The sequence below is a fragment of the Labeo rohita genome, chromosome 15, assembly GCF_022985175.1.
Source record: "Labeo rohita strain BAU-BD-2019 chromosome 15, IGBB_LRoh.1.0, whole genome shotgun sequence".
Taxonomy (NCBI): domain Eukaryota; kingdom Metazoa; phylum Chordata; class Actinopteri; order Cypriniformes; family Cyprinidae; genus Labeo; species Labeo rohita.
This window is the reverse complement of record NC_066883.1, coordinates 25,634,386-25,859,471: the sequence shown is the minus strand read 5'-3', so window position 1 is coordinate 25,859,471 and position 225,086 is coordinate 25,634,386. Positions and strand designations below refer to the sequence as shown.

The window sequence follows — 225,086 nt, the reverse complement described above, 5'->3', positions numbered from 1 at the left end:
AAATAAAATGGTTAACGACACATCACAAGAGCCTATTCTTATCAGTAACAAATGCTGGGATTAATTTAGGCCTTTTTACACTGAAACGACTGATGCTGAAACATTGGATTGTGTCGCATCTCTTGTTCTTTATCTGTGAACCCCAAGTTCGTAATAAATGTACATATTTCCTTGAGTGTCGTATGCATATATAAACCAGAGGTTTGGGCGGAAGTCAAATTAAATTAAATGTTTGAGTATTTGTTGAATGTTTACCATCATTTACACAGTTTACTGATGAGGTGGCCATGCAACAAAACGCCACCATTTTGAGGTTCTCTCTCTCAGACTTGGGGAGTGGCATTGTAACTGTCTGTAGCAACCGCTAGGTGGATGTAGTGAGTTCCTTAAATATGCCTCCATGAGTCTGAAGGGGGAAAAAAGCTACGTTGAGATCACGGCTTAAAGGGGCAGTGCACCCAAAAATTTAAACTGTCATTTATTCACCTTCATGTTTTTCGACTCACAGTTAGCTGACTTGTTTTTAGTAGTTTCGTTTTCAAAATAAAATAATAAAAGAAGAAAGATTATTTGAAGAACCTAAACGAGTGGCCCATATATGGGCCATTCTACAGAATTGGGACAAAGTCAGAGTTGGCAAGGTCTTGAAAAAAAAAAAAAAATGTATACAAATTGTATAATATTCAAGGTACACATTTCTAGTAATCGTGCAGTTCATTCTCATATTGTATTTTCAGAAAGTTTTGGAATATTTGTCCTCTCCCCAAATTCGTCACTACCAAAACACATAATGTATAATTTAATAAGAAGGGTTATATATTGACCTATTAAGATTTTGCCTACATCTACATTGTAAATATATATATTTTTTGGTATTTTATTACAATTTTTTCAGAGGCAAATCAATAACAATTACATTTTTAACAATATTTCAAGTGTAATTAATGACATTTGTTGTATTTCGAATAGTTTGGACTTTTTGCAAAAAGTTGATCATACTGATTTCAAAGTTAAGGATTCATTAGTTTGAACATACATTGAACCAAAAACTATCATAACATTTTACTTGATAATTCACTGTACTGACAAAACGTCCCATGTTTCAGTAGTCACTGCACATTTTTGGTAGCGACCACATCACATTACAGCATTTTAACTAAAACATACTAAAATAGTAAAAATTTACATAACTGTACTAAAATTTTGTTTATTTCCCCCAAATATGAGGATTATGTGTTGTCACTACCAAAACAATGATGACGTTTCGGTCGTAACTGTTTCGGTAGTGACAATTTTAGATACTTTTGAACCTAGCTCAAAGATGCTAATCAACACATGGTTAGCTAGCACAGTCTGAACAGTTGTACACATAAAAACTAAATGTTACAGAATAACTCCCAAAAAAGTGTGCTTTATTGCAGAGAAAAGGTTTTCGGTAGTGACGTTCCTTAAAGTTCACTTCCAGAACAAAAATTTACAGACAATGTACTCGACCCATTGTCATCCAAGATGTTAATGTCTTTCTTTCTTCAGTCGTAAAGAAATTATGTTTTTTGAGGAAAATATTCCAGGTATTATCTCCATATAGGGATTATATATATATTATTTTGTTTTGTTTTGTTTTTTTAGAAAATGGCATATCGTTTTTCTAGATAGGACCCTTATTCCTCGGCTGGGATCGTTTAGAACCCTTTGAAGTACACATCTAAGATTTTAATTCTTAAATGCTTTTTAAATGTGTTTTTTGGTTATGGGACAGCAGTTTGCACCATTTCTGTAAAATGGCACATATAACAGAAAAAAAACAAAACATTTTGTCCATCATGAAAACACACCCTTGAATTTTTAAACTGGATTTATTTTTTAAAAAGCTACTCAAAGTAGACAATAAAAATTACATTTACCAATACAACTTTAAAGGAGAATTCCACTTCTAGAACAAAAATTTACAGATAATGTACTCACCCCCTTGTCATCTAAGAAGTTCATGTCTTTCTTTCTTCAGTCGTAAAGAAATTATGATTTTTGGAGGAAAACATTTCAGGATTTTTCTCCGTATAGTGGACTGCTATGGCGCCCCGAGTTTCCAAAATGCAGTTTAAATGAAACCTCAAATGCGGTTGTAAATCATTCATTCAAATATACAATTTAAATATTTTTTAATCTCAAACGCTCGTCCTGTCTTGCTCTGCCTGAACTCTGTGTATTCTGTATTCGGTATGTCGAAAAACTTCAATCGTATGTTCTCCCTCAACTTCAAAAATTATTTCAAAATCATCCTACATCGCTGCAGAAGTTCCGACCCAGTCTTTGCAAAGTGAACATGCAAAGAGATCAAACACCCTTAACAAACAAGGTAAAACAGCGATATAGGGCGATTTTGAAGTTGAGGGAGAACATGGGATGGGATTTGACATACCCTAACTGTCATGAACTGAAAGAACACTAGATAAGACCCTTCTTCCTCAGCTGGGATCGTTTGAAGCCACATTTAAACTGCATTTTGGAAGTTCAAACTAAGAAAAATGCTGAAATGTTTTCCTCTAAAAACAATTTTTTTACGACTGAAGAAAGAAAGACATGAACATCTTGGATGACAAGGGGGTGAGTACATTATCTGTAAATCTTTGTTCTGAAAGTGGACTTCTCCTTTAAGACACTGTTTTGTCTGAATAGTGAGTTGTTATCACCAAAGTGTTCTGCAGGCTTAAAAAACGAAGGTAGCAGTCTAAAAGATGTGTTGTTATGTACAATACATGCTTAAATTACAATTACAACACAGGCTAGAAACAATATATTAATCTTCATTCAATTTTTCCTTAACATATTGAAGAGCTATGTTGTTGGAACATCATAATATTGATAACAATAATCCAAGTTCCGTAAATAGTCATTTAAAACATGAACATCTTAATAATTTGTATCAACATGTGTTCACATTTTCCTACAGAAGAGTGTAAACATGTTTAACAACAGAAAATCTCATGTTTTTATCTTGATATTAGCTTTGTGGCCCTCTGATTGGCCTCATTGATGCGGGATTCATTGACCATGGCCTGTAAACAAACAATAAAGAATGGTTAATATAACAAGGTTCAGCTGCTTTTTGTAGAATAGACGTTTCTGAACCTCCTCCAAACACTGACCTTGCTCTGTATGCGTTCAATCTGGACGTTCTGAGTGTCGATTTCATTGCCCATGTCAAGTGCCATGCTTCTGAGGTTGCCAAGGATACTGCCGACCTGTGCCAAGTTTTCCTCCATTTCATCCTCTCTTGCATCGTTTGTCACTCTATCAAAGAAAAATGATTGCTTACAGTGTTCAAAAGTTTGGGGGTGGTAAGATTTGAAAAGTCTCTTTTGCTCACCAAAGCTGCATTTATCTGAGCAAAAATACAGTAAAAAGTAATACAATGAAATATTACAATTCAAAACAACTGTTTTTCCTATTTTAATATATTTTAAAATACAATTTATTCCTGTGATGGCAAAGCTGATTGTTTCACAGCCATTAGCAGACTTTAGTGTCACATGAGCTTTCAGAAATCATTCTTCGAATTCAAAACAGTTGTGCTGCTTCATGTTTTTTAAAGAAACTGTGATATATTCTGTGATGAATGTAAAGTTCAAAAGAACAGTATTTATTTAATATTATTTTATACCATTATAAATGTATTTGCTGCCACATATGATCAATTAATGCATACTTGCTTAAAAAAAGTCAACTGTAAAAAAACAAAAAAAAAACAAAAAAACACAATTTGTTGAGTCAACTTAAAATAATTTGTTACCCTATTGCATTAAAATGTTAAGTTCAGTCAACTCAAATAAGTTTAGTCAACTTGAAATGTTAAGTCAAACTAAGTCACAACTTAGATATTTGAGTTGACTAAACTAAACATTTGGTTTACTAAACTTACAAGCTGGGCTTGTTACCAAGCTACCTTCAAATTTTAAATTGAATCAACTCAAATATATAAGTTGTCACTTAGTATAACTTAACATTTCAAGTTGACTAAACTTTTATGAATTGACTTCACTTAAAATTTTAAAGACAGCCAGGTAACAAATTATTTTAAGTTGACTCAAATTGTTTTTTTACAGTGTATTCAAGCTTTATTTATTTAATTTAAATCTGAGTCTGAAACAGTTGGGCCAATTTATGAAGGAGAACCCAAAAGTTTCGGCACCTTCTAATATATCCACCGCTCATTGTCATCTTCTCTCTTTCATCCACAACTCGAGAAGAGGGCTGGCTAGACACCACTCCATCTTGATTATTACCCCAAACCTTCTTATACGCCCCACTTGCTTCAAAGTCCTTTAGTCTGAAAGAAACCGTATGAGAATGACAGTTGACAAGATTAGTCATAGCAGTTGTTAAAGGGGTCATCGGATGCCCATTTTCCACAAGTTGACATGATTCTTTAGGGTCTTAATGAAAAGTCTCTAATATACTTTGATTAAAAATTCTCAACGGTTTTGTAAAACAACACCCTTTTTACCTTGTCAAAATGAGCTCAGCAAAAATCATCTCATTCTAAGGGATTGTTCCTTTAAATGCAAATGAGCTCTGCTCACCCCGCCCCTCTCTTCTCTCTGTGGAATGACGATCTTGTTTACTTTAGCCGCTAAACTTCCTAACTACCATGTTATAAGGCAAAGGCGATCTCAAAGATTCACAAAAAAACGCTTATACACACTTCTGCTGTAAGTGAAGCTGGATGAATGATTTGCGCGAACATAGACGGATATATGTAGATCAGGAGGCGCATTCCATTCACAAACAAATGTAATCCACTGCATCTTCAGCAGCTCAGATGTCGGGAGTAAATGACGACCACTATATTCATTATTATATCCAGCAACACAACACCTCAATCGCTCAATCGGAGATATTCTTGTCTAACTTACATCCCTGCTTCGGCATCGAAACAAGGAAAGTTACTGGACTGTGACAGCTGGTCTGAGGTAAGAGCTCATGTCAATCAACTATCGTGGGAGCGGCCTCTGTTGGTATGACGCCACACCGACAGGCATCTGAGAACGGCTCGATTTGAAAAAGGGAATATTATTTTTACAGATTAATTAAAAACCACTGCATGGATTTCTATCATTATAGGGTAGATTTGTACATACACTGCCAACACACATTAATGTTCAAGTAACATGAAAAAGTGAACTTAGCATCTGATGACCCCTTTAAAGGATTAGTTTGCTCCTGAATGAAAATTTCACAATAATTTATTCACCCCCATATCATCCAAGATGAAAAGAAAAGTTTTTTGAGGAAAACATTCCAGGAGTTTTCTCCATATAATGAACTTCAATTAGGATCAGGGGGTTGAAGGTCCAAATTGCAGTTTTAATGCAGCTTCAAAGGGCTCTACATTAAGGGTCTTGTCTAGTGAAACAACTGATCATTTTCTAAAAAAAAAAAAATATATATACTTTTTAAACCACAAATTCTCATCTCGCACTAGCTCTATGATGCACATCTATGACTTCACGCATTACGTAATTATGTTGAAATGGTTACGCGTGGTCAGTTCTTCATCTGTGTACTCTGGTTCAAAAAGGTAGCGTAGGGTGAAAAACTCCATTTCATTTTCTCCTTTATCTTCAAAGTCATTCAACATAGTAATTTCGTAAACACTGGGTCAGTACTTCCGCCTACGTCATGTGTTACCTTTCTAACATGATCACGTAATGCGTGATTTTTTTTGTTTTAGAAAATGACATTGTTTCACTAAATCAGACCCTTATTCCACGGCTGGGATCATGTAGAGCCCTTTGAAGCTGCACTGAAACCAATTTGGACCTTCAACCTGTTGATCCCCATTGAAGTCCTATTATGGAGAAAAATCCTGGAACGTTTCCCTCAAAAACCTTAATTTCTTTTCCACTGAAGAAAGAAAGGCATGAACATCTTGGATGACATAGGGGTGAGTAAATGATCAGAAAATTTTAATTTTGGAGTGAACTAATCCTTTAACAACTAAAACTTAGAGAAACTGAAATTTAGGTTGTACCTGCCTAAATTGTTTGAGGATTTAACACTGACTCTGCAGACACAGGTAGTTGGTGTTGCATCTGTTTTGAATGAACCACACAAAAATCACAGTACATATTTGGTTGGAGTTTGTCTGATTATAGTTATGGGGTTTAAATCATGAGTTTCATGAGTTCAATGGTAAAGACCAGTGAGGGTACATATTTTTGACATTAAAAATGTAAAACCTTTTATATTCTCAAGGCAATATATATTTATACACTAGTCTTCTACCAGTCTGTTTTGGAATAATTTTTTTTTTTTTTACAATGTTTTTGAAAGAAGTCTCACCAAGATTACCTTTATTGACCTTTAATTAATAAAAAAATACAGTAATATTGTGAACTGTTTTCTATTTTGATATATTTCGAAATGTAATTTATTCCTGTGATGGCAAAGCTATATTTTCAGCAGCCATTACTCCAGTCTTCATTGTCACATGATCCTTCAGAAATCATTCTAATATGTTGAATCTTAATTATTCCAAACTATTAGTGTAAATATATGAACAATATAAAAAAAGATTTCACATCCAACCAGTTTCCTGTGATTTCCTGAGTTCACACAAGCAATCACTGGCACAAAATGACCAAGGCATGCAAGGTTTTCATGCAAGCACACTAGAAGCCAAGCCCCTCCAAACATCACATACTTATCACAGGAGCACAGACCGCAGCATTTGCCCAGATCTGTAAGGTTTTTCTCAGCTTCCCTCATGTCCTGGTTGATCTGGTCCAGCCCTTCCTCAACCCGCTCAAGCTGCTCTGGATGACGGAAGGTGGGATCACAGAGTATGGAGGTTTCAGGGGTTAAAGTATGGAGATGAGATGAAAAAAACAACAGTTTTCTCAGCAATAAGCACCACACGCCCATAAGCGACTAAACATCAACAATAGCTCTAGCTCCAAATGACAAGCAAAATGGACAAGTGACATGTGACTACTTGTGTGAGCACAAGTTGAGCACAAGTTTCAAAAGTTTAGATGGGGTACTGCATGAACCTCTGCTCACAAAACAGCCAAAAAAAGCCTAACATGTAGCAACATTAAAGCAGGACAGGTTATCCAATGGGACAGAGGCATGGGCAGAGAGGTGACATCATTGACCGCCAAGCAGCCATGGCTCAGGTGTCAGGGAGAAGACCTACTTTGTACATGGCCAGATGCACAGTCCGCAACACCTGGCCATGTCAGTGAGATTTTTCTCTGCCTCCTTCATGTCCTTGTTGATCTGATCCAAGCCTTCTTCTATGCGGTCCAGTTGTTCTGCCCATGCGAAAGAAACAGTGGAGGGCACGGGAGGCAGGAGGAAGGGGAATTGAAAGGGGAAATATGCAAGCATGCACACAAAAACACATAGAGGGTACATATTTCCATATGTACAGAATCATATATGGCTGTATTTATATATGTCGTATTGAAAGGAGGAGTAAGTAACAAAAGATGAAGAACACACGGTCTATGCTCCCGCATCTTGTGCATATCATTAGCATGAAGATAATAGCTACCTGTCATACAGATGCAACAGGATAAATGAGCAACTAATGATGCATTTGCAATTAGTTGATTGTTCAGCTGCTGTACATTTTATCTCTATTTATCAACGGAGTGTTTGAAGATAATTCATTACCTCCCTGCTCGTCCAGCATAACAAGTGTCCTGATCCCTGCATCTTTACTCTGTTGAAGAATTGGAAATCATTTAGTATAAGTACACACTGAGGTAGGCAATTCATGCATTTTCTTTCAGTTGAATACGTGAAAAAAAATAATTTGTGATGGTGCTTTTGTTGTATGATTTTCAGTTTGTGCCCAGAGGCAAATTTAAGTGAAAGGCTGCTCAACAATAAAGAATTTTCACATGATCACATGAATGTCGTAACACTTTACAATAGGCTTCATTAGTTAACATGAACTAAGAATGAACAATACGTCTACAGCATTTATTAATCTTAGTTAATGTTAATTAACGTTGACACTAATGTGTTTGTTCACTAACATGAACAAACAATGAACTGTATTTTTTTATTAACTAACATTAACAAATAGTGTGAGAAATGTATTGTTCATTCATGTTAGTTAATACATTAACTAATGTTAACAAATGACACCTTATTGTAAAGTGTTACTGATATATTTTACTTTGTTTTATGAGAATATATATTTTTTTTTTTGTTTGAACAGTGGGGTACAAAACTTTGAGACCACTATATTTTCACTATGTTTTAATTTTAAATTTAAATTTAATTAATAAAATAATTTATGTTTTGGTTTTAGTTATTTTAGTACATCAAGTAAAACAAGAAATGTTGCCTTTGGAACTAGCTAAAATAAAATAAGTTTCTGTTTATTTATATATATATATATACACGTCAGATGGATTTAGAGGCTTTTGCATCTGAACTCTTCATATATATATGATGAATAAATGATGATAAATGATATATGATGAATAAAATGTTAAAAAGAACAGCATTTATTTCAAATAGAAATCATTTCTTACAATATACACTACTGTTCAAAAGTTTTTTTTTTGTTTGTTTTTAAAGAAATTAATACTTTTATTCAGCAAGGATGTATTAAATCGATAATAAGTGATAGCAAAGACATATATTGTAAGAAAGATTTATATTTGGAATAATTACCATTCTTTTATCATTACCATTACCACAACTTTTTTTTTCCATCAAAGAATCCTGAAAAAGGTATCACAGGTTCCAAAGAAAAATATTAAGCTTTGCATCACAGAAATAAATTATATTTTAAAGTATATTAAAATAGAAACTATTATTTTATAATGTAATAACATTTTAAAATATAGTTGAAAAGTTTTCCCCCCTGTATTTCTGATCAAATAAATCTGCATTAAGCATAAGAGACTTTTAAAAAACATCTTACTGATCCTAAACTTTTGAACGACAGTGTATATATATATATATATATATATGCTTACGGTTTAAGATAATAACCCTGTTTTTTAATAATATTTTTTAATGAATGGTTTAAATGAGATTCCAGGTTTTCATTGTGGTCTCAGACTCAATCTGTCCCATGTTGACAGTGCAGTTTCTGTTCAACAACTGTTCAACAACACAGGATGTTAACTGCAATTATTAGACATATTATACATGCTGTTATGAATAATGATCACTCACCTCCTCCAACAGAAGCTTCATGTTTCGGGTGATCTCAAGGGACTGTTGGAAGTAAAAAATCAAAACACAATGGTGACTAAAACATGAGAAAAACATTGAAAACTTTTAATATCACTGTAATATTTCTAGGCCGTTTGTTTGGTATACTGTATCGGATTTTTTTAATTAGCAGAAAACAACATTATAGCCCCACAGGGGGCTATAATTACAAAACATTGCTTCATGGGCAAATATTTCTTTATTTAGTGAGTAGTTGTGTAATAAGCGATCTGCGTCAGTGTCCAGATCACCCTGTCAGGATTTATTTTGCATTAAAGACCAGCAGACTGTACATTATCCATTACATAACACCCAGTGGAAAATCTGGTGATGAATAATGGCTTCATTTACGATTTACCTGACTTCGTCACAGTGGGAATCATAATAATACTGCAGGTGCATATATAATGCGTTTAGCGTCATCATCCTGGTTGCTATGTACCATGGGAATAAGTGAGAACGGAAAATGTTTGATGTCATTACTGTAGGCCTGTTGATGAGCAGTCTCATCAAAACAGGACAGAAAAACACGCCATCAGCCAAAAGCCCACACAAATCAATGCAAATCAATGCTGAACTTTGCTACTTCTGTGATTGCAGCATTACCTCATCCGTCACCTGATTGGCCCTCCTCTGCATCTCCTCCACTTCAGATCTCATGGTGGAGTCGGCAGCCATCCTAGCTGAGAACTACAGCAGGGGGGAGGACAGGTCGAGGGACACGGTTATTCTTAGAGCAAAGGCTTTATAAGCTCAGCATGCCTCAGATTGACAGCAATAATTGGTCTGGTACAACGGAGAAGAAACGGCACAGCTGACGTGTTGCATAAAATCAGACCCCCTCGTGCAAGACCAAAACCATCATTTATTAATTGCTAGGTGCATCTCAGAATCAGCATGCATTAGGCTGGAAAATTATACATTTCGACAAACCTTAACCAGTCCTTAAACTTACAGTGTTTAGAACGTGTGTTTAAGTTGTCACAATGTCTTGCACACCTTTATTTCGTGACTAAAGAAAACCAGCAGTACGCATTTGAAACAAAGTAATTAGGCTGCATTAGTTCTTTAACATCCTTTTAGGCATCTGCTTTATATATATTTATGTGCAATGTCAAATAATTAAAAATATTAACGATGTATAATGGAAATGTATGAACATATTTTGAATAGTTTGCCCAAAAGTGAAGATTTGCTTAAAATCTGAACAGATTTGTAGAAACTTAGCATTCCATCACTTGCTCACCAGTGGATCTCCTGCAGTGAATGGGTGCCGTCAGAATGAGAGTCCAAACAGCTGATAAAAACCTCACAATAATCCCTATCTCCAGTCCGTCAATAATGCCTTGTGAAGTAAAAAGCTGTGTGTTTGTAAGAAACAAATCCATTTAGACCTTTTAAACTTCAAAGCCTTGCTTGCAACTAAATTACCAGTCCTCTAGCCACCTAAAATGGTCCACAACAGTTCTAAATATTGTAAAAATTCTTATATGTTGGTAGATTTTTATGTGAGAGGAAAATACAGGATGAACTTCTCACTGAAAGTAGTATTATTATGGATTATGGACTGGCATTTTGGCCAGAAGTGATGGTTTAAAGTTAAATTTAACTTTAATGATGAATCTGTTTCTTACAAACATGCAGATTTTTACTTCACAAAATGTTAATTGATGGACTGGAGTCATGTGGATTACTTGTGAGTTATTGTGATGTTTTTATCAGCTGTTTGTACTCTCATTCTGATGGCACCCATTCACTGTTATCTCCAAATCTGTTTGGATTGGATTTGGATGGCCTGAGGGCAAGCACATTTTCAGCAAATTTACATTTGTGGGTGAACACCTTTAAAACTTCAAATGCTCCTCACTAACACAATATTTTTTTCTTTAATTCCATATTGATTTTAAAAAAATTAATGATGTTTATGTTTTTTAAGGTCATCATATTCTACTCTGAACAACTGAGACACACCACAATACCTGATACATATCTTTTTTCAAAGGATAGTTTTAATTAGTACATCATAAATGTATAATAGCCTTTTGATTTTAAGGGGAACGTTTATATCAGCAGGACATTAAAACACCCCAAATGCCACTCCACACAAACCTTTTCTTATTTTAATTAGATTTAATTATATTAAATCCACCTATTGTCTGGTTCACTATAGCAACAAGCAGATGTACAGCTTGTAAGAAACCTTTCATCATATGTGAACCAATAAATCATGTCATGACATATGGATAACGTCTATAATAGCATGAAAAGGTGGGCTCTTACTATTACCAGATCACTAATTAAAGTTCATACTGCTTGTGGTTCAGAGGGAGGGGTTACGTCAATATCACCATTAAACACAAATAGAAATGTTCTTAATATAAGGTTATGATTATTTTAGAATGTAAATTATTATGAAATGCAATAATGCACATTCTGAATCACGTCAACTTTAAAATATTGTGGTAAGAAACAAATGGCATCAAACCCAGAAAGCTATTTTAGGATAAAACACTGAAATGGTTAATGCATAAATTGTTTATGAAGATTGTTTGATTAGATGCATTAGCCTAAATTGAGTGGAACCTATTGCACCAATTTATGGACTTTTTTTCATTATTGATCACAGTTAGTCTACAAACCATTTACTGTTATTTCGATTTGCATTATACCAAGAAGGTAGAACCAATCTTGACTGATCAACATTTAATACCTAAAAAATCAAATGAAAATATCAAATAAGTGTATAATTTATTGGACAGGTTTGCCAGTGGGTTTTAAACCACAGCTGGACATAGACTTAATGAGGGGATTTCATTTGTTCACTGATGAAAGACTGCTGTCCAAACACAACAGACAGTAGACTAAATCAAAGCAGATTTTTTTCTTTCTTTCAAAACTTGCTTGTAAGTCTAGCAATAAGACCAGGCTTTTAAAGCAACATTTGATCTTACCAGCTTTAATAACACTAAATAATAATAATAATAATAATAATAATAATCTGACAAAAAAAACATTTGATTTGCACCTTTTTATACTGTGATGTGATTTACATCATGTATTTATATAATACAGCTAATTTTAAATTGTGTTTGTATATTATATATGTTGGTTTTGCAAAAACTCTCAGATGATTGTTATTATTTGCCTTCACATCTATATTACATGAATAAAACTCTTAAAACGTTTCTGCAACCTTACTAATCATATCAGATATAACAATAGGAGTAATGAAAAACATAACTTGAAAACAAATAGCATCCCAACAAATAGCAACCGTAAAGCTCAGCAATAACAGACGCCATATTCTTTAATACACTTTTCAGTACGTTACTTTACAAAAATGACCCAAAGTTTATTTTTCAACGAGATTTTCACAAAAATGATGAACAACTTACCGTATGACAGCAGGAACACGCTTGAGCGTTATTTTTCCAGAGGATGGCGCAAAGACAAAGCTGGTTTTTTTCACCTACTCGCGCTCAACACCTGTGTTTGCTCATCGATCTGATTTCAGCATCATCTACCCGGCGAGAACAGGCAGTTGACTTCATCGCAGGTAACTCGGAGGCCACGCCCCCTTGTGAAGCCGATTGGCTGTTGTTGCCATCATTATCGTGCGCTGGGGATTTTAATTGGCTGTTATGACTGTCAGTCATTTTCTACTTCAGCCCCAGATGCGGCTAACTTGCGTTGCTCGGAGCAACCGGTGTTTGCACACGTAATGAATGGAGACCTGCTTTTGTTTGTCGCAAACAAATAACGTTTATTTGAGCATCAACATAATAACTCTGCACAACTGACAGTTGACTCATATTCTCAGTAATTAAAAAATATGGCTGTGGAATCTTCTTAAAAGCTATTATCTATTCTAAAACTATTCTATTCCGATGGCTTTTCATCTTTTGGTTGAACATTCTTTGCAAATGATAAAACCATAGTCATGGAATAAAAAGGGCACGAATGTAATAAAATATAATATGGCATAAACTGAACCTCTAAAGATGCAAACACTCTGTCTAAGCTGCCACCTAGTGTGAAGGCACAGTATGATCATGCTGTCATAGCTAAAACAATGAACCAAATAATTATGTCAGTTATTAAAAACAAAGAAATTTGACAATGACAGGCCACACTGAGAAACTGACAAAAGAATACAATCAAGATGGCGAAGTATATTTTTCTTCGTTCAGGAGTACATAGTCAGCTGCAACCACTGTGAACAAAAAAAAACAAAAGAGCGTTATATAGGAGCTAATTTAGGAGATGATGTTTCTTCGTGGTTTTTAATTATAGTTGACACACAGTACCTCTTGAATGTCTACTTTAATGGTGCCATTGTTGTCTTTATCAAGCGTCTTGAAGGCACCTAATAAAAAAAAAAAAAGCATTAGTGAGGCAATTTATACTCAGACTAAAAATCTAATGAGCCTGTTAATAAAAGAATCTGTCAACGTACGACACATAGCATCCAGGCGCACAAGACATCCGATGTAATTGTCAAAGTCCATGTTGCCCTTTTCATCACTATATCGCCGGGTGATCAACTGGAAAAGCTGGTCATTGAGTGGGAACCCTAAAGGAGGGGGGGAGAAATTACAAATTTGACCCAGAAACTACACAACCGGTCAAAAGATTTTTAATGTTTATGTTTTTTAAAGAAGTCTATTCTGCTCACCAAGCCTGCATTTATTTGATCCAAAATATAGCAAAAGCTGTAATACTGTGAAATATATTTACTGTATAAAATAACTGCTTTATATTTGAATACATTTTAAAATGTAATTTATTTCTGTGAACAAAGCTAAATTTTCTGCATCTTTACTCCAGTCTTTAGTTTCACATGATTCTTCAGAAATCATTCTAATATGCCGATTTGCCATTCAAGAAACATTTATTATTATTCATATATAATCAAAGAAACCTGAAAAAAAAAATCTACATAATAATAAGAAGAAGAAGAAATAAACAAATAGTTTTTTTAGCAGCAGCAAATCAGAATATTAGAATGATTTCTGAAGCATCATGTGACTGGAGTAATGATGCTAAAAATACAGCTTTGAAACCACAGGAATAAATTACATTTTAAAAAAACAGAAAACAGTTATTTTAAAAGGTAAAAATTTTTAAAATTGTACTGTTTTAGCTGTACGTAAGATCAAATAAATGCAGGCTTGGTGAGCAGAAGAAACTTTTTTTTTTTTTAAACATTAAAAATCTTACAGTTCAAAAACTTTTGACTGGTAGTGTATATTCTATTCCAATCTGAATTGCTGACTGTGAATAATGACTGGTAGATGTGCTAGTATTTTTCCACAATACTGAAAAAAAACACACAGCGTGCCTTTTAAAATAGCAATGCAATCTGCAGCCATTTCAGTGCTAACAACATTACTCACCTGCTGCTTTGAAAGCTCCAGGTAGCTCATCGGACCCAATCATACCAGAGTGATCAGCATCAAAACTCTTGTAAACACCCTGGATTAAATAAAAACAGGTTGCAAACTCATTATTAAAGCAATTTTTTTTTTAAATCTTGATAGTTAGTTGAGACAAAGTAGTCCAACCAATCATAAATTTTGCATAAAATAAAAGTAATATAAAATATATAAAAATTACCTGCCACCTCTTGATGTTATTCCAAAGATACTTGAATTCCTCAAACCCCAGTTTTCCAGTACTGTCACTCTGAGAGCAGACAGTTAAGGCAAAACCAACATACAGTATTCACAGAATGTAATATTCAGCCAGCCTTTTTCTGTTAAGGATAGCTCACCCCAAAATAAAAAAAATTCTGTCATTAATTACTCACCCTCATGTCGTTCCAAACCTGTAAGACCTTCTTTAATCTCCGGAACACAAATTAAGACATTTTTAATGAAATCCGAGAGCTTTCTGACCCTGCATAGACAGCAACGCAACTAACATATTCAAGTCCCAGAAAGGTAATAAGAACATGGTTAAAATAGTCCATCAGTGGTTTAACCTTAATTTTATTAAGCGATGAGAATACCTGCGTCAACAGTACCACACACATGCGTCGTGGGAACTTTGATGAATGCATGGTGAAAACTGACACAGAAAAGAAGAAATTGGTAATAAAGTTATTTTTGTTTTCATTTGCTCACAAAATATTCTTGTAGTTCTCGTGGTAGTTGCACTGCTGTCTATGCAGGGTCAGAAAGCCCTCAGATTTCATCAAAGATATCTTAATTTGTGTTCCAAAGATCAACAAAGGTCTTACGGGTTTGGAATGACATGAGGGTGAGGAATTAATAATGGAATTTTCGTTTTTGGGTGAACTCTAACATGATTGCATTGTAGGATACGTCCATTACTGCCACCATGCTTCTGCAGGACTCAATAGTGAAACCATCTGTCTTCAGATCGCCATCTAGAGGTAAAAACCAGGGATCATCTTATTAGAATCTTTTCACGAAATAATGTTTCGTGTCATATATTCATGTTAAAGAAACTCACGTTTGGAAATAATCTTGTTAAGGATGCCCATCAGTTCATTAGGGCTCACCTCCATGTCCTATGATGAGAGGGAACGAATGAAGAAGTCAGAACAGCTGGACTTTCAGGTTTCTAATTTTTAAAGCAATAATTTACAAAGACTAGCAATGTCTAAAACACAGAGACAGACATACATACATATACATATATACACATATATATATATATATATATATAATATTATTTTATTTTATTTTATTTTATATATATTACATTATATCAGTACTTCTAAAACCAGGGTGCAAGGGGATGGGAGGACTTTTTTTTAATTTATTCATTTACCAGATGCTTACAAATTAGGAATACAGGCAATTTAGATAGGTAAAATAAAGTTTTATTTTACCTATCAGGAACAGTGAATGTTTTTAATAATTGTAATTAATTTAATAAATGAATTAAAACATACTTAAAATGCTGAAACACACATATAACCAGTAAAAGTTTTTGAACAGTAAGATTATGAATGTTTTTTTAAAGAAGTTTCTTCTGCTCACCAAGCCTGCATTTATTTGATCCAAAGTACAGCAAAAACAGTACAATTTTCAAATATTTCACTTATTTAAAAAAAAAAAAAAAAAAAAGAAAAATCCAAAGACCAGCATTTATCTGAAATGAAAAGCTTTTGTAACATTACACACAATACCATATAAAAGCTTGGAGCCAGTATAATTTTTTAAAATAGAAATCAATGCTTTTATTTAGCAAAGATGCTTTAAATAAGCGGTACCCAACCCTGTTCCTGGAGATCGACTTTCCTGCAGAGTTTAGTTCCAACCCTAATCAAACACACCTGTCTGTAATTATCAAGTGCTCCTTGAGATCCTAATTAGCTGGCTCGAGTGTGTTTGGTTAGGGTTGGACCTGAACTCTGCAGGAAAATCAGCATATTAGAATGATGCTAAAAATTCAGCTTTGAAATCACAGGGGAAAAAATACATTTTAAAACATATTCAAAAAGAAAACAGTTATTTTAAATAGTAAAAATATTTCACAATTTTACTGTACTTTGAATCAAATAAATGCAGGCTTGGTGAGCAGAAGAGACTTAGAAGAGCAGAAAAACTTAAAAAAAAAAAAAAAAAATCTTACTGTTCAAAAACTTTTGACTGGTACTGTAAAACTGTGCAAAGCACTGCGTGATAGGAAAAATCACTTACATGATCTCTCTAACACTAATCATGTTTTGACAGCATTTTTCCACTAGTGTAAAGAGGAAAGAGTGCTCTCTTTAACTTCTAAGAGCACTCCTGCATCTAATGAATCCAATACTCCAGTAAAGCATGCTTCCACACCCCTCTATGACTCAACACAAACCAAACCCATCGGGCCAGTCTACTTCACAATGGCAGGAATGTGAAAAAGAGGAAGATCCAGTCATACTTCTTGCCCCTGGACTAGTTTTGTATGGTATAACCACACCCATGTTGTCAGTTTGAAGACCAGTAACTATGAATAACACCCACAAACCTGTATCACAGCAATAAACTTTTCTAAAAACACAAGGAAAGCCTTGCTGGGTGGAGCAAAGTGATGGAATGTAGGCAATGCCTGTGGAGGTTATGGAAGTTTCTGGGTTGAAACCAAAACATGTGTCGAAGTGTCTGAGTTGTAAACATGTAATCAGACTCAAATACCCTAACGGACCTTTGTACGCAGGTATAGGGATCATTAAAGAAGTATGGGAGAGTACATCAATACCCAAAGTAATTTAATCTCCCAAAAACAAGAGAATGATGAGCATGCAAACTTTCTAAAAGTAGATTAGGCTCCTAAACAAACTCCTAAACGAAAGTTTAAATGCATATGATAAAATGGAAATTAAAAGCAACAGATAAAAGGCCTGCGGCCACGGCAGGTCTACTCACATCCCCTGCAAGTTGTTGAAACACCCTGCGAAACTGCCTCTCTTCATCTGTTTCATTCTGGTTTACATATGCAAGTGGTCTTCTGGGAGGAGGCTGGAAGAGCAGACAAGTATGAGAGATGCATTAAACTTTTTCAAGATACAAAATCAATCGATGAACCACTATATTTGACTTCCTGGATTCACCAAAGTGCTTAATGACAGTACAACCTCAGCCATTCAATACAATATAGAAATAAATATAGGAATATACAAACTTACAGGGTCAGATGGAACAAACTGATCGATGTTGCTGTAATGCATGGAAAATAAGATATCATAAATTAATTATTAAAAATGTATTTGTTTTTCTTTGGACAAGCAGTAGTGAGAGTACAGGCTTACCTGACAACATCTACGAGCCCTTTCAGAAATTTGCCGACTTGAAACATCTTGAGCACTCTGAACAAAATAATCAGACATATGATTAAGCAATATTTTTGATGTTTGTAACTAAATACACTGCACTAGATACAATAGCAGTGACGGTCAGCTCACTACAAAACTCCTTATGATTACTTAGACAACAATTTATGCTATTTACCTCTGGTTGCCATGGTATTTTTTTATTGACTGACTTATGTGCTGAATAAACAAAGCATTTCCTGCATTATAACTGCGAACACTCTGTGAGTTTATATGAACACATGACTTATAACACATGATGTTTATACTGCTATCTTGGTTTAACTACTGTAAAATCACATTTAAAGTTAAAGCAGGCCGTTGTGGTTTCTGACGCACATCAGAAACGAGTGCTGTTTTCTATTTAAACTACGATTAAATGACAACTTACCGGAACACAGACGCTGAATAGGTCCAGCGGAATAGTACAGAGGAAAAAAAGAGCCGCTGCTCAGACAAACAGATAAAAGTAGAAGCAGTTTACCAAAGGCGATCTGTTCTTTATGGATAGAGCAATTCTCCACACCCAGTCCACTGATTTGTCAAACTCTGGGTCCTAAAACCAGCCAGAAAGTTTCACGGACAGCACTGCGGAAGATTTGCGTCATGACGTTAATTTGTAGGCTGACTAACCCGTAGGCTAATTTGGCATGGCTATTTTATAAAGGTGTGTATGAAGCGTCCCCTAGTGACAAAATGTTGTATTACATCATTGATGTTCTTTAGTATTTGTAACGTGACAAATAATTTAAATGAAAAAAGGTTAACATTACTTAACTACTTTAGTTAATATATACTAAAAATAAACAATACTTCTACAGCACTTATTAATTTTAGTTAATATTAATGTATTATTAAAACCAAAAACAGTTTGTTAACACTGCACTGTGAACTAACAGGAACTAACAATGAACAACTGTATTAAATTAATAAATACAAATGACACCTTATTGTAAAGTGTTACCAAAAACATATATTTAAAAATAAAATGCAATGTTTTGCCTAAATAACTTTCTGGTGGTTCTTAGAATTGCACTTTTAGATTAATGAATTAAATACATTTTAACTAACATTATTTTAAGTCATAATTTTTTATTGTCACTGAATAACAACACCAAAATTAAGCGATACAATTACCAAAAAGGCTGATGGGATTTTAATATGCTATTATTATATAAAATACAAATAAATAAGTAAATAAATAAATATAATAAAATAAAACTGATCATGAATAAATTATCAAATTCTCAAAAAGAAAAAAGAAGAAAAAAAAGCATGAAATCTAAAATACATTTATTTATCTATTTATTTATAGATGCCATAAAATATGGTATGAAATTAGAGAAGCTGGCGGTAATTTTCAAACATTCACGTTTACAAAGAATAAAACAATACAAATACCAAAAAGGCTAATGGTGGTTTAATATGTTATTCTTATATAAAATGTGACCTTGGACCACAAAACCAGTCTTATGTTGCATGGGTATATTTGCAGCAATACTCAAAAATATATTGGATGGGTCAAATTTATCGATTTTTCTTTTATGCCAAAAATCATTAGGATATTAAGTATAGATCATGTTCCAAAAAGATATTTTGTACATTTCCCACCGTAAATATATCAAAATGTAATTTTCGATTAGTAATAAACATTGCTAAGAACTTCATTTGGACAACTTTAAAGGCGATTTTCTTTTTTTTTGGACGATCAGATTCCAGATTTTCAAATAGGTGGGTCTCGGCCAAATATTGTCCTTTCCTAGCAAACTTTCAGGTGATGTATACATCTCAATTTTGCGATTTTTACACTTATGACTGGTTTTGTGGTCCAGGGTCACAAATAATAATAAATAAGTAAATAAATAAATATAATTAAAATATAAATAATTATAAACAGTGATAAATTATCAAATTTGACAATAAAATTTGAAAAAAGCACAAAATCTAAAATGCATTTATTTATTTATTTTAAAAAGCCATAAAATATGGTATGAAATTAGAGAACTTACTTTTAAGCTGACTGTAGTTTTCAAACATTCACGTTTGCAAAAAAAAAAAAAAAAAAATCTATAAGAACAATTAAAAAAACAAAAACAAATACAAATACCGGAAAAGCTAGTGGTAGTTTAATATGTTGCTCTTATGTAAAACAATAATAAATAAATAAATAAATAAATATTATAAAAATAAAAAAGTAGTTATAGAGTGAGAAATGATCAAATTTGACAAAAATACAAGGAAAAAACATGAAATCAAATTTGATACTTTTTTTTAAAAGCACGAAATCTAAAATACATTTATTTATTTAAAAATGCCCTAAAATATGCTATGAAATTAGAGAACTTAAGCTGATTGTAATCTTCATAAAAAGGCTAATGGTGGTTTAATATGTTATCCTTAAAAGTATAATTAATAAATAAATATAATAAAAATAACAATAATTATAAACCGTGATAAATGATCAAATTTGACAAAAAAGAAAAAAGAAAATTAGGGAAAAAAATTTAAAATGTCATTAAATATGGTATGAAATTAGAGAACTTTTAGACTATAATCTTTAAACATTCATGTTTACAATGACTAAATACATCCACAGATTTTATTCAGTAAATCATTATTTACTATACACACACACACACACACACACACACACACACAATGTATTACATACATATTATGAGGCAATGCATTTATTTTGCCATTGTACTTATTCAGTGTAAAACACAAAAAATGTAACAATTAATACATTTAATATTTAAGACCCCTCTCACTTTATTGTAAAATTAGCTTTTTGGCTTCAACAAATATTTTAGAGTGCTTTTATTTAATTAATTTACTTATATTTTTGACCAAATTCCACATACATAAATCCAAGTTTACTAATAAAAAACGTTATGTGTTTACTGACGTAAGTAAGGACGTACATAGAGACTTTTACAAAGTATTTTCATACCTGACTGTACCACTATTCTGTTTTTTATGTTATTACCTTAATATTACTTCTGTGGTTGTTGTTCTCTTTTTTCCTTGTTCTTTTTCTGTTTTATATTTGTATACATAACTGTATAATGTTTAATGTTTTGTGTTCCCGCCCACCGAGTGACGACATACAGGATGTAGATTTGCACAGGGAAGTGTAGCTCGCAGAAGTTGTAACGTCAACTCCTTTCTTAACAATGGCGGCTGTCACGAGCGAGTTATTCATGTCGGCGAGACTCAGAGGAATACTGTTTGTTGTCATTCTCAATTTTGTATTTATACCACCGCTGACTGCCATATCAGAGCCAGGAAAATGGGTCCTGGATGTTGTTAATGTAAGTACATCGCCACCTGCAGTACCCAGGCTACGTAAAACCTTGACGCTTGTGTTGTATCTTGTAGTCCCATGACAGTCCATTGTCTTTACACACACAACACCAGTTGACAGCTACTATAAATGAATGTATAGACTTGGAAAATGTGTAGAAAGTATATTGGGGATCGATGTTATCCGCCTACAGTGAAAACATGTAATAAGGGATGAGGCTAAGCTATAAGGCAATAGCTTCACAGGATTTCTTAGTATGGTCCTGCCCTAATATAGCTGATTGCATACTAATCTTTTTTTATAGTTACAGTGAACGTTAGTGAGATCGACAAATTGTGAATCCACATTTTTGTGTATTTTAGGTTGGTGCTGAGAAGCCAAAGTACTACTATTTCCCGAAGACGATGTTTAATAATACTGTCATTGAAATAAAATGTGAGTATGCTTTTTACTTACTCTGATTTCTTACCATTTTTTTATTTAATTTTTTCTGACAATGACGGGTGTTTTTTTTTTTTTTTTGTTAGCACCGAAAAGAATTGTAATCTAACAAATCTAACAATGCAAATGCCAAAAGGCCAGTGGGTTAAATAAAAAAACAATGGTACAATGCCAGTCAAAAGTTTTTGGACAGTAATGTTTTTTAAAGAAAGTTATTTATTCCTGTGATTTCAAAGCAGATTTTTGAGCACCATTACTCCAGGCACATGATCCTTCAGAAATCATTCTGATATTCTGACTTGCTGCTCAAAATACATTTATTATTATTATTTTTTTTTTATTATTATGTTGAAAACAGATGAGTAGAATTTTTTTCAGGTTTCTTTAATAAATAGAAAGTTCAGGAGAATAGCATTTATCTGAAATAAAAAAAACAACTTTGGTAATATTATAAATGTCTTTATCATCACTTTTGATCAATTTAAAGCATCCTTGCTAAATAAAAGTATTAATTTCTATAATTTAATTAAAACTACTGACCCCAAGCTTTTGAGTAGTACAGTGTGTAATATTACAAAAGCTTTTATTTCAGATAAATGCTTATCTTTGGATCTTTCTATTCATCAGAGAATGCTGAAAAAATGCACTCAACTGTTTTAAATATTGATAATGATGATAATAAAAATGTTTCTTGAACAGCAAATCAGCATATTACAATGATTTCTGAAGGAACATGTGACAGTTACTGGAGTAATGATTCTGAAAATTTAGCTTTGATCACAAGAATAAATTACAAAATTTAAAATATATTCAAATAGAAAGGAGTTATTTTAAATAGTAAATATTGTTCACAATATTACTGCTTTTGCTGTATTTTGGATCATAGTTAAGTGAATAAATGCAGACTTGCACAGGCTTGCATTAGACCAGTTATTCTAGCCTGAATAAATGCAGGCTTGGGAAATCCTTACAAATCTTACTGTTCAGAAACTTTTGATAGGTCGTGTAAATAAATGAAAATAAAATATAGATTTTATATTCATATATGCTCTTTAATTGATTTTTTTTTCCCCAAAAATAATTTAATCCAGTGCTTCAGTGAATTCCATGCTTTGGCTGCGCTTGTTATTATTTGTATTCTTATGCTGTATATATTTCAGGGCTCAGTGAAGAGTGTGCTGTTTCTGTAAACTTTACTATAGCGTGGTATTTGCGGAGTTCTCCTTGCTACAATGAAGTCTTTGGACTTGATGTGAGTGTATTTTTTAACCCAAAAGTGCTAATTTGTAATTTACAGCAGTTAAATATGCATTATTCTTTTTTTATTCAAAAAAGCCTGCTTTAGCAGAAGCCTATTTTGACAAATCTGTAAAGCCGGAAGGAGGCTTTGGATCGTACTTAACTCACAAGTATGAGCCTATAAAGTGCGAATCAAGTATTCCTGGAAATAAGGTATATTTCATGCATAATTTGTTGAATGAATGTACAGTATGTTACTGTGTTGATGAACATAAAGAACTTTGCATTTAGTTTTAGTTTTTATGTTTTAGCTTAGTCAGGTCAGACAAATTAGGTCTGACATGAATGCCAAAAGATTTGTCATTAAGACTTTTTTTCCTTGTTTTCTTGATTGGACTCCCCAGCTTGCAATAGACTTTGAGCATCCTAAACTGCTGACGACATTGCCTCCGGTGAGTTGAACTGATGCTTTTAAACCAGCGTTTTTCCCAAGGTCAAAAATGGTGGTAGCTTGTGTAAAAGTTAGTTGTGGACATAATTGAATCTAATGATTACCACATGAAATGTTATGTGAAATATTGATTTGGTGTGATTATATGAGAAGATAGAGACTGTGGAGTGATATATCAAACTAGGACAGCTAGCTATGAAGGAAGTCAGTTGCCTAAGTCATTAGTTCTTTTGAGTGCGTGCCCAGGTTTTCCTTTTATAAACATTGCTGTTAAGCTAATAAACTATTTAGGGGTGTATCTGCACATGGTTTGACATCACATGTCGGTACGATTTCAGTACAGCAGGGGGAAAAACAAAATAGCTTTTTTATTAAACAGTGGTTTACTGAACAAATTGCTCTTTCTTTAAATACATTCAATTAGAATTTTACAATTATTTTCTTAGGGATAAAAGTCTTCCACATCACAGCTTATGCTGCGATCTACAGTGACATTAGGCTACTTATAGGTTATAATTAACAACAGAGCCCAAACTTAAATTTAATTTACTATTTATTTTTAAATATAATAATTAGCACTTAAAACATTGTATGCAAACATGTAAATTGCACATAATGCAGTTTTTAATAAACTAAATTAAATAAATAAATTAGTTATAACATTTCTGTTTGTTGTTGAAATATATTAGATTTATTTAAACATGCATTAAATAAAGAATACTTCATCAAGAACAGGTAAAGTAAAATTTAAAGAGAATAAAGTCTAATATTTGACAAAATGCTCTTCTCTAGACTTATTTTATTTTCTAACAAACTGTTGATGTTCATTAATGTTTATTTCACGTTAAAAGTAGTAGTAAAGTGGTGAGAGATGATCACGCTCATTCTGGCGTTTAAACTGAGGCGTTTATATAACAATCTGTCTCGCGACATCAGAGAGCAGCAAAACAGCATATATTGTTTGAATTTCCTGACAAAATGGACATAATTTGAACGATAAGATTTTGTTTCTCGTGTAGTGCTGTATTTGTTCAGTACACATACGTACCGAAGTGAAAGACCAGTACAGAAAATTGGAAAACCCCTATAAACTATTAATCCTGCTAGATTTTGTCCAGTTTGGAATTCCGCCTAACTTCTAAAAATTGGATTCTGCAAAATTGGAAATTACAATGACAGAATCTTTTTTTTTTTTTTTTTTTTTTTAAATTGCCAGTCCAATATTTTACTTAGGCTGTAGAAACACCTTGGGAATGTTGTTGGCTCTCTTTTGTGTTTCAGCCAACCGGAGATTCACAAGGCAGACGAAGGAGGGACACGGGGAAACCAGAAGGGCAGACAAAAGATGTTGGTTTATAATCCCTTTACAATATTTTTCAAGAATTCACTCAAAATGAAAAATCTGTCTTCATTTATTTACCCTCTAAACCTGTGTGACGCTTTTTTCTTGTTGAACACGAAAGGAAATACTCTCTGCCATACAAATGTCAGGCTTCAGAAGGACCAAAAGAAATAGAAAGACACAAAAGTGTGCGTGTGCAGAACAGACAGTGTTATTTTTAACACTTTGCAATCATAGTCACCATTTACTTTCATTGAAAGAATAAAAAGCAATTTGTATGTTAAAGAGAACAACAGGAGAGTGAGTAAATAATGACAGACTTTTATGGGTGAATTACTCCTTTTAATGCTGATATGATTATTAGGTGATGTTGCATTTTGTTGTCAATGAAGCCAAAATGTAGTATGACTTTATTTTTACTTTAAAACATTTCACGTGTTTGCATGATCAGGATGCGGCAGCAAGTTCATCGAGTGCTCCCAAAAGCAAAGAATCTTTATCAGTGATTAACTCGGTAAGTATTAAAGCACAGAATCATGACAGATATTTTTTTTTTTACATGTATGCTCTTTTTTTTTTTTTACTTGCATGTCTTCTTGTTACAGCAAAAACAGGCTAAAACGAACAATGCAGTGGCACGAACCTGGGACGACAGTCCTTATATGTTCATCATCCGTGTTGAGGCAAATCCAGCTACCAAAGAAACAAAATCAAGCATAAAACGTAAGATTCTAATTAGACTTGCCTTAACGGTAATAATGAGGTTTATGTAGTGGTGAACTATTGTGTTATGTGAACAAGAACAGCCTTTTTTGGCCTTTTTAATTAATAATTTAAAAAATATATACTATACAGTGGAGATCAGGATGCACGGCACTTATCAATACATCTCAGCATCTGAATGGCCATTGATGATTGTAAGTACACACTGTCTTTGTGTTCTTTTTTTTTTTTTGTAAAATTGTCTAACTGCAGTAGTTATTTAAGGCCTTATTTTGTATGTTATTTTAACATGTGACAACTCAGGATTTTGTGCAGCATGTTGGGTTCTTTCATTTACAAAGCTTTCACTCATGTTTTTGTTTCAATTATCTGTTTCATCTGTGTCCATTGTCTTCAGTTCTACATGGTGATGTGCATCATCTATGTGATTATGGGCGTGCTGTGGTTGGCTCTGTCTGCGTGTTACTGGAGAGACCTGCTTCGGATTCAGTTTTGGATTGGAGGAGTGATCTTTCTGGGCATGTTTGAGAAGGCAGTCTACTATGCTGAATTCCAGAGTATCCGTTACGATGGCCAGTCAGGTAACACAAGTTAACTTAAAAATTGTGCTGTTAAACCGGTTATATATAAATATTTGTTCATTTGACAAACAATTTTTTACTGAAACTACACTGTGCCTCAGGCTGAAATGTAATATTTTTATGTGTATTACACCATAATGCATTGGCATTTAAACATGAGATCAGTTACTGCACTCAAAATAGGTTGGATTTTATATGTAAAGACTGAAAACTGAAAACTCTTTAAAGGTGCCGTATGTAATTTTTTGACTGCACTGAAGCATGAAAACACCACAGTACATTTGCAGATATTTAGGAAACATATTACATGTTTGGAAAAACAATGCTTCAACCAGTTATTCTACTTTGAAAATGTGCATTCAAGTCGGAATGTTTGTTTTTGTTTTGGACTGTGTGATTCCACCCGCTGACAGGTTACCCAGTAATAATTGGACACCCCGGGTTGCCAGTTTGCGGAAAACATAATACAGCCATGAAAGCAAGCAAATAAACTGGGTCAGAAATTGCACATTCTACCTGATCTAAAAAAAAAACCTTGGCATCCAACTAAAAAGCTCTATGACCGTAGTCATATTAAAACATGGTAAACTCATCAGCTTACTGTGTAAAGCTCATTGCCTTCCATTGTCAATTGCACTTGTTTGTGTTGCATGTCCTCAATCTGGCAACCAGAGTGTCGACTCTGAGGACGAGAGGGCAGGAGAAACGTTATTTTGAATGTGGACACTAGCTGTCAGTATTACTTACTGCACATTTAATATTTAGTTTTTAATTAGGGGTTCAAGCACGTAGCAATGAAACCCTATTGTTAGAACGGCCAAGGATCAGCAATCTCCGCGTAAAACTGATCAGGCAAACCAAACTGTAAGTCATAGAGACTTGAAACTTGGAGGGATGGTAGTACTCACACCGTCTACAACAGGGGTGTCAGACTCCGGTCCTGGAGGGCCGCAGCCCTGCAGAGTTTAGATGCAAACCTAATTAAACACATCTGATCCATCTAATCAAGTCCTTCAGGCTTAATTGAAAACTGCATAGTATGTGTGTTGGAGCAAGGTTGGAACAAAACTCTGCAGGGCTGTGGCCCTCCAGGAACAGAGTTTGACACCCCTGGTCTACAACGTCACCAAGGCTCGCCCCAATCGGTCTGACAGGGGCGCTACAGTGATCAAAAGTACAAAATCGCTCATAACTCCTAAACTGTTTGCTGTTGGAATCCTTGGGTCATGCCAGACAAAACGCATGTCTCGGATTGGTCCGTCACTCTTTATTATTCCGTTATTGGGTATTTTGCTTTTTTTTTTTTTTTTTTTTTTTTTTTTTAAAAACTACTTTTTTTTTTTTTAGGAACTTGTTGTAGGTTTTTCGCCCAATCGGAACCAAACCAGTGAAGGAAGATTCTCCGGAGAGTGAATATCAATGATTATCAAAAAAAGTTGAACTTTCACTCTCCTTCGCAAAACGTTCGAAAGCAACAGGACTACTTTTACTAAAATGGCTGTAATTTTTTAACGTAAAGAAATATCTACATCAAACTGACAGCGTGTATTTAAGAGCTGAATCTGAGGTCATCTGAAAACAGCCGCAAAGCTTGGCCACTTGGTGTTGGTATAAGATGGAAACCCTTACCCCCATCCCCCAAATGCTTTTTTAAATCATTGATTTAGGTGGTTGCAATATTGCTAAATAATGTAATGTCTTTTTTCATATGGTTAAATGCCTTAAAGCACTTGAACCCCGGTAATCAGTTCTTGCAGCTGTATTATTTTTATAATTATTTCTAATAATCTAGTACATGTAAAAATAAAACTGCTTTATAGTTAACACACAGACAAACTGTTTTGATGTGCAGTTTAGTATTGTGGTCTATTATATTGATAGTAACTGAGGCTTATGTTGGATGTGACTGATAAATGTGCTGTAAAGCTCATAGTGAATGTAGTCATTACAGTGCATGTTTGTGTGTGCAGTTCAAGGTGCCGTGGTGTTTGCAGAGGTACTTTCAGCTGTAAAAAGAACCCTGGCTCGAGTCCTGGTCATTATTGCTAGTCTTGGATATGGCATAGTCAAGTAAGTTGTTTCAAAGCAGTAATGTCGAGTAATATGTCAGTTGAACCAGTTGAACAAAATAGATTAAAATCTGATCTGAATAATAGTTTCAATAAAGCAAGGATACATTAAATTGATAAAAAATGAGAGTAAACGTTTTGCTGCTACATTGTTACAAATCCTTAATAATAATAAAAAATGTCAGCATATTAGAATGATTTCTGATAGATCATTTGAAACTGAAGACTGAAGTAATGATGCTGAAAATTCAGCTTTGCTGTCACAAGAAATAATTAAATGTTAAAATATGCTAAAATAGAAAACAGTTCTTTTAAATTAGAATACAATTCCACGTTGCTGTTTTTATTGTGTTTTTGATCAAATAAATGCAGGCTTTGAGAACAGTTGACTATAAGATTAGTCACAATTAATCGATTCAAAATGAAAGTTTGTTTACATACTACACACATAAATACACACATATATGTATACAGTGGGTACAGAAAGTATTCAGACCCCGTTAAATTTTTCACTCTGTTATATTGCAGCCATTTGCTAAAATCATTTAAGTTCATTTTTTTTTCCTCATTAACGTACACACAGCACCCCATATTGACAGAAAAACACAGAATTGTTGACATTTTTGCAGATTTATTAAAAAAGAAAAACTGAAATATCACATGGTCCTAAGTATTCAGACCCTTTGCTCAGTATTTAGTAGAAGCACCCTTTTGATCTAATACAGACTCTAATAGAGTCTTTTTGGGAAAGATGCAAGTTTTTCACACCTGGATTTGGGGATCCTCTGCCATTCCTCCTTGCAGATCCTCTCCAGTTCTGTCAGGTTGGATGGTAAACGTTGGTGGACAGCCATTTTAGGTCTCTCCCGAGATGCTCAATTGGGTTTAAGTCAGGGCTCTGGCTGGGCCATTCAAGAACAGTCACGGAGTTGTTGTGAAGCCACTCCTTCGTTATTTTAGCTGTGTGCTTAGGGTCATTGTCTTGTTGGAAGGTAAACCTTCGGCCCAGTCTGAGGTCCTGAGCACTCTGGAGAAAGTTTTCGTCCAGAATATCCCTGTACTTGGCCGTATTCATCTTTCCCTCGATTGCAACCAGTCGTCCTGTCCCTGCAGCTGAAAAACATCCCCACAGCATGATGCTGCCACCACCATGCTTCACTGTTGGGACTGTATTGGACAGGTGATGAGCAGTGCCTGGTTTTCTCCACACATACCGCTTAGAATTAAGGCCAAAAAGTTCTATCTTGGTCTCATCAGACCAGAGAATCTTATTTCTCACCATCTTGGAGTCCTTTAGGTGTATTTTAGCAAACTCCATGCAGGCTTTCATGTGTCTTGCACTGAGGAGAGGCTTCCGTCGGGCCACTCTGCCATAAAGCCCCGACTGGTGGAGGGCTGCAGTGATGGTTGACTTTCTACAACTTTCTCCCATCTCCCGACTGCATCTCTGGAGCTCAGCCACAGTGATCTTTGGGTTCTTCTTTACCTCTCTCACCAAGGCTCTTCTCCCCCGATAGCTCAGTTTGGCCGGACGGCCAGCTCTAGGAAGCGTTCTGGTCGTCCCAAACGTCTTCCATTTAAGGATTATGGAGGCCGCTGTGCTCTTAGGAACCTTAAGTGCAGCAGAAATTTTTTTGTAACCTTGGCCAGATCTGTGCCTTGCCACAATTCTGTCTCTGAGCTCTTCAGGTAGTTCCTTTGACCTCATGATTCTCATTTGCTCTGACATGCACTGTAAGGTCTTATATAGACAGGTGTGTGGCTTTCCTAATCTAGTCCAATCAGTATAATCAAACACAGCTGGACTCAAATGAAGGTGTAGAACCATCTCAAGGATGATCAGAAGAAATGGACGGCACCTGAGTTAAATATATGAGTGTCACAGCAAAGGGTCTGAATACTTAGGACCATGTGATATTTCAGTTTTTCTTTTTTAATAAATCTGCAAAAATGTCAACAATTCTGTGTTTTTCTGTCAATATGGGGTGCATTAATGAGGGAAAAAAATGAACTTAAATGATTTTAGCAAATGGCTGCAATATAACAAAGAGTGAAAAATTTAAGGGGGTCTGAATACTTTCCGTACCCACTGTATATTGTAAAAAAAAAAAAAAAAAAAAAAAAAAATATGTATTTGTATGTAAACATGAATATAATGTAATACATAGAAATCTAAATATTGTACATATAAATCTATATTTTTCCTTAATATACATGTATGTGTATTTATATATACATAATAAATATACACAGTACACACATGTAGTATATAAACAAAATGTTATTTTGAATCGATTAATCACGACTAATCATTTTGCAGCTCTATATAAGAATAATCTTCAGCATAGTTCTGTACATTTCTCATTCAATAACTCCACCTTTTTGCTGCAGACCAAGACTGGGAGCATTGCTGCACAGGGTGGTGGGGGTAGGACTGCTGTACCTTATCTTCTCCATCATAGAAGGTGTACTGAGAGTGAACACGGTAAGAAAAGTCTCACAGCTGAAACTAAACACACTTTCACTACATCCATCTTTGTGACGAACCTCCTAATTTGACGTAACAATGGTGCTGCACCGAATGTCATGTGAAGCTTAATGTTTCTCTCTCGCAGGAGCACGGTGGTTCAAGCAGGCTGCTTTGTGACATTGTTATGGCCCTCATTGATTCTTGTATTGTGTGGTGGATATCCTTTCACAAGTCAGTCATCTGTTAAGACTATGAGTTCATTTTGTGCTGTAGTTCAAGTGACTTCTGCATGGGAAGTAGATTGAACTGGGTGGATCCAACTTCTAAATGTTTTTTACAAGTGCATATGGTTCACTTTGTGCAGTTCATTACAGGAAGCCATGTTATGGAAATTTTAGTCTATCTTTGCTCTTCTCAGTTTCTTTGGCTTATGTAATGGCGGTGGTGTGCAGCTGGGAGAATGCTTTGTGAAATATCTTTTTTCAGTCTCGCCTCAAAGCTAGTAGCATGATCCACCTTTGTTTGGCTGAATGGTGGTTATGTTTTTGCAATGTGTGAGCAACTAGGGCTGGGTGATGTATTAAATATAAAGATGTATTTGTGATGATTCTGATTGCAGTATGAAATTAAGCACCATAGTGGGTGTTTTAACACTATTATTTGCTCGTGAAAAACTTATCTGTACAATAGTTGGTAAGATCTGTTATTTTCTGTTAATCAGTTTAAAGGAATAGTTCACCCAAAAATCTAAATTCTGTCAAAAATTACTCATCCTCATGTTGTTCCAAACCTACGACCTTTGTTCATCTTCAGAACACACATTCAAATATTTTTGATGAAATCCAAGAGCTTTCTGACCATGCATAGACAGCAATGCAACTGACACGTTTAAGAAACGTAGTAAGAATAATGTTAAAATAGTCCATGTGACATCAGTGGTTCAACCATAATGTTATGAAGCTACAAGAATATTTTTGTGTGCAAAGAAAACAAAAATAACCAGATAATTCAGCAATTTCTACTTTTCCGTTGTCAGTCATCCCCCACGCGAGTACCCGCGAGTACCATTTTTGGGTGAACTAACCCTGTAACTGTGCATCGATTCTGAATGAACGATTCACTTAAAAATAGGAACATTTTATTGTTTTAGGTTTAAATAACAATGTTTGCATACACTACTGTTCAAACATTTGGGATGAATTAAAATGATCAAAAGTGAAAGATTTCCACATTGAAACAAAAAATCTGTTATTCTGAATCCTGAAAAAGAAAAAAGATGATTTCTACCAAAATAAGTCAAGAAACAGTTTTAAGCTACATCAGAACAAATGCATAAATATTGAGGTTCAGAACATCATAAACAGACATTCGCCCAGCCCTATGCCGGACCCTCTGATGGTGGTGGTGTGTGTGATGGTGCTACTCTTCTCTCTCTTTCTCTGGCTCTCTCTGTCTTTCCCTCTCTCTCTTTCCCCCTATATTGTTCTGCCAGGCTGAAGATGACCTGGTGTTGCTGGCTGCCATCCCCTTGGCTGTTCTCGACTCTACCCTCTGCTGGTGGATATCCTACGTTTCTCCATTGCTGTTTGTGTGTGTCCCTCTTTCTCTCTTAATGGGTTGTGTAACAGTGGCCCTGCGTATGTGGGATGCCGATCGCCCCTCTTTTTGTTCTCCTTCCCTTTGCAATTTCCTTGATTTTCTGTAAAGCTTGAGAAACCTGTGCACGTTTACAGTGAAGACTCTACAGGTCGCTCTTTTTTTATTGCAAAGTAAGCTGTGTCATTAGATTGTGTATGAACAGGAAGTCACTGAGCCCTAGTGATCAGATATAGTCCTTGACACTCAGTCACATCTTCATTAGCCTGGCCCAGACGATGAAGCTACTTCGGCTGAGGAGAAATGTGGTCAAGTTGTCCCTTTACAGACACTTTACCAACACACTCATATTCGCTGTAATTGGTAAGTACATTCTACACTCTGCTACATTATTGTGCAGTGTGTCTTTGACAGTATTACTGTACTGCATTGAAACTGCCAGTGATTAATGTCTGTGTAATATTCGCATGCTGAATTATGATTGGTCTATGTCAAACATCTGGGTTACATGATTTATTAATGGAAAGTGAGCCGTAATTGGGGGCATTCAATCTCCCTCTCTCTTTCTTGCTATATTTAGGTTTACAACTTTTCAAACTATCATTCTACTAAAAACTTGCAAGCGCTGATATTTCCTTCATATTTCCTTCATCGTTTAAATGTTGGGGTCAGTAAGACAGAAGATTTCCATGTCTATTTTCCATACTTTTCTTTTGAACTTCCGATTCATCAAAGAATCCTGTGAAAAATATTAAAAAGATATTAAGCAACATAATTGTTTTCAATATGGATAATACAGTTGAGGTCAAAAGTTTACATATATCTTGCAGAATCTGCAGAATTTTAATTATTTTACCAAAATAAGAGGGCTCATACAAAATGCATGTTATTTTTTTATTTAGTACTGACCTGAATAAGATAAATAATTAAGACATTTTGAATTTTAAGATCAGGGTAAATTTAACTTTTTTTGTCTTCTGGGAAACATCTGTAGCCTCTAAAGGGCAGTACGAAATGGAAAACAATATTATATTCAGGCAAAATAAGAAAAATGTACGCATCTTCATTCTGTGCAAAAGTTTTCACCCCCCGACTCTTAATGCATTGTTTTTCTTTCTGGATCATTTTTTTTTTTTTTTTTTTTTTTTTTTTTTTTAAATCTTTCTTACCCTAGACTTTTGAATGGAATTGTATGCAGTCTTTAGCTTGCATTTTTGCCACATTCTATCATACAATTCTGCTTCTTTTTCAGCTTCTGTTGTATTTATTGTGTGGACAACGAAGACCTTCAAGTTATCCAAGTGCCAATCTGTAAGCCTTCTCTTTTTATAACTAAGAGAAATGTCTTATGTCTTTCTAGTTCAACTCATGTACTATTAATGACACCTACTTTCTGCCTTCGACTACTCATGTAGGACTGGAGAGAGCTGTGGATAGATGATGCCTTCTGGCGCTTCCTGTTCTCTAGTATCCTGCTCGTCATCATGTTTTTATGGAGGCCGTCAGCAAACAACCAGAGGTAAAGTGCTTCACCTCTACCCATGTGTCAACCCTGTTAGTAAACTCCGCTAGGAGTGGAAACAAGATCGTCAATCTTTGTCCTTCTGAACCTTCAGGTATGCCTTCAGTCCACTGGTGGATGAAGTTAGTGAGGAAGAAGAGGAGCAGCTAATGAATGAAGCCTTCGGTAAGAGTCTTAATTAAAAAATTAGCAGGTGTGAGACAGAAGTAGTGGCCTGTATTTAAAGACAATGGAGAAATAATTCTGCACATGGGATCTTCGCAAGCTGCTTTTGATTCTCCACTAAAAATGAAAATTCTGGTATTTATTACTCACCCTTCATTCATCTTCAGGACACGAATTAAGATATTTTTGTTGAACTCCAAGAGCTTTCTGACCCTGCAGAGACAGCAATGCAAGTGAAACATTCCCAAGCCCAGAAAGGTAGTAAGGACAGTGTTAAAATAGTCCATGTTACATCAGTTTCTTTGCGCACAAAAATAATTCTCGTAGCTTCAGAAAATTACGGTTGAACCACTGATTTAAATGATTTCCTGACTACCTTTCTGGGCCTTGAATGTGGTAGTTGCATTGCTGTCTATGCAGGGTTCAGGATTTCATCAGAAATATTTTAATTTGTGTTGCGAAGATGAACATAGGTCTTACAGGTTTGGAACAACATTAGGGTGAGTAATTTATGACAGAATTTTCATTTTTGGGTGAACTATCCCTTTAAATAAACATAGATAGAGAAATGTTTACAAAAGATCTATACCATGCTTTCAGAAAATAGATGGGGTTGTTTTTCATTTCCTATTGAGTTTAAAAGCACAGTTTACATTTCATCAGCACACTTGAATGCTGCCCATCAAGTCTGCAGATCAGTCTTTGTTTGCTGTGCTTTCATTTGACTGCGTTTAGCCGGTTCTAACCAGTTATACTTGAATTCACAGAGGGTGTGAAAATGAGAGGCATGAAACCAGAAACCAATGGAAGCGCAAAACCCAGCAAAGTGGTAATTCATAACAATACCTGGCCTGAAATAATGAATTGTTTCATGAAAATAAGCATGCTGTGTGCCTTGTGAAGGATTAGGCATGCTGTTCACATAAAAAACAATTGCTTATTGTTGTGTATTCTCAAATGTGCTGCATATTTTTGGTCGTGTCACCTCATTGGCGTTCACCTCATGGTACATTTGTTTTGTGCTCCATCCAGGATGAAGATCTCAAATGGGTTGAGGAGAACATTCCCTCATCAATGGCTGATGTGTAAGTCTAGAGATCATATTAAAAGTCTCATGTGAATAAAAATAATGGTTAGAATGATATAGATACTAGCGCTGTTCAGCATGCCGCTGATTATTTGCACACACAAACACGTCATCGCTTTCCCTGTAAGGCGACTAGCAATCTCTGCCGTGTCATTGATGTGTCCTTCTCTTTGTTTTGCAGCGCGCTGCCGCCTCTGCTAGACTCAGACGAGGTAAGTGTCTCATATTCTGACTAGCCAGCAGTGGGCGCCATTTGAGTTCCTAAAGTGGAGCAAAGCTCTCAGCCCGTCACGTCACAGTGTTTACCCTCGCTCCCTCACCGTCGGTTGTTTTCTTTCTGCTTGGAACAAAAGGAGCGCTGAGGCTTTGGAGGTTTTGTCTGACTAATGAGAGCTCACTTAAGCTAACATTGGATGTGTTCGTATATCGAACAGCAGCCAATGTGGACAAATCTCTTAAAAGAGGAGATCAGAGATTATTACAATAAATGCAGGCTTTTAATAAGCATTTATGTAACCTTGTTATTTATTGTTTTTTTGTTAAATTACTCACTTTTCTCATTGTTTGTTTTTTTTTTCCCGTTAGGAGATCATGACTACAAAGTTTGAGATGTCCAAAATGGAGTAGATCTATGAAGAGGATGTGTGTAATGTATATAATACATGTACGACAATGCACAAACTGCTTTATCCCAAAATATGAGCTTTTCATAAAGCACCGTCTGTAAATACCTGGGATGATGAGGGTGATGCACTAAAGGATTTTTGTTTTATTTTTAATTGCCTGTTTGTATTTATATTTTCTCAGATAATATGGTGTAAGTTTCTTAAAACATAACTGTAAATTGCCTTTGACTGTTGTTTACATATCTACAGTATGAAATATGATTAAAACACATTAGTTTGTGCATTGTGCTCTTTCACTAAGAGGCTTTTGCACAACAATCCTCTTATTAATTATATAAAGATGGGAAAACATGTAAGATAAAAGCTCTCTCTTCTGCTTTTCTTTAATTCGTCAGTATGCTTTCACAAATTAACAGTACCTCTCTGACCTGGTGGTATTTTCAGTAAAAGTGGCCATTAAGTGTCATCTTGTTGGCCTGTGCACCATTAAGCAGATTGCCTTTCAATGGATTTATCTGACGTGAGTTTTTAATGCTCCGTGTCATACTTAATAGACACTCGCCTGCCTTTGGGTACAGTTAGATGACGAGGGAAAATGAGGTTGAAAGTCTCTGTCAACACTGTCTAAAATGAAAGGCAGAGGTTGTTTTTTTTTTCCCTGGTATATATAGCAGCATATGCAAATGCCTGTTGCAAATAAAAGTATTTTTATACTAGAAATGGTAAAAAAGTTGTTTTGACTATAAGTCTGCTCAGGTCATGCTGTCAATAGCCATTGATTTTTTTTTTTCTCAAAGCCACATTCAGAGTGTCAGTTTCACCCACTTGCCAATACGGTCTCAGTATCTCTGTCCTGTTTTGTCCCTGTTAGTCAGCTCATTATCTGTTAATACTTCCACACGGTTCTTCATTAACCCTGACCCCGCGGTGAGCTATAGGGAATGCGGCACCGAAACCTGTTGCTAGGCATTCGTTAATCTGCATTTAACATGATAATAGTGTGATTTGAGAGTTTTAGTGTAAATAGTTGACAGTGTGGTCAAGGATGGCGCAGTCATACCTGAACTCAATACAAATATTGTGAGGATGAGGTAGGATATTAAACTGCGGTTATTGCATTATTTGCCAAATAGTGTTTTATGTAATTCCTGTTCCCATTTCCAAATGCAAATTATGCACTATTATAAAGCAGTATTTTTGGAGGGGAACTAAGCAAATTCTCTTTTGATTTGCATTGAGTCATTTACAACTGCATCAAATGGCAAACCCAGTTATTAGTCAGCATTTTCTAAAAAATCTGTCACTCTGATGGCGAAATCTGAAAGAAAACCCAGAGAATTACTTAATGTTTAATGGTGGTTTATTCATGTACACAAGATAACAGTCTAAAAACAAAAACACAGAGATTAGAGCACATTCCGTATTGAATTCACAATTCGGGGGGCAGTCTGGCGGGCTGTTATTTCAAATGTGTCTGTATCACATATATCTATTCAAAGGAAAGCTACAAACAGAATGGCAATTAATATAAAACTAACAGTCTTTATGATCACGGTACTTTGTGACCACTGAGATTAACATTTCAAAGGAATGTCATTTATGACAATATAAAATCTCACTAGTAGACAGGCAAAACATTTACAATGATGGAATGGTAGCAAGAACTGCACTGATTGATGAGTCTGAATTATTGCTTTTCAAGATTTTTTTCTTAAACTATGTGGATTGCATCTCTCACCATGGTGAATCGTGGCGTAAACATGTGATTACTCCATATTTTGGGGGGAGGGGGGGCAAAGCTCCTCGCTGAACGAATCCCATGCAGATCTAATCCTCTTTGTGTGGCGTCACACGTTTCCCGCCTTTTTTTCTGGTAAATGATAACAGAAGAGATTTCAGAATATATTTAAAATGTTCAGTAATTATACACACATTTTTGTCACAGATTAGCTTCACCAAATATATATTGTAAACTTTATAATACAGAACGCCAAATACTACACAGTATAGTGAAAAACCTCTACCTCAAAAACACTCGATTATTAGTGGTTCCACATTAACACTGAGGCATGCTTTCATTATATAAATTATTATATATAGAGAATACTATTTTTGAAAGTACACAAATTACAACTTCACAACTCAATTAAAGCACCTGAAACTTCCTTTGACCCTAAATTCACGTTTTAAAGGGGTGACTGAGTATAGCAATATCTTTTAGACACGTGTCCACAACACAGATGAAGGTGCTCAGGATCACCAAGGATCAATACAGAGATCCCTGATTTAAAGTAACTTCTCTGTGACAGTAACTGACATCAATATCTGTGTAACTGCTATTGTTTTCAGGCTGAAAGCTACTGTCCAGAACGTCCTTCTCCTTGGCTAACTGTTCAGCGGCTGAGGATACAACTGCACGAACGATGGAAGCTGCAACCTCATAGAACATCCTCTTCAAGGCCTCCTCTTGTTCATCTGCATTGGTCTTCGCTGACCCAGAACGAGACCCTTCACATTGAGGGGCCCCATCCCCCCCGGTCTCTACCTCAACACTAGCACCTACTCCTACTTTAGACTCATTTCCATTTTGCTGTAGATCTCTCGAGTCAATGGGAGCGTCACACTCACCGCTTTGGGCAACTGCATTGACAGTATCGCACTTCCCGTCTTGATTGAGAATCTTCCCGTCCTTCGGACAAGTTTTGCCACTAGTGTCTATGGTCTCCTGGTTGGTCTCCTCGTCCTTCACATCATTCTGGGTTGTTGCTTCATGATTGTGTGCGGCGATGTCCTCCGATGTAGCATCCGAGCATCCATTCTCACCGTTGGCTTTTGGCTCTGCCTGGTCTCCACCCTCTGGTGCTGGATCAGCTACATGAGACTTGTCTGATGGCTGACCAGATGGTGCACTAGTGTGGGAGCTGTCCTCTCCATCAGAACTCTTGTGTTCGCCTGCCACCTGAGCTTCATTATTGCTCTCACTCTGAGCCTCAGTCTGCTCCTCTGATCCAGTCTGTGGGACATCAGCTGCATCATCGAGGCCGTCCACCTCTTTAGCCTCTCCATCTCCATCTTTCTGGGCTGCTGTACCCTCCCCCATGTCCACACTGGTGCTCTTCCCCTTTCGCAGTATGAAGTTCTTTAGCGACACAGCACGGTTGAAGTGTGTCCTTTTTGCCTTGGCCGTCTTGCTTGAGTCTTTACCCGCCTGTGGTTCATCAGTCTGCTCTTGCTCACCTGCCACTTCCTCCTCTACGCCACCAGCGTCAGCTGCCCTCTTGGACTTGGGAATAACTCGTTTTTTGAAAGAGGTCCAGATCTCGTTTGCATGATGGTCCACAGATTTTGCATGCTGCGTAGAAGCAGTGGCTCCTTTCTCCTCCTCACCCTCAGTCTTTTCCTGGGTTTCTACGTCACTGGCTACCTTTACGTCTTCCGTCCCCTGCTCGGTCTCTGGGGCGTTTTCATCTTTTACATCTGAAGAGTCTTTGTCCTTTGGTTTGTGGATGCCAACAACTGACGAATCTCTCTTCAGACCTTGGAATGTCCAGGATCTCTTTAGCTTCCACCGTTTTTGCCCAGAGTGCTCTGACTTTGTAGTGGAATCCAGCGTCCCACTGTCTCCTGCTCCATCTGCACTGGTTCCTTCTGCCCCCTCAGCATCCTTGGACTCATCTGTGCTTTTCTTGTGACTTTTCTGAGCCATGAGTTTCTTAAAAGAGTGCCAGCGTTTCATGTTTTTCGTCGTTTGGGGGTTAGACTTGTCTGGCTCGTCTGCAGTCTGAGGCTCCTCGGCTTGGTCTGCCACATTTGTGCTGGCATCAGCGTCTTCCAGCCTGTCTAGTGATTTTGACCGTTTTTGGAGAGCACCTGTGCCATCCTTTTTGTCTGTGCTTTTGTGTGAGAAAATTTTAGCAACAGGGTTGCGGATGAAGTCTCTAACACTGGACTTCTCTCCTTGCTTTGGCTTGGCACCCGATGGTTTTTGCTCTTGGGAAGCCTCCTCATTTTCTGGTGCCTTTTCAATAGTCTGCCCATCAGCTGCTGCAGCTTCACCAGCTTCTGCTGGCTGACTAGATTCCTGCTCTTTAGGGCCTGCAGCATCCCCTTGATCATTCTGGCTGGAGACCTTATCCTGCTCCTCACCAGTAGTATCCTCTGCTCCCGTCTGCTGCTCCTTCTTCTTCTTCCCTCCCATTACTTTCCCAAGCCCGCTTTTATTTAAAAAAGAGTCCCATATTTTCTCAGAGGCTGGTTTAGATTTGCTATCAGCTGGTTGCTCTGTGCTTGGCGGTGCCTCGGTAATAGGCTGTGTTTCTTCTGTTGAAGCTGGGGCTTCTTCTGTCGAAGCTGGGGCAGGATTTGTGGTTTCTACCTCGGCCTTGTTCTCGACAATCTCTGCTTGGACAGGCTCTGCATTAGCCTCAGTTGCCGCCATTTCAAAAATAAACTCCAACTATCAGGTCTTCCTTGTTGAAAAATATTTATTTCCTTGAGTTCTTCTATGGAACTGAGTTCATTGATGATTAGCCAACAGCTCTGTGAGTGATCCTATCCAACTTATTTCCATAAGAAATGGGCAATTCTGCATCATATTCCGTATGGAGTTGATGGACCTCAAAGCTAGAAGGAGAAAAGACAAAAAATCAGTTTTAAATTAGATGCATGTATTTCAGTCAGCAACTTGTGAAACCTGTGTATCTTGGCTGTACTGCTGTGTTCTACATGGGGTAAAAATAAAGTATGTACTAGACGACCTCATGCTGTCTTTAAGTGCCTCCAATCACCTTGGAGTCACTGGTGTGCACATGATTCATTTAGGCCATTTGAGGTTTCTCATTTAGATATTGAGCCGAATACACCACATCGTCTGTTGACATTTAGCTTATTGCGTAAATGCACACGTATATGTTGTCAGGCAAGGATGTGAAAATGGCAAACGCTAAAAAAACCCACATACCGATACCCATATGACAATGAAAGATCTTATTATAAACCTCTAAACTCTTAGGTCAACTCGTATCGCTTAACACTGGGGTTGTTTTTGTTTCTAAACAGAGGATTCTTTTGTGATTTAAAAAAATGATCTTTCGTCAAGCTTTTTTGATGCTTGAAGCAATTGAATGCTTCCTCGGAATGACCCACTTGCGAATTTCACATTATTTTACGTTGTATTTGGTCTGAGACGCTAGAGGTGAAACCACATGTGACATAGTTACATAATTGATTTATTCAAGGAACCTTATGACTGAATGCACCGTAAAATGAGTACAGTAGCATAAAAAACAGAAGCAATATTCTTTGCCTTGTGAAAAGCCTGATGGAAAGAACATGGCTTAATTGGATTTCGCCGTGACTGAGTCTGTTTACTGATGGGGCACAAGACCCTGCTTGCCCATCCGACTGACACTGGGACAATTGAGGCTTGACGGTTTTGTCCCCTCTTTTCATGGACAAAACCCTTGCCCTTTGTTATGCAAACGCAGTAGAAGAGACTTGGAGAAGCTCCCTCCATAAAGCCCTAAGTGTAGGCTCAAACCTTGCTTTGCAGAAGTAGAACATAATTCTAATGAGAAACGAGGGAAAAGCCAATGCAAATGCTGAAGACAGCAGGTGCCAGTGCTCTTCAAAACCTCATTTGCATTGCTAATGCGTCCCTAACCATCTCCTCCATTTTGTAAAAATGTGTTGATATCAACATCACCCAAGTTATTTTAATTGACGGCGCTGCACGAGTAGCGCGTTATTCGCCAAGAAAGCGTCGAAAAGACTCAAGGAGACATCCTACTTCTGTTGTGTCTGGAAAACAACCCTGAACAATGCTCATCCATGTCACTTGATTCGGATCACCAATTTATAGGACCTCACAGTAGTTTGTGAATAATCAAAACATATTTAGGTTCACGAAGCTTTCAGTAAGCGGTAGCACGTCTGTCACCGTGTAAATGTGTGATGTGGGAATTATGAAATCATCATGCAGCGGGAAAACAACAACAACCCGCGCCACACACACAAGCGCGCTCGCATTCCGTGTCTATTGTGGTAAAGCCATGCTTGTTTCATTCTCGAAATCTCCTTAGGATCCAATTCAGCGACCCAAGTGCTTTTAAAAAGGTATTTCACTGGTACACAGCCTAGACCACAGACTGGGCGCAATTGGGAGCAAATTCACACTTGAGTGCGTCTGATAATAATATGCGAGAGGACAGTCTGGCACGTTTGGCGAAGTTGATCGCATGAATGAATGAACTCGTAACAGTTGCTTGAGCAAACACGCAATAGTGAAGCAGATGTCCTTGTTCATAAACATAAACACAAAGCAAGGCGAGCTGGAAACGGATTCATTGAACCAAATGCTCAATTTCACTATGCCTGCAAATTCAAATCCAGGGCGCAGTCGTTGCGCGCCTATTGTCATTTCCAAATAAATCTCTGCACTTCCTTGTAATATCCATTGTGAATGCATTGCATATAGGCGAAGCGTTCAAAACAGCACGTATGCATTTTAACAGCTAATCAGATCTAGGATACGAAATGAAGTTCTGCATGGCAGAAACACTACAACAAACACATTCTAACTAAGAAAAGAGTCTGCAAACCTTGTTCCTCGTGCGTAAATCCGTCCCGTGTGCTGGTGGAAAGGTAATAATCTGCTGCAGACTGGAAAAGACACTGAAACTAAATCCCCGCTCGCATCCTCATGCCTTGACTGAAGAGAGATCAGTGTGTCTGAGTGAGTGAGAGAGACTGTGTGTGTGTGTGGAGAATTGCGCGCTCGGGGACGTTGAGGGTCGAGCGCTGGTATTAACAGACGCGCAGCTGCGGCTCCATCTATCTCACCCTGTTGCCCTTAGCAACCAGGGAGACCACCCCCACCCTGCCACCACCAACACACATGCACACACCCGCCCCCAACACTAAGAGGGTTACTGTACGGGGCTAAAATGGTAACTTTAATTTCAGCCACTTCCCCTGATTTGCGGGGAAATGTGGGGATGTTGCATCATGACCCTTCAGATTGGCTGCGGCAGGTCCGCAAATTGTTTGTCTCACTACCTCAATGACGCAGGGCAACAGATCGAGTGGTCGGGGACGCTTCATGGGAGTGTTGTAATGTTTAATTTCACCGTCTGTAACTCACAGTGTTTGCTATGTGTCTTCAACTTTGATGTGGTTAGTCTGCTATAAAGTAAGTATACAAAGAATAGGTAGACTGTGTAAATTAATGTCAAGTACAAAGACTGTACAAGGGTAGTATGTAAAACCAATAAAAACGTAAATTTAAAATTTAGCTTAAATAAAAAAAAGTTGCTGTGGAAAACACCAAGAGACATTCAACACGGAAGTATGGGTGAGACTTCCGGTTCATTATCCGCTATAGGGAATTAACCAAAAGAATAACAAGGTGCAGTAAATGGTAAAACTGTTTGCACCACAAACCATTAAAATTTAATGGGAAGACACACCAATTAGCAATATCAAGCAGCAAAATTAGATGTTTTGTACAGCTAAAAATAGCTGGACGTGGATGAGACTGGAAGCCAGACCCATAAAATTTACAAATGTGCCCACTCTTACGGGAAGAAAAAGGTGGGTATAGAGAGATTTTTTTATTTGGATTATTTTTCAGCAGGCTATATAGATAGAAAATACACAACGGAAGGATGTAAAACCAATTTTTAAAAACATGGACATTTTAAATTTTGTGTTTGAAGCTATGGTAAAAAATTTTTTTTTTTTATTAAATGACGGGATGTACAGAGTAAGAGAGATTTGCTTTTATTTGTGTGTATATATATATATGTGTGTGTATATGAAGTCAAAAGTTTTCATACGTCTTGCAGAATCTGCAAAATGTTAATTATTTGACCAAAATAAGAGGAATCATGCAAAATGCATGTTATTTTTAAGATATTTCACATAAAAGGTGTTTACATATAGTACACAAGAGAAGAGTTGAATTTATAAAAATGACCCCGTTCAAAAGTTTAGGAAGGAAGGAAACACAATGCATTAAGAGCCGGGGGTGAAAACTTTTTGAATTTGAAGATCAGGGTAAATTTAACTTATATTGCCTTCTGGGAAAAAATGTAAGTATCTTCTGTAGCTTCTGAAGGGCAGTACTACATGAAAAAAAAAAAAAAGATATTTAGGCAAAATAAAAATACACATTTTCATTCTGTTCAAAAGTTTACACCCCTGACTCTTAATGCATCATTTTTCCTTCTGGAACATCAGTGAACATTTGAACCTTCTGTAATAGTTGCATGTGAGTTCCTTAGTTGTCCTCGATGCGAAAAGATGGATCTCAAAATCATGCAGTCATTGCTGGAAAGGGTTCAAATACACAAAAATGCTGAAAAACCACATAATTTGTGGGACCTGAATGATTTTTGTGAAAAACAAACAGGACAAACATGGGATTATTGAACATCTATCACTAAAATTAAAATAAAAAAATAAAAAACACAGCTGTGGATCAGTCAAGTGACAACACAGTATTAAGAATCAAGTGTATGTAAACTTTTGAACCAGGTCATTTTTATAAATGCAACTATTATTTTTTCTTGTGGACTATATGGAAATGTCTTTAATGTGAAATATCTTATTCAGGTCAGTACTAAATAAAAAATAACATGCATTTTTTATGATCCCTCTTATTTTGGTAAAATAATTAACATTTTGCAAATACTACATGGTGTATGTAAACTTTTGACTTTGACTGGATAGATAGATTCAGTAATATGATCTCAAATCAATTTGTAAACCAGAGTCTACTGTTTTTACTCTCACCTGATGAGGCTGGTATGATAGTGATGTCAGCACACTGTAGCTAATTTCTGATTGGTTAAAGTGATGGTGTTACATCTCACCCTGTTACACACTCCCTTACAAAATGAAAAGACGTCTGCACAGGCTCCGCAAATAGAAGTGAGAACAACTGACCTCATTATCTGAAGCTAACTGTTGGGGAATCAGAACAAAGGCCCGTGTGCATGTTGGGTTGATGCATCTGGACAGTGAGAAAAATTATTACAAGTATCTACATCACAGAAATTGTTCTTGAGACCCTAGAGCAGCAGGGATGAAATGGAATATTTAGGGGTGTGCCAAGGCCAAAATAGTGTTTTATTGTGTGCCTGTTTAAAATATTGGACAAAATTTGCCCCAAGGCCAGAATAATATGTGCGTTCCGCTGGAAATGCATCGCTGTGATGAATATTTCATACGATTGAGCATCTGCAAGAGAATTCTGCGCTCCTTCATTGAGCTTTAATTTCCTCATGGAGGATGCCACATCTGTCTGGAGGCATCATCGAGTCAGACATTCGGTCTCGGTCTGGTTCATGGCGCAACTGAGCAACGCTGAAGGATTATCAAGCTGCCAAGGAATCATAGTAAAATCATCCTCATTCAAGCGAAGGGGAGGAGCGTGAGGGATTGGTCAGTTTGAAGGAATGATCTATAAATAGCAGGATAACAGGGGATTATTTTTACAGGACATGAAGTAACTCAGTTATGATTGTGAATGTGGCTGTGTGTGCACGTGTGTCATGAGCAGAGGTTTTGTCTGACCTTCCACTGCACTTCAGAGATGACAGATCACTTGGCAGGTATAGGCTACTGCCTCTTCATAATACACGGTCAAATAATATGTAAAAACAATATAATAGAAATATATCCGCATTCAGTAACTGAACAATATGTTGCACTAATTGCACTATTTTATTTGTATTATATATATATTTTTCTATTCCTTTTTATCAATTTGAAGTCATTTTAATTTCAATTGAAATGATAAATAAATAAATGAAATATTTTTAGACAATTCAGTGTCTTTCCACTGTAAAATGTGATTAAAGTAAATAAATCAATAATTTTTTTAAATGCCTATTTCTTTATAAAACAATCAATAAATGATTTAAAATTATTTAAATAATATTAAGGCAATGCAGTGTCTTGCCACTGTGACTGAAGAGTAAAAATATATGAATAAATAATAAATGAATTAATGAAATTAAGACATTCCAGTGTCTTACCAATGTGTATGAAATTAAAATTAATTAAAATAAATACATTTTCATTGTATTTTTACTGTGTTTGAAAAGTGAATGAATGAATAATCAATCAAAAAATCAATTAATAAATGATTGATTGATTGAAATAATATTAAGGCAATCAAATGTCTTGCCACTGTGTCTAAAAAAATGATAAATAAATAAATAAATAAATAAACAAAAATTATTATTTAGATAATCCAGTGATTTACTACTGTGTACGAAATGTGATTAGAATAAATAAATAAATAAATAAATAAATACAAATGCCTTTTTACTGTGCTTGAAAAGTGAATGAATGAATAATGAATAAATCAATTATTAAATGATCGATTGTTTTAAATATTTAAGCAATGCATTGTCTCACCACTGTATATGAACGAATGTGAATGAACGAATGATAAATGATTGATTGATTGACAGATTGATTGATTTAAATATTAAGGCAATGCAATGTCTTGCCAGTGTCTAAAAAATGATAAATAAATGAATTAATAAATGAAATAAAATTATTATTAAGACATTACAGTGTCTTACCATTTTGTATGAAATGTGAAATGTCTTTTTACTGTTTAAAAAGTGAATGAATGAAAAATAATCAATCAATAAATCAATTAATAAATGATTGATTGATTCAAATATTAAGGCAATGGAATATCTTGCCCGTATCTGATAAGTGCTAAAAATAAATAAAATTATTAATAAGACAATCCAGTGTCTTACCGCTGTGTATGAAAAAAAAAATATTGCGTATACTATGTATTAAAGAAAAAAATGAATTACTTAATTTTCAAAATGCCTTTTTACTGTGTTTGAAAAGTGAATGAATGAATAATGAATCAGTAAATCAATTAATAAATGACAGACTGATTGATCTATTAATTGAAATATTAAGGCAATGAAATGTCTTGCCACTGTCTGAAAAGTGATAAATAAATAAATAAAATGATTATTAAGATCCAGTGTCTTACCATTGTGTATGAATTGTGATTAAAATAAATAAATACATCTTCTAAATGCCTTTTTACTGTGTTTGAAAAGTGAATGAATGAATAATGAATCAATAGATCAACAAATGATTGATTCAGATACTAAGGCAATGCAATCTCTTGCCACTGTGTCTGAAAAAAATAGATAAATAAAATAAATAAATACAATTATTATTAAGGCAGTGTATTAAGACTGTGTATGAAATGTGATTAAAATAAATACATTTTCGAAATGTCTTTTTACTGTGTTTGAAAGTGAAGGAATGAATAAGTCAATCAGTCAATCAATAAATCAATCAATAAATGACAGACAGATACAGACAGAGATAAAATTATTGATAATTATAAGGCAATGCCTTGCCAAAGTGTGTGAAAATAAATGAATTCTTTGTGATAAAAAAAAAAAAGTTATTTAAAAAAAAAATAATAATAATTTTTAAAAAATTGAATTAATTTGAGATTTTTTTCTAACCCCTGGCTCAATGTCATGAGCAACACAGCAATGTGAGAAGCGGGATGTGAAGGTCAACTGTTGGTTGCAATCAGACATAACAGATTCGAAGCATAAATAATAGGAATTCCTCAAAAAAAAAAGTTTTTCTCAGTTATGGCATCTATAATGCATAGCCTAGGTCAAGCACAAGCTTCCTCCTCCAAAATCTGCCACCAAGCCTGTAAATGCACATCTGATGTCACCTAGGCTCTAGCATGGGGATGTGAAGATGTTGCGCCGCTGTTGCGAAATGCCCATGCAGGCTTGGGATGGAGCGGAAGGGAGCAAGTGTGTGTATTTCTGCCACGCTAATGCCTTGCGACAGCCCGCGCTTGTGTGAGCAGAGGGGTGAAGCTGGGGGTGGGGTGCTTCTGGTCTGACACATTCAACCGAAGGCCGCGTCAGGCTCATGGCTCCGACTGTCAACTCCATTTCCCGCTCTCTCATCCGCCACAACCGAGGTCTTATTTTAAGAAGCCGGTGTCGCGGCGGGTTGACCAGCACGTGCTTCCCCACGCAGCTGTAAACACGGGGATCAGAAGTGAGCCGATCAACTTCTGTTAGCCCCCCAACGCCGGGTCCCTGGCGTTAAGAAGTAAAAGTAGTTTAATCAGTCCGGCATTTGCACACTAAACAGGTAAGATGTGGAAACCAAATCAGTATTAAATGATAAGTTTAGCCTTTCGCTCTACCACTGGCAGTCGTGGTTAAATATTTCACGTCGGAGAAGGCGGGCAGGAGACTTATCCAGGCTTACTGTCATTGTCAAGAGAAGCGCCTGCAGAGGGGGAATTAAAGGCTGCACAAAATCTTACTTCAGCAGCAGACTGGAGAAAGTCAAGACGTACGTATTCGAATCTAGATTTGAAGGATCCATTAGCATTTAAACCGCATATTTGGGCTGAAGCGAAGTCTCCTCCTTTTTTAGGAGGCTATTTAGGTAATGGCACCTTCCATGGGACATTAATCTGTGTAATTAGGTTTCAGCTGCGCCGTGTGAAATAGATTGCTCTGGCATACTTCACTCCTCTGCAACCTGTACCTAGGAGAACTTTTGGTGGAATGAACATTTTTTGGCTGTCCACCCCCCTATTTATTTCTTTGCCAGCCCAAAACATCCATCAGCTCCTGTAAGGGGAGATTACATCAGGCCAGAGCTGATCCAAAACGAGACATGGCCATGCTAGGTCTGCTGCTGTCTGGGTGATGACACAGCAATATCACAGCTTGCACTGAAAGACTGAGAGATGTTGAAAACTGAGAAGTCGGCGTTAAATGAAAATTCACCCTCTCTGTTTTCTAAATGCATGTTTTAGGTCTTATTGTTAATTTTGCTTTCACTTTACTTAAATTTTTAGGAATTTATTATTATTATTATTATTATGATTATTATTATTATTATTAATAACTTTTTTTTTTTTTTTGCTATTTTTTGTTTATTTATTTTATTTATTTATTTGTTTTGTTTTAGTTAATTTAGTACTTTAAGTAAACAAAAATGAGAAATGTGGCCATGGTATGGAAGCGCATTTCTGCCACTGAACAAAAAATTTAAAAAGGTAACTGAAACTTAATCTCGCAATTTTTTTTTCTTTTGCAGTTGCGAATTTACATCTCAGAAATCTTAATTTCTCAGAATTATGAGATCTAAACTTGCAATTCTGAGAACTTTTTTTCTCTTCAGAACTGGACTTTATAACTCGCAATTGCGAGTTTATATCTAACAATTCTAAAAATTGCAAGATATGAACTTATGATATGAAGATATGAACATTTTTTTTACATATGCAAGTTTGTATCTCACAATTCAGACATTTTTTTCACAAATGCAAGTTTGTGTCTCGCAATTCTCACCCTTTTTTTCCTCGCAATTGTAAGTTTATATCTCGCAATTCTTACTATTTCTTTCAGCAATTTCGAGAAATAGAAATGCCAAATATAATCTTGCAATTCGAACGTTTTTTGTATGTTAAAAACAAAACCGATTGTTTTGGATCTCATTGACTTTCAATGTACGGACATAAAACAGTTGAAACATCTTTGTGTTCCACAGAGGATGGTCAAGTACAAGTTTGGATCAACTTGAGGGTGAGTAAATGATGACACAATTTTCATTTTTTGGGTGAACTATCCCATTAAATGGTGATTATTTGAGGGTAACAAGCAATTTTTGTATCTGACAGCCATTCATTTATGGGACATTTGTCGATTAAGCAAGTTGAAATCTTTCATCCCACTGCCCCAGTGAACAGCTTAGACAAGCTGCACCGTGGTGACCTTTTATAGTATAATGCTGATTAGTTAATGTGTCCCTTGCGGCCAAAATGCAACGTTAACTTCACGCATGGACAACCTTTGAGGTGCAGCTGTTCTAGATATCCGAACGAGCGCTGTTCTGAAGTGTTGGCTTCAGAGGGATTTCCATGTAATCTCTTTATTAGCGCACAGCCTGTCATTCTCAATCACTGGTGTTGTTGTGACCGAGCCCTACTGTGAGGGAGGGGGGTTATGGGAGCCAAGGTCCCAGCCAATGGTGCCCTATCCTGTCGATTAGCTCCATGCTATCTCATTAAGTTACTTGAGTACCTTTGCCCACTTGTGTTGGCAGGACACAGAAATGGTATCTGAAAACAACAGCTAATCATTGTAGAATGCTTCTTTTAGTATTGATCCAAGAGGCTTTGCTGCAGCCGCTGTCCATCATGGAGAGCATGTAACGTGTGCAGACACAGTTTTGTGCCCAAGTGATGTCCGAATGTTGAGTATAACCAATGAGTCAATCAACAAATGAGCCACAGATTATTATAGCATTATTAAACTGGGCATATTAAGGAAACAAAACAAAATTCAATATATTAAGAACAGTAAGAAGTAAGTGTAGATATGTGACCCTGGACCACAAAACCAGTCATAAGTAGCACGGGTATACAGGTGCATCTAAATAAATTAGAATCTTGTGGAAAAGTTCATTTATTTCAGTAATTCAACTCAAATTGTGAAACTTGTGTATTAAATAAATTCAGTGCACACAGACTGAAGTAGTTTAAGTCTTTGGTTCTTTTAATTGTGATGATTTTTGGCTCACATTCTTGTATGAGTTTTGCTTGACAAGTCTCTCAAGGCTGCGGTTCTCTCGGTTGGTTGTGCATCTTTTTCTTCCACACTTTTTCTTCCACTCAACTTTCAGTTAACATGCTTGGATACAGCACTCTGTGAACAGCCAGCTTCTTTGGCAATGAATGTTTGTGGCTTTTCCACGACTAATTCTAATTTATTGAGATGCACCTGGATGTATATGTATATGTATATATATCACACCAAAAAAATTAAATTCTGTCATCATTTACCCACCCTCATGTCGTTTCAAACCTTTCTTTTGTGGAACATGAAAGTATTTTGAAGACTGTTGGTAACAAAGCTGTTTTGGTTACTTGACTTTCATCATATGAACAAAAAATACTCTGATGTTTCTCAAATTATCTTCTTTTGTTCCATAGTTTATGTTAGGCCGTTGCAGCCTGAATATTTATATGGAATAAATTCTGTTAAATCAAATAAAATATTTATTTCTAAAGCTACAATTTATAATGGCTACTTGATAATTTCTCATTTAACACAAAAAAAGTGTAGTTTGTGAGTATTTTCACAGTCAAATTTATTTTGCGATTAATTCGATTAATCGACACATCATATAATGAATTAGATTAAAACATTTTAATGGACTGACAGCTCTACACTGTAAAAAACAATTTGTTGAGTCAACTTAAAATAATTTGTAACCTGGCTACCTTAAAATTCAGCCAGTCAACTAAAAAAAAAAAAAAACTTGAAATGTTAAATTATACTAAGTGACAACTTAGATATTTGAGTTGAATCAACTTAAAATTTTAAGGCAGCTGGGTTACTTACCCATCTGTTCAGTTTAGCAAACACAAATATCCAAGTTGTTACTTAGTACAACTTAACATGTCAAGTTGACTAAACTTATTTTAGTTGACTAAACTTAAAATTTTAAGGCAGCAGGGTAAAAAATTATTTTAATCTGATTCAACAAATTGTTTTTTTATTTTTAGTAAATAATTATGTGGTGTTGTGTTTACGGTATTATTAATGTGTCACAAACATTATGAAAAGCACTGGAATGCAATTTGCTGGGCATTCGTTCATATTTCAGCTGAACGGTGCACAAACAAAATATTCTTTCTGTTCTCAAGATTGGCAATTCCATTGACATAAGCGAGGCCTGTTGTGGTCAGTGGCATCATATTAATTCTAAGTAACCATCGCAAAACTGAGTTAGTGATGCTGCCTAATCAGAGTCAGGTTGGCCCAACTCACATTTTTTGCATTTTCTGATACACACTTGCCCTGTCAACGTGTAACGCCACATTTAAAAGACAGCAAGCGCAAGAGTGAGTTAGAAGCCAAAATTAAATTGCATTTACACTCATTAAAAAATAAAGTGTCACATTTGGTTGGAGATCGTGCAAGTTATGCAGCCCAAATAACTTCATATGCATGTTTTATTAAAAGGCAGTCTCCTCTCCTTTTGTAGAAACTGTTACCTCATGATCTTTTTCAACTCAATCCAAACGTTTTTTATATCAGCAATTACTGATATTGTAACAGCAGCACTGACCTTCAATACCTTGGCAGAGTTTAGAAAAGCCTATTTCCTCTAACGGTTTTATTGCCACAGAAATCCTCCCTGTTTGTTCACGTCCTCCTCAGGTGGATACCAGAATTTATTTGCTTTCGGTTTATGGGCCCTAGGCTTGCAGAGTATATGGTTCAATTCGAGGCGGTGTTTTTGCCAAGTAAATAAACTCATCATCAAACAAAAGACAGGCTTGCTTACCCATCCAGACAACACTTCATTTTCTGCAGCGTTGACTGTAGTTCAACTCCCAAGAGCTCTGAATAGATCGAGATGAGGTTGAAAGGCCATCTGCAGACGTTTCCAGCGAAGATCATTTGTGTGCTAATTGAATTTGAAACATTCTTTCATAATCTTTTTGAGTGTTCGTCTCTGGCAGCAGCACAAAAACCTCTTTCAGCATGTCCAGCAAGCCAGATACACAGAGAAAGACACTGACTGCTTCCCCCCCCAATGAGAATCACACGGCGTAGCGCTCTACACGCATTCCAATGTCACCATCCACAGCCAGCCACTTGTTTTCACTCATCTCTTTTATTTTACAAGTCATAAAAAGTGGATAACAGTGCAAAACCGATGCTTGATGAGCACAACGACTTGCTTTAAAGCTTTCGTGTGTGACTTCATTGGATTGATGCAATCTATCTAGTGATTACAGTATACAATACAGTTCTTCATAAAATATTGCATATTCTGACAGTATGAAATGTTCAGTTATATTCTCTCTCTGTACAAAATTGTTTAACTATATTTTTTTTAACAAACAAACAAGCAAAAAGAATCTTAAAGGGACAGTACACCCCAAAATGAAAATTCTATCATTAATTACACACCCTCATGTCACTCCAAAACCTGTAAGGCCTTCGTTTACCTCCGTAACACATATTAAGATATTTTTGATGAGCTTTTTGACCCTGCATAGACAGCAACACAACTGATACGTTCAAGGCCCAGAAAGGCAGTAAGAACATTGTGTCCAAGACTGACATGGAAGAGAAGAAGTTGAGTAAAAGTATTCTTGTAACTTCGTAAAATTAAGGTTGAACCACTGTCACATGGACTTTTTTAAAAAAGGCCTCACTATCTTTCTGGGCCTTGAATGTGGTAGTTGCATTGCTGTCTATGCAGGGTCAAAAAGCTTTCGGATTTCATCAAAAATCTCTCAATTTGTGTTCTGAAGATGAACGGGTTTGGAACGACATGAGAGTGAGTAATTAATGACAGAATTTTCATTTTTGAGTGAATAATCCCTTTAAAACAAGCACTCACATACACATCTTCCATTCATAAACACCTGCTTTTTACTTTTTTTCTCTTTAAATTTGCCTCTAACAAATCTATAAATAATCAGTTGGCCAAAAATGCATAATCTGTCAAAAATTCAAGTAAACATGTTTGACAAGGAAGTTTTAAATAAAGATGCTTCCAGAGCTGTCAAATAATTTCAGTTGTATACGATTCACTCTGACATTGTGAGAAAATTTGTGTCAGAGCAGAATTAAGTGCACTTGTTATATTAGTTTACACTCATTGGCTTTGATGGCCTCGTCCAACCATATTTGAATCTTGTGGACGGCACATGAGGACACCCAACACAACATAGGCTGTGTGCCAAACGGATATAGCAAAACTCCGTTTTCAGGTGACACATGCTTTCATAGAAATGTTGAAAGAAACTTCCATGAGAAACCCTGAAAACTATCCCTTTTTTGCTGGTACTGTTCTCTCAGGTGGGAGGGGGTCCTTTGTAATGTAGGGCCAAGTGAAATGAACGGGTCATGGTATTGGTCCGATGGCATGAGGTGGTATCATGGAGCGAGATGAGGGGCCAGATCACCACAGCAAGCAGGAGGCCTAAAAAAAGGACCAGGAGTGGTGCAAAGGCCTTTCGCACATTAAAAAACCTTAGGGGCCTCAAAAGCCAGGTGCCAATGTGGTATAAGCTGCCAGCGGAAGACTTCGGTCCACACAGGTCACTGAAAACAGAAATACATAATGATAAAAGCCCATTTTTCTCTGCTATGGTAATAGTTGGCAAAAAACAGTGGTCCCGCAGAGTTTAGCCCCAGTCTAGCCCAAAGCACTTTCCTGGAAGTTTCTAGTAATCCAAAAAGGCCTTGATTAGCTGCTTCAGGTGTGTTTAATTAGGACTGGAGCTAAACTCTGTAGGGTAGTGGCAGGATTGGACATCCCTAGCATAAATCAAATGTAATTTGCACAATTTGAGTCTGGTATGCATGCCTGCTTGAAAACATTTCTACAAGCCAAGGCTGACCTTAAAGAAACTCTACTGAGAACTGTGTTTGAAAATAAGATTTAATACATTCAAAACTAATATCCATGTCCTTGCTTCATGTTTAAGTCCATTTAAATTGATTTCTCTGACAAAATTGGCCTCACTGGTCAGGGAAGCATATGACTTCACTTTGTCAAATGATTCTCATTGCATTTCTGCAGTCCAATAGACCTTAAACGTGCCTTTTATGGACACTTGCCAAATCACTGGCTCAGTGGTAAGAATCTTACATATTGTACAAAACAATACTGAACCCATTTGAAATTCATTTGTATGGAGGAAAAAAAAAAAAAAGTGTTTACAAATATCTGTTCTGCTAAAGAAATAAAAGTCAGGTTTGGACAGACATGAAAATGAGAAATTTTTGTACATTTTTATTTTTGAGTAAATTATCCCTTTGAAATATTTTAAAAAAAACCTTTCTGAATATACGGTTAAGGTCAAAAGTTTACACACACCTTGCAGAATCTACCAAATGTTAATTATTTTACCAAAATAAGAGGAATCACACAAAATGCATGTTATTTTATATTTAGTACTAAGATGTTTACATATAGTCTACAAGAGACAATAATAGTTTATAATTTATAAAAATGACCCATTTCAAAAGTTTACATATGCTTGATTCTTAATGCTGTTTTGTTACCTGAATGATCCACAGCTGTTTAGTGATAGTTGCTCATGAGTCCCTTGTTTGTCTTGAACATATAAACTGCCTGCTGTTCTTCAGAAAAATCCTTCAGGTCCCACAAATTCTTTGGTTTTTCAGCATTTTTGTGTATTTTAACCCTTTCCAATTATGACTGCATGATTGTGAGATCCATCTTTTGACACTGAGGACAACTGAAGGACTCATATGCAACTGTTGCAGAAGGTTCAAATGCTCACTGATGCTCCAAAAGAAAATACAATGCATTAAGAGCCAGGGGTGAAAACTTTTGAACAGAATGAAGGTGTGTACATTTTTCTTATTATGCCTAAATAGAATTTAGATTTCTTTGCCATTTAGTACTGCCTTCAGAAGCTAAAAAGGATACTTACATGTTTCCCAGAAGACGAAATAAGATAAATATACCCTGATATTCAAAGTTTTTACTTGGTTTTTACCCCCTGGCTCCTAATGCATCAGTGAGTGTTTGCATACGAGTCCCTCAGTTGTACAAAAAAAAAAAAAGGTGAAAACCAATGAATTTGTGGAACCTGAAAGATTTTTCTGAAGAACAGCAGACATTTAAACTGTTTAGGACAAACAAGGAACTCATGAACAACGATCACTAAACAAAAAAAAAAAAAAAAACAGCTGTGGATCATTCAGGCAACAACACAGTATTAAGAATCAAGCGTATGTAAACTTTTAAACGGTTATTTTTTATAAATTATTATTTTCTCTTGTGGACAATATGTAAAAATCTTTTATGTGAAATATCTTATTCATGTCAGTACGAAATAAAAAATAACATGCATTTTATATGATCCCTCTTATTCTGGTAAAATAATTAACATTTTGCAGATTCTGCGAGGTGAATGTAAACTTTTGACATCAACTGTATTTGAAAAAGAAATATTTTGTAACATTACGAACGTCTTTACAGTCACTTCCCATCAATTTAATATGTCCTTGTTGAATAAAGTTATTAATTATTTAAAAAAATTGAATGCTAATGAATTTCTAATGACTATTTTTCCAGCTGTTCACAGAAAAAAAAAAATGACTCAAGGTGCAATTTGGCAAAAGGAAATACACAATGCCTACCATAATAAATCAACCAGCCTATTAATCAAAGTCTGCATAAACACTTTCTCACCGACTCGACTCTGCACGGGTGTTGTCCTCCAAAGAGTCGGGGAAACAAAGTCTCTCCTGCTGCCTCTAGTGACAGAACGGGACAAGACGATAATAGCTTGAGATTAACAAAGCCCTGCAGGGACTCTATTGTTTACCAGTTCTTTGGCACCGGTGCACATTACAAGTGCAATTATGTGCAGGGTGTGTCAAGAGGTGTAAAGCACATCATAAAAATCATGTGAGGCGCTACATTTGCTACACATTAACAGGCCTGGCTTTAATTCCCAAACCTCAGGTGATCAGAAAAGCAGTTATAGTGTTTGTAACACACATTCAGGGGTGTACGTGTCTGTGCGACTGAGATATACCTGTGGGTCTTCGTGACGTTGGTAAGAGTGATGCTGGAGGTCACATGACAGGGGCGGGCAGGGGGTGGAGCACATGTGCGGAGCTCGCTGTGGGTGGGGGCGTCTCTGGGGGAGCACGTCCTCTTGATACTCATCTCCCTCCTCCTCCTTCTCCTTTCCGGATGGCAGAGATGAAAAACTGGAGCGCGGCTATAAAGATTCACAGAAGCAACAAACACTTTCGATTGCCAAAGAGTGGACAGCAGAGCTCTCACTACATGTGACAGCTTCGCTATGCTACAAAAGGCGCTTGTAAATCGAAAGAGACGGGCTCCATTAACTAATAAGGTTCGAGGCGGCTCTGTCTTTTTGTGTTCTCATTCTTTGAGCCCTTTAATGGGACCAACAGATTTGCTGCCTCGTCCACCTTTCCGTGTGACACATTACACAGGCGCTCTTGGCCCTTTCGCAGCGGCAGTTCCTCACTATGTTTGTGCCCACAATTACGGCAGCCATTATAGAGCCTGTTAGAGCGGCGGGTCTTTTTCCCCATCCCTGTAAAGCTGCCAATTAGCCATGAGCACTGAGAAATTACAAGAGGCTCTTTGAAATGGAAATGGTCTCGGCGAGGTTTTTCCAAGGCTTCGGCAGGCAAATCGGCCTCTGCATCAGTGCAGAGGATTCTCTTTCCCAGAAACCAACATCACATCCCCTCCCATCTCAGAAAGAAGCATTGAGCTTTTTAAGTCAAGATGGTACAGATTCATTTGAGATGGATTAATTAGCACGGCTGAATAATATGTGCTTTATATTCCTCAGAAACATTCCCTGAAATAAGCTTTTTACCCACAAAAATATTGATAAATATGATGGATTTATGAATATGAGGCTTAATGAACCCGTAAACAGGACTTTAGCATGTCAGTGTGACATCTATTAATGGTGGAAAAGCAGCATGATGACTATAACAGAGTGGAGATTGTTATAAAACACATAGACTGCGACTGCAGTGTCTAGTCTTAATGAGATTTGGCAAAAATTTTTCCATGCGCAATTGCACCAAGTATCCATTCTGCATTTATGACTGCAGTACTAAATATGTACACTGATGAAGCAGAAATCAAATCCAGAACAAAATGAGCACGTTATGAAAACCGTAGATACAGTGAGGTGTACAAGAACATACACTACAGTGAGGTCCCAAAAACCCACTAGTGCATTTTTGTGATCTAATACCATTACTATTACCATACTATTATTTCTCCCTGTTTAAAATGATAAGCATAAGCTTATTTCCAGTTTACAAAAAGTTGTACAGTTGAGGTCAAAAGTTTACATACACCTAGCAAAATCTGCAAAATGTTAATTATTTACCAAAATAAGAAGGTCATACAAAATGCATGTTAATTTTTATTTAGTACTGACCTGAATAAGGCATTTCAAAGACAACTACATACAGTCCACAAGAGAAAATAATAGTTGAATTTATAAAAATGACCCATTTCAAAAGTTTACATATGCTTGATTCTTACTGTGTTGTTACCTGAATGATCCACAGCCGTTTTTGTTTGTCCTGAACAGTTAAACTGCCCGCTGTTCTTCAGAAAAATCCTTCAGGTCCCACAAATTATTTGGTTTTTCAGCAATTTTGTGTATTTGAACCCTTTCCACCAATGACTGTATGACTTTAAGATCCATCTTTTCACAGTGAGGACAACTGAGGGACTCATATGCAACTATTGCGGGAGGTTACTGATGCTACAGAGGGAAACACGATGCATTAAGAGCTGGGGGTGAAAACTTTTGGAATTTGAAGATCAAGGTAAATTTTACTTATTTTGTCTTCTGGGAAACATGCAACCATCTTCTGTAGCTTCTGAAGGGCAGTGCTAAAAGGGAAAAATTATTATATTTAGGCAAAATAAGAGAGAAAAAAAAATTTCTGTTTATTCTGTTCAAAAGTTTTCACCCCCCCGGCTCTTAACGCATCGTTTTTCCGTCTGGAGCATCAGTGAACATTTGAACCTTCTGTTATAGTTGCATATTACAGAGTCCCTCAGTTGTCCTCAGTGTGAAAAGACTGATCTCAAATCATACAGTCATTGTTGGAAAGGGTTCAAATACACAAAAATGCTGAAAATCCAAAGAATTTGTGGGACCTAAAGGATTTCTCTGAAGAAAAAAAAAAAGTCAGTTTAACTGTTCAGGACAAACAAAAACAAAAACAAAAAAAACAGCTGTGGATCATTCAGGTAACAACACAGTAAGAATCAAATGTATGTAAACATTTGAACGGGGTCATTTTTAGAAATTCAACTATTATTTTCTCTTGTGGACTATATGTAAATCTTTCATGTGAAATATCTTATTCAGGTCAGTACTAAATAAAAAATAACATGCATTTTGCATGATCCCTTTTATTTTGGTAAAATAATTAACATTTTGCAGATTCTGCAACGTGTATGTAAACTTTTGAGTTCAACTGTAAATCAAATGGATAGTTCCCACAAAAATGAATGTTCCTGTGTCAGCAGCACTACATGCATGTGTTGTGGTACTTTCATGAACGCAGTTATAAAGTTTTTATTTTCTTTGTGCACAAAAAGTATTCTTGTAGCTTCATAACATTACAGTTGAACCACTGATGTCACATGGACTATTTTATCAATGTCCTTACCACCTTTCTGGGCCTTGAACGTGTCAATTTCATTGCCGTCTATGCAGGGTCAGAAAGCTCTTGGATTTCATCAAAAATATCTTAATTCGTGTTCTGAAGTTGAACGAAGGTCTTACGGGTTTGCAACGACACGAGGGAGAGTAATTAATGACAGAATGATCATTTTTGGGTGAACTATCCCTTTAAAGCAGTGCTTTAGCAGGCTCAGACATGGAATATTAATCTATTAAACATCGATAGTAAAACTAAAGTCACATGAAATGTATAAATTCATTTTCCATCTAGACGTTTAGTGAGACTGTTCCATTGATGAAAAGTTCAATGATTTAATATAATTAATGGCTATATAAATGCCGTCTAAATCTAGTTGGAAGTCTAATGATTTTATGAGCTGTAATTCATTATAAACACATGGGCAGCAGCAGCAGCTGGCCATTTATTGCTGCTGAGTAAGTGACACTGATGTACCTCTGGTATTAACACAGTTACTTTGCATCCAAAAATTCAATAATATTGACATCAAGCTAATGTCAAAAGCAATCTACAAGAGCCATTAAACTGTTTTTGACAGACAGCGTAATGAACAGCATTACTCACGGAAGAGCTTAAAAGTTTATATACACTACCATTCAAAAGATTTTATGTTTTTAGTGTCTTATGCTCACCAATGCCGCATTTATTTGATCAGAAATACAGTATATTTTCTATTTCAATATATTTTAAAAGGGACTTTACAGTCACTTTTGATTAATTTAATACATTGATCAAATTGGAAATATTACTGAATAAAAATGTGAAGTGCTTTCAAACAAACAAAATAAACTTACTGACCTCACTCTTTTAAAAGGTAGTGTATAATATAGGACCTTAGTGAGGCCTCCCTAATCATAGGGCCCAGGTCAACATTCCTGGGTTGTAGGAATAAACATCTAAACTGTGTTATTACACTAAACAAAATATACCTGTAGGTCAGGCTCCGTCTGGACGGCTTTAGAACAAAGTTGATGCGTCTGGCCCAGCCAAGCACTGATGCGCTCTGGGTCAAAGGTCACAGGCTCAGGAGACCTAGTTTCAGGTGTGGAAGTCTTAAATGGCCCAGCGTACTGAGGCTTGCCAGCTCTGATGTCTGTATCCACAACAAACACAAGCAAAACATCAGGACAAGGCTGACTGTGGATTACACAAGATATATCTCATAAAATGTCTTAAATTCTTGCATATAAGCATCAGATGTAATATTTGTAAACTAGCTGCTGCTTTGAATGTAGCGAGGCTGAAAAGTTTTGAGATGGTTGCACATCATAAACCTCATAATGAAGGTTTTGGTGGCTCTTGGCTATTTTTCAAGGATATTAGAAAACAAGCCAAATTGAGAGCAGCTCTTCCATGATTATCAAGTGATTAAGCTGTGAGAGGGACGCTGCCTTCGGTGGATGGCACCAGTCACACTGACCAATCGGGAGGCACGGCTTTACCTGGCACTGGCGTCTGGGGTGGGGCCGCACACTCTAAGCTCTTCTTAATGCCCTGAAAAACACAGCAGATACGTTCAGCATTCACCTACACTACAGAAATATGCACACTCATGTTATTCATAGTCATAGGCATCAAGGCTTCTATACATTGAGATGTACTTTAATGTAGGGTTTTTAATCTTTAAGATGCCACAGACCCTCAAATATGATCATCGTTGTATGAGGGACCCCCATTCTAAAATTTAAAAGGCAGCTATTCATTTAAATTAATTTAAAATATAATATTTTATTTTACTTAATTTCTATTGCATTACATTGTTACTCACTATAGTACTGTTCTACTGTTCTGTTCTATTTCTTTAATTAAATGTATTTAAATGTCATTTTTTTTGTTTGTTTTTTTTTACAATTTTACTTTTTCCACTGGATTTGTATAGATATCTAAAGACTCTTTAACTCTTTATACACAAATATATATTTTATAATGTTATAATAACATGTATAATATTAATTTTATGAGAAACTACAATAAGCAAATTATTATTTTAAAATATTTCACATTTTCTTTATATAATGTTACATTAGTTAATTTTTTTCTTATACTATATTTTATTCTTTTTCTTAAAATATTCTTCTACTCACTATAATACTGTTGTTTTAATGTTAGTAATGTTTGATTTTATTTCCATTTATATAATATTTTATTTCCATTTATTTTATTTTTTTCCATTTTATTTTACATCCATTTTATTCATTTCCATTTATTTTATTTTATTTATTATTTTATTATTTTGTTATTTTATATCCATTTTATTTTTTTCCATTTATTTTATTTTATGTCCATTATGTTATTTTATATCCCTTTAATTCATTTCCATTTATTTTATTTCCATTCATTTTATTTTATTGCCATTTTATTATATTTATTTCCATTTTATTTTATTTTATTTTATTTTATTTTATTTCAATTTTATTGTATTTCAATTTTGTTATTTTACCATTTTATTTAATTGCATGTTATTTTCTATCCAATTTATTTTATTTTTTATTTTTTATGTTATTCAATTTCTTTTAAAATCTATTTTATTTAATTTTTTATGTTATGATGATTTTTTTTTTTATATATAATTTAATTTACATTTCACCCCATAAACCCCACATGCAGACCGATGAGGTTCCTGGACCCAAGTTTAAAAACGCTGCTTTTATGCTCTTTAATAATAGAGTGGTTCATTTGTGTTAAAGTTAAATTTGAAGCCAGCTGTGTTCAGTACAGAAAAAAAAAAAACAAAAAAAAAAAAACACACCAACTAACAAACCTGTAACAGTCTATTTGCATGTTACATACCCTGCATGCTACAACATGTGCAGGCACACATGTGCTTACGTCTACGCATGCAATCAAACACAGAGACCACATTGTGATTTTTTTCAGTTGGAGTCCCAAAAAAAAGGACTCATTTGCATTTCAATGGATGGAAAATGTATGCAAATACGCTATACTATACATTAGAACAAGGCTGTGGTTTCTTGGTCCATAATGTAAATAAGAACAGGATGAAGTTTGAGCTGTCAGATGGACTTACTGGCTGCTTGACGCTGACAGCAGCATTGTCTGGCTGCGAGTCCACAGGACTCATGTAGACTCTCCTCCTCCGCGAATATTTGGCTGGTTCATCTGTGCAAGGCACACCTAAAATGATGATTGAAAATGTTAATGCTGCTGGCTATGTTAAAATGTTAAAACTGCTAGAAACGTATAGCAATCACAAAAAAATAAAGGACTATGAAAGCCCTAAAACTCCTCAGTCCTCATTTGGGGTTGTGAATATTACATAACTGCCTGATTGTAATTCACACGTGAAGCATAAATGCCTCTGCAGCACCTGCGGTGGTTCACACCACATGCACACGAAAGCATAAACAAAGCGTTAATATGCACAGTGAATGCAAAATGCTCCAGTTTCACTTTATTTTAATATTTACTTGAAATGTGTGGAAAGTGAATTCAGGACAGAAATATATTAATCAAATGAGAAACTGGGCCTACCTGCAGCTGCACTGAAGGAGGATGAGTCTGTGTCATCATGGGACATTGAACCACCAATGTCCACCGAAGGGTCCCACTCCAGAACCAGGTGATCTTGACAGGCCTGAGACTGAGGCGCCATGCTGCGGTCTATAAAACAATCATCCTCCAGCATACTCTCAGATGGACAGCCAGAGTCAGGAGTACACAGAGCCCAATCCTCTTCAAAAACCTGCCACAGGACATGAAACACATTTAAGCATCAAAACTTGTATTTTTCAGAATTACAATTCAGTTTAAAGACACTACCTTAGAAGAAAGAGGTTAAGGATTTTAATGTTTTTTTAAAAGAAGTCTCTCATGCTCAGATTGCTCATGAAGGTTTGATCAAAAATACAGTAATATTGCAATATTGTAAACAGTTGTCAAATCAATCAATTAATCGCATCGAGTACACCAACTTTTATTTTGGATGTGATTAATCATGATTAATCAATTTGATAACATTAACTGTAAAATATTATTATCATTTACAATTACAATTATTACAACTTAAACTACTTTTTATTTGAATATATTTTAAAATGTTATTTCTTTCTTTCTGTGATGCAAAGCTGAATTTTCAGCATCATTACTCCAGTCTTCAGCGCCACATGATCCTTCATGATCCTTCTAATATGCTGATTTGCTGCTCAAGAAACATTTCCTTTTCTTCTTATTATTAACGTTGAAATCAGCTATGCTGCTTAATATTTTTGTCGAAACTTTTTTCAGGATTCTTTGATTAATAAAATTCAAAAGAACAGCATTTATTTGAAATAAATAAAAATATAAATATAAATATTGCATATATTTGTTTTTGAAAAGTAAGATCTTAATGTTTTTTGAAGAAGTCTCTTCTGCTCACCAAGCCTGCATTTAAAGTACAGCAAAAACAGTAAAATTGTGCAATATTTTTCTATTTAAAATAACTGTTTTCTATTTAAATGTCATTTAAATGTAATTTATTCCTGTGGTTTTAAAGCTGAATTTTTAGCATCATTACTCCAGTCACATGATCTTTCAGAAATCATTCTAATATTCAGAATTGCTGCTCAAAAAACATTTTTTTTTATATTATTTTTTAAACATTATTATAATAATGTTGAAAACAGCAGAGTAGAAATTTTCAGGTTTCTTTGATGAATAGAAAGTTCAGAAAAAAAGCATTTATCTGAAATAGAAATCTTTTGTAACATTATAAACATTATAGCATCCTTGCTAAATAAAAATATTAATTTCTAGAATTTAAGAATTAAAAAATGTAAATAAAAAAATAGAATTTATTTAGAATTAAAAAAAAAAAAAAAAAAAAAAAAAAAGTACTCAACTGTTTTAAATATTTGGTAATAATAATAATAAGAAGAAGAAGAAGAAGAAGAAGAAGAAAATGTTTCTTGAACAGTAAATCAGCATTAGAATGATTTCTGAAGGATCGTGTGATTCTGAAGTCTGGAGTAATGATGCTGAAAATTCAGTTTTGATCACATGAATAAATTACATTTTAAAATATATTCAAACAGAAAGCAGTTATTTTAAACATTTCACAATTTTACAGTTTTTGCTGTATTTTGAGAGCCTTGAACACATTAAAAATCTTACTGTTCAAAAAATTTTTGACTGGTAGTGAGTACACACACACACACACACACACACACACACACACACACACACACACACACACACACACACACACACACACACACACACACACACACACACACACACACACACACACACACACACACATATATATATATATATATATATTAAATCATCTTACATGTATAATGCAATTCTACACAATTCAATTTCCTTATCTTTAAGTGTGACAAAACCATTCTGGTAATTCTGAGAACAAACTGATCTGGGGTGTGGAAAAAAATAGCTACACATTATAGACATTGTATGCTTCTTCTAAGCTATGGAAAATATGCTGTGGTAATTCATTATGAAACGCTGATGTGGGACTCTATAAACGTCCTATGTCCGACAACAGCACAGAGAACATAAGCATGCGACATTTTTAGCATGTCTTTACGTGATCCGGTTGGACCTAAAGAGACAAAGGCCCACACATGAAACTTGTTCAAATGGACAGTACATGTATTGTACAGTGGCTGCTTGGCTACAACACAACTATTCAGGCTATTCAGGGGGTGCATTCGTGACTTTTCTGCCAGAACGTATGAAGTCGGATGCTTGAGTAGCTTTCCCTTGGGATAATTTTTTGAAAAATGCAACAGCCCTTCTCCGAGCAAGTGAACCTGAGATGACACAAATTAAAATATGAGGGACTCTTTGAGGTTTCATAGTCAGTTGTGCATATGGTGTGATAATATTGATCTATGGAGGAGAGACCATAAACACTGGCTATAAGCAACGGTGCTACTGTAGAAATATAATCAGTCAGCTGCTTGGTTAGCCAATATTCTGGCTTGAAATGATTATACGCACCTTGACTTTATTCCAATATAATTGTGCAATTGAATTAGATGTGAGTTCAGAAGAGACTATGAGAAGTGTTTGAGGATTTAATTTTAAATTCTTCCCACCAGGAATGAACTAATATATCCATGCGTTTGCACATATACCAGTCTCATGCTGAGCAGGCGCGTATGCAGACGGCCCAGGCCCTGAAAGACGTGGGTACAGTGGAGCAGGAGTTCCTGTAGCTGGTTTTCGATGGCCTGGGCATCAGCCGGCTCGCTTCTTTGGATCAGCTCTTCTCCATGCTGGAGCAAATCGTTCAGTCGACTCGCACTCTCTCCAACTGCTTCCTGAAAGCCCTGAGAGACAAATATACACAAAAACAATTAGTCACATACAACATCTTTCATATAACTTCTACAGGTTAGGGCCATTCAATTTCATTTCTGCGTGGGCACAACAATTTAAACGTCAGTGTTTATGTATAAAAGCTTATAGAAATCTTATAACAGCAATGAAATGTTTCAGTAATGAGGATTATGTTAAAAAAAAAAAAAAAAAGTAAATAAATACACAACAATATTCATATATTATTATAAACCATTATAAAAATATTAATTTTTAATTAATTGTATATTTTATTATGTGTTACAAGTTAGAAAAAAATAATTTAAATATTAATATATTTAACAAATAATAATAATTTTTAAAAATAAAATACATTAAAAATAACATTGTATTATAAGCTGTTGCAGTAAAATTAAATTACTTTTTAATGCATTTAATTTAAAAAAAAAAGAAGAAAATTTCAGAACTACATATATAATATTTTAATTAATAATTCACTACAACAACTTGATACAATATTTGAATTAATATTTCACAACCTGAGGCAATATTAAAAATAAAATATACATTTAATTAATTGTAGATTTTAATGGCTAGCTTTAATGTATAATTTGTGTTAACTTTAAGTTAAAAAAAAAAAAAATTCAAGTAAAACATTAAATTATATAGAATTACAAATATACACTTAATTTAATATAACTTGATAAAATATTTTTTAATTATTAAAAAAAGAAAAAGTAACATTTATTTGTCTTAATTTAATAATTAGTTCAAGTCAAGTAAAATATTCAAATCATATATATAAATTAAAAACATACATAGGCCTATTTAATATTTTAGTAATTAATATTTCACTACAACTTGATACTTGATTTTTTTTTTTTTTAATTTAAAGTATTAATTAAATTCACTTAATTCTTGATTTTAATTGTCAATTTAATGTACTATTATTTGTGTTAATTTATTCAAGTAAAAAATGTAAATGATACATATAAATGTACATATTTACATTGTATATTTTACATATGTACATATTTCTTTAATATTTCACTACAACTTGATACAGTATTTTTTTTAATTACTAAAAAGTTAAATTAATTAATTTCACTTAATTTTTGATCTCTTAATTTTTGTGTGTACATTTGTTCAAGTACCATAAATGGCAAAATGTCTGGACACATACAAATAATGCCACCATGCAAACAAACTTTAATAGTCCTAAAAGTAGGCTTTATTTTCTTCATGGAAAATATATTAATACTGATTTTGGGTGAAATGTGACTTGGACATTTGTTAGACTGGCCCAACTTGGCCTTTCTGGGATTTGTACCTGCAACTTAGGGGTTAAAGCACTGCACTTGTAACCCATAAACCACACTTCACGGACAAATCCGTCGATCAATGTTCCCTGAACGTACCTGAAGCTGGTGCATCTTCGAGCAGGTGTCTTTGCCTGAGAAGTGCTCCACTTCAGTCAGCCTGAGGTCCATATCAGCGAGCCACACTGCCATCTCTTCCCTCTGCCTCTCAAAATCCTCCCGCTGGCAGACGAAATGCTGTTGCGCACACACACAGACAGACAGAGCATGATTCTGTCTGACCGTCTACACCCTGATGCTGTTTTTAGCATAGGCGCAGACTGACAGGGAGACACATCAAAATTACAACAAGGACGTCAATGTGGCAGACAGGGAGCGGAAATGGCATAAACAAAACACAGACACAGAAGCCCACGGTAAGGGGGGCATATGCAGTGCAGTTGAGCACAGACCAACAGTGCGCAGGGGTCACTGCGGCTTGCAAGGACAGAATTATGTAAGATGAACGCAGGCAGAGCAGAAGGCTGCATGGATAAAGCGTTAATGGGATTAAAACGAAGGCAGGAAAGGGGCAAGAGAGAAAGTAGCAACAAAAACATCTTTCGAATACATGCTTTTCTGGTTTTCAGCTTTTAAAAAATAATGTTTTGAGGATCTAAAGCATTTCTGTTGATATATCTACTTTTTTTCCTTTAGCGCAGGCGTGGCCATTTGTAAATTGTATGGGTCTGGCTTCCGGTCACATCCGCATCCAACTATTTTTAGCTGTACAGCTCGCTTAACTGCTTGATATTGCAAATTGGTGTGTCTTACCACATTATTTTAATGTATTTTCTTAATTATGAACACACTGGTTGCTTGTGCTAACAGTTTTACAGTTTGCTGGACGTTGTTATTCTTCTCCTTGCAGCTAATGAACCAGAAGTCTGGCCCATAAGCTTACTTCCACATTGAAGAATAAGGTGGATATATGCATCCAAGACCAAAATAAAAAAATGCATGTGTAAATAAGTTTAGACCGCTTATTTGCACACCACCATGGCTGACACGTTAATGCACATGACACATGGTTAATCACCATTTTAGATCGACTAGCTGTAATACTGTATAAGATTTCCATTCGAACCGAAAAAAAACCACAAAACCGAGATTTCATTCACTGACGCGCTTCACTCACAGTGTTAAAACCGGCAGTGCATTTACTTATTTGTATAAATAAAGTAAAAAAAAAAAAAAAGAAATCTATTTTATATAAATATATACAAAATATATGCAAAAAGTAAAATGAAATACAATTATATAAAGATAAAATAAATAAATAAATAAATAACAATAATAATAATAATAATAATAAAATGAATGAAAGAGATTCACTTTTGCTTTTATTTCCACTGTGGTCCTTTTTGACCAGGAAAGCACAGTTGTGAAAAAAAAAAATAAATAATAATATTATATATATATATATATATATATATATATATATATATATATATATATATATATATATATAATTTATTTATATTTTTATATAATAAATATATATATAAATATAAATAAATTATATATATATTTTTTTTTTTTTTTTTCACAACTGTGCTTTCCTCCACAGAGATTTAACCCCTCAGCAAAAGAGATTTAACCCCTCAGCGAAAAAAAAAAAAAATTATATTTAGGCAAAATAAGAAAAATGTACACATCTTCTTTTTGTTCAAAAAGATGGATCTCAAAATCATACAGTCATTATTCAAACAGAGTAAAAATACACAAATATGCTGGAAAACCAAAGAATTTGTGGGACCTAGAGGATTTTTCTGAAGAACAGCGGGCATTTTTATTAATGAAACTATTATTTTCTCCTGTGCAATATATGTAAATGTCTTTTATGTGAAATATCTTTTTCAGATTAGTACTAAATAAATATCTTTTTGTATGATCCCTCTTATTTTGGTCAAATAATTAACATTTTGGTGTATCAAACATTTCCACTAAATGAATCCATCCATCCTTTTTAAATCATGTCAGTGATTTGTGTGTGTGTGTGTTCACATAGCAAGTGCCAAAACATTTACCATGTATTTCAATTAATTAAAAAAAAAAGATTGAACAGCACCAGAAGGTTAAAAGATGACACCTTTGAGCAGTTTGAGGGTCTTTATATACCTTCAACCTGCGGCACACAGTCTCCAGTGTGTTGCTGAGCTGATCCCAGCGCTGTCCAGAGTCCTTTGTCATTTCTACAAGCCTCGCGCCCATTGCACCTCTGAACAGGCCGACCAGAGTTCGACTCCTCTGGGTCAGTCCGTCCAGCTGGATTAAACGTATCCTGGCCTCGGCACGCAGGTTCTGGAAGAAGATAAACAAACACTGAGATCAAGTGATTAACTTAGAGGTAACCTCCTTCTAAACTCTAAAAGTAACCACCGGAAGGTAAAAAATACATCTCACCGGTTCTCTGATTAGCTAAAGTGGGTTATTTTAAGAAATTAGTGTGAGGGGTTAAGACGGAGGGAGGCGCAATGGTGCTTAGGAGGAGAGCCAAGGAGTTTGACGACCATTTGGTGTCATTTATCTTCACTGGCACGGGTCCCGGGCTTCTAGACAGTCTGAGTAAATGTGCTGTCTGCGCGTTTGTAAGTGTGTCTATGTGTCGTTGATTACACTTTCATTGTAGAAAGCATCAAAACGCTGGCTGGCCTCCACTCAGGAACAGACACCTGTAATGACTAATTGGAGATGGACTTCTTGTCATCTTATATAACACAACTGCTAGAGTTTGGAGGTGATTTTTCTTTTACAACTCAGTTTTAGAGTATCATACTTAAATTTAAACTAGAATATAGTCAGACTTGTAGCTTTAGCTGTACTGTGTTTCTAGGCCTAAGCATAGGTAGTGTAATTTTTTTTGTAAAAGCATTAAATTGCTGATAATTTAAGCTTTTTTTTAAAATGATTTTTAATTTCTACAATTCTAAAAATTTTGGTCAACAACCCTGGACCACAAAACCAGTCGTAAGTAGCACAGGTATATTTGTAGCAATAGCCAACAGTACAGCGTTTGGGTCAAAATTACCATTTTTTCTTTTATGCCAAAAATCATTGAATTATTAAGTAAAGATCATGTTCCATGAAGATATTTTGTAAATTTCCTACCATAAATGTATCAAAACATAAGATTCCAGAAATTCAATTAGTTGTATCTCAGCAAAATATTGTCCTTTCCTAATAAACCATACATCAATGGAAAGCTTATTTATTCAGCTTATTTATAAGTATGATGCAAATTTTATTTCACATTTCTTGTGTTCGCATCCAGAAAAGTAAAAAAATTAAAAAATAAAAAATAATGCCTTTTTTTGTACATTTTTTGTGTCCAGAAAAGTACAGAAAAACAATAATAATAATAATAATAATAAAAAAGCACACTTATCTTATTTTTTGAATACAGAAAATAAATAATAATAAAAATAATGGTGCTGCTGAATGATTAATCGCAAATAAACCAAAATAATTACAATAATATGTGTGTGTACTGTGCATATTTTATATTTATATTTATATATTTATTTTGTTTTTTCCACATTTTTAAACATTTTTTATAGAAGTGTTTTATGAAATATTTGATAATGTTTGATTTAAATTTATGATTTAATAATTCATAATTTGTAAAAAAAATAAATGTACAAAAAAAAAATATATATATATATATATATAAAACTCATTGAAATGCATCAAATATTTTCCTGTAAAAATACAAAGAGTAAAGATTATATTTTAAAAAAAAAAAACTCAAATATTTTTTCTTCTTTTCTTTATCATGGACACTATTTGTCATCAACCCTTAAATTAAAGGATTCATTCACTATTTGAATTAAAATTAAAATTCACTCCTGAATGAAAATGTGAAACCTTTTTTAAAAAAAAAAAAAAAAAAAAAAAAAAGTATATACTTTTTAACCACAAATGCTCGTCTTACACTTGCTGGACTTCACGCCTTACATAATCACGTTGGAAAGGTCACACATGGTTAGTTCTTCATCTGTGTGAGGTAGAGTAAGAGAGACGAAAACTCCATCTCATTTGCTCCTTCAAAATCGACCAACATCGTTGTTTTACATTTTTTTTGTAAAGAGTGTTTGACTTTCCTTGCAAGTTTGCTTTGTAAACACTGGGTCGGTGCTTCCATCTACATTATGAGTGACCTTTCCAACATGATTACATAATGTGTGAAGACAGAGCTAGTGCAAGATGAGCATTTGTGGCTAAAAAATATCTGAATATTAATTTTTTTTAGAAAATGACTGATTGTTTTTCTAGATAAGACCCTTATTCCTCGGCTGGGATCGTGTAGAGCCCTTTGAAGCTGCAATTTGGACCTTCAACCCGTTGATCCCCAGTGAAGTCCACTATATGGACAAAAATCCTGAAATATATTTTTCCCAAAAGCCTTAATGTCTTTTTGACTGAAGAAAGAAAGGCATGAATATCTTTGGGGTGAGTAAATTATCAGGAATTTTTATTCTGGAGTGACCTAATCCTTCAAGCATCTGAAGTTAGACCAAACGTCTCATTACCTCATACTTTTGTAGCTCCTCTTTTGCTGTAACATACAGCACATGGCTGGAGTTCGGGGACGCTGCTATTTTCTCAGCTGATCGAAGCCAGTCATCCAAAGAGGAGAGCTCTTTCTTGAATTCATACCACAGCATCCACCTCCTCTCCAGCCTGATGGACCAGTGAGAAACAATTAGGTAAAACAGCCCGTAAAGATCAGTTATACAGACAGGACGCCAATTCACACGGACGGCTACTCACTTGACGCAGCTCTCGAGGGAGAATGAAGCATCTTGGCTCGAGTCTCCAATGGATGAACAGTCATTAGAGAACTCATTCAAATCATCATGTAGTGGAGAGCTTCTCGTGGAAAAGCAGGTCTCAGAGGACTGCAGGTAGAGACCACTTTGGGGGTTCATATCGACACATGTTTGCTTCTCTTCTCTGTCTTCATCACTTCCTCTAGGGCCTGCTCTGGTGTTTCCATGGTGACTGGCTTTGAGTGACGTCTCTTCTAACATCCTGGCATCACCAAGTGCCACCTGTTTACAAGAACACATAGGGAGGCCAGTTCATTAGGCTCAAACACAACATGATGCACAGACATATTGTGACCCTGTTGTCAAAACGGAGCTCTTTCAGTAATGCAGCCTGCCTCATTAGGATGTGAATGCATTGTAGGATATTTTCATTTCTGTGCATTAAAAAGAGTGCAAATTTTATACATTGGTAGTTGACATCATATTTTTTTATATAAGTATTATGGAAAGAAAGGAAAATAATGCATACATTTCAAAAACATTCATAAATAAAACAAATAAAATAATCAAAACTCTAATCTAATAAAATACAAAAACAAAATACAATAAATAAACAATCAAATAAGAAATAATAAATGAATACATTTCACAAATACATTCATAAATTAAATAAATGCATTAAATGCAACAAAATCATAAAAAAATCAAATACCTATAATAAAAACTAAAATAGTAAAAAAGTATAAATAAAATAAAATAAATTAAAAAGCATGCATACATAAAAAAAATTCATAAAAAAATAAATAAAATAATAAAAAGCATAATAAATGAATACATTTAATAAATCAGATAAATACTTTAAATACAACAAAATCATACAAAAAAATTAAACATAATAAAAATAAAATAAATTAATATAAAAGTATTATAAATTATATAAATGAAAGCAAAATCATGCATACATTTCAGAAACATTCATAAATAAAACAAAATCAAAAATCTAATAAAATAATCACATTAAATTAAAAATTTAAAAATAAAATAACTGGAAATCATGCATAAATTAAAAAAAAAATTCATAAAATCAAATATAATAAATAATCATATTAAAGTAAATAATGAATAATTTGTCAAATACATTCAGAAATAAATGCATTAAATAAAAAAAAATACTTAAAAATAAAATACTTAAAAATCATAAGATAAAATCAACTACTTATAATAAATAAATAAAATAATATAAATGATATAAACGAAAGCAAAATTATGCATAAATTAAAAAAAAAAAAAAATCATAAAACCTAATACAATAAATAAACAAATAATAAAAGTCATAAATACATGCATTAAATATAACAAAATCATAAAAAATAAATACTTACAATAAAATAAAATCAATTAATATAAATAATTATAAATTACATAAATATATATAAATATATAAAATACTATATAATTATTAAAAAAATTAATACAAAATCATGCATAAATTTCAAAAACATTCAAAAATAAATAAATAAAATAAAATAAAATAAAATAAAATAAAATAAAATAAAATAAAACAAAATAAAATAAAATAAAATAAATGGATCAAATAATCACAAATAATCAACTAAATGAAAATGATGAACAAACAAAACCATAGATAAAAACTTTTTTGAATCATCAGCGTCAGAAGCTCAGGCCTGTACAATTCATATTCGACCAATGCAAATGAAGTCATATGCTATTTTCAACAATTGCAACATTTTCTCCTCAAAATCTCTTATCACAAAGAATTTCACGATTCATTCACAGTGCATAGAAATCCACGACCGCAGTATCTGGTTAGAAAAGCTGTGGCTTCTCTGCATGACAAACGCATTAAAACTTTCAGACACCTCAGACATGGAGAAAAGGCTCCGGTGCTCTGGGGTATAACTTCAGCCATCAAAAACCATAAATCAGTTTTATGCCCATTACCCAAAGGAGTTACGACGCTGCCACCCCAGCCCTGGCAGAAAAAAGCCAAATAGATTTTCCTCACTCTAATACCTGCATAATGTGCCTGACAGAGCAAGGTCAGCTGTGCCAGGCCACGGCTGCTGTCAATCAAGACTGATGGGCCCAAAAACAGCCTAAGGCTGACCTCACTGCTGACCTTACCACTAACAAACACTTCAAGAAGAGCTTAAAACCCCACGCGAGTCTCGTATTTATGAATGGACCTGCCTTGCAAAAAATCACTTTGGGAGAATGGTTCTTTCCAAACTTTAAGCCCAACCAGATTATAACTCAAAGGTAGACGGGCATAATTCACCCGCAACCTTGCCGTCCGCCTCCACAGGTACACGCTGACTTCAGGCGCAGCTCAAATGACTGTCATTTCTCAGGGTCCGCTGTGAGTTTGCCCCAGTGGAGGGCATTAAGGCAGTGGACTGAGTCTCAAGGCAGTCAGGTTGAAAATCGAAGTCACCGTTATTGCTTTTCTCAACCTGCAGAGAATGTTGCTCTCGCCTGAGGAGTAATGGAGTGCAAACACGACTGCAATCCATACTCCGTTCCTAACCTTTTCAAAAGTGAACAAACTTATAGTCGGCTGCAGGCCATTTCCCATCTCATTGGTGAGCCTGTGTCTTGAGGAACAGGTGTGGATGTGTGACACCCAACAGGCGTGCACTGACACAATGACTGAAAATGGGACGTTAAGAATCTGATTTCACCCCGATTTTCAGCCTGTAGGCCTACAGTACATCCCAGCCCCGATTAGGTTACATATCATCATTTCCAGCACAAAAACCAAACCATGGAGACGGACATACAAGCCCAGCACGTGGTATACGGGTACAAGTTGTTCTCACAGGTGTAAACATAACATAAATGTGACTATTTTGGTAACCAAAGTCATAGAAAAGAATCATGGGAAATTAATACAGAAAGCAGAATCGGAAAGGAGCATCAGATAGTCAAGGATGTAAATGACGAGGATTAAGCAACTGTAAAATTATAAGATATCGCAAATAAATTAATTAATAAACTAAAAGATATTAATAAATTAATAAAATCAAAAACCAATGAATAAATGTCAATAAATTAATAAATAATAATAAAAAAATTATTACAATCATAACACAAAAAAACTCAAACAAATGCCAAATAGTCAGTCAAATAAAATCATAAAATTATCAAATAATTGCATAAATTACAATAAACACAAAATAAACTCAATATCATAAATAAATAAATAAATAAATATAAATGAATAAATAAATAAAAAGTTCTCACATCTGTAAAAGTACCAAAATGTCAATATATGTTTCATAAATACATTAATAAATAATATCCAAGTCAAATAAAATCTAAAATCCTAAACTAAATTAAATACATAAATAAAATACAAAATAATCATAAATAAAAATCAATAAAAAAAGATTAAAAAAATAACTAAAATAAGTCATAAATTAAAACGTTTTGTAAATTCATTCATAAATATTGAAATAAATAAAACCCAAGTCAAAAAATAAAATAAAAATAAATATAATAAATACATAAATAAACTACAATATAACCATAAATAAAAAACAAAAACAAAAAACTCTATGCAATAAATAAATAAATAAATAAATAAATAAATAAATAAATAAATAAAGTAAGTTCTCACAGGTGTAAAAAAACATAAATGTCAACAAATGTTTCATAAATACATTAATAATATCCCAGTCAAATAAAATCTAAAATAATCAAATAAAAATCTAAAATAATCAAATAAATACATGAATTAAACACACAATAATCAAAAAATAAAAAAATATATACTCTATAAATAAATAAATAGTAAGTATGTTCTCCCAGGTGTAAAAGTAACATAAATATGCCAATAAATGTTCATAAATACATTAATAAATTAGATCCAAGTCAAATAAAATCCTAAACTAATATAATCAAATAAATGCATATAAAAATAAATACATACATAAATACTAATACAAATTAAATTAAAGTCAAACAAAATCTAAAAACTACAAAATAAACACATAAAATACCTAAATATACCTTCAAATAACTAAAACCAAACCTAAAAATGTGTTTTGTAAATTCATAAATATAAGTCAAAGTCAAAATGATTAAAATAAATGACAATAATAAACACCTAAACTACAATATAACCAAAAATACTAATACTAATAAATAAATAAATTCTCACAGGTGTAAAAGTAACAAATGCGCCCGTTTTGCTAGTCTGGTCGCAGATAGCTTGTCCATGGTAATTTTATATGTGTAATCCTGCAAGAAAGCCATGGACAAGGATCATAGTAAATGAATATAGACAGCAGGATCAGAAAGCAGCATGAGACACACAAGGATGTAAATGACAGGCCGGATTACAGATGCTTAGTCATCCTATTCAGCCAGTGTCAGTGGTTTGGCTCGAAACAGACGAGGCAGGTGCATCTGGGGACCTTTCCATAACACAGCCCGCATTTGAATGAGCTGGACTTGAATAAACACGCAAACTGCAGTCTGCGAGTGTGACGGGGGACAAAAAAAAAAAGAAAGCCCTTCCATTTAGGCGAAAGGTGACGCGGGATGAGTCTGCATGTGGAAGCAAATGAAAAGTAATGATGCATTCAACACATCAATGAAGCTCGAATCACTCTCGGGCTTCTTATTCAGCTTTTATAGGCCATTTTTCCAGATCACATGACACCTCGGTACAGGCAACAGAACACCCTCACAGAAAATGAACGTTGCTCTGGGGAGAACATTATTTTCCTTTCTTAATGGTGAATAAAGCGGCGCTTGTCTCCTTGGCGCTGAATAAAGCTCACGGCAAACGGAGGTAATGTTACCCTTTCGGTGGCCAATGACAATTACTTCGCTGTGTTTATGATAAGCCGGGGAAAGGTCATAACACTCTAAAAGCTCAGACTGCTGCTGTTTTCATCCCAAGCAGTAAACAGCCAAGCTTTCGCCAAGCTCTGAGCTCGTACCGAATCTCATCCCACACGCTGCCAAGCCAAAAGTATAACCGACAATTTCTGCCCACATTCTATTGATTAATTTCAGGTGGAGGACAAAAATGAGTTTAACAGCGTGTCTAATGACTCTAATCAATCACATCACTTCACTGAAAAGCTCTATAGTAAATACTAATTAGACTCGTGGACCAACATTTGGGACGTAAGCTAACTTTCCTACAATAACAAACAACGAACAAAGACCACAAGTAAGGGTACAAAGGGTTAAGATGTTCAGTGTAATTTATAGCAGTAGTTATGAACTGGTGGGTACCTAACCGTATAGTGCAAAATTCTTTTCCATGTAAAAAATAAATTATCCATGTTAATCCATGTTTTGCACAAATTCAGTCACTTGGCAATATTAAAAATACTACTAATTTGGCCAGTATTTGAAAAAAAAAAAAAAAAATTAAACTATTATTAATAAAAAAATAATATTACCAACAACACAAATAAATAAATTGAAAATAATAATACCAATAGTACTACTACTACTACTACTACTACTACTACTAATAATAATAATAATATTATTAATAATAATAATAATATTATTATAATAATAATAATAATACAATATACACAAAGTTAACAACAACAACAATACATTATTATTATTATTATTAAAAACACATAAACAGCATAAAATAATAATAGAACTAAAAATACTTTTACTTTAATAATAATAATAATAATATTATAATAATAATAATAATAATAATAAAAAAAAAGAAGACACATGAAATAATAAAAGTATTGATAAAATTAAACTTATGTCTACTTTATTATTATTATCATTATTATTATGAAAACACATCTACATAAAACAATAATAATAAAATTAAACATTATATATCTATTTTAATGTAAAATAACATTAATAATGAAATTATTATTAATATTAATATTATTTAAATGAATATCTACATGAAATAATGAAAGTATTAATAAAATGAAACATACTTCTACTTTATTATTATTATCATCATTATTATGAATAAAACACGTCTACATAAAACAATAATAAAATTAAAACTCATACATCTACTTTAATATAAAATAATATTAATAATGAAATGATTATTATTTATTTTATTTGAATGAATATCTACATTAAATAACAATAAAAGTATTCATAAAATGAAACATACTCTTACCTTATCATCATCATCATCATCATCATCATCAATAATAATCATAATAATAATAAAATTTAATATGCGTCTACTTAAACTAATAATATTAATATAATTTCAATGAAAACATCTACATAAAATAACATTTTTAATAAATGAAACATACTTCTACATTAATAATTATAAAATAATTGCATAACACTATTAATATAAATATGAAAAATGAAACATTTACTTAACAACAACAACACGAACAAGTAAAACATGCATAAATATTATAAATTCTAAGTAAAAATATTTATATTAAATATTAATGTGAAGGTTTTAAATGAATTATTATTATTATTATTATTATTATTATTGTGTCTAAGTGTTTTTATTATGTAATTTTTTAAATAAAAATCTCAAATTTATTAGAAAAATATAAATATAAAAAAATATTATATATATATACCTAACATAAAAAAAACAATGCACCAATGCTATTTTATTATTATTATTACAAAAACAACACTGCATATAAGTGTAAATAATAAAAGTTATAAAATAACAAATAATAAAGTATATTGTATACATTATAAATGTGTATGAGAAAAATTATAATATAATACAATGACACAATAAAATAAAAATCACATGTAATATTAAAACTTTAATGATTAAAACTAAAAACTAAATTAAAACTAAAACTTTAATAATAATAAAATAAATGCATAAAACATCTATAAAATATCACTAACTATTAATATGAAAATTAATAAATGAAAAATGTGCATTACAACTACTTTAAATTTATTAATAATTATACTAATAATAAAATTAACATACAAAACTATACAAAAATATTGCAATATACGCATGCAAATGCATATTTGATTTATGTTTTTCTACCTCATGGTAGAAAAAAAAAATCCTTCTTTTTTTAATTTGATGTTTTAAAGACTAATGTACAATAAACAACTAAAGAATCGTGTTGGATCCCCACTTCATGTCCAAAATAAATCCTTGGTCCTCAATCAAAACAAGTGAAGAACCAGTGGTTTATATGACGAACCCCACACAAACCTGCACAACCTTAACACCATTTGCTCAGTGTGAGTCACAAAACTACGACAGACTAAAATAGTTCTGCTCGATTGAGCCAACCTGTTGGGCAAATGTATTTTTAATCGAAAACGTGTGCACACACTCCCAGTGAGGTGACAGCGTTCCACCCACTCCCGTCTGTGCTGTCCCATGGAGGCGGCCTGAGGGACATCTGTGTTTCCGGTGATGGGTGCTCGTGAAGACGGAGGAGATAAGGACCCTGGTGCTCCACACCCCCTGATCCCGAACCCTCGGCTCTCCCTCCCCGTCCTCCCAGAGACTGCACTCATTGTCTCTTTGGTACCACGGGCCCAAATCGCAAACAAACAAGCCTTTCTCAGCACCCGGATAGGGAGAAGAGGCCAGTGCCAGGACACCTGATCTGATCCACTACACACACACAAAGCAAGAGATGAACCGGGCCCCCCTCCTCTCCTCGGGCCCCTCGGAGACCAAGCTGTGCAAAGGGGCAAAAGAGCGGCGGTCCTGTGAATTACAGTTCATTACTTCTAATTTGCCATTAAACAGAAAATGTGTCTCAATTTAAGTCCGACCATGGCCTTAATACTCCTAATGGGAGCTGAATGCTCTCTGAGAAATTGTCAGTATGTGATTCAAGTAGCTAGATCAGCCTTCAAATCCAATCCAGGCTTCTTCTAATCCCATTTACAGCACTCGCAATCTGGTGAGAGTCCCCAAAGCGCATTCTCTTGGAATTGCCTTCATTTCCCATGCTTAAGACAACACCGTTCCAAAAACAACAGACGACACAGAACTAGGGGTGGGTGATATGATCAAAATCTTCTATCACGATACCAGTCATTTTATTTAGCAGTAATGATATACATCACAATATAGTTATTTTTGCTTTAAAGGGGTCATCGATGCCCATTTTCCACAAGTTGATATGATTCTTTAGGGTCTTAATGAAAAGTCTATAATATACTTTGGTTAAAAATTCTCAATGGTTGTGTAAAACAACACCCTTTTAACCTTGTCAAAATCAGCTCTGCAAAAGTCATCCTATTCTGAGAGATTGTTCCTTTAAATGCAAATGAGCTCTGCTCGCCCCGCCCCTCTCCTCTCTCTGCTGCTCTGAGAGATTGTTTACTTAGCCGCATTTAGTGGCGAAACTTGCTAACTAGCACGCTATTAGGAAAGGTGATTATAGCGATTCATTAAAAAAAACTTATACTCGAGCTGTAGGTGAAGCTCGATCATGAATGATTCGCGCATTTATGCCAACAGGCATCTGAGAACGGCTCGATTTGAAAAAGGGGATATTATTTTTACAGATTAATTAAAACCACTGCATGGATTTTTATCATTATAGGTTAGATGTGTACATACACTGCCAACACACATTAATGTTCAAACAACATGTAAAACTGAAGTTTGCATCCGATGATCCCTTTGAATGAGGCCTTTATGATATCAAAACTTTTTATACCAAATAAATTTCTTAATTGTTGTCACCAGTGTCAATATCTCTGAAGTTCTGAACTGAATCAAATGATTCATGAACCCACACCAAAGTCCCAATCTTAATGAAATGATTCGCTCTTAAGTCCAAATCTGAATAATGATTCACAAACCATCGTTTCAGATCAGGATTCAGAGCATGGATTGTGAATCATTTGACTTAGATCAGAACTTCAAATTGCATTCCACAAATCATGTGAGTTGAATCATTTAATTCGTGAAATGATTCATAAAACCGTTCTGATCTAAATCAAGTGATTCGTGATCCACAAAGTTTCGATCTAAACCGAATGATTCGCGATACATGATTTGAAGTCATGACCTCAATGATTCACAAACCCACTCCAAAGTCCTGACCTGAATCAAATGATTTGTCATCCATGCTCTGAAGTCCCGATTTGGAAGAAAGATTCACAAACCATCATTTCAGATCAGGACTCGAAGCGCGTATTGTGAATCATTTGATTTAGATCATTCAATTTGTGAGATGATTCACAAACCAGTTCCAATCTAAATCAAGTGATTCATGATACACAATTTGAAGTCCCGACCCAAGTCAAATGATTCGTGAACCCGCTCGAAAAACTCACAATCTGAATCAAATGATTCGCAATCCACGGTCTGAAGTCCCGATCTGGAAAAATGATTCACGAACCGTCATTTCAGATCAGGACTCGGAGCGCAGATTGTGAATCATTTGCCTTAGATCATTCAATTCAATGTTACGATCAAAATCAAATGATTTAATACACAATTTGAAGTCCTGACCCAAGTCAAATGTTTCACAAACCACGCTCCAAAGTCCCGATATGAATCAAATGATTTGCAATCCATGCTCTGAAGTCCCGATCTGAATGATGATTCGTGCTTAGATCGAAACTTTGCGTATTGTGAATCATTTGATTTAGATCGGGACTTCAGATTGCATATTCAAAAACCCGTTCTGACCTAAATCAAATGAATCACGATCCATAAAGTTTCAGTCTAAATCGAATGATTTGCAATTTGAAGTCATGACCTAAGCCAAATTCACAAACCCACTTCGAAGTCCCAATCTGAATCAAATGATTTGTGATCCACGCTCTGAAGTCCCGATCTGAAAAAATGATTCACGAACCATCACTTCAGATCAGGACTCGGAGCGTGGATCATGAATCACTTGACTTAGACCAGAACTTTGCGTATCGTGACTCGTCTGATTTAGATCAGGACTTCAAATTGTACATTACGAATCATTTGAGTTGAATAATTTTATTCGTCAAATGATTCACAAACCCGTTCTGATCTAAATCAAGTGATCTGTGATACACGGTTTCGATCTAAATCAAATGATCCAAGATATACAATGGTACCAACCCAAGTCAAATGATTTGCAAACCCACACCGAAGTCCCAATCTGAATCAAATGATTCGCGATCCACGCTCTGAAGTCCCGATCTGAATGATGATTCATGCTTAGATCAAAACTTTGCGTATTGTGAATCATTTGATTTAGATCGGGACTTCAAATTACATATCACAAAACATTTGAGTTGAATCATTCAACTCATGAAATGATTCACAAACCCGTTCTGATCTAAATCAAATGAATCACGATCCATGAAGCTTCGGTCTAAATCTAATGATTGCAATTTGAAGTCATGACCTAAGTCAAATGATTCACAAACCCACTCCGATGTCCCAATCTGAATCAAATGATTTGCATTATTACAATGCATTACAAGCGGCATCTAAATTTGAAAATGAATGGCTTTTTTGATTTGATCTGGCTTTTGAAAGCACAGTAAATCGCTTGAAATGAATGACCAAAGTCATGAGTTTGAATCAGTCAGAGAGGATCCAGCATAAATGGTTTGCATTTGGTTCATCTGTTCCTCTTTTTGAGTCTTCAGCCATGTTTACACGTCGCTGTCAGTACTACTGCTTGCTTAGCTTGCTAGTTTTGTGACATTAACTGAAATAAGCGAAAAGGGTGTTTTTGAATTGCGTGAATTTTGTGTGAAAAGATATGTACGTACTGGAAAATTAAACACTTATTTCATAGATACATTGTCTACAGGAATATCGCTTACCCCTACAAAGATCATCTGCTGTTTTGAGATTATATCAAAGGTATAATGAGGACGTCATCTATTAATTGCAGCATATAGCCAAGGGCAAGGCACTCCAAAAAGCGCTCTTGTTAAAAAGATGAATTCTGCTGCTCCACATGAAGGCGTCGTAGCTGGAGATGGAAATGATTGTTCTCTCAGCTGTGATTCCCCAGCTCGCAGACGCCTGACAGGTGTTGTGCTCAGGGAGAATAACGCAGACTCATTCACCTGATGACTGAGGATTCATTCAAGGACAGACAGCAGGTTTTTACACAGCTGAATGTCTGTTTGACACATCACTGTTGTAGCCTGAAGCAAGGTCATTCTCTCAGGAGAAAGATAAAGACAGAATGTAACTCTCGAATCAATTCAAAGGGAACAGAAAATTTAAAAATAAAGAATAACAATTAACAATGAACTTAAAATAGTTACTAAAAGACAAACACACACAATAACATAACATTTATAACGGTAACATATTGTAATAAATAATATATTGTAATATTTATTAATAATTCATGTATATTTAATTAGAAATTAATTAATTTAAATTTTTTTATTTTATTATGTCACTGTATTTACATACATATATACACACATACATACACACACACACATATAATTATTATCTATCATATACACAGTTATATGCATACCAAATACATTTCTATACACTATTATTATTACACTATTATGCATATGTGTTATGTGATTGTTGTTGTTGTTCTTCATAGTAATAATAATAATAATAATAATAATAATAATTAAAAAAAACAGGTTCATTGTGTTTTATTTTAATTAATCATTTTTATTTCTATATTCTCATATTTTTCAATTTTTGATAAGAAAATAATTCACATAAACAATTAAAAATAAATTACACAACAACAGCAACAAATTAAAAAAATAACATTATTCTAACATTGATATGACGAAAAAATATTTTATTTATTGATAATTTAATTTAATAATTTTAATAATTAATATAATAATAACAATAATAATAATAATAATTTACATAAACAATATTTAAAAATTACACACAACAACAAAAATATTAACATTTATATTATTAATATAATATTAATATTAACATAATATTTTTATTAATAACAATAATAATAATAATAATAATAATAATAATAACAACAACAACATTAAAAAAAACAATGTACCTAATTCAACAGTTACTTACAAAAAATAATAATAATAATAATAATAATAATAATAATAATAATAATAATAACAGCAACAACAACAATACTAATACATTTAAAAATATTAATATTAATATTTAATAAATTGTATTTATTGACAAGGGAGTTAATATTAATTTCAACAATAAATACTAATAATATAATACATTATGATATGAACATTATTATTATGTTTTAATAATTATACATTAATTCATATTATATATTAACATGAATATTTAATAAATATTTTTATTCATTGATAAATAGTAATAATAATAATAATAATAATATTACAAATTATAGTTAATATTATTATTGTTAGCAATCTTAATAATAGTAATTTTCATTTTAATTATTCATACTTTTTGATAACTAATTATTAATTATATTATATTATTATATTTATATTAAATTATTATTATTATTATTATTATTATTATTATTATATGTATATTATATTATTATATTTATTAATTATATACATTAATAAACATTATTATTACTGTTATTATTATTAAAATAACAGTATTGTATTGTAATAATTGATCATAAACAAAACATTTTTATATTAATAATTTATGCATTGTTGATTATAAATTAATATTTGTACTGGATTTTATATATAAACTTTAAAATATACATGACTTACTATTTTATTTTTTTCTCTTATTATTATCCCTGACTTTATTTAACAGCTAACATGAAAATATTCATGTATAAAACCAAAAACTAAAGCTAAAAACCACATCACCGATCACATTCATCCCTCTCCTGCTTTCGTCATCTGTGAAAGCCAGAATACAAAACTATCATTCATCCTTTACAAGTGTTGGTGAAATCTGATTCCTGGTTTTCAAACAAAGCTCTGCTCAGGGGGTATCTGCAGTTTCAGCAACCAAACGGCCAGTAGCAACAGTGACGAGAAAGCGCTCTTTTTTTAAATAAAGCATAACAATGAAACCCAGGAGCAGCATTAGACTGAATGGCCAATTACAACCGATGCATGACGCCATTCATCATTAAACTCAGCATGGTGTCATTCTGCCAAAGAAGTGTGTTTTGTTGAACGCATCTATACCCTGGCTTGAACCATAATGGGCCTGGGAGGGGATATTTAGAAAGAAAAGACAAAGCAGGAAGCCCTCTTTTGCCCTTTAAAACCAACATACATTTCTTTCAACGAACACTCTTTAAATAAAATCAATTCTGGGGTCTGTTTAAAACAGGAAGCCACAGAACAGCACCCAAAGAACAGGCAAGTACAAGCAGGAGAACTTATTCTCTGTGCTCGCAGCACGTTCTCCTGACACTGCTTCAACCCTAGTTTGTTGGGACTCAGTGGGTGTAGGTCTACGTTTGAAAAATGAACTAAAGTAATCGTAAACATCAAATTAGAGGGTACATTGACTGCAAATCAGTTAATGGTTTTTAAAGGGCTCACTGGAAGGCTCCTGGAAGATTGAGATAAGAGCAAGATGTCTAGAAAAGTACAACACTGATTCAGTTCAAGTCATGCAGTCTTAAAATTCACTCGGATGGATGAAACGGAAGAAAAAGCTATTATGCGATTGTTAGTTTCACAATCAGCTGTCTAAACATGAACTATTGAACATTTCTCATGTCATTCAGGTCATGATGTCATGAGATTTGCCAGTGTGGTTCTTCCAACCTTTAAGTACACTGTAAATTGCATTTGTTATGCTTATGATGGCACCACAAAAATAAATGAATAAACAAAAAAAATAAATAAAGGAGGATACAACTTTAGGAGGTTACAATACACAGACACATAATAATAATAATAATAATAATAATGCATTATGAATTTAAAAATATTTTATTTTATATTTTATTTATTTAATATTTTATTATTATTTTTTAAACATTATTTATATACTATTTATATAGTTTATATACTACTACTACTTCTACTATTTATATACTACATTATTATTATTATTATTATTATAAATAATGTTCAAAATTTATATTGATAATGTGTGATTAAATAAATAAAATATCTCAATTTTATTAGTAAATTCATATAAAAACACTAGACGTTTTAAAAAATAATAACAATAATAATAATAGTTATTTGTATTACTATTATTATAAATGTTAATATTAATATATAATTGATAATGTGTAATCAAATAAAAATAAATACAAATGAAATATCTTTATTAGTATATTCATATAAAAACACTGAAAAATATTTCTAAATATAATAATAATAATAATAATAATAATAATATTATTATTATAAATAATGCTAATATTTTAATTTATAATTGATAATGTGTAATTAAATAAAAATAAATACAAAATTAAATATCTTTATTAGTATATTCATAGAAAAACACTAAAATATATTTTTAAATATACAATAACAATCATATTTTTTAAATCACATTATTTAATATAAATATTACAATTTATTGATAACTTATAATTAATGTTTGTTTTGTAAATAATGTATAATTAATGTTTAATTATATACACCATATCTATCCATCTATAGACACACAGACACAGAACACACAAACATTACTCTATCATTAATAAAATATTAATATTTTATTTTTATATAATTAATAATAAATAATATTAATATTTTTATATTCATAATTAATGTTTGTTTAAATAAATAAAATAAATCAAAATAAATAAAATAAAACATCCAGAATTTTATTAGTAAATTCAGATTAAAAATAAATAAATAAAAACAAAATATGTAATAGTTATTATATAGTTAACTATTATACATTTTAGCTCTCATCCTAAAAACCTTTTAATCTAAAAGCTTATGAATAAATATGTGAAATGTATAAACAGTTTTGCAAACAAATATTCACAGTCTGCATTTCTTTACAATACATTTTAAAGGAAGTGTTGGTCATGAGTTGGATAACAGTTTAAGAAAAATCCATACATGATGAAAGTAGTACTTAAGTTGTTTAAGAAAATGAATAATGCCATAATTTAAACAAACTCTGGCTGCTAAAATATATGCTAAAATACTAGTGCTGACTTGTTTAATATTGTTGCTCAACTCTTTTCCATTTGCCATATTTGATCATTTTAATAACTAGCTAATCACTGCTATTCTAAAATGTGTCTTTTGCCAAATTGCATATTTTAAAGCATGAAGCAGGTTGTAGAGCCTCTATATGGTCGAAAATACCATTAAAGCCCATAATTAATTAGACAAACAACAAAAGATCTTTGACCCAGAATACAGGCCCAGTTTGAACTACAAGATGCATCAGATGTCATTGTGGGAATAATCAATGGGCACAAAGTATCACATTCAGCAGTGGTCTGTAACCTGATGGCATGGTATTGTCAACCAGGTGAGTCATGCATACCATTCCACAGAAACAGAAACACATTTAAATACTTTGAAAACAATGGCTTGTAGACGCAAAACACTTAACACACCCTTCGCACGCAGTCACGTGGGCAACTACAACCTAATAGATGCCCTAAATTTTTATCTCTCATTTTAATACGTGATAAATATGACTTTATTTATACGCATGGGTTTATAATTACAAACTACGCTGACGAAACACACGTGCTAAATACACAAACGCGGCGTAGAAATACGTAAACAATGTTTGCTCGCGGTTATAAAAATACTCCGGCTTCAAAAAATGCTGTAGATATTAAAATGTTATGCACTTCCTCCTAAAACTTACGTGCAAAAGCAGTCTTACCTCCAACTTCCAGTTGTCTCCTTCAGGAAATCCCTCGGGGTTTCAGGAATCATGCAGGTGCAAAAGTTTTCGTCCTCGGGGTGAAAATACTTCTGCCCAAGTTTGAAATGCCAGGTATGCTTTACTAACACACATCAAACAAGAAACCACGTTATGTTGTGCGATAAAGAGAAACTCTGTTTCCGTTCACTTAACATAGCCATCCGTCTTTTTGAGTTGTAAGCAAATTGAAATGTCACCTGACACAGGTGGAAAAGCCACGCCCCCGCTCCGCCCACTCACCTTTGCAGCTCTAATGCGTGACTTCAGGCACGGATATTTATTTACGGAAATAAAATATATTGTTATCTTTGTAAGAAGATAAAATGGGACAATGGGAAAGAGAAAATACACCACACATCAAGACAACGCAAAAAGAAGTGCATCTTTGTAAAGTTTGCAAATATTTAAAGATACGTGTGTATTTATTTCTGCTGTGCTGTTATTTTGGAAATAAATGCATGTAATTCAGGAGCATTTAGAGACCTTTCAGAGCAGAATAGAGGCCTGTAAACAGATTTTTATGGGCCATAAAATTATAAAAAACAGTTGGTAGCCTTTATGGGCCATTCTACAGAATTGGTTCAAAGTCAGAGTTAGAAATGTCTTGGAAAAAAATAAAATGAATATGTATTAATTTAGTATGTCTTCAAATTTGATAATATACACATTTCTAGTAATTGTGCAGTTAATTCTCATATTATATTTTTTAGAAAATTTTGGAATATTTGTCCTCTACCAAAAATTTGTCACTATACCAAAACACAGTAATATATAATTTAATAAGAAGGGTTATATTGTCATATTACAATTTTGCTTACATTTACATTGTAAATATATATTTTTCTATTTTATTAAAAGTTTTCAGAGGTAAATCAATAATAAGTACAATTTTAATATTTCAAGTGTAATATATGAGTTTTGTTGTATTGTGAATCCAATTTTTCTTTGTAAAAGGCAAAAAAAGTTGATCATACTAGTTTCAAACTTAAGGATTCATTAGTTTGAGTATATTTTGAACCTAACACTATCATAACATCTTAGCTGATAATTCACTATGCATTATATTTGACAAAACATCCCATGTTTCGGTAGTAACTGCACATTTTGGGTAGTGACAGTAATGTTTTGGTAGTGACCAAATCACATTACAGAATTTTTACTTGCACGCTAAAACACTACTAAAACATAATAAAATACAAAAATTTTGTTTATTTCACTCAGATAAAGAATTATGTGTTCCCTTTTGTCACTACCAAAACAATGATGACAGGTTTTGGTCGTGACTGTTACGGTAGTGACAATTTTATGGAATAACACCCAAAAAAACAAAGAAACGCCACCAAATGTTTCTGTCGTGACTGTTTCGATAGTGACAATTTTACATACTTTTAAACCTCAAAGATGCTAATCAGCACATGGTTGGCTAGCACAGTTCTGAACAGTTGCACACATAAAAACAAAATGTTATTTAATAACTCACAAAAAAAGTGTGAGTTCGGTAGTAACATTATTTAAAGTTACACACAGATTTTTCAGACTTTTGAACACATTTACCTCAAAATGATGGGGCCTATCTACTCACCATGTAGCTATGAGAGAGAGGGATACATGAATGCTTCCTGATCATTAATATAGTTAAAATCAGTCTCAGTCCCAGTGGACTAAAACATACATTGTTTTGCTAGTGACATGAAAAATGCAAAAAAAAAAAAAAAAAAAAAAAAAAGGCATACATATTTTTTTAACTTCACTTTTTTCTTATTTCTAATCAATATCTATTCAGTACTTATTTCTAATCAGTATTTTTGTATTCTGAACCTTTTTATAAATCTTATAGGGCTGCTGGGACAATATTGGGCTGTAAACAGAATTTTTATTATTTACAAGTGCAAAAGCTTGCATGCGTGATGATATGCAATCTAATATGCATATTCAAATACAGCCATATTCATATAACGAACTTTATAACCGGGAAACATCATAAAACTAATTAAAATTCAACCAGAGGTATGATTAAAAAAAAATCCCCAGTAGGTCAGCATTTACAAGAGCCATCAAAATACTTTGTGCAGCGTGTTTCTTTCAAAATCAGCTGTTTAGGCTAGGAAACTGCAGCATGAATGTATGTTATACTAGAGGGATGGATTAGCTCACTGTATATTAATAGGCAGATGTCCCATAGGAGTTGATTACAGGGAAACAAAGAAAAAGGTCCCATAAGGGGCCAGTTCAGTCTGACAACTGCTAGATATGAACTTGGCAGGACACCATTTAGCCCCCTTGAAGAGCATGTGTGAGCAGACGGTACTAATACACCAGGGTACACCGACCCGCCGGCCAACCTTCACTCATGTACCCCGTGTTCACTCATGCAGTCACCATTTGTCTCTTTCCTCACCCAGTAAGGAGGTACGGCTCCCGCATATGTTCATAACTCTGAGTGGGGAGGGGTCCGGTGATTCATCGCTCACGTCAGAATGAATCGGTCACTCTGCTAATTATGAATAAAACACAGTGTAATTATGCAGTGGAGTGCATTTACTTCTGCAGCTAAGAAAAAACCCTGAATTTGCATGAGAAGAAAACAATAGAGATGTGTCCATTGAGATTGAGAGGTGAAAAGGTCACAAGCTTCATTATAAACCAAGAGCAATGATTTAAAGGGACAGTTCACCCCAAAATGAAAAAGCTGTCATCATTTACTCACCATTAAGTCGTTTTAAAGCTACAGATAAAAACAATATATTAATGTTATTACATATTAATGTCACCTCTGGCTGTTCAAACGGTTGCTGCTTTTCTGTAGACAGCATCAGCCTTACAAACATAAAGTATGACACAATTCTGTCAGTTCGCATAAATTAACTCCATTCTTCCAATGAATCATTCAACGTTATTCTAATTATGTAATGCCGTCATCCAGATGCAAGTCTTCTAATAGAACGTCTCCCTCTTCTGGTCGTTCCGTGAACTGTTTAACACATTCATCGTCGTCCTTTGATCTCGGCCTTTGTCAATATCCTCCTTTCATTGCAGTACTGTAAACCTCAAAGCGTGTCAAATGAGTGTGCTAATATAAGACGTCTTATTTGGAGGGGTTTCAAAGGACTCCAGAAGCTTTGTTCGCATTTGTTAGCTCATGAGCCAAAGCAGACGAAATTAGGTCACCACTGTGTTTCAAGCAGCAAAGAAACGAGCAAAGAAAATGAGCCTTAACATCCTCACTCAAATGCCCCCACCGTCACAAAAAAGAGGCTGTGTTGTCTGAATCTTGTCTTGGTTGTTAAATATTTTAGCTTAGCGCTCTCTCTCTCTCGGTTCCCTGTGTCACCTTGTGTGGCCTCCACAGTCTGCTGAGCATGTTCGGTCAGAACCGGGTTGCGGAGATGATTAATCGACTCAAAATAAACAGTAATAACACAGTCCTCTGGAGATAGATTATTATCGTAAGTGACTCTAGAGCAAACTGAATATTTGATTTTCTGGCAGACTTGCAGACATTCTTTTTTTTTGTAGAGTGACGTGAGCAGAAAAATCTGGTTCAGGAAAATATTACAAAAATTAGGTGAATGATCTTTTAAATAGGTATTATAAAGATGTATTCTTTAGATCGGGTGTTTACATAAAGTAAACTGTCATCACTGACTGACAAATAACCTTGTGAGAGTCTAAAATATTAATATATCAAATATTGTATCCCTGGTGAAAAAAACAGCATATGCTGGTAGCTATGTTTTGATGCTGGTTTAAGATGGTCCTTTGCTGGTCTATGCTTGTCCTTAGCTGGTTTATGCTGGTTCTTTGCCGGTTTATGCTGGTCCTTGACCAGCAACATGACCAGCATGAACCAGCAAAGGACCAGCTTAAACCAGCATCAAAACATACCTAACCAGCATCCCAGCATCAAAACATAGCTACCAGCATATGCTGGTTTTTTCACCAGGAATACAGTCACGTTTAAAACAAATATAGGCCTAAGTATGATATTATAAAGATAATATGTTGTTTCTAACTCCTATTATATTATATAACTCCTATCTATATTATAAAAATATATTCAAAGTAATAACACACAAGCAAGCCCTTACAAAAATCAACCATGGTTTTACTACAAATAAAACCAAAAAGCCATGGTTACTATAGTTTAACCATGGTAATCACAAATTAACCGTGGTATTTGTAGTAAAACTGTGGTTATACAAATGGTAATCAATACGCCAAAAAACCATGGTTACTACACTTTTACTGCAATGAAACCATGGTTAACTTTATAAGGGAAAGTCTGCTACCAGTGAACAAAGTAAATGTTTCAGTGATTCATTCGAGGCAGTCACTTAAATGAATCAGCGTTCTTGACAGAATCTGTTAAGCCAATAATTCAATTAAATCAACTATTAAGACAGTCATTACAAAGTAAATGATTCAGTGATTTATTTAACGCAGTCACTTGAATGAATCAGCATTCTTGAAAGAATCTGTTAAGCCAATAATTCAGCTGAATCACTTATTTATACAGTCATTACAAGTAAACGATTCAGTGATTCATTCGACGCAGTCACTTAAAAAAAAGAATCAGCAATCTTGAAAGAATCTGTTAGGTGAGTAATTCTAACGATTCACTTATAAAGACAGTCATTACAAAGTAAATGATTCAATGATTCATTCAACGAAGTCATTTGAATGAATCAGCGTTTTTAATAGAATCTAGTAAGCCAACAATTCTAACGATTAATTCATAAAGGTTCAGTGATTCATTCAGCGCATTCACTTGAATGAATCAGTATTCTTGACAGAATCTGTTTAGCCAGTAATTTTAATGATTCACTTATAAAGACAGTTATTAGAAAGTTAATGATTCAGTGATTCATTTGACGCAGTCACTTGAATGAATCAGTGTTTTTGACAGAATCTGTTAAGCCAGTAATTCTAATGATTCACTTATAAAGACAGTAATTACAAAGTAAATGATTCAGTGATTCATTTGACGCAATCACTTGAATGAATCAGCATTCTTGAAAGAATCTGTTAAGCCAATAATTCAACTGAATCACTTATTAAGACAGTCATTATAAAGTAAATGATTCGGTGATTCATTTGACGTAGTCACTTGATAGAATCAGCATTCTTGAAAGAATCTGTTAGGTGAATAATTCTAACGATTTACTTATAAAGACAGTCGTTACAAAGTAAATGATTCAGTGATTCATTCAACAAAGTCATTTGAATGAATCAGTGTTCTTGACAGAATCTAGTAAGCAAATAATTCTAACGATTCATTCATAAAGATTCAGTGATTCATTCGACGCAATCACTTGAATGAATCAGCGTTCTTGAAAGAATCCGGTAAGCCAAAAAATTCTGATTCACTTATAAAGACAATCATTACAAAGTAAATGATTCAGTGATTCATTTGACGTAGTCACTTGAATGAATCAGCGTTCTTGACAGAATCTGTTATGTGAATAATTGTAATGATTCACTTATAAAGACAGTCATTACAAAGCAAATATTTCAGTGATTCATTCGATGCAGTCACTTGAATGGATCAGCATTCTTAAAAGAATCTGTTAAGCGAATAATTCAGATGATTCCCTTTTGTTTCATTGAATTAATGATTGTGATTAAAAAAATCAATTTGGAGGATGATTCAGATCACTCGCTCATAAAAACAGACACTACTGGTTTAAATATAAAACTCTTCTCAGGTTTGAGGACTAGAACTAATGGTTTGTCTAAAATATGTTATTATAAGAAACTTTTTTAATTCAGTCCAAATGTGTATACAGTATACAGCATTTTTCATAATAAATAAAATGCAACACAGAGCCAGACAATAGTAATGAGAAAACTATTTTTTATGTTTGCTGAAAACTATTTGTTTGTTTTATTGTTCAAATGCACAGCATTTTTTCTTTCTCAAATTTTCAGTGGACACAAATTGTCTTTTAAATTAATCCCACATAGTTTGATATTACACTATCCATTGCAAAGACATATATACATTTCTAAGTAATAATACATCTTAAGTGTCTAAATACTTTCGAGGGGCCACTGTGTGTTATATAACTCCTCTAGTTTCTGTCCATTGTGATAAATACCTTTCCTGAGCTTACATTTACGCAGTGACATTTGATCAGCTCTCACTATATGAGGGGCAGCTTGTGTAGAGTTGAAATCAAAAAGCTGACCTTCAGATGCTTGACTGAGTTTGTGGCACACAGTTCATAATTTTAATTGCTTTGTGACTGGGTAACAAATCAAGCTGACCTGATGCAGACGCAGTTTCTTGGGATGAGATACGAGTTGCTTTTCCAGCCATCTGGAACAGTGAAGAAGAAGCGTGGCCTTTAATACAGTAGTTCAGCTGCCTGTCACTCTCAGGCACCAGAGGAATAAAAGAACAGTGCACACAGACTCACTGATCCAATACAAGTAGGAAATGTACTAGATTTTTTTAGTTTTTTTAAAGAATAGTTCAACCCAATAATGAAGATTTTCCAAACATTTACTCACCCTCAGGCCATCCAGCATGTTTGTTTCTATAAAAACAGTCATTACAAAGTATGATTCAGTGATTCATTCAATGCAGTCACTTGAATGAATCAGCGTTCTTGAAAGAATCATTTAAAGCCAATAATTTTAATGATTCACTTATAAAGACAGTCATTACAAAGTAAATGATTCAGTGATTTATTTGACACAGTCACTTGAATGAATCAGTGTTCTTGACAGAATCATTTGAAGCCAATAATTCTTATGATTCACTTGTGGAAACATTCATTACAAAGTAAATTATTCAGTGATTCATTCGACACAGTCACTTGAATGAATCAGCATTCTTGACAGAATCTAAGCCAGTAATTCTAATGATTCACTTATAAAGATGATCATTACAAAGTAAATGATTCAGTGATTTATTCAATGCAGTCACTTGAATGAGTCAGCGTTTCTGACAGAATCTGTTAAGCCAATAATTATAATGAATTACTTAAAAAGACAAACATTACAAAGTAAATGATTCAGTGATTTATTTGATGCAGTCACTTGAATGAATCAGAGTTCTTGAAAGAATCTGTTAAGTGAATAATTCAAATGATTCACTTATAAAAACAGCCATAACAAAATAAGTGATTCAATGGTTCATTCAGTGCATTCACTTGAATGAATCAGCGTTCTTGACAGAATCATTTGAAGCCAATAACTCTTATGATTCACTTGTGGAAACATTCATTACAAAGTAAATGATTCAGTGATTCATTCGACACAATCACTTGAATGAATCAGCATTCCTGAAAGAATCTGTTAAGTGAATAATTCAAATGATTCACTTATAAAAACAGTCATAACAAAATAAGTGATTCAATGATTCATTCAGTGCATTCACTTGAATGAATCAGTGTTCTTGACAGAATCATTTGAAGCCAATAATTCTTATGATTCACTTGTGGAAACATTCATTACAAAGTAAATGATTCAGTGATTCATTGGACGCAATCACTCGAATGAATCAGCATTCCTGAAAGAATCTGTTAAGTGAATAATTCTAATGATTCACTTATAAAGACATTCATTACAAAGTAAATGATTCAGTAAAGAATTTGATGCAATCACTTGAATAAATTATTGTTCGTGAAAGAATCTAAGTGAATAATTCTAATGATTCACTTATAAAGGCAGTCATTACAAAGCAAGTGATTCAATGATTAATTTGACGCAGTCCCTCGAATGAATCAATGTTCTTGAAAGAATCTGTTAAGCGAATAATTTAAATGATTCACTTATAAAGACAGTCACTGCAAAGTAAATGATTCAGTGATTCATTCGACACAGTCACTTGAATGAATCAGCATTCTTGACAGAATCTAAGCCAGTAATTCTAATGATTCACTTATAAAGATGATCATTACAAAGTAAATGATTCAGTGATTTATTCAATGCAGTCACTTGAATGAGTCAGTGTTTCTGACAGAATCTGTTAAGCCAATAATTATAATGAATTACTTAAAAAGACAAACATTACAAAGTAAATGATTCAGTGATTTATTTGATGCAGTCACTTGAATGAATCAGAGTTCTTGAAAGAATCTGTTAAGTGAATAATTCAAATGATTCACTTATAAAAACAGTCATAACAAAATAAGTGATTCAATGATTCATTCAGTGCTTTCACTTGAATGAATCAGCGTTCTTGACAGAATCATCTGAAGCCAATAATTCTTATGATTCACTTGTGGAAACTTTCATTACAAAGTAAATGATTCAGTGATTCATTCGACGCAATCACTTGAATGAATCAGCATTCCTGAAAGAATCTGTTAAGTGAGTCATTCTAATGATTCACTTATAAAGACATTCATTACAAAGCAAATGATTCAGTAAAGAATTTGACGCAATCACTTGAATAAATCATTGTTCGTGAAAGAATCTAAGTGAATAATTCTAATGATTCACTTATAAAGGCAGTCATTACAAAGCAAGTGATTCAATGATTAATTCGACGCAGTCCCTCGAATGAATCAATGTTCTTGAAAGAATCTGTTAAGCGAATAATTTAAATGATTCACTTATAAAGACAGTCACTGCAAAGTAAATGATTCAGTGATTCATTCGACACAGTCACTTGAATGAATCAGCATTCTTGACAGAATCTATTAAGCCAGTAATTCTAATGATTCACTTATAAAGATGATCATTACAAAGTAAATGATTCAGTGATTTATTCAATGTAGTCACTTGAATGAATCGGAGTTCTTGAAAGAATCTGTTAAGTGAATAATTCAAATGATTCACTTATAAAGACAGTCATAACAAAATAAGTGATTCAATGATTCATTCAATGCCTTCACTTTAATGAATCAACATTCTTGACAGAATCATTTGAAGCCAATAATTCTTATGATTTACTTGTGGAAACATTCATTACAAAGTAAATGATTCAGTGATTCATTTGACGCAATCACTTGAATGAATCAGCATTCCTAAAAGAATCTGTTAAGTGAATAATTCTAATGATTCACTTCTAAAGACATTCATTACAAAGTAAATGATTCAATAAAAATTTTTGACACAATCACTTGAATAAATCATTGTTCGTGAAAAAATCTAAGTGAATAATTCTAATGATTCACTTATAAAGGCAGTCATTACAAAGCAAGTGATTCAATGATTAATTCGATGCAGTCCCTCGAATGAATCAATGTTCTTGAAAGAATCTGTTAAGCGAAAAATTCTAATGATTCACTTATAAAGACAGTCATTACAAAGAAAATGAATCAGTGATTCATTCGACGCAGTCACTTGAATGAATCAGCATTCTTGAAAGAATCTGTTAAGCAAATATTCAAATGATTCATTTATAAAGACAGCCATTACAAAGTAAATAATTCAGTGATTCATTCAAGGCAAATTTAGCATTATATGACTTGCTCACCAAAGGATGATTCTGAAGTAAATGGGTGCCGTCAGAATGAGAGCTCAAACAGCTGATTAAAACATCACAATAATCCACAAGTAGTGAGTCCAGCCTATCAAATAAAGTGTCTTGTATCAATCAGGAGAGAAATAAGCACAGATAAAGCACCGCTTACAAGCATAAACAGTCTAAAACAGTTCTAAACAAATATGTTGTGGATATGAATGTGTTACTATGGATTACGGACTTGCATTTTGGCCAGAAGTGACAGTTTAATGATTTCTTAACATGAGTGAATTACTTGTGGATTATTGTGATGTTTTATCAGTTGTTTAGACTCAAATTATGACGGCACCCATTCACTTTAAAGGTGACCAAATGAAGTAATGCAAAATTTTTCCAAAACAAACAAACTCATCTACATCTCATCTACAAGAGTGAGTACATTTTCAGGCATTTTTTAATTTTTGGGTGAACTATTCTTTTAGATGCTGCAATAGCATGGTCTAGTATGTAGCTTTATAAGCAGACAGACTAAAGCTGCCTGAATTAGTTTTTCCAGATGCAGTTTATGCAAAAGACACCATCAGGGCCTGTTTCCTCAGTAAAGAATGACTCAGCTAATCTTAAATCCAAACACCATCTGCCAGGTCTATTTCTCAAACTACAGTACAACTGTGGCAGCCCAGATATTCTCTACAGCAACGTCTTACCTTCGATCATAAATCATTTGAATGTAGTAAGTGCACCCCATTGAGAAAAGCGAGCGAGTAACCTTCAAAGCCGCCATCGTTTGTCTGCGCTTTGGATGGATTGCTTCAGATTAGATAGTTAAACTTCCTTTTGGGATGCACATCTATCTAACTCACTGGAGCTTGAATTTCATCCCCAGATCAGTTTGACTTGGCAGAGCCAAATAGTTGAGAGTTCTCAATGAACATCCAGCTCTGTTTGGAGGAGGTCATGCATTTGTTAATTGCCTATTGGCCCAAATCATATCAATGCTTGTCAGTGGCACTGTGCAAATCCTGGCTGCACAGATGGATGCTTACAACCACACTGGATGTTCTCTATAAACGTATGCAGAACTGAATATGGGTCAACCATATGATTCAGTTCAATGCTCTGAATCAGACTGCTGCCTTTATCATGCAAATGAGGCTTGTTTAGTGTGAGTTTCTGTACTTTTGTTGACTGATTTTGAAGTGGAAGATACTGACTGATTAACATATAGGCATATGTGCTCTTTTATCCTGCTGTTGGAATAATAATCCCTCTTTGATTTAATGAGTCCTTCATGTATCAAACAGAGTTTACAAGTTGTTATGATCTGAACCTTTCATACATACTACCAGCAAATCAGAATATTAGAATGATTGCTGAAGGATCATGTGACTGGAGTAATGATACTAAAAATTCAGCTTTGAAATCACAGGAATACATTACATTTTACAATATATTCAAATATAAAACAGTTATTTTAAACAGTAAACTATTTTAAATTTTTGCTGTACTTTGGATCAAATAAATGCAGGCTTGGTGAGCAAAAGAGACATTAAAAATCTTACTGTTCAAAAACTTTTGACCGGCAAAAGAACTGTAACAGATCTATTCCACCCGGATATGGATATGTCAGGGAATTCAAGTTCATAATAGTACATTTGTATTTAATACATCAAAAATCCTCTGTACAATAAAGAACATGTAGAATTTTCATTTTCTGTCTATAGTATGTGCTGTGTGGGCCTTGCAGATTATCAAATGATCTCATCTGGCAAAGAGGCAAAACCAATATCCGCTCAGTGGGATTTTCATGTGAATTCTTTGTAAGCCCAAGTAGCTTAAAAAGAATCGAATATTAATGATGTAAGCTGAGTTATATTGGGAGAATCTGCTGGTTTTTAAAATACACACTCTCTCAGTCAACACAGACTAACCGCTCGTGACGTCCCTAAGCTACAGCTGCGGCTTGTGCTTTAAAATAACCATGATCATTTAATCTTGAGTTAACCCTGATTTATTGGCATGCAGCACATATGTAACGCTGGAGGTTTTTGAATAATTCCTCTATCCACAAACAGTGGCCTTTTTTAGTGATAATATAATAACACAATCCTTTCTTTATGCTGTCCAAAAGACTATTTAAAAAATGCTAACACTTAATATTGTTTATGATCTTGCTTTATAATCATAAAAGTTAATGGGTAAAAGGGAGCTATTTGTATTATTATTATTTTTTTTGTGTGTTTTTATTAAAATTGTTGTAAGGTATTTATTTATTTACACTACCAAACAAAGTTTTTGAACAGTAAGATTTTTAATGTTTTTAAAGAAGTCTCTTCTTCTCACCAAGCCTGCATTTATTTGATCCAAAATACAGCAAAAACAGTACAATTTTGAAATATTTTACTATTTGAAATAACTGCTTTCTATTTGAATATATTTTAACATGTCATTTATTTCTGTGATTTCAAAGCTGAATTTTTAGCATCATTACTCCAGTCATATGATCCTTCAGAAATTATTCTAATATTCTAATATGCTGCTCAAAAAACATTTATTATTATTATTATGATTATTATGTTGAAAACAGCTGAATAGAATTTTTTCAGGTTTCTTTGATGAATAGAAATATCAGAAGAACAGCATTTATCTGAAATAGAAATATTTTGTAACATTATAAATGTCTTACATTATAAATCATCAATTTTGATCAATTTAAAGCATCCTTGTTAAATAAAAGTTTTAATTTCTATAAAAAAATATATATATATACTGACTCCAAGCTTTTGAATGGTATATTTTTTAATGTTACAAAAGCTTTTTATTTTAGATAAATTATGATCTTTGGATCTTTTTATCAAAGTATCCTGAAAAACTGAAACCAGAAAACAGTTTTTAATATGCATAATAATAATAGTATTAGTGTTTTGAGCAGCAAATAAGAATATTAGAATGATTTCTGAAGGATCATGTGACTGGAGTAATGGTGCTAAAAATTCAGCTTTGATCACATGAATAAATTACATTTTAAAATATATTCAAATAAAAAACTTATTTTAAATAGCAAATATATTTCAAAAATTTGCTGTTTTTTGATCAAATAAATGCAGGCTTGGTGAGCAGAAGACACTTCTTGACAAACATTAAAAATCTTGCTGTTTTGAATTTATTCATTCATTTGTTTATTTATGTTTTATCAAACTTCCTTAATGATACCACAAGATGGCGACATTTATTCACTTATTTATTATAGATATCTCAGTCAGTATAATAGGTTTGTGTAACTGACTGGTGTAACTCTTTACAGAAAAATAACACTCATTGATCATTTTCATTATAAGCAGCAGGTCTCGTTTAATAGCATGGCCTACGTTAAAGTATTATTATAACACATATGAAAATGGCCATGAAAGAACAAACAAATCAAAGCACTTTTGACCTCTTTGAAAAGCTACAATAAAACGACTTTTATCTTTTTAACGTCAGTGAACGCCGATGATGACGTCACACGTTCAAAGCGCACGCGTCCCTTTGAACAAGTGTCATCAAAGTTATTTCTTTATTCCTCAGACCTATTATAATAAACATCATATAAAGCTTTATCCAGTATAAACTAACATAATTAACACAGCATCCTTTTTATACCCACAAGTGAGTATATAATTTTCTATAAACAATTTTATTAACATTTAAATTTTATATAAATCTTTACATAAATCCTACGTTTACGTAATTACGTAATGTTTCCGTATGCTTTTCAGTCTTTTAATGATTCTATCTATCTATCTATCTATCAAAATAAAAAACAATTAAAATATGTACCTTGAGGTAAAACTTTATTTTATTAAAATTTTAAAATGATATAAATCTGAAAATAAATTAATGTACAGGTTTACGTAAATCTGTTTCCGTATGCTTTTCAATCGCCTTTTATGATTATTCATTTATTTATTAAAATAAAATACAATTAAATAAAATACAATTTTACAGAATATACTTTGTATGTATATAATAAAATATTATATATATATATATACAAAATAGCCATTTTTATCATACTCCTTTATATTTAACATATTTAAACGATTGCTGTAATGTCAGTAAACTGTAGCCTATAAAATCAATATTCTGATGTATGCAGGCCACTAACTTCTTCTAAAGTATTGAAGTGTGATCAATAAGCATCCATAAGTATCATCAGAGGTGAAATTGAAGTGTCAGGTTAAAAGGGGTTTAAGGATCTTCAAAGTGGATCTTCAAAAGTTAATTTCCTTTGACTTCCACCTTTACAAAGAGGTGTTAATGGACCAATATTAAATACATTAATACCTCAGTTAAAACGATACAGGGGGTACAAATACATCTCCCCAGTTCCATGTCATTATTGAGAGAGCAAGAGAAGAGAGTACATAGTCACAGCAGCTTCTGCAGGCCCCTACTTGAACATGGCAACTCAGAAATTTTCAAACTTCTCTATTGACTACATCTTGGGAGACGCCAGCAAAGAATCACCTGGAGTGGATCATCCAGCATCTCCTCAGGATTTCCCAGGGCACTTGAACAAACTGTACCAGGATGGATGTAGGGGTTGTTGTGACCACACAGCACTGATGCTGAACTTTCCAGCTCCATCATGGAATGCAGGAATGTACAGCTGCTGTGTTCCAGTCTCTTATTATCAACCGGCTTACTATGCAAGTCAACCGTGGCCTTTTGCGGTATCAGGTATGCATTGCCCCCTTTTTATTTTCTTTTTTAAAACTTTATTTATTTAAAAAATATAATTCATTTTTGTGTTCATAATTCGTATATATCTTTTTAAACCTTTAGGTTGTGATACAGCTGAAAATCAGTGTCATCAAACTGTACCTCAGAGACAGCGCTGTCGAATCCGAACGGTTTTCACCGACAACCAGACGGAGCAGCTCGAACGACTCTTCGCAACCACCGACTACCCGAGCGCTGAAACCCGGGCGGAGTTAGCAAAGAACACCGGCCTCAGCGAGGAGACCGTGCGGGTAAGAAAGCGCAATTTATCTGTGTACTCTAATAATAGTTCATACTTTGTGCTAACGTTTATATCTCAAAAATTAAAATGACTAAAATCCTTTTTTTTTTTTTAATTTTAGGTCTGGTTCAAGAACCGACGTGCACGTAGAAAGAGACAGACAACCTGCCCAGACAAAAACACGAGGCGCGCTCCCGATGATCATCCTGAATCAGATTAATTTATTATCAACACAGACTCAATAGCTATTGTTAACAGTACACTTTTGTTTACAGTGTAAAAATATGTACATTTTATACGAATAAACGCTTTTTCTCAGTAAAATAAACTTCAGTTTCAATTATTAGGTAATTCGGTTGATTTTGTCTCTTTGTCTTTCCACCTTATTTTTCCCGTAAGAGCGAACGCGGCCATTTGTACATTTTATGGGTTCGCTTCCGGTCTCATCCGCTTGCAGATAAAGTTAGTTTTCCTGCTTGATATTGCAAATTGGTGTGTTTCACAATATTATTTTAATGTATTATCTTAATTATGAACACACTGGTTTGTAGTGCAAACGGTTTTACCAGTAGCCTACTGCTCATTTTCTCCATATGGAGTGTTTTCACAACGCGTCATCAGTCGGCCATATTGGCGGCACTGAACGTAAACAATGCCACTGAACCAAAGGAAACTTGCATATTTTGCTGATTATTGCTGCTGAAAATGGTCAATTACTGTCACGTTTGGGCTGTTCTAATCGGTAGGACCAGGAAAACACATTTGGAGTACTATAAACTGGCAAAAGTTTAAAACAAATCAAGGAGAAGGGTGCAAAAAGCTGTCTGAGGGACAAAAGTCGTTTGTGGTTGGCCAAACTGAACCAGGATTTACAGCCCTGGTGAAAAAAACAGCATATGCTGGTATGTATGTTTTGATGCTGGAATGCTGGTTAGGTAGGTTTTGATGCTGGTTTAAGCTGGTCCTTTGCTGGTTTTTGCTGGTCATGTTGCTGGTCAAGGACCAGCATGAACCAGCTAAGGGCCAGCATAAACCATCAAAGGACCAGCTTAAACCAGCATCAAAACCTACCTAACCAGCATTCCAGCATGCTGGTCCTTAGCTGGTTCATGCTGGTCCTTGACCAGCAACATGACCAGCAAAAACCAGCAAAGGACCAGCTTAAACCAGCTAAGGACCAGCATAAACCAGCAAAGAACCATCATAAACCAGCAAAGACCCATCTTAAACCAGCATCAAAACCTACCTAAGCAGCATTCCAGCATGCTGGTCCTTAGCAGGTTTATGCTGGTCCTTTGCTGGTTCATGCTGGTCCTTGACCAGCAACATGACCAGCAAAAACCAGCAAAGGACCAGCTTAAACCAGCTAAGGACCAGCATAAACCAGCAAAGAACCATCATAAACCAGCAAAGACCCATCTTAAACCAGCATCAAAACCTACCTAAGCAGCATTCCAGCATGCTGGTCCTTAGCTGGTTTATGCTGGTCCTTTGCTGTTCATGTGACCAGCAACATCATGCTGGTCCTTGACCAGCAACATGACCAGCAAAAACCAGCAAAGGACCAGCTTAAACCAGCTAAGGACCAGCATAAACCAGCAAAGAACCATCATAAACCAGCAAAGACCCATCTTAAACCAGCATCAAAACCTACCTAAGCAGCATTCCAGCATGCTGGTCCAGGTTTATGCTGGTCCTTTGCTGGTTCATGCTGGTTTATGCTGGTCCATAAACCAGCAAAGAACCATCATAAACCAGCAAAGACCCATCTTAAACCAGCATCAAAACCTGCATGCTGGTTCATGCTGGTCCTTGACCAGCAACATGACCAGCAAAAACCAGCAAAGGACCAGCTTAAACCAGCTAAGGACCAGCATAAACCAGCAAAGAACCATCATAAACCAGCAAAGACCCATCTTAAACCAGCATCAAAACCTACCTAAGCAGCATTCCAGCATGCTGGTCCTTAGCAGGTTTATGCTGGTCCTTTGCTGGTTCATGCTGGTCCTTGACCAGCAACATGACCAGCAAAAACCAGCAAAGGACCATCTTAAACCAGCTAAGGACCAGCATAACCCAGCAAAGGACCAGCTTAAACCAGCATCAAAACCTACCTAACCAGCTCCCAGCATCAAAACATACATACCAGCATATGCTGTTTTTTTCACCAGGGAGGGCAAGAATCTTGACAACATTCGTGTTTGTTCTTATCATGTCTGATCAGGTATGTGAAATATTAGGCTAATATCTTAATTACTGCTCGTATGTATCTTTACCACCTGTTAACTTTAGTTTGTCAAAATATTACACCCTTTCCTGCTTACTAAGTCTTTCTCTATACAATTTAGCAGCTTCCACGTTTTTTTCCATGGTTTAGACAGCATAAATTAGCAGAACAACATATTCAGTAGTACATTTACCCTGCAATCAATGTTGTTTACATCCGAGTATCGTCAATATGGCTGCACATCCAGTTAACTGACCAAATCGTGAGGTAACATGCGTACTAAAAAGTTCTGGTATGAATGTACCTTAACACTCCTAATAGATACGCTATAGATGATTAATTGTATGATCAATCAAAACAACACAGTCAAACTAAGTATAAAACACTAATGTTTATTAGTCATATATCCATAGTCAGGATAGAGTTTCACTTAGTAATTAATAAGCTTTTTCATGCTGATATACTGTAGGAAAAAGAAACCTGCAAATGTATACACAGCATGCAGTACAGTTATGTTGTCCATCAAATCCAAAACCGAATTCATGATAAGTTCCACATTAATTTGATTTACAGAGTATAGTTAACATGAAAACACAAAGCACAGGACGTTAAAAAAGTACCTTGTGAAATTATTAAAATAGATATTTTCTCAGACGAAAAAATGTTTACAAATGAACTATACCAATTACACAACTGGATAGAAAATGACAGAAAGCTTTGCTGACGATGCTAGATGTGACATTGAAACTCTCTGAAAGCGTGAAGGGTGAGCCAGTCAGTGCGAGATACTTACATATGAAATAGTCAATTTACAGTCATACTTTTAACTCTCCTTTTGGCATCAAAAAACGGAATGTGTCCTGAAATTAAGATAATAACAGCAACATATTGATACTTTCTACAATTTGAAGTCACCATAAAGCAATATACTGTACTCTAGAAGTCACAAAATGATAATGCACAATTTCAGGGTTTGTTGTGAGCTGACCTTTGCACTCCATCAGAAGATGCACTATTCTACTCACTACGGTATCAATGCTAAACCTACCACACAGATTCTTTAACGAAACAATGGCATGGCGGCTGAAGAAATCAAAAGCTGTTCAGACCTGCTCAAGCAGTATTTTGCAAGTTGCTCTTTTTTGTAAATCAGTGCAGTTGACCAAGTGTTCACAAGAGAGGAGAGTGCACAAGCCAAGCTGTTGTTTTTTATTCTCTCCTTAACAAAATCTGCCCGCTCTGGGATCGCTGTAGTGATTTTACCTATCGTCGGTTGATCCCAGGTGGTCATCTAGTAGGGACAGACACTTTTACTCATGCTGTGCTTCCATAGGTGTTAATAAAGTAGACAGAGTTTCTATCCATATTCATATAGCAAGTTGACACAAGAGTAAATATTGCTGTTATCATCACCCACACACTTGACTACGATATCATAAGCACATACTGTTTTCACAATCAGGATTTTTAAAGAACAGCATTTACAAAACTGATCCAAGTTAAAACTCAGAGAGAAGGAATAGGTAGTCTGGCCTAACAGCTTCTATACAGACAATAGATGAGGATTTATGTTAAAATATAAACTGTACTTCACTTTAAACTATTTTAGATGAAGTATATGTAGTTTTTTTTGGTGAGAGAAACATGATTGTGATTCGTATGGTTATTTGGGTTTCTAAAATAGACGAATCCTTTAATTGCCACCTCGTTTTTTTATGAAAACATGCCTTTTTAAAAGTACATTATTTTGAAGATAATTTAGTTTTTGCTATATCGTGGCGGTTGCGCTTTGGTTTAGTGGTTGAGTTTAATTAAATGAGATGTAATTTATTAGCTTATAATATCCATAGCAGGACTCTCACCTCATTTCAGAGCAGTTTATGACCTAAAAACGTGCTCATGCCTGCTTGTTTCATGCAACATTTTCTATATTTTAAGCTGTACGCTTCACTGTAGATGAAGAAAGCATTGGGCTCCAATGGCAAAACCCCTCTTACAGTTACAGTTACAATGAAACATATTTTATGTTTTCAGATATTCATTAATAATAATGTCACCTACTAGTTTATTTAAAGGCATATGAAACTTATAAAACAAAGTCTGTATACTACAAAATACTGTAAAGTAAGACAGCAAAGGTGCATAATACAGCAGCATGTTTACAAACAAAAAAGCACCTTTACAAATTAAAACAGACGTACAAGCCTAATTTTGTGGATTATGACTGTATTATCAAACTTGAATACTGCCAATAATCTACCCACAGTGGTTTAGTGAAAAAAAAACCCCAGAGTGGATAGATATAGAGATATGAATGGCTTTTAGTAGGAATGACTTTCCCTTATTTTGTCTCATAAAAGATTGTTCAACTATAATTCGATCATCGGAATGCAGGACGTTTAGTTACTTGACAAGGCACTATTTTTTTGCTATTGAGTTGCCGTCAAAGGGGCAGGACAGCAGTCTGGGTAGTTCACAGAGAGAAGCACATATGAATAATGGAAGTACACAGAGTATGCAAGGAACAAAAAAGAGGGGGAGACGGAATTAAAGATGTAACCAGTGGATTTAGGACTGCATCTCTGCACGGAGCATCCAGGGAAACCAGCAACAGAACAGCAACCTGCTATAACAGAAACAGATCATGAATGTAAAATGCTGTTTAATTTTGCAACGCAGGATACATTATAGATTCACAGCTGCAGCCAAACAGATTTCTGGGACACAAGCATACCTGGATATGGAACTTTCAGATGTTATGTCTTTCGGTGAACGCATCGCATTAAAATTACGCTTCGGCTGGGACACTGCGGAAGAGGATGAACACAGGCAAACATTACAACCATGCACCTGAGATTGCCATGTGGGACTATGCATATTGTATAATGATTTTTTTATATTTCTGCTCAACATGCAATCATGCAGTTGATGTTGAACTTCAAAACAGAGAGAAAAAAATACTTGCTATTACACATTATGAACAACAGGGGTCACTGTATGCTTAACTGTTGTTTATTTATACTAAAGCACACACTTGGATTGTGAAAAAGTGTTGCTTTAAAAATAGGGAAAGAAAATATACAGGAAATGAATCACCCTCATGTCGTTCCAAACCCATAAGACATTCATTCATCTTCAGAACACAAAATAATATTTTTGATGAAATCCAAGAGCTCTCTGACTTTGCATAGACAGCAACTAACACTTTCAAGGCCCGGAAAAGTAGTAAGGACATTGTTAAAATAGTCCATGTCACATCAGTGGTTCAACCGTAATGTTATGAGGCTACGAGAAAACTTTTGTGCGTGAAGAAAACAAAAATAACGACTTTATTCAACAATTTCTTCTCTGTTAACGATATCCTTAATACAGGTTTTGTATAGACACTGTAAAATTAAATTCCAGAACTTTCAAGGATTTTCAAGCACTACTTTTTAGATTTTCAAGGACTTTAATTAGAGATCTAACTTATCAGTGTCTTCTCTTTCAAATCCTAAAACGATAAACAGATCAATAAAAATATACTAATAAAACGAAATGGCAAACATAAAGTGAAGCACATGCAAAGTATTACTATTAAAGTATACTACACATTTCTACTACAGTAAAACCATGGTTAATTTTTTTAAGGTATTTGTATTTGTGTATACTTTATTTTTTGTTTTTGTTTTGTTTTTATAATTACACTGCCTTAATTGTTTGATGTTTTCTACTGTTTAAACCGCTCTGAAAAATGATCTGAAACACTGATCTGAAAAGTGACGGAATGAATCAAATGATTCACGAACCCGCACCAAAGTCTTGATCTGAATCAAATGATTTGCAATACGTGATTTAAAGTCCCAATCTGAGTTAAACGATTCGCAAACCCGCTTCAATGTCCGATCTGAAAGGAATGATCTGCAATACGTGATTCGAATGGAGCACTTCGAAACAGTGAATCATTTTGCGACGCAATGGTTCAACTGATTCAGAGTTTCGTAAAAAGCTCCGTTTCACCCATCACTACAAGCGATATCGAAATTCGAAAATTAATGTTTTTTTGGCTAGTGAATCGCTTAAAATGCATGATCGAAGTCACGAGTTTGAATCAATCGGAGCGGCTCCAGCATAAAAAACTCAATTGATTTGGTTCATCTGTTCCTCTTTTCGCGTCTTCAGCCATGTTTACACAACATAATCACTACTGCTACTGGTTTAGTTCGATAGTTTTATAACATTAACTGAAATAAGGGAAAAAAGTATGTTTTTTGAACTGCGTGAAAAGATTTAAAAAAAAATGAAATCCTTATTTTATAGATACAGATATAGATAGTACCTCTTTAGGAATATTCCTATTTTCTAGGGTTTTCCAGTCCTTACATTTAAAAAAAGCACTTAAGCACTTAAAAGCACCTTGTATGAATCCTGTTGCTACCTTTTGTAGGTCTTGAACGTGTGTCAGTTGCATTGCTTTCTATGCAGGGTCAGAAAGCTTTTGGATTTCATTAAAAATGTCTTAATTTGTGTTCTGAAGTAAACGGAGGTTTGCAATGACATGAGGGTGAGAAATTATGACAGAATTTTCATTTCTGGGTGAATTATACCAGAAGAAGAACATGCTCTTATCGCTGTACTTACTAGTCACCTGGTGCACTTTCTTCACTAGTGTCCCATCACCCTGAGGATCTTTGGGCCCTGCAATTCTGCAAGATTAAAAGATTAAATGTGTAACTTCGACATATTGTTTAAATTAACATTTGACTAAATGTCTCTTTACTTTACACAAGATGGTCTCATAAAGACTTCAGACAGCTTAGGCCCCGTCCCCTAACATTGTTTTGGTACTTTATCATTTTCCTTTCATAAACAGTGAAACATTACAGCACATGTTTTTGCTTTTCAGGAATAAAAGCTAAATGAAAAGCATGGTCTGCTTATATTCTGTAATCAAAACAGTACAACATGTCCTTATTTATTGTAACCGAAGTTGTGTATTCTTAAAAAACAATTCTGATTCATGCTAAATATTTTACCTCTGAACACGGGATGGTGGTGCAAAAACCCCATATTTGGGCAAACAGTGAAAGTAACGCACTCCAAATACACTGCCATCATGCTTTCCAGTGGGCTGCTCCAACTCCACGCCAAACCAATATCCTGATGACAAGAATCCATACACGCAAAATTCAAAATACTTGCCATACATCATTGTACTTCTATGTGATTCATATTAATTATAAGGGAATTGCAAATCATTGTGTCACCATTATCATTATATCATTATCTCAGACATACCGGGAGCAAAGTCTGTCTTGCCAAAAAAGCGAACAATCCCTTGCTTTTGGCCTGCCACCAACACCTGATCCCCAACCTCAACCTTAACTCCATCAGGATCCAAACTGACCCCGGACAAAGATTTCTTTCTTGGAGCTGGTGGAGAAGCAAATCAAATGTCTCAGATGACAAACTTCAGATACACACTAGTCTCTTATGATCACCAAGGCTGCAAAAATGCAGTACAGACTGTAATATTGTGAAATATCATTACAATTTAGAGGAGCTACTTTCAATTTTAATATAAACTTCAAAATATTAAAACGATTTCTGAAGGATCATTTGACTCTGAAGACTGGATTAACGGCTGCTAAAAATTCAACTGTCATCAAAGGAATAAACTACATTTTAAAATGTATTAAAGTTGAAAACAGGTCTTTAAAATTGTAATAATATTTCACTATATTATTGTTTTTACTGCATGTTAATCAAATAAACGCAGGCTTGGTGAGCATAAGAGAGTTAGTTAAAGTGGTCACACATTAACTTGAGTCTAAACAATGATTTGATAACAATCTGATAGAAGATGAACCTTGGACAACAGAGAACTTCAAATCACACATAGATGTTATCACTCACTCTTTTCACGATCTTTCTCTTTTTTCTCTTTCTTGATCTTGCCGGTTACGCGAGACAAATCCATGCGAGGGGTTTTTGGGGTGGAGGTGACTGAAGAGGGAGTCTGCTCAAGAGCTTTGCTGATTTTTGACACAGGGGCGAAGATGCCTGAAGAATAGACGTGTACACCAAATGTTAAACTCTAGATTATTTCATCCGAATAATGCAATCAGTCTGAATTACATGCTTGCTGTTGTCATTATAATAATTATAAAATCACTTTTATAATGCAGAATTTGAAAGAACACCTTGTTTTGGGGGGCAGATAAAATAGCGGATCCCACCCACACTTCCGTCATTCTTGCCCTCCGGCTCGTCCAGCTCAATACCAACCCATTGCCCACTAGCAAACTCAGTGGTGCCACAGAAACGGAGAGTGCCAGTCTGCAGGAAAGAGGCACTGTTTTATACATACTGACAACTGAGGGACTCACATGCAACTATTACAGAAGGTTCAAATGCTCACTGATGCTTCAGAAGGAAACACGATGCATTAAAAGCTGGGGGGTGAAAACTTTTGAACAGAATGAAGATGTGCACATTTTTCTTATTTTGCCTAAATATCTTTTTTTTTTATTTAGTACCGCCCTTCAGAAGCTACAGAAGATACTTACATGTTTCCCAAAAGACAAAATAAGTTAAATTTACTCTGATCTTATAAATTATAAAAAGTTTATATATCATACAGTCATTGTTGGAAAGAGTTCAAATACACAGAAATGCTGAAAAACCAATTTGTGGGACCAGAAGGCAGTTTAACTGTTCAGGACAAACAGGGGATTCATGAACAACTACCACTAAACACAGTATTAAGAATCAAGTGTATGTAAACTTTTAAACTTTTAATTTTTATAAATTCAACTATAAGTTTCTTTAGTGGACTATATGTAAATGTTTTTGTGTGAAATATCTTATTCAGGTCAGTACTAAATAAAAATAGGATGCATTTTGTATGATCCCTCTTATTTTGGTAAAATAATTAACGTGTGTATGTAAACTTTTGATGTCAACTGTATCTTCTTCTAGGTCTTCTCTATGGTCCTTCAGATTATCTCTATATCTCACCTTTGTGTCGTCCAGCACCACACGGTCCCCTAGTTTGAGGCCCAGGGAGGACAACATGAGGTTGCCAGGGATGTTGTCATAGTTGGGCAGGGTGGCACGGGGCAGGTTACAGCTGAGCGGCACTGCGTCCAGCAGCAACTGTTTCAGCTCTTTAGCCACCATGGCGGCCTCGGCTTTATCCAGACTCATATCCATCGGGTCAGGGACAACCTCGGCAGGGTCTTGACCCTTATCATTCTGTAACATGCAAAGTTTAGATTTGTTAGTGATAGTCCAACCAGACAAGTATTTATTATACTTTTGAGATTACAGACATTACCTGCTGGGTACATAACATAAATCACAGTTCAGTTTTTAATCATTTTTAGTAAATATTCAATACTGTTCAACAGTTTGTGGTCAGTAAGTTAGAAATTTGAAAAGAAATTAATACTTATATTGCATTAATTTGATCAAAAGTGACAGTAAAGACATTTATAATGTTACAAAAGTTTTCAATTTTAAATAAATATTATTCTACTGAACTTACCTATCATAGAAACCTGGAAAAAATTGTTTTTAAAAGAATAGCTCACCCAAAAATGAAAATTCTGTCATTAACTACTCACTCTCATGTTGTTACAAACCCATAAGACCTTCGTTCATCTTTGTAAGCTTTCTGACACTGCATAGACAGTAACGCAACTACCACGTTCAAGGCCCAGAAAGGAAGTAAGGTCATCATTAAAACAGTCCATGTGACATCAGTGGTTCAATCTTATTTTTACGTAGCTAGGAGCATACTTTTTGTCCTCAAAAAACAAAATTAACGACTTTATTCAACAACTTCCTTTCTTCTGTATAAGTTTAGGATGCACGCATAGGGTGAGTAATCAATGACAGAATTTTCATTTTTGGGTGAACTATCCCTTTAACATCCCTTTAACTATCCCTTTTATCCATTTTAACAAAATAATAAGATATGGTTCACCAAATCAGCATAGCAGAATGATTTCTGAAGGATCATGTGACACTGAAGACTGGAGTAATGCTGCAAATGCTTTACATTTTAAAATATATTCAAACAGAAAACATATATTTAACGTAATAATATTTCACAACATTATTTAACTGATATACAGTCTTGGTTTGCCAAGAGACTTTTTTCAAAAACATTAGGAATTCAGTGGGTCCATATAATATGATCTGTCTACTAATGAGAGTATTCCAAAAAACAGACCAACAAAGACGGCTGAAACATTAATTCAAAATGAACGGAGTGGATTTATAGCAAAGCCAATTAGGCTGATTAATTTAAGTGAAGTTTAAATCATCATACTCACTCTGACAGTAGGATTGGCTCCATGCTCCAGCAGACACTTGACAGCACCGAGACAAAGGTTGGAGGCGGCGATATGCAGGGCTGTGCCATGATAAAAGTCACTGCAGGTGGAGTTTATCACTGTGTGGAAAGAAAAGCAACTGACATGTTGAAAGACACCCTACTTTATTAGTGGAAAATGTGATGAAATGCCAAATACTCATTAGCCACTTCGTCATTTGCTTGTGCATGATACATTTTCTTAATGACTAAAGTATTTAGCATTTTCTACCTCAGCTTGCATGTGAGAATTCGTCTAGACTGTATCTGGTTTATTGCTTTTGGAAGTTACCTTTAGGCTTGGAGGCTTTGAGCAAAATGCGAATCAGTTCTGGCACATCAAAATAAGCTGCATAATGGAGGGCGTTCATGTTGGTCCAACGGCTGCGCAGACTCACATCAGCTCCCAGAGCAATCAGCTGATTGGACAGCCGGAGCGCTGCCTCAGGATCACCTGAAAGGAAAACACATTGTTATTATAGCAACCGTCACATGCTGCAGGCTAGATTTGCTTTTGTTATGCTGGCATGTGTGAAATGCACAACAAGGTTAGAGCTTTTAGAGGATTTGGAATTAGACACCGTTAGACTTTAATGACCTTAATTATAGAGAAATGTCAGATTTGCAAGTCAGTGCAAAGACCTCCACCCGTCAACTCCAGTGTCACTCACCCACTCCGTGAGCTCCTGCTTTGCAGCAGTAGTGGAGAAGAGTCATATCCGTCAGGCCGTCACGGTCATTGACATGGCAACCTCGCTTTAAAATCTGAAAGATACCATTAAGAGTTGATCAACATATGAAGGACTTCCATGCAACTGGAAGCCAATTAATAACTAATGCAGACGTGCAGGCAATTACGGTCTTGAGTAGATGAAGCTTTTCAAAAGCAAATGGCCACTTTCAAAGCTGGACGAGAGCCATATTAGCGAGATGCACTCTAATGATGAAAAATTAAGACAATTGATTTTCATGACATGTTATAGAAAGAAGTCTTATTGCTGAGTCATCCTTAACATCGCATTTTCTTAATGTATAGCAGCCATTTTGTGGAAAACTTGGGAGCTGATATGCAAAAAAAACAACGATGAGTGTTCTTTTATATCCAAAAGACATCGAAGAATGTGTGTAAGTAAAAAAAATTGACATGCATCCAAAATAATCACAATTTTAATCCTCTATGATTTCCCTGCAGAACAATACAACTCAAAATCAAGTTGGTCAAGTTGGTCTGGTTTGCTGTTTTTTCTCTGACACCACTGAAACCAACATAAACCAGGTAAAATTCTGGTTTAAGCTAGTTATGTTTGTTAAGAAGGTTGTTAAAACTTTTAACCTTATGAACTTAAGAAACCCTCTACTTTAATTAGACATCACAAGTGATGATCCAAAAGGCCAGATACTGGTGGGCAGTGAGAGTTCTTCTTCACTGAGACCTGATAGGTATAGCTGATTTAGGGCAGGACAAAATGTAGAGATCAGTCAAATGTAGGAGGCTTATTGCCACTGCCGTCAATCCCAGCAGCTCCAGTTCCTCCAGGGACGGCCTTCTACAGCAAGACAACTCCTTATCCATTTTCCATATATCTTAACAGACACGCAATACTGTGCATATGAATATGAGTTATATATATATATACACATACATATATATATATATATATATATATATATATGGGCCATTCTACAGAATTGGTGCAAACTGCTGTCCCACAACCAAAAAAACACATTTAAAAAACATTTAAGTATTCAAATCTTAGACGTTTACTAAGGTCCTTCTATTATCTGTTGAAACCCACAATAATGTTTAAAATATTAGTAAGCTTAATATATTTAAAATAATAATTTATTGGGTACTTTCAATTGGGAGGTGTGTCCTAACCCCTAAATGTCAACTTATGAAAATTATATTGAAATATTTTTTGTATTTTTTTCCACTGTTGCTTTTAAAAGTAACTTTTTGATTCTTTCAGTTAAAAAAATAGTTTAAAAATTATTTATATTTTCTTTGTAAATTAAGAAACTTTACGTAAAACAATTTGTTCCGCATTTTTCATGTCACTACTGAAAAAGTGTATGTATCCTTCTTTCTTCAGTCGTAAAAAAATTATGTTTTTTGAGGAAAGCATTTTTCTCCATATAATGGACTGGTATGGTGCCCCGATTTTGAACTTCCAAAACGCAGTTTAAATGTGGCTTCAAACGATCCCAAATGCGGTTGTAAACAATCCCAGCCAAGAAAGAAGGGTCCTATCTAGTGCAACGATTGGTTATTTTCATAAAAATAATACAATTTATATACTTTTTAATGTCAAACGCTGTGAATCTTTGTTTTGGAAGTGGACTTCTCCTTAAATGAATGATATAATGACGTCAATGGGAAGACTAATTAATATATATTTATTAATATTTATTTAACCAAGAAAATGTGACTGGGTCATTCCCTGACATTTATTTTCATATACTGCAAACAAAACATTTTGGTAAATGTTAATATAAAAAGTTGATATAAAGCTTAAGGCAAATGTAACTGTGCAGTATTGCTGCATGCCAAAATAACATCTTGCTCTAATCGTCTGTACTCTGTATTCCAGCATGTACACTATTAAAAAAAGCTAAAAAAGAAAGCCAAGAAACATTTGCCTTGACATGCGTGAAAAAAACACTCTCACAAAAAGTGGCGAGGACAAGAGTCATCAACAAGTTTAAACACAATCCTTGGATTAGAAACTAAACTCTATCAATCAGTTCATCGATATATCACATTACACAGAAATAACCACAGCTGGATAAAAACTCTCTACACTTGCCATTATTTATAGTTCTCTGTCTTTAATCATTAAGTAAAAAAAATGCAATGTTTATGCAAGATATTTTGTTAGTTGCCCACATTTTCAGCAGGTTTCCTGTTAAAGGATTAGTTTACTTCCAGAACTAAAAATTTAAATTTACTCACCCCCTTGTCATTCAAGATGTTCATGTCTTTTTTTCTTCAGTCTTAAAGAAATTATGTTTTTGAGGAAAACATTCCAGGAAATTTCTCCATATAGTGAACTTCTATGGTGCCCGCGAGATTGAACTTCCAAAATGTAGTTTAAATGCAGCTTCAAAGGGCTCTAAATGATCCCAGCCGAGGAAGAAGTGTCCTATCTAGTGAAATGATCTGTCATTTTCTTAATGTCATGTTTATACACTTTTTAACCACAAATGCTTGTCTTGTCTAGATCTGCGATGCACATGTTCCAGGATCATGACGGTTACGATATGCCGAAAAACTCCCCATCTCATTTTCTCCTCCAACTTCAAAACCGCCCTACATCGCTGTTTTACCACCTTTTTTTTTTAAAGGGGTCATCGGATGCTAAGTTCACTTTTACATGTTGTTTGAACATTAATGTGTGTTGGCAGTGTATGTACAAATCTACCCTATAATGATAAACATCCATGCAGTGGTTTTTAATTAATCTGTAAAAATAATATCCCCTTTTTCAAATCGAGCTGTTCTCAGATGCCTGTCGTTGTGACGACCCACAGAGGCCGCTCCCACAATAGTTGATTGACATGAGCATTTTACCTCAGATCAGCTGTAACAGTTTCGTTGCCAAAACAGGGATGTAAGTCAGACAAGAATATCTCAGACTGAGCGATTGAGGTGTTGTGTTGCTGGATGTAATAATGAATGTAGTGTCGTCATTTACTCCCGACATCTGAGCCGCTGAAGATGCAGTAGATTACGTTTGTTTGTGAAGGGAGTGCACCTCCCGATCTACATAAATGCGTCTATGTTCGTGCAAATCATTCATGATCCAGCTTCACTTACAGCAGAAGTGAGTATTATGAATCTTTGCGATCGCCTTTCCTAATCATGTGCTAGTTAGCAAGTTTAGCGGCTAAAGCAAACAGGCTCGTCACTCCACAGAGAGAAGAGAGGGGTGGGGCGAGCAGAGGTCATTTGCATTTAAAGTAGCCTCGACCAGAATGAGCTGATTTTTGCATAGCTGATTTTGACAAGGTAAAACGGGTGTTGTTTTACACAACCATTGAGAATTTTTAACCAAAGTATATTATTGACTTTTCATTAAGACCCTAAAGAATCATATCAGCTTGATGGACATCCGATGACCCCTTTAAAGGGCATTTGATCTTCTTTGCACATTTACCTTGTATACACTGGGTCGGTACCTCTGCAGCAGTGTAGAACTAATTTGAAGTTGGAGGAGAAATTAGATTTTTATGACATACCCTAACTGTCTTGAAAGCTAGACAAGATGAGCGTGTGTGGTTAAAAAGTGTATAAATATTAATTTAATTAAGCAAATGACCAATCGCTTTACTAGATAAGACCCTTCTTCCTCGGCTTTAGAGCTCTTTGAAGCTGCATTTGAACTGCATTTTGGAAGTTCAAACTCGCACCATAGAAGTCCACTATATGGAGAAAATTCCTGAAATGTTTTTCTCAAAAAACATCATTTCTTTACGACTAAAGAAAGAAAGACATGAACATTTTGGATGACAAGGAGGTGAGTAAATTATCCAATTTTTGCTCTGGAAGTGAACTAATCCTTTAATACTGCTGGAAACTCCAGAGGAAGTTTCTCACCTCATTGCCAATGATGTCGATTTTGTGTTGAACTTGTGGAACCCATTGGCGGATAATGGCGAACAGTTCTGGGATTGTGGTCCGAGGGTCTGTCAGAATCTCCATGCAGGCCGGATCATTTGGATCAAAGAAGGTAAACGCTATTAAAGAAGCAAGGAATATGCAAGAATTTATTAGAGCAGCCAATAATATTACCACTACATTACCCTGTGGAATTTTAGTACTTCATAACTCAGGATTTCTTCATATTCTTCATTATAATTCTGGGTAGATCTGACTGCTAAATGAGGAACCCACCATAGTCCTTGGGCAGTGGAGCCTGTGCAGACGGATGCACTATGGGTTTCTTGCGGGGTTCATGACTAGGACTGATGAACTCAGAGGCCGGCTGGGCCTCTTCCACCTCAGAAGTTTCCTCTTTAGTCATTCTGGTTATGTGACTGTGGCCTGTACATTAAAAATGCATAGTTAAAAATAACAATACAGAGTGCAATTTCATAACTTTTATAGACTTTGGATATGATAGTCCTCATAAATTTCATTTTTTCACTGCTTTGGCTTTGTTTAGAAGTCTCTGATCCATATTGCATTCATATATATGTCAAACTGCACCAATGATTTGAAAGCGGGTCTGGGTTCGGATGGCAGTGTTCACCCTTATTCAAATAATCCGCACTAGCAGTGCAATTGCACCAAAGTTCATTTTAATCAAACCAAACCTGCCAAGTGTAAACACACCCTAAAGGAACTGAGCCTTTGGCACTCTCAATATTCTTTTTGTTTGATCACTGCTTAAAAACAACAGTGGGAATATGTGATATGAGACATATGAACATGAACCTCTACGCCACAGATATGCCTCCCAGCGAGGCTCTAAGTTTAGTATGGAGTCTAGCGGACAGGATGAGTGACTCACTGCTTCCAGCACTGTCTGTTGTAACAGAGGAGAGACCGGACTTCACAAGCCACTGCGCCATCTTACTGGAGATTAATGCTGAATATAAAAGTCATTGCAATTTGCTTTGATGTCTCAGACGCCTGTAACTGTATTCTGTTCAGTCAGCCGTCAAAATAACATTCAGGAAATTAATTGGAGGCTGCTAGACTTTGCCCAACACTACAATATGTGTCCTCCACTGTTTAATCAAATTCGTTTGGAAGTTACCAGAAATATTTTGATTAATTCTACAGACCTTAATTAAACTTTATATTACTGTGATCCCTTATAATGCCTATTTCACCAAATATCTAGATACCAGTACCTATCTGATCTATTCTGAATACGGTTTCATCAGCGCAATGATCAAAGTGAATATGAGCTTCAGTATCACTCACTCTTTTTAATAATTCATTATGCATGCCTCCAAAGGTTTTTAATTGCTCGAATATGACAAGCTCACACATTAGCTGTTTGTGGAAGTGCTTTCAATGTCGTTCTATTGCATCAGATGGTGAAGAGATGGTGTTTATGCACTACAAAGATGTTAGTTAAACAAACAGACCTTACGGTTATAGATTTGGTATCTCGTGCTTAGAATTAAAATCTCTTTAAAAACAATATCCATAGTAACACTATCATTTCAGTTCATTTACATAATGGCTGCAAGGTAAAGATTCAACGTTTCTCAACTTCAGAATGAAAAAATCAACTAATAAGATGCAATCTCAAAACAATATTTCAAAACAAGTGAGTATATATAAACGTAAATGATGGTATATTCATATTCATTTTATAGAAAAAAAAACAAATAAATAACAGCATGATAATATAATTATTTTAATTTAACTTACATAATACTATTATTATATTATTTGAATTATTAATATTATTTAAATGAGCTGGTGCATTTTTATTTCGTATTTCACTTTCTACCAAAAAAAAAGGGGCGTATTCAGAAATGCATCGTGCACAGACGAAATGAGCACGTCCTCAATTTCTCAATATTATTGATTCAATCGTCGATAAATTATCACTATTATCCAAAAGCTGTATTTCCCGACTAAATATTTAAAAACAGCTGCGGTATGTTCTCGTACTCCCTTATAAAGCGTATCAGTCTTGCCCTGTGTCAACAAGAAAACATGGACGCTCCATCACGCAGCACATGAAAAACAATCAGGCTATTTTTCTCACGCAGAAAAAACAAGATGGTCATTTCGGAACAAAATTCAGATACTTGATACAGTGAAATGATATCCGTCTTACCTGATAACAAGCCTCGAAATCGTGATTTCGTTTCCCCTCTTTTGTCAGTCGTTGTTGTGCTATGGAGGATGGAGAGGATGCTGCGCCTTGTCCTTCTCTCTGCCTGCGTCACGGTTGTGACTCACGGCTGGACCACTCTCCTCTCCGCATCTCCTCAACCGAACTTGATGCTCATTCTAGAACCTGCTACTTGAGGCTTAAAAGCAGTTTCCCTCACAGCTGTCAAGAAGACACACCTGAGCGTTTTAAGTACGAATGCAATATGGATAATTATACATTGACTTTAACGGTTGGGTCGACATTTAAAGGAAATTTATCTCAGCGCGTTTGTTTTTGGCGTCTCTATAAGCACAGCAATCCTTCATTTATCTTAATTTTTTAAAACAACACGCTAAAGATTTGTATTATCAATTTGAGGTAGGCCTATGTAAATATACAATAAAGGAATGATTAATTAACGTTAGTCCGGTTTTGTCGAGAAACTAATTAACGGAAAATAACGCGCAGTGGTTAAAGTATCAAGTGTTAAAGTATCAACATTTGATTTGAAAGCAAGTTTATTTATTTATTTATTTTTCATTTTATTACAAGGGTAAAGGTCCGAACTAGTATCTAATGTGCTGAACAGAACTGTCCTAATTTAAACCTCACATTTTTACAAATAGTGGCCTGTATATTTCAGAATTAAAGGAAACCCTGGGTATTAACACTTGTATGGCTTAAAACGTAAATTATAACGTAAAATAACTTTTACTGTTATAGAAAACCCATGAAAGATTCACGTTATTTACAAAATTCACATTGTTGCATTTTTTGGACTATGGGGGGGCGCCATTATTTTGATGACGTCAGATGGTTGCACTTGGTGAGCTACTGGCACTACCTATTGCTATTTTTACCCTAACACAGCTCAAAAAAATAAAATACTGATATGATGCCACATTGCGTGGCTTTTGGTTGTAATTTAAGCTTTTTTAGTAGATGTGGTCATCATGTCAGTAATTGTTGTACTGTGGTAAAAATAATAACAGGTAGCACCTGTAGATCACAGAGTGCAACCATTTGACAGCATTGAAATAATGGCGCCCCCCCACAGTCCTAAATATGTATAAAATGATGTTGATTTTTTAAATAATGAAAATCTTTAATGAGTTTTCTACTACATATACAGGTGCATCAAATTGTGAAACCCGTGTATTAAATAAATTCAGTGCACACAGACTGAAGTAGTTTAAGTCTTTGGTTCTTTTAATTGTGATGATTTTGGCTCACATTTAACAAAAACCCACCAATTCACTATCTCAACAAATTAGAATACTTCATAAGACCAATAAAAATAAAAAACATTTTTAGTGAATTGTTGGCCTTCTGGAAAGTGTGTTCATTTAGTGTATATGTACTCAATATTTGGTAGGGGCTCCTTTTGCTTTACTTACTGCCTCAATTTGGCGTGGCATGGAGGTGATCAGTCTGTGGCACTGCTGAGGTGGTATGGAAGCCCATATTTCTTTGACAGTGGCCTTCAGCTCATCTGCATTTTTTGGTCTCTTGTTTCTCATTTTCCTCTTGACAATACCCCATAGATTCTCTATGGGGTTCAGGTCTGGTGAGTTTGCTGACCAGTCAAGCACACCAACACCATAGTCATTTAACCAACTTTTGGTGCTTTTGCCAGTGTGGGCAGGTGCCAAATCCTGCTGGAAAATGCAATCAGCATCTTTAAAAAGCTGGTCAGCAGAAGGAAGCATGAAGTGCTCTAAAATTTCTTGGTAGACAGGTGCAGTGACTTTGGTTTTCAAAAAACACAGTGGACCAACACCATCAGATGACATTGCACACCAAATCATCACAGACTGTGGAAACTTAACACTGGACTTCGAGCAACTTGGGCTATGAGCTTCTCTACCCTTCCTCCAGACTGTAGGACCTTGGTTTCCAAATGAAACTTGCTCTCATCTGAAAAGAGGACTTTGGACCACTGGACAACAGTCCGTTTCTTCTTCTCCTTAGCCCAGGTAAGACGCTCTGACGTTGTCTGTGGTTCAGGAGTGGCTTAACAAGAGAAATACGACAACTGTAGCCAAATTCCTTGACACGTCTGTGTGTGGTGGCTCTTTATGCCTTGACCCCAGCCTCAGTCCATTCCTTGTGAAGTTCACCAAAATTCTTGAATCGATTTTGCTTGACAAGTCTCTCGAGGCTGCGGTTCTCTCGATTGGTTGTGCATCTTTTTCTTCTACACTTTTTCCTTTCACTCAACTTTCTGTTAACATGCTTGGATACAGCACTCTGTGAACAGCCAGCTTCTTTGGCAGTGAATGTTTGTGGCTTACCCTCCTTGTGAAGGGTGTCAATGACTGTCTTCTGGACAACTGTCAGATCAGCAGTCTTCGCCATGATTGTGTATCCTAGTGAACCAAACTCAGAGACCATTTTAAAGGCTCAGGAAACCACTGCAAGTGTTTTAAGTTGATTAGCTGATTGGCATATCACCATATTCTAATTAGTTGAGATAGTGAATTGGTGGGTTTTTGTTAAATGTGAGCCAAAATCATCACAATTAAAAGAACCAAAGACTTAAACTACTTCAGTCTGTGTGCACTGAATTTATTTAATACACAAGTTTCACAATTTGAGTTGAATTGCTGAAATAAATTAACTTTTCCATGACATTCTAATTTATTGGGATGCACCTGTATAAGTAAAAGACAACATTTTTTACAAGTCGTGATACCCAGGGTTCCCTTTAAGAAACATATCACTACAGCGTATCTAATAGACCGTTTTGACATATTATATACTACTAGCTCTAAATATGAGCGCTAACTCTTTAACAATGTAAGCTGCTTTCAGACTAATTACTGTAGCTCAGTAGAACATTGTGTTACTTTCTGTGCATTTTTTGCTTGGCTAAAACAGAAATTTCCTGCAAAACATCAACAGACTTTATAGTAGGCGTTTGTGTAAATATTAACAGACAGTAGTTGAAAGCCTCTCATTTCACCAGAGCATCCTCACATCATTCTTATTATTGCTACGTCGTCAGTCTAGTGAAATTTGCAGGATGGCTATAACACCGACATTGACAAATGTATTATATGTTGTCACAGCTGGCTTGATGCTGTTATTGCTGTGGAAGAGTCAATGCAGCATTTGGAAGTTGCCTCCAGGAAATCCACTGCTGGGAAATAGACTTCAAATTGATGTCAAGGAATACCACAAGTATTAGCTAAAGGTCAGTATTAAATATATGGTAACTGTTATAACTGCTGTTTTTGATTGGATGGTTAGCAGGATGTGCAAGAATGTACATAGTGTTGTACTATTTGTGGTTACACTACAAAACCAAATTGGCAATTCGGTAAATAATAGACAGAACCCATGCAAAAGTAACCTAACAAGTTGAGATATGCTTTTTAACTCAGCAGGCTGAGTTACAGTATTACAGTGTAACAGAGATTGAAGATGCAATTATATTTAGGCAGAACATTTTATATACAAAGGCCCTTCACTGCTATTGCTCAAAGATGATTTGTGCTTTTTCGCCCTCTGAATTGCTGAGTAAAGCACATTGTAACTTCCTTTATATCTGTACCACTTATATAAATAAGTACTTGGATACATTTGCATAAAGATTGTTATTCATTGTTATGCATCTGTTCTTCCTGTTCTTTCCTTAGCTGAGTAAGAAGTATGGTTCTGTTGCCACCATCTGGTTGGCAAACACTCTTTTGGCGATCATTTCTGGATTCAAGCCCTAAAGGATACAATGGTTGGTCTTCGTGAAAAATTCAGTGGCAGGGCTAACTATCCTCTGTTGATGAAGATCACACCTGGATATGATGGGTTTTCTTGCCCATTGTTGAAACATTAGTGATATAGCTGTAAGGACTGTATTGTTAACGCTAGGTAAGGTTTAATAGTCCAACTGAATTTCAAAAACCTACCCTGAGAAATAACAAATAGCCCCGCAACTAGGGGAGTGCGATATATATTGTCTACTGTAACATCGTAATTGTTGTTTAAACAATATGCGTTTTGACATTATCAAGTATATCGCAAAAACCAAACGTAAACACACCCAGAAAGTGCACTCATACGCAGAGACTATTGTCCATGCGCATTTAGAGTTCAGCTTTCACTGCATGATTTAGACTATTAAAATACATTCAGAATTTAAGATAAGGTTGAAAATATACCCCCGTATGACTTTTATATGTCTTTTATATTCATCTGATATAGTTAATATCACATGAAGAGTACAGGTTTTTTTCCAAATAGCAATTCGATTGTAAATGTGATATTGATTTTATAAAACACTTCAATTAACAATAAGTTCATATTAATTGACTTACATTTTAGACACAACAGTTCCTGGTTTTGCTCTGTTTTCCCAAAGCAGAACTGTTTTGCATCTCTGAGCAAAACACTAAGGTTTTGTTACTGAATCAGTCACCCGTTCGAACCAATTGGTTGAATAAATGACTCAATGACTCACTCATGCAGTGATTTGTGATTTTAGGTTTATATTTAAAGTATATTTCCCTATTTTTTCCCAAAATCGTTTCAAATATGTGACCCTGGACCACAAAACCAGTCTTAAGTAGCATGGGTATATTTATAGCAATAGCCAAAAATACATTGTATGGGTCAAATGTACATACATTGTATGTACATTTTCTACCATAAATATATAACAAAACTTAATTTTTGATTAGTAATATGCATTGCTAAGAACTTAATTTGGACAAATATAAAGGCAATTTTCTCAGTACACTCAGATTCCAGATTTTCAAATAGTTCTTGGTCAAATATTGTCCTATCCAAAAAAATCATATGTCAATGGAAAGCTTATTTATTTGTGGTCATTTGACCCTTATGACTGGTTTTGTGGTCCAGGGTCACATATCAGTATTCAACATTCTAAATGCCACTTCACTTGCAGATTCTGTGTCACCTTTGCATTGCAAATACAAATTTATAATGTCATAGTGTCTTACTATCTGAATGTACTGAATAATTTTAAGAATTTGACACAAAAGATGATGCACACATTTAATTACTTTAGAAAAAAATGCCCATAAAAATGCCCATGACCATAGGTAAAATTCAATTTAAACTTAATGGAAAAGTTAATTTCTCCTGCAAACTAACCACTGCACAGAATATGAAGAATATCAAAAGCTTTGGGAGTCAGCTGTCCACATCAGTCCTAAACCTGCCAAAGTACCAGCACAATGACATGCTCAGCAAAATATCATTTAATCATGGTTATCAACAAAATTCCAAAAAATATTGAGATATAATTTTTTGTCATTACCACACACCCCTACCTGCAACAGCGAATTTGTTAACCTAAATCTGAATTAAATTTGTTCATGCATAAATAACTTTATTTTCTTTCTTCATAGATCTATAATGTTTTCCAGAAGCTAGTCAGTCTGTTTCCTGGTAAACACCGTCTGATGTTTAGAGACATAGACTGTAAACGGGAGGCACAGGCACGGATGAATAATGTGGACCCATCGTGCCCACAGGACTTCATTGAGGCCTTTGTACTTAAAATTCAAGAGGTGAAACTAAATGAAACCATGTAGTTATTTATCCTTTTTTTTGACAGCAAACAGGCCCATTTAAATATTGGGTTGAATTCTGCGTGTGAGATATTGCTTGTGACAAGATTCTTGTATTAATTATGTTCTCTTCTGCAGGAGAAAGACAATCCTGACACAGAATATCATTTTGACAACTTGATTTCTGTGATACGGAACTTGTTCAGTGCCGGCACAGAAACCACCGTCAGACACGCTTTGCTTCTGATGATGAAGCACCCAGACATTCAAGGTGAGATCAAACAAATGTCTTCTTTTCCTAAGCATCAAGTACAATCCTGTCTGTTTTTACTTTCACTTGTTCTGTACAGAGCGTGTTCAGAGGGAAATTGATGAGGTTGTAGGACAGGACCGTTGGCGCTCAGTAGAGGACAGAAAAAACCTGCCATATACAGGTGCTGTAATCCATGAGATTCAATGCCATGTGGATCTCGCCCAATTGCTATCCCGCACAAGACGATGTGCGACACTGTATACGATGATTATGTAATTCCTAAGGTATTGCCTCTCCATTACATGGATATATTTGGTTATTTATTCCTTTATGAAATTAAACCACTCATTCCATTTGTGTACTCTAAAGGAAACAATGGTTTTTCCACTGCTATCCTCTGTGCTTATTGACCCAAAACGGTGGAAGAGCCCAAATGTTTTTGATCCAGAAAACTTTCAGAGGCAGCGTTTATACTGCAAGTCTTAATGCACAGATCCGATCTTTACACCATATCCGATTTTTTGGCCCGCCTGTTTAGACATGCCTCGACTGACTGACATGAAATTTGATGAAGACAGCTAATTAACGATTTACCAGACTCACTCACTATATTTCATCACTTCACTTTAATATTGTTACAAGCTCTTTTTTGTTATGTTAATGCTATAGCGTGTCATGTTTATCAAAATCGTCTACCCTACTTGCTGAATGTGTTCGTTCTAAAGTGGAAGTAAAATGTTCAGTCATACTGGGACAAACATAACCTTATTGATTCACCACTGAGGCAAATCACAATGAAATTGCTAATACATGCACAACAGATGATTTTTGAGCTGTGCTCTCTTCACAGGCAAGCGTGTGTGTCTCGGAGAGGCTTTGCCTTGAGCAGAACTCTTCATCTACATTTACATTTACATTTACATTTATTCATTTAGCAGACGCTTTTATCCAAAGCGACTTACAGGTGGGGAATACATCAAGCGATTTGTCCTAAAGAAGCAAAACGACCTACGAAGTGCTCAAAATACCATATAACAGGCATTGTTCAAATAAGTACAAGCTAGAAAGGGAAAAGAGTAGAAAAGGAATTTTTTTTTTTTTTTTTAAGTCAAGTAGTGTCGAAAGAGATGGGTTTTCAGCAGTTGCTTGAAAGTTGTTAGGGAGTTGGCATTCCGGATAGCGGTGGGAAGATCATTCCACCAGCCAGGAACGGTGTAAGAGAATGTTCTGGAAAGTGACTTTGTGCCTCTTTGTGATGGTACAATGAGGCGTCGCTCACTGGCGGATCTCAGAGTTCTGGAGGGAGTGTAGATTGGTAGCAATGAGTAGAGGTAGGCGGGCGCCGAGCCTGTGGTTGTTCTATAAGCAAGCATCAGTGTCTTGAATTTGATGCGAGCTGCAATTGGGAGCCAGTGCAGGGTGATAAAGAGAGGTGTGACATGGGCCCTTTTGGGCTCGTTGAAGACCAGTCGTGCTGCTGCATTCTGAATCATTTGTAGAGGTTTGATTGTGCATGAGGGAAGACCGGCTAGAAGAGCATTGCAGTAGTCCAGCCTGGAGATGACCAGGGCCTGGACAAGAAGTTGTGTGGCCTGCTCAGTTAGAAAGTGGCAGGGAAAATAAGGAGCTCAGTCTTTGCCAAGTTGAGCTGTAGATGATGTTCTTTCATCCACACCGAGATGTCCGCCAAACAGCCTGAGATCCGTGCAGCTACTGTTGGATCATCTGGTTGAAATGAAAGATAGAGCTGCGTGTCATCAGCATAGCAGTGGTAAGAGAAGCCATGTGCCTTTATGATGGGCCCCAGTGATGTAGTGTAAATGGAGAAGAGGAGGGGTCCAAGAACTGATCCCTGAGGAACCCCAGTGGCCAGATGATGTGCTTTGGATACCTCCCCTCCCCAGGCCACCCTGAAAGACCTACCTGTGAGATAGGATTCAAACCAGCGAAGAGGAGTCCCTGTGATACCCAGTGATGAGAGGGTGGACAGGAGGATCTGATGATTGACTGTGTCAAAAGTAGCAGAAAGATCCAGCAAAATGAGTACCGATGATCTGGAATCAGCTTTTGCAATCCGCAAGGCTTCAGTGACTGACAGTAGTGCAGTTTCAGTTGAGTGGCCGCTCCTGAACCCTGACTGGTTAGCATCCAATGAACTGTTCTGCGCGAGAAACAGTGATACCTGGTTAAAAACGACTCGTTCCAGTGTTTTTGCAATGAATGGGAGGAGAGAGATCGGTCTATAGTTATCTATAAGTGAAGTGTTTAATGTAGGTTTTTTGAGCTACTTCACTTCCCTCCTCCAGCACTTCACCTTCAAAGCCACAGTGCCTTCAGAGAACACTGACATAAACCCCACAATCAAAGGTTTCGGATGCATGCCCTGCACATACGAGTGCTATGCCATTCCAAGGATATAGATGAAAGAACAGTCCGGAAAGCCTGTATGCAAGGATTAATTTAACATGCAATTTTTTTCTGCAAAACTACAACTTCCACAAATAGCTTATTCCATGCGGAAAGCTTTTTACTTCCAGAGAAGTGTTTATTTAATTGCATACTGTTAATAAAAACGTGCATGAGACTAATTGTCTGAAAGATGTGAGAAAATGTGATATATGATGCATGACTAAATAGTTTTACATTACATTGCATTACAACAGTTGTATGGCTACATAAGTGCTGCTTTTCTGCAGTGAAACATATCTCAGAACTATAAAGAATAGTTGCTTTAATGTTCTACTCCCATTACCGTCACATCTCTTAAGTCCTAGGTAATTCTAGATGAACTTTAATAGTTTTAGGTGTGTGGGCGAGACAACGGGTACCTCATTTGCTTACGTCAAAGTAATGGTTGTGTTTGGGGGTAGGGTCAGGTAAGAGGCATTCTTGTCATTGCATGATTTAGAAACACCTTTAATTTAAAAACGCCTACCGTTGTTTTGCTGAGACCTTATAATTACATCAACCCAGAGCCGAAGTACATTTTCGGTTCTTTCTATCGATTTAAAAGAACGATCTAGTGAGATTTGAAGGATGGATTTATTGTTGGCGTTGAAGACGAATATAGTGTCTGTTGTCATGGCTGTCTTGGCTCTGTTTTTGCTGTGGAAGATTCGAGGAAAGCAGAGCAGATTTGATCGGCTGCCTCCAGGACCCGCTCCAAATCTACTGCTGGGAAATTTACTTCAATTTAATATCAAGGAAGCCTACAAATATTACCTTGAGGTAATATTAAATATTTTTACCTATATATAATAGCTATTAAATACTGTAATTCAGTTATATCAGTATGAGTATTGGCAGTATTGGCGACTGTTGCCTGTGCAGGTAAACTAGTTAACTAATAACCATTCAGTGATGTTAAAGGTTCTTCACGTAACATGCCAGTGATGAACGTTCGTTTTTTAAAAGTGTTCCATAGACTTTGAAAAATTTAAAGCAGTAAAAGCATTTTAACAGGGTTTGACTGCATCTGTTCTATTATGGGTTTTGAGACATGTTTGTTTGTTTTTTTTTAAGCTATTATAGCTATCACTGCCCCACCGTTGCTAGGTAAGGGGCACCATTCTGGGATTTCTGAACTCCCTTTAAGGATGCAGTTACCTTCAGAACGCTGACAAAATTTTTCCAGTATTGCTGTTTAAAAAAGATTATTTGTTTTTGCTTTACTTTTTCACACACTGAATCGCTGTATATAGGCTAGCACTTCATAACTTTAATCAATACTACTTTTAAGTATACAGTGCTATATTATCCGAACTTGCACTACAAACAAAAACACCTTGAAACAACGATGCACCTTGAAACAATATGCATTGTTTATGACTATTTATTGTTTATTTAAGCAAAATGACATGGCTACATTTGAAAATGTAATAGGTTACAGATTAAAGTTACCCTATTTAAAATGTAATAAGTTGTGTAACTTTCACTTTTAACGTAACTGATTAGATGATTACTTTTGTAAATTTAAATTTCTGTTTTTTCTTTAACTGTTAATCATTTTCAAATTTTTAATTCATAATTTGAATTAAGATAATTAATTCTAAAGCACAGCCACTGTAAAATCAGACTTTAGCGCATCTTTTTACTTTGAGATCGTTCTGAGGTTAAATACAGATTTAGAATCATAACAAGACATAGTTTAATAGCTATGATACTGTTTTTGCATAGCTATGACTGGAAATACTGGCATCTAACAATGCGTAGGGGAAAACAGTTCATTTCTAACATAAAGCATATACACATTCATTTTATAGTTTCATTCATAGTTCATAATGCAGCGCCATTGCCCTACGGGCGTCCCGAGTTCGAATCCCCTTTGTAATCATTAACATTTTTATAACTACCTAAAATTTTTCTAACAGATTACAGTTTTATTTTGTAACTAAATTACGTAATTCTGTTAAATGTAATTTTTTTTTATTTAAGGTTCATGTCTTTTTAATAATACAAATGTTCCGTAACAACCCTATAAAACTCTTCCTACTTCAGCTGAGTGAGAAGTATGGCTCTGTTGCCACTATCTGGTTGGCAAACACTCCTGTGGTGATTATTTCTGGATATCAAGCCCTAAAGGAGACGATGATTGGTCTTGGTGAAGAATTCAGTGGCAGGGCCATCTATCCTCTGTTGATGAAGTCCACTTATGGATACGGTGAGGTTGCTTGATGCCTGATGTTGACATGCTTTTTTTTTTTTTTAAATCTAAGAATACCAAAAGTGCTGATAAAGTTGTCTGTGTGTGCAGGTGTTCTGTCCACCAGTGGACACCGATGGAAGGAGATGCGCAAGTTCTCTCTTGCGACACTGAAGAACTTCGGAATGGGCCGCAGGAGCATCGAGGAACGAGTCAAGGAGGAGGCTGAGAATCTTGTGGAAATGTTTAAAAAATGTGAAGGTAAAGTCATTTTTATATGATTTTTTATTTGGATTATCAGATGAAACAAACTGCAGACAAACTCCAAAAAGATCTGATGCAGGATGCATCAGTAAAACACTAAAATCAAACATACAGTGGTTGCATTGTTTAGAAAAAAACACGCTGAACAAGTTCTTGCAACTTGTACAATATGTTCACGAAGCAAAAGTACACTGTGTGTAAGTAAAGGATTGATTAAAGCCACATCTCATGTTCCAGAGCATGGTATGAGTTTTTGCAACACTCTATATTTAAGAAACTTGAGCTCTTTGCTGTTGTTTTCTCTTTAAAGGCTCTGCATTCAGCCCTGCAGACATGCTGTTGAATGCTGTAAGCAATGTGATCTGCAGTATTGTCTTCGGGCAAAGATTTGAATTTGAGGATCCACAATTTAAGTCTCTCCTTCGGACTGTAAATACTTACTTCGCTATTCTCAGTAGCCCTCTTGGACAGGTATTGTACTTTAAAAATGTTTGATATATATTTTTTATAAATTACCATTCAAAAGTCTCTTATGATTACCAAGTCTGCATTCATTTGATCAAACTGCAGTCAAAATAGCTATATAACGTTTACTCTGAGCCTTACCTTGATGGTCCTTTATTTTCTTGTTAGATCTATAATATATTCCCTAGGTTAGTCAGTCTCTTTCCAGGTAAACACCATGAGCTGTTTAAAGACCTAGAGGAGGCCAGAGAGTATTGCAAGTGTGAGGCACAGGCTCGGATGAATAGTTTGGATCCCTCGAGCCCACAGGACTTCATTGAGGCCTTTGTGTTAAAAATAAAAGAGGTAAATAATTCAAAGAAATGGCATTTAAAACAGTTCATATATGGGCCATTCTACAGTCAGAGTTGCAAACATCTTGGAAAAAAATGTGTATGCAAATTGTATAATATCCAAGGTACATATTTCTAGTAATTGTGCAGTTAATTCTGATATTGTATTTTCAAAAGTTTTGGAATATTTGTCCTCTCCCCAAATTTGCCACCACCAAAACACAGTAATATATAATTTAAATAAAAGGGTTATATTGACCTTTTAAGATTTTGCTTACTTCTAGATTTTTTTTTGCAAATATATTTTATTACAAACTTTTCAGAGTAAATCAATAACAACTGCATTTTAAACAACATTTCAGGTGTAATTACTGAGATTTGTTGTATTTTGAATTCAATTTTTCTTTGTAAAAGGCAAAAAGTTGATTTCAAAGTTAAGGATTCATTAGTTTGAATATACATTAAACAAAAAACTATCATAATATCTTAACTGATTATTCATTATACTTTATTTTTGAGAAAACATCACATGTTTGGGTCACGACAGCTCATTTTCTGTAGTGACAGTAATGATTTGGCAGCGACCACATCACATTACAGAATTTTAAATTGCATAAAAGTTTTAATAATAATTGCAGATTTGACATGTCGTCGTGTAAATAAGATAAATAACATAACATAAAACCATGTAGTTTGTTTAATAAAATAACAAGGTATAGACCTGTTCTATAGGAAAGGTGACCTTAAATGACTTTTGTTGTGATCTGGCGCTATATAGAAAATAAAATTTAACTTGACCTTCAAGGGGGGGAAGAGTGTGCCGTTGGGGGGTGGGGGTGGGGGGGTGACAATTTTATGGAATAACACCCCCCCCCCAAAAAACAAAGAAGTCACTAACAAAACACCACCAAATGTGACTGTTTCGATAGTGACCATTTTAGATACTTTTGAAGCTACTTCAAAGATGCTCATCAACACATGGTTAGCTACTGTAGCACAGTTCTGAAGAGTGTTACACACATAAAAACTAAATGTTATGGAATAACTTCCAAACAAGTGTGCTTAAGTGCAGAAAAAAGGTGTTTGGTAGTGACGTTCCTTAAAGTTACACATATTTTTCAGACTATCTACTGTCTACTCACACCTTGTAGCTATGAAAGAGAGAAACACAGGAATATTTCCTGATCATAAATGCAGGGGTGTAGTTAAAATCAGTCTCAGTCAAAGGACTAAAACATGCACTGTTTCGGTAACAACGTGAAAATGTGGGACACATTGTTTTACATAAAGTTTTATCATTTACAAAGAAAAAATATATATATATATTTTTGAGCTTCACTTTTTAAAAGAATAAAAAATATATACTTTTAAAACAACAATGGAAAAAAAATTAAAATAAATTATTTTAGTATCATTTTCATAAGTTGAAATTTATGAAATGGGTTAGGGTTCGGGACAGCAACCTCCCATTTGAAAGCACCCAATAAATGATGACTTTATTATATAGATATAAAATGTCCTTTTTACTTTATTTTTAAATATATTAAGCTTACTAATGTTTTAAATATTATTGCGGGTTTCAATAGATAATAGAAGGATCTTAGTAACACATCTAAGATTTGAATACTTAAATGCTTTTTAAAAGTGTTTTTTGGTTGTGGGACTGTTTGAACTAATTCTGTAGAATGGCCCGTATAGCCATGGTTCTTAATACAGACACTTACACCCTCTGGTGGTGAAACTATGACATGATGTCAATTAAAAACAATTCCAGATACACTACCCTCCAAAAAAGTTTGGAAATGCCCTGGAAAAGTAGGGTTTTGGACAATATTGGCATGAATCCTTTTTAATTTGTGATCATTTTGCACTGATAAGGGACAACACAAACTACGAAAACATATTTTATTACATAAACAGTTTATAATTTTCGATTCATCAAAATATCCACCATTAGCAGCTATTACAGCTCTGCATAATCTGGGCCTAAATTCATTGTATTCTAAACTTAATTGGCAATCAGTTGTTGAAGCTATTAAGGTGTGCTGACCCAAAAAAAAAAAAAAAAAATTTAAACCAGTTACCAGGCATCACAGTTGGCAAAGGGGCATGTCTGACTTTGACATGTATGTATTGCCATTATTATGTAATCAAAATGAAAATTATTATTGCTGGTCTTCAATGATAAAGTCAAGAAAATAATAAGGATTTATGCTGATATCGTCCAAAACCACACTTTGCCAGGGGTGTTTCCAAACTTTTGGAGGGCAGTGAAACTTTATTTACAATTTTAACAACTGGAACATCCTGACAGGCTGTTTTATTATGTATAATATAAATTTTCATATTCACTTTCATTCTCTTTTGCAGGAGAAAGACAATCCTAAAACAGAATATAATTTTGACAACTTGATTTCTGTGATATGGAACTTGTTCAGTGCCGGCACAGAAACCACTTCATCCACTGTCAGACACGCTTTGCTTCTGATGATGAAGCACCCAGACGTTCAAGGTGAGATCAAACACATGTCTTCTTTTCCCAATCATCAACTTCATTCCTTCAATTGTTCTATACAGAGCGCGTTCAGCGGGAAATTGATGAGGTTGTAGGACAGGACCGTTGGCCCTCTACAGAGGATAGACAGAACCTGCCGTATACAGAAGCTGTAATCCATGAGGTTCAACGCCATATGGATATCGCCCCCATTGCTGTACCGCACAAGATGATGTGCGACACTGAATACAATGGTTATGTCATTCCTAAGGTATTCTTCTTATGTATGTATTTTTATTCATTAACTATTAATTATTATTAATGTCTGTATATTTAATGTCCATTAATGTTTTTTTCTAGGATGTCATGGTTTTCCCACTGCTATCCTCTGTGCTTAAAGACCCAAAATTGTGGAAGAACCCAAATTGCTTTGATCCAGAGAACTTCCTTGATGCAGATGGCCGATTTCAGAAAAACTATGCATTTGTTGTATTTGGCATGGGTGAGTTTTAGAATTTAGAATTTAGAATTTTGCATTGGGGTGTGCGATAATGAAAAAAAGATCTTGATATTTCTGGAATTTTGTTGATAATGATAATTAGATGATATTTTGCTAAGCATGTAATTGGTATTGTGCCAGTACTTTGGCAGGTGTAGGACTGCTGTTGACCGCTTCAATTTTCTTCATATTCTGTGCAGTGGTTCGTTTGCAGAATTAACAGATATTAGCTTTTTCAAAAAGTAAAATTAGATTATTAGCTTTATGGGCATTTTTACCTTTATAAAGCTGTTTTTTCTAATCCAATTAAATGTATGCATCATCTTTTGTGTCAAATTCTTACATTTAATCAATAAATTCAAATAGTAACACATTACGACACTAGAAATTTGTGTTTGCAATGCAGAGGCACCACATCTGCATGGTGCCTAGATGCATTTACAAAGGCTGTTAATGCAGGACAAACAAAAAAAAAAAAAAACAGCTGAAAATACAGACATCTGAAATGATTTTGGGGAAAAAAGGGAAAAAATACTTTAAATATAAACCGAAAATCGCCAGTAGGTGGTGGCAAATCATTGCATGAGTGAGTCATTGAGTCATTTATTCAAACGATTTGTCTGAATCAGTAATGAAAAACAGTTGTGTGTTGCTCAGAAATGCAAAACAGTTCTGCTGTGGCTTTGTTTGAAACTATTTTGACGAAATAAAGCAAAAACTGCTTTATTTAAGATGTAAGTCAATTAATATTAACTTATTGTTTAATTGGCTGTTTTATAAAATGTGAACCTGGACCACAAAACCAGTCATAAATTGAGAGGAATAAAAAAAGCTGAATAAATAAGTTTTTCATTGATGTATGGTTTGTTATGATAGGACAATATTTGGCAGAGACACAACTATTTGAAAATCTGGAATCTGAGGGTGCAAAAAAATTAAAATACTAAGAAAATCGCCTTTAAAGTTGTCCAAATTAAGTTCTTAGCAATGCATATTACTAATCAAAAATTAAGTTTTGACATATTTACAGTGGGAAATTTACTTAATATCCTAATAATTTTTAGCATTAAAAAAATCAATAATTTTGACTTATGCAATGTATTTTTGGCTATTGCTACAAATACACCCGTGCTAATTATGACTGGTTTTGTGGTCCAGGGTCACAAATCAGTATCACATGGTTTTAGCTGGTTGTTCCAGCTGGTCTCCCAGCATGACCAGCTAAGACCAGCCTGGATGTGGCCAAAACCCCTTTAAAACCAGTCGGCTGACCAGCTATGACCAGCCTGGATGACCAGCTAAAACCAGCCAACCAGTTTAGTCATCCAGGCTTTTTTTTCAGCAGTGTGATATTAACTATATGAGATGATGACATATAAACGTCACACGGAGGCATATTTGCCAACTTATCTTGAAATTTGGGGGAGTTCTGAATGTATTTTAATAGACTAAATCCCACAAGAGGTCGTTAAAGCGTTCATCTAAATGCGCATGCGCCGTAATTTAACCTACATCTCAGTATATGAGTGTACGCTCTGGGTGTTTTGTTTGTTTTTCGCGATATACTCATAATGTCAAGCCCATATCGTTAAAACAACAATTACGATGTTATCATAGACGATATATATCGCACACCCCTATTTCTGCATGTTAGACCATAAAAATAAAAACAGGGAGGCTTGTTTCCACCACGGAGTTATGTTTCTCACGGTGGGACAAAAATATCCATGTTAAAGCACCGATTCCTTTAAAGGGAAAACCATTAGTGATGGGAAGTTCGGATCATTTTAACGACTCGGACCTTGAGTCTCGTTCAGCAAAATGAATGAATCTTTTTAAAATAATTTATATATTATATAAAATATAATTAAAATGTTACGTGTACCTCCCTAACATATCTACTGCTTACACAAACGTTGATCACACTACAAACAAGACAAAGCTATAATGCTATAAGAAACAGAAAAGATTAATTCATTGTTTACCTGGGTCTTTAGTCTATGATTAGCTCACCTCACCTCTTATCTGACAGGTTTTCGGGTTTGAGTCGTTCGTTCGTCACGTGACAGCCCCATAAGATGAACGAACGACTCCAAAAACCCTAAGACTCGAAACAGGTGAACTAATTTCAGTACAGAACCTAATAGGATGTTGCACATGCACAACTGAACGAATCACTCCCTGAGACGACTCGTTCATCCCGAGTCACATTAAAGATGCAAAATGAACGAGTCGTTCAAGAACGACCCATAATTAAAAAACATAGACCATAAAATAGCTGATACATGGAGAAAAGCTTCTTTTCTGTCTGCTTTCTTGACAGGAAAGCGTGCGTGTCTTGGTGAGGCTCTGGTTCGCATAGAACTCTTCATCTTCTTCACTTCCCTCCTTCAGCATTTCACCTTTAAAGCCATGGTACCGCCAGTGGAGCTTGACACAACACCTACAAATTGCAGTTTTGGCCGTATGCCCCGCACATACGAGTGTTACGCCATTTCCAGAAAATAGAGGGAGATGCCACAAAATTAAGAAGAAAGAAAACATTAAACATATTCTTTTATTCGTTTCAGTTTGATGCTTTAATGGAAATAAATATGTCCAAAATGATATTATTGCACAAGTGTGTCTTTTTTTTTTTTTGCCAATAACCATTGATATTTAGCATACATGTTATTGTCCTCAAGGAGTCTAGCTGGTTAACCCACCTTTTGCAGTGCATGTGGATCTGATACACAATATCAGGTGTCCGAACGTGGAAGCTTATTAAGTCTGTGGAATGTTTTTAAGGACATAAACTACTATTTTATAAGTTAAACAATATCATTGCCATTTTTAACAACTGTTTAACATTTAAGTCGGCACAGTGCATTTATTTTTTTCACACAGAAATTAGCCTGTATTTGTGTTTAAAAACACAAGATGCAGGATAGTACAATGAGAAAAAAACCCACATGGCGTTTTGTCCCATTTCACTGTCTTGCGTCTCGTGTTTTAAACATAAAAACAATTCTGTGTGAACGATACCTTATTCTGTAATATGTAGATAATTACTGGACAAAACAGAGTGAGAGATATGTGATAATTAACTATGTATATGTAACAGTGGTTTCATCAGAACTAGAAAAACCTTAACCACGGTACAACAAAGATACCATTTTTGACAAATTCATGCATGACCACAGATCTCTAGCACCAGGTTAATGCCATTCAGCGCTAAAAATATGACATGTGATATGTGATAAAGATTTCTTTAGGAGAGGAACCCAACAATACAAAACATCTGTGCATCTCTCACTACATCCACTAGGTGGCTTTACTTGTCCATTGAGCAGTGGAATATCCAATGTTGCCAAGTCCGCTGTCTTACCCCGGAATTGGGCTACTTTAATACTGTTGCCGTGGGTTGTTATTCATGTTCTTGAGTTAAATCGACTCCAATAACGTCATATTTATCCCATGAAATGCTAATTTAAACGAGGAACCCCGAGAACGCGATTTTTACTGGGGAACCCCTCACCGAAATGCAATTGGGCGGGTTTTGTTGTGAAAACCTGGCAACCCTGGGAATAACCTCGATGTGAAAGCAACAGAACAAATTAGGTATAGTCTCTAAATCACTCGCCCATTTATACTGACAAAAAAAACAAACAATAATGGCCAGATGAAGTATAACAAAGAAAGGGGGTGTACAGTGTAATAATTGATTATCCTTGTGAGTGGTTCAAAAATGAGGGCGTATTCTGATTTAAACCTTCATAACATTTTGGAAACAAACAGTTTCCATGTTTAATAGTGTTGTTACTGTTGCCTATTAACTAAAATGCCTACTAATCCTCTATTGTAGGCATACAGTTCACAGTTGGGTTCTGTCATGGCACTAAATGAAAAGAGATTAGGCCATGGAGTGGAATGCAGAAGCATAAAAAAGGAATTAGATTTCCTACTGTTTAAGAGATTGCCTAGAGCACGCCGTCCTGGTTGAGTAGGTTACATAAGAGACATATAAAACCTTCATATTAGACATTTAACACCTCCGGAGGCACAATATCAAAACAGGGTGAGGATGTGACATAACGTCGGGGGGAACTTCAGTCTTGTACTGATTTGCTGTTCTTGGACAAAAAAAAAAAAAGTTCAAGTTGGTCCTTATACTGTATGTGCGTGCATACAGTTTCCCCAAAAAGTGTTTGGGCTCTTAAAAGGCACCAAAAATAAAAGCTTTTGCATTACATAACAAAATACCATCATTAAAACTATTAACATTTTTAAAATCTCTTTTTAAATTAAAAAACGTATGTTATAGGTTATGTTTGTGTGTCTTACAGTACCTGTGAGTTTTGAACAGATAATCCTTGTGCAATCAAAAATATAAATGTCTTGTGGTAAAACAGACAGCCTTTGAGTTGATCCACAATGTTGGCACATAACAGAATTAATCTAGTGTCCAAAATGAGGTATAGTGGTAAATACCAAACAAAAAAAAAAACACAAAGAAAGGCTGTTGGCAGGTGTAATGTGAGTAACTTGCTGTAGTAACATCCTTTTGATAGAATAAAATATTCCAAAAAAACTCAGGCTTTCTCCAATCAATGGGCAGCACGGTCCTCGTGGTTCAACAGTAGCTCTCTGAAAACATCACTGCTCCCTCTCCGGCACACTGGGGTAATGCTGGCACATCCAACCCGTTCAGAACCTGCTTTCGGGCAGATATGTAACAGTACGCCTTGCCTTTCTTTGCTCCTGGATGGTAGTGATGTTGAACTGTGAGTGTTGGGTCTGAGCACAGCTGGCTGCCACTATTCAGAGGGCAGTCCGGAGAGCAGGCCTGGTCGTGGTGAAACCGAGGAGCTGTGCCTCCCTGCTGTGTGTTGCTACCTGTATTACGAAGGTCCTCCAAAATGGTTATACCCAGTTTCCATCGCTGCCACTTCTTTTTGATTTCAGACTGTACCTAATAAAAGACCAGGTATATATTAGGGTTATTATAAATAAACTGAATAAAACCATCTTAGAAACATTGCCAAGCTGCGAAACATGCTACCTGTTTCTGATGCAGAAAAGCTAGTTCACGCATTCATGACCTCTAGACTGGACTATTGTAATGCACTATTAGGTGGTTGTCCTGCATCTTCAATAAACAAGCTACAGATAGTCCAAAATGCAGCTGCTAGAGTCCTTACCAGGTCAAGAAAATATGATCATATTACCCCAATTTTAAAGTCTCTGCACTGGCTGCCTATTAGGTTCCGCATCAGCTACAAAATAGCACTTCTTACCTATAAGGCACTTAACGGTTTAGCTCCTGCGTACCTAACTAGTCTTCTACCACGCTACAATCCATCACGCTCCCTAAGGTCACAAAACTCTGGACTGTTGGTAGTACCTAGGATAGCAAAGTCCACTAAAGGAGGTAGAGCTTTTTCACATTTGGCACCCAAACTCTGGAACAGCCTTCCTGATAACGTTCGGGGTTCAGACACACTCTCTCTATTTAAATCTAGATTAAAGACACATCTTTTTAGCCAAGCATTCAAATAATGCATCTCATAAACTTTTTCTGCAGCTATATCTGATCAAATGTTCATTTTAATCTTTTAGCTCTGGTTTAACAAACCTTCCTTTTCTTAGTTTGAACAGCAGCTACGCTAATTATGTTCCTATTTGTTCTCTGTTTTTGCCATGGGATTGACATCCCATGGTAACTAGGAATTCACAAGCTCCAGTGTGGATCCAGAACACTTAAGAAAAGATGATGCCAACCCTTCAGAGGACTTCAGATGATGCCAACCCTGATGCCAACCCTGAAAACATACAGCACTACCAAATTCTGCTACAAATTTATAGTGTTCTTTGTCTGTTTGATTACGTCATTAATTGATCTTTACCACACATCTCTACCATATGTACATCAAGCTACTACTACATATATTGTAAAAATGTCAATTTGGTATAAAGCTGCTTTGCAACGATATGTATCGTGAAAAGCGCTATACAAATAAATTTGAATTGAATTGAAAACCATAAGAGACATATTCAATACTTAAAATAAAATAAACATTATGTAGATAGTTCACCCAAAAATGAAAATTCTGTCATTAAATACCCTCATGTCGTTCAAAAACTTTAAGAACTTATGGTAAAATTATGGTTGAACCACTGATATCACATGGACTATTTTAACAATGTCTTCTTAACTATGTTTCTGAGCCTTGACTGTGGTATCCTTGCTGTCTATGCAGAGTCAGAAAGCTCTCAGATTTCATCAAAAATACCTTAATTTGTGTTCTGAAGAAGAACGAAGGTCCTACAGGTTTGTAGTAATTAGTGACAGAATTTTCATTTTTGGGTGAGCTAATCCTTTAAATGAAATAAAATTTTAAAACATTAAGACATTATTCATTTACAATAGTTTGTTGAAGTACTAAAACACCAAAACTAAAAATCTAATTCAACATATTAATAAAAAGACTATAAGAACATACCATATAAGTGTGTATATACACTGCTGTTCAAAAGTTTGGATCAGTAAGATTTTTAATGTTTAATGTTTTTTTTTTTTTTTGTTTAATCAAATAAGCTTATCAAGGCTGTTTATTTGATCAAAAAAAAAACCAAAAAAAAAACAGCTGTGGACTTGCCTGAAGTAAATGAAATGCTACGTGGCATTTTGTTTAGAAGCTGTTTTATTAACGTCTTCTCACGGTTGAAACACTGATTGAGTGATTACACGAGGCACAAGATGTTCGTTCATATCGATTTACAATGCACAAGTCTGTTGGTGTTACAGCTCCGACATGGCCACCGGAGCTGATCGTGGCCACTCTAGTCAATGCTTGTGTTTATACCAGCCATGCCGCGGCATGTTTCTGAAGCATCCCAGAAGTGGCTCTCTGAGTCGTTTATAAAGAGAGCTGTCACGCCATTTATTGTTTGAATTTTCTGGGAAAAAATGCTGTATTTGTTCGGTACACATGCGTACCAAATAAAAAATATACTTTGTCATTTATTTACTGAGAAACATGATCCAGTGTTACATATTTGCAAGTTGCAAAAGTATGCTTTTAGTATCTGGTGTGACCCCTTTTTGAAACAATAACCGCAGGTATTTTGTACCCGCTGATCAGTCCTGCACAACAGCTTGTAGGACTTTTAGCCTATTCTTTAGTACAGAAACACTTGAACCCTGTGATACTGGTAGGTTTCCTCCTATGAACTGCTTGCTTCAGGTCCTTCCACAACATTTCAATTGGATTAAGTTCCGGACTTTGACTCAGGCATTCCAAATCATCCTATTGTTTTTCTAAGGATTATTATTATTACGACTTACTTTTCGTCAAGGTTTTTGAGAGTTTTTGGGCCCTTAACATGCTCAAAAACTCTTGAAAATTGGCACACACCTTGGAATCTGCGGCCATTGGGGCTGGGCAGAGACTGGTACACAGGTGTGGCGAGGGGACTCTACAGCGCCCCCTGGAATTTGCAGGGCCATATAATCACACATACTTGCACTTACACATATGAAACTCGGTACATATATAGAACTCATCAAGCTGAACAATTTTAGCCCATCTGGAACAGGAAGTTGGATATTCTGGGTTTTGTGAAAAACACATGCTCTGGAATTTGACATACTAGTTAACCTTGTTCTTCTTTAACCATTTTTTGGTATAATGACTTGTGTGCTTGCTACCTGACCCACTTTCTTCTAAGATTCAGATGTCCTGACATTTTCCTTTAGAATTTGCTGGCATAATTCAGAATTCATTGTTTCATCAATGATGGCAAGCCATTCTGGCCAAGCTGCAACAAATCAGGCTCAAACCACCATGTTTCACAGATGGAATAAGGTTCTTATGTTGGAATGTGTGAAATGGAAGTGTTTTTCTTTTTCAAAACATAACACTTCTCATTTAATTTAAACCCAGAAAGTTTTATTTTGGTCTCATCCATCCACAAAACTTTCCTCCAATAGCCCCCTGACTTGTTCACATGATCTTTAGCCTAGCCCAAAAAAAAAAAAAGAGAATTGTGGCTTTCTCCTTGTAGCTCTGCCATTCATACCATGCTTGTTCAGTGTTCTCCTGATGATGGACTCATTAAGATTAATATTAACCAATGTGAGAAAGGCCTTTATGTGCTTAAAAATTACCCTGAGGTCCTTTGCAGACTATTACAAGTCTTGCTTTGGAATGATCTTTGTTGGTTGACAACTCCTAGGGAGGGTAATAGTGGTCTTGAATTTCCTCTATTTGTAAACAGTCTGTCTGACTGTGGATTTGTGGAGTCCAAACTGTTTAGAGATGGTTTTGTAACCTTTTCTAGCCGAATTAGCAACAACAACTCTTTAGTCGAGGTTCTCAGAGATCTACTTTGTTAATGGCATAATTCACTTCCACAAACATGATCAGACTTTGATAGATTCCTGTTCTTCAATTAAAACAGGGCATACACTGGCACCTGGTAGTCATCCTATTGACTGATAACACATCAGAACAATTGGACTCTAATTTCACCTTAAAATTAACTGCTAATCCTAGAGATTCACATACTTTTGCAACTCACACATATTTAAAACTGGACCATTTTTCTCAATAAATAAATGACAAACTATATATTTTCATCTCATTTGTTTGATTGGGTTCTCTTTGTCATCTTTCAGGACTTGTGTGAAAATCTGATAACATTTTTGGTCATATTTATGCAGAAATATAGAAAATACTAAAGGGTTCACAAACTTTTAGGCAGCACTGTATGTGTATATATATATATATATATATATTATACACACACACACACACACACATAAATAATAAAAAAAAAATACATCTTACCTCTTTATTGACAAAACAGTATAATATGGCCACCAGAAAACCCTGTGGGGCAACAGGAACTAATATGTCAAAAAGCATTAATTGTAAGGACATGCACTACATTCACATTGTGCGTGTTAAACAAAGTAAGTACACTGAACTAGGTCATGTTGTGACATGGTCTGTCTCTCTTGATTCCCTTATTTGTACCTGAAAAGAATTGAAGAAGAGTTCAAAGAACAGGTTGACATTGCGAAGCACGCCCTCAGTCTGTTCCTCTGTCATCACAGCAAACACCACCTCATGAATCCCTAACAGTGGAATAAGGGTCAGGGTGGACTTGGCTAACCTGAGGAAACAAGAATATTAAAGAGTCAGATAATACAAAACAACGCAGCCCATTTCACTTCAAAATGTCATCAGGTTTTCTTTAGTTCAAAGTTTTAGTTTTAGTTTTCCAAGTTCAATATCAATAATAGAACGGATGTATTGTTTCAATATAAATTCATTCTTTCAGGTAAAAAAACATAATAAAAAGTTTGAAAGGAGATTTCACAGGCAGATTAAATGACAACAGTTAGGTTATATAAAGCCAGCTGGCCTAAATCATTGTTAGCAATGCATTATTAGATTTCAGTCCACGTTTTATTGCACTACGCATAAGGACATAAGCTTGAAGGCTAGAGATGTAATCTCTGCTTCTTACAATGCATGCTAGTCCCTAAAGGAGAACTCCACTTCTAGAACAACAATTTACAAATAATTTACTCACCCCCTTGTCATCCAAGATGTTTATGTCTTTCTGTCTTCAGTCGTGAAGAAATTACGTTTTTTGAGGAAGACATTTCAGGATTTTTCTCCATATAATGGACTTGATTGGTGCACCGATTTTGAACGTCCAAAATGTAGTTTAAATGCAGCTTCAAAGGGCTCTAGATCCCAGCTGAGAAAGAAGGGTCTTATCTAGCGAAACGATCAGTCATTTTTTTCTTCTTTTTAAGCGCAAAAGCTCGTGTAGCACAGGCTCTGGGATGTGCGTTCACAACGCTACGTACTATTGAATCACGTCAAAAAGGTCATGCGGAACGTAGGCGGAACTACAGACCCAGTGTTTACAAAGCGAACACGCAAAGGCTGAGAAAGTGCAAGTAAGTTTGTAAATGCTGTTCACAAACAAAAAGGCACAGTGATGTCCTCCTCTCAAGTTTAGGAGAAAATACGATTTTTTCGTCATACTCAGTACACAGACAATGAACTTACGTTGATTCGTAGTAGTGATGGGAAGTTCGGATCATTTCACCGAATCAGACCTTTGAGTCTCATTCAGCAAAATTAACAAATCTTTATTTCGTTCATTTTAGCAAAATATAATTAAAATGTTACGTGTTACTTCCCTGACACATCTACTGCTTACACAAATGTTGATCACAATTCAAACAAGACAAAACTATAATGCTATAAGAAACAGAAAAGATTAATTCATTGTTTACCTGGGTCTTTAGTCTATGATTGGCTCACCTCACCAGGTTTTCAGGTTTGAGTCATTTGTTTATCACGTGACAGCACCATAAGATGAACGAACGACAAACCCGAAGACTCGAAACAGGTGAACTAATTCCAGTGCAGAACCTAATAGGATGTTGCGCATGCACGACTGAACGAATCACTCCCCGAGACGACTTGTTCTTCCCGAGTCACATTAAAGATTCATTCAACATGAAAGAATCGTTCAAGAACGACCCATTACTAATTCGTAACATCGTGGACGTGCATCCCAGAGCCTGTGCTACACAAGCTTTTGTGCTTAAAAAGTATACAAATTTTTATTTTTCGAAAAAATTGACAGATTGTTTCGCTAGATAAGACCCTTCTTCCTCGGCTGGGTTTAGAGCCTTTTGAAGCTGCATTTAAACTGCATTTTGGAAGTTCAAAATTGGGACACTAATGCCATTATATGGAGAAAAATCCTGAAATGCTTTCCTCAAAAACAATAATTTCTTTACAACTGAAGACAGAAAGACATGAACATCTTGGATGACAAGGGGGTGAGTAAATTATTTGTAAATAGTTGTTCTGGAAGTGGACTTTTCCTTTAAGGCTGACATTTGAGGAAGAGGATGAAACATTTCCTTTAAAACGGCTGAAACATCAAAAGCTTGCTAAAGCACTTTATGTGACAGTTCCAGTTTACGTAACATGGATTAAATCAGAAATAGACATTCTGCAGGTACACGGAAATAAATCTGAAAATAAACCAACTAACAGATACTGATGAAAACAATACCAATTCATTTGTTGAAAAAAAGTCAAATTCTTACCTAAATTTATAATCTGTATATCTCATCTGATGTGCTTTTAATTTGGAGACGAGGATCTGAATAATCCTTATAAATATGAAAAAGTTCACCTGTAAAACATGGTCATAATTCTTTTAAAAACATAAATAGTTACACATAGAAAGTTCAGTGTAAGACATAAGACTTCTCATCCTGGGTAATGAAGGAAAAGGCATAAATTATTCCAATTGAGTGTGACGGATCCGTTCAAACCTGGCCACAATCATGTCAGAGTGCAGTTCCTCAACACAATCCTCAAGAATGCCCCAGACTAATGAGTCATCCATGTATAATACATGAGCGAGAGTATGTTTAACTGCTTATTCATACGCTGTGTTCCAGACGACTCAGAACTTGGAATTCTCCGATCTCCCACTCAAAAATAATCACTGGAACGGAGCAAGTCAGAGCAGATCCGTATTGTTGTTCCATTGGTTGCTTTAGAGTGGTGGTGGGAAAATTCCTCGTTCTGAGTTATCTGTAAGCATATGTGAATGACTATGAATGCAATCACAGAACAAATTCAAACTTGAGACAAACTGAGGTAAAAACTCACTAAAATCGCCAAAAGGATTGGCGTTCGGATGATCCACCAATATGCCATATTTTCGTTGATCTCCCAGCACCTTGAGAAATGTGTATGCACATTTGTAATACTTAAGCAAAGCTGCTCTTAATCTTTAACCAAATGAAAGAAAGCTGTTGCATCAGGATGTCTGGCACAACTTACCTAGTGTTCTCATATAGGTAACGAACAACTATCCAAGGCACCACAAATAGCACAGGCGTTCCTGTCAAAAAACAGCAGATGAAACACACAAGACACCTGCTTTACATTTCTGCATCTTCATTAGCATTTCATTTCTGCTTTTTTTAAAGATAAAATTAAATGTGGTAACTGTTCATTATTTGTATGAAAATATCTATATTTAAAGGCACAATGTGTAAGATTTTATGATTCAAATATCCAAACACCACTAGAAAAGCTCTATATATTTTGTTGACTTGTGTATTTGCACTACCAGTCAGACGTTTCTGAACAGTAATTTTTTTTTTAAACAAGTCTTATCTGCTCACCAAGCCAGCATGTATTTGAACCAAAATACAGCAAAAACAGTAAAATTTTGAAATATTTTTACTATTTAAAAAACTGTTTTCTATGTGTATATATTTTAAAATTTAATTTATTCCTGTGATTTCAAAGCTGAATTTTTGGAATCATTACTCTAGTCACATGGTCTTTCAGAAATCATTCTAATATTCTGATTTGCTGTTCAAAAAACATATATTATTATTATTATGCTGAAAACAGCTAAGTAGATTTTTTTTCAGGTTTCCTTGATGAATAAAAAGTTCAGGAGAACAGCATTTATCTGAAATAGAAATGTTTTATAACATTATAAATGTCTTTATCATCACTTTCGATCAATTTAAAGCATCCTAGCCAAATATAAGTATTAATTTCTAGAAATTCTTTCCCCCCAAAAATAAATAAATACAATTATACTGACTCCAAGCTTTTGAATGGCATAATGTATAATGTTACAAAACCTTTTTATTTCAGATAAATGTTGGTCTTTCGATTTTCTCTTCATTAAAGAATACTGAAAAAATGCATTCAACTGTTTTAAGTATTGCTAATAATAATATTAATAATCCTGAAAGAATTCTACTCAGCTGTTTTCAACATTATAATAAAAATGTTTCTTAAACATCAAATCAGCATATTAGAATGATTTCTGAAGGATCATGTGACACTGAAGACTGGAGTAATGATGCTTAAAACTCAGATTTGATCACAGAAATAAATTACATTTTAAAATAGAAAGCAGTGATGTTAAATAGTAAAAATATTTCACAATATTACTCTTTTGCATTGTTTTGGATCAAATAAACGCAGGCTTGCATGGTGAACAGAAGAGACTTCTTTAAAAGCAATAAAAATCTTACTATTCAAAAACTTTTGACTGGCAGTGTACACTATCCCAAATGTTTCCAAAAATGTTTCAATCCAGAGAAATAAGCCATTTTAAGCAGTGGCCCGTCCCTTGTCTTTGGTTTAATGACGTCATACACAAATTCCGGTTTTACTGAATCCCGTATGACTGCATCAGATGTGGGTATGAAGACAACAACAACTCCCATGACTCCACACTCAATCACGCCGTCATCAAATTACGTTTGTTTTGAATATGCGCCTTCTAGCGGCGAAAACGTACATATTGTGCCTTTAAATTAAATATTTTACTTTTAAAAATAATTTTCAATATTTAAATATTACTTAAATGATTAAATTATGTTTTACTCTCTCCTTTTCGTGACAAATGCTCTAGAAAAAAATAAAAATAAAAAAATAAATAATAATTTGCAAAGTTACCCCAGCCGATGAAGAGGTATACGCAGAAGTAGCTGTTCTCTGAGAAGACCATCAGTACCAGCAAGTTGTGAAGATATAGACCTTCTACCAGTAGCCAATAATAGTTCGCCCCAACACAGTACTGCATCAGGACCTGAGCCACACGGCAGCCTGACATGACCTGTGAGAGTTAAAGGTTTACTGTACCAAACTGTGTAGTTTAATAGTTTTGTAACAGGGGTGTTTTCTCTGAATAATGCATAGTACAAAGATAAAACAACACATATATAAAATGACACTATCCAACAGCGACGCCAGCATTAAACAGGAGGCAGCGTCTCTTTACCTCCTAAGCCCATTCCATTTTAACATTGACACTTCGTAGATAGTTTAATTGACAAGCAAACCAGACATGAGAGTAGATTTACATCACTGGACTTGACCTTTAAAATTATGTTTTGACTTCTTTCTGCAGTTGCAAACAAGATACCATCTGACATTCATTCATGTTTATTTCACGCTATAACTAGTAAAAAGCAAAAGATGATCGTTTCACATCTTGATTGAAAGAAGGCGTTACAGCGATCTGTCACGACACATTAAAGATCCGGAAAACTGTATTTATGATTTGAATTTCTTAAAAAATGACAACATTTGAGCTGAGGCTTGTATCATACTTAAAGTAACCTGCTCTGTCTTGTCTGTCAGCATGTTTTCAGTTTACTCTTCGCTCCGTGATGTATTTTCCATGAGTGGGAACATGGCGTGAGAGCGAGCCATGGCTTGTCGGACATAGAAATAGTAACGAAGAGGGGCGGCTCTTTGCGAAGGGTCATTTGGGAATGAATGGAGAAAAGTCATGTAAGAGGAGCCAATGCCTTCATTGCACCTTGAGAGGGTTAATGTGATAAATTATGCCTCGTTTTCATGCACATTCTGCATCAACTAATCAGTCTGAATGAGTAAATAATGGGAAAACGAATTAAAAAGTGTGTATGTAAAACTGCCACACTTTTATGAAGAAAGATGAAAGGGCTTGAAAACATGATTTATAAGTTGATCTGGTACCAGTGTTTACTGAGCTTTGATGACTGATGATGAGAAAGAAAGTAGACTATTAAAAAGAACAGTTAAACATCAGATCACAAATAAAATATCCATGAAACATGACATTTGTTACTGCATTCTTATAGATTTTGTTAACATTTGCATTTACAAGATATACGCATTGAAAATGTACAGTCTCTAACCTCCGCCAATATGGGTCAATGATTTTGATGACATCACCAAACTTTCTGTCCAATCATATGCTCTCTAGAATCCGAAGCGCCCCGCCCCTACACTATAAATAGATGATGAAGCTGCGGCTGAAATTGCTTACAGAATTAGTACTTTCTCTATGATGAATGGCACTATATAGGGGATAGGGAACGATTCAGACAGTGTAAATATTCCATTGGGGCAAAAGGAGTCTGGTTACGCGCCGCGTCAAAAAGATCCGCCACAGCGCACACACAGTCTGCTCCGGTCCAGAAACATGGTAGTACAGAGCGGATCATATGCGTGAATTGATGCAGACCATTAAATGTTTTAGAGTGATTGGTACATTTTATTGCAATATGGATAAGATTGTTGCTGCCATACGATGCCATGTGTGGCTTTTCACGCTGTGATATAAACGAAACGCTACTGGCTATTTAAAAAGGGGGTGTGGCTGTTTGATATGCCCCGCCCCCTCTTCATGTTTCAGTTGAAATTATGTCACATTACATCACATAGAATAACGCTGTGTTTCAAAGCACTTCAGTGGACCTTAAATTAAAAGAACATACATTGTTAATGCAAAAATAGATATTTGAAGAAATGTAATTTCATTTAAATGGCAAAAGGAGTCAACATTAAGTGTAACTAGAACATGAACTTACATTTGATTAAAAAACCCCTGAGGATTTTGCCTCCTAATTTCAAAACACCAGAGGATTCCACTGTTTTTAGTGAATTTTTGCAGCATGTAAACATCACTGTATTTTTGCTTACCTGGTCACTCAAAACTATCGAAACATCTTTGTTGTCCCTGAACTCAGGAGCGTCTTTCATGAGAAGCGCGTCTCTCGTGAGGATGGACACCGCTCGCAGGATGAAAGAGGCAAACAGATTGGTGTGGATGTAATTACGTGTGCAACGGAGCTTCCTGCAATATTACAAAGACCTCATTGAAACGTTCATTTTATTCATGAAGAGCTGAAACAGCAATTCTCCTGCTGATAGCAGCAGCTAAACTAATGACCTGAAGCACAAAATGGCTATATATCCTCAGGGAAATCACACATTCATCAGGGTTGCGTAAGTAATCGAGATGAAATCTTAATTAAGATATGGACTTGTTCTATGAATTAATTAAGCTACGTATAATATGATATAACATGATTTTGGGCCAACTCATTTAGGTCTACTGTAAATGTGCGTGCCATTTTCTAGTTGTCTTACTGAAGAAAAGCCATCACTCACCTGAATATAAGAAGTATAACAACGGCTAAAGACAGGCTGGCCAAGGATAGAGAGTAACCAACTGTGTACATCACCCTGAAATAGGCCAAGATCATCATCTGATTCTCCTGTGAAGACAGCGAGTGAAAGAATAGCACTATGCAGACATGAGTCATTTTAATTCATGTGACTGCTCTGAAAGAAGAACGTTCTCAGACGTCTTGCGTGGAACATGAAGGCAAAGCTTTAGAGCAGCGAGTAATTCATTCTTAGAGACTTTCAGACATTTCTCTAACTCTGCCATACTGACAGCCATTGAAAGCCTCAGGGGAAGAGTAATGACAGCTTTATATTCATGGATCACACTAGCGAGTAATAGCCTATAACTCTGGAAAATAACTCTGTGAGCAGAAGATAAAGTCTGCTGTGCCATTAAGAAATGAGAGCAGAGCTCTGCAAAATGACACTAGTGTGGCTGCTTCCCAAGTGCATAAAATTCATACAGCCTTTTTTATATAAATCCTCTGTACATTACAATCTAAACTGTTTTTCTTTATTTCTTGGTTTTCCTTTAGTGAAAATATTGTGTCATTTTTAGGGCTGCCCTCTAATAGTCCACCAACTATTGGTCAACGAGAAGACACTTGGTCAACCAAAATTTTATTAGTCACAGAAACATTTTTTACACAGTCCGTGACGGACAGATTGTTAACGGCTGGTCTATGTGGTAATATAGTACGTCGGGAAGGACATCCAAATGATCATTCATCGACTTCAAATATGTTTTTTCATCTGAAAGATGTATGTAGTAGCAACTTTATATGGCCGCTCAATAGAAAAATGAGCGCTATTGAAATGTCTGTGCTGAGTGTGAAAGCTGAATCGTAGCGCGCTCACTGCATGACAGATGGAGGCGCTGGTGCGCACACTCGCACTTAAAATACTCCGTCATTTTTGCTCATACAGATTTTAAATCTGTAAAGACTTACGTTTTTTTTGTGCACTCAGAATAACAACGAAACGTTGCGCTTTTGTAAAATAAAGCAAACAGGATGCGCTTTCTGTCGTCTCCGTCTTGAGCTCAAAACTTCGAAACTCTGTGTATATTTGCCTTACACATATGAAAAATATAGCTAGACAGAGTGAAATGTCTACTTTCTAATGAACTAATTCAAACAGAAAACAAATATTCTCAGATTATGTAATCCGAATTGTACAGGTGCATCAATACTGTGGAGATGATGAGTCAGTGTCGCCGACTTTATCTCTTAAGATTAAAAACAAAGAAAGTGCTAGTCAATCAATAAATTATTAAAACGTTAATAATTCATAATTATTATATCTGCCGGTGCACTGTGCCAAGCTTTTTTTGCATGCGCTTGAACGCTTATTAGGCTATGCAGGCACTTACAGACTTATTATTATGACTTATATGGTTTATTAATAAGCGTGTGACTAATAGTCGACTAATGCTTAAAATGAACGATTACTAGTCGACCAGAAAAATCTTTAGTCGAGGGCAGCCCTAGTAATTTTGAACAATTCAGATTCAAAGAATTCCGGTTTTAAGAAATAAGGATAGACTTTGTTTCATTTCATGAGCTGGAAGATTAAAAATCTAATAGGACAGGAAATTAAACTGGAATTTTAAGTTGAACTTGAACAACAGGAAGTTCAGTTTACTGGATTGCAGCTTGAATTCAAAAACTAATTTCACTGGTTAAGCATAACATTAATAATTACATCATTACTGTGACTAATTACTAATATGTTCATTTCCTAATCTATAGATTAAAACAATAATTTTACAATACAGTACCACAAAGGGTCTACCTAAATAAAAAATGAATAAAATATTGACTTTATTTATCATATCCTTTTTTTAAAATGCAAAAAGGAAATGAATACTTTTATTCATCAATGAATCCTGAAAAAATATAAAAATATATAATGGTTTCTAAAAAAAAAAAAAAAAAAAAAAAACCATATTTTTTCAGGAAAAAAAAATCAACATTAGAATGATTTCTGAATGATCATGTGACACTGACAGGAATAAATTGCCATAACAGGTAACAGTAAACTACATTTTTAAATTAACAATAATATTGTCTGATGTTGTCTGAAAAAATGTTGAAAATAGTGAAAACATTTCAAAATTAAATTTTTAACAAAGGGTTTTACTAAACTAATAGCATAGATGTCAACATTTGATGATTCTAATATCCATGTGAGGTGTCTCAAAGTTTTAAAGCATTTTTTTTATTTTTAGTGGATGATTTTCCATAGTCTACTTAGTGCTATTTTTAGGCTTGTCACTTCCATAACATTACATATTCCTCATAAATAGACATCAAAATTAAAATAAAGTAGCAATTATATGTTCTCTAAAGAGCCATCGCTTCTCTATTTGTTGGGTATTATTGCGTCTGTGTCTGTTTTGTGCATTTTAATTTGCAGAAATCCTACAAAGTATGTAGTCTCTCAAAACTGTGTTTTTGTCACATCCACAACGCATGATTATTTCCTTTTTTTAACATAGAAAACTCATGCATAGACTGACATTTTTCTAATGTTTAGACTCTATCGACAAGGGTTTATTAAAATATAAACAGATGCTTTGGTATATTGTTTACACAAACATTCCCTAAGCGGCCGCAAAATGTCACGTTCACAACACTGGATTTGCCCTAAAAGAAATCCACTAAAATCTACCAAATCTAATCCATACTCATTTTAGGTTTCTTTCTCATTTTACACAGCATTTAATGCTCTGTTTAGGGTCTCTTTACTGTACCTGTTTCTCCCGGTTGTCATCTACATTGCATTGTGAGTGGTCTCTCCATGTGCGGCTGTGGTTGACAGTGAGCCACTGGCCATCTGGACCGCATTCCCGTGACACAACCCCATTACGCACTACAGAGGACAGTAACAGACAACAACTTTGAGCTACTGCATTGCAACATGTCTAATATTTGAGAGTCCACTATGAACCTTTTTTATTAATTCAGTGCTGACTGAACACAACTAGTAAATTACAAGCAACATAATTCATAATGAGCTAACAAAAACACCATTATCGCTCATTCTCACGGTCAGCGTGTTGTAAAAGAGTCCAACACTCTTGAATAAAAGGTACAAAGCTGTCACTAAGGCAGTAATCTTTCAAAACAGTAATTCTAATGCTAAAAAGTATGCACTAATGTGCACATTTTAGATACCTTAAAGGTACTAATATGTAGCATTCAGGGGTAAATAAGGTACAAAGATGTACCTTTTAGCTTTTGTACCTTAGGGTACTGAACAAGCTTAGAAATTGCATATACATGCTCTACAACATCCTAGCATCATACAGAAAATCCTAAGATTAAATTTAACATAATAAAAGATTTGAATGCAAACAAAGGTTTGAAAAGTCTGTAATCTTTTTTTCCACCCTCATGTTCGTGTCTTATTGACTTCCGTATTTCAGTCCATACAATGGAAGTCCGTGGGAAGTGAACCTGCTTGTTTACCAACATTTTTCTTCATTCTTTTATCTTCCACAGAAGTACAGTAAGTCAGTCATCCATGTTTGCAATAACATGAGGGTGAAAAATGATAACATTTTTATTTTTAGGTAGACTATCCATTGAACCTTTAAACGGATAGTTCACCCAAAAATGAACATTCTGTCATCGTTTACTCACCCTCATGTCGTTCCAAACCTGTATGAGTTTGCTTTTTATGTTAAATGTAAAAGTTTTTATTTTGAAGAATACTGGTAATCAAACAGTTGATGGTCCCCATTGACTTCCATTGTATTTCTTTCACTTCTATGGAATTTAGTGGGGACTAACAATTGTTTGGTTCTTAAAAATATTTTCTTTTGTGTTCCACATAAGAAAAAAAACGTATACAGGTTCATTTTTGGGTGAACTATTTCTTTAAATAAATATGTTGAACTGCATGACATTCATAAACCAACAGGCACTATCATTGACAGCCATACCTTGATCGTACCAGGGCAGATACCAGGGGCACGGCACTTTCACAGTTGTGTTGGGAACTCCATCTGTCCAACAAGCGTACATATCAAACATGCTTTTGCAAAACAAACCTAATGGAGAAAATAGACTTGATGTGAATATGAAGCTGATCCAGACAGGTTTAATACTTCTATTTACCCCTGTCAGAGCTTACATTATATTTGAAATTGTATATATAATTGTCAAATTCCATGTTAGAAGTGTAACGTTATCCTTATTGACACTCCTTGCTGTTTGCAAGCAAGATTTATATAGCAAGAAAGATTCATGGCAAACATTTAGAGTGGTTAGTGAAACGTACCTCTCTGTGTGTTTACGTCTCTTTATAGACATAGTAAATCTCAACTAGCTGTTTTCCAATGTTGATATAGAAACACACACACACTCACTCACTCACTCACACACACAGATGGGGTGAGCTAAAGCCTACCCGAGGGAGTGGGTTGTGAGCTTATCTTCACGATGCACTCGTTCCGATACCTGTTCCATTCCTGCACTGTGTCCTTCACCGTCTTCCCACACACACTCTGAAAGACACATATGACACAAGGTTACATCTTTCTCAAAATAAATTCCAAATTGTCCTTATTTACTGCTTTGATATGTTTCTGGTCTTATTGTCCAAAATTCATCACCCTGCATGCATCGATAGTTCCGTGAAGAACCTTCAACGTCCATGGAAGCCTTTCTTTGCATAAAAGCTTCTTTATACTAGGAAAAGGCTCTTTAGATTATTAAAATGTTCTTAAAGAATTAGTTCATTAGTTCAAGATGTTCATGTCTTTCTTTCTTCAGTCGAAAAGAAATGAAGGTTTTTTGAGGAAAAAAGTTTCAATGCAGCTTCAAAGGGTGCAGGTGCAAGACGAGCATTTGTGGTTAAAAAAGTATATCAATTTTAAATAAGACCCTTTTTTCTGACTGCAGTTTGGACCTTTAACCCATTGATCCCCATTGAAGTCCACTATATAGAGACAGATCCTGGAATGTTTTTCTCAAAACCTTAATTTCTTTTCAACTGAAGAAAGAAAGACGTGAACATCTTGCATGACATTGGGGTGAGTAAATTATCAGGAAATTTTAATTCAGAAGTGAACTAATCCTTTAACGCTAAGAATAAAAGGTTTTTTAGAGAACTGTCCACTTAACATTTCTTTGATGAACCCAAAAATGGTTCTTCTAAAGCACTCTTCTGCAACCTATTTTTTTAAGAGTGCATGCAATTACAAATAGAGACTGTAACCTTGTTAAAAGAGAAGTTCACTTCCAGAACAACAATTTACAGATAACGTACTCACCCCCTTGTCATTCAAGATGTTCATGTCTTTCTTTCTTCTTCTACATCGCTGTAGAAGTACTGTCCCAGTCTTTGCAAAGTTAACATACAAAGAAGATCAAACACCCTTAACAAAAAAGGTAAAACAGGACGATTTTGAAGTTGAGGGAGAACATGAGATGGGAGTTTTTCGACAAACCCTAACTGACATGAACCGAAAAAAAACAGAGGTAGGGAAGAGCTAGACAAGACGAGCGTTTGACATTAGAAAGTATACAAATTGTATTATTTTTATGAAAATAACCAATCGTTTTGCTAGATAAGACCCTTCTTCCTCGGCTGGGATTGTTTACAATCTCATCTGGGATCGTTTGAAGCCGCATTTAAACTTTAGAAGTTTAAAAATCGGGGCACCCTATCAGTCCATTATATGGAGAAAAATGCAGAAATGTTTTCCTAAAAAAAACATAATTTCTTTACTACTGAAGAAAGAAAGACATGAACATCTTGGATGACAAGGGGGTGAGTACATTATATGTGAATCTTTGTTTTTTGTGAAGTGGCCTTCTCCTTTAAGTAAGAAGCATTGCATGTCATATGAGAGCTTTATGTGAAAACACACACACACACTTGCTGTATTTTAGGAACATGTAGAAATGCATTAGCAGTAAGTTACTAATTTTTGCTGTAAATGTTTGTTGATTCATACCTTAGCTCTGCACAAGACAGATAGAGTGAGGAGGAAGATGGTGGGGGTGCTCTTCATCACTGAGACAGGTACCAGAGGCCATAAATCTTAAAGCTGGGCCCTCGTCCAACCAGAACCAGGGTAGGCCATTCTTTCCCACCTGTGCGCCACCAGCTGCACCCTTCAAGATTGAAACACGGCAGAGAATACTAAGGGAAACACAAATCTGACGGCTGAAAAAAATTAACAACCAAATAGCTTCAAGCCCTTGAACCTCCAGTTTCTATCTGCCTGAATACTGCTTGATTTTTATTGCATAAAGGTTTGTGATATTTTCCTTAGACATGTACATACATGTAGTTCAGTGTTGACATAACCAAAACAAGTGTTTTGTCAGTCACTTCAAAAAAGCAAGACCTGCCAAAATTGAGTAATTATATTCAACATTTAAAACATTCATTATTTAATAGCACTGCTAAATGCAATCTTGAACAAATCTCATAATTAATTACCAGACCATCCCTAAAAACTGTGAAACGTGACATTGCGCCAAACAGAATTAAATACACTGAAAAAATTCTCAAAAATACAGTGGATTACAATGAGGAAACCGTTTCTCTAAAAATAAACTCTGACTTTCTCAAAATTGGGTGACTAAGCCCTGTAGCAGACAATAAAATCCAGACACTGTTGCTAAATCTCACCCCAATCGATAATGGCAAGGAGGAAGGTCATTTGAACTCCTTTCCTGAGAAACAGTTGACTGAAGACTCTGCAAGCTCAGAAGGAAAAACAGTATGCTTAATCGAGATGCTGTGTAAACAAAGGAGTCTCTGGTTAAATCATGTATGTTCAGGTTGGTGTTGAATAATTTAGCTGGTTTTGTGTTAAACAGGCTGGAAAGTGCTGAGGGTATAAACACACCCACGAAGGACTTAAAGGAGAAGTTCACTTTCAAAACAAAGATTCACATATAATGTACTCTCCCCCTTGTCATCCAAAATGTTCATGTCTTTCTTTCTTCAGTCATAAAGAAATTGTTTTTTGAGGAAAACATTTTTTTTCTCCATATAATGGACTGATTTTGTGTCCCGAGTTTGAACTTCCAAAATGCAGTTTAAATGCGGTTGTAAACCATCCCAGCCGAGAAACAAGGGTCTTATTTAACGCAACTATTGGTTATTTTTTTTATAAAAATAATACAATTTATATACTTTTTAATGCCAAACGCTCGTCTTTTCTTGCTCTCCTTGAACTCTGTGTATTCTGGTTTAAGACAGTTAGGGTATCTCGAAAAACTCAGATCGTAATTTCTCCCTCAACTTTAAAAATCATTCCAAAATCATCCTACATTGCTGCAGAAGTACCGACCCAGTCTTTGCAAGTAAACATGCAAAGAAGATCAAACACCCTTAACAAAAAAGGTAAAACAGTGATATAGGACGATGTTGAAGTTGAGGAAGAACACGAGATGGGAGTTTTTCGACATACCCTAACTGTCATGAACTGGAAAAAAAAAACAGTCCAGGCAGAGTAAGACAAGATGAGCGTCTGACATTAAAAATTATAGAAATTGTATTATTTTTATAAAATTTTAGAAGTTCAAAATCGGGGCACCATATCAGTCCATTATATGGAGAAAAATGAAGAAATGTTTTCCTCAAAAAACAATTTCTTTACGACTGAAGAAAGAAAGACATGAACATCTTGGATGACAAAGGGGTGAGTAAACTATATGTGAATCTTTGTTTTGGTAGTGGACTTCTCCTTTAAAGAAGGAAATTCAGGAAGAGGACACCAATGTAATCACTCTAATCACATTGTTAGGGGAATATAAACAGAGTTTACTTGTTTTGCCTCACCTGTAGCTTCACCTGTAATTTCACTAATTAAATAAAAAGGGAAAACTCTGACCTTGAGCACAGTCTGTAAAGTCTTCCATAATTATGATTACATAATTAGTTATGTAGTTGATTATATAAACATGAAAACTGGTAATATTTCCATTAAAGGCTTCTCTAAATAGTGGTAAAATGAAGCAGTATTTTTGAACTGGTTTTTTTTTTCAGTATACAAAATTTTTGATACTAACCCAATTTAGTTTTTATATCAACAACAAAACTTAAGGAAAGTGTTTCTCCTCCCTACTACAGCTGAAGTCAAAAGTTTACATACACCTTGCAGAATCTGTAAAGGTTACCAAAATAAGAGGGATTGTACAAAATGCATGTCATTTTTTATTTAGTACTGACCTGAATGAGACATTTCACCTAAAAGACGTTTACATATAGTCCACAAGACAAAATTATAGTTGAATTTTTAAATATTCAAAATTTTACATACACATGATTCTTAATACTGTGTTGTTACTTGAATGATCCATAGGGTTTTCTTCTTCTTATTATTATTATTTTTTATAGCTGTTTATGAGTCCCTGAACAGTTAAACTGCCTGCTGTTCTTCAGAAAATTCCTTCAGGTCCCACAAATCAGGGTAAATTTTAGTCATACGTTTGTCTTCTGGGAAACATTTAAGAATCTTCTATAGCTTCTGAGTGGCAGTACTAAATGAAAAAAATATGATATTTAGGCAAATTAAGAAAAATGTACATGCATCTCTTCATGCATCATGTGAAACGATGGATTTCAAAATCATACAGTCATTGTTGGAAAGGGTTCAAATACACAAAAATGCTAAAAAACCAAAGAATTTGTGGAACCTGAAGGATTGTTCAGGACAAACAAGGGACTCATGAACAACTACCACTAAACAAAAAACACAGCTGTGGATTATTCAAGCAACAACACAGATGTAAGAATCAAGTGTATGAAAACTTTTGAACAGGGTCATTTTTATCAATCTTTTATGTGTGAAATATCTTATTCAGGTCAGTACTAACTAAAAAATTACATGCATTTTGAATGATCCCTCTAATTTTGGTCAAATAATTAACATTTTGCAGATTCCGCAAGGCGTATGTAAACTTTTGACGTCAACTGTATTTTGCTTAATTGTTGCATTTTATCTTAATTGCATTTGCATTGTTTTCCTCAGTCGTCTATGGCCTTAGGACTAGATTTTTGAGACAGCACCTCACTAAATTATCTTGAGCAGATGGCATCAGCCTGTATTTATGTAATGACTGTGTTGTCATTTTACCGTTAACGTCCTGGGCACATTTTTAAACAACTAATTTGTGGGGTGTGCATGACTTAGATAGAGTTACACAACAAATTAGTCCTGAAGGCGAAACCAATTCGCAAGTGTTTATACTGCATCACCTTTCAAGGTTCTCTTGATTAATTCATAGAGTAACAAGGAATATACATTTGTGCCCCGGCCAGAAATATAATTACACCAAACCCTGGACACAGTCAGATGACTCTAAACCACATCAGATTGCCAACCCTCATGGCACACCAACCGACAATTCACAAGCAACCATTTAAGGATAAGAAAAGAGGTCATTAGACAATACATCTCTTAAAGGCAAGTGGAGAGCGCTCACCTGCCAGTTAAGCTGGCAAGTATGTTTTATTCCAGGCATGGCAGTTTCCATAAGACAATCAACAGCAACATCACAGAGCTGCTAGAAATCAGTCATAAATCAAATAGTCTCACTGATTAACTGTACATCACAATATGAAAAAAATAACAGAGAATGTACACAGATAGTCATGTAGTTCATTATTCATTTACTTACAGTACACTTAATACAGGCACAATCTTGCTGGAGTAAAGTTTCTTGACCAATGATGATATCTCATGACTTCTTGTGAGATTCACACCAGCAATTATCAGGTTTTCAGCCCTGAACTACTGTATATTATACTACTGTATGTCATTCCAACCTACTTGCGTCTCTTGCTCACCAAGGCTACATCTGATCAATATAAAAAGAATACAGTAAAAAGGTGATATTGTGAAATATCATATTGTAATAATATTATTATAAGTCTTCACTCTACTTCAGAAATCATTCTAATATGCTGATTTGGTGTTCAAGAAACATTATTAGTTATTATTTTTATTACATCTGAAAACAATTGTGCTGCTTAATATTTTCGTATAAGTTGTCATTAAGTTTTAGAATTAATAGAACAGCATTTTTATGAAATAAAAATCTTCTGCAACAATCACTGTCACTTTTGATCAGTTTAATGCAACACTGCTGAATAAAAGTAATAATTAACAAACAAAACAGTTGATTATGTCTGACCTACATAATTATGTCTGTAAAATAATGATACTTGGACTTACTTTCCAGCATAAAGTCAAGCATAAAGTTGTGACATCATCTATTTCATACCAAAGAGTCAAAAAAAAAAGGAAAAATAAGCAAAATAAGCTGCAATAAGGATCTGACTGAATATGCAAAACTATGATTCATTTAACCATTATTTATAAGAAAAAAATACGACTTAAATGACGATCGATGCAATTTAAGGAAAGCATTAGTACATCTTGATTTTTCACGTTATTTGAATTTCAACACAAATAAAATCTGGGATCTGCAGCTTATATAGGGTCCTACATGAAATCCATTTTATTTTTTCCCAAATTACATTTTTCCCCTTTTTTCTTTTTCTGAATCCCACTTTAATGTTTTTGTTTTTTAATTTTTTTAAAAAAATTAAAAGTATCTCTAATTAATTCATTTTATTTTAAAACAAAACATAATTTATTACTATTTTATTTTATTTTCAGAAATACTGTGTTGTGTAGACTATTTTCTGGTAAATACATTTTGGGAAATATTTTTTCTGATAAATATTACTTAAAAAATAATGTATTGTAATGTACTGTCATTGCATTTAGTAATACATTTCCAGGATTATTTGATAAAAATAATGTTTCACAGAACAGCATTTATATGAAATAAAAATCTTTTTCAACAATCGCTGTCACTTTCAATCAGCTTAATGCAACATTGCTGAAAAATTATTTAAAAAAAACAGAACAGAATGTCTGAATTCCATTTTTTTCTTCAAATTTTAACAAATCAGAAGCATCTCTAATTAACTGATTTTTCTTAAAAACAATGTATTACTATTTAATTTATTTTAATTTTATTTTCAGAAATACTGTATTGTGTAGGCTATTAATTTTTTTCTGGTAAATAAATTCTGGCAAATATTTTTTTCTGGTAAATATTACTTAAAGAATAATGTATTGTAATGTATTAATGCAATGACAGTACATTTCTGTCACAGTTTCTTCATGTTAAACTCAACTTTTATTTTGACAGGTTTTTGTGAAGACCTTTACGTTTCTGTTTGTACAATATGACGATAGTTTTTCTCAGGAGCTTTACTACTAATCAAAGTACTGGCTTCATTGACTAAGCGCGCCTCACAATAACGTGCGATTAATCGTGCAGCCCTAATCTGCGCCATTCATTCACACAGAGACAAGCATGCAGGATTCATATTTAAATAGTACATTTGCACCTTAATATTCACAGACACTAGTCCATATAGTCATATTTTGAATTAACTGTACTGACCCACTTTTGATTAATTCATCCAAACTTTAACGAATTCCGTGATTCCGCAATATAGAGTAAATTCCGTTTTTATTCCGTCTGAATTCTGCGATTCCATCTGCATTTTCATCACCCTACTTTTTAAGAGTCCTGCCCTTCACTTAAAGCTCTGAGAGAAACAGAAAGCGAAAAAGAGTAATAGCTTATGTTTCAGGCTGTATGAACTCAGAGACCTTCACACACTAACAGTGTGTCTAATAAGTGCAACACCAACGAAACCTTAAAAGCAGAAACTACATTAGTGAGCCAGATTAGCTACGGCTATATACTTGTTTACACAACTCAAAGCCTGCCTGCAGTCTGACCTCCAATGCATCATTTATTACTCATGTAAGTGAATGACGTATCCTATGGTCTACTGTGGAATCTATCTATTCGCTAAAGGATTAGCTCACCCACAAAGGAAACTTTGCTGAAAATAAACTAACCCTCAGGCTCTCTGAGATAAAGACGAGTTTGTTTCTTCATCAGATTTGGAGAAATTTAGCATTGCATCTTTTGTTCACCAATGGATCCACTGCAGTGAATGGGTGCCGTCAGAATGCAGGTCCAAACGGCTGATAAAAAAATAATTCACACAATTCCAGTCTATCAATTAATATTCTGTGAAGCGAAAAGCGATCTGTGATGTTTTTATCAGCTGTTTGGACATTCTGACGGCACCAATTCACTGCAGAGGATCCATTTATGAGCAAGTGATGCTAATTTCTCCAAATATGTACTGATGAAGAAACAAAATCTTGGATGGCCTTCACTAAATGTTTATTTTTGGCTGAACTATTACTTTGATTAATTTTTTTACATTTTTTACAGGTTACATCAGCCTTGCACTATCAACAAAGTATCCAGCATCATATTCCTGTCATTTCCTACACACTGCTAATGTTCACAGTGGTTTGCAAAAGGCATTTTTGCTAGAACTGTATCTCACCCGGCACAGAATAGATAGCCATTGCTTTAAACTCCTGGCTAGTTTGATTTAGACATTGCTTTCTTAGTTTGACAAGCCAAATATAATTCATATAAATCATCAAAGGTCTGTATTGTGTTTGACGGGTGAGTGTTGTTCTCTGCTCACAGAAGTGGAATGCAGAATGGGCATGTTTGGAGATCTATTAAAGAGCTGAAACACTGAACCTCCTTGTACTACTTTTAACAGCACACACTCTTTGTTTAAAGCAGCTTGTTTAACATTCTTATACTACATCCTTAGTTTAGAGTAATCTATGAACATCAAAAATGGCTTCCCAAAACCAGTCCCACAGTTCGAAGGGTCAAAAAGAAAAATGGATGTTCCATTAGCCGTATCTGTTTATTTATATCTACTGGACTGTAATGCACCCTCTGTGAGGTTATAAGCAGTCCATGCAGTCATTGTTTGGAGGGTGATTCAGAAATATTCAAAATCAAATCAAAGTTATTTTTAAAGCTGGAACAGACAATAATTCCACAAAAGCATTTGGAGTTTAGAATATCAACCTTTTCTTTGAAAGCTGACAAACGAGGTCGAATTGTTCTATATTGAATTTTTGAACTAATTAAGGCTGAGTAAAAAATATTTATTTCTCGATTTTTTTTACAAAATCCCAAGAATCAATTAGTCTAGCCTGTTTTCAGTTAATGAACAGAACATAGCACACTTCCCATTCAATAAATCGCAATAATCTTTGTGCTTTGTTAATTTTGTATGAAACAAAGTCCGTTTAATGAGGAGTGACAGATCGCTGCACCTCTCAGGGCTCTACAGTGCGACCAAATGCACCTGAAAACTATTGCGTGCGACTATGAAACAATATTTAGGAGCACCAGTGTGACTGACCCGATTAGCATATTTGTGTTTGCGCTGAGGGGAGCTTCAAAGGTTTCTACGTGTTTTTGCAACGTTGAGTAATGCATCACAGACATATCTCACAAATCCTTTTACAAACAAAGTGTAGAGGGAGTGTAAATAAGAGATTCATTGTGCAGTGTAGAGAGCTCCGTTGATTATAGTGGAACTTTGTGAGACTGCGATGAACTAAGATGAGTGACAGCTTTTGATCATTTTTAAGGGAGTTTGTTAATGAGATATTGATTTAATACAACAGTTAAATAAACGAGAAGTTAATATTTAGTTACTTACATTGTCTGACTATAACACTACTGCCTGATTTTGCTCTATTTCATCCTCAAAAATAGTTTGAAATGAGTCACAACTGAGTCTCTGCACATTCAAACACAGCATTGTTTAGTTTACGAATGAATGTGCGTTTTTAAACAAATCTAGTGAGTCAATGATTCAATTTCCCATTCACAAAGACTTGCTTTATTCCTGAATGAATCAGCCATTCAAACGGATCAAATGAATGAATGATTCAGTAATTAAATCAGTGGCTTGCCATTTCATTTTTAGAGTATTTTTTCAGTTATTTAAATCATTTAATATTTCTATATTAAAAATGTTATATTTAAAACATGAATTTATGAATTTGATTGCACTCATGCCACATGAGCCTCATTAAACATATGAAAATACACCTACAACCTACTTTTGTGTTCTTCTGTGCCATCATTTTGTTAATACTGATTTCCTTTGATTGGTAACTTACTCTTATTCTACATGTTCAAAAAATGATTTTCTTACTTATGTTTTTTGTCTTGTTTCCAGTCAAAATATCTAAAAATTTTAAAATCAAGAAGGATTTTCTAGACATGCAAAAATTATTGTCTTGTTTTCCAAAAAAAAAAAAAATCTTGTTTTCTGCTTGAAATAAGATTATTTTGCTAACCTCACTGGCAGATTATTTTGCTTGTTCTAAGCAAAAACTCAAATTTGATGTATTTTTTTCTGAAAACAAGACAATAATTTTTGCTTGTCTAGAAAACTCTTCTTGATTTAAGAATTTGTCAATATTTTGGCTGGAAACATGACAAAAATCTAAGAAAAGCATTTTTTGCAGTGTGTTGTTTTAATTAAATTTTTTAAAAAGCTTACAATTTTTTAAAAATTTGACATAAAAGATTATATACTTTTAATAAAGTTAGAAAAATGCCATTACAAAGCTAAAAACAACATTCGCCTGTATATCACTTTAAGGAGTCAAATATCACCTCGTAATGGGAAAGCTAATTTTTTATCAGATTTTTTTTATTAGTACCTGTGCTCTTAAATTTTTTAAGTTAGGAGCACAACTGCTCCTAAAAAGGAAAGTAAGCGTAGAGCCATGCCTCTGCTTTAGCAGTTTCAAAACAAAATAAACATTAATAAACACCCGAAGGTATGTTAAAAGAAAGGGTACAACCAGTGTTGGGAAGGTTACTTTGTAAATGTAATAGGTTACAGATTACAAGTTACTTGATTTAAAATGTAATAAGTAGTGTAACTTTTCAATTACTTTATTAAAGTAATGTAACTTATTACTTTTAATTGCTTTTCGATTACTTTTTTATATTTCTAGTATTTTCAACTGTTAATCATTTTGAAACATTTAAACCAGGCAGAGTTAACCTTACAGTAGCACTCAACACTGATTACTGTCGGACTTTCAAAATCCTTCATCACTTGAATTAAGATTATAAGTAAGGGATAATCTTTATTTTGTGATAACAACTGGCTGGATGTACATTATCCCACTTATTACACAGCTGCTTGATAGATTATTTAAATGTTTCATGTCAAAATAATCAGACATGAAATACTGATCTGAGTTGAAATATTTGAACGCAAAGCTTCCATGAAGAAATCAGTAGCTAGCAAACGGCAAGTTCAAACTAGACATTTTAGGGATACAGTGCAGTCATACCACTTTTCTTACACAACATTTCACATAAATAAATAAGTAGTAGTACTAGTTTTTTTAGTTATCTTATAATCCATTACAGTGTACAAAAAAAAAAAAATGGCAGCATCTGCGTTTGTATGAAACAATAGAGCGAGTCCACGATGCCAGGATGACAGAATTAAGAAATTGTCTACATAATATTGAATTGAGCTTTAATATTTTATTAGCTAACCAAACGCAAAGCTTCCGCCAAGAAAAACTATCAAGCATATAGCACTGACTTAAGTTGCCCCGAATGAGTCTGAGTTATTAGCTTTTACCAGTTGTTATCAGGGAATAACATACCTTGGAATGTCATGACTGACCAATTAGAATCAAGCATTCCACAGAGCCATGTAATAATTTATTTTAAAGCACAGCCACCACAGACTTTTTTTTTTTACTTTTTTTGAGGGGCTTTTTATGCCTTTTATTGTGATAGGACAGTAGAGAGATGACAGGAAAGAGCTGGGAGGAGAGAGTTGAGCGGGATTAGCAAAGGGCCTCAAGACAGGAATCAAACTCAGGTCATCGTGAGCGCAGTTGCGCTATATGTCGGCACACTAACCACGAGGCTATTGCCACCAGTGCCCCAAATTCAGACTCAACAGCTCTTATTTACTTTGAGATCATTGTGAGGTTAAATACAGATTTGAAATCATAACAAGAAATAGTTTAATAGATATGAACTGGGTTTGAAATCAAATGTTTGCATAGTTATAGACAGAAAACACTAGCATCTAACAATGCCTTGGAAAAAATCTTAAAAAATAAAGTTTATGCATAAACCCAAATAGGAAATAAAACAGTTATCAAATAAGCATGTGTCCTAAACTCCTGAAACATTTGTGTCTCATTTTAGAGCAGTCAATGCAATTTATGAAAGAAGTCAATTAAATCTGTAAGTGGGGGTGGGTGTGTGAAAAAATTCTGATGTAATCCCCTTTGTAATCACTGGCATTTTTCAAAAGTAACTGTAATTTAATTACACATTTTTTCATTTTTTTTTACAATTACATTTATTTTGTAATTAAATTACGTAATTCCGTTACATGTAACTAGTTACTCGCCAACACTGGGTACAACTTACCAAAATCCATATCCAGTCTTATGTAATCACTCAATCATTGTTTCAACCAAGCAAAGACGTCAATATAAAACGGCTTGTAAACTGTCACGTAACGTCACATTTACCTCAGAAAAAACATATTCGATGACCATAAACTCATTAGTCAGCTGGAAAAATAAACTCTAGAGAGGAGCATTTTGCTAAATATATGCAGTATACAACATATTAATTATAATTTTTACTGTTCTTCAATGTTTGAATTTTTGTTTGAATAAATCTGTTTTTATGACAAAACAAATTACAGTAGATATATAATTGTTATTGTAAGTTAGAAAAACATCACTGAGTGTACTTTAAGAGTTTGTATACTAATTTCATTTTAGTTCATTTTATTTCGGTTCATTTTAACCCTCAATATTATAGTAACGTAGTACCAACTGACTCTCATGTATTTTACAGCATTAGTTTGAAAATTTGTCATGTACTGTACCTGATATATATCCAAAATAACCACTATCAAATCGAATCATGCTTGTGAATCAGAATCAAATTGAATTATGAAATGTGTGTCAAACCCAGCCCTAGAAATAATTAAATGTGACCCTGGACCACAAAACCAGTCTTAAGTAGCACAGGTATATTTGTAGCAATAGGCAAAAATACATTGTATGGGTCAAATTTATTTATTTATTTTTTATGCCAAAAATCATTAGGATATTAAGTAAAGATCACGTTCCATAAAGATATTTTGTAAATGTCCCACTGTAAATATATCAAAACTTCATTTTTGATTAGTAATATGCATTGCTATGAACTTCATTTGGACAACTTTAAAGGCGATTTTCTCAATATTTAGATTTTTTTGCACCATTTGATTTTCAAACAGATTTTCTAATCCTAACAAACCATACATCAACGGAAAGCTTATTTATTCAGCTTTCAGCTGATGTATAAATCTCAATTTCGAGGAATTTACACTTATGACTGGTTTTGTGGGTCACATATAGTGACTTGAACTGTATTTGCTAGAAAACATGAGAAAACACATTTTTACATTTACATGAATTTATGCAATGTTTAGATAAAAACTAAAAATAAAGGTGCATTCTTAAACTAACCTAACCTTCAGTGGCGTGTAAGAAGATTAAGATTTACACTGTAATACTGCCTTACAAAGGAAAAACACTGACACAGAGAAAATCACTTTTTGATATGCATTTTCACACTCACTTTTACTCTGAACTTGCACTTTGTAGTGCAGAAAACTCCATCTCACGTATGTTAACGTCACATTTAAGTGAGAAAATCATGTGTTGAATTCCTTTCTGGTACAATTCTCATAGACTGAGTATTCGGTGGACGTTCAGTGAACCGTGAAACACTGCAATATTCACCCAACATTCAACCCAGCACACCGCACATCCACTCTCTGACAACATGTGTTTCACAACAATCATTAGCACATCATCTGAAAATAGACGATCTCATAGTTAGTTTCTATTTCTGGTCAAAGCAAATGCAAGACAATCCTGAGACCCACAGCTGCAGGAATGCTATAGTTGTGGTCACGATCAGTCTGGCATATTCCAAAGTAGTGAAATACAAAACAACATGATCAAAATAGCATCCTTGTACAATCCAGGAATAAATCAAACACTTATGCCAGTGTACAGCGAGAACACTGTGAACATAAATATTTAAAGACAATCAAAAAAGTAAGAGGCACTTGAAAACAGGGCGAATAATCAAAGAGGACATTGCTTTCTTCAAGTCTTACAGCATACTCTGTCTTTCTGGGAACTGTCATGACAAACAGACAATTCTGCAAGCCAAATCACCCATACGAGTTGTTTCTCAGCATCCATAATTGCTTCCCCCTAAGCAATTCCAATCAAGTAAAGCTGGCAGACAAAAGTACTGTATGCGTGCCCTAATAAACAATCAGTGATGATTTGATATACTAAACTCTTGACTCTGTGAGTATAAAAGACTCAAGGATGGGATTTTATTAGCTGCTTTCACTTTAGAGTGGAAAGCATTCACATGACCACACACGGTCCTATTAATTATAATGATTATGATGAAGTGTTGAAAAACATTATCACTGTGTGTTTTTCTGCCCCTGCTGCGGTGCCAAGGCTGTCGCCTTTTAACACTCAGCTTTTATAAATGGCTTCATATTTGCAACACAGACGGTGCCTGGAAAATAGGAGAGGTGGATATATTTATATGAAGCACTATAAAATAACAATCTTCGAAGTTCCTTACTCTAATCAGTTAAGCTGGGTTAGCTTGTTTATAATTATCACTTTCAAGAAATCATACTTTCGCACCTCAGTATTGCAATTAGTGCACTGTTTATATATTTTTTTCATTGTTACTAAAAGTGCTTCATTACATCATAATTCATTTTCATTCTCTCAATCAAACTTGTTACATTTTATGTAATAATTCAAACACAATTTTAAATACGCTTTTAGAAAATATTGTTAAAATTAATGTCAAAATTCTAAGTGCAAGCATATTTGAATACAAATAAACAAAGCTTAGGAATAGATTTTTATATAACACATTAAAATGTGATGGTGATGAATGACTAAAATAGAATAAAGCATGTCTGATTTTTCAGTTAATTACATATAAATTGTTCGTCCTGAGAAAACAGATGGCGGCATTTTCTAAGAAACAACCCAAAATAGGTATAACTGTCATGCATGAGCCCAGAATGCCAGTAATAAAGTAATTAAATACTGAAGAGGAAAAAGGTCATATGATACCTCTGTCCTTTTTTCCACATTACATTACATCACATTATAATTTGGATCAATTCTAACCATGGTCACGCTGCTCACAATATATCTATCTACACTGTCATTAAAAAGTTTGGGATCCGTAAGATTTTTAATGTTTTTAATGAAGTTTCTTATGCTCATCAAGGCTTATTCATTCCTGTGATGCAAAGCTGAATTTTCAGCATCATTGCTCCAGTCAACAGTGTTACATGATTCTTAAGAAATCATTCTAATATGATGATTTATTATCAACGTTGAAAACAGTTGTGTTGCTTAATTATTTGTTAGAACCTGTGATACATCTTTCAGGATAAAAAGTGATAAAAAAAAAACAGCATTTATTTAAAATAGAAATATTTTATAACAACAATCTACCATTTAAAAATTGGTGGTCAGTATATTTTTATTCTTTTTTTTTTCTTTTTTTTTTAAAAAAAAGAGAAATTAATACTTTTATTAGCCAAGGATGTGTTAAATTGATAGAAAGTGACAGCAAAACTTGTTAGAAAAGGTTTTTATTTTAATAAATGGTGTCCTTTTTAACCTTTTTTCCATCAAAGAATCCTGAAAAAATAATGACAGGTTCCAAAACAATATTAAGCAGCACAGCTGTTTCCAACATTGATAATAAAAGTAATAAAGCAGCATATTAGAATGATTTCTGAAGGATCATGTGACACTAAAGACTGGAGTAATGATGCTGAAAATTCAGCTTTGCACAACAGGAATAAATTATACTTTAAAATATATTAAAATACAAAACCATTATTTTAAACTGTAATAATATTTCACAATATTACAGGTTTTTTTTGTATTTTTGATCAAGTAAATGCAGCCTTGTTGAGCGTAAGAGAATTTTCTAAAAACTTTACAAATCTTACTGATCCCAAACGTTTAAATGTGTATCTATCTACCTATCTATCTATCTATCTATCGATCGATCAATATAGATAGATAGATAGATAGATAAATAAGTATGCTCTACAAATATCAACAAAAGAAAGTTTTACTATTTAAAGGATTTTAGTGTTATAAAATGGTAAGTTGTATGGGTCATTTGTAATGTTGACATTTTAATAGCATATTTTGCTGTAATAACACAAGTCTGGCTTCCTCTGTGCCAGTGGTTGAAATTACAAAATATTACCATGGTGAAAATTTACTAAAGTAATTATGCTTCTATTTAGGCTTCCACAGAGACATTTGTTTTAAATGACAGACTCAGTTCCTTTACATATTACACTTAAAATACAATTTACATATTCTGACTAACGATAGAACCGGCCAGACAGCCTGCAAGAAGTCTTGTGCGCCGCTGTTAAGACATGTTGGGTTTTCTCAAGACTATCCCACATGCTTTAACTTCATTTGCACTCCGGTAATTGATTTTAAGCTCTATGAATTAATACATTAAATCAGACTTTATTTAACGCACCACACGGTTAATATGCAAAAAGCTATAAAAATAAATATCATGTTAACAACAAATGTAATCACACCGGTTACGACCAGTTAAAAAGCTGTTACCCGTGCCTAACAACTCCCTTCAGCCGCGACTAATACACAAATAGCACATCATCTCGCAGTTTATGGCTATTATATAAATATCTTTGATTAAGCATATAACAATTTCAAATATACTTGCATTTACTGGTTCCCATCGAGAACAAGAGGACATTTAGTCAAAACATCAAGCAACAGAAGTTCTTCTGAAATTTTTAATAATTCATAGCCTACTAAATACCATAACACAAACAGAATTAGACTTATAAATACTTGTCACGCCAAGCATATGGACAATATATTTGCATGTGAATAGCTTGAGTCGTTTATGAACCATATGCATAACAGCATGAGAAAATCGATTTACCCACATGCAGAGATTATCATATTTTGTCACTTAGGGATCGCTTTAAATAGCTGGGCTATAGCCTAGACTTGGTGTCCCTACTTCAGTACAAGCATATAGATACACACAAGTCATAATTTCAGTAATATATTAGATATGCATCGTCCTACCGTTCAGAGTAGCATGTTCTTGAGTAATAAGAAATGTTCTTTGAATTCCTTTGGTCGTGTTGAAAGGTGCTGTAAGCCAATCCAGTTTCCTCAGTAAATGAGAAAACTTGTGTCGCTCGGCTTCTCGGCGGAATGAATCATTCTGCAAGTCAGCTTGCAGAAGACAGCCCGTGAGCGCGCAAAAGCGTGTGGACACGCTCCACCTACAAAACAGTGTTAGACAGAAGGATGCCCCCCCCCAATAGTATGTTCCTGCACAACCGGAGGCTGCACTTTCAGGACCGCAGTTCCAAGCAAGTATACCCGGCTGCAGCCTGCAGAACGGGGCGGGGCTGCACGTGGGGCGGGGCTACACGCATCGCCCCGCCCACAAATGATTTCATTGGCTAATGACATGTAATAACGTAGACATAGCTATATATATATATATATATATATATATAGAATATCATTCGTGATATTAACTTACATACAAAAATAAACAATATATTATGAATTCGTTAATTATCTACACGTAATATTAATCTATACCAAACATAATACATTATGTTTTCATTCATTATTTTTGGCAAAATTTCATTATTATTTCTGAGCAACGATTAATGTTTATTTGCAAATTTAAATTATTTATGGGTTTTTATTTTTATTTACGCATTTACTTGTATTTAATGTGTTTTTTTTTTGTCACCAACTCAACACTGAAAGTTTCTTTGAAAATGTTGTCTTAGAATTATGAATTGATAAAGTGCCATTTTTATAAGAACTACATGACAGCTATTGCTTTGTTCTGATAACAAAACCTTTCACAATAAATTATGTGTACATGTAGAGATAAAATATAGAGATTACCTCATGTTAAAGAAAGCTGGAAGTCCAAAAGCGTTGGACTAAACAATATATGAAGAGTATTTCATTTTATTGGTCATACAAAACAGCAGTTTAACATCACTGTTGTATTGGCAGAGGCCCACCTGTTGTGTCTTCCGTTGTTACCACATACATTTAACATGTAATAATACACACACACACACACACACACACACACACGAGGGCAGTCTTATTTTAACTACTTCACATCTCCTTATACAATCGCTCATTAGTGACATCATGAACGCAATGTTGTAATCAAACATTACAACTAATCAAATAAGACAAAACTCGTAGCTCAACTACTCACCAACGCAGCGACAAACGAGTGGAAATAAAATCGCGTTGATAAATAAAATGACGCGTTGGCGTCATTAACCAATGATATAATTTGTGGGCGGGGCGACACATGTAGCCCTGCCCCACATGCAGCTCCACCCCGTTCTGCAGGCTGCAGCCAGGACCTTCCAAGACCGCATTTCTAGCACCCTATTTTTTGTGACAGCGCCATCTAGAGCAGATCTGATTCAAGCATAAAACAAAAACTATTCATTTTTAATCCTTCCATCTTATTTTTAATGAAAGCGCTGGTGTGAACTTCGAGGCGTGTCAGCAATCTCCATTTAGCCTATTTCGCTGTGCAAAACAGATAATTGTTCTGCTGAATGTTAAACTAACATTTGTATTCAAATAAAATTGCATTTACTAATGTACTAATAAACAAGCAATTTGTAGTGCAATTGTTTTACCGTTTATTGCACTTTATGTGTGTCACACATCAGACGTGAATGCTGTGCTGCGGCTAATGAACTGAAGTCTGCAAAAATGCAAGTCTTTCTTTACAAGAAAATGGAATTTAACCCCAGAATATATATAGAATATATTGAAAGGTTAAATATTTCAAAAGGGTTACCAATGGGTATGTTAAGGGTTAGGAGTCGGTTAGGACAATAATTAAGTGTATACTAGGGATGCACCGATACCACTTTTTCCAGTACTCCACCGATACTTTTATTTTTGGTACTTGCCGATACCGATATTTTAAAATTTACCAGTAAATTAGTAAAATACTGGGTACAGAAACTAAAAGAATATGTATTAGTTGGTTAATTTTTATTTATCAAATTGATACAGTCAAACCAAAATGTATTCAGATACCTTTTCTCACATTATCAGACATTTTTCACATTATCACATTATCTTAAACTGTGTCCTGCACCCACTAGTAAAAAATATATATATATCAAAAATTAGGTGGTGTATAGCTGGTGTCTGAATAATTTTTAGTTTGACTATATATCCCTTAGTTATTTTTTTTTACACTTAATTATGCCCATTAAAATGTGTTTTGTTACTTTCACTGTTCAGTTTTTTTTTTTTTTGCTCTATGGTACATCATCTTTAATTTAATAGCATTAAACTGCTCCATTGCAGCGGCTCAGTACTGTAATCATGTGTTTTGTTGTAATAATGCAGGGAACCACTCGTTTTGAATAACTCTGATATTTTTAGAAATATTAGTCGCGTTTTTTTAATCTGAAACATGCTGCTAACCTGTGCATTGCTTTACTTACTTGTTTTTGATATATCCGACCAAACTACAAACTTTCCAGTGATGTGAAGGCGGGATCATAACTCAACAAGCCGTGCATCTTCACCACGGCACACTGGATCCATTCTGCGTGCTTTGCCTTTCAGCTCGCGCGCACCAGCTATACAAGCGTTGATACTGAATGTTTAACATTATATTATTTGCATACATATACTTCGTAGACATCCTTAATCTCTAATGACTCCATTCTGCTGTCTGTTGTTCTGTTGTCGGTGTTTCTTTGCCTGAATAAGCACTTGTCACATGCTGTGTGGTATCGGCCTTTGGTATCGGGACATTTTAACGAGTACGAGTACGAGTACAGGAGCTCAGTATCGGGCCCGGTATCGGTGCATCCCTAGTGTATACAATTAAACAACTACATATTTCTTTAAAAAAAATAATATACAGAATTGAATAGCAAGCGCTATTAAATAGTATGAGACGCTAATACATACATATATACAATAAATAAATAAAATAAAATAATACAAAAAAAACTATAGGGTCCTAGAAATGCGGTCCTAAAAATGCGGTCCTGAAACCGCAGCCTCCGGTTGTGCAGGAATACCCTTCTCGGATGTTCTCGTCCTTTAAAGGGACAGCGTCACAGTTCGTGAGAACTGACCTGGAAACTTTATTTTACACCACAAACTAACTCGAGTATTCTTGGGAAATTAAAAAGAAATAATCGTTTTAGGCTACTGAAATGAAAAAGGCATATATATTCAAAAAAGAAAAAGAAAGAAAGAAAAAAAGGACGAGTAGGCTGGAAAATGTTGTTGGTGTTGAAATGTTTGTTTGCTCTGGTATAAAACTTTCCTCACATGGGCTGAGCCTAAGCTTGTTCATCATGCCAAAAATAGGTCATCATCTATCATCAGCTATCAATAGCAGCATTACCATTCTGACATTTGAAAAACCTACAAAGCAGCAACAATGTCATTCAGGCTATTGAACATTCAGCATTCCGGTATTAATATCAATTATGATCAACAAATCCGCACCCAGCTCTTATTTTCTCACACATCTGGAACTGCATTCTACGTAAAAACTGCCTTTACGTGGCTTGCATCCAAAAACAGCAATAAACATTATGTTTGAAACACATCTGTAATCATAAATCGTTAAAACATAAAGGTATACGGTGAGTGAGTTTATTTAGTCTGGCAGAAATTAATCATAAATCTTGTAGTAATCCGATTTTCACATTAGGTATTAGCTGACAGGATTGTTGTCAATTAACAATTAACAAAATCTTAGTCCAGTGTTAATATTTAGTCTCTGTGTTCATGTAAATCACAAATGACCCACTTTCCATAAGGCTAAATGTGTTTTGTTATACATTAGCAACTAAAAATCAGCGCTAGGATTCACTAGTTAATCCATAGCGCAATTACTGGTAAATTTCGGGATGAATGTGTCATCTCATTCTACTTTCTACTTTTAAACTGTATCAGTTGAGTCACTGTTGGCACAGAAGGTTTGGCATTCCAACCTGTATCCCTGCCTTAAACGAGAGGGATTTTTTTCTGTTTTTCACACCCAAATCTATGGTACCAGTAAAGAAGGTAGATTAAAACACATTACTAAACAGAGTGATATGAACCAAACCCAGTCTGACTCAAATTAATATTTACCAAGAGGTGGAATGTACATGGGTATAAATAGTCCCCAAAATAATTCATGTTAGTTGTCTTTATGTTGTTTAACATACTCTGTGTCTGATGACACATTATGCATTCACAGTGTGGATAAGCACAGGTCAAGCTCCAGAATTTAATTCACTGGAGATTTTTCATAGCGTAATCATTTATTATTTTATACTAAGAAAAAGAAGTAAACCACCAGTCCAGTTAAGGAACATGTAAGATGAATGTTCAAATCTACACAGGTGTAAGGAACCATTTGTTTCATGTGCCAGGAAAATCAACGTCATGGACAAAAAAAAAAAAAAAAAAAAAAAAAAAGTCTCTTCCTGACAAAGCGTGGGGTGCACACTTCCAAAATATTATGTAATCTGTAAAAAGCCATAGATTACATAATATGATAAATTAAAATGGGTAGATATGCACTAGAATCTGTTCACTAGGGTAGAACGTGCTATTACAGTTTTGCCTAGACAGTCAAAGACATCACACAGTCATTAGAATAACAATCAGATACTCCATCAAAGCAAAGGCTAAAGTCATTTATCAAAGACATGTTTTAGCCTCAATAATTAACTATTTTAAATCCTTAAACTCTTCAGATATAAATCATTCTCTCAAATGGGTTTAACTGTTCCTGATTGTACCTGTATGTCAGATGTAGGCACTGTCTACCACATACTGTAGTATTACAGTTAAACAGTATTACAGTTATTAACACTCATAACTAACATAAAATGTATAGTATGTAAATGACCTTGACATGCAGCACAGTCTAGAATGGAGGATTTTCATCAAATCAGATCCACACAGGTAATTGCCAGATAGCTCAAAGAAGCACTTTTACTAACCAGAGTAATCGCCCAAAAGCTGCAATTATCAGTTTCATTACTTGTTCCACTTTAATGACCATTCAATATGCAGAGAAATGGACATCATTTAATTATCTGGCAAATAAGATTTCACCAGGAAACTATAGCTTTCAAAAATCATTCCTCAAAGAAACTTTCAGTGAACTTTCGTTAAAATAACTTTTTATTTTTATTATTTAGCGTGCAGAACATTTTCAAAATGTAAAGAAGATTTAGAAACAGAAACTTTTGTGCAATGAAAAGGTTCCATGGATGTTAAAAGTTCTTTGTGGAACCATCAATGGCGATTACCAGGGTTCAAGTGCTTTACAGGGGTCATCGGATACCCATTTTCCACAAGCTGATATGATTTCTTAGAGTCTTAATGAGAAGTCTATAACATACTTTGATTAAAATTTCTTAGTAGTAGTGTAAAAAACTATTACGTTCTATTGCATGTTTCTTTAAATGCTAATGAGCTCTGCTCACCCCGCCCCTCTCTACTGTGGGGTAACGTGCCGCAAAACTTGCTAACTAGCACATTATTAAGAAAGGCATTTGCAAAGATGCATATGCATCACGATTGATTTGCGCGAACATAGATGTATTTAAAGTAATGTTAATCCTCTGCACCTTTAGCAGCTTAGATGTTGGGAGTAATTGATGACTTCTATGATCATTATTACATCCAACACCAGAACACCTAAATTGCTCAATCGAAAACGTCTTTCCCTGCACCAGAGTCGACACAATGGCGGCTGGAGTTGGACTGTAACAGCTCAGTCAGGGTGGGTCTAAGGTAAGACAGTCATGTCAATCAACTATCGTGGGAGTGGCCTTTGTCAGTGTGACGTCATACCATCAAGAAGCTGAGAAAGGCTTGATTTTAAAAAGGGGATATTTCTTATAAAGATTACAAAAATACCACTGGGTGGATTTTTATCATAATAGGGTGGTTGTCTACGCACACTGTCCACACACAATTGTGTTCAAACAAAATGTAAAAGTGAGTTTTGCATCCGCTTTAAGGCATTTAAGCATATATAAAAAAAGACATATTATTTAGTATTATTTAGCAAGCCTATAACCACCTAAATCAATGATTAAAACGTTTCTAAAGACCCCATTATAGCTTTCCAAAGGGTCAATTTCAACATGTTTTTGATAATTATTGACCTAGAGAGTCCAGAGAATTGCACTGTAGTGTTTTTCCCCAGATTGAGGTAAAAACCTAGGACTCTCAATCATTTAACAAACGGTTTGATTTACAGCAGTGGTTCTGGATGAAAAAGTTCTTCGTGTTCAGAATGTGGGGGTCTTTTGTATATTATGAATACTGTGTGTATGCATTTATGCCCTTGAAAAATGAAATATCGCAAAAGTAGGTTTTTCCAATCCAATCGAAAATCCCTGAAATTTTCGACAGACGAATCCAAGGCGTGTGTTTTGTCCAGCATGAGCCAAGGACTCAGACAACATAAGACACTTGAGTTATGAGTAATTTTGAACTTTTGATCACTGTAGCGCCCCCATCAGGCTGATTGGGGTGAGTCTTGGTGACGTTGTAGATGGTGTGAGTACTATCATCCCCGCACATTTCAAGTCTCTATGACTTATGGTTTGGTCTGCCTGATCTGTTTTACGTGGAGATTACTGATCTTTGGCCATTTTAACAATGACAATAAGGTTTCAGCGCCACAAGCTTGAACCCCTAAAAACTTTTTAGAAGTGTATACAATATGTGCTGTGAACAGTTACACAGCAACTCTCAGTTTAAGTGAGATGCAGATTCGTTTTGCATAAATTATTTATAACATGGTATAATATATATAGTATAATGTACTAAGCCTCAGACTTTCTGTTGAGTTGAGTTGAGTTGGAATGAGGACATAAGTATGACAAAAGGGTATGAAATCAATTTTAAAGTCACACGTACAAGAACACAATGGGTAATGAGTAATCCAGGATCTCAGGATCTTCAAATCAAACAAACTTGACTTTCTGTAGGGTAAGCTGAGTTAGAATGAAAACATAAAGATGACATAGATGACTAAATCTATTTTAAAGTCACAGGTACAAGAACACAGTGGTTAATGAGTAATCCAGGATCTCAGGATCCTCAAATCATTTACTCTGTTCAATCCACATGTTAAATGAAGAGTAAGAGGCCAACAATTTATCTTGAGTTGACAGTTCTATTTCTTAAAACGTCTGCTCTGACATCCTTAAATAAATAGTTAGAACACGAAACACACATTGAAGAAGGTCAGAAAAGTTTAAAGTGGCATGAGGTGACTGAACTTTCATTAAAGGGTGAACAATTAACTTAGAGGTGTCCTAGAAATGTCAGAAGCAGCAAAGTGCAGGGTAAATAGACTGAATTCCCCATGAGTGAAGTAGACCAATTACTTATTGTTAAAACAGTGTATCGGCCTGGAGCAATTATTCACACAGCTCTAAGGTGGTGAAGCTCTGTGAAATTCACAAGGGCACGAGAACTGGGCATTGTTCCTGGCTGATTTAAGATAAGTTGCCAGCTCATACCTGTAAATCTGTCACATTCAATGAGGATGTATGTATATGGATTCTACAGTGTGCAGGCTAAATGATGAAAATGACCTCAAAGGCAGGGCGTTTTTCTTCACTCATATCCATTATTAAAATGAGAGATATTAGAGGAGCCTGTTCATGCAATGAACATTTGTGAGAATGAGGGCTGATGTGCTATCCTTTACCTGTATAGAAACAAACAAACAACAGTTTTATAGATAAATGTCATTTGGTGTTCTTATCAGTTGATGTTGGAAAGAGCAAAGCTATAGCAATAACCCAGAATTTTATCCTTTTCCAAAGAGAATGACAGCCATTGGCATATTTACAACACATTTAACAGCTGTAAATGAGGATAAAGCACCATTCTCAATGACCTAAGATCATTGTTTTTAAAGTAGATGCAACGCCAAGAAAAGAACCTTGGGTTCTAACCATAAATGTGCCATTTGAAGGATGAAGAATTTGACAATGCTTCACTTGTGGTCTCTCCAACATAAAACGAAGATTGGCCAGCCACAAACACAAAGACATAATACACTGCTGGGCCAGTAAATCAGCGTTAACAAAATAACTTGAGGGCTGGTTGATGCTTTATTCACTGTATTGTTTATAAACATTTCTACAGCGATAGCGCATAATGGTAATTGCCTATTTTATTGGCGCTGGTTCTGGAAGTATCTGGAAGTATTCTGGAAGTTCTTTCATTGGGATTTTTAAATATTCTTCAGTACAGTTAAATCTACTTTCTTAATCTACTTAATTAATACAGTTAAATGTAAAGCCATTAACTAAACCAATAAGATCCAAGATAAATTACAATACAAACTATGCTTAAATGAATAAATAGAATATATTTTTTTAAAAAAGTGTAACTACTGAACGCCATCATGATGGATTTTAACTTCAGTTTGGGTGCGAAAGCGTACAACTGATTTCTTATGCGCGCTGTTTTTTCGGTTTCACTTTCACTTTTGAAACCACATTCAGTAAGTAGGGGAGAGAATGCAAAAGGGGGGCACAGTAACTCGTTTTGGGGCACGGCTTGCGAATGTAACGTGCAGTGTAAATAAAGGGTAAGAGACGTATTCATCATACAGTGATGTAACTATTGTATTCACTTTTGGTACTGGAAGTGTTTTTTTAAAGTGCATGAACTGGGCTAGGCTAGTCAGTGATGATGTTCTTTGATAATGTAAATGTTCTTTGCTCGCTTTCTGTAGCTGCTTCTTGAATAACTAAAGAAATGTAAGCAGTAACTTACAATGTTTCTATTCAATTGTTATCATCTTAAACACAAATTAAGTCATATTAAAAACATTAGGCTGCTTTTAGTCTTATGCTGGTGTTGGTTCACTTTCCGGCAATGAAACTAGGTAAGTAAATATCTACATAAATTAGCATGATAATATAGAGTATTTGCAATCTCACAGGCTGACATATGAAAATTGAGCATATCGATCAACACTAGTGTGCGCTTGTCATTTTTTACTTGGCCCGGATCGGGAGCAGTATCATCTGCAGTGTTGCCAAGTCCGCTGTTTTCCCACGGAATTAGGCTACTTTAACACTGTTGATTTTTATAGAGATTTTTTAATCTCTATAAATAACATCCCCTTTGTTAAATCAAGCCATTCTCTGATTCTTGACTGTGAGATGTCACACAGACCAAGGCCGCTCCCATGATTGTTAATTGACACAACCGTCTTACCTTAGACCCGCCCTAAGTGAGCTGTGAAATGTCAGCCATTGTTTTGACACCCGGAGCAAGAATATCTCCTAAGCGACTGAGGTGTTCTGTTGCTGGATGTAATAATAAACATAGTAGTCATCATTTACTCCCAACATCTGAGCCATTAAAGTCGAGGTGGATTACCTTAATTTTTGAAGGGGATGCGCCTCCAGATCTACATAAATGCGTCTATGTTCGCAAATCATTCTTCACCTACAGCAGAAGTAAGTATAAGGGTTTTTTATGCATCTTTGCAAATTGCCTTTCTTAATAATGTGCTAGTTAGCAAGTTTCGCAGCTAAATGTGGCCAAAGTAAACAAGATTGCTCGTCACCCCACAGAAGAGAGGGCGGAGTGAGCAGAGCTTATTAGCATTTAAAGAGACATGCAACAAAACAGGTTGCTGATTCTGAAAAGGTAAAAAGGGTGTTGTTTTACACTAACCAAAGTATGTTATAGACTTTTCATTAAGACCCTAAAGAATTATATCAACTTGTGGAAAATTGGCATCCGGTGACCCCTTTAACGTTATATTACTGGCTCAGAAAATAGTTAATTTGATTAGAAACACCAGAGACCCGAAGTGTAAAGCATTGTTCCAGTTGGGCGAGACTTCCGTGTTTAGGAAAAAGGTGGATAAATAAAAATACAGTTCATCACCTGAAACATGACAATTAAATATGATTTTAAAATAAGATTTAATTTTTAAAGGAGTTAATTTTATGCTGGCAAATAGCTTCAACAGAAGCATATAACAAATACTCTCTGAGCTTTTGAAAGGTTTATCCACTTTATTCTTCAATGCAGAAGCAAGCATATGGGAATTAACTAGAAGAATAACAATGTGCAGTACAAACCAGTGTGTTTGTAATTAAGATAATACATTAATATGGTAGGACACACCAATTAGCAACATCAGGCAGCAAAATGGGCTGTTTTGTACAGCTAAAAATAGCTGGACGCCAATGAGACCAGAAGCCAGACCCATAAAATTTACAAATGGCTGCACCTACTCTTAGAGAAACAATATGGTGAATACAGAATCATTAAAATCATTTTTCAGTGCTGAAAATGAATGGGATTTTTACCTCAGGAAGCCACCTGTTGTGCTCTACAGACACAATCCATCAGAAATAAAGCATTAGAAAAAGCTATTTTCTAAATATATGCTTGACTTAGCGTAGAGGCCAGTGGTGTTGGTGAGAGGCATGAGCTCCAGACACGGCTGCTTCTTTCCCTGGCTGACACTTTCTACAGAGGCTGCCAAGTAGCTGCAGAGCTTTGAGAGGAAATGAACTAACAAGATGAAAAAAAAAAACTCTCTTCACAATAGGTGACAGTTGGTCTTGACAGCAGTAGGTTGATTCTAAATATTCTATCCTATGAACACATTCTAGTCAGGTCTGTAGTGATGGTGGCCATGTTGTAATGCTGTTTGTTGAGCACTATTGATGAACCTTTTTCTAGTACTCTAGAATTACGAAACTATTACGAAATTGTTTAAAGGTATTACAGAAAGCCAAGTACCAGAACTGTCTGTTCTGAGGCAATCAATTTGTCAGATAAAAAAAAAGGAAGAATTATGAGCATATAAACTACGAAATTTGGGCCTCTGTGAACTTTACTCATAAGCCATGAGAGTTTTATTTACATAATTTGTAAGGATAGACAGATAAATAATGAAGGTGCACTGGGGTCATCAAAGGTTCAACTATTTTCTCTTGCATTATATTAAAATCTAATTAATCGCAAATTAATCGCACATCAAATTTGGCTGAGAAATTACATCCAAAAGATAATTTAAAGCAACAAACAGACATTACAAAAAATAGCTTCAGCAAGAAATAATTAGTTTAATTAAATTTGTTTTGTTTAATTCAAAATAGAATTTATTACACATAAACATTTAGGCTGCAATGGCCTAACGTAAACTATGGAAAAGAAGATAATTTGATAAACATCCCAGTACTTTTTGTTCATATTATGTAAGTCATGGTAACCAAAACAGCTTTGTTACCAACAGTCTTCAAAATACCTTTTTTCATGTTCCACAAAAGAAAGGTTTGAAACGACATGAGGGTGAGTAAATGACAGAAGAACTATCCCTTTAATGTTTTTATTTTTATTCTTATTATTATTATAATTTATTATTAATATTATTATTATTATTATTATTATTATTGTATTATTAAATCAAATGATACTTTTGTTCAAACGGCCGATTCATTCATTGGTTCACGGCGTTCGTTCAAAACGCGGATTCATTTAGAAACTAAACACCGCAGTGTTGCTTGGAGACGTGAACAAGTCTGCTATGGCTTCAAAGGTAATCTCTACACAACAGGGCAAAAACACATAATATATTGTGTTTAAAATATAACACATCAACTTCTTATTTACTGAACTGTTGTATAAAATCACATTTAAGCTTATGATAGATCTGAACAAATAGCACTGGAGTCATATTGCTCTTGCTGCCCATGTGATATGTGATGTATATAAATATGAGATAAAACACACGCAGGGGCATTTTTTGCACCAATATCTTGAATTCTGGGCATAACTGCATTTGTGGAGTTGTTGCCCTGCATTATATTTGTCAACAGTCAACTCTATGAAATATAGTGTAATAATAAGATGACGTACAGATCTGGGAGGGGCCAGTGCGTTAATTTCGAATCGCGTTATTTTTCATAACTAATTAATTAAGTTAACGCGTTAACTGACAGCCCTGATATATTTATTAAAAAGACCTTGTTCAACCTCCAGTGTGTTACATAATCAGCATGTCTATAGTGGCATTAGTTTGGCCGCTGAAAGCTTTAAGCCTGCTTAACATCAGTAAATCTTTACAAATACACAACATTCCTCTTTTTAGTCTTTGCAACTTTGAATTGCACCGTAGTAACGTCAGTATTTCTCTCTGCACTTACAACCAGTAAGAACAATGAAACACAGGTTTGTTGATGTCCTGCTGATAATATTTGCAGGAGTAAATTAAGCATTTTAATTTCTGTTGTGCTATGAATAACAAATATTGTTTATGTGTTTGTTAGATGAACATGACTGGAAAATAAATGAAGGCCATATGAGTGTCTGGCCTTGTAGGTAACCCCAGAGAAATGCTGGAGCGAGACATTTCATGCTGGTTTAATCCCCACAGGTCGGCAGGTCAACCCTTTAATAGTGTTTGTTTACCACACTTGAGCTCTTTATTGTATTACTGCCGGATTAAAATGAAATGAAGTTCGTTTCAAAATGCTCACATGACTCTACATAATGATGGGTTTAAGGACAAAATTACTGATTCTGAACACAGTGTACACTATTCAAGCATGAAGTTGTGGTCTGCACTGGAGTGCGCCTAAGGAAAACCATGAAAGACGTTCGTAAAAGGAAATATTTTTAAGCTGCTTTAAGAGCAAAACACAATATATATATATATATATATATATATATATATATATATATAAATACTTGCAGACATACAAGCTGAGACAGATTAAATGAATTAGCTGTGTGTGCACACTCCTCTCATGTGACTGGCACTGGGTTTGATGAATAATGTAAAGAATTACTTTTGAATGTGCTAGATTTTTCATCTTATGTAACCCACATTGCACCAGGAGTGTATTCCAGTAAGCAAGATTAAATTACGGTCACATATACCATGAACGCCCAGATAATTAACCCTAAACTTGCTTACCTGAGGTATGCCGGTTCCAAAACAAGCAAGTTTAATCAACCCAAAGTATGTTTACAGGGAACATGCCAGATATTTATAACAGAGCATGGAATCCATGAATCATCATAGAAATGTACACTAAGAAGAAGCAGGCTGTACTTCTTTTTTTTCTTCTTTTGTTAAATGGCAAATTACATTCTTAATGGAAATTAGTCTAATTGACGAAAGGTTTGGAAGTGAGCCATTTCAGTTAACTATCCATTATCACATAATTGTTAAAACGGACATCGGATGCGAAATTCACTTTAACATGGTGATTGCAGTGTGTGGGCACAACCACCCTACAATAATAAAAAATCCATTCACTCCTCTTTTTTATATCTTTAAAAAACCTACCTGATCTCATGACGAAAATGCACCTAGGAGCTTTTTCGCAAAATGTGAAATATGTCCCATTAAGTACATATCACTGCAGTTTACAACAGAAATGAACACTAGAGGTGGTAAAACAGCAAGCACTTGTAATCGTTTTCATACAGTTATGATTACAGCTCCATATCTTTCGCTTTCCAAACATATGCTTGCTCGGTAACTCAGCCGGCATGGAATTGGACCTAGGATGTGGAATCCTTGGGTATGAAAAACATGACTCACGATGAAAGAGTTGAAAGATACAAAATCGAAAAACAAGCTAAAACAGCATGCTTGCGATTGCATTTTTACGTCACATTCACTTTTGTTCATGCTATCGGGTAGGTTTAGGTGTATTATAGATGATATACGTTATTTTAAAAACAACAGAGAGGGGTGGGGTGAGCAGAGCTCATTAGCATTTAAAGAGACATGTACAAAATGGGTCACTGTGAACAGAGCTGTTTTTGATGAGGTAAAAGGGGTGTCAGTGCCAATAGCCTTGTGGGCAGTGCGCTGACATATGGTGCAGTTGTGCCTCGGGTGTCCCACCCCCTCCCCCCCCACTCTCTCTCACACTCACCACAAAATGATTTACTTAAACTTGTCTGACATCATACCAAATAAAAAAAAAATATTTAACATGCGACAGCAGAAAACACTTTTGCAAACTGCAAACCATCAAAAGGAATTCTGCACTCAATTGAAGCAAAACCTAAAAATCATCCAGGAACATGTCAGTGAGCTGATCTGACGAGTCTAGTTTGCCAGCAGAGATTTACTGCATTCTTAATTCCCATTACCTCAGTATCTGGCACCATTATACCTACAATCCACACTAATCACCAGAACTGACAGAAGAATTAAAAGTATAACTGCCCTAAATATAAAATCAAAATTAAAATGTCATTTCAGTCTTTGAAAACATTCCTTCTAGTGATTGTGGAACCGGTTCCATTTAACCGAAAATCTTTGTTTTCTTTTATCAGCATTTTTTGACATCTATTAACATCTGTTGGGAAATACCAGCATGGATACAGAGCATTTTTTTTGAACCAGTCGAATGACTGAATTGTAGATTTTTCTTTTAAGACTCACTTCTTTTTGTTGTCAGGCATGACTTAAGGCGATGACATTAGACCTTTCTTGTAGCCTTGCTTTGAAAATCTAAGAACGGATTTTTCTGTTGATTTTTAAGGGGTTATTGTAGCAAGAATAAGATGGCATTGATACAAATATTTTGTGAAATGACATCATTGTTCACAACAATAACAGTTCATTTTGATTGAACACCACTGTATCAGATTTCTCGTTCAAACATGATTGTTAAACTGACTTGAAATGGTTACTTTTTGGCTTAACACAATGTTTTTCATTTTGAAAGACCGGCTTTCAATCAAGTAGCTCCAAATAAGTTTTAGACTGTCCATCATGCTTTGCACAGGCCTGGATATGGGATAAAATGTTGAAATAAAGTGTTATTTTATGCATCTTGTTAGCAAAATGAAAAAAATTGGGGAACTTGTTAAAGTCCCCATGATTACTCGACTTCTTCCAGAGTAAAAAAATCAGGATAATTTACTCACCCCCATGTCATCCAAGATATTCATGTCTTGCTTTCTTCAGTCACAAGAAATTAGGTTTGAGGAAAACATTCCAGGATTTTTCTCCATATAGTGGACTTTAATGGTGCTCAACGGTAAAAATGCAGTTTCAAATCAGCTTCGAAGGGCTCTAAATGACCCCAGCCGAGGAATAAGGGTCTTGTTTAGTGAAACAATCTGTAATTTTCTCAATTAATATTTATACACTTTTTAACCACAAATGCTCATCTTGTCTAGCTCTGTGATGCGCATTCATACTCTGTGCACTCCTGTTTAAGACAGTTAGGGTATGTCGAAAAACTCCCATCTCATTTTTTCATCCAACATCATAATTGTTCTACATCACTGTTTTACTTTTTTTTTTTTTTTGGTAAAGGGCATTCAATCTTCTTTGCACATTCACTTTTTAAACACTGGGTTGGTACTTCTGCAGTGATGTAGGATGATTTTGAAGCATTTAAAATATACACTCTTTACCTTCCGCCAATATGGATCAATGATTTTGATGACATCACCCTGCTCTTCAGCTTCTCATCAAATTTTCTGTCCAATCAAATGCTCGAATGCAAAGCGCCCACTGAAGCTGCAGCTGAAATCGGTCACTTGTTCACAGAATTAATATTTTCTGTACTGTGAATGGCACATAGTGCACTATATAGGGAATAGGGAACAATTCAGACAGTGTAAATATGCATTTCATTGGGACGAAAGAAGTCTGGTCACGTGAACCACCACAGCGCACACATGTCTACTCCAGTCCAGAGAAACGATAGCACCGAGAGAATTATATGTGCGAAGACCTGGATGAGACTGTGGCTGTTATACGTTGTCAAATACTGACCTCAACGGCTCTGGCACAAGCTAATATAAACAAAATTCTATTGGCTATTTTAAATAGTGGGTGGGACTACTTGATAGCCCCGCCCCCTCTTTCTGTTTCAGTTGAAATTACATCAACAAATGGAATAATGCAGTGTGTTTCAAAGCACTTCAGTGGACCTATAATGTCTAATGTTCTATTATGTTGGCATTTCAAAAGACTTGTATTCTTGCAGCATTATAAAATTAAGGTTGAACCACTGATGTCACATGGACTATTTCAACAATGTCCTTACTACCTTTCTGGCCCTTGAAGCTGTCAGGTGCATTGCTGTCTATGCAGGGTCAGAAAGCTTGGATTTTATCAAAATATCTTCATTTGTGTTCTGAAGATGAAAGGTCTTATGGGTTTGGAATAAAATGAAGGTGAGCAACTAATGACAGAATTTTCATTTTTGGGTGAACTATCACTTTAAATTAAATAACAACTCAAATGGGAGCCAACAATTAATGTCATATGTGTAATAAAAAGTTACATTATACTTGCTAAGAAGTTATTAAAATACTTTGGCTGAACTTCCATGGACAGTGGTTCTACATAATGGAAGCATGTTATAACTACTCAAATATTTCATGTTGGATGAACTAAAGCAAACTGGGTAAACTCAACTAAAATAAGTCCAAATAACCTGATTCAATTTTGTCCAAATAACATGACTTAATCACATGGAACCACTGTTCACGAGTGAATCATGTTAAGCCAAAGAGTTATTTTTGAATAATCACGGGATGACTGTTCTTTTGAAAATAAGGAGAGGAAAACCCATCTATTCTTCACATTCAAATGCAAAGTGAAACTCTTTCAAAGCCAAAGAAATGAGCATTCACTCATGGGCCATCAGCTGGAGTGACTGTGATGAGTGCAAAGCCTAACAAGAAATAGCAAAGCGGCTTGATTGAAAAGACATTCTTATTAATATATGCAGGACATTTCTTGGCGGGGGCACAGCTTTCAGATGCTCTTCATCATCATCCATCCATACACTGTAAAAAAAAAAAAAAAAAAAAAAGGCTGCCTTAAAGTTTTAAGTTCAGTCAACTTAAGGTTTAGTCAACTTGAAATGTTAAGTTGTACTAAATGACAACTTAGATATTTGAGTTCGTTCAGCTTTAAATTTTAAGGCAGCTGGGTAACAAGCTCAGCTTTTAAGTTTAACAAACCAAATTGTTTGTTTAGTCAACACAAATCTAAGTTTTCACTTTGTACAACTTAGCATTTCAAGTTGATTAAACTTATTTGAGTTGAATGAACTTAAAATTTTAAGTCTGCAGTGTAATTATTTTAAGTTGACTCAATAAATTGTGTTTTTTGTTTTTTATAGTGTACTCTTTCATAGCAGGTCTTTAAAGGGACAGTTCACGGGATACTGACCATCATGTTATATTTTTTTTTCTTTTGTGTTTGCTGAAAGAAATCCACACAGGTTGAGAACGAAATGAGAGGAAAAACACATCTACTGTATAACAGCACAATCACTTTCCTGATCAAACGTTCTTTAAACTTGGTCCAAGCATGTCAAAATGGTGAGCCTTGCATAGATATAATGAGGACGGAAAACTCAATGGGATTGCCAGTGCAGGCAGGATGTAGCTTGGAAGTTCGCTGAAAGTCTAGACTGAGTTAAAGAAGAGTCGCTAACTATTATAGGAACACACTCAATAGTATTCATCTGGCAGAGCTCCTCCAGGCAGAAACTGGTGTGTGGTCGTGTCATGCTGCTAGTCATAAGAAAACACATCGGCGAACTGAGATTTTTTTTGAGAGCGAGACAGCTGAACCTTCAGGCCTACCGCAGTCGAACCTCCATGTGAAGTAACCCAACATTTGCGTCAAATGAAAATGACTTCTAGACTTAATAGGTCATGTGTCATACTAATGGAATGTGACTGTACCGAGATGTCAAAAAATGTAGAGTTAGTAATGGGAATTAAGACGCGAAGGTGTTTGTTTACCATTAGCATGGCAACAGTAACAGGCTCACAAAGAACCTGTTCAGACAGGTATATAGAAACAGAAATTTAAAATAAAAAAATTAAGGATGCTGTCATTTTATACTGTACTTCCTCATCAGAAGTTACTCACACATCGAGAGTATTACTCATGCATTGAGATTATGATATTTATGTTCTTGACGTGACAAAACAAGTCGAACTGATAAAATGGTTTTGGACATGTATTGTCCAAACTGGTTTGTGTTGCATCTCAAGTGACATTTACAGTATTGATTCACAGTCAACAATTGACCATAAAGTTCTGTCTACTACAACAAGTAATAACTATGAATGCCAAAATAACACACCTGAACCAGCTAATCAAGGTCTTAGTAGACATACTAGAAACTTCCAGGCAGGTGTGCTGAGGCAAGCTGAATCTAAATTGGTTTGATGAGCCAGTAGACACGATTAACCCAGTAGAAGTTTGTCAACCGGTAGAGATTTTGGACTGTTGTCTCTGACACGGTTACAGGCTCACGTGACGTGACAAGGCTTTAAATGAGGTCTGAAATTCTTGAAATTCTATTGTCAATATTACAAAAAAACTAATACTAGTCTAAAAACTAAAAATTAATAATTAAATAAGAATAAGAAATTAATTACATGACAAAAAATACAGTAAAATAAATAAATAGCAACTTCTGCATAGAAAAAATTGCATTTATTTGATCCAAAATATAGCAAAAGCAGTAATACTGTGAAATATTGTTACTATTTAAAAGAACTGCTTTCTATTTGAATATATTTTAAAATGTAACTTATTCCTGTGGTCAAAGCTAAATTTTCAGCATCATTACTCCAATCTTTAGTGTCACATGATCCTTCAGAAATCATTATAATAGGCTGATTTGCTTTTCAAGAATTGTTTTTATTGTTATTTTTATTACTGATATTTAAAACAGTATTTTTTTCAGGATTCTTTGATGAATAGAAAGATCCAAAGATTTATAAGCATTTATCTGGGATAAAATGCTTTTGTAACATTATACACTATATCATTCAAAAGCGTGGAGTCAGTATAATTGGAAAATTGGGAAAGAAATTATAGAAATTAATACTTTTATTTCACAAAGATGCTTTAAATTGATCAAAAGTGATGATAAAGACATTTATAATGTTACAAAAGATTTCTATTTCAGATAAATACTGTTCTTCTGAACCTTCTATTCATCAAGGAAACCTGAAAAAATTAAACTCAGCTGTTTTCAACATAATAATAATAAATGGGGTTTTTTGAGCAGCAAATCAGAATATTAGAATGATATCTGAAAGATCATGTGACTGGAATAACGATGCTAAAAATACAGCTTTGAAATCACACAAATAAATTACATTTTAAAATATATTCAGATATAAAACAATTATTTTAAATAGTAAAACTATTTCAAAATCGTATTTTGCTATATTTTGGATCAAATAAATGCAGGGTATGTATATCATAAAAAAATGGTGATCTAACAGGGTGAGTGAATGTTTAGTCAGCCATCTAGATTATTACACACACTGTAAGACATGGGCAGTGATGCCAGTCTGAGTCTAAAGACGGACAGTGACCCATTAATAATTGGGGCCGTGCTTTATCATGGCTTACATACAGTGTGGTACAAATGACTCAGAGCCACTGACTCACTTTTCCACACCTTATAATGTACAGTAGTTCCTGGATGATATACTGAAAATAAACATACTCAAGTGTGTCAGTGCTAAACAAACCCAACCAAACCACTTCTGTTGAAAGTGTGACTAATCCTGTAGTAAGTCATAAGAATAGCATTTCAGACATAAAGTATGCATAATGTACTACTGGACTTGAACATTTCCTCCATTCTCTAACATTCTGTTCTCCCAGCACTCATCAAACCAATTATAATATTCAACGTATATTCCCTTAAGTCTAAATCATTTGAATATTCACTTTTCCATACATGGACCAACTACATTTTAAAGTTATACTCTTGGGAAGTGTATGACAAGCAAAAGAAACTATTATTGAAATATGACAAGACAAATGTCTTCTGGAAATTTAGATGAGAGGATGTTCACAAGGAGGAAAGGAAAGCGTATGTCCAGCTGTTATCTGGTTAATGTCAAGCAAAAAAAAAAAAAAATCTATTCTTGAGCGTTGAACGTAATGTGATGGCAGATTGCAAATTGCACTGCTTGCGCCAGCCAAGCAACTGCCATTAAGTTATAAGTTCAAATGGATGCCAAACGAGCACTGATTCCAAGAAATATTAATTATTTGAACATCTTTACAAATGCTAAAACATATCATCACATCTTAAAAATCAAAGCACTCTAGTTTTGTGTAAAGAGTGCAATTATCTCTTTAAGGAAAATTGTTCTTTTTTAAAATGTTAATTACAAACAAGTTTCCCAAGCTTTTGAAGTGCACTTCAAATTATGAAGTGTATCAAAGTGCAATTTGTGCTTTTTATTTCCATTTGTCATTCTGCACAAAAAATAATGTACTTTGAGACTTAAGTTACCACAAAAAAAAAATGTGTGTGGTTTTTTTTAATCCATCAAATGCTGCAGTGTCTGCAGAGTGGTTGGAGCCTTTTAGTGGAATGATGGAAAAAATCTATAAAAAATTCACAATGCATATCTTTCTCATTTTCCTTTTGTCTACAACCCAGTTCAAACTCCTTCTGCTCCCTTCAACTATCCAATTGCGTATAATCAGAAAAAGCCTAACCTTACACGGTGGCATTTGTTACTCTACCCCCTGGCACGCTGCCAGTGAGGGATGAAACAAGAAGTGAATTGAGCAATGGTGCACATGCAAATAAACTCCAGATATCAAGTCAATACACCAGTTAGCAATTTGCCTGAACTGCCAACCATAATGATCTCACATTAGCACGACCCATGGTGCCATTAACAAGCCACTGTTAACAATAACCACTTTTGATTGATGAATGAGGGGAGTGATAAAGCTGCTCAAAACAGTTTGATAATCAGTTGGCTTAAGTCACTTTCTGATTAAATGGTAAATTGAACATTTGAGCCTCACTCTCAGAAGAGATGCCTCTGTTTTGGCTTAATGAACGGGAAAATGATAAACAAACACAAAGATGGCTGTTGAGGCCTCAATGTCAATTGAATTTACAACTCACTGATGCAAAAATAAATAGATGGTCAGTGATCAGGCAAAATAAGAAAGGTCAACAAGAGCGAAAACATAAAGGTACAAAATGTGCTAGACTGCAATATCAACTGACATACAATATCCATCTACATAATCGTTAAATAGGCTCTGCAAATAACAATAATCACGAACAACATAAAGTTTCTACACAGAATATAGGAAGTACTAGTAACCCAAACCTGGAAATCAATTCAAACAATATTGACTGAGTCAAAACTATTTATACTTTTATACTACTTATTTTGTATTGCGTGTTTGATATCGTCTTTTTTAAATTAATAATAGACTTCAATAAACACAAAGTACAGTTAGGACTACAATAATACACATGAAAACATAAAACACATACAAATATATATTTACCTGCAATAGATAGGAGTCATTTACATCACGTCCATGTTGAACTTAAACGTTTTTAATTGCTGGCAAAAGATACTATTTGCAGGTTTGATTTAAACTGATTGTCAATGTTTTGTTTTGTGTTCTAAAGTTTGCAGGTTTTGTTTCAAACGATGCCGTGTCCACATTCGATTCGATTGAATCGCGATCCGAAACTATTATGCAGACACATCTTATTTCATTAAAATGAACCGAATCAGTGACTCATTCGTGAATCGGAAATTAGTTCTGAATCTAAACAGACGAAAATAGTGGATACGCGAAATGTTTGCTTAAATGTTATGAGGGGGATAATTCAAGTCGACATACGGTAATATCACTCGTCAGACAATGATTTATCGATAAGATTTTACTTGTATTCGTACCATGACCACACGAGCCAAACAGTTTGTTCGACGCATGACCTATGCTACGTGCTAAATCGGCTCTTCTTCTCAAGAGATGGCGCCCTTTAATGCAGGCCAAAATCTACCCTGGAATGATTTGGCGAAGAAAAAATAAAATTAAATTAAATAAGATTCAACTAAATTAAATTAATAAATAAGAGAAAAATTAAACTCATGCTTTTACGTTCTCTTGCAAATGTTTTGCGTTCGTCTAAGAAATGCAATAGGCATTGCAATATGATTTTCCTCCTATATCATTTTTTTTTTATTACTACCATTAATTAGAGGCTGGTTAAAAATCAATACGCTACCAGTCAAACGTTTTTGAACAGTACGATTTTTAATGTTTTTAAAGGAATTCTCTTATCACCAAGCCTGTATTTATTTGATCCAAAATACAGCAAAAGCAGTAGCCTAATATTGTGAAATATTTTTACTATTTTAAATTACTACTTTCTATTTTAATAGATTTAAAAATGTAATTTGTTCCTGTGATCAAAGGTAAATTTTCAGCATCATTACTCCAGTCTTCAGTGTCACGTGATCCTTCAGAAATCATTCTAATATGTTGATTTGCTGTTCAAGTATCATTTATTATTATTATTATTATTATTATTATCATCATCAATATTTAAAACAGCTGAATACATAGTTTTTTCCGGATTCATTAATAGAAAGATCCACAGATCAGCATTTTTCTTAAATAAAAAGGTTTGTAACATTATACAGTGTGTCCCCTAGGATTCTGGTTTTTGGGTTTGGGGGGGCGGGGGGTGACTGTACCAATGGTATGGTACGGTACTTTTTTCGGTAACAGTTACTTTACTCTTTACTCTCTGTACATTTATTTCAGTGAAAAAATAAGTCAAAAAATCTCAATTTCAACATTTTGAACAATAGGGTCCTACAATTGTTTTCTTTTCTTTTTTTTTCAGAAATTCTTGTGTGTTTTCATTTTTCTGATAATTAAATGAAGGCTTTAAACATTTATTTATTTTTAATGAAATTAAAATTAAACCATTTTATTCGTTGCCAAACAAAGAGGTTTTTCTGTTAAAATTAATACATGGAAGAAAAATTCTGTTTAAAAAAATGTAATAATAATTGTAGAATTTCTTTCTACAATTAGGTAGTTAATCTTGTTATGCTATTTATTTTTTAGCATTTAATTGTTTAAATTTGCCAGAAATAGGAATATATAAACACCTACATTATACTGTACTACAGAAACTAATACAAGACGAATAAATTTCTGTTACATGTTAAACCGCCCCCCTAATACAATTAAATTGATAAAGTGATGATAAAGTCATTTATAATGTTACAAAAGATTTGTATTTCAGATAAATGCTGCTCTTCTGAGACTTTTATTCATTAAAGAAACCTGAAAAAATTCTACTCATCTGTTTTCAACACAAAAATAATAATGTTTTTTGAGCAGCAAATTAGAATGAGAATGATCATGTATATAAATAAAATTCAGTTTTGAAATCAACAGAATAAATTACATTTTAATATATACTTAGAAAACAGTTATTTTAAATAGTAAAAATATTTCAGAGTTTTACTGTTTTTCAGTACTTCGGATCAAATAAACGCAGGCTTGGTGAGCAGAAAAGACATTTAAAAAAAAATCTTGACTTAACTTTTGACTGGTATTGTAAGTTATTATTTATTTATTAATTTTTGTTAGATTATAGTTAATCAGATATGGGATTTTGTGACGCTGGTGCTTTATTATTATGTGGAGTAGTCGCGGAATGGTCCAAATACAGAAAGATTTGGAGTTTGACACGGTCATATCTCATGTTTTAATCATACCTACACCGCCATCTACTGTTAGAGAGTAAAAAAACAGTTGCTTGACTGTCAAGGACATAACATTTTATGACACCACCATTATTAGCAAGTAAATCCCAAGATAAAAATATCTCTAGACCGGCTTCACACGACAATAATAATCTATTCATCTCATTCATACCTGTGCGTAATAGCCAAATTTCTTGATGTAGCCTTTGCCCTTAGGGCTTGTTAATTTGACTAACCTATCTTAATATATACACATCAAACCCTTATGAAAGTAGTGACTGCATATTATGGGACTCCAAGTGTAAACATGCTCTCTTGTTCCCTCTGGGTAGCAGATCAGCGGTGAGGCTGTTGCTATAGAAACGCAGGCAGCACAGGTTGTCGTCGGTTGTGCGGTGGAAAGGTATTGAAGGTTCACTCGTATGTCAGGAAAGTAGGCAGGCGGATCTGAGGACGGGCGATTTGAAAGAAATAAAGGAATTGATCAGAAGAAGGACATGTCGGAGCGAGTAGCTTCATGTGGGAACCTGTATGACTCGAACACCCTTCTGCTTCGGTATTGCAACGGTAAGTTTGGCAGTGCCATTCATAATGAATGCGCTAGAGAGCCTCACCGGATGGTTTGTTTTCAGTACGCATTTCGACCGTGTGTTTAATATTAATCAATTTTACATTCCAGCAACGTAATGTTATGGACGTGTCGGTACGTCACTGCCTGCAATGGCACAACAAAAGAAACTGTCTCAGTGTTGCCAGTGAGGAATACATTTGTTTAAATTATGATCAGTTTTATAATAGCCTACATGCAAATTTTATTTCCCCTGAGGCATTTTCTTATCGCGTATGTTTGGTTGGCATCAGTGTCAGGTTGCAAAAATGAACATCTACATCTGAGAGAATTTCAATCGGAGCGATATGATTTTGGCATGTGTTTACATTTTTCATTCATTTTCAGCTCATGTGTTAATATGCTTTGAGCCTATCATCCTGTTTCAGTTTGCTTCACTGGGCCTTCCTTATTTGATTTCAGCAATGTGTAAGGTTTTAGTGGAAATAATGTACTGAGTTACTTATTTATTGTGACCCGGTAATCTAGTGTATAACATTACTTACCTATTAAGATGGATTTACCTGGGTTACAGTGTATCCCTAGTGATAACTGTACTTTGAAGCTCAGTTGTAAACAGCATTATAATGATTATTAATGCAAGATTTTGATTTGAAATGGGATTGCAGTAAGAGCTAATCATTAGCAAACATCAGCCAAAAAAATGTAACTATAGCTTTGCTGTAGGAGCCAGATTTACACTGTCAAGTGGTGAACAAGCAGAGCACCAAATTTGATTATGACACAGAATTTTACCATGAAATACATTACATTTATATCCAGGCATTTAGCAGAAGCAAAGGTAATTGTCAAAGAGCAAACAATATTCAATGCCAGGTTTATTAAACAGCTAGATTAGCAAAGCTAGAGAAGAAAAAATTTAAATAGGCAAAATAATATGCACAATTACATTTTGTCATGTCTGACAATTTTGTAAATTAATACTGTAAACAACATCAGATATGTGATTTACCAGTCTGAAACATTCAAATTAACGTCAAAAGATATGGATAAGATGTTTCTCCTTCCTTTTAACAACAATTAATGATTATATGATTAGTTGCATTTTATTATGTCTTTTATTATTTTACCCCCCCTCGTGATGCAGAACAGACCTCATTTTTGAACAGAACTCATTTTTGTTGTGAACCATTATCAGTAAATATAAGTAATAAATAAAGACAGTTTTATGTAATATTATGCTATTATTCTATATACCAGTCAAAAGTTTTTGAACAGTAAGATGTTTTTATATATTTTTAAAGACATCTCTTCTGCTCACTAAGCCTGCAAAAATAGTAGAAATTTTAAATATTTTTGCTATTTAAAATAACTGTTTTCTATTGAAATATATATAAAAATGTAATTAATTCCCGTGATTTCAAAGCTGAATTTTAGCATCATTACTCCAGTCACACGATCCTTCAGAAATCATTTTAATATTCTGATTTGCTGCTCAAAACATTTATTATTATTATTGATAATGTTGAAAACGGCTGAGTAGAATTTTTTCAGGTTTCTTTGATGAATAGAAAGTTCAGAAAAACAGCATTTATCTGAAATAGAATTCTTTTGTAAGATTCTAAATGTCTTTAGCATCACTTTTGATCAATTTAAAGCATCCTTGCTAAATAAAATTATTAATTTCTATAGTTCCCCCGCCCCCCAATAAATTTCAGATAAATGCTGATCTTTGGATTTTTCTATTCATCAAAGAATCTTTAAAAATACTGAACTGTTTTAAATATTAATAATAATAATACTAATAAACGTTCCTCGAACAGCAAATCAGCATATTAGAGTGATTTCTGAAGGATCATGTGACACTGAAGACTGGAGTAATGATGCTGAAAATGTAGCTTTGATCACAGAAATAAATTACATTTTAAAATATATTCAAAAGGAAAGCAGTTATTTTAAATAGTAAAAATATTTCACAATATTACTGCTTTTGTTGTATTTTGGATTAAATAAATGCAGGCTTGTTGAGCAGAAGAGAATTCTTTAAAAAAGAGAAATTTTATCTCTATGGCGCCTTCATGCTAACAGCCATTGTTCACAGCTTGTTGTTGTTGTCACTTAGAAACGTCTATTTCATTTTTGTTCTTGTGAATTACAGGTTCTCTCGAGAATAGGTATCAGTATACGTAGCGGTCATTGTTTGGGTTTTCCATTAGGTCAATTTCTGCGACAGATGGTTTGGCTGGATGACAGATGGATGGGTAGACGGTATATGATGAGCCTGGGTCAGAGAGAGTGTCTGCCTGTGCCGTACAGTTGGATGATTTAGACTGATATTAAACGCTGGGTCTGCATATCTGAAGTCAGACTGTGATATCAATTCAGTTAGTACAGTAAAAACCCCTAATGTACAGCATATTGATTAAGAAAATGAGCATGCGCCCCAGAGGTATAAAACAACAAGTCATAAATTGTCAAGCGCATGTACACACTTCAGCATCCCATTGGTGGAGAGACTGGTCAGTGCACTTCCTGGTAGTGCCTGGCTGATGCATCAGACAGGTCTGGAGCCGAGCCAAAGCTCTCCCTCTCTGCCAACAGCACCACCAGCAGTTTTCTACCGCATAGAAGACGGGAAACAGCATCCTGTTACAAACATCACCCTTCTCCTCTTTACACACAGCACTGAGTGGTAAAGGGGTGGGGGAGGGTAAGGAAGGGAGGTCCAGACACAGGATCAGCCATCCAGTAAACCAAGGGGAAGGTGGGAGAAAGAAACCTTGGCCAGGCAGGCAGTTGGCACCTTTAGGAACCCCCTAGAGAGCCGCAGAGGATCAGGCTGTCCGAGCGGGTGACTGACAGGCGGACATAGTACTGACTGGAATGGCAGGTAGGAGGGGAGTACAAGAAAAGCGGGATGATGAATATTTCAGCACGCTCGCTCACCAAGCATCCGGTTTCCTCCAGTGTGCTTTGGTCTTCTAGCATCACTATAGCTTTCTTCTCACCTTCTACTTTTGGCTCCCTTTTTTTCACTTTTATAGTTTAGTTGACATGCTTGCCACCTGCTGATGCCGCTTTACAGATGTGATCTCCATGTGTTAGTGGGTGAAGGCACTAAAAGAGGTTTATTATATATCCGCACTTAGAGTAGAGACCGGTGCATTGCCCTTGAGATTGAAAGAGAGACAGGAGCCACCGTGTTATGTGAAATATGATATTGAGGAACTAAGTTCGTTAGTTTTGTTTATGTGTATTTTTAAGTTATGTGAAATGCATATGATGGCTGCCACAGTGAATCAGCATTGTTAGCATTTGAAACATGCTCATTTGTTCCCTCATGCATTCAGTTTGTGTTTTCAAGGGATTTTAATGGATTTTTTTTGTGGTATGAACACATTTTAATCACAGATGTTGTCTCATGTTGATCCAACAAGAACGTTTTCTTTAAAAATGCACTCATTTTTATTAGTGCAAACAAGCTTTTCTCTTAACTACTTTGAACTACTTTGATTCCAGTGTTGTTTTAGTGAATGTATGAAGTGACAGGTGTCCTAGAAGGGTAACCACACATGTGCAAGTCCTTATGTTTTCATTTTAAATAATATTTCCATTGTTGTATAATTAGAAATGTTTAGTTGAAAAAAAAGGGGGCTGTAATTCATTAAAGTGTGGCATGCAAAGATTTTTTAAGTGACTTAAAAAGTGTGTAAATTAACACTGACCTTCCATTTTAAAGGGTTGATTTGCCCAAAAATGAACATTTTGTCATTAATTACTCACCCTCATGTTGTTCCAAACCTGTAAGACCTTTGTTAATCTTCAGAACACAAATTAAGATATTTTTGACTTTGCAACTACTACATTCAAGGCCTAGAAAGGGAAAATAGTCCGTGTGACATCAGTGGTTTAACCTTAATTTTATGAAGCTGCGACAACCACACATACACTGTGTAAACACGTATCAAAGACTGACACGGAAGAGAAGAAATGGTTTAATAAGGTTGTTATTTTTATTTTCTTTGCGCAAAAAAATATTCTCTGAGCTTCATAAAATTAAGGTTAGATCACTGATGTCACATGGGCTATTTTAAAGATGTCCTGACTACCTTTCTGGGCTTTGAATGTAGTAGTTGTGTTGCTGTCTAGGCACGGTCAGATAGCTCTCAGATTTCAGCGGAAATATCTTAATTTGTGTTCTGAAAATGAACGAAGGTCTTGTGGGTTTGGAACAACATGAGGGTGAGTAATTAATGACAGAATTTCCATTTTTGGGTGAACTATTCCTTTATAGCAGTAGTTCTTAACCAGGGGGCCTCAAACTTTCAAGGGGCTGCAGAATGATTTAATTTTAATATATTATTTTTAATAAAATGTATATTATTATTAATAATATTTTAAAGTATTTTAATGCAATAAAATGATCAAGATGTAAAAAGAAGACATTTCTTTTTTAATCCCACCTCTCAGTAACTGTTTTATTTTATTTTGTTTACAACAATTCTTGGGATTTCTGGAATTACAAAATGAATTTTAGGTAATTAATACATCAACAATCCCAGTTTCTTAATCAAAATGCTATCAAATGACCAAGATGTAAAAAAGAAGCCTTTTTTTAACCCCACCTCTCAGTAACTATTTATTTAATTTTATTTATTTATTTATTTATTTTATTTTATTTTATTTGCAACAATTCTTGGGATTTTCTGGAATCACAAAATGAATTTTAGGTAATTAATATATCAACAATCTCAGTTTCTTAATCAAAATGCTATCAAATGATCAAGATGTAAAAAAGCCCTTTTTTAACCCCACCTCTCAATAACTATTTATTTTATTTATTTATTTATTTAATTGGGCTTTTCTGGAATCACAAAATGAGTTTTAGGTAATTAATATATCAACAATCCCAGTTTCTGTTTATAAAAAAGTGTGAAAACAAACAGCTTTGTCATAATTACAGAAATACTTTATGAAATATCACACCTTATATGTGATCCTGGACCACAAAACTAGTCATAAGGTTACATTTTTTAAATTAAGATTAATACATCATCTGAAAGCTGAATAATTGGTGTAGGGGTTGTTAGCATAGGACAATATTTGGTCAAGATACAACTATTTGAGGGTGCAAAAAAATCAAAATATTGAGAAGATCGCCTTTAAAGTTGTCCAGATGAAGTTCTTATGAATGCATATTACTAATCAAAAATTAGGTTTTGATATATTTACAGTAGGAAATTTACAAAATATCTTCATGGAACATGATCTTTACTTAATATCCTAATGATTTTTGGCATAAAAGAAAAATCAATAATGATTTGACCCATACAATGTATTTTTGGCTATTGCTACAAATATACCCATATGACTGGTTTTGTGGTCCAGGGTCACATATTAGGATGACTTTGAATGTTGTGTTGGAACATGAGGGGCCTTTGAGTCTAAAAGGTTTGTGAACCACTGGTTTAAAAGGATAGTTAATTAAAAAATTAAAATTCTAAAATCATTTACCCTCATGTCATTCCAAACCAGTATGAATTTCTTTTTTCGGTCAAAAAAGTATTCCGCAGAAAAAAGAAAGCTATACAGGTTTAACTATAACTATCTGTCTGTCTCTTTCAGATGATTACGTATCAGCCGGTAGTGGGATGGAGATGGACGACCGTCTCTCTCACCTGGAGCAGAGGGTGCAGCTGCAGGAGGATGAGATTCAGTTGCTGAAGGCAGCGCTGGCGGATGCTTTAAGAAGGCTGGGCTGCTGTGAGGAGATCACACAGGCCAGCAACAAGAAAGGACCAACTAAAGGTCAGTGCTTTATTATGGCCTTCTGCTTATTGTCATTACATCTTCAAGAGCAACTAATCATTTGAGAATAACCTTGGCTGAGGATGCATTACTGATTGAAAATTGTACCTAGGTTCTTAACTGTTAGGATATTTCAGCTCTAATAGCCACAGGGATGTAATGTAATGCATGAGATAGTGGTTACATAAAAAGTTTCCATGTGGGAGGTGAAGATAATTTGCATGTGATCTCACTGTTCCTCTGTTTCTTTCTTCCTGATTTAGTTCGGCAGATACTGCAAGCTCTGCCATCCAAACCTCTGACAAATGGCTACGTGCAAACAAAACGCTTGAGTGGGTATCCTTCCTCTCCCTCCTCTCCAAAAAAAGAGGTGCTGATGTCTATCAAAAGGTGAGAGTTATAAGCAAGATATGAATCATTTTTTATTACATATTATTTTTCAAATGTCATCTTATTGGAGCACATGCTGGCATCACACGTTGCACATGTTGGAAATATTTTCATTTTTTTCCACATCAGTGCAGTATTACTTCTTTACCTCAAGGTGGTGACATTGAGTAATAATTTGGAACATTTAGTTTAAAGGATCGCTACATATGATAAAGTATCTGTATACTTTTACAGAAAAGAATGCTGGTTTCTAATGCATGCATGGTGAATTATTAATAGTTAATATGTGACCCTGGACCACAAAACAGGCATAAGGGTCAGTTTTTCAAAATTAAGATTTATACATCATATGAAGCTGGATAAATAAGCTTTCCATTGATGTATGGTTTGTTTCGATAAGACATTATTTGGCGAAGATACAACTATTTGAATATCTAAAATCTTTGAATATTCAACTATTTGAATATCTAAATATGGAGAAAATTGCCTTAAAAGTTGTCCAAATGAAGTTCTTAGCAATGCATATTACTAATCAAAAATTAAGTTTTGATACTTTTACGGTAGGAAAGTTACAGAATATCTTCATGGAACATGATCTTTACTTAATATCCTAACGATTTTTGGCATAAAAGAGAACTCGATAATTTTGAAGGTCACTTATAATAATTAATATTAATCGTTTGTAATGTGAACTTGAAGAAATGCTTGCTATCCCACCTTAACATCACAAATAGTACATCATAATCTCAAATAACTTACGATCATACTCTGTATTTACTACAGTGTCAGTATATACTTCAATATTACTTGGTGAAATAAAATACAATTACTGTGAAATGTTATGAAAAATGATTACAATTTAAAATAAATGTTTTGTATTTGAATATATTTTAACATGCAATTTATTCCTGTGATGCACAGCTGAATTTTCATCATCTTTACTCCAGTCTTCAGTGTCACATGATCCTTCAGAAATCATTCTAATATGCTGATTTGGTGTGCACGAAACATTTCTTATTATTATCAGTGTTGAAAACAGCTAGTCTCTTTGATGTCTTTTTTTGCTGCTCTTTGCATTGTGCCTCACTCTTGTGTGTCTCTGTGTGTCAGGAAGAGCATGTCCACAGAACGCCTGTCCACGGTAAAGAAGGAGATGGCAGACTCCCGCAGCAGAACCACCTCATCCAGCAGTTCAACATGTGGAAAGAGAGACAGGTACCTTTTTCATTTAAACAAATTGTATTAAACTCTGTACACAGAGATAAAAGTGCAGTTCTTCTCCTTCCCTCTGAACCTTTAGGCTAGTACAAGACATCAACACAGCTAAACATAGATGCTACCTCAGTATCTAATTAGATAGCAAAGCCAGACCTATGGTCTGCAAGACACCAGATACAGTGTAAGGTGGAAGAGGTGGACCGGGTATAAGATACCATTTATAAGATACCATTTTATACCATGGTTTGCGCTCAATCAGCATCATTTATTGTCATTTTACTGCTGATTTGAAATATGTTATAAAATATTTGCACAGTAAATGCCAGGGGGCATTTGAAAAACTTGTTAGGTTGCCATTGTGTGTTCTGGTTCATAAAAACAGAAACTTACGTGTTGGTACAATATACAATACTATTCAAAATTATGGAGTCATTCATCGATGTTATCCATTCGGCCTGAAAATTTGCCTTTTACTTTATTTTTAATCAAATAAATACAGCATTGGATAGCATTAAAGCCTCAAAAGCATTAAAAAATCTTATCAACCCCGAACATTTGAACGTTTCTTAAAAATATATTTCAGCTAATAAATGCACTTGTGGATACAGCAAGAAAGCTTAGGAAGAATGTGATCAAACAGTCTTACATAATTTATGGCAGGTATACATGGATTTCCAGGAAGAAAGGTAAACACTGAGGTTCAGGTTAGACATCTGTCAAGTGTTATTGACTGATATCTTTTCAGAGCTTTCTAACAACAACTGGAGAACTCTCATTAAACTTTCATAAAAAGAAATCCATTAACAATGTTACCACTTAATATTGTGTTAAATTAAAGGGATAGTTCACCCAAAAATGAAAATTACCCCATGATTTAAGCCAGCATTTCCCAACCTTTTTCTGCCATGACACAATTTTGATATAAGTAAAAAATCCCATGGCACACCATTTAGCACTAAAAAAAAAACAAAAACAGAAAGGAGGAATGTTTTTTCCTCCTAATAATTAATTAGAGTTTATATTTTGGCTTTAGATATGATCAGACACTTGAACTTAACATTTTCTGAAAATCATGCTCAAATGGAGGTTCAAAAATGAGGTTTTTGAAAAGCGAATGACGGAGATCTGTGTTTTGACCGTCATTAGAATGGCCGCATCTGAGGCAGTTAATTAATTGCATTATGTTTTCATCAATTTACAGGTTATAAAGTGTATTGTAGCTATATGGGCAACAAGTTTTTCTTGTTGTTTAATACATTTGGCTGAAATCTCTTGATATACAAGATAAAAAGCTATGCACAGGATATTTAAACAGAAGTGTGAATTAAAAGTGTATTGGCTACAACTTGACACCAAATGCAAGGACTCTTCTCCACTCTTCAAACACACAAAAACATTAGTTTTCAACGTGGAAGTAAGCTTATGGGCGAGACTTACAGTTCATTATCCACTATAGGAAAATAATGAGAAGAACAACAATGCGCAGTAAAAGTTACAACTGTTTGCATTACAAACCAGTGTGTTCATAATTAAGATAGTACGTTAAAATAATATGGTAAGACACACAATTTGCAATATCAAGCAGCAAAATGAGCTGTTTTGTACAGCTAAACATAGCTGGACACAGATGAGACCGGAAGCCAGAACCATAAAATTTACAAATATGTCAACCACTCTTACTGAAAAAATAAGCTGGATAGACAGTGTTTCTTGATTAAAGAAAATGCTGTACTTATTCAAACACCAGTTCTTTATTTACCCTTACATTGCGAATACGTAGACGTCTGTCGTCAAACTGCGTGTCACGGCACTTCATTCTGAACAAAGGCGGGGTAGGAGTTATGGGGTTTAAATGACAATTTGAGGATCCAATGAAGTTACAAGGTTTAGTCACAAGCTCTTCTGAATGCTTTTCACTGGTTAAATATTTGTAAAATCCATAAACAGACATAACAATGACCAGTAGCACTGATTTAAAATAATAAGGAAATATAATGGAGATAGGAAGTTCTTGATAATTTTCCACAATGGTTGGGAAACACTGATTTAGACTACTCACCCTCAAGCCATCCTACGTGTATATGACTTTTTTCTTTCAGATGAATACAGTCAGAGTTATATTAAAAATTTCCTGGCTTTTCCAAGCTTTATAATGGCAGTGAATAGGGTTAATAGCAGTTAATAGCATAAGCCTCAGTGAGAATACACTAGTCTTGTGAGAACCAAGTTTTGTTTACAGCTAAGGAAAACTAGTCTCCTCTTGGCTTATATTGAAATCCTGAATTTTTTTTTTTTTTTTACGAATCTTTGTTGTGTATTTCTAATTTGTGACTGGTGTTTTGTTTAGCTCTCTACTCTTCACTTCTGTGTTCGTCACCACGTTAACATCCTACGTCATCCGCTGGAACGCCACTTTCTCGTGTACGCATGTACGACAGTTAGCGGAAGATAGACATTACAGATTATAAAGTTTCAAATGTGGATATTTTTATTATAAAAATGCATTGATATGCTTCAGAAGGCCTTTATTGGAGTACTTTTTATGATGGATGGATGCACTTTATTGGACTTATAAATCTCAACACCCATTCACTGCCATTATAAAGCTCTGAAGAGCCAGTACATTTTTTAATACAACTCTAATTGTATTTGTCTGAAAGAAGAAAGTCATATACACCTAGGATGGCTTGAGGGAGTATTTTTTTTTATTATTATTGCATTAACTATCCCTTTAAATTCTATACTTTTTTTGTAAAAACTGTTTTCATACTGTAAAGGAGGATAACATTACATTTGACTAGAGAAAAATTCCTTTGTTATTATCTCAAAGTACAACTTAATGAAAACTTCTGCTAAAGGGTTAAGTATCAGTTCCAACAAGTTTCCCACCATGCAGGATGTTTGCGTGGCAGATAATCCCACACGTTACTAGTGTCTTATTTATGCCATGATGATTGTTTGAGATCAAACATTTGATGGTGCATGGCAACTGTGTGCCGTCAGTTGGTTGACACACTTACCACTGAAACAGTCTCCTGACCACAGAGTGCTTCATATTACTGCATTGAAGCACAGGAGGGTGTGGTCAACCAAAAGGGGGCTGTCATGCATACAGAGGAAGTGTCCTGCCATTGGTTAGCAAGGTCCATGTTCCTGCAGAGCTGAAGTTAACTCAAACAAGGAACTCAGTCTTTTGCCTGACGCTTCTGCAAATTCCAGCTAACACTTAAACGGAATAACGGGACAAACAACATGAAGAGGTCATCCAGGTAAAGTTTTTGTTAAGCTCTTTCAGGACTTTAAAAGAACTTTTGGTAGTTTTAGGGTGAGGCTGATAATGGAATTGCTTTCAGCTTCCTGCAACAAAGCAAACATAGGTAGGCAAACAAGAATATTCTCAGCATCACGGCCGTCGCAGATAAACAAAGCGAATGCACCTGGGCTGAGTTTGTGTTTCAACTTCCCATATGTGAACAATAGAGTTTAAAAGCATAGATGTCTAAAAGCAAGTAACTTTTTGCATATGGATTTAACTTTGCTGTTGCAAGGCTTCAGTTTTAAGGGAATTTATGCAATATTTTGTGAGTCACTTAACAAAAATGTGCATGTTTACCATCTGGCCTTGATTATTATGAACATGAAAGATAGCTATCCGTTCAACCTTTATTCAAGTTGAAGATATGTTACATATAATGCATGAGTTTTACTAATCGCTTTAGTGCAAACTGAGTCAAATATTGATCGCTTTTGCTGGTAAGTTGCATGTATTAAACATGGAACCCACTCAGTGCCACACACACACAGAGCTTTAAAGGCAAATTAGATTTGCTTTACAGCAGGAAAGAAAATGGTTTGAAGGACATCATGTTCATAGAACCTCCACAGAAGCTTTTAGTGATTCACTTGCTTAGAGATTCAGTTTAATCCATAGAGATATCATGAGTGCATATCTTATGTGGTGTTTTTAATGTATAAAAGACATAAAATGTCAAATTGGAGCATGTCGTCAGCACTCTGTGTGGTATGGATGGGTGTGTGCATAGTCTGTGCATTAGTATAAGGCTTCTTTGAGGTCAAGCACATTAGTGGCACATGCCTACAGCATTATATTGAGTTATGAGTGCTACACAGCCTAGAGTGATTACTGGTAAAATAGATTTTTCCAGTATGTGCTAATGAGAAAATGGATTTGTTGCTCGGTCAGCTGCGATTTTGTGTGCCATCACCTTAAATCAGGTGTGTGGAGTCCTGAAATGTTCCTAAAGTTACATTTTTAATTGGAAATAAAAATCTTTATTGATGTTGGTTTTAAAAAGGGTTCAAAATGAACACCCACCAAGTCCGAATGAGAGTAAAAAGTGACTTTGCTAAGTAAAAAAATGGCTAATACATAATTCATGTTGCATAAATAAAGTTGAAGTCAAAAGTTTACACCTTGTAGAATCTGCAAAATGTTAATTATTTTACCAAAATAAGAGGGATCGTACAAAATGCATGTTATTTTTTATTTAGTACTGGCCTAAAAAAAGATATTTCACATAAGAGACATTTACATATAGTCCACAAGAGAAAATAATAGTTGAATTTATAAAAATGACCCCGTTCAAAAGTTTACATACACTTGATTCTTAATACTTATTACCTGAATGATCCACAGCTGTTTTTGTTTAGTGATAGTTGTTCATGAGTCCCTTGTTTGTCCTGAACAGTTAAACTGTCTGTTGTTCTTTAGAAAAATCCTTCAGGTCCCACAAATTCTTTGGTTTTTCAGCATTTTTGTGTATTTAAACCATTTCCAGTAGTGACTGTATGATTTTAAGATCCATCTTTTGACACTGAGGACAACTAAGGGACTCATATGCAACTATTACAGAAGGGTTAAACACTCACTGATGCTCCAGAAGGAAACTCAATGCATTAAGAGCCGGGGGTGAAAACTTTTGAACAGAATGAAGATGTGTAAATTTTTCTTATTTTGCCTAAATATACATTTTTTACATTTAGTACTGTCCTTGAGAAACAACTGAAGATACTTACATGTTTCCCAAAAGGCAGAACGTCTAACTTCAACTGCATATACGCCAGTATTGTATGATTTTGTTTACACCATTCTGAAAAGGGGTCATTAGAGATGAGGCTTGCTTTGATGTGGTCTTCTGTGGTTCGTGCTTTTCTTTAATGAAGCGTTTCTGCAGGATCGCTTGGATACAAACGGATCATTGTGGGAGCATTTCTATTCATGTGCACCCACGATCCTTCTGTCTTCCCATTACATAACATTTCTTCTTACTCTATAGAAAGGTCCAGCTTTCCAGCCAGCAATGCTGTTTCTTGTCAGTTCTAATCCCCTTGTGAATAAGCTGAATCCTACGACCCTATTTCAGCAAATAGTACTTCATGACAGGTCTAATTTATTGCATCTCGCCATCTGAGACAGGCTGTCAATCATGACAGTCATGCATCAGCATACAGGAAGTGGGAAACTGTGTGGTTAGGAAAAGCAGCTACATAATGCACGCACAGACACAAACAGAACATGTTTTTTTTCTTCTGTCTTTTTTTTTTAATTAAAACCTTCAGTAAATAGCAGTTTTGTCGTGTTTTTGTTTTTAATGCGAAATACAAAATCCCCTCCAGTGCTGGCGCCTCTCCAAAATCTGTTTAGTCATATAAACAAGCTCTGAACTAAAGTTGAAAGCAGTTTTGGATGACCCTCGCCTTCTGTCACTTCAGCTCAGTGTTTTCTCCATTGCACGCAGCTCTGTGAGAGGCCACATGAAAGCCAGGCCAGGATTAATGGATGAGTTCAATGAATTAGTCATCCTTTCACAAAACGCAGGTCATAGATGACAAACAAAATTTTTCAGAAATGTTTTTTTAAAGTTTTTGTTTAGTTTACAGGCCCCTTTTAGTCTGGCATGCAGTCTTTGAAGGAATAAATGAATCACATGCTATTCTCTCCTTTGTTCTTTTAGCAAAACCAAAGAGTGCACCCTCAATGCTGGTAAGTTTTTGTGTATTTTAAAGTAATATGATGAATATAATTTATTAAAAAACAAAACTGTTTATTCTGAGGTCAATATCAATAGATGTTGTGACTAAACCCTAGCAACATCAGATCATTGTTGTAAAAAAAAAACTGCAATGAAATATAAGATGAAAAACTTAAAAAAGAAATGCTGTCTTAGGTTTAAGCTGAAATACTCAAATTACTAAAACTGAAAAAAGCACATAAAAGTATTGAAATTTAAAACTTATAAATCTATATGCATGTATTATTGTTAAACTGTTTAACTAGCACTACAGGGAGAGACTAAGCCTTGTGTTATGGGAAATGACCCTTATGAATTAGCCTGACTGGATTGCATTATCCTCTGCATTACAGTTAAAAACCAATATTTGATTGCCAAAAAGCCTCCAGTCAGTCTCATTTTATAATGGGTTTCTAAATGAGCATATTTCTGCCAGTAGGGCCTGGATAATTTGACAAATCATCCCTAACAAACCATATTTACTGCTTGTTTCTGTTTGACCACTCTCGTTTCCCCTTTAACAGATGATGGTTACGTGAGGATGTTCATACGTGGACGTCCAATCACCATGCATATTCCAGACCAGCTGAGGGAAGGCTACACCCTTGACCACAAGGTGGCGCTGCCAGAACGCAAGCTAAAACTTCAGTGGGTGTATCCTTGCAAACTACCTGATGTTTTTTAAATGTAACTGAGGTTAATTGTTTAGATTTTGAAGTTATTCTTGTAAATTATAATGCATTTTGAATTTGTATTCAACAATGTATTAATTTTACCATGTTAAAGAAAAGGAAAAAAAGAATTTATAGGTGATTTGCTTCCAGTTTAGTCTTCATTCATATTTCTGATTGAATTTATTTAAGCAGTACCAATTTTTCAAGTTCAGTTTAATAATTAAAGTGCAATTTCTAAATAGAATTGAAACCCATTTATAATGTGACACGAAATAACGTTGATTTATTAGCACACATCTTTGGTCATTTACCTCAGCCTGTGGAAATGCAATATTTACTTAACACACTCCATTAGTTATGGCTATAGGGGAAGAGACTGCCGTTCCAACCTCTACCTGCTGCCGACGGGAGAGATTGTGTACTTCAATGCCTCCGTAGTGGTGCTGTACAATGTAGAAGAGCAACAACAAAGACACTATCTGGGCCATAATGATGATGTCAAGTGGTAAATATACATCATATTGCCCTTTAAGAGAGTTAATGTACTGGTAATGAAGACTATCAGCACTTGTTGATGACCAACGTTGATGTCATACAGGAAAAAAAAGCACTTCCGATTTCACATGCAGATTAATCTATAACTAGGTCATTGTTCAAAGGTCCATAAGATAGTATCATCGTGCTTATCGTAATCATGAACAAATATTTGGCACAACTGTATCTCTATCATTCAGCAAAAAGAGCCAGTGTACTCAGGAAGTGCTGCTAGTTTCTGAGCAAATTTGCATTTTTAGGTCAGATCTTGCTTCACTTAACAGACTGTTATCTTTGAGATAAGTGAATCCCGCATTATATTCAAATACACCTGCAATCAAACCAGATCTCTACTGCCTTCTGTTTTTCTCTTCTGTTTGGCTGCAAGGCAATCAATGCTTGTACTTGTAAAGGAATAGTTCACCCAAAAATGGAAATTCTTAATTACTCGCCCTCATGTCGTTCCAAACTTGACCTTTGTTCGTCTTCGGGAACACAAATTCAGATATTTTTGATGAATTCCGAGAGCTTTCGGACCCTGCATAGACAGCAACACCACTGACATGTTCAAGGTCCAGAAAGGTAGTAAGGACCAGGGCTGCCCCCCATTATTCGACTAACCGGTAGTCGACAAGAAGGTGCTTGGTCGACCAAAATTGTATTAGTCGCTTAGTCACAGAAAAAAAAAAATTCACAGCGGCTGATCTATGTGTTAATACAGTACATCAGACAGGACATCCAAACTTTCACCTATCATTCATCAAACTCAAATATGGAGTTTCATCTGAAAGGTTACATGGCAGCTCAATCTAAAAAAAAAAGTGCGCTATTGAAGTGTCTAGTGAGTGTTTAAGCTGAATAGCAGTGCTTAATGCACAGCAGATTGAAGCGCCGGTGTGGTCACTTGCTCTTAAAATACTCCGTCATTCTTGGTCATACAGATAATTTGTAAAGACTCTACATTTATGTGTGTGCACACACAATAACAACGAAACGTTGTGCTTTTGTAAAATAATGAAAGCAAACAGAATGCGCTTTCTGCCGTCTCGGTCTCTGTAAACTTGAGCATGAAACTTTGAAACTCCGTGTATACTTGACTTACCGACATGAAAAATATTTATGTATATTCATAAATATTCATATCTATAGAGAGTGAAATGTCTACTTTTAAATGAACTAGTTCAAATAGAAAACAAATATTCTCAGATTTTGTTATCCGTATGAAACATTCATACAGGCGCATCCACTACTGTGGAGATGACAAGTCAGTGTTGCCTACTTTATCTTTTAAGCCAAAAACAAAGAAAGCGCTAGTTTATCAATAAATTATTCAAATGTTAATGCAGTCTCCTTGCTGTTTTTCCCTGAAACATTCATAATTATTATATCTGCCGGTACGCTGTGGCAAGTTTTTTTTTGAGGTTTTGAGCACTTATTAGGCTATGTAAGCAATTAAAATATTAATTAAATATTTTCAGTTGTGTTTCGAAGATGAACAATGGTCTTACGTGTTTGCAACGACATGAGAGTGAATAATTAATGACAGAATTTTCATTTCTGGGTGAACTGTCTCTTTAACTGTTCAGAGATTATTATATGTAAATCTTTTCTGTTGTAGCAGAGCGTGCACATGCTATTTGTTGTAAAATATTAGTTAATTAGCATTTGTTGCTAATTAAAATAACACTGGGATGATCTCTCTGTAACTGTCAGAATCCCTGCTGGTTTGCAAAACAGTTGCAGCCTGTTGACTGCTTTTTCTGGGATCAGTCTGCATTCATTTACTGTTCCCTAGTGAGAGGGGGAGAGAGAGATGGGAAATCTTTTCTGACAAGCACTGATCCTGACAATGTTCTCTTTGCAGTTTGGCCATCCATCCAGACATGGTCACCATAGCAACTGGACAAGTTGCTGGAACATCCAAAGATGGCAAAGTTAGTTCACATTTACATTCTGTAGCAGTATACTGATTTGGTGATTTTTATGGCTTGAACCAGCACAGCGCTCAGAAACAAAACCACTGTGCTCATGATCAGAATCAGTATTTTATCAGTTTACAAAATGTATTAGCTTTATGAATTTAACGCTTAAGAAACATACTTTTAATCAGCAAGGATGCATTGAATTGATCAAAAGTGACAGTAAAGAAAGTGTTTTAAAAAATATATTCAAAGAAGTGCTGTTCCTTTAAAGTTTAAATTTTTTAAACAGTTATGTAGTTTTCACAGAATATTAAACAGCAAAACTGTTTTCAACATTGCTAATAATGTTTGCACCAATCAACATATAACAGTGATTTCAGTGATCATGTGACACTGAAAACTTTAGTAATGATGCTGAAAATTCAGCTTTGCATCGCAAGAATAATTACGTTTTAAAATATATTAAAATAGAAACCAGTTCTTTTAAATTGTAATAATATTTCACAATATTACTGTTTTTACTGTATTTTTATCAAATAAATGCAGCTTTGGTGAGCACAAAGGTGTTTTCAAAAACATTTTTAAAAAATCTTCCCATCTCCAAACTTTTCAACTGTGGAGTACACTGTAAAAAATAAAGAAAACAAATAAAAAAAAAATACAATTTGTTGAGTCAACTTTAAATAATTTGTTGCCCTGCTGCCTTAAAATTTGAAGTTCAATCAGTTAAAATAAGTTTAGTCAACTTGAAATGTTAAGTTGTGCTAAGTGACAACTTAGATAGTCGAGTTGATTAAAGAAAAAATTTGGTTTGTTCAACTTAAAAGCTGGGCTTGTTACCCCGCTGCCTTAAAATTTGAAGTTGAATGATCTCAAATATCTAAGTTGTCACTTAGTACAACTTAACATTTCAAGTTGACTAAACTTTTTTGAGTTGGCAAAACTTTAAATTTTAAGGCAGCCGGGTAACAAATTATTTTAAGTTGACTCAACAAATTGCTTTTTACAGTGTATAGAAAATATTGTAAATAAGAGAATTTTAGAAATGCTCCAATCATGTGCATATAATTCAGTTGTTGTTTTCCCATCAGGCTTTGCAGCCTCATGTCCGTGTGTGGGACTCTGTCAGTTTGAACACTCTTCATGTGATCGGCGCGGGTGTGTTTGACCGAGCTGTCACCTGTGTTGCCTTTTCAAAGTCGGTAAGCGAATTTTTCCTTTTTAAATTCTGGATGAATAATCTATGTGCTTTGATGCCGTACGACATGAGAAAAGTGCACAATGGGTGTAGATAATGAATATTTGATCAGTGATAAATGGCTGAATGAACAATGGGTATAATGCCTCTCCTCTTTACAGAATGGTGGTGCTCATTTGTGTGCGGTTGACGATGCAAATGACCACATTTTGTCAGTTTGGGATTGGCAGAAAGAAAAGCAGCTGGCAGAGGTTAAGGTGAGGCAACATGCTTTGTAAAAGAAAGTGTTTGAGCTGGGAATACTAGACTTACTCTACAGTCTCTTGTATAGTGTGTCTTGTGAAATTATGTCTTTAATAACCTGAGTGTTCACAGACCAAGTGGTTTAAAACAATGACTGCAGATATCCGCCACCATGACGTCTTTTTGACCTGTGCGTTTTCATCTGGAAGATGTCATGTTTGACCTCTTGATCTTGTAATGACAAGCAGGACCTATGAAATTACTTTCCTGACATTATTAAACTCTCTTATATTTTTTGACCCCGTCCTTTCTAACTGCCAAGCTCTGTTCTATTATGTAACACTCAAATCAGTCATTTTTTAAGAAATATTACAGTTCAAGCTGTAAAAATTGTTTAAAATGCTAAAATGATCACAATTACAGGAGTTTTAATAGTGTGTATTTGGTGCAGATGTGATCTATATGTGCTTGCTGGGAAGTAGTAAAACATTTTCCACTTCATCAAAGGAAAAATGTGTCTCATTTTGTGTAAAATATCCACTTTTTCAGTGTTCCAATGATTCAGTTCTGGGTGCTGTCTTCCACCCCATGGAGGCTAACCTCGTTGTCACCTGCGGGAAGTCTCATATCAACTTTTGGACAATGGAGGGGAGTACTCTTACAAAACGACAGGGACTGTTTGAGGTTTGCAGCATTTATTTTTCTGTATTCTGACTAAAATACAACACAAACAGCACTGAGTGATATCTGAGCTGACTGCCTGTGTGAAATTATGAATAGTATTTTATTTTTTTAAATTTAATGTTACATTGTATTTTTTAAATTATTTTTTCATTTATTTTATTATACATCACTGTTTATTATTTTATTTTTTATTTTAAATCCCTGTTTTTATTTAATTATATTTGATTATTTTTATTTTGAAAGTTGCATTTCAATTTGTGTAATTTAATTTTTTACTGTAATTTCCTTTCATTTAATTTTTAATTAATTTATTTATTATTCTAAATCCCTATTTATTATTTTAATACAAAGTCAGCATAGAGTGATGCTCTTGAGTGCATTTTATTTTATTTTAATACATTTTATTCTAAAATATTTATTCTAAATCCCTATTTGTTTTAATAGAATGTCAGCACAGACATTTTCTTTTCTTTTATATTTTTCTTTTGGAAGTTGCATTCCGATTCCTTTACTTTTAAATTAATTTAATTTAATTTTACTTAATTTGATTTATTTTACTTTTATTATGTTATTTTATTTTTGTTTTATTTTATTTTAATTAATTAATTTTATTTTGTATTATTTAATTTTATTTAATTTTATATTTTTACTTTGGAAGTTGCCTTCCAATTCCTCGTTATTTTAGTGTAATTTAATTTCATTTAATTGTATTTTATTTTATTTATTTTATTTTTAATGTAATGTTGCATTGTATTTTATCTTTCATTTTAAAGTTATGTTCTAAATCACTGTTTATTATTTTATTTTAAATACCTGTTTTTATTTTATTTTTTATTTTATTATTCTAAATCCCTCTTTATTTTAATACAAACTAGCCACAGAATGATGCCATTGAGGGCCCATTTATTTTTATTATTTATTATTTTTATTTTGAAAGTTGCATTTCAGTTCCTCTTTATTTTAATTTAATTAATTTTAAGTAATGTTGTATTTTATTTTTCATTTCAGTTACATTCTAAATCACTGTTTATTATTTTATTTTAAATCCCTGTTTTTATTTATTTTATTTTATTATTCTAAATCCCTTTTTATTTTAATACAAACCAAGAATAGAATGATGCCCTTGAGTGCATATTTTATTTTATTTTATTTTATTATTCTAAATCCCTATTTATTTTAATACAAACCAACCATGACAAAAATCCTTTATAATGATTTTTGTTAATATATTCACATTTTTTGTGTACTTTCAGAAACATGAAAAACCCAAGTATGTACTCTGCGTCGCTTTTGCTGAGAATGGAGATGCAATCACCGGAGATTCTAGTGGAAACATCTACATCTGGGCAAAAGGTCAGGAAATAATTATGCCATTATATATTTAAAGTGCTCTTCCAAAACCAGGATACCACATTTAAGAAATAAATTACATTCAGTCCATGTTTTTATCTACCGGCAATTAGAAAAACAATGCATCCATCTGTTTGACTGCTGTTGGTAGAGATACTCCCTCAGCTCAGCCTATGATTTGACAATGAACTCTGATTTAAAGGTGGAAACCGAATCAGCCAGGTGGTTTCGGGAGCCCATGAGGGTGGGATCTTCTCTCTGTGTGTGCTGAAGGATGGAACGCTGGTGTCAGGTGGAGGAAAAGACCGCAGGGTGCTGCAGTGGGACCATGATTACCGCAAAAAGAGTGAGATTGAGGTGAAGTTTTGACAAACGAAAGCTTTACCGACATTCATAATGAAATCCAGACAGCAGCGTTAAAATTAGATTATTAATGTCATTATTAATGACCGCCATGTACTGTCCAGTACAGCTTTTATTGTTTTGATGTTATCATGTTTCTAATGCTGAAATGTAATCCAGCCATTCAGTCGTCTTGCTTATTAGATCCAGCTACATCAGCACTTAATTCAGAACAATTTGTACAAATGCTGTTTTAGTTGAGATGTACAGATTACATGTTCCTTTACATATTTCACTCTGTGTAATCAGGTTCCCGAGGCCTATGGGCCCGTCCGCACTCTAGCTGAAGGAAAACAGGACGAGCTGTTTGTGGGAACAACCCGAAATGCTGTTCTGCGGGGCTCTTTCTCTGGTTCCCTCACTCCCATTGTTCAGGTAGAGCTTGCCAGATGATATTACAGTGTGTTTAGATGCCTTTTGGCCTAATGTCTCTGCCAGAAGTCCATAAGATCACAACATTTCTTTTCAGTCTCTTGCAGCCAGAACTTTGATTAGAAACAGCATATGCTCTGGACCGTATATGCAGCTTGTAGTGGCCAAGAACCACCCATAAAAACAGGATGAGAGCAGATGTAACACAGCCGACTACAGTTGTGTGTGTTTCATGTCTGATGTGGTTTTTCTGAACTAGATTATAGGACAATAATCAGTTTAACCTGTCCAAAAGTAATTACTACAGGGCTGCTCCTGGACTGAGACTAGTTATTCAGATGGAAATCTGCAGTTTTATACCCTGGTCTCTGTGTTTTCTCTCTGTGAAGGGTCACACTGATGAGTTGTGGGGCTTGGATGTGCATCCTAGTACTGAGCAGTTTGTAACATGTGGTCAAGACAAGCAGGTCTATCTCTGGGACACCACTTCCCATCTGCCTCTGTGGAGCAAAGCCATTGAGGTTTGTATGAAGTCAGTGTTTATGTTTATATTCCTGTAATTTGTAAACATAATCTTAAAATGACCCCTACTGTATGTTCACTTTAAGGACAAATGATACATTTTAGGGGTCATTCACACAGAACTCGTCTTTGCGTCTAAAAACGAGAGGCGCAGCGCTCAGGAATGTTTTTTTTTAAAAAGCACAGCGTAGAACGCAAGGGCGTCCCGTCTCCAGACGCTGTTGAGACGTGATGCAATAACGACAATATTTAGTGACAAAGATATTTTTATAAGGAACAAGATGTGATAATTGCTTAGAAGAAGGTTATATAATTCAGGGTATCTGAACACAGCGACTGTGAGCACCTCCTCCGTCAAATAAAACAGTTGTTGTGCCAACTTGCTTCTGTAAACAGAAGCTTGCAACGCTTGCCCCGCCTCCGAGTTCTTCTGATTGGTCCACTGCTTTGGGACTGACATTGATGAGCGGCACTGCGTGTAAAAGTTGAAATTCTTTTAAAGGAGAACTCCACTTCCAGAACAACAATTTACAATTAATTTACTCACCCCCTTGTCATCCACGATGTTCATATCTTTATTTCTTCAGACGTAAAGAAAGCATTTTTCTCCATATAATGGACTGCTATGGTGCCCCAATTTTGAACTTTCAAAATGCAGTTTAAATGTGGCTTCAAACAATCCCAAATGCAGTTGTAAACGATCCCAGCCGAGAAAGAAGGGTCTTATCTAGCATAACGATTGGTTATTTTAATAACACATAGAGTTCAGGGAGAAAAAGGCAAAACGAGCATTTGAGATTAAAAAGTATTTAAATTGTATTTTTTAATGAAACTAACCGATCGTTTCGCTAGATAAGACCCTTCTTCCTCGGCTGGGATCATTTACAACCTCATTTGGGATCGCTTGAAGCCGCATTTAAACTACATGTTGGAAGTTCAAAATCGGGGCACCATAGCAGTCCCTTATATGGAGAAAAATCCTGAAATGTTTTCCTCAAGAAACATAATTTCTTTACAACTGAAGAAAAACACGTTAATAGATACATTGTATATAATGGGAAAACCTGGTCATGACCATTTTACACACATATTGCATGAAGCAAAATGGTATATCAAATCATTCTGTTAAATCTCACTGTTTTTGCCTTTCCATGTATATTAATGTCTTTGTATTTATTTATTTATTTTAATCTTTGTCCTGTATAAAATATTAAATTAAAAAAAAAAAAAAACTTTTTTCCTGGTAATCAGGAGGATATAGATTTTATTTTTTTTATATTTATATTGAAATATGAAAAATTAAATGCACACAATAATAAAAATAATGTAATGTAACAAAATATATGTTATTATTTTTATTACATTTTTTTGCATTGTATAAAATATATATATTTTAAACATATTGCATTTATTCGTTTTTATTGTTTAGTGTTAATATTAAAATATAAAAATTAAATGCATATATTTTAAAATGTTTCATATTAAGTTATGTATTATAAAATATTTTATTTTTTACATTGTATACATTTGTAATTTACTTTTAATATTAATATGAAAATTAAAAAAATAAATGCATATATTTAATATTTTTTACACTGTATAAAATATATATATTTTTAATATATTTAATTTACAATATATTACATTTATTCATTTTTATTGTTTAATAATATGAATATTTTAAAATGTTTCATATTAAGGTATGAATTAAAAATATTTTATTTAAATTATTATATTAAAATATAAAAATAATATACATATTTTATACAGTTTGTATAAATATAAAATGTAATATGTTGTTTTTTACATTGTATTTTTAATATTTATTTATTATTATTCTAGGACCCTGGACGTTCCGTTGGATTTCATCCCACTGGCACTGTGCTTGCTGTGGGCACCATGACAGGAAGGTACGATTGCACATAAAAACTTTAAGTTTTGACTTACTTAACATGTCAGTCAGTTGGTTTTCAACAAAAAATAACGCAGAAACCGTTAACGGTTTTGTTTTAAAATAGTTCATTTCTTAATTTAAATGTAAAATATTGTAATTTTAAACTACTTGATTGAAATCTTTTATTTGCTGTCTTACAGGTGGTTGGTGCTGGACGCTGACACCCGTGATCTTGTCTCTATGCATACGGACGGCAATGAAATCATCTCCGTTGTTAAATATTCTCCAGGTGTTTTTAGTGTTCTTTCATGCTTATAGCCATTTTCTCACAGCTATTACTCATTCACTGTTGGAGTTTTAACCTGTTTTCACTGTTTTGAAATGCATAAAAAGTTTCAGGCTGCTTTTATTTGATCAAAGATTAAAAACATAAAGTGATAAAATATTATTAGTTTAAAATAACTTGAGTAGTTCAATATTTTACACAATTGAGTCCTGTTTCAGCAGCCATTACTGTCTTTACTGTCTTTTTTGATTGATTTAATGCACACTTAAGAAATCTTACCAACCCCAAGCTTGTGATTGGTAGTGTATGTGTCCAAAATCACCACTTACATCCTCTCTGTCTCACAGATGGGGCGTACCTGGCTGTTGCTTCCCACGACAACTTTGTTTACATCTACTCTGTTACAGAGAACGGCAGGAAATACAGCCGTGTTGGCAAATGCACTGTAAGTCTTGCAGGGAAATTAATTCCAAATCTCTTCCTATTTATTATAATTCGTTAGAGGCCATTATGACTCATTTAATACCGTGTCTTGCATTTATAGGGACACTCCAGTTTTGTCACTCATCTCGACTGGTCCAACGACAGCCAGTTTATTGTAACCAACTCAGGCGACTATGAGATCTTATTCTGTGAGTGGTTTTCTCACCTAACACCTTTGTCAGTAAACAGAGTTCAGATGCCATTGTATTAAAGGCCAGTTATATATTTCCTGTTAAAAAGGGGAAGCATCCAGTGGGAAGCATATAACTAGTGCAGATGTAGTGCGCAATCTGGAATGGGCCACTTCCACCTGTGTGTTGGGTTTCAATGTGTTTGGTAAGTAACACCTTATATACAAAAAACAGAATATATATTTTATATAGCCATTTCTGGGTTTTTATATATATATATATATATATATATATATATATATATATATATATATATATATATATATATATAATGTATTTATTTTTTATTAATTAATAACTAAATTAATTTATTTCCTTGAAAATGGCTGTGAAATGCTGAAATAATGTTTGTTTTATTTTTTATTTTTTTAAGGAATCTGGCCTGTGGGAAATTAAATAATTAAATTTTAATCATTTGAAATTCATATATATATATATATATATATATATATATATATATATATATATAATTAACTAAATTAAATTATTAAAATTAATGTATATTTAAAATTAATTTTAATATATATTTATTTATATTTTTATATTTTATTTATATTATTATATATTTATATTTCATAATTTCATATAAATGTAATATAATTAAATTAAGTATTAAAATTACTCTTTTAATTTTAACACTTATTTCAATAACATATTTCAGCATTATTTAATTTTAAATTTATTATTTAATCATATATATGTTAAATATGTATATATGTATGCTAAATAAATGAATATATATATATATATATATATATAATGTATATATTATGTAATTTTTACATTTTTTTTTATTAATAGATACATTAATTCATTTCCCTGGAAATGGCTGTGAAATTTTGAAATAATGTTTTTTTGTTTGTTTGTTTGTTTTTTTTTTTTTAAGGAATCTGGCCTGAGGGAAATACATTTTTTAAAATTTATTTATTTTTATTAATTTCACACACACACACACACACACACACACACACACACACACACACACACACATATATATATATATATATATATATATATATATATATAATTAACTAAATTAAATTAATTAAATTAAATTATTAAAATTTATATTCAAAACTATTTAATTATTAAATTTATTAAATTATATTTTATAATTTCATATACATGTAATATAATTACATTAAATATTAAAATTACTCTTTTAATTTTAATACTTATTTTAATAACATGTCTTTTCAGCATTATTTAATTTGAATTTATTATTTTATCATATGTATTCTAATATGTATATAATGTGTACTAAATGAATGAAAATAACAATTTAAATTTAAATAAATTAGATGGATAGAAATATATATTTTATATAGCCTGAGATAACATAAATGTAATATAATTACATTAAATATTAAAATTACTGTTTTAATTTTAATACTTATTTTAATAACATGTCTTTTCAGCATTATTTAATTTGAATTTATTATTTTATCATATGTATTCTAATATGTATATAATGTGTACTAAATGAATGAAAATAACAATTTAAATAAATTAGATTATATATATTTTTTAGCCTGAGATAACAAATCATTAATAAATTAATAAATTTATTTCCTTGGAAATGGCTGTGAAATGTTGAAATAATGTTTTATTTATTTATTTATTTATTTTTAAGGAATCTGGCCTGAGGGAGCTGATGGCACAGACATTAATGCTGTATGCAGGTCACATGACAATAACCTTCTTGCCTCAGCTGATGATTTTGGCAAAGTGCACTTGTTCTCTAATCCCTGTTCCCAGCCAAGGGTGAGTTTTTCTTACATTTTATTTTCAATATTGGCCATCATATCAAACTTTCTAAAACATTTTTTCGCTTCAACCACAGGCCGCCAGCCATATCTATGGTGGGCATAGCAGCCATGTGACCAACGTTGCCTTTCTCCATGACGACAGTCATCTTATTTCTACTGGTGGGAAGGACACCAGCATTCTTCAATGGGTGCTCGCTTAGTCCCATGTGAGGCGACCTGCTGCAACCTCACTGTAGACTCCTGCCCACTAGAGGGCAGCACTGCTGTGCCTAATTTCATTCTCTGCTGTCCCATTTGCCTGTATTGTGTACTATGTTATTAGGTTTTCCATTACGTGCTGGTACGGAGTCGGTTTCTCTTGTCCAGATGTAATTACCGTGATTGTTTGAGGGTAGAGGTTGAGCTTAAATCAGTGGCGAACTCTAGTTGAAAGTGAATTGCTGAACACTTTGTTGAATCACCACCAGAAGGAGCTCTGGTGCAGGAGAAGAAGCATGTTGTCTACTGTTGACACTATTTAAGCCTATTTAAAGAGTTTAGCTGCTATTTGTGTTGCGGAAGCCCATAGAAATATATAATGCTGTCTCTTAGTGGAGGTTGTATTTTAATATTGGAAGTACATAATAAGCCAAGTGCCAGGCTTTTGATGCATATCTAGGGGTGAACTTAAGCTGTGCTTTGCCTTTTATTTGTTAATAAAGTTTCTCATATAGCAATGAATGTCCTTGTAATCCCTGAAGGGTTGATCTAACGACACATATAAGCTGATTTCATAATGTATATGTATAATTAAACATTATATCATTTTAATATACTGACTTAATTTAGAAGTATTTATATAATAATTTATAGTATTTATAGTATAATTTATACTATATAATTTATATAATTTAATATATAATTTATAGTAATTTATAGTATTTATATAATATATTCTAAATATATTATATAAATACTATACATATATATATATATATATATGTATATTTAAATTATTTATATTTATTTAAATACAAAAATGTAATATATATATATAATTATTAATTAATATACATATACATGTAATATAATTACATTAAATATTAAAATTACTTTTGAATATCTAATTGTATAAAACATACAATATATTTTATAAAATATGTATATGTGTGTATGAAATTAAATTATTAAAATGTGTGTGTGTATACACGTAATGATTAAGATAAATTTATATTCATAATTATTTAAATAATATATATATATATATATATATATATATATATAATAATTTCATATATATGTAATATTAAAATTAGATATTAAAACTATTTTTAATATCTAATTGTAAAATTACATATATATAATTTTAATAATTAAGTAATGTTAAATATACATTTATTTTAATAATTTAATTTCATATATATATATATATGAAATTAATTCAATGTAATTATTATAATTTATATTTGAAAATATATATATATATATATATATATATATATACGTAAAATATATACAATTAAATTATATTTCATAATTTCATATACATGTAATATAATAAATTTAATTAAATTTTTAAATTACTTTTTAATATCTAACTGTATTTAAAAATAACTTGTATTCAAATATATATATATAATTTCATGTACATGTTATAGAATTAAAATATTAAAATTATTGTTAATATCTACATTAATTTATATATACTGTGTGTGTATATATATATATATATGTATATATATTACATTTCATTTCATAATTTCATATACATGTAATATAATTAAATGAAATATTAATATTACTTTTTAATTATAAATTCATAAATTATAAATGTGTGGTTTGTGCGTGTGTGTGTATATATATATATATATATATATATATATATATGTATGTATTCATATGTATATAAATATATAATAATATATTATAATAATATATGAAAATGAACATATATAAAATTATTTAATTATTTAAATTTATAATATAATATACCATATAATATAAAATAATATAATATACATATACATGTAATTTAATTAAATATTACATTTACTTTTTTAATTTTAATACTCATTTCAATAACATATAATTTCAGAGTTATTTCATTTGAATTTATTCATATGTATGCTAAATATGTATATAAATGTATACTAAATAAAATTATAAGTTATTATTTTTTATTATTATTTAAGTTATTACTATTTATTGTTATTTATTATTAAATTAATGAAAATAACTATTTAAATGTAAATTCATTATATTTAACTATTTAAAATAACTACACTGTCATTAGTAACATTCACTTGATATCTCTGCAGTAGCTAATGTGTGTCAGTGTGTGTGTGTGTGTATGTGTGTGTGTATGTATATATATAGATATCACACACATATCTATATATATATGTATATTTGTTATGACCTATTAAAAGTATGACAAGAGTAAAGCTCTGTTGCTGTTTTCTTTAGTTCATGCTATTCTCTCTCCTAGTAGAGGTTTATTTAGGAATATGAACTGTATTTACAGCCAACATTTACACGGAGACAGCCAGAAAGGTCATCGGCTAAAACCTTAAAACATAAACAGCCACCTGCATCATCTAAAATTTCAAGTGTTGACATTCTGGCCAGAACATAAACTCTGCAATATGTACATCTGGCTCTGTTTTGGGCAAATAATAGTTATTATTTATAGCTATTTGCTGCTAATTAAAGTACTTAGTCCTTTTACCTCATTCCAAGTATGTGTGCGGGTAAACAAATAGACTGTTCTAGTAGTTCCTGGAGACATGAATAGCTTTCTGCAGCGGCAAATGATGAAACGGCAGAACATCTGCCCTTCCATTCCTTCCTTCCCTCTCTCTAATCATACTGTAAGTGTCTTTGGATTGAACGGGGAAAGTGTCAGCAATATTCTTTACACTCATCCACCCTTTTCTACGTTGTTACAGCTGAGCACAGCATGGAGGCAGAGTGAGCTCTGGCATCAGTTTACACCAGAAAATGCCTCTGTCTTTTCATTTCTGATTTTATCTAACCATTAATAATTAATTGAGCATTGCAGAAATCAAATTCTCTGATGTCCGCCGTGAAACAAGCTGGCGTGCCTTTATCTTGACACACTTCAGCGTCCTAGAATGAAAAGAAAAATATTCCTAACATTAATAGCAAACAGCATTCAGAGAGGAAGTGCAAATCTTGGATAATTGGTTGCTCAGCAACGACACAGTAGATATTGGCTTTTAAAACCCTCGTGTGTGGGAGCGCTAATCTACAGCTCTCCAGCTCCTGAATGGAGGGGGAAATAATATCTGCTTCTTAGTAAAATGAAAAGCTTTTCCCTCTTCGTTTTAGACAAACACTTCTTGAGAAGAATTAGCCGGATGGAGCTTGCTCTACCGCTGTGATGAGCAGCTATGTCGAGTGTTTTCAGCCCAAGATTAAAGCCAAAAGGAGCTCAAAATAGACCTGCTTTTAAGTCATAAAAAGTGGAGGCATTTGTCCAATAAATGTGTTATGCCTAGTTTTATCCCCTTTCGGCTTTTTATATTAAAAGGAAAAAACATGTACCAAGATGTCAAAAATTCATTAGTAAAAACTGTATTTTTTTTATTACTAAACCGCTCAACCGGGAAACTAAAACCGGGGCTACTTTCAACAAGTCTCATTTCATACAAACGCAATGGTCTCAGTTCTCAAGTGTATAAACAGTACAGACAGTGACATCAGAGGAGATTGTACTCTCATGAACGTTAGTCGAAATCGTTGAATAAAGTAGTTATTTTTGTTTTCTTTGTGCACAAAAAGTATTTTCGTAGCTTCATAAAATTACGATTAACCCACTGACATCACATGGACTATTTTTTACCTTTCTGGGCCTTGAACGTGTCAGTTGTGTTGCTGTCTATGCAGGGTCAGAAAGCTCTCGGATTTCATCACAAATATCTTAATTTTTGTTCAGAAGATGAACGAAGGTCTTACGGGTTTGGAACGACATGAGGGTGAGTAATTAATGACACAATTTTCATTTTTGGGTGAACTATTCCTTTAATGGGGCCATTAACACAGAATGTGATTTGTGTTAAAAAAGTGAGACATGGGAAGTGGAACAGGGGAAAAAATACCAGGTCTTGATCCGTTGTTTAAAAAGTACCAGTCCTACCAGTAGCTATGTTTCCATCACCCTGTTTTTATGTGCGTTTTGAAGTGTCGTATTAGAAACAAGTGATGGAAACACCAAAATTAAAAATAAATAAATAAATAAATAATCCCTGTAAGGA

At 34.5% G+C, this 225,086-nt stretch overlaps 10 protein-coding genes and 1 pseudogene across 18 annotated transcripts; 5 read left to right on the top strand and 6 right to left on the bottom strand.

Moving 5' to 3' along the window:
- Positions 1-2,609: 2,609 nt before the first annotated feature.
- Positions 2,610-12,998, bottom strand: zgc:101731 (SNARE_SNAP25N and SNARE_SNAP23C domain-containing protein). 3 transcript variants are annotated; one of them, XM_051128896.1, is made up of 8 exons: positions 12,639-12,998; positions 9,850-9,933; positions 9,205-9,246; positions 7,681-7,729; positions 7,199-7,316; positions 4,190-4,327; positions 3,147-3,291; positions 2,610-3,056 (listed from the first exon to the last, which is right to left on the bottom strand). In XM_051128896.1, the coding sequence occupies exons 2-8, from the start codon at positions 9,919-9,921 to the stop codon at positions 2,991-2,993; spliced, it is 630 nt and encodes a 209-aa protein (XP_050984853.1). In that variant the 5' UTR covers positions 9,922-9,933; positions 12,639-12,998; the 3' UTR covers positions 2,610-2,990. The 3 variants fall into 3 exon arrangements, with proteins under 3 accessions (XP_050984853.1, XP_050984854.1, XP_050984855.1); XM_051128897.1 differs by lacking the exon at positions 7,199-7,316 and adding an exon at positions 6,704-6,815; XM_051128898.1 differs by lacking the exons at positions 7,199-7,316; positions 7,681-7,729; positions 9,205-9,246; positions 9,850-9,933; positions 12,639-12,998 and adding an exon at positions 6,704-7,186.
- Positions 12,999-13,418: 420 nt separating this feature from the next.
- capns1b (calpain, small subunit 1 b) lies at positions 13,419-18,627 on the bottom strand. The gene is made up of 11 exons (XM_051128895.1): positions 18,459-18,627; positions 18,008-18,064; positions 17,885-17,915; positions 17,625-17,717; positions 15,721-15,778; positions 15,570-15,634; positions 14,860-14,928; positions 14,640-14,718; positions 13,700-13,816; positions 13,551-13,609; positions 13,419-13,456 (listed from the first exon to the last, which is right to left on the bottom strand). The coding sequence occupies exons 2-11, from the start codon at positions 18,052-18,054 to the stop codon at positions 13,430-13,432; spliced, it is 645 nt and encodes a 214-aa protein (XP_050984852.1). The 5' UTR covers positions 18,055-18,064; positions 18,459-18,627; the 3' UTR covers positions 13,419-13,429.
- Positions 18,628-21,189: 2,562 nt separating this feature from the next.
- On the top strand, positions 21,190-36,406 carry zgc:162698 (Transmembrane protein 87A-like). Its single transcript, XM_051128899.1, has 21 exons — positions 21,190-21,381; positions 21,737-21,809; positions 22,976-23,067; positions 23,151-23,267; positions 23,459-23,506; positions 24,787-24,852; positions 25,299-25,361; positions 25,453-25,570; positions 25,703-25,764; positions 25,968-26,151; positions 28,122-28,221; positions 30,612-30,705; positions 30,836-30,907; positions 32,541-32,649; positions 33,539-33,597; positions 33,702-33,805; positions 33,903-33,973; positions 34,741-34,802; positions 35,006-35,058; positions 35,242-35,272; positions 35,646-36,406. Exons 1-21 carry the CDS (start codon positions 21,244-21,246, stop codon positions 35,685-35,687), a joined length of 1,758 nt encoding a protein of 585 aa, XP_050984856.1. The 5' UTR covers positions 21,190-21,243; the 3' UTR covers positions 35,688-36,406.
- Positions 36,407-37,028: 622 nt separating this feature from the next.
- On the bottom strand, positions 37,029-42,575 carry si:ch211-137a8.4 (uncharacterized). Its single transcript, XM_051128894.1, has 3 exons — positions 42,286-42,575; positions 38,315-40,309; positions 37,029-37,556 (listed from the first exon to the last, which is right to left on the bottom strand). The coding sequence occupies exons 2-3, from the start codon at positions 40,122-40,124 to the stop codon at positions 37,534-37,536; spliced, it is 1,833 nt and encodes a 610-aa protein (XP_050984851.1). The 5' UTR covers positions 40,125-40,309; positions 42,286-42,575; the 3' UTR covers positions 37,029-37,533.
- A 9,829-nt stretch (positions 42,576-52,404) lies between these two features.
- On the bottom strand, positions 52,405-87,382 carry si:ch211-137a8.2 (uncharacterized protein LOC777613 homolog). The gene is made up of 13 exons (XM_051130280.1): positions 87,156-87,382; positions 71,442-71,722; positions 71,201-71,351; positions 68,790-68,972; positions 66,729-66,866; positions 65,127-65,321; positions 62,515-62,725; positions 62,051-62,157; positions 60,465-60,516; positions 59,952-60,115; positions 56,334-56,522; positions 55,985-56,049; positions 52,405-53,859 (listed from the first exon to the last, which is right to left on the bottom strand). The coding sequence occupies exons 2-13, from the start codon at positions 71,699-71,701 to the stop codon at positions 53,610-53,612; spliced, it is 1,965 nt and encodes a 654-aa protein (XP_050986237.1). The 5' UTR covers positions 71,702-71,722; positions 87,156-87,382; the 3' UTR covers positions 52,405-53,609.
- A 13,675-nt stretch (positions 87,383-101,057) lies between these two features.
- dharma lies at positions 101,058-101,876 on the top strand. The gene is made up of 3 exons (XM_051128549.1): positions 101,058-101,337; positions 101,443-101,630; positions 101,742-101,876. Exons 1-3 carry the CDS (start codon positions 101,058-101,060, stop codon positions 101,838-101,840), a joined length of 567 nt encoding a protein of 188 aa, XP_050984506.1. The 3' UTR covers positions 101,841-101,876.
- A 2,343-nt stretch (positions 101,877-104,219) lies between these two features.
- On the bottom strand, positions 104,220-119,137 carry clip3 (CAP-GLY domain containing linker protein 3). Of its 2 annotated transcripts, none has more exons than XM_051128900.1 (14): positions 119,010-119,137; positions 117,101-117,250; positions 116,804-116,943; positions 112,878-112,971; positions 112,499-112,660; positions 112,169-112,287; positions 110,847-111,083; positions 110,030-110,165; positions 109,743-109,889; positions 109,125-109,259; positions 108,863-108,986; positions 108,468-108,532; positions 106,582-106,654; positions 104,220-106,473 (listed from the first exon to the last, which is right to left on the bottom strand). In XM_051128900.1, exons 2-14 carry the CDS (start codon positions 117,228-117,230, stop codon positions 106,416-106,418), a joined length of 1,620 nt encoding a protein of 539 aa, XP_050984857.1. In that variant the 5' UTR covers positions 117,231-117,250; positions 119,010-119,137; the 3' UTR covers positions 104,220-106,415. The 2 variants fall into 2 exon arrangements, with proteins under 2 accessions (XP_050984857.1, XP_050984858.1); XM_051128901.1 differs by having other exon boundaries at positions 104,220-106,470.
- Positions 119,138-119,146: 9 nt separating this feature from the next.
- LOC127176989 (cytochrome P450 2M1-like) lies at positions 119,147-125,940 on the top strand (annotated as a pseudogene).
- LOC127176988 (cytochrome P450 2M1) lies at positions 125,304-136,039 on the top strand. The gene is made up of 9 exons (XM_051128906.1): positions 125,304-128,063; positions 129,333-129,495; positions 129,589-129,738; positions 130,052-130,212; positions 130,375-130,551; positions 132,909-133,050; positions 133,116-133,303; positions 133,393-133,534; positions 135,855-136,039. The coding sequence occupies exons 1-9, from the start codon at positions 127,872-127,874 to the stop codon at positions 136,037-136,039; spliced, it is 1,500 nt and encodes a 499-aa protein (XP_050984863.1). The 5' UTR covers positions 125,304-127,871.
- On the bottom strand, positions 136,040-170,956 carry gipr (gastric inhibitory polypeptide receptor). Of its 3 annotated transcripts, XM_051128904.1 has the most exons (15): positions 170,732-170,956; positions 156,211-156,285; positions 155,528-155,687; positions 153,976-154,072; positions 153,509-153,616; positions 152,315-152,433; positions 149,542-149,648; positions 149,071-149,224; positions 147,055-147,214; positions 145,408-145,468; positions 145,234-145,303; positions 144,660-144,748; positions 142,552-142,690; positions 142,363-142,404; positions 136,040-138,482 (listed from the first exon to the last, which is right to left on the bottom strand). In XM_051128904.1, the coding sequence occupies exons 3-15, from the start codon at positions 155,582-155,584 to the stop codon at positions 138,144-138,146; spliced, it is 1,542 nt and encodes a 513-aa protein (XP_050984861.1). In that variant the 5' UTR covers positions 155,585-155,687; positions 156,211-156,285; positions 170,732-170,956; the 3' UTR covers positions 136,040-138,143. The 3 variants fall into 3 exon arrangements, with proteins under 3 accessions (XP_050984861.1, XP_050984860.1, XP_050984862.1); XM_051128903.1 differs by lacking the exon at positions 156,211-156,285; XM_051128905.1 differs by lacking the exon at positions 156,211-156,285 and having other exon boundaries at positions 153,509-153,571.
- Positions 170,957-192,301: 21,345 nt separating this feature from the next.
- eml2 (EMAP like 2) lies at positions 192,302-221,640 on the top strand. Of its 4 annotated transcripts, none has more exons than XM_051129679.1 (23): positions 192,302-192,405; positions 194,626-194,857; positions 200,484-200,666; positions 200,930-201,056; positions 202,167-202,271; positions 208,250-208,278; positions 208,831-208,960; positions 209,336-209,485; positions 211,379-211,448; positions 212,528-212,638; positions 212,796-212,891; positions 213,427-213,561; positions 214,815-214,914; positions 215,114-215,268; positions 215,563-215,688; positions 216,075-216,206; positions 218,050-218,117; positions 218,302-218,390; positions 218,735-218,832; positions 218,932-219,019; positions 219,111-219,206; positions 220,695-220,825; positions 220,905-221,640. In XM_051129679.1, exons 2-23 carry the CDS (start codon positions 194,788-194,790, stop codon positions 221,028-221,030), a joined length of 2,415 nt encoding a protein of 804 aa, XP_050985636.1. In that variant the 5' UTR covers positions 192,302-192,405; positions 194,626-194,787; the 3' UTR covers positions 221,031-221,640. The 4 variants fall into 4 exon arrangements, with proteins under 4 accessions (XP_050985636.1, XP_050985635.1, XP_050985637.1 ...); XM_051129678.1 differs by having other exon boundaries at positions 192,327-192,405; positions 194,623-194,857; XM_051129680.1 differs by lacking the exons at positions 192,302-192,405; positions 194,626-194,857 and adding an exon at positions 197,514-197,748.
- Positions 221,641-225,086: the final 3,446 nt, after the last annotated feature.

What these genes read in the sequence shown, in the direction of transcription:
- si:ch211-137a8.2 (XM_051130280.1), bottom strand. Translation starts at nt 71,701, where the DNA reads ATGTTAGAAGAGACGTCACTCAAAGCCAGTCACCATGGAAACACCAGA. An exon ending in TCCCTCGAGAGCTGCGTCAA is followed by an intron (nt 71,352 to 71,441) that starts GTGAGTAGCCGT and finishes CTGGTCCATCAG; the next exon opens with GCTGGAGAGGAGGTGGATGC. An exon ending in CGAAGATGCACCAGCTTCAG is followed by an intron (nt 65,322 to 66,728) that starts GTACGTTCAGGG and finishes TTTGTCTCTCAG; the next exon opens with GGCTTTCAGGAAGCAGTTGG.
- dharma (XM_051128549.1), top strand. Translation starts at nt 101,058, where the DNA reads ATGGCAACTCAGAAATTTTCAAACTTCTCTATTGACTACATCTTGGGA. An exon ending in GTGGCCTTTTGCGGTATCAG is followed by an intron (nt 101,338 to 101,442) that starts GTATGCATTGCC and finishes TTAAACCTTTAG; the next exon opens with GTTGTGATACAGCTGAAAAT. An exon ending in TCAGCGAGGAGACCGTGCGG is followed by an intron (nt 101,631 to 101,741) that starts GTAAGAAAGCGC and finishes TTTTAATTTTAG; the next exon opens with GTCTGGTTCAAGAACCGACG.
- LOC127176988 (XM_051128906.1), top strand. Translation starts at nt 127,872, where the DNA reads ATGGATTTATTGTTGGCGTTGAAGACGAATATAGTGTCTGTTGTCATG. An exon ending in GAAGCACCCAGACGTTCAAG is followed by an intron (nt 133,051 to 133,115) that starts GTGAGATCAAAC and finishes TGTTCTATACAG; the next exon opens with AGCGCGTTCAGCGGGAAATT. An exon ending in ATGGTTATGTCATTCCTAAG is followed by an intron (nt 133,304 to 133,392) that starts GTATTCTTCTTA and finishes GTTTTTTTCTAG; the next exon opens with GATGTCATGGTTTTCCCACT.
- si:ch211-137a8.4 (XM_051128894.1), bottom strand. Translation starts at nt 40,124, where the DNA reads ATGGCGGCAACTGAGGCTAATGCAGAGCCTGTCCAAGCAGAGATTGTC. An exon ending in CAATGCAGTTGCCCAAAGCG is followed by an intron (nt 37,557 to 38,314) that starts GTGAGTGTGACG and finishes ATCATTTACCAG; the next exon opens with AAAAAAAGGCGGGAAACGTG.
- zgc:101731 (XM_051128896.1), bottom strand. Translation starts at nt 9,921, where the DNA reads ATGGCTGCCGACTCCACCATGAGATCTGAAGTGGAGGAGATGCAGAGG. An exon ending in AGCGGTGGATATATTAGAAG is followed by an intron (nt 3,292 to 4,189) that starts GTGCCGAAACTT and finishes TTTCTTTGATAG; the next exon opens with AGTGACAAACGATGCAAGAG. An exon ending in TTGAACGCATACAGAGCAAG is followed by an intron (nt 3,057 to 3,146) that starts GTCAGTGTTTGG and finishes GTTTGTTTACAG; the next exon opens with GCCATGGTCAATGAATCCCG.
- eml2 (XM_051129679.1), top strand. Translation starts at nt 194,788, where the DNA reads ATGTCGGAGCGAGTAGCTTCATGTGGGAACCTGTATGACTCGAACACC. An exon ending in GTGCTGATGTCTATCAAAAG is followed by an intron (nt 201,057 to 202,166) that starts GTGAGAGTTATA and finishes TCTGTGTGTCAG; the next exon opens with GAAGAGCATGTCCACAGAAC. An exon ending in ATCCCTGTTCCCAGCCAAGG is followed by an intron (nt 220,826 to 220,904) that starts GTGAGTTTTTCT and finishes CTTCAACCACAG; the next exon opens with GCCGCCAGCCATATCTATGG.
- clip3 (XM_051128900.1), bottom strand. Translation starts at nt 117,230, where the DNA reads ATGACTAAAGAGGAAACTTCTGAGGTGGAAGAGGCCCAGCCGGCCTCT. An exon ending in TGGTGCTGGACGACACAAAG is followed by an intron (nt 110,166 to 110,846) that starts GTGAGATATAGA and finishes TCTTTCCTGCAG; the next exon opens with ACTGGCACTCTCCGTTTCTG. An exon ending in CCACCATCCCGTGTTCAGAG is followed by an intron (nt 108,533 to 108,862) that starts GTAAAATATTTA and finishes TTAATCTTGCAG; the next exon opens with AATTGCAGGGCCCAAAGATC.
- capns1b (XM_051128895.1), bottom strand. Translation starts at nt 18,054, where the DNA reads ATGTTTCAAGTCGGCAAATTTCTGAAAGGGCTCGTAGATGTTGTCAG. An exon ending in ATAACATCAAGAGGTGGCAG is followed by an intron (nt 14,719 to 14,859) that starts GTAATTTTTATA and finishes TATTTAATCCAG; the next exon opens with GGTGTTTACAAGAGTTTTGA. An exon ending in GCGCCTGGATGCTATGTGTC is followed by an intron (nt 13,610 to 13,699) that starts GTACGTTGACAG and finishes TTTTTTTATTAG; the next exon opens with GTGCCTTCAAGACGCTTGAT.
- gipr (XM_051128904.1), bottom strand. Translation starts at nt 155,584, where the DNA reads ATGAAGAGCACCCCCACCATCTTCCTCCTCACTCTATCTGTCTTGTGC. An exon ending in CTGTCTTGTGCAGAGCTAAG is followed by an intron (nt 154,073 to 155,527) that starts GTATGAATCAAC and finishes TGTGTCTTTCAG; the next exon opens with AGTGTGTGTGGGAAGACGGT. An exon ending in ATGACAACCGGGAGAAACAG is followed by an intron (nt 149,649 to 152,314) that starts GTACAGTAAAGA and finishes CTGTCTTCACAG; the next exon opens with GAGAATCAGATGATGATCTT.
- zgc:162698 (XM_051128899.1), top strand. Translation starts at nt 21,244, where the DNA reads ATGGCGGCTGTCACGAGCGAGTTATTCATGTCGGCGAGACTCAGAGGA. An exon ending in GGGTCCTGGATGTTGTTAAT is followed by an intron (nt 21,382 to 21,736) that starts GTAAGTACATCG and finishes TGTGTATTTTAG; the next exon opens with GTTGGTGCTGAGAAGCCAAA. An exon ending in CAGAAGGGCAGACAAAAGAT is followed by an intron (nt 24,853 to 25,298) that starts GTTGGTTTATAA and finishes TTGCATGATCAG; the next exon opens with GATGCGGCAGCAAGTTCATC.